Source organism: Danio aesculapii, chromosome 23, assembly GCF_903798145.1.
Source record: "Danio aesculapii chromosome 23, fDanAes4.1, whole genome shotgun sequence".
Taxonomy (NCBI): Eukaryota; Metazoa; Chordata; class Actinopteri; order Cypriniformes; family Danionidae; genus Danio; species Danio aesculapii.
Genome location: NC_079457.1, coordinates 40946274 through 41213773, shown reverse-complemented (window position 1 = coordinate 41213773; position 267500 = coordinate 40946274). Strand labels below are relative to the sequence as shown.

Here is a 267500-nt window from a genome sequence, read left to right as displayed (position 1 = left end):
TGGTTTCTCTCAAGGTTTTTTTTCTTCACTTCCGCCAATTAGTGAAGTTTTTTTTCGGTCTTCGCTGTCGCCACTGGCTTGCATGGTTCAGGATCTGTAGAGCTGCGCATCGTTGGATTTGCCCTTCAATATTTGGACTCTCAGTAGTGATTATTAAACCACACTGAACTGAGCTGAACACTACAAACTGAACTACACTGTTCCTATTTACTATGATCTTCTATGTGAAGCTGCTTTGACACAATCTACATTGTATAAGCGCTATACAAATAAAGGTGAATTGAATTGAACTACACAAATGGCTGATATTCTTATTGTTGTTGTCTTACCATATATTTGAAAAATAACAATAATAATGGCCTACTCATATTAACCTTTATTTTACATCTACAGAATCGTGAGGAAATCGTGAGAAAATCATGATTCTCATTTTAGCCAGAATTCTGCAGCCGTACTGTACTTTAAATAAAAAAGTCAAATCAAAATTCATAGAGAGACACTTAACACACCTTTCACAAACTTAAAAGCACCTTTTAAAAATCTTTCAGATATCCCAGACATAATGTTTGCACAATAATGTAATGAAGCTATTCAAGAGTGCAAATGAAAATCTTTCATGCCAAAATCTGTTTATACAAATCCATAAAAACAACAAAAAATGTGATATTACTTGTTGAAGGCCAGAAGCTGGTGATGCACTTCATAAAAAATAATAAAGACACACACACTACATATATGGTCTTGTATCCCACAGGTTTGTCAAACACATAATACCCATGATGGATAAAGATCAGATCGTATAGTTTTCAGAAATTTGCACTGAGAATTCAAAATGTTCCGTTTTTTTTTTTAATCGTGTTAATTTGAAACAGAAACGGGCCTGACACTCACCCTCCTCATAAGGAGTGTACTCCACTTGATATGTGCCGTCTCCAAGATCTCGGATCAGAGCTTCAGTGTGGTTGCCAGATGGGTTGTTGATGCAGGTTTTGATGTGATTGCCTCCGGTTTTAGTGAGTGCACGAGCATCCACAGTGAAATCTGTAGTGGCTTCTCTGAAAACGCCTACAGACGAACATTCAAAAGTGACCAAATATCCAAATACAGATAGTGAATTCCTGAAACAAAAAAAATCTCAGAAAAGCTGCACTACCTTTGCCCTCCACTCCAGGTCCGAACACTTTCACTCCACTGGTCTCCACAGCAGGTTCCACGTGGAGTCTTGCTGGGAAGTTTGGCACATCCTGGTCCCCGTAGCGGATGGTGAGGGTATAAGCTCCAGGGTAGAGAGGGACGTAAGTGATGGTGTAGGTCCCGTCGCCGTTGTCTTGAATGTGGACTTCAGCCTCAGTGCCATTGTCGGAGATGATCTCGATGGTCAGCTCAGCAGGGCCAGCATTAGTGCAATCAACCACGAATTTTCCAGGCTCGCCAACCTTTGCCCGCTCCAGTCCTGGCCCAGAGCATCGCACCTACACATGAGAACAAAATGTCGGGATATGGATCAAAGAGTACATTTGCTCTGCCGCTAAAGCCAACATGAGGCTCAGAAGCCAAGTTTGAGGTGTTGTGCAACACTAAGAAAATTACAGTTTATAGACCAAACAGCCCACAAGAGAGTTTTCCTGACGCCTTTTTGTCGTCTTGTTAAACCAGCAGTAATGTTTAACTCCAATTCCAAAGCGCCTCACCTTGGACGGGTCTGTAGGTGCAATTGCTTCGACGGGGAATGGACTGCCAGGGATGGGGGCGCCATCATATGTCAGTTCCACCTCATAGGGTCCCTTATCTCTTGGGATAAAACGAACTTGGCTGGTTTCTGGGCTCAGGCCTGGTTCTACTTTACAGGGCACTGATTTAGCAGACGGACCAGTAACCTTTGCGCCAACTTTGCCCTGACCGCCTGCACCTTTAGATTTGACTGTGATCTCCTGATCTTTTCCAACAGTCATTTCTGGAGACAGAGCAAACCGTTTGATATGTGATAATTCTAAGGGTTTTTCATCACAAACAAAACAAGGAAACGGATTACTTACTATCTCCAAGACCAGCCACTTTAACTTTACTGAGGTCCAGAGAGGGGGCAATTGCTACTGCAAATGGGCTCTTGGGAATAGGGTCACCACCATAGGTGACATTCAAACCCATGTTGCCCTACAGCAGAAATGAGATGGTAACATTTCTCTTGTTCTCAAGGTTGAAATAAAAATGATAATATTCAGTTCAAAGCCAAGCAGTCATGCAAAGGAAACATCCAATGAGTGCTTACCTGTTGGACAGGGGTATATTTGACAGTGTGGGTGCCATCATGGTTGTCGATTATGTCAAAGTCACGGACTGCCTCTCCCTTGTTGGGTCCAGTGAACTGAGCATCAAGCTTAGCCTTGCCTGCAGCCTTTGTGTTCACAGTGAAGTGTGTGGGTTTGTTGAGCTCCACACCTTGAAGAGAAAGAAGTCTTTTTTTTTCTATCACTGATTAGATGCATTGATTTAAATTTTTAAAGTATATTTAGTTAAAAATAAATGAGTATTAAACGCATCACATATTTAGATTTTTACCTATATTATTAACACCATTACTATTATTAAAAAGTTAGTTTTCCTGAAAAAAAATGGGCAATACTAAGAGGTTCCTTTTAGCATCATAATAAACTAAATAAGAAATATTGTATGCATTTCTGGTGTGACTATTTTGCCCTTTCCTTTTTCTGTCATAGAAATAAAAAATGTTTTAAAAAACTGCTATCAAAATCTTCCAAGAACATCTTTGGATACCAAAATACACTATTACCAAGTCACAATTTCTATATTGCAGGATTATAACAACATTATTAAATCACTATGGTAGAAGCTTGAAAGCTCATTATAAGCAGGGATGCGCAAGTTAGTTTTGTGTCCATTATCTTACCAGAACGGCTGAGTCCAGGTCCCTCAGCTTTAACCTTGCTTGCATCATGAGAGGGATCAACCTTAATTCTGATGGGTGTCATGGGAATGGTCTAGAAAACAAAAGATTGCCATGAAAAAAAAAAAAAAAAAAAATCCCAACTAGACCAATCACCACATTTACTTGCACTTCTTCTCACCTGATCAGCAAACAGCACCATGATAGTGTAGCTGCCCGCTCCAGGAGGAGTGTATTTAACAGTGAATGTGTCATTGTCATTTCTAAGGATGTCGAAGTCTATGTCAGCCTCAGCAGGTCCCACCACACCTGCAGCACATTTGATGCCTATGCTGATGTCGCCTAGACAGAAAGAACCAAAAATGAATATATAAAGCATATTTGTCCCCAAATGACAGAATGAGAATAACTTGCATCAGGAGTTAAAAGCCATTACCCTGTCCAGCCTCAGCACAATCCACAATAAAGTATGTTGGGTCATATGCTTTGAGGCCTGTCTTGGCCACTCCAGGTCCAGATACTTTCACCTTATTGGGATGACACCCTGCCCCAATGTTCATCTGCACAACACACAGTGAAAACGCATTGAGGATTTTCATTAAGAAAAAAAACAGTAAAGGTTTTGATACAATCACAGCAAAGTCTATTTTCAGTCTTATGCCAGTGTTATTTCAATTTATCAACCCAGTTTCAATTTCAGTACACAGTATAAAGCAGCTATTCGATTTTTACTCGCATATGTATGATCCTGACAGACTGAACTAAACAGAGGAAATAATCCAGTATAGATTTAGTCAAAGAGAGAGTGTCAAATAATAGCAGAAAGACTATTAAAAATCACTGCAGCAAACCATTTTTAATAATGTTACACGATTCATTTAAATATTCTCCACACAAATTTTACATCCAAAAGGGAAACTCTAACAAATACATGTAATAAGGTCACCCACAAAAATAACTTTCCTCAGCTTTATCACTCTTTTCTAAATCCTGACAGGGGTTTCGCACTTGCAGAGTGATTAGTAAATCTGGATTAAAGGCTTCAAATAAAGTGTTCAAACAGCAATTATTTAAGAATCTGAGGATTTGTACTCACTCTGAACGGGCTATCTGGGATGTTGACGCCGCCCCAGGACACCATCACAGTGTGTTTGACTGGTTTGCGAGGGGTGTAGCTGCAGCTGTATGTCCCATTTCCATTGTCCTTCACCTGCACATCCACTGGGTTTCCATCACGGTCCTGAGATGGAGAGAGAGAGAGTGTTAGCACTTTATTTCTCAGAAATTAAGCTTTGTCTTTCTGAATCAAAGCAAGATCCACACCTGAGCTTGAATCTTCAGAGGAGCTTTGCCACCCAGTTTGGCATCCACAGTGAACTCTGCTGGTTTACCAACTGACAGGCCTGCGCTCTGCAGACCCGGACCATAAGCCTTCACCTAATTTACAAAATGATATGTCAAATAACAAATAAACAAACCTCATAAATGCACATTACATTGTGTACATCTAGTTTTGAAATATTTTATATTAGTTTAGCTTGCATAACTGCTATTAAATTTTATTATTAAATATAAAATTATAATTAAATAATTATAATTATATATTATTAAATAACTTTATAATTATTTAAACTTTATTTACTTATTTTTATTTAATAATTTAAGGTCACAAGTGGTTGTTTGAACATTTTACTGCGCATCATATTGTGCATGCGACAAATAAAATTTAAATACATCATAGACACACAAACTATATCATTTCTTACAAATTGTTAAAATATTGCAATTAAGACGTTTGGTTTTTGTTTTGTTTTTCCCCCGAAAATGACAGTTGGTCAGAATAATTACCATTTTTATTGTACATGAACATCAGCATTATCCCACTAAACATTGCTTTAACTCCAATTAAGAAGCATTGGCATCGTTTTATCTGAACTTGAATATGAACAAGGAAAAAGATAAAAAAATTAAAAAAAAAATAAATAAAAAATAATAAAAAAACACCCTTGTTATTCTGAATAATTTACATTTTATGTTCGGAGATGCCCAAACTAGGGCACGCAGGGCGAAGTTGGCCCATGGTAACCTTTAATTGGGCCCGCCGTCCCATCTGAGAAGAGGATAGGAAATGATGGGAAAGGTTGGGGCAAATGCCTTCAACAGAGATCGTCAGTTGTAATGTCACATAACCATTTATTTGTTTGTTTAATTGAGTTACAAAAAGGCAAACTGAAATTAAATGCTTCAATTAAATGAATCAGATTTTTTAAAAATGTTAAAATTAGGGCTGGGCGATATGGCTAAACTGCATTCTCAATAATTATTTTCCATATTGAATGATAACTATAAAGATTTCGATACAAGTTGTTAATGTTTCCAGATTAAAAAAATAAATAAATTAAAAAAAAAAAAAAAAAAAAAAAAAAAGTACCCCAACAATGACTGAAGCCACAATAATTAGAGGGTCCATTAAATAGCATAACATTTTCGGCCGATTAATTTTCTGTGGCAAAAACTTTGATACATCTCAAATGTATCGAATTCGATACATCTCAAAAATTCGATACATCTCAAATCTTGACATCTCAGTGGCCGAAAATTTGATATTAACACACTTTTAGATTCCCATTGTTGCATATTTCTGCTGTGTAATCGGCTCTTAGATTAATATGGAGTAATTAAGTCCAGAGCTTTTCATCGTTATTGACAAATTTTATCAAGATTCGATATAATATCATTTATCGGGCCAAACCCTAGATAAAATGTAAATACTGTTACTTGACGGATAGAAGATAATGCATTGAACTCCATTGTGGTATGAATTAGATTGTTTGTTTATATTTTAAGAAGTTCGTTTTAACATGTAAAAAAATATACATAATTATAATTATGATTATACAATTTTATTTAATATATTAATAAATTGGGAATTTACCTCGGCAACTTTAAATGTAATACCTTTGGCCCGTCACCCTCAATCAAGTTTGGTTTTTGGCTCTTTATAAGAAAAAGTTTGGGCACCCGTTCTAAATGAAAACCTCTCTATTTAGAAATCCTAGTTAATTAGAAAGAAACATTATCAGTAGTTTGCAGAACCAATTTAAGTAAGTGTGTGATAATCAAACAAATCACTAGAAATAGTAAGTCCTGAGAATGTGAATTTCCAAGCGGCCTCTTAAATTTGAACCAAAGCTGTATATGCTAGGAACAGTTTTTCACATGAAACACTTCTAGAAAGAAGCCAGATTTATTACCTTGTCAGGATAAAAGTCTTTTCCTGGGGCGGGCATGATTTCAGCCATGAAAGGGCTGAGTTGGATGTCCTCATTCTTACAGAGCACATGAACTGCATATTCACCCGGTTCAGTGGGCCAGTACCTCACGTCACAGGAACCATCACCCTTATCGTCACATTCAATCTTAGCCGGAGAAGGGCCTTCGACTGAAAAACCTGAAAGGAGAACACGCATCATTTGTATTGGATTTAACAAACAAAAATATGTATGCTTTTCAAAATAATCCATACGTAAATTTAGTTGAACATACCTAAAGTGCCCACGTCATCACCAACAGCTTCCACAACAAAGTCAGCAGATTTGCCCACAACGCCACTCTCTAGTCCTGGACCCCACGCCCTGACCTGCTGCGGCCCTGCTTCAGACCCGATCTTCACCTCAAACGGGCTGGAGAGAGGGAGGAGAAAGAGATGATTTCATTGTCATTTAAACAGAGCATCAAAACACTAGCAACGACAGGACTTTGCCACACCTGCCAAATATTTTATGATCAAATATATTTTGAACCAATATGAAATTGCGCATTCAAAACACATTCAAGTTTCTATTACTTTCATACATTAATTTTCTTGTCATTGCTTTATTATAAATTTATTATTATTTATTTATTAGAATTTATCAAACTATGAATTTAAAAGAAAATAAGTAATGATTATAAGACTCTGATAAAATTGTTCCCTTCTTTATCAGTACTTAAAGGAAATGCGCATAATATAAACAAATAAAATATATAAACAATATAAATATAAACAAAAAAAATTATAATTAATATAATATAAACAAATAAAAATATAATACCAATATTATATAAATATAATAATAATAATAATAATATAAACATAATAACAATAATAATATAAACATAATATAAACATAATATAAATATAATATAAACATAATAAAACTATAATATAAATAGACAAATATAAAATAAACAAATATAATAAACAACCATAAATATAATATTCAATTAAATATAATATAAACAAATGTAAATATTATAATAATAATAATAATAATAATAATAATAATAATAACAAACAACAACAACAACAACAACAACAACAACAACAACAACAATAATAACATAATATAAATGAAAAGTTCAGATGCAAAAACTTCCAAGGGCTGTCTGAAATTTCCATTGTAAATGAACATTATTCTCATCCCCCTTTATTTGTTGAAATATTATACTTTAAAGACCAGGAAGAGGACTTATTCTTTGCCATAAAAGTGATGAATATACACACAGAAGTTTGATAAAAATGCACATTTAAGAGGAAAACTTCAGATGGCATTTAGAGGTTTTTGCAGCTAAACTCTTCAAATATAATATAAACAAATAAAAAATATATAAATATAACACTCCTCAATTTGTTGACTCAATAAATATAATGTATTTGCCTCATACACTTGAGATTTGGCACACTTGTAGCACTTGCAGACAATGAGTTTGTGTGGATCATTTACCGTAAACAGAGACAATGGAAACATGTTTACCATGAGCTGCTCGTGTCAAAGCATTGCAGTGCTGTGCTTCAGATTACAAAACTACAATGCAGTCTTTGCCATTTGATAATGAAACTGAATGTCATGTTCTCAGGTTTCTTCAGATAATCACCAACCAAAGGACAAGTAATACCATTTCATATACTCTCCCATTTAAAGTCACTTGGCTGTTCAGTGTTAAATTTCAGGTGCTGCATGTATACCTTAAACAAATATTAGAGATATTCAGAAAAACGTCTGAAAAAAAAAATGCCATTGACAACAAACATTCTTCAGAACATCTTTCTTTGTGTACAACAAAGGAAACAAACAGGTTTGTGAGGTGGAGGATGAGTATATGGGCAGATTTATATTTTTGGGTGAACGTTCCCTTTAAATATGATGCTTCTTGCTCTATTTGACCAGTATATAAATCATTTATTTCACCTGCGTGGGATGTGTTGACCGCCCCATGTGATGGTGATGATGTAATTTCCAGGTGTGGAGGGGTAATAATCAAAGCCGTAGACGCCATCTCCCAAATCCTTTCTCTTACAGGGCTCCTCGAGACCCTCTGTTTAAGAAATACCACAGTTGAGTAAACTGCGTCATAAATCATCTATCACTGCAGAATTAACATGGACGTCCACTTACTGGGCCCTTTGATGGTGACTTTGAGGTCTCCGGTTCCTGCTCCTTTAGTGTAAACCTTAAACTCGGCGGTCTCCTTGACCCTCAGGCCTTTAGGCTGCAGACCGCGACCCTTGGCGGTACACAGGCTTGGATTACAGGCTGGTGAGAACATACAGGCAAGTCAGAACAAACTGTAGTTAGCAGTTGTACACATCCATTAATGAAAGTGTTGTAAAAGTTGAGCTCCATATGTTGAGTTATAAAACCTATTATTATTATTTAAATTATATTACACAGACTTTACCATAACACTTTATGGAAGTAAAAATACAACCGGTAAAATTAAATCAGTCAAACTGTGATGCTTAAATTATAACCGTGACCATTTATCAATTTTCATTTCAGATTTTATAATTTCCCCATTTATAATTGAATATAATTGTGAGGGTTTTAACATGTCAGGAATTTACTTTCAAAATCTGTGTTTGGGCCAAAGACAAAAATAAATAAATAAATAAATAAATAAAGGAGCTACTATTTACTTTACAAGAAATATGCCTAATTTCATTTAATTTTTCTATTGTGATATATTTTGATAGTCAATAAACGGAGTGTAGCACCTTTATAATAAGGTTGTATTGGTTAATGTTACTTAATGCATTTACTAACATGAACAAATACCTTTAATTACAGTATTTGTTCATTGTTTGTTAATGAAAAAATACAGTTGTTCATTGCTATTTCATCTTAACTCATGGTGCATTGCTAAGCATGAATTTTAATATTATTAATACATTAGTAAATGTTGAACCATGATTAATAAATGCTGTACAAGAATTATTCATATTTAGTACGTAAATATATGAACTAACGAAACCTTATTGTAGTGTGACCATAATGACTAAATCACATTTTTAACATCATATACAGTTTAAATGAGAATTATGAAACCCCCTTGATTTTTTTTTCTTTTTAATATATTTCCCAAATGATGTTTATCAGAGCAAGGAAATTCTCACAGTGTGTTTGATAATATTTTTTTCTTCTTGAGAAAGTCTTATTTGTTTTATTTCAGCTCGAATAAAAGCAGTTTTTAAATTGAAAAACCCTTTTAAGGTGAAAATTATTAGCACCTTTAAGCTATTTTTTTTCGATTTCAATTCAATTCACCTTTATTTGCATAGCGCTTATACAATGTAGATTGTGTCAAAGCAGCTTCACATAGAAGATCATAGTAAATTGGAACAGTGTAGTTAAGTTTGTAGTGTTTAAGTTCAGTTCAGTTTAGCTCAGTTCAGTGTGGTTTAATAATCACTACTGAGAGTCCAAACTACTGAAGAGCAAATCCAACGATGCGCAGCTCTATAGATCCCGAACCATGCAAGCTAGAGGCGACAGCGGAGAGGGAAAAAAATAAAATAAAATAAAACTTCACTAATTGGCGAAAGTGAAGAAAAAAAAACCTTGAGAGAAACCAGACTCAGTTGGGCATTTTTTTTGATAGTCTACAGAACAAACCATCCTTATACAATAACTTGCCTAATTACCCTAACCTGCCTAGTTAACCTAATTAAGCCTTTAAATGTCACTTTAAGCTGTATAGAAGTGTCTTGAAAAATATCTAGTCAAATATTATTTACTGTTATCATGGCAAACATAAAAGAAATCAGCTTATAGAAATGAGTTATTAAAACTATTATGTTTAGAAATGTGTTGGGGGGGGAAGGAAAAAAAAAAAAAATAAAAAAAAAAAAAAGTACAGAAAACAGAAATTGAGAAAAAAAATTTAATTAAAAAAAAAAAAAAAAAAAAAAACAGAGGGGCTAATAATTCAGGGGGGTTAATAATTCTGACTTCAACTGTATATCCCTGCAAATTAAAAGAATTAAAGAGCAATGTATAACCAAAACAAAATTAAAACGATTCTTTTTTTTTAGCGTTTATATTTCGACACTAAACTTGAATTTAATTTCTAAATGACACAGGCAGGAAAACCCTGAGCATGTTGAGGGTCCGATATCAGGCTCTACTTGTGGCCTAAATTCTTATCATTTTCTGTCTTGAGCAGAATATCCTCACAAAAGGAAGTGATTGTGGCAAGAATGACTGCACAGTGCAGAATAACCGGTGGAAAAAGGGTCTGATAATAAAACGCTATTTTTAATGTTCCATTTGACTCCTGTAGCACACATTACTGAGTCACCGCAATTGTACTTGGCTTCCAGAAGCATGAATAATGTTGTCTACACAAGTCTCCTGAGGCACGAACACCTATTAGCACTTATGTGCAGTTAAACCTTTTCGGGTCGATAAAGTCACTCGTCCAAGGTGATGTATACTTGCAACACTAAATCAGATTTTCTCAACCACGCTCGTGAAGGACCACCAACATTGCATGTTTTGGAGGTCTCATTTGTCTGTCGCACACATTTCAGGTCTTTTAGTCGCTGTTAATGAGCTGATGATCTGAATCAGGTGTGTTTAGTTAAGGAGACATGGAAATGTGTAGAGCTGGTGGTCATCCAGGAACATGGTTGAGAAACATAGTACTAGACTATACTTGCAAATATCAAATAACATATGTATTTCTATTGAAAACGCATAATATTGTATCATAGGCACTTCAGAACATCTTGAATATAATTTTTCTCACCTTTAATTTGGATAGGAAAGTGGAGATTACAGACAGGAAATTATTGAAGGCAGAGAGAGGGGAAGGGTCAGCAAAGGACCTCGAGCTGGGAATCGAACTCAGGTCGCCATTAGCACCATGGTGCTATATGTCGGCGCACTTAACCACTAGGCTATTGACATCGACTGAATATTTATTTTAATTTAAACTTTTAGTATGCATTTTAAATATATTTACTACAATTATTTAAATATTTAATAGGGTATTTTAGCTTTAACTTTGCCCTATGACCTGCACAAGATATAAATTAAAGATGTTCTGATTCTTTATAAGCCCACTGGTTGTTAATGCTTTACAATTTGGTTTGATTGGTTTTTTTATTATTAAACTGATGATAAGAAGTACATAAAAGGATTTATTAATCTTATCTTAGGCGTTCATTTCAAACTTTACAATTTTTTTATTAAATAAAGCTAAATAATATAACCTTATAAAATGTAGTATTTTTAACAAACAAATTGTATAATAGACCAGTGTAATATTTGATTTCAGTATGGAAATCACAATGTGCACATCTGCAATAGTCACATGACAGAATATGTTATATTAATATAATAATAATAATAATAATAATAATAATAATATTTATATTAATAATATATGTTGAGTCTGAATTATATTTGAGAATGCGTCTCGTCTCTAGTCCAGAAATCTACATTTCAAACCAAAAACAAGGTTTTACTTAAGTTAGAATTAATAGGCCAAAATTAAAATGAAAAGTAAAAGCAAAACAATTTTTGTTAATTCAAGAATTGTTAGAGTTTTTGTCGTTTTTAGTCCAAATAACTGAGTGAGATACTGAAAAAACTATTAGACTCTCCAGCAAAAATGTTAAATGGATCTATTCAAACCATCTGGTGAAACCGTATTCGTGTCACTCATGTAATAAATAAAATATTGCAACATCCGATATCCAATATCATGCAGCCCTATTCTGTAACAATGCAATCATTTCTCACCTATTAATTAAACCTTACCAAAAATTGGAAACTTTACTTTAAGTTCCTTCAGTAATTTAATAGATTTTAAACATTTGATTACTCTAAATTTGTTTGATGTATATAAATGGTCAGTTCTTTGTTATTATACCTGTAAATCTATCAATATTATTTACGATCAATACTTTAATATTATTTCATATCATGATAAAAGCTTCAGTATTTATTGCAATTTGAAAATGACAAATGAGACTTTGCCGACACAATGTAATCTAAAGTGTTTGTCACCTAAAATGAGCCAACTAAACAGGAAAACCAAAGGAGATTGACAGAAAAGCAGCAGGTCAAGTACCCAAGAACTATCCAAGGAAACAGGAAATGACATCAAAAGCCAAAAGGAGGCCGATCCAAAGAGAGAAGGAGAGATACCAGTGGATGCAGATGACATCCGTCCTTCAAAAAGGAGAGACAATTGACAGTGAAGAGAAAAAAAAAAGACAAGAAAAAGTACATAGAGAATAGAACACAGAGTAAGAACAGAAAACAAACATGCACTAGACAGTCTATTCAGTAGTAATGCAACTTCCCATGCCTCAAACTGTGTCCTGTGTCAATATCTTCATCTACTTCCCTTTCCTGCCTTTCACACTGACCACATTCAACAGACCCTCTAGGATTTCACAGGACTTTTTTTACCTAAAATTACTTGGTAGTTTCTCTCTCAGTATTTGCTGCATTTCTTGTGACATTTTAATTAATGGTTTATTTCAAGAAACACTAGGCTTTGTACTTCATGTGTAGAGAAGAATGAGATCTGCAAAGAAACTACTCTTAACCCTATAAAGCCTAGTGCCATTTTATTTTTATATATATATATATAAATTATTTATAAATTATATATATATATATATATATAAAATAATAATCTATAAATCATCAAAATCATTAAAAAAATAATAATAAATGAAAAAGAACATCTACATTAGTAGAATCCTTAGCATTAGAAAAGTCAGGCTAAAATATATATCAATTTAAACAATGTATTTATTAGTCTACCACAATTAAAATGACAGATCTTAAATATAAAAAGTCATTAATAAAACAAAACTAATAATAAAAAGACAAATTATTGTTCCTGTGCATTCACAGCGAAAGCAACGAGAGCTTCAAAGTAGATGGAAGTCATTCATTTGCAATGGGAGCCAGCAACGATAAGTGGCGAGGAGTGGCGCGGTGCATCTTTGCCACTGTGGGCGTCAAAGAGTTTAAATAAAATCAATATTATGATATATTATGAGCAATGACATGGTTCGGCGGCAACCAGTTAGAATGTTGTTCCCAAAAGTTAGGATATTGCAGTCGCCCGCCGGATTTGCAATCATTTACAATGTTTTCTTACAGGGACATACATTCAAAAAAAGTTACTGGCGAGTTACTAATGTGATTTAAATGTTATATAAATATATATATTTAAACAAATAAATAAAGTGGGAATCTCATGCCAACTATAACGACTACAGAATATTTCAGACGTACAGTGCTCAGCAAAATTGAGTACACCCCATTTTGAAAATATTTTTATCCATTTCTTAGTAATTATAGGCATTAATTATTATTTTGGTGCACTTGAACAAAACGGATTAAACAGATATATTTTATTAAAATTATATTTCAGTCATCAAACATATTTAGAAATTGAAAGACAATACAATTAAAATTCAAGCTTAATATTGCAAAAATAAATTACAACCTACAAAATTTCAACAATTTTTGCTTCTCTTGATGTTTCCTCTATTAAATTTATATTTAATATTTTTCTGTAACATAAATTAGATGCACTCGTTTTTGGACTGTTATTGTAAGTTATTTTGTTAGATAAGCTCCTATTAAAAATATGAATTCAAAAGATAGATTTGTGAGGAGTGTACTCATATATGCTTAGCACTGTATGGACATATATTGGATAAGTGGAGCAAAGCCACACACCACACGAAACAACTTAATCTTCCATTGTTAAATGAATTTGATAAAGTGTACAACATTTTCATGCTTTCTAGCATTTTTTTTTTTCTGCATGTTTGTATGCAATGCGGGAATGCTATTTATTTGCTGAAATGCTGCAACGACTCCTTTAAATAAGAGATAAATGCAGCCAATTTTGACTCTCTCGTCGCCAGAGCTGTGAAGAAGCCAGAGCAAAATTTTATGCTCTCACCGCCTTCAGTGTAGTCAGTTTTACTACTATAAAAGTATATGGCTGTGGCCATATTAATAAGCGCACTAATATGCCATTTCTGCACAGGTTTTAGCAAATTAAGAAAAACACTTTTTTCTTAACATGCATCTTATGAGTAGGGTCAGACAGAATTTGCAGACAGTTTTTGCCATTTCTGCACAGAATATTGTAAAAAATATATATATATAAAAGCAAAAAATCTGCGGTTTTATGCACAATGATTTTGGGTGCATTGTAACTAAACTTAAAATGTTAAAAAACACATTTTGTTTACAATGCAAATGCGATTAGATTTATTCATTTGCAAAATAAAGGAAGTCTCTCATAATATATCTAACATTCATCTACTAAAAGACAGAAATTATTACTTTACAAACTGTATTGTAAGTAAATGAGATGATAGTTTTTATATTAGTCAGTAACATTACTAAAATGAACTTCAAAAATGAATAAATTTAAATTTACTCACATTTGCACACAACTAAATAAATAGACTCAATGATGGACTGAAAATCTGTGGATTTCTGCCCACAAAGATTTCGTGTGGGCCTACTTAGGAGTCATTAAAAGCCTTATGCACAAAATATAATATTACAGAACTAAAGGACTTTTCTGGTTTGTTTTAGTGGGCTTTGGATGAATGGAGGTTTTGATGACATCACTATGCATTTGGCTACCCAAAATCGGCAGTAATTTAGGAAAACTAAAAGCTTCTCATTTGGTTTAAATTCAGCGATTGCTAAAATCACAAATTCCTGGAGAGAGCGATTCATGCTTGGCCCTGCCCTGGCTCTTACCCTCTCCCACATTGACTGTGTAAGGGCTTTTGGAGATCTGTCCCCCAGCAAAGGTGATGTAAATGATGTGCTGTCCCTCCTGAGTGGGCTTGTAGGTGCATCGGTAGCTGCTGTTGCCTTTATCCTCGACACTGCACTCAACCGTGTCCTTCTTTCCACTGGGGTCCATAATGACCACCTCCACCTCTCCTACTCCAGCACCTAAGAGAGAATAATCTGCTGTCAAATAAAGACCATTTTGCCTTTTTGTTATGTTTTCTAGATTAAAAATGTTGGAAATTATAATTTTTTTAAATAAATAAATAATAATAAAATGCTTTTTTGATCTGCATTCCAAAATGTATGGGATTAAAAATACTAGCAAATAAAAGCTTAAAAAAAGCCTTTTATTATTCATTTGGAAACATTAAAAAAAAACACACACACACACACACACACACACACAGAGAAATGCATATTTTGCTCTTATTTATTTTAAAACAGATTTTTATTTATTTATTATTATTTTTCATTTTTAAGTGTGCAAAATAAGCATTATTTAAACAAATGGCAAAAAAACTGTTCGTTTTGCTTAAATTTTCCATATCAAATAAAATAGTTTATTTGTTGTTACTGTTGATTATTAACAAACATTTAAAAATGCTCTTGTGTTTCTAATATAAAAAATATTATTACAATTAAACACTAAAATATGCATCTTTGACATTTTCATAAAAAGCCTATTTTGTCAGCAAATTATTTATAAGCAATGTAATAAACCAAATGATTTTTAATGATTGTTTATTAAAATATTTAATAAATTGCCCTTTAATTTATTCAGATAACTAGGTCAATTATTTTGCTTGCTTCACCCAAAATTACATTTTTTGCCTGTGAAATGTAAAATTTAAAAGTGCTAAATCAAACATGTAATTCAAATATGTTGATGATTATTTATATTAATACATTTATTTATAAATAAATGATGTATTTTTATCATCAGCAGCAACCAAAACAAGCGGTTTTTCCATCTAGACGTTCTATTCATGTCACACTGAGGGCAAGTACCAGCTGTGTAGACATCAAAGTATGTGGTTTTGTTGGCAATGTTGCCTGCAGGCTCGAGTCCTGGGCCCTGGGCAGTGACCTTGCTGGAGTCTCCCTGAGCCATTCCCACATCCACCTCAAACGGGCTCTTAGAGATGTGTTGCCCTGCAAACAGCACTGTCACCTAGGAAAAGACACATAAATCAGTCTATTAAAAGACAGGCAAGACCGTCCTTATGTTAAAAGCCACCAATTCATTTAATCCGATTCCATCTTTAACTCTAAACCAACAGTTCTGAGTACCTTGTGCTGTCCAGTGACTTTTGGCACGTAGAATACTGAGTAGGTGCGGTTCTTGTCATTATTAGCCGTGACTTTGGCCTCCTCGCGGTGTCCAGCGGGATCCTCGACGTAAACCAGTACCTCACCCTGACCAGCGCTGATGGTCTCAACAGTGAACACAGCCTTCTTCATCACAACATTACCTGTGGGCTCAATACCTGCACAGCACAGAGCAATACCCATGAGCCTTCACTTCACAATGATTCTTTCGAACATGAAGACAAAGCTAAAACCGCAAACAAAGCTGATCAGGGTTTACCTGGTCCATAAGCACGGGCCTTTTTGGGATTGAGTTTGGGCCTGAGAGGGGCACCAGGCTTGAGTTTGGCTTTGGGAAACTGGGACAGGTAAGTCATGACAGAGTGCTCGTCCACATTGGGATCAACGATTTCTTCTGGAGTGATGACCTGAGAAAGAAAGAAGGCATGGCATTTAAGACAACCCAACCAAAAATGCATCCAACTGGTCAAATTTAACTAAACAAGGGCTTCAAACTACGTTTTCAATTAGTAAAACATGTCATCTCTGAGTCAAGGCCAAGGGGAAGTTTGTGATGAGTGGCAGAACACACGCAAGGAGAAAAAGTCTATCATAGTGATTTCTATCCTGAGGGTGGAAACTAATCTAACCACATGCATAACTGGTGGCACGCAACACAGCAAGTTTGGCACACCAGCAGCACACCATGACAGAAACTCAACTGGGTAGTTTCATTACTCATTGGTCGAGAAAGTGATTTGGTTTAGTTCCCTTTTATAAATGCTTAATTTGATTTAAATTTAAAATGTAAAAATCAAAAGCTCTATTATAGTACTACATGACATCCCGTAATGCATCCAATGTAATAACGGTAGGTGTCATGATAAAGGTGAATGTCTTTGCATTTGTTTCTGTTTTAATTCAGGTCATGATCAAACCACAAAGTTTATGGTTGAAGAACTGAATTACAAACATGCCAGGTAGCGGCTCGAGAACATTCTGTTCTTTGATCATTCAGGAGTTGAAGAAAATTGAATCAAGTACCTGAGGAACACCAAGCCAGTCATCAGCCTGCTGCATGGCCTCTCTGGCATTGTCCACAGGCTTGGTCTGGTCCCAGGAATCCCAGTCTGGACACAGACCTGCAAACCAAAAAGAATAAAAATACATCTATCAGCTTTTAAGGGCTGCATCATTAAACAAGTTAACATGCTTCAAAATCTTGCTACTTAACAGCTAATCAAATTTTAGATATAAAAATCAAGACTCTTCTGTGTTGGTATTAAGGTTGTGGGATGACAAATTAAAAATGTTAAATTTTAACTTTGTATTTATAAATTAATTTTAATTGGGGTGCAGTTAAGCGCTCCTGAGCAAAAACAGAGAATGAAGAACTAAAAGTTTAGTTACAGAAATTATCCATGGTGTGGAAAACCTTTAGAAAAAAAAAATATGATTAAGGGGGCTATCAGTATAGGGCCGTGCACACCTGGATGCTTTTTGCTCTCTTTTCGCTCGCGGTTTCCACGCCGGGTCAAAACCTTCTCCACCAATCAGATTGGCACTTTTGTTCACGTGCATGGAGCAGCTGAAGTTACAGTAAACAGCACTTGGAGGCGCTCAAGCGCAAAACTGTTAACGCGAGCACACATTGAAGAAGATGCCCAAAGGCGATACGAACGTGGAACTGCTTATCGCACTGGTGAACAATCATTTCTCCATCGCTAGAGCTGCTTCTTGAACCATTCATGCTTGTTCGCGTCGCCAGTAACTTTAACAACAAGCGTGTTAACTATCCTTCTTCTGTGTTACAAGCGGGTGTCGAAGCTTCAAGTTGTGTAGCGCCATCTAACGTCAAGGAGAGATTTTGCATACCCTTCTCCTCGACGCCAGCGAAAATCGCTTGGGTTTGAATCCGGAAAAACACCTTGAAAAACACTGATGATAAACGCAAACGAAAAGCATCCCAGTGTTTACGAGCCTTAAAGCCCTGTTAATGCCAGGTATTACGATTTGTTACTCCAAATGTGTAACAATGACCCAATATGTCACTTATCTTCTCTTAACATGTTCATTCAAGGTATACACAGGGAGTCCATCCCATAATTTCAGTTTCATAATAATAGTTCATTAAGGCCAACAATATGAATCTTTTCAAACCAGTTGAGGGTTAAAAGGTACCGTGAAGTGCTTTGAAATGCGCATTTATTTTAAAATTTGATGTTTGACGATATCATATAAAAAACAAAGAAAGGGTAGGACATGGCTCCTCCCTTTTTAAAATTACAGCTCTGCCAATGAGATTGCTTGAGCGCATCAATCAAACGAAAAGTGAATGAGAAGAGTCTTTAAGAGGGCGGGGCATGTCAGATACTAGAGCTCATTTGATTGGTCTAGATTTGATGAGAAACTAAAATTTAAGGTGATGTTAAGAAAAAAAAGAAAGTGTTAATCCATTTAGACGAAAGTGCCAAACTACAAGCTTTACATGTTTAAATAGGTTTTATATCTATAGTCACAGTGTATGTATATATTGTCACGGTTTTGGAGCATATTAGATGATCTATATCCTTTAAATTAACATCCAAAAATAAAAATAAAAAACTATTTTAACTTCAATGGACCTTTAAAACCCTGAGATCTTCTCAATACCCATAAACTACATCAGATCCCCGGTTTACCTGGAGCACAACTGTCCACCAGTGCGCCAAGGGCTTTGCCTGACTGCCAATCCCGGCTGAAGTTGGTGATGGGCAGCTCGGGCAGCTTGTTTTGGATCCATCCGAGCAGCCTCTGCTTGGGCGTCTTCTGCTTGCTTTCCTCGCTCTCCTCTTCCTCGTCCCACATGGGCATGGAGATGGAATAATGCAGAATAAGAGTCCATATCAGACCCAGGATCAGCTTCAGGTTACCATCCACTATGGCCTTACTGTCTGTAACACAGAGACAGGAAAAAGAGTTACACACCGATTGCCAAAACACATTGAGCTAAATGAGATTAAATCATCCGAGTTCATCTGTATCCCTGGAACAAATCCTTTTAGATCTCAGCACAAGGCGGTGCAAAATGTTGATGACCATCTGAGAAGAGGCCAACAAACAAAGAAGCTCTTGTATCTGCACTGCACATTTGAAACGTTCAGATTTAAAGCTGGCACAACTTCAGATTCAGAGTGTGGATAGTTATGGTGCAAATCACCGTCCCATTTGAGGATCATTCCAGGACAACCTTTTAAATTTTAAATCTTGGAGAGCAAGAAGATGCCTGGTAGTCTTTTATTTTATGTTCTGCTAAAATAAAAGGAGAAGAAAATGGGGAAACAAACGTAAACCCATCATCTCCTCTACGGTCTCTCCACCCTGTGTTGAAATCAAGATTTGAACACGCTGATCTACACCCTCATACAACTCTCACTTCCCTTTCACTCTAACAAGTGCATACGCCCATCCAGCAAGTGGTTATAGACATCCCGAGTGTCAAAGGTCCGATAAAACCATTAATTCAGACACCGCACACTCATCATTTCCTGCAGTACATGTAGTATTTGAGTGGGGTCCAAGCTGATGAGATGAGATCAAGTGATGTTTGAAGGTGGATAATTGTTTATTGATGGTGGATGTGTGACTTCTGGGTGGATTAGGACAGGGCAGGGCAGTGAAGGGCAGAGCAGCTTCCTGTTTTAACTGAAACATGCTCTACTGATGATGCAGCCAACATTGTAGAGAACAGATGAAATAGGGGGGCTATTTCAATACAACCAAGGTATTAAGATATTCTTATTAAGGCAAGACATTGTGACTTACCATTAACCCCTCCACCACCCCCCGCCCCCTTCATACCTGCCCTACAGTTCAGTGAAGAGGAGGTGCGCCAGGTCTTCCAGAAACAGAAGAGGAAAAAAGCACCAGGCCCAGATTTCATAACACCAGCCTGTTTAAAATCCTGTGCTGACCAACTGGCCCCCATCTTCACCCTGATCTTCAACAGATCACTGGAGCTGTGTGAAGTGCCCTCCTGCCTCAAACGCTCCACCATCATCCCCATCCCAAAGAAACCCAAACTTACAGGACTAAATGACTACAGACCGGTGGCGCTAACATCTGTGGTCATGAAGTCTTTTGAAAAACTGATGCTGGCCCACCTGAAGGACATCACTGAACCCTCACTGGACTCTCTTCAGTTTGCCTACAGAGCAAACAGGTCTGTGGATGATGCAGTAAATATGGGACTGCATTATGCTCTGCAACACCTAGACAGACCAGGGACCTATGTGAGGATCTTGTTTGTTGACTTCAGCTCGGCGTTTAACACTATCATCCCAAAACTTCTCCTGCCCAAATTAACTCAGCTCTCTGTGCCCACCTCTGTCTGTCAGTGGATCAACAGCTTCCTAACGGACAGGCAGCAGCTGGTGAAGCTGGGAAAATTCTCATCTAGTATCCGTACAATCAGCACTGGCGCCCCCCAGGGGTGTGTCCTCTCCCCACTGCTCTTCTCCCTGTACACGAATGACTGCACATCAAAAGACTCCTCTGTGAATCTCTTGAAGTTTGCAGACGACACCACACTTATCGGCCTCATTCAGGACGGTGACGAGTCTGCTTACAGACAGGAGGTTAAGGAGTTGGCTGTCTGGTGCAGTAACAACAACCTGGAGCTCAACACGCTCAAAACAGTGGAGATGATAGTGGACTTCAGGAGAAACCCCCCTGCTCTCCCCCCACTGAGCATCATGGACAGCATTGTGGCAGCAGTGGAGTCATTCAGGTTCCTGGGCACCACCATCTCTCAGGACCTGAAGTGGGACACTCACATTGACTCTATTGTCAAAAAAGCTCAACAGAGGCTGTACTTTCTTCGTCAGCTGAGGAAGTTTAACCTCCCAAAGGAGCTGCTGAAACAGTTCTACACCTCCATCATTGAATCAGTCATCTGCACATCAATAACTGTCTGGTTTAGCTCAGCTACTAAATACGACCTCCAAAGACTACATCGAATAGTTCGGACTGCTGAGCGAATCATTGGTACAACGCTTCCTACTCCCCAAGAACTGTACTTATCAAGAGCGAGCAGAAGGGCTGCCAAAATCACTCTGGACCCCTCACACCCAGCACACTGCCTCTTTGAACTGTTACCTTCTGGTCGACGCTACAGAGCACTGCGCACCAGAACAGCCCGACACAGAAACAGTTTCTTCCCTCAGGCAATCCATCTCATGAACACTTGATGATAATAATTGTGGAGCCAACATCACTACTTGCCATACACTTTTATACATATACACTTATTTAACAACACACTTTACATGCCAATTTGCACATAACAGCTGCACATATAACGTTGTATATAGTAATAAACATGTACATACACTTGTCAATCTGTATATTTGCACTCACAACTTACTTCTATTTTTTAAAATATATTTATTATCTGTTTTTTGTCCTGTCTCTGTAATCCTGTTGCACTGTAGAAGCTCAGTCACGAAAACAAATTCCTCGTATGTGTGAACATACCTGGCAATAAAGCTCTTTCTGATTCTGATTCTGATTCTGATTCTTACAATTTAAATTCCATATCTGCGTTTAACAGGTTTAACTCTTGATTGACCCATATTGTGAAAGTTGTATTCGTTTTATTCAAGATTCGATTTCAGTTCAGCCAAAAATACTGACTCTACTCACACACATTTACTAATAAATCATTCAAATCCAAAGTGGTAGCTCTTAATATTTAATGTGCCTGAGCTGACGTGTATTAATTGAAAACATATCACAAATAATTAGGGCTGCATAATACATCTTTGCATTTTCATATGACAGTGTAAGGGTCGAGCAGGGATCAGAGTTAATTCCTCAAAAAAAGCTTGTCACTTCAAACTCCCTGAGACATTCATCTTCAGAACACAAATTAAGAGATTTTAGATTAAATCCGAGAGCTCTCTCATCTTCTATAGGCAGCAACGGTCGTGAGATGTTGCTTAAAGTTAGTCCAGACATACCATGTGACTTCAGTAATTCAACTGTATTCATATGATAACACTTTTGTGCACCCCAAAATTATTAAAAACACTTTAAAAAGGGACCTATTATGCAAAAATCACTTTTATAAGGGGTTTAAACACAGCTGTGTGAAAACTGTGAAAATATAGCCAGCTTCTAATGACGTAAAAATGAATTAATTCCATTTTCTATAAAATCACACTTAATAAAAACACTGACAAACATTCTCCCTTTGTACATGTCATCGGAGGGGGAAAGTCCCGCCCATTATTGATGATCTCTCCCTCATTAGCATAGACAGCCCTGAGTGAGAAGCAGTTGTCGGCAATTAGAGTTTTTACCCTACCTGCTGAAGATAACGTCAGCGACTAAGGTGCATTATAAATGAGGAGTTTTAAGATGCACAAGTGAAAACTGGAGTCTCCATAGACTACCTTCTTCTGAGGAACTTTTTTTTTTTTTTACATTTTCATTTTCTCAGAGATGACGTTAGTTCTGTTTTTGAATCTCCCCGCTGTGCTGCAAAGAGGTCTGTAGCTTCACCTTCATTTGAAAAGAGTGCTGGGAGCAATCTCATTTAAATTTAAATTTGGATCAAAGCAGTTTCAAAGAGTTCTGAAAAATTATTTGTTGGGTATTTTGAGCTGAAACTTCAACCACATTAAGAACAGACACTTATTTAACATCTTGTAAAAAGGGGCATAATAGGACCCAATGTCTCCACTATCATTTCAAAGTGCTCATTTCTTTTAGGCGATATCTTGCTTGCTTGCTGCGCTACTGTCTGGAAAAATATTGTTCTGCCCTTAGTAAATGCGCAACCTGACATTGAAGAGAAGATGTAAGCTAAAAGAGTTTTATATTTACAGTTTTTTGGCCCAATCTTGGAGTTTTGAATGTTTAAAGTTGAACCACTAATATCGCATGCAATGTTTTGACAATGAGTTTGGATCCTTTTATGGACTTTGAATGTCTCTGGTCTTTTTGCGGTCAATAGACAGTTTAGATAGATGAAGTCTTGAGATCTCTCTATCTAAATTTGTGTTCTGAAGATGAACAAAGGTTTCGAAGATTGGAAGAACATGAGGGTGATTAATTAACAATAGAATTTAACATTTTTGTGAACCAACGCTTTGACAAGGACCACAATGTAGAATGTGATTTTTTGAATTAACTGCAAAGTTTAATTGTAGTTTGAAAGTTTGATTTTGCATGTTTTTGGCTTTTTACTGTGCAACCTTCCAACAGGGTTTTAAAAAAAAACAAACAAACAAACAAAACAAACAAACATTGAAGAGAATGAAGCGTTATCTACATTTGATTGTCCGAATTCCTGAACACTCTCCATTTCACCAATTTCATGTTCTGTTGTGTTTTTCTCCTCTAAAAGTGACCCAAAAATAATTACTTCCAAATAGATCTGATAAAAGTAATCTGCTGAAATAATCACCACAATAGGTTAACTTACTGTATCAAATATTATTATTTGGGGATATTTCACCCCTAAAAAATTTTTTTACTGAACCTCAAATTGTTCCCCACTTGTGGGAGTATTTAGAGAACTTTTGAAAAATGCTGGTGACCAAAAAGTTGACTGCACTCAATGACATCCAGAGTGGAGAAAAATGTAGTAGAGAAGACAATGGATACAATCAATTCTTTGGTTACCAAAATGTCTAAATGATTTCCCAACTCTTGAGGTTGGGGGTTAATAAAATGACTATAAATAAAACTAATTTTAGAATGAACGATTCCGGTTAATGGAGAGTACATTAATTTCTAAAAGAATGGCTTAAAAATGGAATAATCTAGCTGGTAGAGCAAAACGCTGTCAGAAAGAGGAAAGCAAGTGCTTGATCTGTTCAGAAATAGACTTGTAATGAATGCTTTGTATATTGTGAGATCTCGCATAACATCGTATCCCCCCGCTGACCCATTCCAGTTATCCAACAGTGCTTGTTTGGCCACGTAAAATAATACATTTCACATTTTTCTCTAGTTCTGGTCTCCTGGTGCGGTTTACAAACCATGAGCCCCCAGAGTCTGTTGGAATTCATCTTTGCTTCTGGCAAAGGTGCCATTGAACCTTCTCTGATCCCTTTATTCATAGACCAAACAAGGGATATGTGCCTCAGCAATGGGGCAATAATATGGAAATTTACAGACCCATAAAGAAGTGCCATTATGGTTAATGTTGGCAGAGGGAGTTTTAACAATCACCAAATTCTTCCAGAGTCAGTTCAAGTGGAACGGCCCTGTAGATCATGCCAGCTTTATGTGACTCTGATGCATTTTATTCCAACAAGGCATTGACGGAAAGAAAATATGAGCAGAAAATGCAGTAATGCAAACTATTATGAGTGACTGCTGCAGCCTGATTCACTGTTATTCCAGAAGACAAAAAAAAAAAAAATCAAGACAGACTCCACACAAGCTTGTTGGTGCTTGTTTATGGTATTAAAGGCGGACCTTGCAATCAAGCAAGTAAGGGCAGGGCTTTACACACACTGTGAAGCACAAATCAATCATAAACAGCTTGATCAAAATGATACACAGACATTTTCCTTAAGTGCAGCATATTTTTTGGCCTTTAGGGCCTTGGGAGTTGAGCTGCATTTGGCAGATCATCTCATACTGTTATGTTCACAGGAAAGACCTTTATGTGCACTAGAAATGGGCTTAAAATTGGGAGTGTACATATATTTAAAATAATAAATAAAAAACATCAGGCTATTTCTCTTCTATGAATCCTCAGCATCATTCCTTACAGACAGAACAAGCTGTTGTTTGCAGCTCCCACAAACCTGTTGAATAAGTTAAAAAGCAATGCAGCCAAATGGTTCATAATGACTTTTGGTGTAAAGCTGGAATGGGGGTAGGGATGTTTGAATGGAAAGTCTGCAGGTCAGTCTTGAGCCCCGATTTTTATTGTCGGTTACAAAAGTCACCATGTCAGATTATGCGATTTTCTTTCTTTATAAAATCTTGACTTGTAGTGGGTAACGGATGTACCAGACTACACGTTCCTTCACGATCAGTAATCCTGGGATGTCTACGATGAGTGTTATTTCCCAAAGCAGTCACAAGTGTTGCTATAACAATATTTCTTATCTTATTTTTAAAAATCTTATTTCAAATCTCATACACTGATGCTTGCAGACAACTAATAACTACATTATTTAAGGGCATTTGTTATGACATGGTTAAGATCAAACTTATGATTCCTTTATAATATTAAGATTTTCATTGAAATCTAAAATGTACATTTTCATGCCATGCCTTGCTTATTAAACAATCCCTCCCCTGAACTTGCCGTGAGTGAGATGGAGAAAATGAAAGCACATTAGCAGCGGAAAAATTTGATGATTAAGACAAATCTTTAAAATAATGACATATTTAAAAAAAATAACAAATATATAACTGAAATTTGTGATACCTTACAAAAAAAAAAACCACAGTCTTTATTAAATCCTTATTTAATAAATCATGCACCCGTATAGTTGAGTAGCACAAACAAAAAAATAATTTGTATATTTCTAGGAAAAAATAATTTTTTAAACTAATCTAGTTTGCTATATTTAAACTTAATTTTAACGTATCTTGGTCAGTTATCTATAAACAACAGTAATGAATAACCTGAGGTGATGCGCATCAAAACAAGTCTGCTATATGTGCCAAAAAACACAAATTGTCGTGAGGTTGTTAAATAAAATATTAATCTAGCCTAAATTAAATTAAAGTGAAATATTCGGTTTCAGAGAAGCCTATATTAAACTGTTTTCACTATTAATGACAAATTTGAATAAGCAGGAAATGCTTTTACAATGTATTCGCAGCACTGCACATGTTTCCAGATAACCTCGGAAGAACAAACTCTGCTGAAAGGATGAGAACTCAGAAACTTGTTGTGAGAATTAAGATGTCTGCATATTTGTGCCAGTCATCAGATAATATTGCTTTAACTACCTTTTCTAAAATTAAGGAGTTTTAAAGTTCGCATAACCAATGATTGATCTTATCCACCCAAAAGTAAATATGCAGACTATTTTTCGATTAACTGACTAGCACATTACCGGCACCACCTGCAGATCTAACTGAGAAAGCATGTGCACTTATTGCACAGCGTCACCAACGTGACAAAACTCGAAAACATATACTAATAAACTAATAAAAACATTAAACATGCTAGACTCTCTGCTATGGTTTCGTGAGCGTCACAGGCATGGTATCAATTGTCATGAACAATGGCACATTACACGAGAAAAAAAAAAAAAAACGATTGAATCTTGTGTCACGACGCCCATTTGTTGTTTACGAATCCCAACAACACCCTACGACAAGGAAATTGTGCCGAAATAGTGACAAAAATAGTGATCTGACCGGGGCTGTAGTCTTGTATAATTGGTCTGATTTATACCACAAATTGCTAATAAGGATTAATGGGGCTTCATATTGCATGTGTTCTTGCATTTATAAACACATTAGAGAGAGTACAACAATAGAAATGAGAAACATTGGAACTTTAAGGCTTTCTACACTTAAGTATAAACAGGGAAGTGACAGGGCTGGGTAATTATTCCAGTTTTATGGATTAAAAAGCCATATTTTGGCCCTTTTTTATTGCCACTAAGCATTTGATATGTTGAATAATTACTTCTACCTTGGAACTACAAACAAACACCCTCAATAAGAAACTATCAAAAAAAAATAAACAAGAGTCAAGCTTTAATTTTCCTATTATTGAAGAGGGATAACATGTTACAACAGCAATGTTTGGGAATGAGTGGTTAATGTAGCTTACAATTTTTAGTGCAGACAAAACCAAGTCATTCAACACCTTCAATCGCTTAAAATATTGAAGTCAAATAAACACAAAAAATTAACCACACTAATCAACTAGCTGCTTCATCCAAGACCACACGATCACCTTAACCATGACTTCATGAGGCAAGTGGGGGTCGAAGACAGAGACACAGGCCTGATGACGCACTGCACACAATGGCAAACACATGAAACATGACAGGAATCTGTGCTGCTGCTGCATTCCCACCACACACTCCAGGAAACATACACACAGCACACTTATTCCTTTTAAGGACATTTGTGCTCACAGCTCTCCATCAAATTCCCAAAACATGAATCTCTTGTCCGACAGAAAAGCTGGCAGTGAGTAAGTGAAGATAAATCAAAGGAGACGATGACGGAAAGAGGGGGACAGAAGCAGAAAAAGAGATGCTGACTAAAATGGGCAACGACAAAATATACAAAAGGACAAAGATAGTCCAATAGCCAAGGAAAGGGCATTGCTGCCCAGTGACTCGATGACTAAACAGACGGTTTTCTGCATGAAGGCACCATGACATCATGTCCGATGATCTAACACAAATACAAGCGAGATTAAGAGATAACCAAAGTAAATATTTAGAGGCCATAATGCTTACTTCTCAGAAGGAGGCATTCCTCATGCATTACTAATGGGACATTATAGTAAATTCTGGTCATAAACAGACAGAGGGACAAGACCATATTAAAATGTAGGGTTTTCAATTTAATAAAACTTTTCATATTAAAGAATTTTCCAAATTGACTTAAAAAAAAGAAATTAGAATTTAAGAAAGACAAAAATTAAAGATGATCAGAATTCAGATATGTGGAAGAATTAAAGTATAATGTTTAAACGTAAACAAGATAAAAATGAGGCTGACAAAACTGAAATGGCAAACACTCACCAGATCCAGTGATTTTATTTTTCGTGTGCACAGAAATGTGTTTGCACTTTTATTTATTATGTGCATATTTATGATTTCTTGTTAGTGTTTGTCTCTCAAATTTACGTAATTAAAGAACAGGGTGTACTCTATTGCTAATGTAAATGTGTATTTTACTAAATGTAGACAAATAGGGTGGTTACCAGTGAGCAGCAATTATATTTAAATACTGATCCCATGTCAGAAAAACAAATACTAGAAATTAAATATTGAAAATTAATTGACATGGAATCAAAACTATATAAATTAGAATACAATTGCCAAACTGGTTGCGATATCCAGCCCAACAAATCCTAGAACAATATTTTAACATACAAAGATTATAGGATAAAGGCACTGATGTGCTGGCGATCAGATGAAGGCATCTTTGTAAACAGGCCTGATTGTGGATATGCTTTGCTACCATTCTGCCTCCCCTACTGCTTGCCTGCCAAGCCTTAAAACACAACCATCGACTCAGACAATGATGGCGAATTATGGTCTTCCTGTTTGAGCCTTGTTGGAGCGCTGAGTCATCATCAGTAGTGGATCAGAGCAGAGATTCACTCTCATGACTCGCTCTGTCTGGATATGCCAAATACCCTCAGCCGCTCTGACATCAGCCCTCACCCTTGACCCCACACTGCCGGACAACACAACGCAGATGTTTAAAACACAGACAAGGTGGAAAATGTCAAACTTTGGTTCGATAATTAGCCCAATATCATTTCATTCACGAAGTTGCGGTCATTTCCAAGCAGTGGGGGTTTTATGTTTGTGTACAGCTGTAGAGGAGGTTTGAGGAAATTGCCCACATTCCAAAAAGGTCTTATCATCATGGTCAGGACGTCTGGGCACAAACGCAATCAGAGGCACAAAAAACTTGACAGGAATGAACCACCCCCATTCTCACTCCTTGCTCTAATAAGGCTTTTAATTCTTCTGTGAAACGCAGACTCTAGTTTAAAAATGCCTTGTTGAGAAATATATATATATATATATATATATATAGACAGCGTTAAGACCATTGTTTAAAATCCAGCATGGAGATTGGATGTCTGTACCGGCCAGTACAAAGTGATGTCATTGAGTTTTCAGCATTCATTTATGAGACCTGGTTCGAACCAATCAGTGCGCTCTATTGTGAATGAGATGCAACTTCACTAATATGCATGATAAAGTGTCGAAGACTCTTTTTACCTGTTAAGACTGACATATACTTCAGCGTCAATTGCACGTGTATGCTCCGATGCAGCCTTCACGTGGTTGCATAGCCTTCACCGTAGCAGACGCAGACACTGACGCGCACCTCTCAAAAAAAAATAAAAAATGTAACTACACGTCGCAATGATGCGTAGCACAAGCAATCTGTGATTGGTCTGCTTGGTAGCTGTGACTTGTGTGGGTGGGAGCGGGAGCTGCAAGATCCTGTTGGAGCGAGTGTTTACAAGTGCCGAGTACCGTAAAGTAGCTCTAGATGACTGTTGTTTTGGGTTTACTTTACGGTTACAGTTGCAACATGTCCGCCATTTCCCACCTCTGAATGAGCGAGTTTTAGCTACTACATTAAGGTAGCATTCAAAAAAACAAAAGATAAAAACCTACTGCCAGCTAGAGTTACGAAAGTGTTATTGCAGCTTAACACAAACAGAAGTACACATGCACGACAACACGCAAGGCTGGCCCCGGGGATCAAATCACTTGAAGTAGAAATCATCCTTTACAGTGTTCAGAGAGACGCTATGTTATGTTATGTAACATGCTATGTTGTCAACCGTATTTCAAACCAGTAGAAGAATTTTTCAGAGACATGGGTCGTCAGTGTTGCGTTTATAAAGCACAGCTCACGTGTGGACCCAAGCAGTTGGATAACAGTGGTCTGCTTTTTGTCACGTGTTAGGTTTGTAAAGAACATTTTTTGCCAGAAAGCTTTTCGCACTAGTCTCCTTTTATGTATAAAAAAAAAAAAAAAAACTTTTTTTTTTTTTTTTTAAAAAGACCCGGTTCCAGATCGTGTTGATTGTCCAGTCTCTACGGATTTGGTAAGTGTGTGATCAATGTCCGTTGTTTATGTTTCTCCAGATAGCAAAATTAGTTAGTATAGTCAGGAGTACCCTTTCAGTTTTTAAAGACATACCTTAGTCAAAATGAATTTAGTTACTAAGTTTACAGTAACATCACTACAATATTCAGATAGCAAAAGTTAGACTGAATCGTCAACAGTACTCTCTCAGTTTTTGAAGACAACTACTTGGTGAAATGACTGAAGTTACAACATAATTCACAGTAATATTACTACAATATTATGGACTGAAAATACTTTGTTCTAAATAAATCAAATAAATCTGTTCGGTTTGAAACTTGTTGTAAATAACTGCTTTTTGGATTAACCATTTTATAACTTCAAATTTATGGTCTAACTGATGTAAAAACCCATCTCCTTCAATTGGTAAAGCACATCAGAGTAAATCTAAATTAGATCATGTAATTATATTCTAAAAATTACTAGAAAATACTGCATTACATTTCTTTCAGTAAGAATATACATTTGTGTATCGCCATGTGATGTCATTTTCACGTACGAGTATGATGTCATATACGTATGAGTATGATGTCATTTTCACGTCATTTTCATGCTTGATTTGAGCCAGACCCAACTTCACTTGTCAAATATCCACTTTATACCTGATTTTTTTTAAGTACATTTTACAATACTTCATGTCTACATTTGAATGAATTCAATGATGATGTTGTTGTTGATGAAAAAAAAGAAAAATTTTACACAAAAAGGTGAACTTCCCATTTTGCCAGCTTCAAGAAAACATCAAGCTGGCATTTTTTTTTTTAAACAGGGGCCCCGGTTTCCTCAAAGACAAAGACTGTGTGGTTCAAAGTTACATATCAGTTTAACAGAGATAAACTTTCGCCACAAGGTCTGCCCGCAAATGACAAGAGCTAGTCAGCATGTTTCTTTCGGTCCAACATTTGCAGTTAGAAGAACCTAAAATAAGCATGACAACAACTGTTGCGCTGCAGGATTTAATGAGAACCATGTGGCACAGAAATGGCAAATTCTACTCATCCCGAGTTTGGTTTTTTCAAAACACACAATACATATCCAATACACGATTTTAGGAGCATGAACTCAAAGTAAAAGAAAAGGAAGTTTTCTTGCAATGACTTCCAAATGTCCCTCCCTCCTTTCCTCCCTCCTTCTCTTCTCGCGCTCTCTCTCTGGAAATGTTCCCCTTGGTTTTTTAGCCTTAAAAGGGCAGAAGCAAACTTGATCCTGGCAGGCCACCCATTCCCTTGCACAGGGGTTTCTGATTACAGAGGAGAGGGAGGAGGCAGGGAAAGGAAGAGAAGGACTGAGGGAGGGAAAACTGACTACAGCACAAAACTGCTGCGGTAGTGCTTTTGCAAAACCCCATATTGACAGAGCTGGATTGTCATTTGGCAGAGTAGTTTAGTGGCTGGACAGGTCCCAGTTTCATCAACTTCACCTCAAACAAGAGGCCAGGAGAGTATCGGTTCATATTAAACATGTGATTTTCATTACATCAAAGCCCATAGGGTCCGTTTAGCTGCACAATCCAGATCTTCCACAGGAATATGAGGCATTTTAACACAGACATTTTAACAAGATCTGGCTATGTTCAACGGCATTTCCATTCATCAGTAGTCCTGCCAGGGTGACTGTGCATATACATCTCAAATCTTCAATAAAAGTGGTGAAAAATGACTCTGGGCAATCTGATAAGCGTCAATTGTTTTGATTACTTCCCTTAAGACATCAGAGATAAATCCTGTAGATTTGACAATCCTTTTAAAGAGTCTTACATCAGCGCTGTGATAATGCATTCTTCTCTGGGTTGCCGGATCAAGGAAGTGCCATGCAATTATAGCCATTAGGAAACCTCCCCTCCACCCTTCCTTGATCCCACTTGCACTTCTCTTATTTGTCATCCATCCCCATTGGACCCACCTCCATTCTCCCAATATGAACAAGTCATATCCTGTCTAAGAATACTGCAAAAAATACCCCACATCTCTGTATTAACTTAATAACTTTGGCCAAACTCTTATCTCAGCTCAAACGGGAGAACTTCCCTTTTATTTGTCCCCTGCACTTCATTGAATAATTGCTCAAAGTGAGCTACTTTACACAATTTGCACAAGTCAAGTGATGCCTTAGCACATGGTATGCAAATAGCACTGCACAATGGTGCATAATTTACTAGCATATACATTTCCTTTTGACCATTTCTCTTCTGTCACAAACTACAATTTGGGGACCTTCACATTATTTTTTCCCTCTAATAAACAATATTTGCTGTTATATGCTTGTACAACAACAAAAAAACTAATCAAAACTAATGTACCACTACTGCTCGACCACTAGAAGTTCCACCACTACACTGTAAAGAATAAGATGATCAATTAGCCATGACTAAATGTTTTTTTTTGTAACAAACCAAGTTAAACATTTACTAACTTAATTTTAAGTTACACAAGCTGTTTTAATTCAGTTTAATACAATAAATTAATAAGTTCAATGGACTCATAAGGTTAAATTTGATTCAGTTACCAAATTTAAGGCAACCTGTAATGTTTTTACAGTGTATCCAAGAAAAGATTGTGAATGTTTAACAGTTTTATTAACTAAATGCTTTTATCAGGTTATGCATCAAGATATGAATTGATAAAAGCTGCTTATAATCTTTTAGAGATTTTAGTTTGAAATGTTGCTGGATCTTTTGTCTCAACTAGCTGATGTCCAGAACAACATTTGATCCAATTTTGCTTGATATTTATTTTGTTTAATGCAATTTAAATGTTTCACCAGTTTACAGCCTCCTTCCTGCAACCCGTTTGTCAGTTTACTTCAGTTGCATAAGCTCTTTGCAGTTTGTGGTTCAAATTAATTCCCCAAACCATGGACTATAAAACAGAATAAAACAGACATTCTGTCCACCACAAAAAAAAAAAACACTCCTGTAGCCACAGTCCCTTCTACTCATCTCCAATTATCCAGTCTACCTACCTATTTGTCTCTCGGTTTGCCATCACGAGGCTTTTCGAAGAACAGAAAGAACGTGGCAGACGTCTTCATGTGGTTTTCGTGCCACTGTTTTGTCTAGCTGAGTGACAACGACCTTAAAAAATAACCTTCAAAAGGTTTACCAGTAAAGTGGAACAACAGAATCTGAGTCACAGAGAGTCATTCAATAACAAAATCACAAAAATTATTTTTGTTTCTGCAGAAATTTGGAGATTCTGGTATGACAAATTAGGAATATAAAACAAAACGGTACAACCACATTGTGGTTGGGTTGCAAGACTATCGGGTGCTTTCCAGTGTGGTGAAGAGTGTGAGGGTACACAATCACGCACACTTGCACACATGCCTGTGGTGCACATCAGAACAACTAGGGCACTTTATAGTGACTTATCTGAGATTAAAAGTAACTGCAGTGACATGAGTGAGCACTGGAATGAAGAAGGTTAGGTAAAAGCATAAATCCACAGACACCTTGCACAACAGACCATGTATTTGAATTAACGGACCAAAGTGTGTCGTTCTAGAGAGCAATTTTAGATTCAATTATTAATAAAGATGCTGGCAGGGTCTTACACACGGACTAAAAAAATTTAATTAATTTATAAAAAAAAAAATTAAAAAAAATTTAAAATGTGATTAGCAAAGGATTTTGGGAAAGAAAGATCCTGGTGCTTCTTTGTTTTTTTTTGGTTGGTTGGTTTTTTTTCTGCAGCCGAGGTTGTAAAATAATCAGCTGTCCATTTTGCCCTGTAATCAGACTTCAGATTTATAGTTATTGGCATATATATCAGCTATCGGCCTACAAATACAGAGATTTATTCGAAACTTCCATATTGGTGCACTTAATCCTTCCAATAACAATATGGAAACTGTCTTTAGCTTTTGTTTTGATTTCTTAATATGAAACGCTTCATGAGATTTTAGTAATAAAGAGAATAAAGTAATAAAAGATCAAGTTAATGGAGACTAACTTTATTTTTTCTTTCAGTTTTTTAAACTTCAGGATTACTTTCATTCAGGTCTATGAAAATGTAACTTTTTTTTATGCTTATAAAATGGGAAAAGTGAGTAAAGTATGTCCTCAGGTCAGCTGAAAAAGTATCTTACTGCTGTGCTACATTGCAACAGCACCACTATCCAAATGATTTGGAAATCCTGGCATAACCAATAAAGCACAACAACATCAGGTATTCTCCCTCAGCTTTGGACCTGTTAAATAATTGCATGCCACTAATGGAGTTTGAAAGCATTTTACTAAGAAAAAAAAAAATCATTCTTAACAATATTAAACTTAAAATGCGGGAAACAACGTAAAATAGGGAAACACTTGAACCTGGAATTCCAGTTCGAATGCCAATTTAATATCAAGAATCATCTAAATTTGAGCTTCCTGCATTGGGGAGGCTCTAAACTGTTGCACAACAGGCCACAGAGGTTTACTGAATTCATTCTATCCAGCACCTTCAGGCAAACACTCACTTCATGACAGCAGAATCAAGTCTTAACCTGCAACTCACCTCGACAAGCTTGAAGGCAATTACCCTGACCAAAGTCATTATTCTGACTCCATGTGGAATTAGTGCATTTAAAGGCACCTCCAGCAAGTCGAGATGATGAGCAAGACATTTGTAGAACATCAACTATTCTTAAGTGCCATAAATATTGTTAAAAACTTATGCTGATTAAAATCAAGATCCGCTATGTCACATTTAAGTACTAACAGGCCAGATGAAGAAACCGATTAGAGTGTCTCTAGGCTCCACACTTGAAAGCTTTTTTATGAGCCCCACCCAGATGAAGACAGAGATATGGGGCTGTCAGGGAAAGCAGTTCTGCATTCGTATAGACAAGCAAAATATGGGGCCTGTCATGACAGAGAAACATGCAGAACACCATCTGTATGCTCAATGCTCAACACAAATGCACATTTAGAGATTCATGTTCACAATTTGTTGTTCAAATGTTAATGTCTTCATTCTAAATGCAAGAACACTATAAAAGATCTAAACTATTAAATCATCCAATTTTAAAAACTAATTACATTTTCAGGAAGAAAACTGATATGCATGACAATTGGCTCCATTGGTTGTGCTATGCCATTCTTAAAAACATGCAACCACACAATCATTTGTGTGCGAGCAATCCATACTGAAACTAAACTGAGTTTGCTCCCATTAACAGTAATGGATGGAGGAGTTTCTAAATACAAATATTGAGCAATTGATGAATGATCCTTGATTGCAACACAACTGAAAGGATGTTTATTCATACCCTCTAGGCGCTGTTGGGAAACTCTTCCATTAAGCCCTACAGCCACTGGGCTGTGGCACTGCGAAGAAAACTATATACATGTACAATAAAACACACTGACTGAAAGATTTATCTGGACTGAAAATCTTGAAGCTCAAAAATCTGTTTAAACTTGGTAAATAATTGAAATAAAGCTATTGTTAAATGCTCTTGCTATTGTAAAACTGAACTTTTCAGTCACAGAAGATGACGGTCATCTTTTACGGGTGGTCAGAAGTAGTTCTTGCTTCCAGGGAAGATCAAGATTGTTTTTCTCTTGCATTATGCGAGTAGGCAAAACAAGTTTGTGCAAAGCCGGATGATTTTAAAGCTCAAGTGCTTTGGATATTAATGAAAAATAAAATCAACCAACGGCCATAATCATGTCTCAAGGGAATAGCAAATACAAACAGAATGCTGAAATTGAAAGTTTTTATTCTAGTTAGCTAATTATTTTGAATTATATGCAAATAACATTAAATATGTGCACATTAACTCATTTGTATGACTAATAATTTAAAAACAGGCAAAACATTTATATTTAGTTTGGAATTTCACAAATTGCTTAATATTCATTCAGATTAATAAAGGCACTAAGCTGAAAAGAAAATGGGGTCACCAGCGGAATGAACCACCAAATTATCCAGCATATGCTTTACACAGCGGATGCCCTTCCAGCTGCAACCAGACACTGGGAACACCCATACATTCATTTACACACATAGATTACGGACAATTTAGCCTACCCAATTCACCTGTACCGCATGTCTTTGGACTGTGGGGGAAACCGGAGCACCCAGAGGGAACCCACATGAACGCGGGGAGAACATGAAAACTCCAGAGAAATGCCAACTGACCCAGCCGAGGCTCGAACCAGCGACCTTCTTGCTGTGAGGCGAGAGCGCTACCCACGGCGCCACCGCATCACCCGCTTAAATAATTTTTTTTTTCAATGTTGTTTTTGCAAGAAAAAAATAAATAAAAAAAGAGCCGAGTAGTTTGCACTGCTGGATATTATGGTCTAATTTATCATTCTTATCGTGAATCACTTCCATCTTACCCTGCTTTTACCATTAAAATGCAATAGAACACAATAGATTATTATTGTGGTAACATGACATACAGAATTCACTGCTTCTCTGAACAGTAAATCGGGTCTACTTTAATTTTGCCATCTGTCATTTTAAAATTGACAAAGCACTGTTGTTGAACAGCTCAGCAAGACCAGCCAAATTATAACCTTCAAACTTCCTGCCATCATAAAGACAATGCATAAATGAAATATTTATAGGGGGACAATGTGACAATGGAGAGGGAGTGATCTGTTCACCCTAAATGTACATTATCGTTAACATGACATTAAAAAATAAATAAATAATAAAAAACCATCTCTACTTTACATGTTTATGGAGAGCAATCTGTTTTATAAAGAGGGAGACTGAGTTTATTGCTATATCAGCTATGACTATTTCATGACTAAAACAAATGAGACTTGTGAAACAACAGATTCACACTCCAGTGTCTGAAATGAGCAGTAAAGCAGAGGGCGTGTCACTCTGTTAGTCATCAATCAATCACTGAGTGAAGGAAACCGTGTCTGGACGTCTCAAACACAAGCAGTGTTGTGTAACTTGATGTTCTAATTCCTCCGTTAAAACGTTGACACCCAAATATACAACCATACACGGAGCTGCACAGCTGTGGTCCTCATGAGGGAAAGGCGTGTCCTCCAGGATCGATATTTCTACTCTGGGCGACAGGCCTGGTGAACGCCAAGTTCACGGATAATTATAATAATTAAGCCAAAAAATAATAATAAAGGTGCACAATACACTGGAATAGCCGAGAATTTTTTCACTAAAATAAGTAACCGGTTACATTATCGTCCCGCTGCATAAACTTTTAACAAAAACCGTTAAACGCTATTTTAGTTTTCATCTCTAGCACTCAGATTGGGTTAAAACAGCATAAATTGTTGGTCACGATGTCTGCTGCTGTTGTACTTTACGACATTTGGGGCTGGACTTGAAACAGTTGAATGGAGCGACTGTGGTTCCTCAAGTCTTTGTCAGATTCTCAACTGCAAATTCGACTAAAGCATCTTATTTTCACCACCATTCGCGTGTGCAACAAAGTTACAAAAGTCCACAGAACACGTGCAGCCTGTGAAGCAATGATACAAAAGTGCATGAAACAATCCGCGGCCACAGAGGCCTTCAATTCCATCACTCTATCCCGTTATTTTGTGGCCTGCATGAAATTCCATGCCCTATTTGTTGGGCATTTAACAGTCAGATCATACTTTGTGTAACAAACTCCAAACACACATTATATCTATCATAACTTTAGCCATATTTAAAAGTAAAATGTTGACTCAAAAACGAAATTGAGGTAAAAATAACATACCAATAGAAACCAGCTTGATGTTTTCAATGTCCAGGAACTCCAATGCCACGGAGACGTTCTCCAGCTGCATCTGTCTGAAGGTGGGGCGCTGGTTGTACTTGCGGAACATCTTCTTCTGGCTGAGCACCTCCAGAAGCGCGATCAGCCGGAGCCCGTCGCTCAGGTCCGTCTGCAGGTTCGCTATGCGCTTGTTGACACATTTCAGATGCTCGTTGCACCAACGGGTGAATGTATTTTGCTGGATCTTCTTCCATGGCGCGTCCTCGGCGAGATCTTTCTCTGTAGCGGGCATGTCGGCGTCCTTGTCCGGGGAGAGAGAAGCGTTGGATAGGGGAGCGGCGGCAGCGGCGCTCGACTGGTGGGGGCGTGTGTGTTGACTCATTTTTATCGACTCGGGTCTCCTGCACTAATTCGCTGTCTCGCTTTTTGGGTGGAGTCTTGAGAAACTCTGCAATTCGGGTGCTCTTCTTTCCAAAGTTATGACTAGTAGAGGAAACAAAGATTGACCGAAAATCAGTCTTGAATATGCAGTTTCATATCAGTTATAATTTGCAAAATGAGCTTTTTCAAACATATGTTGTTTCTATAAACTTTTTTTGTATTTAAAATTTACTAAAAGAGTCTTTCATTCATTTAGTCGTTTTATATGCAAGTAACTGACCTAAAAACAGCACAGAAGCAACACTGACTCAATGTCTATCAATCTGCGTACACTCAAATAGTGTTAGCTTGAGTTTGTGTTCAGGTTCAATTAAAAAATACACAAAGTCAATAAAAAAGACCCCTTTCAGTAGCCTATATAGTATGTGGTGGGCAGAAAACTTACAACTTACTGATTACAAATTCATTCATTCATTTTCCTTCGGCCTAGTCCCTTTGATGATCAGGGGTCGCCACCACAGTGGAATGAACCGCCCTGATTTCAGATTACATAATTGTAGCTAGATATTTTTCAAGACGTTTCTATACAGCCTAAAGTGACATTTAAAGGCTTAACTAGGTTAATTAGGTTAACTAGGCAGGTTAGGGTAATTAGGCAAGTTATTGTATAACGATGGTTTGTTCTGTAGACAATTGAAAAAATATATAGCTTAAAGGGGCTAATAATTTTGACTTTAAAATGGCTTTTAAAAATTAAAAACTGCTTTTATTCTAGCCGAAATAAAACAAATAAGACTTTCTCCAGAAGAAAAAATATTCTCAGACATACTGTGAAAACTTCCTTGCTGTGTTAAACATCATTTGGGAAATATTTAAAGGAAAAAAAATTCAAAGGGGGGCTAATAATTCTGACTTTAACTGTACATAATGTAACAATTACAAGTACAAAAAAATTTTAATCTGATAATGTAATCCAGATTACATGTACTCAATTAATTTTCATAGCTATTAATCCTGTTCTTGTTACAAGAAAACAATACTGCACTCTCAGAAATAAAGGTACATTTAAAAGATACATATTTGTACCCAAAGAGTCCACAGTGGTACCTCAAAGGTGCATATTAGTGCCCATTATTAGTGTACCATTATGGACCTTTCAGGTACAAATATGTACCTTTTGAAAAGGTGCTACCACAGTGACAGCTCCCATACGTTTATTTCTGAGTGTGTTAGTTTGAATTTATACTGAAATATTGATGTATTCAAAAAGTGCAGTACAGACTAAACTAAAGCAAATGTTCTATGCCATTTTTATGTGTCGATGTAATACAACTAATTATGAAAATATGCACTGCTGCTGGACATACTGTCCAAATACCTTAAGGGAAATTGACACTAGATGAGTAAGGAAGGTGAAACTATGTCTAAAGAGGTGTTTGAATACCCAAGGTGAGCATATACAAATCTTGGCATCCTCCATTTCCATCCTCCCTGCACCCATTTTGTAGGAGAAAGTCACCAAACAGAACAATTTAGAGCTGCATTAATCCAGCATTTGACTAAATAAGGCAACTGGGCCAAAACAGTGTGTGAGGACGCAGTCCAAAAAGAATGTTTCCCTATTGAGTTTTTTTTTTTCACGTTTGTCTTTCCAGGAGAATCTGTGGAATGCCCTTCATGTAATGAACCACCGATGCCCCCCTGACCCGCTCTCCAAATCCCCACCCCCATGATAAAACATCTACATAACCACACTTAACATGTTAAACTCTCACTCTCATTCTCTGTCTCATTCAGATTTATACTCACAGAAACCCTGATTTTTCTAAAAAGAGTACAAAAATGAGCAGGCTATAGTTTTACACTACAGTTTCACAACAAAACATAAAATCAATATCTTGAGGGAATATTCATGACTAGTTCTTGCAATGTATACGCCACAATCATTAATGCACTATTATTTCTCAAATCTCATGTGAAATTATATTGTCCACAATCCAGTCTAACTGTAAATAGGCCAGTTGCTCAGAAACAAAGGAAGAACAAACATGCATTCAGAACATGCCAGTATCCTACAGCTGTGCCCATATTGGGTTCTGGCGCCACCTGCAGGAAATGTAAAGCATGACAGGCTGGTTTTACGTTCCTGCTTAAAGATAGCCTAGTAAAAATTAAAAAGCATTTCATGATCTGTTTATTATCAGACAAACTGGATCGTCTGAAGTAGCAGGCTCTACTGTTTATTTTATTAGATTATATTTTAAATGAATAATGCTAAAAAAAAAACAGCAGTGGACAGCAGTGGCAATTTTAAGCAGTCACTGAGGGTCCCAAGTAATCAGGAGGCCCCAATCTAATATTGGAGAAACAGACTTGGCAATCAAATGGTCAATCAATAAATAAGGATTTACATCACATAAGTTAATTGTGACATAGAAAAAAACTAACAGAGAGAGAGACAGAGAGTGCTAAAAAGAGTTATAAAATTAAAAGGAGCCCATATTTGGTGTGTTGGGGGCCCCCAAATCACAAATGTCTGCCCCTGCTTTCCAGGAAGAGTCAGGGGTGGTTTTACCCTATTCTAAAATACACAAATATTGCACAAAACATGTTTTTCTAATTTGCTAATTTTAAAAAATATAGTTCTAATCTGTCGCAGCCAAATATAATAATATTTTAAGGTTTAAGACACATAGTTGAAAGGAACACTGAGCTACACTCTCTAATCTCCCTTAAGACAGAAGACTACTAACTCACCGCATCTGACAACAGTGAATTTATCTGGATATCTGGGAGAAGACCTGATGATATTAGCATTAAGTTACATTTCAGCAGTTTAATATCATCAAAACACGATCTCTACATATGTTGCGTTAAGGATATGCTTAACATTAAACATGCGCTAATGTATTCTCAACCTATGAGATAAAAATTGAGATAATTGTCATAATCTGACTTTGAACACTGGGTTCATTTGAGGATAGATACTAGTCAGGATGGAGAAGTGATGTTGGCATGTGACACTTCAACTTTGTCACGCTCATGTGGTTTACCCACATACTGGCTGTTAACCACAAAGGCTGATGTGCATCTCATCTGCATCAGTGAATAGCACAGATTACACTGAGCGGGAGCATGGCATTATGGGCACTTTTGCAAAAAGGAGTTTCATTCGTGTGTGTCAACAGGATGTGGCTTTGCAAGTGCTCTAGTATGTACAGAAATTAAATGTAAATAATAGATGCTAAACTCTTTTATACAGTTGAAGTCAGAATTATTAGCCCCCTTTGATTTTTTTTAATTTTTTAAATATTTCCCAAATTATGTTTAACAGAGCAAGGACATTTTCACAAAATGTCTGATATTTTTTTCTTCTGGAGAAAGTCTTATTTTTTTATTTCGGCTAGAATAAAAGCAGTTTTTAATTTTTTTTAAAACATTTTAAGGCCAAAATTATTAACCCCTTTAAGTTAATTATTTTTTCGATAGTCTACAGAACAAACCATCGTTATACAATAACTTAACTAATTACCCTAACCTGCCTAGTCAACCTAATTAACCTAGTTAAGCCTTTAAATGTCACTTTAAGCTGTATAGAAGTGTCCTGAAAAATATCCAGTAAAATATTATTTACTATCATCATGGCAAAGATAAAATAAATCAGTTAATAGAAATGAGTTATTAAAACTATTATGTTTAGAAATGTGTTGAAAAAATCGTCTCTCCATTAAACAGAAATTGGGGAAAAAAATAAACAGGTGGGCTAATAATTCAGGGGGGCTAATAATTCTGACTTCAACTGTATATTATTCATAAATTCAAATGAATTATAATACTGCAAGAGATCAGATACTTTCCTTCTGTTTACTTGTAGCAATTCATTTAAGCACATACCTTAATTTCACATTTTGACCACTGTTGCCCTGGGAAAAAAGACAGTCTATTGCGTATAGTCCGACTAAAAGTGGGGCAAGTTGCCACATTCATATTTTTAATATTTTTTACTCATATCTATTTTTATGTACTTTTTAAATGATGAAAAAATAGCCATTTTATTAAGTGTAACAGATATATTTATACAAGAACTTGTTTTCGGATCTGTCTTTAACAAAAAAAAAAAAAAAAAAAACAGATAATGCAATAAGTGATCATACTACATTTCATTATGTTCTTGCAGACAAATGGGAGAGGTGAAAGATAAAGACAATGTAAAGAGATGTAACATTATAAATGTTACTGTAACTTTTAGTAATATTACTGCAATATTAATTTAGAGGCTAGTTTGAAATCCTATTTATCAAACAAGTAGCTATACAAATCAAAAAGTAGATAAAACAGACAATCGTACAATTAGACATTTTACTCAAAGCATATTTATAGGTAGATAATAATTATGACAACGTTCTCTCGTTTTTTTTTTTTTTGTTTTTTTTTAGAAAAAATGCGCGATTTTACTGCAAAACCCAGTGTTTTAGATACATATATCTTGTCATCCAGGTGAGGTCGCGATGTTGCATGCAAGCTTCTCCTCGATCATGGGGGGGGCGCGCGCAACTCTCACATCAAAGGATGAAGGCGCGCGGACCTTTCCATATTTTCCCTTATTTGGTGAGGAGGCCTAAATAAGATTACTAAGTGATGAAATCCTCCGCAGAGCTTTAATGACGTTAATGACAACATAATATGCAGTATTATTTAAATACCATACATTTTTAGCATATACAGAGAAAGACATTAATAGCAATAATAATAAAAATATATATATTTAGGCCTATTATATAATATATTATATTATACATAATATTGTTGGCTTGTTTGGTTTTATCTTAGTGTCATATAGTTACCCCCTCACAGGTTAGTGCACTTAAAAGTACGCAGTACATGACATGCAGTTATTATTTCACGCAGAACACCCAAACAGCTACACAAACATATGCGCAGAACACAAGACGTTATGTTTTGACAGTTTGCGTCATTGTGATTTTTTAAAACTTTAACTCTTTTTAGTTTAGTTTTGACTGCAAAACCGAACAAAACGCAGACTGTCCGTGACCACAGCACTTGATGCAAGACAAAACATGCCTCGCAGCTTTGAGTAGAGGTTTCGTTTGTAACTTTGATGAACAGACGTGAACTTACTTTTTGCTGCTTGTCTTGAAGAACACCTCTAATGTCGCTGTGTCTCTTCGGGGTTTGCGTGTGGCACGGGCAGCAGAGAGTGAACTTCACTGTCCCACAGAGCAGAAACCTCACTGCACGACCCTCCCGGACCGGACGAGTGTCCCTGGAGGAAAGGCTTGTTCGCTGAACTCGAGAGAAAAAAACACTAGTGACACCCCTTAGTCTTTTCTGCCTCCTTCTGTCCTCTGCGGTCTTAATGCGAGAACCTTAATTGGTAAAGTATCAAAGAGGGGGGTTTACTCTTCTGCTGGAGCTGACGTGATACCGGCGGCCGCGCCTTCGGATTGTAAAGGTATGATGTCACCCTGTTCTGTATCTGCTCCTCCATCTGCTGCTGCTGATGCCTCAACACTGCTGCTGCTCGACAAAGAGCTGCAGATATTAAACTAACAATATACATTTAATGTAGTTTTACATCGTCTAACTTAACAATTCTTACAGATTTTTTACATACTCCAGCTCTCTGTTGTCTTTTGTTTTTTCCATTTGCTTTTTTTGTCGTGAGTTGCGTTTTCTGTTTTACTTCCCAATAGCTGGGGAAGCTTTTCAAATTTTGTTAGATTAAAACTTACAGCCTGTTTTCCGTCTGCATGCTTATTGTTTGGATGGCAGCATTCAATGTTTTGGAATAACGGTGAATGCTGCCATCCAAACACACAAAGCAAGCAGGCAGAGATGAATGAAAACTGAATACTGTTGGCTTTCAAATAAACTCGGGTTGTATGACTGAACACAATACAGACCAAGACATCTAAACAAACTAAAAAGAAGACACGAGGATGCAAGATGCAAATATAAAGAGCAGAATGCTCACACTGCAAAATAATTATTGTTGCCTCAGCATGTCTTGTTGAAACTTTTAAAGTCATCTTAACATTTCTTCAGTCAAACTAATAGTTGAAACCTGTTTAACTGAAAATAAATTAGGTAAACATAAAACATTACTTTTTACAGTGTACCTGTTTTTTTATTAGTCTTGATATTCTCTGCACAATTTAAAGAGCCCCTGTTATGCATTAAATATGCCATATTTTGGTTTTGGGGGTCCCCAACAACAGACTAATGTGCATGTAAAGTCAAAAAACACTTTCATTGTCTTATAATATGCATTTACTTTTACCTAATTATCCCAACGACTCCCCTATGATTTGTTCAGCGATTCATTTGTTCGCCACTCCGTAGCGTGATGCTGATCTGCACTGATTGGTCTGATGACCCAGTCTGTTGTGATTGGTCGACTGCGTTCAGCGTGAGACAGAGAGAAATGCTCACCACGGCTTATCAACAATTTTAAAGTAGTCAGAGTGCAGAGTGTATGTGTGAGCCCAATGCAGGAGTGCATTAAAGCAACGCAGTTTAACACCAGCATATTGCTCTTTTCTTAACAATAACTAAAAACAACGACACTTTCAGTATTAACTATTTTGAAACTTGATCGCCACACATGTGTAGGAACAGCTGACGGTGGCCATAGCAACGACAAATGGCAGCGGATCGCGAGCTCACAAACGCATTTAAATCTGTGAACAAAGCAGCGTGGGTTTTCAGCGTTTTTCAATATGAGAATATAAAGAGAACCAGATACAGTACAAGCGGCTACAAGTAACAAAACACAAATACATCATTTGCAAGCTAGAGAAAACAAGGCGTCAACCATTTTAATCGCACTTACTTACACTTGTGAAATGGAGGAAGAAACCATGATCCATGAACTGTGTACAGATAAAGTTCCTGTCAAGCTCTGACAAAATCCCATACAACAATAGTCTAGGGGATTCAATTTTCCCGGGTCTTTTATAGATGAATCAATAGTTTTAAACACTGTGCACTTTCAGATTTCAGCCTTAGCTGGATATTTCACTTCACTTAGAGCTGTGTTGCACTGCATGGAAGGTCATTTTGAAAAAACCCATAATAGGGGCTCTTTAATAAAGGTGTAGGAAATAGGGCTGCACAATATACTGTCTCAGCATCGGTATCGCAATGTGCACATCGGAAAAAGTCACATCACAAAGATATGCAATGTCCAGTCTGGATTATAGTTGACCAGGAGCTACAGAATTGTATTTAATCACCGTATTTTTATGGAATTTGTATGATTTATGCAGGGGCGTTGCTAGACATAAAGCTCTACTGGAGCACCACCCCCTATATATATATATATATATATATATATATATATATATATATATATATATATATATATATATATATATATATATATATATATATATATATATATATAATACCAATAAACATTTATTATAAATAAATAAAAGATATTATTGTTATTATACAATTATTATTCTAAATAAATATAAGAAATTAATCCTAAATGTAACTGGTTAACAACGTAAAGACACAACTGGAGTGATGCTAAGATCATTTAAGAAATCTTTTGCATGAATAATTTCATTTGAATAAAATTCTATAGACAGTTCTATAGAATACAAAAAAGACTTGGACACATGGCAGAGAATTAGGTTTATCACGTCTTTACCTCCCTTTTTACTTCATACAAAAAATGTATCAGGAGGCAGTAAGATCCTCCTCATATTATTAAAACTTTAGTTTTGTCGACTTGCAAAACTCACTGCGTGCAGTCACCTCCGCATAAAAGTCTGTTGTTGCAAGTGGTGCTCGAGCGGAGCGTGAGCAGCAAGTACTTTTTTCCGCGTGCATGTTAACAACTGGGACTCGCAGTGCGTCAGGGTCCAGCAGGAGCGGTGTGTGAGGCACGCGAGTATGGTTCTCTGCGCACATGCCGAGATGCGTCAGTTTGCTTTTTGGTTAAACACAATCCTTTCACCAGCGTTGGTTCGGTTGCACATTGAGAATAACGTCTTTATTCCGGGATTACCACTCTTAAAAAACACACTTTGCATATGAAGTAAATCATATCTCAAAGAATTTACTGGGGCACTGGCAATTTTTACTGGGGCATGTGCCCCAGTAAATTGGGTGTGGCGACGCCCCTGGATTTATGCAAAAAAAAAAAAATTCTTAGATCTATTGTCATTTCAAAGTAAAAGTAAAAACAAGATTATTGTTTATTATTTATGATTATTGATTATTGTTGATTATTGTCCCACTGGAAGATAATTTCTTTAAAACAAGCAAAAAAGATCTCTTAGTTTCTTCTGACAGTGAAAACTAAACATTCTTACTTGGTCTAGGATTTTTTTTGGATATTTGAACAAAGTAAGAAAATCATTTTTTTGCATTGTGATTATTCAGTTTCTTACATCCAAATGCTGTTAGACTCCCCAGAAAACTGTAAATTAGAGCTGTCCAAACCATCATCTGAAACTGTATTCATCGCAATATTTATCTCAGAAAAATAAAATATCACAATATCAGATTTTTCCAATATTGTGCAGCCCTAGTAGGAAAACTGTCTCCTTGTAGCAGATCTCAAATTTTTGACTCATTTACACATTTTTTATCAGCTCTTCCCTATATGCTGATAAATACAGCATACATTATACACATATAACATACATTGCACAATTGCACAAATACAATATACATTAAAATGCTTTTAGCACTTTATTTAGATCAATATATGTTCAAATATGCCACAAAAATTGTTTCTATGCTCCATCTTACTAATGACAGAGTGAATGCTCGACTAAAGGTATAGTTACTATACAGAAAAAAGAATCATTTTCTATTCTAGACAAAGACAAGCAGGAGAACTGAAGTGTAAACGCACACTATAAAACACAAAACGTTTTCTCAAGTCACACTGGGTTTCATCCAACCTGCACAGTGTAAATGTGTCATGAGAGTCCGGGTGAGATCATTCATCCTGTATTCTGTGTGTGTGTGTGTTTGTGCGTGTGTGCGTGTGTGTGCATGTGTGCATGTGTGTGTGTGTGTGCTTTGAAAACTCTCCTCACAGATAGTGCAGCCATGTTGAAAACCAGCTTGTGAGGACATTTGAAGTGATCCTCACTATTTTGTTTGCACAAAATCAAACCGTTTAGCTTTAAATCTTTTGATATGCTCAAATTTACATACATTTAGAGTTAGCTCTGTGTCAGATTATGGTCATCATGTAAAAGGCGTTGCATTGAGATATTTCGAATCAAATGTGTGTGAGATACAATTAATTACAAATATTATTTCACATTCTTCCAGGACAATTTGCTCATTTCATTGAGTTGACTGCTTAAAAGATTCAAGGCTTTAAGGATCACCTCGTAATAATTAAAGAGGCAGAGTTTGCTGTTTAATGCATTACTTTTATTTTAGCCGGGCATTACAATGTCCCAGTGCAGGCCTGTCTGTATGACTCTATAACCCTCTTGGTACCAATAAAACCTGCAGTAGACAACCAGTCTCCCTTGGGTAACTGTCTTTGACTGCAAACATTCCCAGGACTTCATTCCATAAAGGGAAAGACAGGGGACCAGCTGTAACCACCTAATTTATCAGAGACCCTTCGGGCAGGATGACATCATTACCCCCACCACACCTTTAACTAAATCCAGCAGTCTGAAACCAGGTATCATCTGGCCCATGTGGGATTTGACGCTTGTACTACCTATTTCTCTTCCAATCTCTTATACAAAAAAGGACAAATTATGAAATGTTTGTAAAATTGATGGAAATGAATCTAAAATTAGGTGTTCATTTGTCTGTGTTTTTATTGCCCACAAGTGTGATCAAGTCAACCTAGATCAAGACAAGACAGGCAGAGACATCTTCTGGCAGCAATCCGGCTCTAGATAGAAAAGCAAAGAGGAATCAACGAGGAGTAAGGAAAATAGAAACAAGGCCGGGAGTCTAAGAGAAGAGAGAATAGTCCAATATCTTTCAAACACCAGGTGCTTTAGCCTAGCAAAACATCCCAGGAGGTGAAGTAGGTTAAACATGTAGATCTGATCGCTTGTGAAGACTTGCTTTTGCATGTGTTGATCATCTTTCTTTAAACTTTAAGAAACAATGCAAAGATGATATAAGCCAACAGAAGATTTATAGAAACAATACACTCTAAAGAAATCTGTAAAAATTATGAAAAAAAACTAAACAAAGCAGCTGTGGTTGCCAGAATGTTACTGTTAAAAACCTAGTTATATTAGGAATATTACAGGAAATTATTATATGTCATTAATTTACAGTGTTATATACACCAATGTTTTAAAGGTGTTACGGAAGCAGACGGACAAACAAGGGGAGTAAGTATAAATGAGGTTTATTACAACAGTAGAGCAAAGTGGATAATAATTGAGTTGAAATGGAGTTTGGAGGAACTGATGATCCTCTTTGCCAGGTGGGATGACAGACACTGAAGGATGACCGAATGCACACACCAGAGGACTTGCGGGGAAGACAGACTGACGAGACACACAACGCTGACAGGACAACTGGAAGACTGAAATGAAAACAGAGTAAAGGTAAGTATATATGCTGAGATCGCAGGGGAGTGAAACCTAGGAAGTGGTTCACTCAGAGTCCGCTTCGTAGGAACGAGACCGGACAATGAGTGAAGTGAGGTGTGTGCTTATATAGTGAGTCTGAGTGATTGGGTGCAGCTGTGCGTGGTTAATACTCAGGTGAAGGTGCTCGATGCGTGATGTTGGTGGAAGAGCCTGGCCAATCCGTGACAAAAGGTCTCGTGAAGTGATTTGAAATATGCATTTTTTTCTATGTTTGACAATCTCAACTAGAACCATTGATCCATTTAGGCAGAAGTGACAAAACTACCATTACATTAGCATATAGATATCCAAAAAACAAATAATATTGATACTAACATCTAAAAAAACTTTATTTTCATTTCATGGGACCTTTAAAGTACTAACATCTAGACATCGTTCTTTTGTTACACAGACAGAAACGCAACAATAAGCAGTTATGAGACAGTCATAACCAATCGTCATCACAAACACATTTTTCCACAAGCAGAGAAACATACTAATATACAGAAGGCATTCAGTATCATTCACACAACGACTGAACACCATCATGGTAAATGAAAGTAATGCAATAAAATTATTTATCAAATTTATATGTAACATAAAACTCGAAAGTGTATAACTGATGATATAAAAAACTAAAAAGAATCATAATAATGTCAATAAAATTGAATTGTAATGCAGGGAATTCTCGGACAGCCAATTTACGGTTATTCACTGTTTATAGGTTAGGTTAGGTTATTTTATCTATACACGAAGGTAGATTTGGTTTGCAGTCAAGAGTCCTCATTACATAACAGTGCCACACAAAAAAACTCACATAGTGACAACAATAAATGGACATAAAGACATAAAACATAGACATACAAAACACTCTCTTCCAGAAAATAAAATAAAACAATAAAGAATAAATAAATAATCACTTTAAGTGTAATCCCCGCCCCCCTGCATTAGTCTATGCCTTATTCAAATGTCTAATGGCTGTTGGTATGAAACTATTTTTGCATCGTTTAGTTCTACAGCTTGATACTAAAAACCTGCAACATATATCAACTAAAAACTTGACAAATATTAAGCAAACATAATGTTAACCGGGTTACAGATTTTTACCATAGCATATTTACCATTGAAACCACACTCATTTAAGCTAGTAAATAAAACTAAGAGAAGATGTTAGACAGAAATAAACTCAGTGTTTTTATGTTGTTTTTCTTTAAGATTTACTTTTGGCCTTTATTAAGTGAATAGGACAGTATTTTAGACAGGAAATGAAGTGGGGAGAGAGAGATGGGGTAGGGACAGGAAATGTCCTCAAGTCAGGATTCAAACTCAAGACACCTTGAAGTGTTACTGCATCATACGTCAACGCACTAACCTCTAGGCTATTGCGCCGACAGTGTATTTGTGCTTACGCAATGAGAGTGTAATAAAAGCTCACAATTTGCACTTGTGCATGCCTTGACTGTGTTTAAATAACGGTATAATTGTTTTAAAAATCATTATTTTCCAAACATTTTGTTTTCAAGCTCCCAAAATGACATTTTCAATAAACTAAAGAAGACATTTTGGTATACAGAACCTTTTGCGGGATTAAATTTTGCTGGATTTTTTTCCATTATTACATTGTTGTAAAAGTGGTTAATCAAAAGTTCCTCACAAACTTCCAGTTTTCACACCCACAGTTGGAACAGTTGGACCAAATACAGGAAATACATCAAGTAGATAAGTGGTCAAGTGTGACGACCACATGTGTGGGTATCAGGACAGACCCAAAATATAAATATAACAATTAAACAACAAAACACATGTTCTCTATGCACAGGAGAGATGGTAGCAAACTCATTCAGCGCACTGTGTACACCAGGAAAAATGATGTCATTGCTAGAATTGGAGTCTATATATGGGCTAATAAAATATTGTGCTCAGTTTTATGGACAGTAAACACAGAATTAGTACAGTAACAGGCAAAGAGATCAAGGAGGAGCAAGAAAAGAAATTATGTGAAGCGCTTACACGTTCCCTTTGTAATCCTGAGAATTCTGTCTACATTCCTTTTTTGTTTGTAAGAAATGTACAATTTATTCTCAACGACAGAAGTTTAGGCAGAAAGACTGAGAGGAAAACATTTTCAGATCATTTTTTGTTCAAAGTTAGACGCATTAGACATTTATCTTGTAAGATAGAAGCTACAGTAACAGTTTTCATGACATTTAAAGATAAAGCAAGTATTAAATGCATCACTATTGAGAGATAAAAAGAGAAGGGTTGAGAAAGAAGGGTCTGTTGTGACCCATCCGTTTCTGGGTGTAATTGGTTAACACAGGAAGCTGTAGTGAAAGATACGGCATGTTTTCCACAGGAACGTGTGGCCCTGTGGAAGGATGGATACAATCTGTGGAGGTTCAGAGAGTCCTGTTGTTAACCGTATTAGCTGAAAAACAGGCATGATAGCTGTGATTCACTGCCATTCTGACAGCCAGAAGCAAAATGAGCACAAAAGAACAAAAATGAGCCTTTAAGCTTTGTAGAATGAGACTAGCTTTCCCTGAGGAGTACATTTGTGATCGTAATCATGTCCATATTAAAATGTTTTCATAATGTTAGAATTACCTCTCATATATTAAGCATATCCAGTTAAAACTACAGAGATCCACATGCACGAACATCCAAAGAAAACAAGTTTGTTTTTTTAAAAGAGCAGAGTCTTGTTTTCCTGTTCATTGTCTTCGTGTTTTTATAAGTTGATGTTGATGGCCTTCAAGGACTGTGCTGAGAGGTTCAAGTCGTATCATACAGAGGACAGTCTGTATCAAAACCCACAAACTGTCTGACAGAATCTTTTTATAAAAGATGAGACTATCAAGACTAAAGTAATTACTTAAAACACTGCAAAACTATTCTCTTACTTTGAGGTTTAGTCTTGTTTCTGGTCTTCTAAAAATTCAACAAAAAAAAAGAAGAAGAAAAACAACTTTTTCTAGATAAGTAAATGTCTTGTTTTCTGTTTTCTTGGGGGTAAACAAATAAATCTTGTTCACATTATCAATTAATCTTGTTCAGAATCAGAATACTTGTTTTAAGGGAAAACCTAATTTTGACTTATTTTCTGTAAACGTTAATCATTTTTACTTATTGATTTAAGTTTTTTAAATATTTGGACTAGATATGAGTCAAAACCTGTAAGAAATTCCTCTAAGGAAGATTTTTAGTGATTAACAGTTTTATTGATTCTCAGGCAAATTTCAGAATGCAATATATAATACAACTCTGTAAAGAATCAACATTCACAAACCAAACCCAAACTAATCCCTAACTACAACATTAAGGTCCCAGCTTGGCTATCATTAAATACAGTTAAAGCCTCCATCTTTACATAATGAAGAGAAAATTTTAATAAAATACAATTAAAAAATGAATAGGTAAGTTCAGTCAATAACATATCACATTTACACTGTCACAATCAGTATATTTCGCACACATTTATTACTGTTCCATTTCCAAACAGGTTACGTACTTAGCCACTCTAGCTAGTTTTATTGCCCATTCTTGAAGGGAAGGGGCATCTTCTGATTTCCAGCTCCTAAGAATTATTTGTCTGCCAATCATTAAACTGGTTTGGACCCAGGATTTTATGTCCTAAGGAAGATTTTCTTTTCAATAAATGTGTGAGACTAACTGGGACTTTTAATTATTTTAAATGCTTCTATTACCTTAATTTTCTTTTCACTAAAAGTTTGCTACGTGGTAAATGAACATGCAGAGTGACAGTTTATTCATTGACTCAAATGTGTCTTATTAAAACTGTCAAACAACAAATATATCTTATCTGCAGGTTTTACATTCAGTAAATACTTTCCCCTGATTCAGAAGCTCACAGTGACCTCAGTTCAGCCATGACTTTAGCTTATATATCAGATTAAGACCTCTACTTTTTTTGTCTTTGGTTTGATTTAGTCAACAAATCAGGCAAAAATCAACATTAAAACATGAACTATTTGTATAATTAGTCCACAGTCTTGCTTAAAACATGAACAGATCAATGAAGACATTTTTGTAAATAGGAGAGACGTGGACAATTGTGAAATCATATGAAAGCACCCAGTTTCAGGAGTGTTTGTCAGCTTTTGTTCATTGCAATTAGAGTGTTGATTTATTTCAGACACTATTCTTGTAAAACAACAGTCTAGCAAGATTAAACACTTCCTAACTGAAGGGGTAGGGGTGTCCCAGTTCTCTTTAGCTTGAAGGCTAAGGGGAAGGGCTAGATAGCCCTTGAAACAGAGATTTTTCAGGACCACACTCGAAACCAAGGGGTAAAAAATGTAGAATACACCAGCTACAATGGCAGCATGGCTGCACACAGAAGTTAGGAGATCCACAAATTACTATTTTTTGTCATTATTACGATTTTTTACAAAAAACAAGCACATGTTTTAATACATTCATAACAGCGTTTGTGTTTTACCGTCATGCTTAAAAAAACAACAACACTAAAATAAAAACCGCTAAATTTTGCTATCTATAATCCATTATAATAGCTCCTTTATAGCAGTCACACAACATTCTGTCACTCGATGACGCTCGAATACCCTGTCAGAAAAGTCTAGCGGCTAGGAATGACCTTTTTACAGTATAATTTTAATGTTGTTTTCGTGTATTTAGATGAATTTGGCCACGGTGTAAATGCACAGTACAGTTACGAGCTTATTGCCACATTAGATGATACTGTATATGATAACATGATATATGCCTTCAGTGATTTCCTGAAGATAAGTACAAAAAAAGAACACAACTGGAATAACTACAGCAGTCGCCATCGTCAATCTTATATGAAGCAAGAGATGGCGTTGACATATGATGACGTTGTATTGGTGTCCCATTTCTTAGGGGTAAATTTTGAAGCCCTTCCCCTTCACACTCTGTGTTAAGGGCCAAGGGGAAGGGGTAGGGGTACAAAAATAGAATTGGGCCTTATTCTGTGCTTCATTCATATTATATACATTATATCTACCCTTTGTATTTCATAATAAGTTTTTATATATTGAATCTTTTTTATGTTACTGTTTAATCTTATATTGTGTCATCTTCACAAGTAAGTTAAAGATGAGAGAATGTCTCTATCATAAGCACAGGTAAAAGTACCATTCATTTTTAATGGGGAAAAAATCTACGTCAACTGGGAATGATTAATGTCAAAGTACCTTTATTTATACAATACAGATTGTGTCAAAGCAATTGTCAGTCACCAGCGATACAGCCTATGCAGATCACTGATATGCACACAGATCACTAACAGACTATAAATCTGCCATTTCAAGAACTACAAGTTCCAGTCATGCACCACACACACACACACCGGTTCCTGATCCTATTTGATTACACTCACACAGCTGAAGCTGCTCAAAGACTGATTAGTTGGACAATTTATACAAGCAAACAAACTTTGCTGAGTTGTTATACTGATTGTGAACATTACGACGCGTTTTCCTTGCCTTGTCTTACCGTGTTTTTGTCTGGCTTGTTCTTTTACATTGCCTGCTGCCTGCCTGTACTGATCATCTGGCTGTTTATTGACCACGACTCTGGATTGCCTGTATACATCTGTTTGCTCCTGTGTTGACTGTTGCTTGCCTGAACACTCTCTCAATAATAAACCCTGCATTTGGATCCACACTTCATTTGTCAGCGTCCATTTACATTACAGCACCTTTACAGAAATAAATAAGCAAACTAGTGCAATTTCAGCCTTACTTCAATTCAACTTTAAATAATTTTACAAAAGACAGGATTGCTGTTTTCCAGATCTAGTTAGTTCAATGCATATTGTATGTCAGGGTTGAAAGACTCAAATGTTAGGAAACTCAACCAACTCCACAATCCAACTAAACAAGCTAAAAGTAACAGTAGCAAGGAAACAAAACTCCATTTGGTAACAAACAAGGAGAAAACTATTTTGTAAGACACCAATGTTAGTTAGGGGATCAGTTCTCCTCTGTGGTAAGCGAATAGCTCACCAGTGGCCTTGTGCTCAATGAGTGGGACATACACGACTTACGATCGGTAATTTGTGTAGCTTCCAGTTGTGTTGAGAGCATGTCTTATCTCGTAACCAAGGTCTTTAGTGATAATATGTCTTCATCCTATTGATATCTCAGTGTAGGTCAATGATCTGGATGGATATGGACTGCATTCATGTGACTGCTGTATGTTTACCTCATGATAAAGGAGATATGGGCTTATGAAAAAGAAGTTTTAATTTAATTGTGCTATTCTTTTAAACTAAAACGAATCAAATATACTTCAGTCTATTTTAAATACTTCTCTGAAATGTACTTAAGGCACGTCTCAGAAGTATACTTAATATTGCACTTAAGTATACTTGACTTATACTGACAGACAAGTCTTATATTTGGCCTTGACATATATATATATATATATATATATATATATATATATATATATATATATATATATATATATATATATATATATATATATATATATATATATATATATATGTATATATATATGATTACATAAGTGGGTTGTAGCTGTTTGTTATTGAGTAGCCTTTGATTATTTTTTTCACATAATATTACACACTCCCTTGGTTTCAGAGATGTCTAGTTTCAGAGGCTAGTTCTAGACTAAACTGCATCTTTGAGCTGTCTTAACTGTAGAGAACATGACAATATTGCAGTCTTGAGGTCATTAATGTATGATTTAACTCTTCTGCATTAGACAATATGACAAGCATATGTTGTCATTTAGAGATACTTTTAAGATTTCCAGTTTGTTTTACAGGGTGGCCTTCAGTTGACATATTGACCTATTCAGTTGACCAATTTCTTGGCTGATGACAAGGATTTAACCGAACATCCATCAAGAGTTAAGCAGTGTTCAGTTTTTATATGAGGCAGTTTTAGGGCCAATAATTAATTCACCCTAATCATTTTTTCTGAATGTATTTTTAATTTGATATATGCATTCTGTGAGATTTGTGAATTTTATGTTATGTTAGTCCTTGAGGAAACACAAAGCTGGGTACCATCACCACAACAACACTATACTTAAGGGCGGATTTAGTGATTTTGGGGCCCTAAGCAATTCCAGCCATAGGTCCCAAGTCTTTTATTTAATTTTTATTTATATTGCTGTTTTATTTGTCTTCTTTTTGACATTTAAAATTAATGCAATCTCTACATTTTATATGATTAGTTTTCTTAAAATGAATCCACAACTAAATATATATATATATATATATACATATATATATATATATATATATATATATATATATATATAAAATTTATTTATTTTTTTAAATAAATTGTACTGCTGGACTGCTCCATGATGGATATTTTATTTTGTCATATTATTATTATTTCATAACATTATATTATTATAAAAATATTATATTTGATTGTATAATAAATAATATTTAACTACGTTAAAATTGTATTTGTAACTCTCACCATACAAAATATGGTAGAAAACGATGTTATATATAGTTTATAGGTATAATTTATACTTTTTATATATTTATTGGGGGCCCCCAGATTTCCTGGGGCCCTAGGTGGCCGCTTACCTCACTTAATGGTAAAATCTGCCCCTGACTATACTGTATTATATGAAGAGTTCAGAATCAGATGCAAAAACCTCTAAGTGGCATCTGAAATTGTCTCCTTATATTAGCATTTTTCTCAGACTCCTATATCTTGGTTCAGTAATTTTACTTTTCTGGCAAAGAATGGGTTATTTTCATCGATTTTAACATGAAATAACTGAACATAAACATATGAGCCTAAGAAAAATGCTCATTGTAGAAGAAAATTCTTGGCACTTTTTGCATCTGAACTCTTTATATATTCCCTATAGAAATCGGCACCCACCAGCAAACATGTCTGACGGCAGTGAAAGAGAGTGTGTACCATCTGTTACAGTTTGAGAGGATATTACAGCAGAGTGAGTCAGAGTTGAAAGCTCTGGAAGTGTGTAATGGGTGTCATCAGCTCCAGCACTCTGTACTGCGGCTTTATTCTTCATCGCACATCACAGAAAATGTGGATAGTGACTCTGATCACACAGGCGGGTCAAGTATGCACAAAGAGCAAGAAATGCCAGAGCATTACACTACATGAGCAAGGAAACATGAATGTTAAATTATTATTAACCTACACCATCCATTGGAAAGAATTATGAGTGGTGAGTATCAGTTAATACAACCTAGTTAATTGGTAATGGGGGGGCGACACAGTGGTGCAGTAGGTAGTGCTGTTGCCTCACAGCAAGAAGGTTGCTGGTTCGAGCCAGCTCCAGTTTCCCCCAAAGTCCAAAGAGATGCGGTGCAGGTGAATTGGGTAGGCTAATTGTCCGTAGTGTATGAGTGTGAGTGAGTGTGTATGGATGTTTCCCAGTGAAGGGTTGCGGCTGGAAGGGCATCCGCTGCGTAAAACATGTGGTGGATGAGTTGGCGGTTCATTCCGCTGTGGAGACCCCGGATTAATAGAGGGATTAAGCCAAAAAGCAAATGAATAAATGAATGAATAATCGGTAATGCCACACCCGGTGTGTTCGTCTCATTAAACAACACGAGGTGGCATCAGTTTTTGGTAGCATGACAATTTAATGCACCTTCTTGGTGATTATAAACTTTGCAGCCCTTGACATAAGCACTGCCTGATGGTGGCTCTGGGAGGGCAGCAGATGTGCAGTTTGAAGTACTTTGTCTTTCCCTAAGGTATCTGAAGCAAAATATCACACAATTGGCCAATTAACTCATTCCCGCCGGTCCTGTTTTTGGCAGGAAAAAGCCATTCTCTTACAATTCTATCATTCTCCCCAACTGCTTTTGGCACAATTGGTTAAACATCTCAATGAGTGCATTTACATGCATGATATATGGTGGCTTTCTGACTAGTACAAAGTAAAGATGCAAAAACTTCTATGCCATTAAAGTGATATTGCTGAACCTGCAGACAGGAGCCTGATAAAAATGCTCAATTTAAAAGAAAATTTCAGACGGCATTTAGAGGTTTTTGCATCTAAACTCATCAAGTCTTCTTGAGTCTGTCAAAGTATGAAATTACGCAATACATAACTGCACACCTGATGACATGGAACTTTCAGGTACATTTTAAAATGTTTTGAACTAAGTTCTCGTTCTCATCAAGGATGCGTTTATATTATAAAAATATGATTCAGAAATCAATATGGTGACATTTTCATTCATTCATTCATTTTTCTTTGGCTTAGTCTCTATTTCAGAGGTTGCCACAGTGGAATGAACCATTTAAAATAACTGTATTCTTTTGTTATTTATGCTTTTAAATGTTGTAATGGTCTTAATATGAATATATAATTAAATGGATTAATGTGTGCACTATTTTTATATAAAAGACAAGAGCGTCAAGAATAAATATTTCATATATCTTTCTAAATTTCAATATGTATACTTTGACAAAAAAGAGAGGAGCATCACATCATAGAATATTACTGTTGTTTCTATTGTAAAAAAAAAAAAAACATTATAAAACAAAATATTCAAGAAGCACACTGGAATTCATGTTTGGAATCTGGGCAGTAAAGCACCAACTATAATTTGACTAGTTGACCAGCCTAAATATTACTTTTAAATCCTCTTGACAAAGAAAACAAAGCAGTTTCAGTATCTGATTCATTTGCTAAACCAAATTTTTGGCATTTAAAAGATGAAAATGGCTAAACAAGTATTAGTGAGTACTATGCTGTTGAGTGAAACAAGGGCATTTGCTTTTGATATTGGTGGGGACCTAATTAGACACCAAATTAGCCCCCCCCACCCCAATTGTAAAATTTAAATGTAACTCCACATTAAAAATGTAAAGTTAAAGGAATGTCTGACAAAAACGTACTTTAATAAAGACTTCCGTTTCGCTTCTCTGAGCATGCAAACAGAACAGCACAGGTTCTATTTCGCACTTTAAAAAATAACCTTTAATAAATAAATAAATAAATAAATAAATAAATAAATAAATAAATAAATAAATAAATCAAATACAATTAGTTATAAAAACAACATTTGATCAAGCATGTCTTATGGTGCAAAAGTAAATTTACATGATTTTACTTTGACAAGGAATGAATGCAGACTTCTGGAAATGGGGAGGCATATGACACAATAACCATTTTATCTCAATTGTTGTTTTTTATAATCATTGTGGAGGCCAAAATCGAAACAAATTTTTTATTAATTGCATATCCATGGTTACTATTATGGTGGACTTCATGTGACTGACACTTTTCTTTGAAATGTAGCTACTTATGTCCATGTCTCACCTGAGTCTTGCACAGCAAGCCTGACTGGAAAATTTGGAGGCGATTAAATTATTGGTGGGGACATATTAATAATTTGTGGATATTGGTGGGGACACATCCCCTCCGTTCATGCTAATTCTACACCCTTGGAGTAATGTAAAAAAAAAAATTACATGCGTAATGTGGTTTTGATGTTTGTTTTTACTTGCTTCACCTATTGTATTTTTACTCTGTGGCCTAAGAATATTTCAGAGCATATGACTGAATCATGCTTGATGGACAATACAATACATGCCCACTCTTGTCTCTCTCTATCCTTGAGATTGGAATGAGCCAGAGAAAGAGAAAACAGGCCAAAAATATGAACAGATACTGATAACAGAAATTCTGATATGCAGAAAGCAGCAAACATGTGAAATCTTCCAGGTTTACTGTTGATGGAATCTTGCCGGGGCAGCCCAGCAGTTTTCCATTTTATAAAAATCCAAACAAACAACGTCTGCATGACAGCAACTATTACATTGAAGACATTAACGTGAGTTTTACCTTTAAATCTATCTATCTATCTATCTATCTATCTATCTATCTATCTATCTATCTATCTATCTATCTATCTATCTATCTATCTATCTATCTATCTATCTATCTATCTATCTATCTATCTATCTTTTTAATGTTTACATTATTTCTTGGGTCGAGCCTACATGTGATTGTAAAGTGACATCAGTTGAAGGACGTTTGTAATCTTTAATTTCTACATAATATAGGATAACAAAAGCTATTTGGTTTGGGTTTGGTTTCAGCCCAGAATCTTCATTTCAGCTCATCACTAGTTCGCTCTGCTTACATTCGTCCCAAGGTTTTGTGGGAAGAAGGAAATGTAAACAATTTTACAGTGAATAATTGCCCCCGAGGCACGGAAATGTGACTTTTTGGCTGAGAACACAGTGTGCGAAAGCTTTGTAGTGTGAAAAATAAGCCGCAATTCTGCCATGAAGCAAAAACAGGCATTAACGTCTTGAGGGATTGAGATAATGACAGTCAGCGATCATCATCTGCATGTGATCATTCATTCCCAGCTTGCAGGCATCTGTTTGTGTTGCTGTCAAGACACGTTCGGAGGGGTCAGTGTGACACAATAACCTTGAGAGTGTGGGTCATACTGTCTGAGGATCTCACTTTTCTTACTTCATTCCAGCTGGGATGTGTGACCATATTAAGAACGCTATCAGATGCACAGGCACAGGCAAGCAAGCTTGACAAATCACACATTACGTCACACCCTGCCTCCAAGCGCATTGCATATCGCAAATGTGTGCGTATGAAACAATGTGCTGGCAGTAGTTCATTGATTTAGTACATATTCTGTTAGCTAGTAGATGGTTTGGGTCACTTAAGTACAAAATTACATCTGAGGTCTGAAAACCTTATCTAGGCAACAGATTACAATATGGGCACATTTGTTTTGATATTATGTTAACATGAAACAATTCTCATTAAAACTTATAATAGAAGTCCCACGGTCAAGATGCAAGCAGTGGGGTGATCGCTCTTTTGCAGTGGCAGGTCCTAAACTTTGGAATAGCCTTCCTACTGAGCTTCTAACAATCACTGGCCTGCCACTTTTTAAAACCAAGCTTAAGACCCACTTGTTCAAATAGGCTTTTAATGCATAGCACTGACACTTCTCTCTGTTTAAATATTTTAATTAATACTTATTGTATTGCTTTGCATTGTCTGATTTTTAGATGTATTTGTTTTTACTGGTGTAAAGCACTTTGGTTAAACTTGGCTGTAGTAAGGTGCTGTAAAAATAAAGTTTGATTGATTGATTTATATTATTAATGCATTCATTTATGTTGTATTTATAATAACAGTTTTGCTATTAAAGGAATACTTACTTACTTACTCCCAGGGCCATTTATATTGAAGTTGATATTTAGCTGCACCATGTTGGTGTTTCGTAACATCTAGTTTTTTTTATGAGGTGGGTCATTAGCCTAACGTTCAAACCCCAACCTAGGGACAATTTAGCTTACCCAATTCACCTAGAGCAAATGTCTTTGGTCTGTGGGGGAAACCATAGCACCCGGAGGAAATCCATGCCAACATGAGGAGAACATGCTCCACACAGAAATACCAGCTGACCCAGCCAGGGCTCGAACTAGCGACCTTCTTGCTTCTTGCAGGCGACAGTAATAAACGGATAGTTCATCTAAAAATGGAAATTCTGTCATCATTTACTCACCCTCCACTTTTTCCAAACCAGTTTGAGTTTGTTTCTTCTGTTTGAGTTTCGCTGAACATGAACGCTGATATAAGAATATAAGAAACCAGTTTTCCCCCTATTGATGTAGCTACCAGTTTCCAACAGTGAAGAGAAACTCTTGAGAGTGAGTAAAATATGACAGAATGACTATTTTGGGGTGAGCCAACTATTCCTTTAATAAATGACTGAATTTAAGTTAGCATTGTCCATTATGACAATAGAATTTTTTATTTTATTTTATGCACAAGAGTTAACTAAAATTATAAGGCAAACTTTGATTTGAGGTGATTTTATTTATTTATTTATTTTTTTTTTTTGGATGGTTCCCTTTGAAAGAATATTTTAGGTCCACGGTGATATATGAAATGTTGTTTTTAAGTAATTTAAAATAAAAAATAAACAAAACATATTCATGCTAAACAAAATTAATATCTGTGGCTTCTGATAATATATAAAGCATAATAATCGGGATGTGCAAGTAACCAAACATTATTTACAAAATTATTACATTTAATCCACAGCATCAGGTAATCTTCTGTGTGAAACTCTTTAATGTCCGTATCAGTTTGTTTTGATGGACCCCTTTAGATGTTTTACTAGCTATAACTAACTTTGCAAGTATGTCAACTTATTCTACTAAATCTATCGCTAGCAGCTTACTAGAAGTATGGCCTTAATAAATGCTCAAATGTAATGCTCTGTTAATGCAAAGTTCATGGTAAGAAAAAATAGCAGCTGGCATTGCTGAAAATTTACAACATTATACACTACCCAGCAGGCACACAACATCATAAGACATTAATATTAGGTTAGATTTAGGTCATGACATCAGGTGACCAAAATTCAATGTCTAGCCAGCGTTTAAGGACAACGTTTTTTTTTTTACATCCAATAGCGACATCAAATTACGTTGATATTTGGTTGATTTTAGGTTGTGTTGGAAAGTAACCAAAATCCAACATCTGATAGATGTAATTGTGTTAACGTCCACACAATGTCAAGGTGTAACATGATTAGACGTTGATATTTGGTTGATTTTAGGTTGGACGTTGACATTGCCTGACACTGGGTTCTGACGTCAACCCGATTTTCATTTCCAAACAAAATCCAATGTTCCCATGAAGTTGGGGTACAGCATCAATATGATGTTATGTTGACATCCTGTGCCTGCAAGGTAGCATAATTTTGGATTATACAGATTTACCTTACATTTAAAGTAAAGTACCGTATTTCATTAAGTGATTCAGTGTTAAATTACCAACCCATTGATGGACAAACATCTAAATTGCACCTTTATAATACACTGAAAATACACTGTACTGACAAAAAAAAAAGATAAACAGCCAGATTGCAGCATTTTTACAGTCTACTTCTGCTGAAGTCATATTTACAGTTCAGTTAACATTTTAATGTTTTGTAATTTTAATATAATGCTTTTAAACATAACGCATAACTACTGTAACCTCCTTCTACTTATGCCGTGATAAAGTGTGAGGCTTTATGACTGTGTTACATTCTCCTCATCACTGGCTCACTTGATTCATGATGTCTTTAAAAGGTAAACCTACTAAGTAAACTCTGAACCGGAGCCAAAGAATCTCTCATCGGTTATCGCTCAATACTTCGTTCTCCTTTTCTTTCTTATTCAAAAGTTGTCTAAATGATGACTTATACTCACAAACCCACTCACAAACCCATTTGTGCAGGCACATGATGGTGCAAAGTCGCACAATTGAACGCAGAGACACACACTTATCCTTTTCCTCTCCACAAACACAGCCTTATATGGTAAGCTGTGTTTGTGGAGGTAGAAGAGACAAGGAGAGAGAGAGAGAGAGAGAGAGAGAGAGAGAGAGAGAGAGAGAGAAAGAAAGAGAGATCGACTCTCACAGAGAACTAAACAACCCTCCATCATGAAAGCCTCGGTGCATAGATTATTTCAGCCACGCCTCGAAAAACCTGCTGCCGTGTAAAGGCTGCATAAACATCATGACCAGTAGCTGTAATTTTTTTTTCTGGCAGACTGCATGTTACATCAGATGTTTTCACTGAAGTAAAGAATGATGATCCCCTGCGGAGTGATGCTTGGTGGGCCTTTAGACCTGAAGTGAGGAAAGAGGTCTGATCTTTTGTTGAACAGATGAGGAATTTGCTTTTGCATACTCTCACATCTACTAAATGGCAGAATTAAATAAGCTTACATCATCTGGGCATTCCATGGATGCTTAATAGTAAGCAGTGATGTGATTCAGCTGGTAGGGAATTCTTGTAAAATGGTTTGTGATGGTTTGATTTTTGATTCTGACATAAGGAAATCTTAGTTGAATAACTGGGTTCGTCTGGGGAATCAAAGCATAGCATGTGATTTACAACTCAGTCAATGAATGGCATGATAGGAAAGGCTTCCAAGGCAATCTAGATTAGGGTTTCTCAAACTGGGGTAAAATCCTAAATATGTCAAATCAAAAATCATTAAATCATTAATGAAATATTTAACCTGCATATCTTATGATTATTAACAAACACGAAAAGCTATGCACTGTGTGGAGTTTGCATGTTCTCTTCGTGTTCGCGTGGGTTTCCTCTGGGTGCTCCGGTTTCCCCCACAGTCCAAAGACTTGTGGTATAGGTAAATTGAATAAGCTAAATTGACCATAGTGTATGAGTGTAAATGAGAGTGAATGAGTGTTTCCCAGTGTTGGGTTGTGACTGGAAGGGCATCCGCTGCGTAAAACATATGCTGGATAAGTTGGTGGTTCATTCCGCTGTGGTGACCCCAGATTAATAAAGGGACTAAGCCGAAAAGAAACTAAATGAATGACTGATGAATGAAAAACTATGTAAATACATGCAAAATGCAAGTATACATGCAAATGTGTTGTTAAAATATTTAAATATTCATTTAAAATGGGAATCCATTAATGAGAACAAAATGTTATGATTATGTTTAAAATAGCAGTACATTTTTTAAGATCACAATGTTTATTATAGTGAATACATTATTTTATTTAATCAAGCAACAAAATTTTGTGTTAATATTTACCTCGTGTCTATAACACATTGTAAACAATCCAACTTACAAATTAACTCAGTTTAAAAATGTAAGTTAGATGGACATATTTTTGAGCTTAGAGTTGAATTTACTCATAAAAACGATTTAACTGCACATTTGGAACTATTTGTTGAATGAAAGTAAAAAAATAATAATTTGAGAAGACTTTGAATTTTGATTTCTTCATTTGACCGTTTACCACTGTTAAAAATGTAAAAGTTGAGTTAACTTAATTTTAAAGCAACCGTCTGCAAAGAAATTTTTAGTTTTTTACACTTCAGTGGTTGAAGTTGTGCCAAATTATTCCATAAAGTATACCTGACTTAAAACAGCCTTTTCAGTCAACTAAAAAAAAAATTATTTGGCACAACTTCAACCACTGAAGCTTAATAAACTTAAAATTTCTTTGCAGCTTGTTGCTTTAAAATTAAGTTAACTCAACTTTTTTATTTTTTACAGTGCAGAATCAAACTTGTGACATAAATCTAGCACAGTTGCAAGTAAATATTTATTCAACACAGAATGATTGGCTTTTTTTTCAAAGATTAACTCTTAAAAACATACATTCCTGATCATACTCAGATTTGAAGCACACTAGTTGAGTGAACAATTCACTTAAAATCCAATCTAAACATCCATCCAAAATCCAGGACTATATACATTCATCATTCACAAATCCTCTCTCAGGGCTTCATGGTACATTAAAGTGACCATTATTTGCCCATGGAGAATATTCAGTGTGCTTAAAAACCGAACTAATTAACTTATTCATAAGAAAAGTCTGAAATGAAGTGAATGATTCAAAGATACAAACAAAAAGACAAGCTTAATGAATGAATATGTCATTGAAAGGGTTATTACAACACATGCACATAAATTGTGTAAGCTAGAGGATCCTCGTGGACCTTACAAAGCTAATATTGGAGCTTCAGGACCCCCTTCATATTCACTGCTGCTTCACATCATGTCTAACTACACATCCCTCAGAGGAATAACAAAAATATCCTCCCTGTGCTGCTTCACTTTAATCGAAATCAACAAAAATACAAGGACCGATATTAAAGTCATAGAGTTTGTTAATACTTGTGCATCAGCGTCAGCTATTTTAATTGAGAATATTATGTGCTCAGATGTGAGAGAAAGGAAGGAGAAAAGAGAAAAAGAACAAGCAACAAAAGGGCAGAGAGAGAGAGAGAGGGAGAGAGAGAGAGAGAGAGAGGGAGAAAGAGAGTGTGTCAGTAACTCTATCCTTATTTGGGAGGAGGAATGTGGAGGAGGTTGAGAACGTAGCAGCTATCAATGACAAATCTCTCCTTCTCTTGCTCCGTTCTTTTAATATAGATGAGAAATATATTAATTGATAATAAAAATGCTAATGATTTATAATAAATATTGAATAAAGAATAAAATTTTATATTTCACACAGTATTTAAACTATATAAATATAAATAATTATATAACAAAATATAGAGATATACATTAGAGTATGATACTGGATAAGTTGACTGGAGCTGTAGTTTAACATCTATAAATGTCTATATATGCAACAGACTTTAGCAGATGATTTTTATAAACTAACGAGATAAAAAAAACATATAAAAAAAAGAGTTATCAATGTTTAAAATCTTATAACACTCAGTTAATAAGTTAAAAAAGCCTTATTCTCAGCACATTCTCACTGTTGAAAGATTAACTATTTTCTTTAGGAATTTCAATCTAAACAGTTTCTAATCAGTTGCTGCGAAATGTTGTAGAATCCTGGAAAATTGATTTATTTTTACTGTGCAAGACAACAAATAGACCGTTCAGAGATTACAAACGGGTCAGTGTGTGTGAAACTGTTGTTATATCTACAGTGGTGTCGCCAATTTAGAGGCTGATTCCTTCAAAGTCCACAAAGGTCAAACCGAGGACTGTTAAATGGGTTAGTCTTACCAACAGAGCACTGTGATAGCTTAAGCTAACAATTATATTAGTTATATTAAACTTGCTGAAAACAAAATGTATTTCTTAACGAGACATTTATTTATACATTAACACTTAAAACCATACCTTGGGTCTTTGGCAACCTACAACATGATTCACCACCTGCCACCTAAGTTAGATATAATTTTTGGGGATTTCTCAATTAATTATAAACAAACCATTATGAACATAATTTTCCTGTATGTAACTTGAACAATTTTTTAGATAAAGTCTAATTTTCTGTATAGGAACCATACATGTATAGGGTGATTTGAGGTATGTAGTGAATATTTCTTCTGTGTAACAATAATAATTACACATCAGACTCCTTTGTACCTCAAGGTGGCATTGTCACAATGATTAGGGGCAGTTTCACTCATTATTACCATAGAAAAAATACTATAGAATATGCTTGAGAATGGCTTGAATGGCTTTACTGCAGAGAAATTAATATATGCAATTAAATAATAAATAAATCAATGTCACTTGACTGTGGATCTTGTGAAAAAGCTATCAGTGATCAGTGAACATTGATTTTGAAGATGCTGGAAACAATAGCTTTGAGAAAATGACTGAGATTGCAAATATTTGCCAGATGCTTAATGTAGAAAAAAGTGTGGTCTAAGAGTGACATTGATGTTAAAATGATCTGTTTGATATCTTTTCTTAAATTGAAAGAAAATTCTGTTATTAATTACTCACTGTCATGTAGTTCCAATCCTCCAAGACCTTCGTTTATCTTTGAAACGCAAATTAAAACTCTTTAGATGAAATTCAAGAGCTCTCTTGTCCATAAGCAAACAAAGTCACTTCTACAGCTTTTTTGGTGTACAAAATTGTTTATGGAGCTTCATATAATTACGATTGAACCACTGAAGTCACATAGATGTTTTTGACAATATTTTTGGTTCCTTTCTGAATTTTGAAAATTTCAGTTACTATCTATGAGGGTCAGAGAGCTCTCAGATTTAATCTAAATGATCTAAAATTGTGTTCTGAAGATGAATGAGGGTTTCAGGGGTTAGGAAAAACATGAGTGTATTTAATGACAGAATTATAATTTTTGGATGATCTAACCCTTTAAGTTCCAGATAATAACCTTCTCAAACTTTTTTTTGGCTCAATAAAACATATAGTTTAGATTTGTGCCAACAGTGTTAATATTGCTCAAAATTGCTAATGTTGCTTTGGATCAACCTCCCACAGCATTAAAAATCTTTGACTCCTCTCCTTTTTTCTTACCTCACACTTCTTCTGTCACTTAATCTGCCTTATTTTACCTCAGTAACATTGCTCGTTTACATCCCTTCTTAAATATAAAAGATGTTGGGATATTGGTTCATCCCTTCATACTTCTCGACTTGACTACTGTAATTCTCTTTCTATGGTCTGTCAAACACAACAATAAATAAGCTTATCTCTACTCCCATTTTGCAGTCACATCGTTTGCTACCTGTTTGTTATCGTCTTAAATACAACACACTTCTTATCACCTAAAAAGCACTATATGGTCCTCCATATATTTCTATACTTGCACATCCGCACGCATCTTCTGACACTGGTCTACTTTTTATTTCACGTTAGTTCAAGTTAGTATCGTTGTTCAATGAGCATTTTCTATTTCTTCCCCTACATTTTGTAATTCTATTTCAAAAGCATTCGTTATATAGCTACACTGCAAGATTTTTTAAAACCAACCTTAAAACATGTATTTTCCAGACTTGTTTTTATATTCACTGACTGTATGATTTATGACTGTTTATGATTACTGATCGCATGTTTACCTGTACCTTGTTTTCCTGTCTCGCATGTTTATTTGTCTTATTATTGTAAAGAAATACAGTCTGCAGAAGTGCAATATATAAAATAAACTTATTATAATATCATTGAGTGTCCAACTAGAGTCCTACTAGAGTAGCTAGTATTCGCTACTCTAAAAGCAACCCAGGCTAATTGGAAATACATGCTTCAGGCTATATTTTGTGAAACAATTTTGACAAATCCACTACAGGTTGTGGTCTACATTTATGTAAATCTGAAATACTTTATGTTTGTTGTGTTATGTTTTAGATACACATCCTTCTTGTACACATCCATAAGAAGGCGGGGCTTGGCATACAAATCACAGAAATTAATGTATGCATTTCCGTAAACCTAAACAGTGTTTTCAAAAGCAAACAGATAAGCTCATTAGTTTACCTTAATTTTACATTGCTTTTATCTCTTTTGTGTAAATGTGCATCAGCAGACTTTACCAAGTGCTGAGCTATCAAGCTCCAAACAAGCTACCAAACTGACCATGTTAGAAAAGTTGTCCATATGAAGATAGATAGGTAAGACAAATGTATTCGATTACAAATTAGACACCACTTAGTTGTTTTGTGGTGTTTATTTGGTTTTGTACAAAGAAATGCGTGAAATTAATCTTTTATTTGTCCCTGTAAATATCATTAGTGTAAAAGGGAACAAAACTTCCCACATAGCAAAATATCTCTGGCCCAGCTCTGGCCCACACAATCAGCTTTTGCTTGGCCCACATGCCGCAGTGAATTACGGCACATGACTGGACCATATCTGGCTTCCAGACAAGGGCCAAACACGGACCATATCTGGGCCAAGTCTCAGCCAAGTTAGTAACCCATAACTGAGCCTAAAATGGGCCAGATATGTTGGTGTGTCACGACTGCAATGAAAATGATAAAGCCATAAATCATTGCACTTTAGGCTTGCTATGGGTGAGCGTTTTTCTCAAAGCGACCTGATTGGTAGAATTTTTTTCTTTATTTTAAAATAACAAAAATGTATTTTAAATGTGGGTCAGGAAAGGCCAAACTTACATGGCCCACATATCAAGTATTAACATCTGGGCCAAATACTACATTTTACTTTTGGCCCTAGTATTGTTTGCCACCTTAAAGACGGTGCCACCTCTGCCAAACCAGGGCCAAGTTTGGCCCACATGCTGTATGCCAGTGCCGGATAAATGCTTGCTGTGCCAGATTTATGCCAAAACTGGGCCAGAATTCTTTGCTACCTGGGTTGTTTGCGTCACTCTGTATCGTAGCATTCATTTAACCTAGAAATGGCAGGCAAACATATGTAAAATGTTTGTGATTTCACAAAAACATACGCTGAAACATGTATTTCCAATGAGCTTGTGTTGTACAAAAAAGGTCAGTATCATTATGTTGTTTTTACATACAGTTGAAGTCAGAATTATTAGCCCCCTTTTAAATTGTTTGGTCTTTTTTAAATATTTCCCAAATTATGTTTAACAGAGCAAGGAAATTTTCACAGTATGTCTGATAATATTTTTTCTTCTGGAGAAAGTCTTATTTGTTTTATTTCGGCTAGAATAAAAGCAGCTTTTAATTTTTTAAGAACCATTTAAAGGTCAAAATTATTAGCCCCTTTAAGCTATATATTTTGTCGATAGTCTACAGAACAAACCATCGTTATACAATAACTTGCCTAATTACCCTAACCTGCCTATTTAACCTATTTAACCTTGTTAAGCCTTTAAATGTCACTTTAAGCTGTATAGAAGTGTCTTGAAAAATATCTAGTAAAATATTATTTACTGTTATCATGGCAAAGATAAAATAAATCAGTTATTAGAAATGAGTTATTAAAACTATTATGTTTAGAAATGTGTTGAAGAAAATCTTCTCTCCATTAAACAGAAATTGGAGGAAAAAATAAACAGTGAGGCTAATAATTCAGGGGGGCTAATAATTCTGACTTCAACTGCAGGTACCTAATTGAGACAACGATATTGTGCAATAATTTGAAGATACATTTGAACGAATAAGCTATGATGCTCATCTGTGCATATCATAATTGTGACATAATCTCATCTCATAACCTCTTAAAGAACCCATATGTGTACACGTTACATCGCACAGCAATAAAACCTCAAGAAACAGGGAGACCGTATACCTGCATCTGGACTGAATAAACAAAGCAGATGTTTGACACAGATGAATAATGATGTCACTTTTGAGTTGAATATGGCAGTGCTGGTAATGTTTGTTTATCTGTTTCACCACATGTGGACCTCAGACTGTCTGCCCCCCATCAGTGTTCATGCATTCGTTTGAGAGCAAGAAACTGCAATTTAGGAATAAGACTGCAAATTAAACTGTCTGTAGAAAAGTCCAGACAGTTTCCCCTCCAGAGCTGTAACTTATTCAGTTCTAAAGCAGGAGTATGATCTGTTAGAACTTATTGACGCATATCAATCCATACATGAATCAACGCAACATTACAGTGTGTCCCTACTAAACTGTAAAACGTCTTCACAAAGGGAACATTGACTGCAAGACGGCACAGAATAGACATGCCTGTTACGTGTCAAATCATTGTGCAATGAGCAGTAACACTTGGCGCAGCTGTCTAAATTTCACAATTTCAACTCCAAACACTCAGAACCAACTTACAGTGGAGAACAAAGTTTGTTTTAACAGCGCTCTGTCTGTTTTAGATGCTTAGATTATTTCTTTTAGTTCAAGATTAACCAGCTATGCCTCTTTACACGCAAATATGCACACCTGCAAATCACAATATAAGTCCGTGCACACTTCCTATATACTTTTCATGGTATTTTACTTCAGTTTTACATCATATGTGTAATGTTTATATGTCTTAAAATAAAATACATTTCTCTAGTCTTCAGTGTTGCAGGATCCTTCAGTATTCATTTTAATAAGCTAGTCTGCTGCTCCAAAAAAATATTGGAAAATGTTAAACATTTTTATGATTCTTTGATGATTAAAAATAATTGGTAACAGTTTACAATAACAGTACATAAATAAAGATGCATTAATATGTAAACTAAGCATTGCTTTATTAAAAAATTATTAGGTTAATGTGTGCGCTAGGGAGTGCTGTCGCCTCACAGCAAGAGGGTCGCTGGTTCGAGCCTCGGCTGGGTCAGTTCGCATTTCTGTATGGAGTTTGCATGTTCTCCCTGCGTTTGCGTGGGTTTCCTGCGGGTGCTCCGGTTTCCCCCACAGTCCAAAGACACGTGGTACAGGTGAATTGGGCAGGCTAAATTATCCATAGTGTATGTGTGTGAATGCAAGAGTGTATGGATGTTTCCCAGAGATGGGTTGCAGCTGGAAGCTGTGCTGGATAAGTTGGCGGTTCATTCCGCTGTGGCGAGCCTGGATTAATAAAGGGACTAAGCCGAAAAGAAAATGAATGAATGAGTTCATGTTGACCACATTTAGCTTAAACTTAAATCATAATTAATACATTAGCATCATGTACTAACAAGTAATTAAGGTCCTCATTATTTACACATAACGTCATGTGACTCATGTTGTAAATAAAGTTAGTTCATGATTAGTGCATACATTAACTTATTGTTAATTCATACTAAAGTAATGTTTAGTTTACATTTTAATACATCATTATTCTTGTGCTGTTATTACCAAAATAAAAGTAAAGTGTTGCCAAATAATTTTTTTAATGTATTTATTTGAAATGTAAATCTTTTATTATATTATAAACATCTGTCAATTCATCTTTGTTATATAATCATTTTAACTGCAGATTCTTCTTTGTTTTCTGTTTATCTGCTCTAAATTTATTGTACAGATTTTTCACTGTTCACTGATTAGTTAATGCACAACATGTTGACTTACAGAAGTTTTCAATGCCATGATCCTACTAAACTAAAAACATGAAACTTGAAGACAGGGCCTCTTCATACACCCCGTTATGACATGTGCTTTTAAGTGACCCGGGATGACATCACATGATCTCACGACTATGGAAGCTGACATGTCAGCACAGGCCTGATCTACAGAGTTACCCTGAACAGCAAACTGCAGATGCCGAATTAGAGAGGAATGAAGGGAATTCTCCTGCGTTTGGTGATTTCCAGAGTGTCATAGCTGGCGATTACTGTTTACAAACTAGCGGTCATCGCTATAGCAATGCATGTATTTTGATTTCCTGTTTAAGGTGATGCTATGGCGCAGTATGCCAGCTCATCATTTCTTAGCACCAGCTTAAAAACTATTTTTTCTTTCTGAGGAAATGGAGAAGTGCTAAATAAGATGTCTTGACATTACAGACATATCATTTTTTTACATTAACTCTATTATGTTTTTGTGACTGGTCTGCAAAATTTCATAAATCGAAGTGCACAATAGAGAAGTTTGATATGCATCAAGAAATTGACACGGTAAAACTGATGCGTCTTTACTGTAGCCTACATATCACAAGTGCTATGGAAACCTCTGCAGTTGAAATCCAGATTTGTTAATAGGTGTTTGGCAGTAGTCCAATCACAAGAGACTAGGCTATCTGGCCAATCAGAGGACAGTAGACTCCAAAGAGGTGGGATTTAGAGAGGCTAGAATCTTAAATGAACCATTATGGACACTGTGAGGGACAAAAACTGATTATGCAATGTGTATTTTGAAAATTGTAAGTGTTTTTTTTTTACATTGGATGCATATAAACTTATTGCAGAAATGTTCAAAACTAAAGTATGAATGCTAAAATAGCATATTGAGGGCACTTTAATATTTCATGTTTACTTTTAATCCTTTTACAGACACTTATTCAAAAGCATATTCTACATGAGGACAAAAGTAGCAACAAAATAACAGTAAAGTCAGCAATAACAGTAGTTATTATTATTTTTTTAATGTATAGTGTTAGAGGATATAGTGTTAACAGAGGATAAGAGAATGTTGATAGTATATTAGAGGGCCAGAGCAATGTTTCTTTTAGAAATGTTAGTAACAGAACATTGAGTAAGAAATCAACAATTTTTGTTTTCTAAAGTATTACAGAGTAAATGTTGACAGAAAAATATCTATCATCAGCATATAGGCTTAAATTAATAATTTAATTATCATTCATTTTCTTTCGGCTTAATCCCTTATTTATCAGGGGTTGCCACAGAGGAACGAACCACCAACCATTCCGACATATGTTTTAAACAGCAGATGCCCTTCCAGCTGCAACCCAGTTCTGGGAAACGCCTATACACTCTCACATTCTCACACACACTCATACACAATGGCCAATTTTGTTTACCAATTCACTTAGCGCATGGTTTTAGACTGTGGGAGAAACTGGAGCACCCGAAGTAAACCCCCGTGAACACGGGGTGAACATGCAAACTCCACATAGAAATGCCAACTGGCCCAGCCAGGACTCAAACCAGCGACCTCCTTGCTGTAAGGCAACTGTGCTAACCACTGAGCCACCGTGCCAATTATATAAATATAAAATATTCCAATTGTATTTGAAGAATAATAACATAAAATAAATTGTATAATAGTTTTTTTATTTAACAGAAAATATAATAAATGTTTATTGATTATAAATTAATTACAATATAATTAAATACACTTAGATTAAAATACATTTAGAATATCATAAAAAAAACTGAGTAGATGTGACTTCCCATCTTTCTCATTGGAGAGATCATCATTTTAACCCCACTATCCCTGCAGGAATTAGGCTATGACTTTCCACATTGCTAAATGGAGAATTATCCAACAGATCATCAGATGATTAATAGTGCCTTCAAACTAACACAAACAATGATATTTTAAGAGTCCTGCGGGGGGGGGGGGGGGGGGGGATTATGCAGTTTGTTTTGATGGCACATTTTAGCTGGTCAGGCTGGCCGATAGGTTAGTATAGCTACATTTAACATGAATCTAGCATACACAGGACCAGCAAGAACAGTAAACTAAGACCAGAAAACCACAGGCTGGTTATTCTGTAGTTTTAAGCTGATTACTCATATAATGAGCAATGTCCAACTCAGCCCTTTTTCATAGAATTTCGTTCTCCCTTTTTAATTCATCTTTAGCCTCACAATCCACACCCTTTTCACCTACATTTTCGTCTTCTTCTCTCAGAGTTTTGTGCATTTAAATTTATACAAGCATGCACACAAGCACATTTGTATAAAACTGTGCACATGCAAACTGAGTAAGAGCTCACAATGGCATGTGGGAACTCATTCTCAGAGCAAAAGCGGTCAATGTGCATTACATGCTGAAGTGTGAAGGCTTTGGGTGTGGTAACTGAAGCCCCACACCTACTTTGTGGTTTGCTGAAAGGAAACAAGACCCTTTATAAAGTGTGAGATCATTTATGACCATCATTAGGAACCCACTTAATATATAACTGTAATATAACTGTAATATATATATATATATATATATATATATATATATATATATATATATATATATATATATATATATATATATATATATATATATATATTATTGGATACTGATATTGTATACAAATAAAACCACAAGGAAAATTATTATGTAAAGCTAAAAAAAAAAACATTCTCCTTCAAGAACTGCAGTGGTTGTCTGAGTCACTGAGAGAAAAGTAAATGGCACAAAATTGCTCTTGACAAAATGATAAATCCATTTGACAATAATCTTAACATCCTTACGTAAGAAGCAAAATAAATGGGAAAAGTGTTACTGATAAATTGAGTTGTTTAATTAAGGCTTGAAATAAACACAATATTAAAAGATTAATATATAAAAAACTAAAATAATATTAAAATAAAAATAATGATCTGGTTGCCCAGTAATGGGTTGCAACTGGAAAGGCATCCGCTGCGTAAACATATGCTGTTTAAGATTAATAAAGGGACTATGCCGAAAAGAAAATGATTAAATGAATGAATATTGATGTGTTACAAATGTTTTATTTTTTTTAAATGATTATATTAAATGATTATATTATTACATTAATATAAGAAATATTGTTTAAAAAAATTTGACCCATATATCTGGTGATTGTTGCTCTGGGAGTTGTCCAGTCTAGACTGACTCTGGAACAGGATAAGGCATCTGACTTGGCCTGACCTGTGCACAGCCCCATCTAAGGTAAGAATGTCTGAAGAACACAGAGCAACAGACAAGAGCAACAATCCAGATTGTTTACAAAGCTTTGGCCTCAGCGTTGAACATAATGGATGTGTCCTTGGATTGTAGATTAATTTAGTCAAGACGAAACCATACTCTTACACGATGGCCACTTGTAGGAGGCGAATTTTTGTGATGCCACGTCACTTTTACATTCAATATGAGCAAACATTTGTGATTTCGCGGGTTTCAATGACCACCCGAGCATTTGGTCCTCATTATCCACAGTTCAGAGATATGAGGTCATTCTTCTCTATAAAAAAATTAAGAGTGTGCAGGAGGGATTTCATTACCACATCCGTGAGCTGGAGAAGGACAAAGCAACAGCGCTCCCTCGAGACCGTGTGGAACCAAGACGATACATCTGAAGGTCTTTGTCGCCATCTTGTGTTTTTAGTGAATGCGACGTTTTACTACAATGAGACAACAATCATACTGAAAACGATGCTCTTCAGCTTAAGCCAGCACTAATTTTTTTATGTCTGAATAAATACAACGTAAACATCTCTAATGTTCACTTCACCGCATAACTTGAAACCAAAACGTACAGTTATGACGTTATATTTAAAATGTGTCCCACTCCCAATACTCTCTTTTGCGGTACGCACTTGACCAGCTTGGGACCAACTTAGGATACATAGCCAGTACCAACCTATATTTTACAGTCTATGGTACCAACACATTTTTTCGTTGTGATGTCATTGCTGTGTCATAAATTTGAATATGCAATTAATAATTACGAACCATCTCACAATTTTTTAAATGTTAATTAAGATTTGTTAATATATATATTATAAATTATATATAATTAGTAAAAGTAGGCTAAAATTTAATTGGTAAAATAGCACACATTTTCATGTGAGAAGCTTTAGGTCTATTCAGATTGTACCTCTGATTCTATGTAGAACACGCTATTATAACGTGGCTTGGAGCAGGTTCTTTATAGAATTCTGCTGCTTTGTGCCGTTTGCAGTTTTTTCGGACTCTTTCTGGATTTGCATTTAATTTGTACTCATTCTGACGTAATAAATAACGTAATAAATTTTCTGACTCGTACTTCGGACGCCTCTCGGCAAATAAGTTTTATCACTGTAAAGTGGGCTTCCTGGAGAAGCATCTCTTCAAACAGCTGCTGAAGGTGTTCACGAGTAAGTGAACATTCAATGCTGATTGAACATTTTATGTAACTTTCTCTACATCAAAATAGATCAATTAAATAGTTTAAATATTTTATTGCAGTCTTCAAACTGAGTGAACACCACCAAGCAGTGAAAAAAAATCTTGGACAGCTTTCCAGAGGAACATTTTAACATCCTCTGCTATTTAGCATTCTTCCTGTTTTGTGTGGCTACTGAGAGTGGTGTCACTGCAGCCAGTGAGGGTCACCAGAAGAGACTGCGGGTTGGTGAGCGTCACCAAAGATGCTGAGGGTCACCAAAGACACATTTGGGTGGTGAGGGTCACCAGAGCACAATGGGGTTGGTGAGGGTCACCTAAGATACTGAGGGCAAGTAAGGGTCACCAAAGACACTGAGGGTTGGCGAGGGTCACCAAAGACAATGAGGTTTGGGGAGGGTCACCAAAGACACTGAGAGTTTGTGAGGGTTACTAAAGACACTGAGGATTGGTGAGGGTCACCAAAGACACTGAGGGTTGGTGAGGGTCACCAAAGACACTGAGGGTTTGTGAGGGTCACTAAAGACACTGAGAGTTGGTGAGGGTCACCAAAGACACTGAGGGTTGGTGAGGGTCACCAAAGACACTGAGGGCTGATGAGGGTCACCAAAGACATAGGGATGGTGAGGGTCACCAGAGCACAACGGGGTTGGTGAGGGTCACCAAAGACACTGAGGGTTGGTAAGGGGCACCACAGACACTGAGGGCTGGTGAGGGTCACCACAGACACTAAGGGTTGGTGAGGGTCACCAAAGACCCTGAGGGTTGGTGAGAGTCATCAAAGATACTGAGAGCTGGTGAGGGTCACCAAAGACACATAGGGATGGTGAGAGTCACCAAAGCACAATGGGGTTGGTGAGGGTCAACAAAGATTCTGAGCGTTGGTGAGGGTCACCAAAGTCACTGAGGGTTGGTGAGGGACACCAAAGACACTGAGGGTTGGTGAGGGTCACCAGAGAACAATGGGGTTGGTGAGGGTCACCAACCAAAGATACTGAGGGTTGGTGAGGGTCACCAAAGACACAGAGGTATGGTGAGGGTCACCAGAAGACCTAACAATGAGTGCTGCTGAGCATCACTGCAATGTGCCGGACAAGAGGTACAGTGGCAGATTTTGTTATGAAGACGAAGACTGCAGATGCTGATTTTGACTCTGACTGAAATAAAGCTTGTCATCTTCAGACATCTAGTGTCACTTCTTTTTTTCTGTCTGCATTCTGCTTAGTCTTTAGTTTGTAGTTCAAAAGCTTGAAGTTCAAAGTTAACATCTTTAAAGCAATTACAACAAATTAAATTTGTATTACAACAGTTAACATAAAAACTAAACTGACACCATTAAGCATCTCAAAAACTTGCCATAGTGTATGAGTGTGTGTGAATGATTGCGAGTGTATGGGTGTTTCCCAGTCTTGGGTTGCAGCTGGAAGGGCATCCGCTACATAAAACATATGCCGCAATAGTTGATGGTTCATTCCGCTGTGGCAACCCATAATAAGGGACTGCCTAAGGAAAATTAATGAATGAACGATTGTTTATTATTGTAGGGAAAGAGGACAAATGCACTATTTGTAATAAAACAAGCCCAGTTCCAGGATAAAAGGGTGCTTTGGAATCAGTAAAGGTGTATATTTGTACATTTTTCATATAAAAATCTCCATAATTTTAAACCATAGTCTGTAAAAAGTTTGAAACGTGTAAACATCGCAAAACACCACTCCTGGAAGGACCCCATCGCGCTGATGGACTACAAGTACCAGCAGACAGTATATGCGACCGCAGTACAAATCTCGCTTTGGCGTTAGGGCTAAAGCACAGAAATGGACGATCTTAAATGAATCTACAGCACACTTATATTTATATTAGGAAATACATTGATATATGAGTGTTAATTTTGCAAACTAGAAAACAACATCGGTTTTAAAAGGTATAAATACAACGCGAATATTTAACCGGAAGTAGTTTCCCTCGTTGCATTATGACGCAGCGGAAAGCCAGTATTCTTCCTTTCCTCCATTAGGTGAGTGCGTGGTAAGAGCGCGCTGCTTTGCTCTCTTCCGTTTTGTCGAAAAAACACATTATTTTCCCAATTATATACACGCGGTGTCCTGTTTAAAACAATTGTCATTGTGTACGTTACAGATCGCAACCATGGGCCGCCGTCCAGCCCGTTGGTAAGTAGTGAATTTGGTGTTTTAAAAAGTAGCCGCAATGAAAATGGCAGGCCCCGCTAACCATGTGCAGCCCGCCGGCCTCATACAGGGAGCAGTGACAGGACACTTACGAGCTCTGCTTTCTGATACTAACAAATGTTTGTATAAAACAACGTTGATTTTAATAAAAGTGCATCGTAGGTTCTTTGTTGGAAGTGGTTTTGGTGGCAGGCTAACAAATTAGCGTCCCAACAGTCACTTTAATGTAATTTGACATTTTGCTATTTTCAGCGAAATAGTTGGATAAGATATTTAGCTCACTTTATAAACCGTTGTATATTTCTATATGTAACTTAAATGATAGATTTGTAATTCAATCTACAAGTCGTTATTGACGTTAGGATGCTGAGTTTGTCTTGTTAATTGTCAATCGTCTTTTCCAGTTACAGATACTGTAAGAACAAGCCTTACCCCAAGTCCCGTTTCTGTCGAGGTGTTCCTGGTAAGCCATATCTCTTTATTTGTGTGTAGTATGGCAGTTAAAGTGCTTTACTGGGGTGAAATGCTAATTGTCTTCTATAAAAAATGTTATTTTAAGTCCATTTGCAAAATTAAAGTATACTTATCAGATTATGACTTCGGTGTAAGATTAAAGAGTTCACTCAAAAATAAAACTTACCCTTTGCTCATCATTTTGTTAAACCTTTGAGTTTCTTCACTGTCTAACAAGATCTTTTAAAAAGCTGTAAAATTTTTCATCCTTAGGAAAAAATAAACTAATACTGTGAAGGTCAATGGTTTTGGGTTTCCAGTTTTTTTTGTGTGTGAAACGGAATCCAAATTAAGTCGGCTTAAATGGCAAAAATCTCGCTGTTAAGATTAATTTTTGCTCAAGTTGTTTAACCATTATCTGATTCAGGAAACTGTCTACATGATCATTCTAATCTAGTTTGAGTATGTAAAGTTGGTTTAGATTGTGTATGTAAAAACACTGGGAATGCCAAATATGCACATTAGTGCTATCTTTTTATAAATCAATCAGTTTAAGGTTTGTTCCATCTGTTTTCCAAACTCAGATCCCAAGATCAGGATCTTTGACTTGGGCAGGAAGAAGGCTAAGGTGGATGAGTTTCCCCTGTGTGCTCACATGGTTTCTGATGAGTATGAGCAGCTGTCCAGTGAAGGTGAGAGATGCTATGCTTACCAATTAAAAAATACATTTCAAGCGCATTAGTTCGGAGTTGTATTTAAAATGAAAAACATAATTGTCAGAAATAGCTGGTAACTTGCTTTTTTTAGTCCTAAATTTTAGACTAAAGTGTTTGTATGTGTATATATGTATATATATGTATATGTATATATGTGTATATATATATATATATATATATATATATATATATATGTATATATATATATATATATATATATATATATATATATATATATATATATATATATATATATATATATATGTATGTATATGTATATATGTGTATATATATATATATATATATGTATATGTGTGTGTGTGTGTATGTATGTATGTGTGTATATATTATATATATATATATATATATATATATATATATATATATATATATATATGTGTATATGTGTGTGTGTGTGTATGTATGTATGTGTGTATATATTATATATATATATATATATATATATATATATATATATATATATTTATTTATTTATTTGCTTTGAGTGTTTAACAAAGCATTTTAGTGCTTAAACTATTCATTAATCGGTGAAATGTTAAGAGTACTGTAGAGGACTCCTAAAACACTGACCAAACCATTAACTTTTCTAAAAATGCTGTTGTTGCCTTTGTAAAGGAAAATGTTTTTAAAAATTTAACACTGAGGTTTTAACAAGTTATCTTCATCATTCAAAAAAATCTAATCTTTTTAAATATTTATACAAATATGTTCTGTAAATTCTGTTTTCTGTCTTCTCTGCAGCTTATTAAGCCGACTAGACAGGTTGTGTGTACTTGTGTGGTGTGCAAAGGCTGCAGACAGTAAATCTTTGGTTGTGTATGAGCCTGGCTGTGTAGTGCCGGGCCCTTTAAGGGACCATTGAGACATGCCATTGCTGATTTATAAACATTTATGAAAGGAGAATGGGATTTAAATCTACTGGGTATTGTCAAGTTCTATTTTTTTATTTTGTGAACCATTTTGAATATTTAAATCATTTCATATTTGCTAGATTTTAAGAACATGAATTTAACATGGGAAGAATCTTAATATAATGTCTAAAACAATAAAAGCAGCATACATTCTACAATGCAATTATTCACTTTTGCTGCATTTAACAATTATTTTAACGTGCAAATTTTATTTTGAAACCTTTATTTGAATATGAAAACGCAATATCTTGCTAAAGATTTCCATTTTTTCTGTGGCAGAGACCCCTCCCTATTAGCCAACCACATCCATAGCAATGAGGTTAACCCCACTTTCTCTCTATTGCTCAGTAAGAGTTTGTTTCAGCAGTTTTGTAAATTGTTAATATCCTTGTTTTTGGGAGAACTCTTCGTGGTAAGATGAAAATGTTTTCTGATTTAAAAAAAAAAAAAAAAAAAAATCTTAATCCACCTATTTGTTTGTTGTCTAGCTCTTGAGGCTGCCCGTATCTGCGCCAACAAGTATATGGTGAAAACCTGCGGTAAAGATGGCTTCCACATCCGCGTGCGCCTGCACCCCTTCCACGTCATCCGCATCAACAAAATGTTATCCTGTGCCGGAGCTGATAGGTGAGCTGCTGTTTGCTCTCATATACTCTACTGCAGCTTATTAAGCCGACTGGACGGGTTGTGTGTACTTGTGTGGTGTGCAAAGGCTGCAGACAGTAAATCTTTGGTTGTGTATGAGCCTGGCTGGGTAGTGCCAGGCCCTTTAAGGGACCATTGAGACATGCCTTTGCTGAATTTATTAATTTTTTTTTACAAATTCGACCACTTGTATGGGAATTAAACTGGTTCATGGTGTCTTTCAGGCTCCAGACTGGTATGCGTGGTGCGTTCGGGAAGCCTCAGGGCACAGTGGCCCGTGTGCACATTGGCCAGGTCATCATGTCTGTGCGCACAAAGGCCCAGAACAAGGAGCACGTGATCGAGGCTCTGAGGAGAGCCAAGTTCAAGTTCCCTGGCCGTCAGAAGGTAATGAACATGAAACTGAAAACATTTTAAGTTGTAATTGTGAAGCGGCCGCTGATGTTTTATTTCTTCCTCCTTAGATCCACGTTTCCAAGAAGTATGGCTTCACAAAGTTCAACACGTGCGACTTTGATAACATGCTGGCGGAGAAACGTTTGATTCCTGATGGCTGCGGTGTGAAGTACATCCCCAGCCGTGGACCCCTGAGCCGCTGGAAGGCCCTGCACGCCAACTAAGCGCCTCACACTTTCGTTTGTGTGGGGAAAAAAGGCTCAAATGACCACAAATAAAGTCCATTCTTTGATTTTTCTAGTCTTGCTGTTTTGTTTTTCTAAGATCGGTTGCGTTCTAATCTGAATACTTCAGTGAAAGTCTTAACTTGTTTTATTTTGAAAATATAATTGTACCTGATCGACACAATTTTGTTTAAGATTCATAAAACTTGTGTAATTCAAATGGAATATATATTTCAGATGGAGTTTTCATGGTTCCTTTCGTAAACGAACATATTCTGCAATGGTATGTTTATAGTTTCGTAGACGGGTTTATAAAAAGGAATTAAGTAAAAAGCTAAATATATTTCCAGCGTATTGAAAGTTTTTTTTTCACTATAACTTGATTCCTTAGAAAAAAATATTGACATGCAAAGGTACTTCATACTCAGGTCTGACATGATCCAAACAAAATGTCACATTAAAAATCATATTTATGTAAGAAATTTAAAAAAAAGAATTGAAGGTTTTACTGTCTAACTAAAGTGTAGGGGTCAAAATTGATCTGAACATTTTATAAATATTAATTTGACGATCTTCGATGAACAAATGTATTTGATCCACTGAAAAAAAAAAAAACATGACTTGCACTAGTAGGATTTAAAAAGTTCAATGGCGCCCCCTTTTGGAACATCTAAGAAGTAGGACTGATTCAAGAGAACATGTTAAAAGAGTTGGTGGTGAATTGCGTTCAAAGTAATTTTCGACCCCTGTAGAGAAGTACAGTTTAATCAAGGGAAAATATCAATAATAAGAGCAGCAGAAAGGGGAAATACCCTCAAAGACTTGGACAAATAATTTTATTTAAAATAAAAATACTAACAGATCACATTAAATGTACATTAAAAATTATTTTGAATTGCTTTGGCATTTGGTTTAGTTTGTTTGAAACATTTAAAAATGAATAACAAAACTTCCCCCAAAAAAATCATGATTTCAACTTTATCAGGCCACATCCTTCCGCCAGACAATTTTTGTTTTGTCACATTAAACCTACATGGATGACTGACTTCCTGACTGGGCAAATTGAACAACATAGAGACTTGTACATAATGTTCTTTTTTTTTTTTTTTTTTTTTTTTTTTTACTTTTTACACTTTTTTTTTTACTACATCCATTGGTAAGACTTTCCTAAATATTTATAAATATCTTCAATAAAAATCAACTTCAATCAACAGTCTTTAAAATGTCCAGTAGGGGATGTAGAAATAGTTTAGTCGGTAGAAAATTTTATTTGTATACAAAAACAATCATGCTGAAAATAACATACCTGAGCCAATTCATCATTATATTTGAGAAGCCACAAAACACACAGAATTTAATCTTCAGTCACTCTCCCAACACATTCTGAGCTCAAGTACAATAGAGCTGTGTAACAGCAGAGTAAAGTCATCATCTGGGCCAGATGAATTATCCACTTGTAGTTCATACAATCATCTGCAGGAGCAGTAAAGCGTTCAGGACAAACACAGCAGGCAGAAGACAAGGAGCTTCACTGTATCTCGTGGACATCCTTGATTTCACATCCTTGAGGACCACCTCTATGGGGTAGTGATCGCTCACTTCTAGAGCCTATAAAACACAATCCTGCGTTAAGTAACACGGCTATATAAAAAGAATAAAAGCTGTATTTGGCTTATTTGGTATTACCTGAGCCTCTGTAAGAAGGAATTCCTTGGGAAAGTTAAACGGCTGCGCTGAAAATGGTTCAATTGACCTGAGAAAGGGCTCTCCATGCACAACAATTCTGAGGATAGTAGATATAAAAATAATACATATAAGTTAAGCAGGTAATGTGTTTATTATAAGACTGATTAACCCCAGTATCTGAATACTCTAACTTCTATATGGTTTAGTTTTGAAAATGTATAGCCTGACTGAAGTAGTGTCTGAATTCAGAGTATTTATAAAACGCTACACTATTCACAATAAAAGTGGCAGGAAAAACCAAGAAGTTTTTACAGTGATGTTATAGAAGGATGTGTTCGGGTTCCCTAAAGAACTTTTTAATTAAACATTCTTTAAATAATCATTTGTACATTGTGTGACAAACCTTTGGATGATCTAAAGAAACTTCTTACACTACTAAAAACATTTTGTGGAATGAAAGGTTCCTTGGACAATAATGGGTTCTTCATGGAACCATGAACACCTGTAAAAACTTTATTCTTTAAAGTGTAGGTAAAAAGTGAGCTACTGCTTCCAAATCTGTGTAAAATACAAAGTTAACTGCAACTTACAATTGTGAGTTGGTATAATTATGTTTATATATGCAAGTTGGAAACTGTATGAAATTGTGAATAGTCCACAAACTTCCCATTTTGAAGAATAAAACATGCCATAAAAATGCATTGAAAACAAGATTAATAAACCAAGATGACAATTTATTTTAAGGTGTCCTTATTACACGTTTTATGTTCGTACTACAGTAATTACAATTACGTATAATTACATGCAGATTATCCTTATCCTAATATACATTCTTTCCATAAACACATGGTAAGTAAATATAATGAAATACTTATTACTCAGTAGTAAATAAAGGACACCTAAAATAAAGTGTAACCAAAAGTAAGTTTTTTGAGATATAAGCAAAAATAGAAGATGATGTCAGATTTATACCACAATGGTGAAAAACAGTATCGCAACTGTGACAAATGTCTGAATTGTTTAATTTAAACTCAGCTGTAAGATATAACACACTTTTGGTATTTTTTTTAACCAATGGCAGAACAGAAGCAAGCAAATCTTTACATCATTTATCAGCTGGGAAACAAGGTTGTGAAACCACGCCAATCAAATTGCTTCTTTGTGCCATTATTGTTACAATTGTTATACTTTTCCATCCAGAAACTTTCAAAATGATATCTTTATCAATATATAATCAAAAGCAATATTAGGGTCAGTTTTTGAACTGAAGTTGATTAAACTAGCTTACCAATAAGCTTATAATCGATTTTTGGTTTCTTAGGATGTGACAATATTTGCCCGAGATACAACTATTAAAAAAAAAGGAATCTGAGGGTTAAAATAATAATAAAAATATTAAGAAAAATTGCCTTCTTAGCCATGCATATTAATAATGAAAAAAATTATACATGTTATATACTGATGATAGGGAATTTAATGTCTTCACTGAACATGAACTCTGCTTAACTCATCTCTTCAGGGAGACCATGGAGGAAGACTACCGGTCGGCCCCAAAGAGATTCTGGCAAACCGTCTGCCGTCTCTGGAGGGGCAAGCAGTTCCACACTGACACTGTTTACAGCGGAAATGGGGAGCTGTTGACCTCGGCTGGGGATGTTGTTGGATAGTGGAAGAAATACTTTGTTTGTCTTTCATTGAGGAAGCAGAGACTGAGGATGCAGGGGTGGACTCACCCATCACCCAAGCTGAGGTCACTGAGGTAGTTTGCAAGCTCCAAAGTGGCAAAGCAGCAAGGGTGGATGAGATTCATCCTGTGTATCTTAGATCTCTGGATATTGTGGGACTGTCTTGAATGACACATCTCTACAATATCGCATGGAGGTCAGGGACAGTACTTCTGGACTGGGAAACTGGGGTGGTGGTTCCCATTTTTAAGAAGGGGGACAGGAGGGTGAGCTCCAACTATAGGGGGATCACACTCCTCAGCTTCCCTGGGAAAGTCTATGCCAGGGTACTGGAGAGGAGGATCCGGCCGATGGTTGAATCTAGGATCCAGGAGGAACAATGCGGTTTTCGTCCAGGCCGTGGTGCCCTGGACCAGCTCTATACCCTCACCAGGGTGCTCGAGGGTTCATGGGAGTATGGCCAACCAGTCAACATGTGTTTTGTGGACTTGGAGAAGGCATTCCGTGTCTCTTGTTGCATTCTGTGGAAAGTGCTCGGGAAGTATGGGGTCAGAGGCGCTCTGTTAAGGGCAGATTCATCCTTGTATGAACAGAGTGGGAGTTTGGTTCATATTGCCGGCAATAAGTCAAATTTGTTTCCAGTGTATGTTGGACTCCAGCAAGGCTGCCCTTTGTCACCAATTCTGTTCATAATTTTTATGGACAGAATTTTAAAGCACTGCGATGGGCTGGAAGGGGTCCAGATCGGGGACCCCAGGATTTCATCTCTGTTATTCGCAGATGGTGTTGTTCTGTTGGCTTTATCGAACATGGATGTTCAGCATGCACTGGAGCAGTTTGCTGCTGAGTGTGACATGGCTGGGATGAGAATCAACACCTCCAAGTCCGAGGCCCTGGTGCTCCACTGGAAAAAGGTAATTTGCCATCTCCAGGTTGGAGGAAAGTCCTTACCCTAGGTGGAGGAGTTCAAGTATCTTGGGGTTTTGTTCACGAGTGAAACGTGAGATTGTGGAAGAATGGTTCGTGAGATTGACAGGCGGATTGGTGCAGCCGCAGCAGTAATGCGGTCAATGTAATGGTCCATTGTGGTAAAGAAGGAGCTGAGTCAAAAGGTAAAGCTCTCAATTCATTGGTCAATCTATGTTCCTACTCTCACCTATGGTCATGAGCTTTGGGTCATGACCGAAAGGACAAGATCTCAGATACAAGCGGCCGAAATGAGTTTCTTTCGCAGGGTGGCAGGGCGCACCCTTATAGATAGGGTGAGGAGCTCTGTCACCTTGGGAGGAGCTTGGAGTATAGCCGTTGTTCCTCCACATCGGGAGCTGAGGTGGCTCGGGCATCTGTTTTAGATGCCTCCTGAACGCCTACCTAGTGAGGTGTTCCAGGCATGTCCCACAGGGAGGAGGCCTCGGGGAAGACCCAGGACACGCTGGAGGGACTATATCTCTCAGCTGGCCTGGGAGCTCTTTGGGATCCCCCCGGAGGAGCTGGAGGAAGTGTCTGAGGAGAGGACAGTCTGGGGTTCTCTCCTAAAACTGCTGCGGCCCCAGAAAAGCAGACGAAAATGAAATGAAATGAACATGATCTTCCCTTAATTAACAAATTAATTTTGGCATAAAAGAAAAAAACGATCATTTTTAAAAACATATTCACTACACTCAAATAATAATTTTTTCCCTACTTGTTCAAACTACTTATTTAAAATGAGCTGAAACTATGCAATTCTTATGATTTTTGGGGGCAACGTAATTGTTTTAAGTTCAATCCAGGTTAACTTAATCGATTTGTGTTGGGACATCATGAATGAATTGTGTGGAACCCTCCACTTTTTGCAGTGTCAGCAGTTGTAGACGCACACCGTGACCTGACCCAAAAGAAAAAAGATTGGTCATTTTTACAGTTAGCTGGTGCACAAAACTGTTCGTGGAGCTTCAGATGATTACAACTGAACCCCTGAAGTCACATGGAATATTTTGACAATTTTTTGGTTCCTTTTGTAGACTTTTAATCTCTCTTGCTGTCTATGGAGGACAGATTTCATCTAAAAATCTTAATTATGGTGGCTTGAAAAGCCAGCATATTGTTATCTATCTTAAACTTATTATTATTCTGCTTCTTCTTCTTCTTTTGAGACTTATTTCTAAGTGTATCTCCTCCTAAGCCTTTCAAGCTACATACTTCAAACTTTCATCAAACCTTCAAACTGGTTTGCTATATCTTTTCTAACTGATCCGACTTTGGGTTTTCCGAAAAACGACCCAGAAAATTCCCAAAAGTCCCATTGACTTAACATTGGGTCAAACTTTGTGAGCTCATAACTCTGCATCAGACTGTCCTACAGACTTCTAACTGGACTCATTTAACTCAGTCTAGCCAGCAGCCAATAACTGATGACTTTTTAACTTACTAGCTACTCCCTAGCAACCACTTACAGCAGCCTAGCAACTGTCCCATAGACTTCCATTGTAAAAGACTGCCATTGACTTAACATTGGATCAACCTTTGTGAGCTCAGAACTCTGCACCAGACTGTCCTACAGACTAGAGTCTGGCCTCATTCAACTCAGTCTAGCCAGCAGCCAATCACTGATTACCTTTAAACTTACTAGCCACTCCCTAGCAACCAATTTCAGCACCCTAGCAACTGTCCCAGAGACTGTGACTAGCTATTCTAACACATGCTAACAGTTTTAACATCCTACTGACATGCTAATCTTGCTAGAAAGGTGCTAGCAACACGTTAGTGACATGCTAGTCATGCTAGTTACATGCTAATTCATGCTAGAATCATGCTAAAAACGAGCTAATTCATGCTAGAAACATGCTAACAACATGCTAATTCATGCTAGAAACATGCTAGTAACATGCTAATTCATGCTAGAATCATGCTAGTAACATGCTAATTCATGCTAGAATCATGCTAGTAACATGCTAATTCATGCTAGAATCATGCTAATAACATGCTAATTCATGCTAGAAACATGCTAATTCATGCTAGAATCATGCTAATAACATGCTAATTCATGCTAGAAACATGCTAATTCATGCTAGAAACATGCTAGTAACATGCTAGAATCATGCTAGTAACATGCTAATTCATGCTAGAAACATGCTAGTAACATGCTAATTCATGCTAGAATCATGCTAGTAACATGCTAATTTATGCTATAATCATGCTAGTAACATGCTAATTCATGCTAGAATCATGCTAATAACATGCTAATTCATGCTAGAAACATGCTAGTGACATGCCAATTTATGCTAGAATCATGCTAGTTACATGCTAATTCATGCTAGAATCATGCTAGTAACATGCTAATTCATGCTAGAAACATGCTAGTAACATGCTAATTCATGCTAGAAACATGCTAGTAACATGCTAGTAACATGCTAGAATCATGCTAGTAACATGCTAATTCATGCTAGAATCATGCTAACAACATGCTAATTCATGCTAGATTCATGGTAACAACATGCTAATTCATGCTAGAAACAGGCTAGTAACATGCTAATTCATGCTAGAATCATGCTAGTAACATGCTAATTCATGCTAGAATCATGCTAATAACATGCTGATTCATGCTAGAATCATGCTAACAACATGCTAATTCAAGCTGGAAACATGCTAGTAACATGCTAATCCATGCTAGAATCATGCTAGTAACATACTAATTCATGCTAGAATCATGCTAGTAACATGCTAATTCATGCTAGAAACATGCTAGTAACATGCTAATTCATGCTAGAAATATGCTAATAACATGCTAATTCATGCTGGAAATATGCTAGTAACATGCTAATTCATGCTAGAAACATGCTAACAACATGCTAATTCATGCTAGTAACATGCTAATTCATGCTAGAAACATGCTAGTAACATGCTAATTCATGCTAGAATTATGCTAGTAACAAGGTAATTCATGCTAGAATCATGCTAGTAACATGCTAATTCATGCTAGAATCATGCTAATTTATGTTAGCAACTGCCTAGCAACCACTCATAATACTTTAGCAACTGCCTAGCAACAACCTAGCAACGCCTTAGCAACCACTCAGAACACCCTAGCAACCCCCTAGCAACACCTGAACAATGACCTAGAATACCATAGCAACCGCCTAGCAACAACTTAGCAACCACCTTAGCAACCACTCAGAACACCCAGGCAACCACCTAGCAACCACCTTGCAACACCTTAGCAACAACCTAGCAACACCTTAGCAACCGCCTAGCAACACCTTAGCAAGCACTTAAAACAACCTAGTAACTGCCTACCAAGAAACATGCCAATCTATACTAGAAACATGCTAACATATATGTACTTATCTATGCCGACTGTTTCAAACTTCATAAAAACTGCTTCAGTTATTTACACTTCAAAACGACTTCAAACTTTTAGACTCGGCTTTTCAAGCCACCATAAAGTTTGTCCTCAAACTTTAATATCTAGTTTGTGTTCTGCAGATGAACGAAGGTGTCTTGCAAAGTTCGCTCCAACCCTAATCAAACACATCTGAACACGTTAATCAAGGTCTTAGTGGTTAAACTTAAAACTCAGCAGAACACCAGGACCAAGTTTGGTGACCACTACCACAGGTCGCATATTATTCTTGTTGTGAATAGCCGTTTATGCACTGTGTATGTAAATCACAAACAACATTATATTATTATGCTTATTTAACACACACACATACACACCTGTCGTATGCACAGTCAGTGGACTGTTTGACTGTAGTGTCTACGTTATCCTGAATCAGCCAGGTGAAGGAGGGGTCAGTGTAGAGTCTGATGTTCTTACGGTTCTTCTTAGCCACGTAACCACAAGCTGCATTGAAGTCCCCGAGAAACATCACATTCTGATGAGGTGATAAAGCAAGGATTAAGACTTGAGCTCACAATATTACACTGCATTTAATATAAATAAAATAAAGCACACCTCAGTTTCCCAGCGCCCTCTAACATCCACAAAGACATCATAGAGTTCATCGATCTCCTTGGTGGCATTTGAAGGAGTGGTGTGTTGTGGGATTAAGATGAACTCTTTAGCCACTTTTAACAGAGATATTATATGTGATAAAAATAATTCTGCATTACTACGAAATTCAGCATAAACAATCATTTGTTATGGAATAAATTAAGGAAGTTTTGTTGTTTTACATGTTTTAGGGGCTTGGAAATACACCACAAAGGGCTCTCTGGAAAAAGCATCTACATCTCCTGTCTGTGTATCTGGATACTGTACTGGCCTTTCAGCGTTGCGGTGCTTTTCCTGTTTGTTTAAAAGAAAGAAAAAAATGAGGAAATGAAGAAAAGTATGTTGTGACATTAAGTAATGTTGGTCAATAATACGGGTGAAGACAACTTTATTAGTATTTATTAGAAATGTGAATTATTCCAAATATTTCATATATAAATAAGTGCTGTTGAACTGAGAAGTTTTTAGTAACAGTTTTAAACACAATTTTCTTTAGTCAAGATGACAATACACTGTCAATAGCAATTAGCTGACTTTATTTTAAAAAAGTGAGTAAAATTTGCATAATTATAAAAATGAAGTCAAGTCAATTTAACATTTCCAAGTTACAATGGAATTACTTACATCGTTTTTTAAGTAAAGTCAACTTGTTGCATTTCAGGCAATTGGTTTACTCGCTTTAAGTAACTAATATTTTTTTACAGTGTACATAGTACTTTTACTAGTCATTTTGCAAGATACTATTATTCAACTTAAAGTGCTGTTTAAAGGATTGACTATAGGTTAATTAGGCTAACAAGAAAAGTCACTGGACAAAGGTGGGTTTTTTTTTTTTGTATAGCTAATCACAGAAATAAAATCTTTAGGAGGCTAATAATATTGACCTTGTCAGTCTGTACTTAATTTTTTTTTTTAATCCAGCCAAACTCAATGAAATAATACTTTTTTAAGAAGTAAAATATAATATGAAATACTGGAAAAATGTGCTTGTTCTGTTAAACAGCACTTGGGAAAATCTTGAAAAAGAATTCACAGGAGGGCAAATATTATTTTCTTTAGCTGTATATTAATATTAAAGGGCACCTATGGTGATAAATGTACTGTTCAAGCTGTTTGGACAGACATATGTGTAGGTATAGTGTATAGACCTTCATATTGGGGTGATATGAAACACACCCAGTCCTTTTTTTCAGATTTAATTTATCAGCATTTTATTGGAACAAATCTAATGTAAAAGTAAAAAATAAGGGAAATAATGAGCATTAAAATAAAAAAATCATCACTAATAAATCAAAGCTTTGCTGATAAACCCAATAGCCTATAGTACATAATACATACTGTACCTGTAAAAAAATACGTATTGCTCCTGATAGGTCTGTGTTCTTCCAAGGCGTTCACTTGCCACATACTGAAAATCATTATTACCAATTCTGGAATCAAAATATAACATATAAGCATTTAAACATGGTAAATTCGTTCATCTCCTTATCTGATTGAATATTTCAGGTGTGTTTTTTAAATAATTGAATATAGTCTACTTGTTGACTGCCTCAAGTAGTCGTGGGATGGCTTTATTTTTCTGATCTCTGACCTCCTGAAGCAAACAAATGTCACAGCGAGCTACAATCTGCAAGGTAAAAACAAAACACATGATTTATCTGGTGCATTACATATTACAAAATCATTAAAAAGCATTGATTCACACTAATCCTCTTACCCGTGATATAGAGTTCATAATTTTGGCATCGGCTGATTTTGAATCGCCAAAACTCTGGACATTAAAAGCACAAATTCTGAAGCCATAGCAGGTCAGAAGTCCAGAGAGAAGGAAGACGGTGAGGAGAAACAGTCTGATGGTCATCCTGCAGATCAAAGGACAGACTACTGTAGTTAAAGCATCAATGTTCATTCAGAAGAACAGCATTCAAATGCTATACCCTGATACAGTAGCAATTGACCAGTGAGGAAGACGCTGTACCCTACAAACATTTGGAAACAGAACATTCTTTATTTTAATATGCTGATTTTGATATCTAGGAAACATTTATGATTGTGATTCGTTCAATTCAATTCATCTTTATTTTGATAGCGCTTTTACGATGTAAATTGTGTAAAAGCAGCTTAATATAGAAGTTCTAGTAAATTGAAACTGTCAGTCCACTATTTAGAGGTGAAGTTCAGTTTAGTTTAGTTCAGTGTGGTTTAATTTTCACTGGTGAAAATATTTGCATGTACATCATGATGCATACATACATAAAAAAATACTTTTGTTTAGCAAGGACGGGAAAAATATATTAAAATATGGAATAATACTACAGAATTTCTATTTCTAAAGCTGTTCTTTTGAATTTTTGAGTATTTTACTAAATAAATAATAGGTTCTGTAGAAAGAAAAAACATTTATCAGCTGTTCTGCTGATTATTATCAGTGCCGATAATAATGATAATAATAAATATAGCTGCAAGCAGCAATTACCAGGTTCAAGCGTTTTAGTAGCATAAGGTTATTTATCATAGGAAGCCTGTAAGTAGTTTATTTGACAATGAAATATATGATTAGAGTGTTCGAGTTTATAGATTGAGTTAACAAATGTTTCATTACACACTCCAAAAACTCAAAATTAACTCCAAAAGTTCAGCCATAGTTTACTGTGTTTAATGGGTGCTTAAATTTAATTTACTAATGGCGGCCATTTTTTGAATAGTATGTCATTCCACTTTGAGCAAATACACTGCATGCCAAACTTCAAGTTGATCCATCTAGTGGCTAAAATGGTAATTGAACCATTGTTTTGAGCATCAACAGACATTAAAAGACTGTTTTTCAAACCTTTTCTACTGTTATAGCGCCATCTATTGCATTTTAGCATTTTGCATTATAGCGCCATCTATTGCATTGCAATTTACATGTTTGTTTACATTATTATTATTATTAATAATAATAATAATAATAATAATAATGCAAAATGTTTCTTTTTGCACAACACATCAGCATATAAAATGTATTCGTGAAAGATTGTGTAAAACTGAATACTGGAGTAATAAAAGCTTACCAACACATAAATAAATATTTTAAAAACATTAAAACAGAAATATGTATTGTTTTTGAATTTAAAAAATCTAACTAAATGAAATAGAAAATGAAATAACTTTAACTTGATAAGCATTATCAATCACGCAGTTTCCAACCATTATAACATTTCTGGAAAATCATCTAAGAATAAAGTAACAGTAGGTCAGTGAAAAATTGAAGTCTGCAAATACAGTCATTCATTCAACTGTTTGTATTGTTACAGATAATGCAGAAAAGAAGATCCTGAAACTAGTGAACAATACATAAATATCATATGACTGTGGTTTGTGGGATTTTTAAGAACAATTAGGAAAGAGGTTTTGAGATTTTCCTTTGTCAAATATAAACTCATTTCCCCTTTTCTCTCACCAAAAGCATCTAGGATTTGGACTGTAACAAAACACAAATGAACAATAGGTTGGAGACCATTTAGGAGTCTCAAGAAAGTATTTAAGTTTTTCATTGAAAGACTGAATAAACCAGCTTCTGGTGAAAGCAGTTCTGGTGAAAGCGGTACTTTTCAGTTGAGACATGTTATTAGAAAGTGTCAGTTAACACTAATAACAGACTGTGTGAAAGATCAGGCTGTGTCTGTTCTATGGTTAGTGAACTTTTGTGAAGCAAAATAGCATAAACTGCAATTGGAAGTAATCCACATTGTAGAAAACATGTTGAAACATGGTCCATGAGGGTTAGATGCTTAGTTAACAAAAGGTTTGTTTTTCCCACACTTTTTTACTGCCTACTTTATATAAAACAACTGTTTGCCTGGTTGCTACAACATAGAGACAAGCTTTGAGAAGACCGCAGCAGGCTACCGGACTGTGACAAAACCACATACAAAGCTTAATACACAGAAAAGCAAACCTTTTTACCTCATTAGAAGTGTGTTGGGTTTCACTTCCACAATTCTGCTCTGCTTCTCTGTCTTTTCGCCAGCAGAAGTCTTTTCCGCTGGTGTTATTATACCCAGAGAGCCTGAAGTCACACCCTCTGCTTTGCTATTTGTGGCTGAGGGAGGAGCTTAGCTTACAAATGTATGGAGCGTTTGGGCTTTCCACACCCTGCTCTAGAGATGAGCACAACACACATGCAAAACTAATGGAGTAGAGGGGTGTATAATCTATTTACTTAGAACTCATCTTTCAAGTCTTTCCAGTTTAAGGCACTGTTTTGCTCAGCAGCCTAATGTAGCAAGAACATAGCCTACTTAAAGGGACAGTTCACACAACAATGTAAATTTGCTGTTGATTCAAATCAAATCAAATCTTTTACATTTTTTGTTAGCTTGTATCTGTGTTTATGTCAGTAAAGAAGCTCATGGTGCAGACTGTTGTGAACTGGCTCAGGAGTGTTTTCTGAGGCTGTGGAGTTAAGATTGGACATTTTTTTCCATTATTGTGACGTATTTCCATTTTAAAAAGTCCTGAAATTTAAAAACAAAGTAGGGCGGAGCATGATTTTGTCCTTTGGGAACTGATTGGATTGTTGGGTGTTGCTAACAAATGAAAGAAGATTGATGAATGGATGAAGGCAGAGTAGAAAGGAGACATGCCCTTATAGCCCCGCCCTAAATGTATTCCATGTGACCAAAAGTAAAGGACAGTTGTTTCGAGGGGGAAAGAAGGTTATGTTATTTTATTAAAGATTCTGAGGGCAAATTAATTTTTACAAAATAATGAAGTTCACTGATACATATAAAAATAAGAATCTGATTTTATTGCTCCTTTAAAGGTAATAAGTACATCATTTTCAGTTCAGTTTCTTGCAAAGGCCAATTATTTTACTTCACAAGACCTCAATGTATCATCAGGAGCCGCAGGTATTTGTTTTGTTTTGCCTGTTTATATCAAAATGCCAGTAGCTGTTGATTGCATTTAATGGATCACTTAGTATCCGGCTTGAAATGTTCCTACTGATACAGTATGCTGAATTGCCTGTGGGTGAGTAAACAAACAGCAAGTTTATGGGTAAACTATTGATTCAAGTGGCTTAAGTATAGTTGCATAAGTGTCTGCTGCAGTGCTGCTACTCAGAGAACAAAATAAAAGTGATTTTAAATCAATGAGTTTGAATGTCAAAATCTGTCTAAGCTTCTGACTGACTAATAAGACATTTAATAAAGTAATCAATTTTAGACAAATAAGCATAAATCAATAAATACAATTATTTATATAAAATATGCAGATCCATATTAAGAATAAATAATCTTTTGGTCAAGACATGAAGTTTCACAATATTTAATAATAGATAATATTTTGTGAACTCAAAAAAAATATTCTTGAATTTATAAACTAAAGGATGAGAAACAGAAGGTGAAATCATTCGTGATTATTACCAAACCCACACAAGCAGAATCTGCACTCCCAGAGTTTCTCTGAAACTGTGAATTTCCACATAGTGCATGTGATCCCGTTTTACACAGACCACATACCACGTCTGCTGTTTGTCAATAAAAATATTTAGTCAAATGTGTATGATTGATGTGACCATTCCAGCTCCATTTAGAACAAGCTCATAACAAACACACTTAAAAATTAAACAAAATTTTAAGAAGAAACAACGACACAAACTATAGTCTAAAACAACACTATGCATTATAAAACACAGAAGACAATTTCTGAAAACCCACCGAACAGGCGATGGCGCCAAAGAAGCACGATACTGATTCTCGAAACTGTTTCTTCTTGTAAAGTTTTAACCGTAGAGGTTTTAACTTAGTCTATGGTTTTAACATGCAGCAAAATCGATCCATTCTCCGAGGCTATATCTAGTTAATATTCTCGATTAATTAAATTTCCGTAGTATTCTCTTAAGATCACTATTACAAATAATAAGTGAAAACAAAACTTTTGTGGCATAATTGGGAATTGGTATAGCTAATATCGACAGGTGATGATTTGCAGTTTTAGGAACAAAAACTATGTTAAGTATCACTATTTGTTTCCTCAATAACTTTTCAAAAAATACTTTTTGATCACATACCTGCCTGTTTCGTGAGAAACACATGGTCTCTGTCACTGGAAACGTGTCAAGCCTTGACCGCTGTTCTGGAAGCATAATGAAAACAGGCTTCTGTCGCTTACGAACTCTCTGACCGCAGGTCTGCACTAAATCAGGCTTAATGCAGCTGCAGGTGCTCATGAAAAAAAGTAGCGTAGAAACAATTGATGTAGACATCACAGACGCACATATACACAGACACAAACACACAAACGCAATCGTTATTATTATCATTAATAACAAATTATTATGACTATTTTATTTAGTATGTGTTTTAGATTTATTAGAAATTGGTTTAAGCAATGTGTAAGATAATGAGAAAATGCTGTATGTTTATATGAGATTTATTTAAAAAATCATTTGTTTTCCTTCGGCTTAGTCTTTATTTATCAGGGGTCGCGACAGCGGAATGAACCATCAACTATTCCAGCATATGTTTTACGCAGCGGATGCCCTTCCAGGCGCAAACGAGTACTGGGAAAGAGTTTCATTATAAAGGTCTAATAATTTTATCCAAATTTCAACTAAAAAATGTTTCCTTAAGAAATGACCGTTGGTCAGAATAACAAATGTTTTCATTTATTGTAAAAAATCTGGTTTATTTCACTAAATAATAACATAAATCTGTTTTCTCAGTGTTTTAGCGCAATATTGGCACCCCTGGTTTCCTCATACTCCCTGCCGAGGTGATAAAGGATCTACTGTAAAACAGACCCAGTTATAGGAAAAGCAGGTGCTTCTGTTGGACACAAGGGCAGCTTTTCTCATTATTTCCAATAGCGCTGATGCTGTGGGTGGACCTGTAGGTGTCCTATATCAGATCGGTGAGGATGGATCAACTCATGTCCTCACTGCTAAAAGTGCCACCTCAGCAGATACATCAACCCACAGCAGGGAGGAGAGAAAAACAGACAATGATCAGAGCATCAACAGGCCTTCCATTATGTAAAATATGCACTTATTTAAAAAAGTAATAATTGAATGATGAACATTAATAGGGCTGCACAGTAATTCAGTGGTTAGCACTGTTACCTCACAGCAAGAGTTGGTATAAGTCCCAGCTTTAGGCCAGTTTCTGTGTGGATTTCCTCCAGATGCTCTGGTAAACTGAATTAAAATACTTCCTTTTTTAACATTTACATACAACCACTTTACCAAATTATGCAATGAATTTAATAAAAAAATAATGGACAAAAATATTAATGAAATTTGAATATGAAACAATTTACAAAGTACAGGAATTACTGAATAAATGAGTTGAAATATTTTTAAAAATCTACCCTAATAAACAAAACATATAAATAAAAAAGTGACTAAACCTTAAAAAGAAAACCAAAAACTAAACTTTTTTGTACCCATTTTCCTCCTAAATTATTTCCAACACCTGCTGTATTATGTACATATATAAACTCCTGTGTTTATATAATCCCAGAGTTTCCTCGGTTCACACACCTGCTGTTTAAGTGTAGAATGTCATTCTGTTCCTCATTTGAGTTAAACTTCTTTGGATTTATTTTCTTGTGTCTTGGGATTATACTGCGGTGTTTTGCCGATAAAAAAGGGTAATTTATAAAGGAACTATTAAGTTGGCTGTCCTTTACATGTAATTTATTATTCAGAAGCTCCACAATAAAATGTTTTCCAATTATCTTCCCTGCGGGACCCTGTGCAGAATTATAATTTGCCTGATACAAACCCAAACGCTCACCCTCACATCTGTTGAGATGTTCACACTCTCTCTATTCAGCATCAGTTGGTAGAGCTGCAGGCAAACTGGGTGGAAGAATATCCAGACTTTGCTTTGTCTACAATAATAATTTTTCCAATCTATGTCTGTTAAACTGCACTCTCGTTTACTTTATTTTGTTTCCCTTTGCTTCCATCAGGTGAAGTTATAGAGCACCCAGAGGGAGGTCCAGGAAGTTCCTTTTAAAAGTCTCGGAAAACACCTGGTCAGTTCTGTTCCCAGATTATCACATGCCTTTGATTTATTTATTTTTTAAAGAGAGAGATACTAACAAGCAGTGTTTTAAAGCTGCTCTTAAACCTGCAGATATCCAATGCAATCTCACGGCAATTCTTAATTTTTTGATTTTGTGGCTAATTCGTATGAATTCGTACGATCTAATTCATACAATTTAGTACGATTTGCTCATCACCCAATGACGGTTGGGGTTAGGTGCCACGTCTCCTTTTTAAAATCGTACATTTTTGTACCACTGAACTCGTACGAATTAGCCACTAAACTGACAAAACGTAATATACTTACGTTTCCTCCGTGAGATCAGGCTGAGATATCTGTTAATGTCATCAGATCTTTCCTGATTCTTAGATATTTAATTAGCTGCTAGTTTGCCAAAGGTAATAAGTAGGATATATCAGATTCAAATACATTTTTCAAAAGTTATGATCAGTCCTGAATAAGAAAAGGTTAACAACAAGCTTATCTGCAAAGATGTCTGTTTCATCTTACTTTCTCAAGGATCTGTGGTTTCTATTTCCCAAATCAGAAACACTACAAATAGATTTTAAGGGGAAAAAATACATCATTCAGGATTTTGTTAAACTCCTAATAGATTGTCAAACTTAAAGTGCACTTTTTCCCCGCTTTTTAAGATGTGTCTGTAAAGTTTCAGCTCAAAACACCCATCAGATTAATTATTATACCCCTAGAACATTAGAATTTTCTACTCTTAATACTCATTTGCTGCCTGTTCCTTTAATGTTAGTTCTCCATGCCCACCATTTCCCACGTGCCAGTCAGAGTGTGCCTCAATCTCTGCCTCGGCTGCGTCAGATGTAACATTTGTGAGAAATACTGCAGTAATAACTTTCCCAATGATTATTTGATGTATTTGTTGTGGAGATAATTCAAGCCTTTCTGCAACGATGAGTCACACACAATGTCGTTACAAAGTTCACGCACACACACACACACACACACACACACACACAAAGAGAGAAAGAGACAATCAATTCCATAGGCGGAGAAACCATACTTCTACGTCACGTTGCAGTGGGCCTCAAAATGGGAGGGATTTGGATCCTATTTTAACGTCAGGAATTTTAAAAAAGCCGAATATAACACTACCTACACACAGTTCTGTCAAAACAGCTTCTAAAAGATGATTTTCACCATAGGTGCCCTTTTAGACATTTCATGATTTCAGGTAATTGGACATGCATGATAACCAAAATGTATTTAAACCAATAAAATTATTTCCATATCTTTGGCTTATTCAAAAACAGAACTATAGATGTTTTTCTTGCTCTTCTAGCAATCCATCCCATAATCCCAACAAAGAAATCCAGTGAACAGTCAAATGCTGGATTTGGATGCCACTCTTTTCACAATCATAACTCATGTGACATTCATCGGTTGCTTCTTTTGATTTGTAAAAGTTCACCCGTGCTGTCCAAGATTCCTCAACTAATAATAATTTCCTGTCTTTTATTTTCATGACCAGCACTGTTCATTCTCCCTTTGTTTTTCCGAATCACAGTGTTCCCTGAAAGTGTCTCATTCTATCATAAAAGGGAGGAACACGTCTCATTAGTTATGGTAAGATCAAACATATTTAGAAGACAACACAATTCATCAACGTCAGAATGAAAAATACATGCATAAAGTGAATTACAATAGTCAGTATATTGTCACAGCAGTTTATTTTTGGACAAATTTGTGGGGATGATTTGTTAAGTAAGCTTGCACAGCACAGAGTGGGTTAAGACCAGTTCGGTGAATCGTTTTTTAATGGTTCACAGGCAGAGAAACTCTTTCGAGGTCTCATTTTACTCGTGACACACTGCTCTTCTGCTCGCTCCTATCCATACACTGTCAAGATGATGGACCTGAGGATTTTACTCTTTTTCGTGACCGTGCCGTGGATAATTTGTGAAACAGCTAAAACTAATAAAGTGGTGCCGAGACACAAAGGAATACTGAAAGTAGACAATGATGAAGAAGTTAACTCCGGGAGTAAAGCTGTCATGGAAGTCAAGAAACCAAAGGTACAAGATTTTGATAATGTATCAGGAAATTGGCAAATTTAGAATTTTGTTTAGCATATTAATCAGTTGATAGTTAAAACGAATATTTCAATTGATAAATATCATATATCTGTTTCAAGAAAGGTATGCAGTGGGAAACCTGGTAAATCCATAATGGGATTCTGTCCAATGGATGAAAAAAAACACCATCAGCATATTATCTGGGTGTTCACAAACTCACTAAATGCTGAAATAGCATGTAAACCAGATGATTATAAGAGAAAACCAATTAAAATTGTCTTTTAATCTCGATTACCATAGAAGAAGGTCATTCTCAGTCAAGACTACGACAATCCAGCTGATAAAGACGTTGAAATTCCAGGAGCAGACCCTAAAGACCATGAAGGTATTTATTAGTTACTTTCCACTTTGGATTGATTTGATTGCAATAATATTCAAGCCTGTTTATTTTTACGCTGTTTTTCAGACCTTCCGACCTGCCTGATGTGTGTGTGTCTAACGGGGTCAGTGTATTGCGAGGACGTTTCTCCAGACATGACAACTGTTCCAGCACTGCCACAGGAGACGGCTTACCTCTATGCACGCTTCAACAAAATCACAAAAATAACCAATAAAGACTTTGCTAATATTGGTAAGGGGTGTTAGAAACGCTATTAAATGTGTTCAGCAAAAACACAATTTGAAATGATCGGAACCAGATCAAAGCAATAAAGGTGAAACTAACCTTGAGACTTAAAACTTTGTAAGTATCTTTAAGTCAATGGAGATAAATTTAAAAGAGTCTGCGTTTAAAAGGACAGTTCACCCTAAAATAAACATTTAGTAATCATTTACTCAACCTCATGTTTTTAAATGCTTGTGAATTTTTCAATGGACATTTGAACTCCATTTTGACATCTTTACAATCGTTTTTATGCTCCACTTGTTACTTTTGCTTGAACTCTGCATTTAAGACATTACAAATTCAATAACCTTTTCAAAAGGTAGACGTTTGCACTGAAATGGTCTATATTTGTATCTTAAGGTATGTATTGGTTCCTATAGTGTACATTTTAGTGCATTTTAAACATTTAAATGTGTACCTTTTGAAAAGGAAGCCCCTCAGTGACAGCTCTCAGACCTTATTTCTAAAGAGTGTAGTTAATAGAAAAACAAACGGTAATTGTGTAACCTATTGCCAGGTTTTTTAATGCATAAACTCACTTTATTTTTTATAGACAACAAAGCTTAATCTTGATTTTAGGATATTTTAGCCTACTTGGATAACAAATCTACTGATAAGTATTTCCGTTTTGCAGTGCATGCATCATTTAATGTTGTGACTTTGTTAACTTCTGCTCTGATTTAACACATTTTTAAGTATTTTAGGCTTGTGGAAAGACTAAAGATCTCTTTAAGACCTGCAGAAACCCTAAACTGATCAATGCATTTCCTGCAGTTTTTACATTAACCTCAAGCCAAACAAAGTGGGTTAAAGCCAGTTTCATAAAGATATAATGTTTGTAACAAGTAAATGAGGACAGAATTTTGACAAACTAGGCTTAACAAAGTTTAAAATCAAGTTACAGCACCTGTAGCAATATCCAGATGTGTAAATATACCTAATATGTCCTTATAATCTTATTTTACAGCCACACTGAAAAGAATTGACCTCTCCGGCAACCTGATCTCAGAAATAGAAGATGGAGCCTTTTCCAAACTTAGTCATCTCGAAGAACTAACACTAGCCGGGAACAAGCTGGTCAAACTGCCAATGCTGCCCGCTAATCTCCTGTCTCTCGATGTCAATCACAATTTACTCAGAACTAAAGGAGTCAAAGCCAACATTTTCAAGGTACAAAATGAACTAAAGAAAGAATCAGAAATGATATCGACAGATTTTGGACTTGTTCACAAGTTCTGGCCCTCCATTTTTTTTTTACATTAGAAGCTGATCAAGCTAGCATACCTGTACCTTGGAGACAACGGGCTAGAAGCCATCCCGCCGCTGCCCGAAAGTCTGCGCGTGGTTCATCTACATGTACGCTCATAATAAAATGATATTACAACATGCTGCGCTAATGCGTTCATATATTTATGCATAATTGCACAATCTTTTTTCAGAACAACAACATAACATCATTGACAGATGACACGTTCTGCAAAGGGAACAGCACGCACTACATCAGGCACAACATGCAGGAGGTGCGGCTGGACGGAAATCCCTTAACACTGGCTCAACATCCCAACAGCTTCATCTGTCTGAGAGCGCTGCCCATTGGACACTACAAGTGATCCGCCGAGGAGAAGAAAATGTTCCTTTAGCTCTCATCCAACTGGCAAAGCTGCATTCACACAGATTTAACAGCTTAACGCATTCTTGCATTTAGACTTTTAAGATCATTTGTAAGAAACATATACAGGAAATAACAACTTTTTTATTGACTTTTCTAAAGTGTAACCATTTTGTTATATCTTTCTTAATGTTTTTGCAAGTAAAAGTTGCAAAACAAGACTGTGGTGAGACCTTAAAGCTAAGAAGAATGTCTGTAAATCTGAAATGGGAAAGCGACACTGAGGGGAAACTTTACTGATATCCAATGCTGGTAAATCTTTTCTACAGATTTTTGCTGGAGTCCCTTTGATTTATTTACAGATGGCACAAGCACTCATTATATTGATTATAATGGTTTTTAGCATATCATAACGAGAATCTTTCTCATTCACATAGTCTAACAGGCCCGTAGCCAGTCTAGTGAAAGGGTTGGTTCCTTTTTTCTCAAAAAGTGAGACCTTTTGCAGTTATTCCACTCATTTTCTATTTAATTATGAGATTTAAATACTGCAATTTCAGCACTTTTTTGTCAGATAGTCACTTTTTGATGTACCAAAAACATTTTCTAAAGATTTAAAATAAAGAAATATGAAGAGGCTTCTTATTTTAGGCTACTTAATGATATTTCACCAGGGGAAAACATAGAAAGTTTTACATTTAAAACGGTAGCCTTTATAGTCATTTATTAGGCAAACAACCAACTGGCCAGCACATTCTACTTTAATCAGTCTCAGAATTTGGCCTTTTAAATAATAAAAAATTTTAATTAACATAATAATAACATTGTAAAGGTTCACGCTTTGTCCTAGCTTCTCTTGTCAAATAAATACATTTAAAAATTCACGGATAACAACAATAGCCTAATAAGCATTAATATAGGCCACTTTTGGTGTTCACAACTTTTTATTGATCATTTTTTCTATCAAGAACAAGGTCCAAGATTTAGAATAAAATTATAAAATGTTTTCTCTACAACAACAATACAATGAAAGCTGACCTTAATTGCATCGAACTCCGCTTAGACTTAAAGCCTTTAAGACGGGTTATTTTGATAACTTATGATGGCAAACAGTCAAAATAGAACGAATGAGCTCATGTATGGGACAAATAATGGACCTTTGTCAGTGGTGGTGTGGGTCTGTCGAACCCCCCCGCCCAATCATTGATTCGGATTTTCTCATTTTTAAGGGATACCAAATCTTTATCTTTTTTATTTTTTCCTTTTTTATGAGATACTAATTAATAAAATGGAAGTTTGTTGTTATTATAAGTCATAAATTTGAGATGTGAAATCCTAACTACTAGTTTCTTTCCAAATATTGACTAAGTCAGATCGTTGTTATTAAAATACTAAGCCTTTTAGATTTTCTTCTTTTGACAATTAATCATAATTAATTTCTCATTATTATTATTAGATACAAAGCTATAATTACAACTTTTATGAGAAGCTAAGTCAATATTACGGTATATTATATCCTTTCTTTATAAGTCATGTGATGATTGTGATCATTATTAAGCTAATGTTTCTAATATTACAATGCAAAATCATTATTATGATCAAAAGTCATTAGCCTTTCTTCTCTTGTGCAAATGACTTTGATTTTTATTCACAATCACAAAGCTGCCAAAATCACTTTCATTATAAACATATTTCTTACATAGACAACACACAAATCCCCACCTTCCTTACAAAAACACATTGAGACAATCTTTTGCACCTCATCTGTGCTCATGTTTGCAGTCCATGTCACAGCTGCCTTCCAGCTGATGGCCAACATATTCCAGTGTCCAGTGAACTGGTTTCATGGAGAAGTTGTGAAGCTGTCATTTGGCTTGAGAGTCTGTGAACATAATCAGGCCCTCTTCAGTCTTGTGCTGATACGCTCTCTCTGACTGTTTTCGTCTGTACACGTCATCTGTGGAGACGCACAATACACTCATTATACTAATCCATCAACAATAAATACAGAATTAAAAATCAATTATCTTAACACAAATATTATGAAGCAATATAAGCCTTATGAGGCTGCAGCACCATTGTATCTACTTTATGTAATTTATGTATTTATTTATTGACACTCCATGATAAAAAGTTCTTGTACTATAAAATACAGCAGTCAAAAAACTGAGTTTTCGTGCACCTAGCAATTTAGAAGTGTGTGTGTGCTTCAATCTAGTGTGAGGAAAACATCCAAAATACATTTCTAAGCGTTACTTTATCTCGCTTTATTAATTTCTGTATGCAGATTTTAAGTACAATTCAGATTTCAAAATGCCCTTTTTAAAAATGCACATTACCATAAACATCACCGGGCTGGGCAATATGGCAAAAATGCAATCTCGCTAATTATTTTCCATACTGAGTGATAATGATATACATTTCGATAAGTTGTTAATGCTTCCAGATTTAAAAAGAGTACCACAATAATGACTAAAGCCATAAAAGTTAGAGGGTCCATTAAATGGAATGACATTTTTGGCAGATAAATTTTTGGTGGCCGAATATTTGGTACATCTCTAATATCAACACATTACTAGATTCATTGTTGCACATTTCTGCTGTGTGGTTGGCTCTTAGGTCAACAAATTTCAGAGCTTGTCATTGTTATTGACATCATATTCGATATAATATCGTTTATCGACCCAGCCCTAAAATATCCTCTTATATTTTCTAATATAATATTAATATTACAATGTAATACTATCTGAACTATGAAGAGAGAATAAAACCTTTGATTGCAATTAGTCAGTAAAATAAAAATTTTGAACCAGACTAAGTTCAATGTGCAGTCTTTGTATGCAGATGAGATTATATTTTTATTAAATATTGTATTATTTGCATATTTAAACAACATTTTAGACAGCTTCTTTTATTCTTAATATAATCAAGCGGTAAAGTATGTGGAAAATGTTTTCCCCTTAATTTCCCCTCAGTGTCTTCTGCAGTTAATATGATCAGCTCTGCGTAAAGAGAACGCAGAAACTATTGAAATGGATTTTCGAGCATGCACACATAACGTGTTACTTTGCATACTCACAAAACGTTTCTCTTCCTATTCTGACATTGATCATGATCCACTCCATGACGCCGCCGATACAGAAGAACACGGGCAGAAATCTGTACACCCCAAAGCGTTTTTTTCCAGGTACTAGACTTAATAGGTATTTCAGGTTCTGACTTTTCCTAAACATGTTCTCTGTCAAAAACAAAAGTTCCTGCTTGACAAAACTGAAGTACTGCGCAATAATGGCCGCTATTATAAATGGGTTTTAATCTATATTACAAAACATCTGATCAGCTGTGTCCTTCAGCACTGATCTTGCGCATGCTGCCGCTGTGACGACAAAACAGGAAAACATGGCGACGTATACGTCACTGACGGAGCGTTCTAATAGGTCGGCTGGTAGGACGCTTATGGCAAGCCGATTTGGCATTTATATATAACCCGTACTAGTATGTATTTTCATGTTACTAGTGCTTATTTTTTAGATACTAGTATCTTTTCCATTAGGTACTAGTACTTATTCATTAGATACTAGCGCTTTTTTTTATTATAAAATATACTAGTACCAGGGGCACCTACTATTACCAGGGAGGGGGAGCAGAAATATTAGGGCCCGTGGCAGCCAGCGGTGCCCTTACTACTACTTATTAAATAGATACTAGTACTTATTCTTTAGATACTAATAATTATTTTATGAGTGACTAGTAACTATTATGTTGTTACTAATAACAACTATTTTTTTCTATTGAATATGTATTAATTAGGTTCTAGTATCTAATTATTATGTACTACTACCTACTGATTAGCTACTAGTACATAAAATATGTACTAGTCCCAGCTGGAATACATACTAGCAAAACTGAATAGTTGATAGCTCGATGACAGATCCCATAGAAATCAAACTTTTTTATTTGTTACTAGTCACTATTAACATAAGTACTAGCATCTATTTAAAAGTTACAAGTATCTAATGAAGAAGTACTAGTACCTAATGAATAGATCCTAGTACCTAAAACGCAAGTACTGTTTTAAAGTATCAATTTAATAGGTACTATTATCTAATGAACGAGTACTTGCATCTAATAAAATGAACTAGTGTTCTAACTAATGAGTAAGCACTGATATATTTTAAAAAGTACTAGTATCTAATGAATTAGTACTAGTAAAATGAAAATAGATAGTACGGACTACTGATTAAATGTCAACACGGCTTGCCATAGGACGCTACCAAGTCTGACATAAGAGAAGGCAGTGGTCCCTTTATAAAGTCCCTGCCATACAGTAGGGGTGTCTGACATTACTCACTGGGAAGAAAATCACTCATGAACACTCACTTTCTCTTGTGCCAGTTTTTTAAGAGACCACTTGAAAATTATTGTGTGTGTGTGTGGATATATTAGATTTATTAGGTTTAGGTGATGTTAATATTTGTTTTAATTAATATTTGTTTATCTAACTTTTTCACATTTCAAACTGGTCAGAGCCCTAAATGTTTTCTTTTGTAGCAATGGGCTTTATGCACAGCTAGTGTTTTTCAACTAATGATGAACTTCCAGGTACAGTTCGCTTTTTGGTACTTTTTGATAATGGAAATTATCAATACCGAACTGTACCGTACCCAACGGGCCATATGTGACTATTTTCAATTTCATAAGTTTCCTTTTACAGAATCGATGCTGTAATGTAATTCAAATATAATCAGTTAAGAAGACTTCAGCATCCATTTAGTTATTAAAGCGTAAAAAGAGATGAAAGACTGTTTAAATGCAGGTGCCGTCATTAGCAGCAGACTTGCACTGAAACTCCATTGAAAATACTGGGGTAAAATTAATTTTTGTTGCGGAAAAATATAATTTAACGCAGTGCTTCTTGTTTGGTCGGATACCCACTTTATATCGTATCTCAGCCAGGCAGCGAAGTTCAGTTTTTTTTGTTTTTTAACATCTGAATTGAGAATACTGGGGTATTTTCAGATGTTAAACATGGTGATTTTGTATGGGATGACAATTAAGCCCTGGGGCTGACTGAAATTAAAGTCTGTGTGCATATACCCCATTGTAAATCTAGAGATTATTCCACCAAATATAGATTTTTTTATAACTCTTCTGACATAAAAGAAAAAAATCATTGAACATAATCATTTCTGAAAACACTTTTACTTTTTTGCGAAAAAGCTAAGAAAATGTTTTCACAAACACAAATCCTAAAAGAAAGTTTCAAGTAAATAAATAAATAAATAAATAAATGACCTCTCGATGGTTTAGATGAGTTCTAGTAAAAACCACAATAAGAGTTGGCTCATTTGGTTTTCTTTTGATATTAAACAAATTAATGAATGTGAAAACACATCAGTAATATTCATTTTGATTTACAGCATGTGGACATTTAATACTTACAGAATGTGTTAGAAATACATGCACACTAACATCTTGATGTTGCACATAGTGCACAATGTTTGACAGACGTCTGATCTAATGGAATGAACAAATTTCTGGTGAATTTATCTTTTTTTTTTACACAACACAATTGTGGTCGAGGGGTTCACAGATTTGTGAAATTGCATAATCTGAATATGCTTTTTTCCCTTTTGATGCTTTCGATTTTCTGCTAATTATGACAGTATTCCAGATTACATGATGTGAACTTTACACTTAATTCCCTTTTTTTCCTTTTCAATTGGTCTGAATTAACCAACGCTGGAATTTCTACAGATTTAAACATGGCCTCGGACACAGCAGCAAGCGCACGTGAAGCACATTCATGAACTGGTCAATCTTCTACTTTATACGCCAGCCTGCAGAAAGTCCAGTGATGCTCCACAGTGTTCTCATTGGCCCGTTCGCTCATGTGGTGCACCCGTGTGTTCCTGATGGTGAAGCCCTGTTTGGTGATGTAGTCCATGAGGTGCACCCGCAGAGACACCTCTTGGTGATAGTCACACGGTCCAAAGGTAAAGGACACCTGACAGTCTCTGGTGTCCATCATGTGTTTGTTCCATTTGGTGAAGTTGTTGGATATTCCCTCAAGCAGCGAGTGGACTTTGGTGGTTATGGTTAGCTGTGTGATGATGACCGCTACGGGGTTTGAGTACTTGGACAGCTTGCGTGTGCTGGACAACTCCACCACCTGCTCGAAGGTGTCCAGCGGGTACAGAGGTTTCGGGTCGTTGAGGCATTGGATTAAAGGCTCGATCTGATAGAAGTCTGCTTCTTTTCGCAGAAGGTCCAGCTCCGTGAAGTCCACAGGAAGAGTGAGCTCGGACGTGCGCAGGAAGTTTAATATGTAGCGGAAAAGCGTCCCGTCCCGATCTATGAAATAGTTTCCCTGAGCGTCCCGTGTGGTGGGGAAGTCACCACGAAACATGGCACCCAGCATGGAGTCTGGGTAACGCTGAAGAGTGGAAATGGAGGTGGTGTAGAGGTGTCCTCCGACATTTAAGGTGACCGGGTGAGTCAACTAGGAGAGATGGATACAAGTCAGAAAATATAATGGGAAAGCTTAAACAGCGATTCATCAGTAACTTGACTAATCTGTTAAACTAAACTGTTAATATAGCAAACTTTAAAAAAAGGTGTTGTGCAAAGCCTGATTTGTACGTCTGTGCAGAGTGATCGCTGTATCCCACGAGTATTGATGTGAGAACTTATACTTCTGCATTTTGTCTGTGCAGCTTTGGCGAGAACCCTTACGAAACACTGGCAGGTTGTAGAGTTTCTATGGTCCACTGCGTTGTGTCTTTGCTGGTGTTTTGGATTTTAAAAAAGGGGGAAACTGGCCACTGGCAAACAACTCAAATCATAACATAAATACAAAACTAAAGCATCCTTCCAGAGCTCCTCCGTGGGATTCAACTCCCATGGCTTCCTGGCCAGCCCACATTCATCAACGCTACCAAGCCACCAATCACAAATGTTGTGCTTTATGTCAATGATGTGTAATAAAGGTGTTAAAATAATACAATTATTTGTCTTTTTTTTTTTTACCAGCCAAACAACTTTGTATTTTCAAGTTCAGCGCAGGTGAAGCCAAAACATTTTGATCGCCCTCTGATGGCTGGCTGCAGTATAGATTATAAACTCCACCATGTCCAGGTAAAGAAAAAGCCAAGTATATTTTATGAATAAATTACATTTCAAAAACACTTCAGTTCAATTCCCCAAATAAGGTTATTTAAACATTTATTATATTTGATAAAAAAAAAGCCGAAACTTAATGAACTCCTGCAAGATTCATATAATAGAAACCACAACACATTTACTCAAATTAAACGCAATGTGTACAAAACTGAAGTGATCAACTAATTATTTATAATACTGTACCCATTTTCAAGTGACATTTCTGTGCATTACTCATAACAGGATCTGGAATAGAGAATTTAGGAAATGGCTTTTTTATTCATGAGTTGGATTCTGAACCAAATTCCCCACAACCTACAGAATGTAGAACTGGAAACATTTCTCTTCTAGACAGAGATTTGTTAAACATGTCAGTTTGGCATTTTGCTTTAAAGGTTAAAATACTGTTAAATTCTTGATGTTTGGAAGTTACTGTTAGAACGTTACACAGACAGATAATCTATGGAAATTCTGACCCATTTGAATGTAAATTATGAGAAAACCATTTGACCCAATTATATTATATTATATTATATTATATATTTGTAGGGTTCCTAGGCTCCAGTGAGAATGTAAGTGGACAGAGATTAAAGTTGAACAAAGAGAAACTTATTTTTATCCTTATAAATATTATTTACATAATTAATAAAAAAACATCCAAGTGAAATACAGATTTGATTTAAATTATATATATATATATATATATATATATATATATATATATATATATATATATATATATATATATATATATATTAAATGTAACTGTATTGTAAGTGTAATTTAGGGTTGCTCAGCTTTTCACTTATAAAATACTACTTTTAAAGGATTCGAGGAATGCATTTAATTATTTTTCCAGTGAAAAAAATAGATTTGGAAAAAGCGTAAACAACGAGAGAAAAACAAAACAAAACACACAATTACATGTTTGACTATTCATATAATTGTATAGTTTCAATGTGCTTAATTCTTAAAATTAATGCAACACACATAAATCTGGCTAATAAACCCTTAGCACATACAGTAAATATATTTCTCCAGATACATACCCTATGTCCCCAGTCCCCATTATCCATTTCATAAGGGTAGGTGGACCAGTCTGACCCAATGAAGAAAAACGGATATTCACAAGACCTGTAAGAAAAGACTCTTATTACCATATAAATGTTATTTGAGGTACACAAAAACACAAACCTCGCTTTTTCAATGTTTTAACACATTTGACACAGGAATAACGCACACAGTAAGATGAACTCAAAATGCATTAGTGTGTGAGGAAGCTCAATGAATTAGAAATAGATGCTCAATAGCATGCTAGCTCTTCTAGTCAGGCACCTAAACATGTTTAGTACAGAACTTAAAGCAGAAATTTTCCTCGAAAGATGTTAAAAATGTTTAGCGATAGTGGTCGATAAAATATAACATTTGAAACCCACAACGTGACGTGTTTAATTTAAACTAAGCGACTTGACTACTAACCTTTGCTAGCCAGCTACCACAATATACAGCTAGCTTCCTGCTAACTACTAAGGTGATATAAATGAATACAATCATTTTTCGGGATGTCAGACTCCATTGGAAACCTGGCGTTTACCTGTCCTCCGGTTATGAAGGGTTTAATCTTTGGTTTTAATGTGCTGCTGTACGGGACACTGACGAGTGTTAGCTGCAGCTCAAAGACAAGGCTCGACCAAGCAGCCGCACTCACTGTCACGTGACCCGCACTAGCGCACATCACCGCGCTGACAGCACATCACAACAGTCCCTGCATAAACAACACCACAGATTTGTGTTAAAGCTTGTGCAAATGTGAAAAAAAAAAGATAAATAACCGGTGATTTAATGCAATGCTGGAGTTCCTGCTGAAGTTGAGGATAAAAGGTTGCTTTCACAAGCAAAGTAATGACAGAACATCTTGAATAAATAACTCTACAAATTTTCCAAACATGTAACATTTTATTTAATATTCAACAATTACATTTATGCACTCATAAACGATAGGTCTACATTTAAAGCAATTTATAAATGTTGTTTGCATCAATATCATATTTATAAAAGTGACGTAATGGCAGAAGTTTTACGAGAAAATATAAGGACCGGTCTTTATTCCTTGAAATAAAAGGAAAAAGCAAGACATTTCATTATTTATTTAATTTTAATTCTATTAAATTATAGCTTATTTAACGTGTACCACATGGATGGGAGACATATTTATATTAGGAACCCACAGCAATTCCATCTGAATACATTAATTGGATTTTATGTAAATTATTGTGATTCTTGTGGGCCAAAGCAGCCTTCAGTCAATTAGACCATGCTGAATAATTATACAAATTACAAAACAATGTCAATGTACAGATGGAAAATAGCTGTCCGGATCATAATACATTATATTGACTGATTACTTGGAGATCTGTACAAAAATGTTGAAACCTAGAAATATTTAAAAAACGGTCAGTCAATCCCCCTTTGGCCCAAGATAACATCACCCTTTGATTTAAAATGCAAGTCAACAGTAATCTAAATCAGAATAAATTTCCTATAATAACGGGTAGTCTAACTATAATTGTTTTTCATTTTGTAATTTATAATCAGTAGCAGGGTATACTTTCTAAATACTGGCTATTTATAATTAAACATTTTAATTTTTATTCAATTTAATATGAATAATTTTACATTGTATTTAAAAAAAAAAAAAAATCCAATATATGTTTCTTCTAATTCACCAACAAATCATGATGTGTATACTTAAAGGGACAGTTCACATAAAAATGAAAATCTGTCATTATTTGTCAAAACTAAATTTAAACTTCTTTCTTCTGTTGAACACAAAAGAGGATATTTTGTAAAATGTTCAAATATATTTTATTATAAAGATATTTTAAAAGTCCTAAACTTTTAAAAGCAAAATAAATGATGATGTAACTTTCATGGGCCCTATAATGTGTTGTTGCTATATCAGATATGGTTGCGGCTGGAGAATTATTTATATTATTTATAAAATTTTCCATTTATTGTATTTTATAAAAATCTACACCCACCCCAACTCTAAACCCAACCGTCACAGTAATGTAAAAACAGTAATTGTACCGAGTATTATTTATGTTATCTATTAAATTACCCAATAAATTGTATTTTTTAACGCCTACTCCCTACAGTATTGCAAAAAAATAGTTAGTTATATAGTGTCATAAAAAAACGCTGCTATATTGATGTGCATATCGCACTTCTGGCCGGCCGCGTATATCCGATCTAGACTTTACCCATTTAAAGTAATGTTAATATTCTAAATAAAGCATTTTAAACCTTTAATTCATCTCCACATGAAACAAAATAATATTTTTATTAGGAAACATGTTTAAATGACATAAACTGAACTTCTGAATTTACTTTTGGCACATTTAGTTGAAAAAGAGAAATAGTGCTACATAGAAATTACAGGAGCCAGCATAACTTACTGAGTCATAGCATAAGTTACCATCTGATGCTATAACTATAATCCTAAATATTCCTATAAAGCAAGATTTGGTGTTATTATTATTAGTCAATATATTAACTAACAGCTAACATTATAAATGTGTTAGGACCTTTGTTCGTTGAAATTTAATACAGTTAACTTATGTTAAGAAATTGAAAACTATTGTAAAATGTTACCATACATTTTCAGAAGTGTCAAGTAACAAATTACAAATACTCAAAGTACTGTAAATGAGAGGTTTTTCCTCAGGAATTGTAATTTACTAAGTAGTTTTAAAAATGTGTACTTTGCCTTGAGTACATGTTTAGAGCTGTGTCTGTACTTTAACTCCATTATTTTCCTTACCTGTAGTCACAACTTTATTTTATTCTTGTCTGTGGGGATTGGCTAAGTGGAAAAATCAGTCATGTAATTCCTGTCCAATCAAATTGCACATAGAAAGTAACAATCTCAACAAATGGGCACTTTATAAATGCAGCAAAGTGTTAGGAAGCATTAAAATTGGCCAAGATGTCCACATTTTTTACACGCACTAACTCAGAGACTGTTTAGACACTGATGAGAAGATGATGTTTACTGTATGATGACTAAAAACATGGCTAAAGGGGCTTAAACAATAACTTAATCCACTACAGAATATTACGTTTACACATGCCTGCACAAATTGCATGTAAACGCATCAGCCGTTCACAGCGTAACACTCACTACTCACTACTCTTGAGTACTTTTAAAAGAGCTACTTTTTACTCATACTTTGAGTAATATTTACAACAGATACTTTTACTCTACATTCACTACATTTTGGGCAAGTAATAGTAGTTTTACCTAACTATGATTTTTCATTACTCTTTCCACCTCTGTATATTTTACATTAAGCACAGTATCTTTATTTAAAGCTACAGTATGTAACATTTGGCACTCTAGCGGTTAATAAATAAAACTACACATTACATAACTACAAAATGAAGCCAGAGCTACTTTTCTACTGGTACGGGATTTGAAAAGATAACTTACCCAAAAAGAAAAAACACTTCCTCACCATTTACTCGTACTCAACTGGTCCTAAATACCTTATTGTTTCTTTAACAAAAGAAAGAAACTCAAACAGGTTTGGAACGAGTGGGAGATGAGTAAAGGATGATAGAATTTTCATTTTATGTGAACTATCCCTTTTAGAACACAACCAATGTAATAAAGTCCCAAAATAAAGAGTTACTATAGGCTTACTGTAGTGATTCAGGAGTTTTAGATGTACTTATTCTATAAATACATTGTTTTAAATGGATCTAAAGACTTTGAAGGTGGACATACTGCCGAATCCTTGTATGAATATTAGTATTCTTTCTTAGTTTATTACATACTTCTGGAAAAAGTATTATGCAGTATGCGTGTGACGGCAGATCTCAAGATTTCTTCTTCACGCTGACGCTCTCTATGCCCTGCTGAGAGATGATGAAATCGAAAATGAGTTTGGCTGTTTGTCGTGGTCGCTCCATCACAACTGAATGACCGCAATTTTCCAGCAGATCAACACGACAGCCTGGAAAAGCCTCTGCGATCACTGCTGCCCCAGACACATCCACCACCTGACGGGCAGATGGGAATATCAGGTGTGTTATAAATAAATAAAACTGCAAAAAAACATATGTACCATAAAAAAATGTGCATAGTGAAATTTAGAATGTGAATTACACAGTGAATTAGAATATACAACTATAATGTCATTCAATTACGTCATAGTTTACATATTTAAATAGTTTATATATTATATATTTGCACCAGACACTTTTGTACAATCACTCCATATCTCCAGAAAAAAAAGCATTGTGCTTTTCTGAAGTGTGCTTCACACAGGTGAGTGGGCTTGACAAACCACCTGTAGAAACGCTCACTCTCCATATGCACCGAACACTTTACTTAAACTCCACCTTCAAACTTAAGAACCTCTTTTTAACAATATCTTGCACAACATTGTTCTGTCAAAAGTACTTGTATAGTCCGTCTTAGGTTATGTGTATAGTTTAAGTATTTATAGTATATGTATAGTTAGATTACAGCTCCGGTATCTTAGTTATGTATAGGGTTAAAATATCTCTGACATCCAGTGTTGTGTTTAAATTTATTAGCTTTTTATTTAGCACCGTGGTCCTGAAAGACACAACATTTCACGAAATTCCACTGAATGTCTGCATATATGTAGCGGAATGACAATAAACCTCAATTTGACTTGACTCAAAAAAAAAACTTGTCAGGTATATTTAGAACAATAATCATTTGATGATATAATAAAGGCAAAATATCATGGTGCAGCTTTAAAAAATCAATCTGCTGTCATTTTAAATTATTTATACTTTGCTGCTATTGTTCAGACCTTTAGGTTTCATTCATTTGCCATTAATACAATTTAATTTCATTTGATTACTCATTAATTTCTATAGTTTAATTTAAATACTGGCCAAAATAAGTATGTAGGTTTGATTACATAAATCATATATTTACAGGCAGAGCATCGCCAGGAATGAAACCCAGCATCTGTTGATGTCTATGCGTTCCAGACTTCAGGCTGTATTTGACTGAAAAGGATTTGCAACCAAGTATTAAAAAGTGAAAGTTTGATTTATGATTATTCTGACCCATTATTATTGGTCCCTTAACAAGTGGGAGGCACATATGTAAACAGTTTTAATTCCTACACCGTTCACCTGATTTGGATGTAAATGCCCTCAAATTAAAGCTCTCAGTCTGCAGTAAAAGCACATCTTGTTTGTTTCATTCAAATCCATTGTGTTGGTGTATAGAGCCAAAAATGTTAGAATTGTGTTGATGTCCAAATATTTAATGCTGAATGGGAATAGAACATTATTTCACCAATCATTTTTTAACATTAAATTAAATGCGGTTTCCTTGTATTTAATGTTTTCTACATATATTAAAATCACTTTTGTACATTTATTTTGATGCATTCACCAAAAAAAAGTCTCATCTTTGACCCACATGTGTGGTTTTCTATGTTTACAGCATGCATGTTTACACATACCTGGTCCTGCTTGCCCCAGATGACTTGTACAGGGGTAGTTATTTGCTGTAGATGCTCATGCAAAGCATATTTAGAGTTTTCACTCATAATTTCCATGAACACTGTAATGGTTTAGAGAGAACAATTTAAGAAGAGTGCAATTAAGCAAAACATTTTCATTAAAACAACAACGGTTAAAGACATTTTGTTATAATCTTCAGTAGGATATGTAACTTAAGTAGGCAGGCTTGTGTTCATACTGACCCTTGTGATAAAAGTCATTGTGCGGTATTCGTACATCCACCAGGCCTTGGAGAATCTATAATCAAAGGTAAACATATCATTTTGTGTGTGACGCTGTTTTAAATCTATAATCTTAAACCACACCAAGAAAAGTTTTTCACACTCAGATACAGTATGAGTCAACACCAGCAGAATATACAACACTGTTTATTAGTGAGTGCTGTAGTTTTGTGTTGTTTTATCTGCTTTAAAATCTGCCTGAAAGTGTTTCAAACTATATTGTTTCTCTGTGTCATGATCATAATTATTGTGTTGTGGCCATTCTTTAATACAGCTATGCACGTCAAAATGCGATCCTGGATTAACGTGTTGATCCTGGAACATAATTTTTGTTCCAAAATGTAATCCCTACCAATTCCCTACCACTAAACCCAAGCATAATTGTAAATTATTCCCCAAATCACAGGGCAATTAGAAGTGCGTAAACCTAATCGTAAGCCTAAACGTTAAATGTATCCCTTAACTCTGATTGGCTGATTGAAATGTTGTTCCAGGATCAACATAGATGGTAATTCAGGAACTTGTGCTACTTGGAAAACCCTCATCCAAGATTTAGGTGACTTTTTATTAATGAAAACTTTTAGCTGAAACCATGGTCCTTGGTGATTAATAAAATACAAGTCAATGGCTATTGACACTTTTAGAGTGAAAAAAATATGATACGATGATATGTTGAGATTTTTGAACCAAAATAAACAATATTTACACCATTAGCACAATATGATCAACATTATAAAAACATGATCTGTGAGGAAGCAGAGAGAGGACGCATGTACTGTATTCTTCATCAAAATAGTACTTATTTTTATTATTTAAATATATATACATATAATCTCTATATTAAAGCCAATGTTTGACATGTTTTTATTGTATTTTTTACGTGCAACGTAAAATACAATAGATACTGAAATTTTAAAACGTCCATTACCCACAAACATTCGAGCTCTACTGAATTCTAAAACGACTCTGATTGGCCGTTGTGTTCATGTGCTCAACAGATAAGACTGTGATTGGCTCAGAAAGTCATCGCTTCAACGCTGTTCAACACTGTTCACCAAGCATAAACACAAATACATTCTGACCATTCATATAAGACTGTACCAAACACGTCATATTCATATTTAAAGCTTCTACTGAGATTTTAGAATTAAGCTTTAAATGTCATCATAATTTTATAAAGTCATTACCCTAAAAATATGATCTTTTTTGTATATTCTATAACGGTGTACAAGTTATTAAACTGTCCTCGAGATTAAAGTCATGTCTATGCTAAGCTCAGAAAGTTGTGTTTTTGTAAAAGCAACAACAGAAGGACGAATATTCAAAGGTAAAAATAGCAGACGCTGTAATGAATCTGATCAATTTGACTTATGGCCACTCAAGTTAGAAATACTCAGAACTCTTTTGTGTTTTGGAGTTTAAAAAAATAATGTTAGAATAAAATATACACACATTTAGGAAAAAACAGTACTATAGTATATAGGTTTCATTTTAACAAAGTTATTCAATTACAAGAGTCTAATTGACTGCCTCTCTAGTTCTAAATTTTAGCATGAAATGGACTTTTTTCAAGTCGAAACTTTTCACAATAGATCTCAGAAAACATCTCATCCAAAAGAGGTAATTTTTAAATCTAAAAATCTTAATGATCTACAGAAAAAGAAAAGTCACCTACATCTTTAATGTCCGGATAGTAAGTACATTAGCAGCCAATTTTTGTTACATTTGCCTGATCCATCCATTTAACCCTGCGTTAGACTAACCTGTTGAGGGACTCTGAAGCGCACGTGCGAGCAGAGCTTCAGCATCTCCTCCATCTCCTCAGGAGTGGAGGGAATAAGTGGAATATCGAGTGTGTAGTGGCTGTGCTCCACATCATGCATCTGACAGTCAAACTTACTTTCGTTTTGGTTCTTCAGACCTTCAGGGGGAAAAAAGAAATGTGAGCATGTAGGAGTGTAATCTGTACAAATGTATCCATGCATAAATGTACGGACTGACCGGCAGGACAGATGAGAGTTAAACCACAGAGATCAGAGGGGTGACAGGCTGCATACACTCCTGCCACAGTGCCACCCATTGATGTGCCCACAAGGTGAAACGGCTTTCTGTTCAGTCTAATGGTCTCTACAAACTGAATGGTGTAAGAGTCAGGAGTATTTACAAATGAGGACAATATGAAGTTTAAATAAGTTAGACTTTTGTTGTTGTTGATGAAACCATTTTAATCAACGATGAGAAGTCTAAGAAGTAGGCTTTGTAGAAATTCACTGCATCCAAAATGGTAAAAAGCCTTGGAGTTACGATTGATGACCAACTGAACTTCTCTGACCACATTTCTAGAACTGCTCGATCTTGCAGATTCGCACTCTACAACATCAGAAAGGTCCGACCCTTCCTATCTGAACATACAGCTCAACTCATTGTTCAAGCTTTTGTCCTCTCCAAACTGGACTATTGCAACTCTCTGCTAGCCGGGCTACCAGCTAGTTCTATCAAACCTCTTCAGCTGCTTCAGAACGCAGCAGCACGAGTGGTCTTTGATGAACCCAAAAGAGCACATGTCACTCCGCTACTCACCCGTTTGCACTGGCTGCCAGTTGCTGCCCGCATCAAATTCAAAGCTCTGATGTTTGCTTACAAAGTGACCTCTAGCTGTGCTCCTTCGTATCTGCTCTCACTTCTGCAGATATATGTGCCCTCCAGAAACTTGCGTTCTGTGAATGAACGTCGCCTCGTTGTTCCATCCCAAAGAGGGAAGAAATCACTTTCCCGAACTCTCACATTTAATCTGCCCAGTTGGTGGAATGAACTCCCTAACTACATCAGAACAGCAGAGTCACTTGCTGTCTTCAAGAAACGACTAAAAACGCAACTGTTTAGTCTCCACTTTCCTTCCTAATCTGCAACTGCCTCTCTGGCTATACCACTAACTGTGCCCTCTCTCTCTCTCTTTCTCAAAAAAAAAAAAAAAAAAAAAAAAAAAAAAAAAAAAATTACTAATGTTTTGCCTCTTAGACTTTTACACACCTGAAACTTGTCTATAGCGCTTGTTCACTGCTGCTCTTATAGTTGTGTAAATTGCTTCCTTGTCCTCATTTGTAAGTCGCTTTGGATAAAAGCGTCTGCTAAATGACTAAATGTAAATGTAAATGTAAATGTAGAATAATTGTCAATGACGTATTTGATACTGAAACTTCTACGCACGCTCCTCCCCAAATTTGTTTACAAAACATCACTTCTTGTGCTAAACAATTTATTATACGAACAAAAATACAGTAACAGTGAGGCAAAATATTACAAACTAAAAATTCCAATTTTTCAAGTTTCAATTTTGATCTTTTAAAATCTGTTAAAACACGCTGAGATAGCAAGACTGAACTTTCTTTAGTGTCAATCGTTCTAATAAGCTTGATTGGTGATCAAGAAACATTTCAGTATCAATTCTAAAAAAGATCGTGCCGCATTCATTTCCGTGTGAAATTTGTGAAAGAGAGCAGCTTTTATTTGAAATGCAATTTTCAATAATAAAAATAAGTAATATTTAAATTTCTGTTCTTTTTTATTAATGTAATACATGCTTCCCGGATAAAATGTATATTTTTATTAAGGTATACATTTTATTTTATTTTATTCATTTTCATCCCTGTTAATGAATTTTGGAACGTACAGTTTAATATCGTATGTGTTTTTTCTTCCCATAAACCTGCAATAACATGAAACGTGAAGTACAAATTCATTCATTCAATTTCTTTTCGGCTTAGTCCCTTCAGTAATCAGGTGTCGCCACAGCAGAATAAACCACCAACTTATCCAGCATATGTTTTATGCAGCGGATGTCCTTCCACCTGCAACCCATCACTGGGAAACACCCATACACACGCATTCACCCACATACACTACAGACAATTTAGCTTAACCAATTCACCTAAAGCACATGTCTTTGGACTTGTGGGGGAAACCAAATCACCCAGAGGAAACCCACACCAACACGGGGAGAACGTGCAAACTCCACACAGAAATGCCAACTGACCCAGCCAAGGCTCAAACAAGCGAAGCTCTTGCTGTGAGACGACAGCGCTACCCACTGCGCCACCGTACCGCCCACCACTCAAGTACAAATTAAGCTTATATTAAAAACACAAACAAATAAAACTATATGATTGTTATAGAGTGGGAAATGTAGTCTAAATTCATATAAAATTCTGTCATCATTTACTCACCTCTGACTTGCTGCAAACCAGTTTAAGTTTGTTTGCTTTGGGTTTTTTTTTTTTTTTGGTTCTGTTAAACACAAAAGAATATATACTGAAGAAAGCCAGAAATCTGTAAACATTGACTTCCACAATAGGAAAAACAAATACCATGGATGTCAGTGGTTACGGATTTCCAGCTTACTTCAAAGCATCTTCTTTTGTGTTTTTGCAACAAGTCAAGGGTGAGTAAATGATGACAGATTTTTCATTTTTTGGACAAACTATCTCTTTTAGTAATATGTACAACTTAAGGATGTGGCATTTAAAACAATAATATATATTATGCTTTATGTATCAAACATCCAGCCATTACCTGACGTATTCTTTTGACCTGACCCTGGATTGAATAGTCGTCTGTGTTGGTACGCGTTGTGCCCTCATGTCCTGGCATGTCGACACACAGCAGATGCAGATGTTTGGGAAGGTACTGTTTACGACGAAGACACAAAATGCTTGTAAAGAAAATATACAGGTGAAGTCAAAATCATTGTTATTATTTTTCAAAATTGTCCCAAATGATGATTAACAGAGCAAGGACTTTGTCACAGTATTTGCTATATTTTTCTTCTGGAGAAAGTCTTATTTGTTTTATTTCAGCTAGTTAAGCTAGTTAAATGTCACTTTAAGCTTAAAAAATATCTAGTAAAATGTTATGTAGTGTCATCATGGCAAATATAAAAGAAATCAGATATTAGAAATTGGTTATTAAAACTAATATGTTTAGAAATGTGTTGAAAAAAATCTTCTCTCCGTTAAACAGAAATTGGGGAAAGAAATATAATAATTCAGGAGGGCTAATAATTCTGACTTCAACTTTACATGTTATTTTCATTTTCTAGCTTACGCCCAGTCAGTGCAATAATTCTGTACCTTCAGCATGGGCAGCCACGTGTCTTTATGAGCAGAGAAGTCGTGCAGCATCAGTATAGAGGGTCTGAGGCCTGGTTTCCCTCTGTGTGAGTAACAGAAGCGATAACCAGCACAGTCTGCATAACGCACCTGCAGACCCAGAGTTCTCCGCCAGTACCTGTGCAAACGCCACAAAAATACATAAGACTCAAATGTGCACTCAGTCTGATGTGCATTACTGCAAAACCTTTGGAAATAGAGAGAGAGAGAGAGAGAGAGAGAGAGAGAGAGAGAGAGAGAGAGAGAGAGAGAGAGAGAGAGAGAGAGAGAGAGAGAGAGAGAGAGAAAAGAATGCATAGAGGAACCCCTTTATGTAGTGTAAACATATAAAATATTATACAGCATTTATTTTAGACAAAATAAACATATGCACTAATAAAAATTGTGTTTATGTTAATTATACAATATATTGTGTACATTACAGTCCAAAATACTGATACCAATTATATTAATGTGTATTTTTTCATTAATTTCAAAATGTAATACAAATTATATTATTATGAATATACACAGTTATTTTTTGACTAGAATTGTGATTTATATATAAGGGCTGTGCAACTAATCAAAATCGAATCGTATCTGCAATGTTGCAATTAGCTAATGGCAAGGGGCTGCAATATGATATATATATATATATATATATATATATATATATATATATATATATATATATATATGTAATAATTCATTTCCCCACCCACAGCAAATGCGTGACTGGTGTGTGTGAGTGACAGCCAATAGAGTGAGCACATTTTCATTCTGCCCAATCAGAATTGCTCAACGAAACTATGAGGAACGCCCACAATTAAATAAAAAACCCAAACAGGAAAGTGTGGATGAGTGGGATGATGGCATCTGCCGCTTCAGAAGCACTCATACACTAATTAATATCAAAGAAAAACAGGACATCGGTAATAAGGGATTATTTTGGTTTCAAAGTCACAGACACCGAACAAAAACAGGTCATCTGTAAGAGCTGTCGCAGAATTGTTGCCACAGCACAATGAAATACAACAACCAGACCAGTACCTAAAAAAGCACCACATGCGGTATTGCCAGTAACGCTCAATCTAGTAGCAAGCAACAGCAAAGTACAATTTCAGAGTTGTTTGCGGTTATTGCGGCTGTTACACCGTATGAAAGAACATCACGAAGGCACCAGGAGATAACTAACGCCATAACTCACTAACGTTTGCTTTAGAGAAAAACAAGTTGTTAATTTCTGAATATTTTTAAACAAATTTGAATAAATGTTGTAGTTAGTTAATATCTTTTCAGTTGCTTTTTTTGGACTAACACTCACTGCATTATAGCAGTAATAAGCTATGATACAGATTATTGAGCTGAAGCTTGACTTACAAAATTAAAATCAAAATCGCAATATCTGTAAAAAAAATTTCAATTAGATATTTTCCCCAAATCGCACAGCCCTAATACACACACACACACGCACGCACGCACGCACGCACGCACGCACGCACGCACGCACATTTTATTTCTTAATATTAGTTAAAGATATTAGTTAACATGAAATATACACATATTATGAAATAAAACATTTTTGTTAGTGAAATTATGATAATATTTTAAAATATTGTATGTTGTTTTTATTTTAAAGTTAAAGTATGTTAAAGTACAATTTTTTTATCAATGTTATTTTGTCTGCACTGCAAATATGCACTTTTTGTATTTATTTGTATTTTAATTATTACACTATTATTTTGTGAGTTGAACTAGATTTTAATGTTTTTTGTTTAGTTTTTTTGGCTTCAATGTAAGTTTATAAGGAGTACTTTTTATTTTTCTCCAGTAAGAAAAATAATATTAATGATTTAATGGTTTTAAATAATTTTAATCTTTTTAAACATTTTTATGTACTTTTTATTCAGTTCACATCATAACTTATTTACATTTATATCCAGTTTTTTCAGGATAGGCTTTAACTGTAGAATCATATATATAATAATCTGATATGAAGTAATATAAGCATGTATATGGTGTTTAAAAATGGTATTTACCAGTAATAGACTTTGATGAGTGATGATGGCCACAGCATAAAGGAGGCCATGAAGAGAAGCAGAGGAATAGCAAGAGTCCCTGCAGCAATGGCAAACATATTCACCATATCCTGATCCATTCCTGCTGCTTTCATATAGCAAACAACCTGCAAAATAAGTAACACGACGGCAGACATTACAAATGACTGAAGAAAACTTAAAAATACCTCAAAATGAAGTGCAATAAAAGCGGTAAGAATGGGGGAGGGGGCGGACGGCCAGCATCTGTTTGTGTCTAATCAATACTTATAACCTAGATAACTCACAGTGTGCTTAAAATACTCAATTTACCATCATATTATGCCTTCACTACAGTATGACTGCTTATAAAATGCGTAAATAATTATTTTATTTATTCTGAAAATGTATGTAAAATTACAGCATCTCATTATCGGACGACTAAAGCTTTGAATTGGGGTTACGAGTAGAAATCATTAAAATAATAACAACTCCCCAATGACTCAAACAGATTGGGAACAGTTTGAGAGCAGTGAACTTACTTCATAAAGTTAATCCGACATTGACGTCACTCATTGAGGTCAGCTGTAATCGAGCCGTCTCAAAGGACAGATCCTGAAAAGTCCCGTTTGCTCTTCATCCTCATTCTGTATATCTGTTTAACTTAATAAAAGTCCATGTCAGCATGTCTGCTCACCCCAATAAACACTGACGTGCCATGCAGAGAAAACGGAGGCGATCACGTGATCTCAAGAAATCAATCAGATGGAAAATACGATAATCCTGTTACTCAGAATAAAATGAACTAAAATACGGAATTACATATTATTAAAGTCAACATTTTAATAAATATACTTTTTAATAAAACGAAAATCCATACCTTATGCCTACCCTAAGTTTTATACATCACACGTAGGCCTATTTCCAACAGATACTACATTCAACATCAGTTTACTTGCATTTATTCCTCATTATGTTACTTACATATTTATAAACATTAAATCCATATAAAGGCTCAAATATATTAAGACAACTCACATTTTTACTTGTCACATTTATGTTTATGTTATGCATTATGTTGCTTACATATTTATAAAATATGATATTCATGTAAAGGCATAATATATTTAGACTTTATCACAAAAATAGAGAAACAATTGCTAAAAATTTTTAATTTTTAAATATATATACTATAATGCACAGAAATACAATACGGCCATATTGTAAAATATGCTTGAAATTTTGTTTTCAATTAAAAGATTTAGTAATCTCTGTGGTTATTGTTTTATAAAAAAAAACATGTCTGTTTTGGCTATATACAAATGGAGTACAATGGGGTCTCATTAAAAATATCATTTAAAAAAATAAAACTGAAGAGGTTAATTTTTATTTTAAAGATAGACAATAGTTTGGAGAATATAAAATGTACAATACTATTCAAAAGGATGGAAACAAGTAATATATTTATTCAGCAAGGATACATGATTTCTTTTATTAGATCAGTGCATTTCTTCTGTTCTTTCAATAAAAAATAACCATTTCTACCAAAATATTAAATCAGCACAACTTTTAACATTAACCATGGGAAGAAATATTTTGGAGCATCAATTCAACAAATTAGATTGACTTTTAAATGATCATGTGACACTAAAAAATGAAAATTAAGCTTAGCATCAGAGGAATAAATGCATTTTAAAAACATCCAAATAGCTAACAGTTACTTTAAAGGGCACCTATTTTACCCTTTTTACAAGATGTAAAATAAGCCTTTGGTGTCTCCGGAATGTGTCTGTAAGGTTTGCCCATTTTGGTGTGAGTATACTGTAGCTGTTTTTGCATCCTGTGGCTTTAAATGCAAATGAGCTGCTTCTCCCCGCCCACTATTCCCACATGGGTGTCTGCTTCTCGACATGCGTTACATCAGATAAATAGCACAGTGACGAAGATAGACTCTGATGAAGCTGAAATGCGGAGCTAGTGTTTCTTCCTATACTGATAAACATCCAGTTTATGTGACTATTTTCCATTTTATACGGTTCCTTTTACAGCATCGATGTTGTAATGTAATTAAAATACAATCAGTTAAATGGACTTTGGCATTCATTTAGTTGCTCAAGCGTAAAACGAGACCAAAAGCTGTTTACTCACACGCGCCCGTCAGAATCAGCAGGCTAGCGCAGAAGCTCCATTGAATATACTGGGGTAAAATAAATGTTCATATTTTAAAGACACGGCGGGGAAAATTTTAATTTAATGGATTGTTTCTTGTACAATCTTAGACCCACTTTATATCGGATATCACACAGCCAGTGGAGATTGCTGATTTTTAAAGAAAACAGACCTTAAACGTGCCGATTTTGCAATGGCATACAGTTCACCGGAAGCGCTTAACCCAGGTTACTGACAAATTAAAAGTCCTTTAGCATATTTCAGCATATACCCTATACAGCTCATTAGTCAAAAATACCAAGTTTATTTCATGTATTTATGGTGGAGTTTATTCAAGCCTTTCTGAAATGATTAGTCTCACACAAATGCCGATTGCAGTTCACACACACACACTCTAGCGTTTACTGACACCATGCGGAATTAAGAATTATATTGCGATTTTACTGTATTACAATCATGCTCTGTTTTAAAAATGTTTTAAACTCATAAAAATCACAGAGAGTTCTCACAAATATTTTAATCTCAATTTATTTACAAAAAGATGTTCTGTGGACATGTGTATGCATGTTATTATAGAAAAATGGCGCCTGCCAATCAATTTAGTGGGCGAGGAAAACTGCACTCCCACGTCACGTTGTGGTGCCGCAAAATTACTGGGATTTGGGTCCTATTTTAACATCAAAAAAAATGTAAAAAGAGAGAGTTGTTGGGTTTACATCACTCCAACATGACAGTGGACACACTATACACACATGCAGTTCTGTCCCAACAGCTTACAAAAGTTGATTTTCATCATAGGTGCCCTTTAAATTGTAATAATATTTTCACAAAATTACTGCTAATTGCATAAGAGACCTTTCAAAATCACTTTTTTTAATAATAGTGTATACACACACACACACACACACAGATGTGAATGAACTTCACACAATGCTAATGTAAAATGGCGATCCAGGAATGTGCTCATCTCCCCACTTCACTGCTAAGACATATTTTCCTCTTTCCTTCACAGCATAGTTAATCCTGTACTGACACTGGCCCATGTGAATGATGGACACCCGCTCACAGGGAACTGTAGGGCCATGCATGCCCACGAACAGAAGGTTTCGTCCTACAACACAAAACACAGACATTTCTTAAGCATTACTTCAGTGAAACGAGTTACTTACAGTAACATTCCCGCTAATGTCACGGCGCACTCACCAGCTTTACTGCAGTCCACATAAAAAGTGTTTTTGCATCCCAGAAAGCCCTTACTCAGGCCTGGGCCGTGGCAGAAGACTTTACTAGCGTCAGACAGCAAAACTGGCTCAGCACTGCTGTCAGATGTTGTGTTGATCTGAGGTCCTGACAGAGAGGCTTCTTCATGACTGTTACACAGCTGAGTTTGATCTGCCGGTGGACAAGAAGAATTATAGCCTGAGAAAGAAAGTATACGCTTCAATATCCCCCCAAAAATGTTAATAGACTGATAATTCATACCAGAGACAGGAGTGTCTGTGGCGGTAATGACAGACACAAGAAATGGGCTTTGGGAAACATGATCCTCATTAAACATGACTGAAACCTCATAGTCACCTGTGGGAGAACAGATTTGGTAAATATTTATTATTAAATAATTATTATTAAATAAATATATGTAAATAAAATATTATTATTAATCAATATGCATGTGTTATGTTTGATTATTTGCCAGCAGCTAGCTCTTTGCAACTCTGACTTGGTCCGGCCAGTACCTGGATGGGAGACCACATGGGAAAGCTAGGTTGCTGCCGGAAGTGGTGTTAGAGAGGCCAGCAGGGGGCGCTCAACCTGCGGTTTGTGTGGGTCCTAACGCCCCAGTGTAATGAGGGGGACTCTATACTGCACAGTGAGCGCCGTCTTTCGGATGAGATGATAAACTGAGGTTCAATGATGTTCGGTTTTTGGCCCATTACATGAAAAATTTTGGGCACCCCTGGTCTAAACAAAGCTTTGTGTTAGCCTTTTTAACTTAATAAACTGGTATTTTTGGGTAGCTTTGGTGTTGCCGCCTTTTTAATATATAATAAATTAGTAAACAAATATTTGAACATATGACCAAATAATTGAATATACTGTATTTAATATTTAGCATATTTTATACAAATACATAATATCACACAAATAAATTAACAGACCCTTTAACAGACTTTCTAACTTGACCTTTTGTCCATAGGTTATCATTAAAACAAAAACTTTAAATTTGCTTACAGAAGAAATTGGTCAAAAAGATCTTTGAGTGCAAGTTAAAGAGTTAAAAGTGTGTGCTTGTGTAAAGAGAAAGAGAGAGCGAGAGAGAGAGAGAGAGAGAGAGAGAGAGAGAGAGAGAGAGAGAGAGAGAGAGAGAGATTAGTCAATTATTGAAATATTTAGATGTTTAACTATATACAGTGCTCAGCATATATCAGTACACTCCTCATAAATCTATCTTTTAAATTCATATTTTTTATAGGAAGCTTGACAATATTATATTTGGGCATATACATCAGATTAGTCAGTACTGAAGCCAAATCTGGAGCTTATCTAATAAAATAACTTACAATAATGGTCCAAAAACTAGTACACCCAAAATGTATATGTTATAGAAAAATATTAAATACAAATTTCAAAAACAAGAAAAATCAAGAAGCAAACAAATGAAGAATTTAGTTGAAATTTTGTAGGTTGTACTTTATTTTTGCAATATTTTACTTGAATTTAATTGTATTATCTTTTTAATTTTTAAATATGTTTGGTGATTATATATTATTTTAATAAATATATCTGTTTAATAAATGTGTTTTGTTCACATGCACCTAAATACATTGCCTATATTCACTGAGAAATGGATACAAATATTCATTTTCAAAATGGGGTGTGCTCAATTATCCTGAGCACTGTACAAATAGCTTTTTTGGTTCTGCTTTTGTTAAACTTCCTTCTAATAAAAGTACAAGAAACTACAAACTGCAGTTTTGTTGTCACCGTCACAGAAATCTAAAAATTTCTTTTCATTTTCTTTGCGCACAGCTTATACCCAGACTTGACCCGTTCACAGTTCCCAGTTTAATGCATATCAGTCAATGGGGTATATGCACACAGAGTTTTAGTCTCAGTCGGCCAGCCCCAGGGCTTCCGGTGAATTGTCATCCCATACAAAATCTTTAAAAACAGCAGTCTTCACTGCCAGGCTGAGATACGATATAAAGTGGGTATCAGACCAAACAAGAAGCACTGCATTAAATTATATTTTTCTGCGCCATCTCTTTAAAATATGAAAATAAATTTTACCCCAGTATTTTCAATGGAGTTTCTGCACTAGTCTGCTGCTAATGACGGCGCCTGCGTTTAAACAGTTTTTCGTTTCTTTTTATGCTTTAACAACTAAATGAAAGCTTAAGTCTACTTAACTGATTATATTTGAATTACATTACAGCATCGATGCTGTAAAATAAACCTTAAAATATTGAAAATAGTCACATAAACAATTCACCGGAATTTCATCATTGGCTGAGAAAACTAGCTGTGCATATAGCCTATTACCCACCAGGCTGTTGTGCAGTATAGGTCACGATGCAAGACCCGTCCATCTGCTCATCAAAGTGGAGCTCAATCTCTCCAGGACCCTCTACGGAAATAGACAGAGCCCCTGCTCCAGCCTCACGTGACCAAATATTAAAGTCAGCTGTGAAAATGACATCAGTACATACTTTACATATGACGCACAACTGTATTACCCAGCTGTCACAATATAAAACTAACAAAAAGCAGGAAGACAGAAATAATAGCGGGACACCTGGAACAGTTGCCAGAGCCGTCTGAAGGTTTTGTCCCCAAACCTGCACCTTCTCAGATCCTCCTCGCCCCAGCGGGCCGACGGTGTATTGAAGTGGGCAGCCGGTAATCGTCTGGCCTTTGTTCTGTATGCTCACATTATAAACTCCCATCTCTTTAGCTAGAAAGCTCACTACATAGGTATCACGGCCTGTACTAGGAAGGATAACACCCTCTCCTGGAGTTCCTGATGGTTCATATACATGAGCGGACAGAGTCTCAGGATCAACATCTGTAAAGAATAGAAAGGTATGTGTGTTAATGTTGTCATAAAGTCCTCGAGGAGATAGAGAGAGGTGTAGTGTCTGGATTTCTATAATGTGTTATTCATCTTACCTGGGATTTTGAAGGCTAAACTGCATTCACTCCCAATGCTGGCAGTAGGAGCTGCTTTCTGGTTGTATGTGATGCTCTCTCTCATAAGCCTCTGGTCTTTCACCACAGCTGTAAACGGACTCCCTGGCAAAAGTGACAGCCATTAAGCAGCATTACAGTATAAACAAAACCCTTAACCCTTAAATTTAACATTTAACAAAAAATAGATTAAGCTGTTTGATTATTTTCGGTTTGATTACTACAGTCTTTGGTGTTACTTTGTGTCAATTTATATAATTTAGAATTGACATTTTTATGTAACACTATAAATAAACACATTTTAGGTAACATTATAAATCTATAATTAAATACATCCTCATTGAATAAAAATACCAAACAAAAATGTAAATACTTAGTTTATTGTTATTATAAAGGGCAGCTGTACAAACCTGGAATGTGCTCATCTGAGAATTTGATGGAGATTTTATAGCTGCCAGGCTTGATTGGGCAGTATGATATATTGCAGGTTCCATCATTCTCCAGCTCTTCTGTGTGGACGTCTACTTTACTGGGACCTTCAATTACAACTGTTAACCCACCATATCCTGCAAGATCCATAATTTTTTGCAAAAACATAGAGAAGGAAACAATAAATGTATATATTTAGCCTGCATATGAAATTTGAAGCATAATAACTTATGACCTATCTCCTAAAGCAGCAATTTGTAAGTTTTTAACCTAGTCTCTAGAGTGGTAGAATAACTTTTAAAGGTCTCGTGAAATGCTTTGAAATGTGCATTTTTTAAATCGACGCTGACGTAATCTCAACTGAAACATGAAGAGAGAGCAGGGCATGTCAGATACTAGAAAGCATTTGACTGGTCAGAAGATTTGATGAGAAACCAAAGTATGAGATCCAAAGGCGAAAGTGACAAATATTTGGATGTTTTTATGTTCTAAATGCAAATTTTGTCCATACAAGCTTATAGATATCCTTAAAACTAACACACAATTACTAACATCAACATTTTCAAGGCACCTTTAACTGAAACTGTGGCAACCAATCTGCTTACTGTTGCCTGAAATCCCACTTGCACATCCCCTGCCAGCAGAAAGATAAACATATATAGAAATACCCACGAGCGTGTTGTTTTCATAGCTTAAGTGAAGTTAGTCAAAAGCTAATTGTGAGACAATCTAATATAATCTATCGAATCTTATATAGAACCAACACCAACACTATGGCACACCCACCAAAGAAACCCAAGAGGATTTTGTCAGAGGAAGTGAAAAAAAAAAAAGTGTGAGATTGATCAAACACAGGGATAACACTTGATGGCGTGAGTTGAAAGAGGAAAACGGCTGCCATGTGATGATATTTGATGAACATAGTGTAGTATAACACTGGAAAACAAGATTAGCTCGCCAGCTAAGTTAAGTTTCAGTTTAGTTTGTACTCTGGGTTTTAGGAGCCATGATCAGTTCTGCTCCATAATACCATGGCAACAAAGAGTGATTAAAATCAAGCTGCCTTCGTGATACTTAAAAACCAAGACTAGAGTAAGCGAAACTGAATGTTATCTGGCTAGCCAGCTAATCCAGTTCTGTCAGGATAGTCAACAAATGCACGCAAACAGATTTAGTACACTGGTAACAGGCAATTGCGCTCATCAACCACAAGGATGAGCCACGAGAGAAATTATATTGAATTGCTTCAACATACAGCATGAATCAGCTAATTTGCATAATACCTGCATCCCAAGTGTCCACCACAAATTCAGACTTGCAGAAGGTGTGCCCGGTGTGTAAGCCTGGACCGAAGGCCTTCACCTTACTGGCATCTCCAATCTCTGCCTGACTGATGGAAAGAGAGATGGGACTGTTGCTCACATGCTCCCCATCCTTCATAATGCTGACCAGATGCTCACCAGCCTCTCTGGGGATGAAGGAGACACCTGAATAACAAACAAAGAGCATCTCTAATAAAGTCTGACTGTGGTGCTGTGGACAAAAGATTTTTAACGCTCATAAGATCTGGTGAGAAAATGTGCAGTCACTGGACAACTATGAATCTGCCTGGTGCTGACGTTCCCATTGTCAGTGTTTATGGACACTGTTACATAGGGTTGGGTATCAGTTGATACCGATGTACAGATGGTAAATACAAACCACAACAAATTGACATACATTATTTTGACGTTCAAAACGATGTTAAATGACATTAGCCGCGTTTCCACTATCGCGCCTAAAGCGAGCGAGCCAGGGCGAGCCAAGGCCAGTCGCGTTTCCACTATCACTTCCGGGGCGTAATCGGGCCAAAGCGGGGCTTCCTTGGGGCCAGCGTCCTGCCTTTTTCGGCCCGCCGAATACCTTGGGCCAAGGAGGGCCAACTGGGGCTTCGGGGTGGGGTTACGTACAAAGGCGGAGTTTTCCTGTCAGGTAAAGAGGAGACAAGATGCTTTCTTCCCTTACATTTGTTTTGCTATCGCCGTTCTCGTCGCTCGGCTGCTCTTTTGCGCCTTGCAGCCAAAATCTGTGTTCGAAGTAAATGCCGCCGAACTTGAATGTCCTTATCCGGGGATCGCTGTCTGGCCTTACACCAACAGACCACAAACAGTAAAAAAGCAATCGCTTCGGTGTTCTCCATCTTCCTGCTCTCGTAGTGATGCCAGGTTGTGTTTGTGGTTATAATTAGAGTTTTTTGTTCCCGCTGAAGTGGGCGGGTTGTGTGACGTTTGATTCGGGGGACGTTCTGGGGGCGGTGTTTGCATGACGCGCTGCGAGCAACTAGCCCGACAGTGGAAACGCGACATGATTTCGGCCTCATTTCTCAACCTCCCGGGCTATTGGCCCGGCCTGGCCCGATTAAAGCCCTGGCTCGCACTGGCCCGATAGTGGAAATGCGGCTATTGATGTCAAACCAATGTCATATTAATGTCAAATACTGAAATTTATTTGTCAGGCATGGCAACCAAAATCCAACGTCTGATAGACGTCATACTGGTAACGTCCACACAATGTCAAGCTGTGACATCCTTAAACGTTGATACTTTATTGTTTTTAGGTTGCGTTATAAAGCAACCAGAAGCAACATTTGTCTGACGTCAACCCAATTTTTATTTCCAAACACAAAGCAATGTCCCACGACGTTGGGGTACAATGTCAATCTGACATCATGTTGACGTCCTGTGCCTGCTGTGAAGCCATCTAACACCGCTACAACCATTTAACACTAAATAAAAGTGTTGTGAGGATAAATCAATGGTTTTGCGATTCATGTATTTAATCCTTTGATTTTTGGAATGCATCGTGATTTTTTCTGGAATTGATTCTGAGCTTAGTTTTCAACAGTAGATGGCACTCCAAGCTACATTTTTGTACATTCTAGGTGAGCATGAAGAAGAGTGCTTGTGCCTTTAGTCATGTACTGTAAGTGGATAAATGTACTTTATTCCACTCAATTAATGTAAAGGTTGACACTTGTAATTTACTTAAACTTAAACATTTTATTAAATCATTAACTTTAATAATTCTATTATGTTCAAGTGGTGTGTGTAAGGAGTGGCAAAGTGCGCTGTTTGTAAAGCATACAGCGCCATCTGGTGGTTAAAAACTAAGCTCAGAATCGATTTAAGAGAATTAATTACTCAGAATTAATTCTCGGCTCCCAATGCATGAATTTATTGTCCCAGACCTACTAAATAACAATAAGTTACAGTACTACTAAAAAGAAAGTAAGTAGTCAAATCTTGGTGTACTACAGTGCAAACCAACTTAATTTAAAAAATAATAAAAAAATATGTAATAAAAACAGAAAGAATTAAAATAAATGTGCTAAACCTACCAGGATGGCCATGACCATGCAAATAGTGGTAGCCAACTATACTATCAAATGGAGAATACTTTGAAAGACTATGTGACTTAAGGATGTGGGTTAGCTTAGCACTTAGGTTATGCTGCAGCTAGTGTATAGGCCCTTTAATGCATATCAATCCATTTTTAACCAGCAGCAGCTGTGTGTACATGAATAGACGGCTCACCGAGATGGCTGTCAGCTTGTGTTTTCAGTAAGCAGGGTACATCATTGCCTGTGGGCGACATAATGCTAGCGGAGAGCTGGCTAATGTCTTCTTTGGTGATGTCCAGAGTAAAATCGACCGCACTGCCCAGTTTGACCTCTGACTTTTTCATATTTCCATCTGTATTGGGTTTATAAAACTATGCATGTATTATTTAATGTTAGAGAAATATACTGGTACACTAGTTTGAGGTTTGGTAGTGTTACCTGTAATTTTGGCCTTGAAAGGGCTGCCAGGGATAGGCACGTCATTATGTTGAACTTGTATCTCATAATCTCCAGGCTCAGTTGGAAGGTAACTCACCGAACAAGTGCCATCATCATTGTCCAAACAGTGCACATCAGCCTCAGATGGACCCTCAATTGTGATGTCCAGTTCACCTGAACAGATAGAAGATAAATGACTTGGTGTGAAGCATTTAGGTTCTGGAAGTATAAATATATATCCATCTTATTTAACAACATGTTATTGAGTTTTTGACTGCCAATAAAGAGGACTAGTTCAATACACATTCCACTTGGCTGTCATGGTTCTAGGCTCTTGTGAAAGTGAAAAAAACATCAATATTTAAATGAATAGTTCATTCAAAATGGAAAATTCTATCATCATTTACTCACCTTTTATTTGTTTTAAAGTTTCTTTGTTCTGCTGAACACAATAGACCATATTTTGAAAAAAGCAGGAAACCTATAACTATTGGCTTCCATAGTATTTGCTTTTCTGACTATGGAAGTCAATGGCTACAGTTTCTTCAAAATATATCTTTTTTTTGTTCAATAAAAGAAAGGACTCAAAGGTTTGAAACCATCTGGGGGCGAGTAAATAGTGAGTACATTTTCATTTTTGGGTGAACCATCGCTTCAATGCACTAACAATACAAAGTACAAAAATATTCAGTTTGTTATTATGGAACGACAAAACAAATGCTCACTCGAGGCTGAATCCTCCTGACAGATGGTGAATGTTGCAGTCTCATTTGCAATTCCACACACAAGGCCACGCCCATAGGCCAAAGGGCTGCGATTAGCAAGACTATTTGCATAATATTGCAGTGGAAGTTCTGAAGGATTCAGAGAGAATATATTCTTAAAACAGATGATTTCATTCTCTATAATGAAACATTTCTAACATAGTAATAAAGCAGGTGGATGTTTAACTGGATGATGACATTTTGTTGTTCTTGTCAAGTGGCTTTGACTCAGTCTACACTGCATACTATATAAATAAAGGTGACTTAGCTTTAATATTGAAGAGATGCGTTATTTGACAATCATAAATTGTTATTATGCATTCACAAAAACTTCAGATGGACTAAATATATGACCCTGGATCACAAAACTTTCTGGAAGTTGAGATCTATACAGTACATCATCTAAAAGCAGAATGAATATGTTTTCCTCTGATGTATCTGTAACCAGGGGAAGTGACACTGACAACAGAGGTGCGGATCCACATGCAAGTTAGCTTAAGTTTAGGCCAGCAATGGTCAACACAGGGGCAAACAGATGTATACAGGCAATCCAGAATCATAGTCAATAGGCAGGCAGATGGTCAGAGGCATGCAGCAAACAGGATTAAACAAATAAACAAGGCAAGGATCAAAAACACGGTAGAGCAAGACAAAGGGAACGCGTTGTAATGTCACTAGAACAGATAACAAGACTCAGCAACAGTGTTTGTGTTTCAGCAGTACTTATAGTCCATGAATCAGTCCTTGAGCAGCTTCAGCTGTGCGAGTGTAATCAGTCAGGATCTGGAACATGTGTGTGTGAGCGGAGTGCATGTATGGAGTTGTAGTCCATGAAATGGTGGATTTGTAGTTACTTGTGAGTGTTTTCCAGCGATCGCTGGTGATCATGACAGTATTGTTGGGTATTGATAGAGCAGTATTTGACAAAAATAAATAGATATTTGAAAACATGAGATCTAAGCGTAAAATAAATCTAAATAATAAGAAAATCGTTTTTAAAGTTGTTTGACTTAAGTTCTTATGATGGAATATGATCTTTATTTAGTATTCTATTTGGACAATGTATTTTTGTCTTTTCATAAAATATTCCTGTGATCCAGTGTCACATATCACAAATATTTTAATGAAGCTTCAAAATTTGAAAGAGTAAAAACATTCAATACATTTGCAGTGCTGATAGTTATGATAATGTAGTTAAAAGCTGAACTAAACTAAACTAAATGACCTAAACGAACCGAAATAAATTACCTGAACCGAACCAAACCAAACTAAACTAAACTAAGCTAAGCTAAGCTAAGCTAAGCTAAGCTAAGCTAAACTAAACTAAACTAAACTAAACGGAATAAAAAAAAAACACATCCATTTTTTTGAGGGAGATCATGTGCAATCTAACCTGGTAGATCATTTTCTGCTGATTTAATAAGGATTTGATGAAGACCCTCTTCTGAAGGATCAAACTTCATAACGACAGTCCCATCTTTATTATCAATCATGTCAGGCTGTGCTTTCTTTCCAGACGGTGTGATCACCTCTCCTGTGAATGCCATTAAAATAATGATGTGAGGCTGCGATCATTAAAACGAACAAGTGAATCTCCAGCAACAGCTCACCTGTAATTTCACCTTCACTTAAGTCTCCTGGCAGGACTATATCACAGGATATAAACCCTGCTTGATTAATGGCACCAGGAGGGATTGCATTCCTGCCCTCTACCTGATGGGAAATAATGAAGACTGTGTGAATTGCCTCAAGGACTCAAAACATTATTAATCTGACTGAAATTAACCTTGAAGAAACTTCACATTTATACCTTGTTTTGAAAACCTCTGTACCCGCTTGAAGTGTGAGGGGATGATGACTGGTGCCTATAATTCATGTCACAGTTAATTAAGAGATAAACAGAGCACAAATTAGTGAATAATGAACTAGGATATTGAAGGAGACTGATTAAAGGTGACATATTATACCCATTTTCAAAAGATCCCCCGACTGCCGAACATGCCTGTCAAGTTTTAGGTCAAAATACCCTTCAGATCACTTACAACAGCATGTCGAATCGATAAAAAACACAGTGTTTGTCTGTGTCCCTTTAAAAGCTGATGAGCTGTTACTTTCCAAAAGAGGGATGGATAATTACACATATTCTGCTACTCCAGAAACAACAAAGCAGGTCAATATCACCAAACACTCTAGCTATAATCTCACACAGCCAAAACATCAGAAATGGTTGGTAGTGGAATACACTGCAAAAAATGCTTTTCTTACTTAGATTTTCTGTCTTGTTTCTAGTCCAAATATCTAATAATTCTTGAATCTAGACAAGCAAAAAATATATTTGTATATTTTTTTTATGAAATAATATGTCAAAATTAAGTGAGTTTTTCCCTTAAAACAAGCCAAATAATCTGCCAATGTGGTAGGCAAAATAATCTTGTGTCAAAACAAAAAACAAGTTTACTTTGCTTACCCTCCTGGCAGATTATTTTGGCCTCAATAAATCAAAAAACAAATTGAAAGGAGATAATTTAGAACAAAATCCAGCCAAAACAAAGTTTGTTTTGAGTTCACTTCTGCAATTTCACACCACACTAATGCAAACTTTATGAAAAAAATTTGTTTTGGCTCCTAAACATCTTTAAGCTATCATTGGTCTGTAGTGATTCGTCGTCATGTTCTGAAACTCAATTGCAACAGCAATTTCCACCCTTCCCCAATTCATATTTCATTATACGGGGCTCACACAGAAGAACAATATCCAAACAACAATACAAAGTTAGCCACTTGAAAACACTGGAGGCCGAGTGTCAGAGCTAGTACTGCTGATACTGTTGGCAGTCAGAATATTTGAAGACAGTATACAACCTCTCAAATGAAGAACAAAAAAGAACTTCGCTTTAAGTATATTAGGGCCTTTACATGTTTGAACCAGAATGTACAAACACTATAGACACACATAGACTGTAGATACATGAGACAGTTACATAAGACACATAAGATAGTCGCATTACATGACATAACATCACATCCCCTCACATATCGTGCCTTTCCAGTGTCATTCTCCAGTTTTTACAGTGGCTTCTGTCTCTGTTCTTCCAGTGTTTGTAACCGTGTCCTCTGGCTAACATTGAAACAGTCTTAAAGGAGATTGGTGTTGTGCCAATCTTTGTGTATGCGCATTTAGCTGCAGCAGGGTACAACAGGTATGTTTTAAGTAATTTGTGCCTAAGCAACAACAGTAAAGCGACAGCTCACTTCTAGATTGTTGCTGATTTGAAATATGTTGTTTAATTGCGAGTTTCACAAGCAGTTTTTTGAGATTTCAGCATAACCCTATTCATTTAGATAAGACTTGATTATTGGAAAACTGTTGGAGGTGTTGCAATAATGGCCACAGGCTTTCCTTAAAAGAGACTGTCACACATCTGTGTTTAAACAGCTTACACATGTTAGTTTTCCATAATAGGTCTCTTTTAATGCATATGGTCTGCACTACAATGGCCGTCTTACCTTTGAAAATCCTCCAGTGTGACATTTCTGACCGCTGAGGGCTCAGGTGTGTGTGTTGTTGCACTGGTTGTGTTCTCATTATTTAACACTTCAATATAATCTGTTGTGGTAGAAATCAATAGCACTACAAATAATGCTTCTTTTAAATTCACGTCAATTTTAGATGATTTTCGTATTGATAAAATATTCCTTGTCTTACCGTCAGCTTTCAACATCTCCGTCCCTGAGGCCTCGTTTGTGTTGCAGCCAGTTGTAAAAGTTTGAGCGCTGACACGTTCCTCTAATTGTCTGCTACAAGCTTCAGTTGTATTAATCACATGTTTGTCAAGACTATCAGCGCGAGGAAGGACATGAAACCTCACAGGACTGTAAAACAAGTAGATCACATGTGACAAGTGTTATACATTAAGCCACAACAACAACACCAGCCATACTAATCATTCTTTATATTTGACTTCACCGATAGTATTTATTAAAAAAACAATGAAAGCTAATAATAATATATTAAATATTATTACTATAATTATTTTTTTTTATTATTGTCAACACTTAACATCACTAATAATACTCAAAATAAACATTACAAACTTTTTAAAAACAATAGTAAAGTAAAAACAAAGAAAACGTTAATAAACAGGAGCATGTTCCATAAACCAAGCTTTGAGAAAAAGCCAGGCTTATTTTGGTAAGTCAGGTTTATTGATGGCGGATTCTGCTTCATAAATAAAATTTACGATAGTTCAAACTCTGTTACTCTGGCAATTTATGCTGGGAAACTAGCCTGGTCCGGGGCAGGTTAATCTTCCGGCTAAGTCTTAAGTTCAAGCTTAATCAAAGTAATGTTAACATTCGCCTGCCATAAATTGATGCCATTTAAGTTCACTTAACCTCTTAATAATGATTAAAACTTTATAGTCACTTAATAGTAAATATATGTACACTAAACATCTTTAAGAATAGAACGATAATACATTTAAATTCAAATAAGTTATGCAAACGCAACAAATAAACTACAACATTTTAATTATAATTATATTTTTTATGTTTCTGTTGATTTTTTTCCTGTTTATTAATATTGTATTTAATATTTTCCCCCAACATATCAATTTGGGTGCACTAATTTTTGGACTGTGATCTGCGTTTATTTTTTGTTAGATTAGTTAAAAATGTTGCTTTGGTACTGAATAATCTAATGTATATGCACAAACATATTATTATTAAGCATTCTGTAGAAAATGTAAATTTAAAAGAGAGATCTGTGGTGGGTGTACTTAGCTACTGTAAATATATTTGAATTACAAAAATTTAATAAAGAAAATAATATTAAGAAAGCACTGACTGATATAAAGAATTTCTTACATTTCTTAAAGAATGACTTAAAAGCTGCAAGCCCTGAGTGGAATTATCGGGAGATGGATCCTGGCCGAGCAGTAGCCTCAGTTTAATATTAAGATATTTTCCTACAGTGCACGGGAGACACAAGTGTGAAAGGGACAGCAGCAATTTGCAGCATTTTCAGGAGCAAATTAAAAAAGTGCCACTTGTGCGTGCTTGTTTCTTTGAAGCCATTATTTTAAACTTAATGTGCTGACGTTAAGCACATTTTGAATGTTTGAATGTTAAGCACAGTTTAAATGTGAGCCTGCAATGCATAAAAACATTTCCTTGCAAGCAACAATTGGCAGTAAGTGCGTATTCTTTCTCTCCCACGCGCAAGCACAATTTCAATGTATTTTGACAAATATTTAATTTAACGTTAATAGGCCTAAATGATGGCTTATATTTTAAATTTAGCAATTTCCAGTCAGCCTCCTCTCTTGCTTTGTAGCAAGCCGTAGTTTTTGATTATTATGTTTAAATTATTATATGTTTTAACTCTAAAAACAAATGCGGCTCACTCAGCTGTGTCTAATTTCAGAGCTATTACTTTCATCGTAGTTGCCATGGTAGCACACAACATAATCGATGCATCTATGCTGGACCTTCGGGGGTTTCACATCAGTTACGTGCATGAACAGCTATCTAGATTATTATCTAGATTAACGGAACTCAAGCTAGTAATCCTTCAACTAGCTTTTATGGAACCAATTTAAGCGTGGACGTTTAGTCCGGCTCATTGAAGTCAGGTTTTTGACGTTAATCCCTGCTTTTCTAAATAACTTTTATGAAACAGCCGTCTGATTATTCTAAACAATAATAATAATAATAATAATAATAATAATAATAATAATAATAATAATAATAATAATAATAATAATAATGTGTTTTATTGTATAATGTGTGTTTGTTTAATATGGCTTTCACTATAACCATTATAAAGTTTTTCATTGTAGTTTTTTAAAGAAATATTATAATTGTAGTAAAAAATATCTTCCCTACTGAAAAAAACAGCTTAAACCAGCCTAAGCTGGTTGGCTGGTTTTAGCTGGTTGACCAGCCTGGTTTTAGAGGGGTTTTGGCCATTTCCAGGCTGGTTTCCAGCCATTTCCAGCCTGGTCTTAGCTGGTCAGGCTGGAAAATGACCAGCTAAAACCAGCTTGACCAGCCTGGTTTAAGCTGGACATAGCTGGTTTTGGCTGGGCTCCCAGCCTGGCTAGGCTGGTCAAGCTGGTTTTAGCTGGTCATCTCCCAGCCTGACCAGCTAAGACCAGGCTGGAAATGGCTGGAAATCAGCCTGGAAGTGGCCAAAACCCCTCTAAAACCAGGCTGGTTGACCAGCTAAAACCAATCAACCAGCCTAAGCTGGTTTAGGCTGTTTTTTTTAGTAGGGAATGGTAATAGCATTATTAATAATAAGAAATCATAAAAAAAAAATCACAATGGAAAGTATAAAATAATAATAATAATCAGCATTCTCATCCAGTATGAATTTTTTTTAATGTTTACTTTAACTATTACTCTATTAACAATTTTCATTATTGTAGTAGACGTAAAAAGCAAAGTTGCCACTATTATAAATAATAAAATGTAAAAATATAGATTTTAATATTATTTATTTGAATGTTTGGTTAAATATTATTGTATTTTCCATCAGGAATAAAAAAAAACAATAAGAAAAAAAACAACAACAACAAAATACGATGCTTACTTGTAAAATGAATCGTCATCAACATATTTGACCATCAAGGAATGCAGACCTTCATTGGTGGGACAGTATTTGACAGAGTAAGTCCCGTCTGGGTTTTCTTTGACCTCTGTCAATTCAGTCTCTCCTGCAGACATAAATCTTTGTCATTTACACAAAATACAGCCAAACAAACTCAATACATCTCCGAAGAGGAACTGCTTCCCACCATCAGGCCTGATCATCAGCACACAGTCAGGGGGCTTCCCGGATTTACTACAGCTGATCCTGAACAACTGAGGACTTTGAGCACAGACTGACTGTTCTGTATTTACTGTCGGATCAGTCTGGAGGCTGTGACACAAACAAAACAACAAATGATTATTGTATTTCTCTAGAATTAATCAAATGTATTACAATTCTACATAACAAAGATGACTGACACACTTCTTTACCTTCTGAAATCCTCTTTGCTTTTGTATTTGTCCATTACAGAACTACAGCCTGACATTTTCGGTGTGCAAGACATCTCACATTTTTTATCCCTGTTGTCCATTATATCAGCGAGTTTTATTGAGCCTGTATATAAAAACGCATGTGAATGATTACCCTGTCAAACACACTGCCATGCAAATGTCAGCAATATATCAAACTCTGACCATTAGCTTTAGCATTAGCTTCTGGTGCCACACGGCAGCCATTAATGAATGTATGTGGAGCCTTAGAGTGGATATTTCCCTCCTGACTCGAATTTTCCTTTTTATTTCTCATGTCTTTATCCTTTCTGTCAGAGTGAGGAGGAATGGCATTAAACCTGTGAATACTGAAAGATAGCATGAAATTAGAACTTACAGTATTTGGTGTATTATTACATGAAAAAAATACTATAGTAGACTAAATGTTATTGAGCACTTGAAATTATCTGTTGTGGTAATTTGTAGTTGCTATGGTCATATAAAAGCATGGTAACTACCTAGGTAGTAAAGAATTCTGGCCCAGATTTGACATTAAGGTGGCACAGCAGGCATTCATCCGGCACTGTCATACAGCATGTGGGCTAAACATGGCCCAGGTTTCACAGAGGTGGCACCATCTTTAATGCGGCACATAAGACTTGGGCCAGATGTCAAATGTAGTATTTGGCCCAGATGTTAAAAATGTATATGTGGGCCTTTCTTGACCCATTTTTAAAATACATTTAAATTATTTTTGAGCAAAGAAAAATTCTACCAATCGGGTCGCTTCGAGAAAAAGTGTGGTCTTAAAGCAAAATCAAATTCATTGCAGTCGTGACACACCAACAATTCTGGCCCAGTTCAGGCCCAGTTATTGGTTGTTAACTTGGCTGAGACTTGGCCCAGATATGGTCCATGTTTGGCCCTTGTATAGAAGCCAGACTTTTGTTCCAATCATGTACCGAATATCACTGTGGCATGTGGGCCAAGCAAAAGCTAATTGTGTGGGCCAGATCTGGGCCAGAGAAATTTTGTTATGTGGGTAACCTATATTAACAGTAAACAAATGACTAAATACTGTAGCTTTCTACAACTAAATGGTATTGTAGTATGTATATTATGCTACAACACCACACAGTTCACTGTAGAAAATATGTAGTATTCTACAGTATTTATTATCACACTGTAAAAAATTATAAGACAAAATGTAATGACTACAAATGCTTTTTATGTTAAGCTATGTTACATTACTTTCAGTGTGCGAATTATAGGAGGGGGGGTGGTCAACATTTTTGGTGATGTTAGTTTGTGCAATACATGCTTCAGTAAATCAAATGTATGTGTTTACTTAAATTACATCTAATTTATTCATAAAATGTATTGAAGTTTTCTGTGTTTTGTGGGATAGGCTGTTTAGTGTATTCTGACCTGATTAGCTATTTCTGCTTACTTTGGGTCAAACTATGCAAACAATGCATCTAATTTGATGTTACTTTTAGGCAATATATAGAAACAAACACCTATTTTATGAGAGAACGTGGATTTCTCCATGTCATGTGAACTCTTGAATGAAAATGCCGGTTTCAGACTGTTGAATTACTTTTTTCTCACATTGGTGCGATTATACATTCACAATGGTATGAACCGTTATAGAGGTGGTCAAATGGATGTCTATTATTTTAATTAGTTACATTATTATTTAAAATACAGATCAGAGTGAACTTTTTTCTCAGTTTCAAAGGGCAGGCCCCCCACACATCTTGTTTTGACGTCTTTCATTGGGGATCAAGCCTTAATAAGGAGGGTCAAACCCTCCCAAACTCCCCTGTAATTCTGTAATTCACACCCTGGTTACATTGTGTTTTGTAAGCCATACAAAGTTTTACGTAAAATTTTTATTTGATTTGACTGATTTAGGTTGAGATGACAAGAAAAAATTCATTTGATTCAAGTAAAAAAACATTTTTTTAGTGCGCAGTTCACTACAGTTAATGCTACAGTATGATGTAGCATTCTTTAACAAAGTGTTGTAGATACTATAATATATAGTGTAAAACACCTATTATAGATAGGTTTAAAAAGCACTATAGTATTTACTACATATAAATTACTACAAATTTTCCTTCCAGTACTAGGTTTGCACTGAAATTGCTTTAATCTGTAGCTTTACCTTCTGAAGCAATCATCATTGGTATATTTGACCATGATCGAGTGAGGTCCTTCAGCAGAAGCAGAGGACTCAACTAGATATGACCCATCTCCATTGTCTTTTGAATTTAATAACTTGATTTTGCCTGCAAAGGAAAGCAATTTAAATCCCAAGTATGAATCCTGAGTATGAACACTATAGTTCACTAAAGGCCTGCCTTCATTCTTTGCATAATCGTTGAGCTTTTCATTTTTGCAGGTCTAAAAAGTGATACAATCCAGTGTGCAAAACACAAAATGTTATCTGAAGCATATGTTTTTATGATCAAAGTGATTTTAACTGCAAGAACAGACATATTACACACTTACAGGAAATGCCTCTTTAAAATAGCATAAAACACCCAACAAGACAAAACAGCACATCCTCTTCATTACATTCTCACCATCAGGAGTAAGAAGAGCTACAGTCTCTGGTGGCTCTCCAGTGTTACTGCCATCAACAGTGAAGGTCTGCGGAGTGTTCACACACACTTCTGCCTCAAAGCCTGATCCAAAAACTGGAGTCCCTTTCCTCAAACATTGACTTTCAAGATGCTTATAATCAACATCGGGCACAGGGAGCACTTGAAACTTGAAAGGACTGTAAATTAACATTAACAACAAGAAGAACAACATGAATGAAGAGATGGTGCTTGATTGTAATCATCCAAATAATCAAAAGTCATGTTAAATGTCTCAATATGACCTATGTATTCAACAATTGCAGTGCTCGTACCTGCAAAATGAATCATCTTCGGTATATTTGACCATCAAGGAATGAAGGCCTTCCATTGCAGGGGTGTAGTTCACAGAGTATGTGCAGTCACCATTATCTCTGACCCCCATTATCACACTCGTGCCTAAAAATGATCCGTTAGGTTTATTAACAGATTTTACTGAAATGTAGGATTGTTAGTATGATTAAATTATATGGTGAAATACCATTTGGTGTCAGCATGTTAACAAACTGTGGAGTTTTTCTTGAAGAGGTGCAGTCCATAATGAATGTCTGAGGACACTGCGCACACATTCCTGATGTCAGACCTGGACCTGATACATTAACCTCGGCTGTTTCATCTGTCTGCAGTACCTGGAACTGTCTGAATGAATGGTAAAAAGAAAGAAAATATTTGCCTTTATTCAATAGACTAGCATTGAACACACATTCAAACATATTTATAAATGATAACACAATTAAATATATATATATATATTTTATTCACATTTTTAAATAGCATTAAATATAAAAATAGGTATAATAAATAAGAAATATCTATTTGATTTAAACAAAATTGCTTTAATAATAATAATAATACTTTAATAATACTTTATTTTAAAACAAATAAATAAATACATTTAATGCAATTCTGTTTTTAAAAATTACATTAAATATCTTAACAAATAAAACAAACAAATTTCTGATTTACGTAAAATTACAATTAAAAAAGCTAAAATCGCAATAGAAATGAGCTATTTAATATATATTTAAATCAATTTATTTGATATTTTATGAATATGAAAAATAATGTTTATACAGTTGAAGCCCCCCACCACCCCCCCGCCCCCCGTTAATTGTTTTCCCCAATTTCTGTTTAACCGAGAGAAGATTTTTTTCAACACATTTCTAAACATAACAGTTTAAATAACTCATTTCTAATAACTGATATATTCTATCTTTGCCCTAATGACAGTAAATAATATTTTAACTAGGTAACTAGGCAGGAAAGGGTAATTAGGCAAGTTATTGTATAACGATCATCTGTTCTGTAGACTGTCAAAAAAAATCTATAGCTTAAAGGGGCTAATAAATTTGACCTTAAAATGTTTTTAAATCATTTAAAACTGCTTTTATTTTAGCCGAAATAAAACAAATAAGGCATTCTCCAGAAGAAAAAATATTATCAGATATACTGTGAAAATTTCCTTGCTCTGTTAAACATTATTTGGGAAATATTTAAAAAAATAATAATAATAATTCAAAGGGGAGCTAATAATTCCGACTTCAACTGTATATTTAAATGCACTTTTAATGCATTTATGTACTTTTTAAAAATATTTTTCAAATTCTCACCTATTAAAACTCTCTTCATTGGGAAATTTCACTGTTAATAAATGATAACCATCCATGGTGGGCAAATATACAACACTACAACTGCCATCTCCATTGTCTGTGAGCTCCAGGAACTCCGTAGATCCTGCAATACAATTACTAAAGCATCTGAGATATATTGATCTTAACGATTAGATACAAATTGGTTAATAATTAGATAATAATAAAACAGATCATTTTTCTCTGTGCTCACCATCAGGTCTCACCACAGCCACAGCCTCTGGAGATTCTCCACTGCTGCTGCAGCCAATTGTGAAAGCTTGAGGGGTTTTACCACAGATTCCAGCTTTAATACCAGGAGCGATTATCTCGGCCGTGGTTAGATCTTGAGCTGAGGAAAGCTCTCTATCACGGCCATACTTAGGCAGCGCTTGAAACTGATTGGGACTACAATTAAAAGAGTAGAGAATGTAATTAAAACATTTTCAGGAGATATTTAGCTTTACTTTCAGAAAAAAATTGTCAAACCTGCTGCTTCCATGAAGACTTTGAGGATCTATGAGGGACTCTCTGTCTTTCATTGATGAAGCTGGACTTGATCTGTCAATCCTGGATCCATTGTGTTTGATTTCTGTCTCTTCAGTGCCTAAGATAGTTCAAATAATTAGTGCTGGGCAAAGATGAATTACAATTAATCACATCTGAAATAAAAGTTTGTTTTGACATAGTATATGTTTATGTACTGTGCACATTATGTATACAGTTGAAGTCCGAATTATTAAACCCCCTGAATTATTACCCCCCCTGTTTATTTTTTTCCCCAATTTCTGTTTAACGGAGAGAAGATTTTTTCAACACATTTCTAAACATAATATTTTTAATAACTCATTTCTAATTACTGATTTATTTTATCTTTGCCATGATGACAGTAAATAATATTTTACTTGATATTTTTCAAGTGACATTTAAAGGCTTAATTAGGTTAATTAGGTTAACTAGGCAGGTTAGGGTAATTAGGCAAGTTTTTGTATAATGATGGTTTGTTCTGTAGACTATCGAAAAATATATAGCTTAAAGGGGCTAATAATTTTGACCTTAAAATGGCTTTTAAAAAATTAAAAACTGCTTTTATTCTAGCCAAAATAAAACAAATAAGACTTTCTCCAGAAGAAAAAATATTATCAGACATACTGTGAAAATTTCCTCACTCTGTTAAACACCATTTAGAAAATATTTTAAAAGGAAACAAAATTTCAAAGGGGGTTTAATAATTCCGATTTCAATATAATTTTACATTATTTACGCATTATATTTCAATAATGTCTATATAAGTATACACATGCATACATATATTTGAGAAAATGTTTATTTTGTATTTCAAATTATATATAATTTATATATTTTTAAAAATCTATGCAACACATTTTTTGTATAGTTTTGTTTTGATGTATGTGTGTATACATTACATAATTGTAATGTAGTATTAAATATACATAAGTAATATACATAATACACATTTATTATGTCAAACAAACTTTTATTTTGGATGCGCTTAATCTTCGCCTAGCACTACAAATAATGTGAAGACATGCTTTAATATCTTGGTCATAAAAAAAAATGGACCTACCTTGAGAAGTAACAGCATTTGAAGATGCGCAAATCCCAGCCTGTAGAGAATCTCCAGAGCCTGCAGTATTTGAAACATCATCCACTGACACAACAAATGGGCTTCCTGTTGAATGCAGACAGGAGTTGTTTAGAACACCATATCAGTCTCCATTTATCCTCTCAATATTTGCAATTGATTTTAAAGCCCTCAGTACACAAGAAAAATGAAAGAAAACATTTTGAAAGCCATTTTGTTCTCAGGTCTTTGAATTTGAAGACAAATACATATAAGATTAGGCAGCATAAACATTGCCTATAGGGCCAAACTGCTGCCATTTTGCTATTTCTGCAGAGAATTTTGTAAAAATTAGGATTTATGCAGAATTATGTTTGGAGTATCATAACTAAAAACTTAAAATAATTCCTATTTACCTTTTATTTAATATTTACAATGCAAATCCAATTAGAATCACTTATTTGGTAAACAAAGCAAGTCTCTTGCATAATATACCTACTAAAAGATTGAAAATATTACTTTACAAACTGTATTGTAAATAGATCATATAAACATTTTCATATTAGTCAATAATATTACTAAAATTACTTTAAAAACTGAATGATAAATTTACACACATTTACACAAGTAAACAAATCAAATCAAAACAAAACAAATCTGTAAAAAGATGTAAACATCTGAGAAGAAAAGAGCACGTGTATCAGTATATTATGTCCATGAATTAGCTCTTACTTAAGTGACTGTATGGCTCTTCATCAAACAACAGATGTGAGCCATATTTGTAGCAAATCTTCATTTAAATAAAATCATTTCAACACAAAAAATCTACTTTTGCAAATACATAAGGCGAACATATCTCTGAACAAATTCACACCCAAGTATTGTAACTGTAATGCGTTTAAACAATCTTTGTAAATATAAAATAATAGCAGAATCCACACCACAACTATAATGATAATGACAAAGAGAAATAGTATTATTGAAATCACCTTCCTCTGTTTATTTAAAGCTTACCTGGAATATTGTTCTCTCCACAGGTTACGGATATCTTATATTCACCAGGCACTGTAGGAGTATATTCCACACCATACGTGCCCTGACCACCATCTTTACACTTCACCTGACAGTCAGATGGACCCTCCACTGTTACACCCAGATCATCAACTGAAGATCTGCTCACAAACAGACATATTAGGAATTAAGTGAGACTCTGAATAAAGGAAATCAAGTAAAAATGTATTAGGGAAAATAACTGGTTTCAAGATTTAGTGCGGTTTGGAAAATTCATGATACAGATAAACGTTTTTGGGTTTTTTTTAACGTTGTCAAAGACTATTTTATTTAATATTTTTAGGGCAACAGTCTCAAAAACTACTGGTCAGCCCATGATTGAGTAAACATTTTAAAAAATAAATCATTTATGCACCAACATCCAGGCATGCTCTGGACCTGAAAAGTGCAGTGACTTACTTTATATCCAAAGAAAAGAAAGATACCCAAAGATGCCTTTTCAAGTTGTAAAGAAAGCTGTGTTTTTGAAACTAATGAAGATAGCAGAAGTCACTGATTTATTTTAATTATTGAGCCTGACATGTTTACTGCTCCAAAATATTTAAATGTTTCTTAAATAAAATATATTGTGTGTTTAATAGGGTAAACAGTTGTTGTTTTATAGACATTTAAGAAGAACAAAGCTGTAAATTGCAATACTGTAATATCGTGATATTTTTATTCAAGATTATCACACCGTTAGCATCTCATAAGAGCCTGTAGAATCTGAAAGTTGTCATAACCTGTGTGTACATTAAAAGAAATCAATTCTATATCATATTATGTTTTTATTATTTGTTTTGCATTGATAATTTCAGTTATGGTTATATAATCATTTATAAATCTTAGTTATTCATTTAGTCATCCATTTATTTGATTTATATTTTTATTATTATCATTTATTATGTGAATAATCTATTGATTTGATTTCTTTATTTTATATATTTCTTATTACTTGCTTTGCTTTTGGTGCTTTTTCCATTGTTTAGTCTTATTTTGATGGTGTTTCATGAAATGTTTTTCTCCACTGACATGAGAGATGAGAGTATAGCCTCTTTCACACGTACAGACCTTTCTGTAAAATTATATATGTGTGAACAGGCCATTTTTGAAAATACAGGTAAATTCGTTCTGGCAATTTTTCTAAAAGAGAAGTTGTAACATTACCGGTAATTTGCCAGATTGCTGTGCTGTGTGAACGCAGAAGGAAATTTGCCGGAAAGAGTGCGTTCACGATTAGAACGTGCTAAAATGAGATGTCTCCTCCGGCCAATCAGAACATTCAGACACATTGACATCTGCGTTGTTTATGAAAATAAAAGTCTTTGAATATTTTTCCAGACACAGTTAGGTGCTAGATCAGGGGTGGGCAAACTCAGTCCTGGAGGGCCGGTGTCCTGCACAGTTTAGCTCCAACTCTACTCAAACACACCTGCTTATGGATTTCTAGTGATCTTGATGACACTGATTAGCTTGTTCAGGTGTGTTTGATTGGTGTTGGAGCTAAACTGTGCAGGACACCGGCCCTCCAGGACCGAGTTTGCCCACCCCTGTGCTAGATATTAGTCAGATAGCATGTCTATGTTCCTTCTTAATGCCAACTGTGGAAAAAAAATGTTAAAATTCTTAAGATAAACCGCTGTTTGTTTACCTTCAAGCTCTGCTTCAGTTGCTTGACGCATGTGCACCTGAAGTGCAGGAGTGCTCTAGTGAGCGCCAGCACACACACACACACACATATTATCTACCATCAACCATCAGCAAAAGCCCGACCCCTTCTGTTTACACAAATACAAGTGCAGCCATTTAGAGGGCATTTCTGTTTTATGATGTCAGAATTTACCTGTATTTTGGAATGGATGTGTTGATGGTCTTTTCTGGAAAAATTCCAGAACATTCTTCCCTGTGTGAACAGCGCTTTTTTGAATATACCGATAAAGTCGTTCCGGTAATTTTCCAGATATTTACCGTTATCACTGTGTAAAGGAGACTGTTGTCTCTAATTCAAGGTCTTGTGGCCTGATTTATAATAACATCTGTTATGTTTGTGCTGTTCAGACGAAGTGTGAGAGCGCACCGGAACACATGCAACTAAGATTATACAAGAAACCCTGCTCATTTAGCATCATCACTTTGTCTCCTGCTTCTGCACTTCTCTGGTTTCCTTCCACAGTCGACTCCTACATTAATAGTACACTGCTAATTCAGTTGAATACTGGTTAACATGTTTGGGTATTGGAAACTCGGCTGACTTGTTGTCCAAATACCTGGAGAAACTGACATTTCCTGACATGATCTGGCATCCATGGCTGGATCTTATTTATCTGGCATGGAGACTGTCTAACAGGCCCATTCCTAAAATATATTCTGGGAAGCTTAATTTGATCATCTAGATTTAATCTGTTGCCTATTTTGCATGACTTCTGAATGAAACTTATGCAATGATATTGTAAAAAGTGACTTCAGTCTGATGGTGCAACTTATAATCAGATGTGACTTATTCTCTGGAAAATGGAGCACTTACCTGGTGTTTACCCAAAACATGTTAGGATGTCCGGTGAGGCCTTTCTGGAGACCCAAACCACTTGCAACAACTTGGCTTGTGTCAGTTTTCCTTTCGCTAAACATATCACCCCCTAAATCAACATAATGCATAAGACCACAAACTCAAGACAAATCTCAATTCAAACCTCTTGTAATTTGACAAATATTAACTATCTTTTCACCTCTTCTGCTCACTTTTACATGGCTTTTGTAAACCTTCGGTTCCACCATGACTTTATGAACAGGCAGCACCTTTCCTCCATATTTGAGAAGCAGTGTATATACACCTCCAGTTCGGGGCACATAAACAACAGTGTATGTGCCGTCCTCATTCTCCTTCACTTCGGTTTCAACGACGACTCCTGAATCAGAGACGGCCTGCACTGCTAGATCTCCAGATCCTGCTTTTGCACAGTCTATATTTACAATGCAAGGTTCGCCCACTTTTCCTTGCTGCAAAGCAGAGTTAGTTACCAAAACCTTTGACGGGTCAACTGGCTGATGTATAATAGCCCCAAATGGAGATCCAGGAATGTGAGAGTTGTCAAAAAGCACATTGATTTGGTACATTCCATGCTCCGTAGCTAGGTAAAGCACAGTACAAGTGCCATCTTGATCATCCAGACATTGTAGTGTAACCTCACGGGGTCCATCTACTCTTATAGCAAGTCGTCCACTTCCTGCTCTGCTTGTGTCAATGATAAACTCGGCTTGCTCTCCAACAACACCTTCTGTCAGTCCAGGACCATGAGCCTTTACCTGAAGAAATAAATAGCACCTGATTACACCAATCTTTTCAGTGCTCTAAATGAATTCACAGAGATTATAAGATTGTGATACCTTTGTGGCATCAGCTGGCGTATTTGATGGGCTGATAACATTCATGACCAGTTCTCTGTGACCACCAGGATGGATGTTCTCTGGAAAGTCTTCATCGAGGTCAAGCTCTTCATCTTCACACAATCACATAACATAATCAAGTGATTTGAGATCTGAATATACAGTCAGGTCCATAAATATTTGGACATTGACACAATTCTAACATTTTTGTCTCTATACACCAACACAAAGGATTTGAAATGAAACGAACAAGATGTACTTTAACTGCAGACTGTCAGCTTTAATTTATTTGAGGGTCATGTCACTACTACTACCATGCTTCACTGCTAAGGATCATGAGCAGTTCCTTTCCTTCTCCATACTCTTCTCTTCCCATCACTCTGGTACAAGTTGATCTTGGTCTCATCTGTCCATAGGATGTTGTTCCAGCACTGTGAAGGCTTAAACTAAATAAACTAAATTGCCTGTAGTGTATGTGTGTAAATGAGTGTGTATGGATGTTTCGCAGTACTGGGTTGCAGCTGGAAGGGCATCCGCTGTGTAAAACATATGGATAAGTTGGCGAACTGTGGCGAACCCTGATGAATAAAGGGACTAAGCCGAAGGAAAGTGAATGAATGAATGAACTTTTGATGTTAAAAATCAAACTCTACAGTACGATTAAGACCTATTGGACAATTTCTAGTTTGAAACAACATATTGTTTAAGAAAATAATTGCAACTTGTACTTGGCGGTACTATAATTTACATGACGAAACCAAATAATATATTCTAATTAATAAACTGTTAATTTTTTCAACATTAAAAAATGAAGGAACAGAGATTTAATTTAAATATTTTAAAAAAATGATAAAACCCCTATGAATTAACAAATGAGTGAAACTTTAAATTAGTATATCTTTACCGTATAGATTTTTATTTATGAATTGTTTTAAAAATATATTTTAGCATAGGAAAATGTGAAAGAAAAAGAGCTTCCCTTTTCAGATTATTCAAAATGTACAATATGTTCATTAGTCAACGAACAAATAATAAGTCCATAATAAATAAGGTCTGTTAATTAACATTGTTGCCCAACTCTCTGGCAAATCCCTGTAAGGATTTATTCTATGAGAACAACTGGCTGGATGTACACTGTAAAAAATATCTATAAATTTAACAGTAATTTTGTGATTAATGTTTTTATTTTTTATTTTCCGTCATTTATTCATGCTTTTGAATTGCATTATGGAACCTTCATCTTTCTTCCAACCACTTTTAAACTTGGAAAGTTTGAAAAAGTGACATTTATTACCATTTTTAATAGTTTAAAGTGATATATTGTCTGGGTTGGTTTTGTATATTACGATAGAAAAACCTTGTAATAACCTGCCAGCACATTTTCTGTTATTTTACAGACAATTTTCAACATACAGTTCAACTTTCAACATCAAATGTCAATAGAGCAGAGATCAAGGACCTATAATGCATTTCACAATTGTAAATAAATAAAAAACACTTGTGAATCACAAAATACAGAAGTTTAATTAACAGATATTTTGGTCACACTTTATTTTGATGGTCTGTTTGTTACATTGCGTCTACATGCCTTTTTATATTTACGAAAAACAGACTTTTAGGATGGGGTTAAGCTTGGAGTTAGGGTTAGGGTTAGTGTAAGTTGACATGTACTTAGTTAAATGTCTGTTGAAGGAGCAGTATAAACAGATATTAAGCAGACAACTAATACTCCACCATCAAAATAAATTGTTACCAATATTTTTTCCAGCATTCATTATCTCTTACTTAAAATCTATAGACAAACTGTTAAAATAATACGTTAAAAAAGTTTATGCAGACATTAACATTAAATAAAATGAATATATGCTTCAGAAATATATTTCATGTTAAGTAATGTAGTCAACTAATATGATTCTCCTTTTGCATTCCACTGAAAAAAAAAACTCTCTGAAACAGTAATGTGGAAAAGCAAACGATAATTAATATTTATATTTCTGGAAGAAGGAATGTTCATTCTAACTCACCAGAGTAACACATTTCTGATCCATCCGGTTTAAACCAGACTGGGCTACAAGGCGTAATCTTAATCCTGCGAGGTGTCACCTGCAATAACAATGACGCAGAAATCATACAGCAATCATAGGCTTCCATATAACTGAGGATTGCAGCAATACATTTCAATGCTCATTTCATAATGTATGATTTTTTCACATGTGATTTCAATAAGCATAGCTTCGTTCCCTCTTGACTGTGAGAATGCCAGTACAAATAGGCTAATAAACATCCTATTACATTCCTGTGAGCTCTGGCTGCCGCGCTAAGCAGCCGTACATCATCGCCAGACAGGTTTAAAGCCATTGCGAGATGAAATGGAATTTCAATAAGGCAGCAGATGCTGGAACATTAATGCAAACCAAATTGGGGGAACGCGTTTTGTTTAACTTCATTACACCATGTAAATTAAATGCACCAGAATGAGCACTGGCTGCTGTTGTTCTACACCACATTCTCATGAATTTGCATAATACCTGCATGCTGTTCACCAAACATTTACAGCTTTTTTTTCTTCTCAAGATCAATATATTCACTCACAATGAAAGGACTGCCAGGAACCATGACGCCTCCCCAAGTCACAGCAATGGTGTGCTTGGAGAGAGATGAAGGCATGTAGGAGCAGACAAACACACCAGATTGTTCAGAAGAGACTGTAACATCGACACTCTCTCCATCTGCTCTCTGCGAGGAAGACAAATCACATGTAAATTAAAAGTGCTTTTACCACTATTTAGCACTATTTAACACTAGAACCATCCCACGGGATAAAATTTCCCCTTCCTCCTGTATCAAATTTTCTTGTTTCAATTAATAGTTTAAGCTTTCATCGCAATGTATTCTCATGATATTGACATAAGCTGCAAAAAAGGTTTCTTTAACAGCTATAAAATCAAAGAAATACCTAGTGTGTTGCTTCATCAAATACACATGTTCAGAGTAAACAAATGTTTCAACCTAATTAAACACTAGAACCACCACAGGGTACAAATTAGCCATGGCTGTAATTCAAATGTGCATGAGAGGTCTTCAGTAAAACATTCAAGTCCCACTGATGTTTTGTTAATTTTTTTGGGGTTAAAACCAGATAAAAAATTTGACATAACTTCCAGTATGTAGGATAGGATGAACTTTATTCGTCCCCAAGAGTCCCCAATTTGTCGTGGGCAAAAATGTGCTACAACGTTGCTCTAAGCAGACAATAAAAATAAATAAAACAAATAAAACAAGAACATAGAGTATATACTAAATAAGACCATTTATAGATATATAAATATTTTAAGCACAGAACACTCAGGTGCTAATGTACAACAGGTGCATTGTTCTTGGTAGAGTTCAACAGTTTTATGGGGGTAGGAACAAACGAAAGCTTCAATCTATTGGTTTTACACATTGGCATTCTCAGTCTTTTTCCTGATGGTAACAGCTGATATTCACTGAAAAGAGGATGTTTGGAATCAGCACTAATATTTCTTGCTCTTCTCATGACCGCCTGTTCATATAGAGTCTGTGTGGGCTCATATTGTTTTATTCCTAGTACTTTCATGGCTGTTTTTTAATACGAACCAATTTATTTTCCAATTGAACAGACAGATTTCCAAACCAGACAGTAATTTCATGGCGAATAAGACTTTCAAACATAGCTCGGTAAAAAAAAACAAGCAAGATATTGCTACCCACCCCCATACAATGTGAAATTTATCTAAATAATGCCATTATTTATGCATTATATTTCTATGTTACACAGAGTAGTAACTAGAATTAATAACAATTGATAATTGAAGATGATTTATGGATGCCAAACAGGTTTAGGAAGCACTAAATGCCACTGCAAAAGAAAATGAAAAAAAAAACATCTGTAAAATTTATGGTAAAAAGGGCAGCTGTGGTTGCCAGAATTTTACCATTAAAATACAGTAGAAACCATAAAACTAATTTGTACATTTTACAGTAAACTACCATTTATCATTAGTGTTAAAGGTGTAGTAGTCTTCAGAATCATTTTTTGTAGTGCTGGTTGAAAGTTTCTTCACATTCCAATAGTAGTGATTAAAGTAAATGATCTAAATGTATTTATATGTAATTTTATATTCTAGGTAAGGCATAAAACTAAAAATCATCCAATTAAAAATTGTCTGGTCGATAATTTCCATATTTCTGATAAGTAGCCCAAACTGTCTGTCAACAAATGGAGAGTTGAACAACTGAGCACTCATTCGTGCCTGCTTTACTAAGGTGAAGTTGGTTTTATATTCACATCACATTGGTTTATTTTTGAACAACGACAACCTGTGAGGCGCTCCCTATATTCTTTACCATGCTACTTTAAATATTCGGTCTGAAATGGCATGCAAGTATGGCTTAGTAATAAGTGTAATTCCTGCAGCCCGCTGGCCAAACACTAAGCATACAGTAGTCGCTTTAGGACAAAGCATGTGAGAAAGTGAGACTGATGAGAGAGTGATGCTTGATTCACAACTGAAAACTAGATATAAGAGTTTTTCATTCAGAATTGTAGTATTATAAAGTACTATAAAGTTTTCTAACTTGTTGATGACATGATCTAGTGGGTCTCTGTAATCTTTAATGTGTGGGCTCGCGATTTCAGGAGGCATGGCTTTGGATGACAGGGGAGGGATTGTATTTGAAAGATACTATGCTAACAGGTTAGCATTTAGGCAGATCACCAACTGCACCTTTAATACACCAATGTTTTGAAGTACTAAAGTATACACACTGTTGCTTTGTTACACAGACAAAAACACCACCGAAAGTATGGTGGTGATGAGAAACGAATATAATGAACCAACACACGTGAAATGAAGTAATGCAATAAACATTACTTATCAACATAAAATTTAATATAAACCTTGCATGTACACAACTGATAAGAAAAAAACTAAAAATAACTATAGTAATGTCAAAAATAAGACATAAAATAGAAGTGTCATGCAAGGAATTCTGGAAAAGACAATTATGGTTATATGCTGTATATGTATAAAGGAAACAATACAATTTTAGCGGTGTTATTTTTTATAGCTTTTATTGTTAATCACTGATATTTTTACAGTGCATGACTGACAGTGCTTCTGATTATGGGTTGATGTCATGCGTGAGTGTTGCATCATAGATGAAGATGAATATTATTTATTTTATGACTCATTACTTTGTGAAGACAGTATCATAATACAGTGACATACTATGTTTTTAGGCCAGATCAAAACCGTGGTCATATTTATAGATACATTTGATTCTGGTGTTAAATGAATTAAATGGAACATTTCATAGTTGTAGTACCTGTGCAAAAACTGCAAGTTCTCCTTCCCCAGCCTGTCTGGTATCCACAATGAATTCATTTTGGAGGTTTATTATGCAGCCAGTTTGGGAAACACCTGGTCCTTCTACTTTCACCTTGATAAACAGAATTATCAACACATCAATAATAAATATATCATATAAATGGGCATGCGCTCTCAAGCTGGACACACATCTGAATAAACAGATTAATGGGAGAAAGAGGAGTTTACCTTGTCAGGGTGGAAGCCTTTGCACTTGGGTCTGATGGAGGCCATGAATGGACTGTCCTGGATTTCTTCATCATCACACATGATGTGAACTGCATACTCACCAGCCTCAGTCGGCCAGAACCGAACCATACAGGAGCCGTCATTATGGTCATCACATGCGATCTTTGCCTGAGATGGACCTTCAATGGCAAAACCTTGGAAATATGATAGGTAAAAAGCGATATAATATAATATAATATAATATAATATAATATAATATAATATAATATAATATAATATAATATAATATAATATAATATAATACAATACAATACAATACAATATAACATAACATAACATAACATAACATAACATAACATAACATAATATAATATAATAATTTTATAGTAATGTTGTCAATTTATGTTGTTTGATGTAGCACCTTGATCCTGGAGGAACATTGTTTCATTTCATTGTTTACTGCACTGTATATTGTTGAAATGAAAATAAAGTCGACTTGACTTTCAGGTGTATTCCAAGGCGGGAATGCTTCAAGGCACATCTGAATAAAAATAAGGCTTCACTTCCTGTCGTGGGATTTACCTTCTGATCAAATTTTGAAGGCATCATAGATGTGTTCATCAGTACTTTCAATAACCCACAGACCTGTGCATTTAATTTCTGATATGAAATTGAGCTATAAATTGAGCTTTTGGATGTCATTTTATGATGTGAATGTGTATTTTTAAACAACTTTTTTATATTATACAAATTGTTTATATTATATTTTCCCCCTTTATTACGACAGTGGAGATTACAAACAGGAAAGCATTGGGAGCAGAGAGAGAGCGGTGAAGGATCGGTAAAGAACCTAGAGCCAGGAATCGAACTTGGGTCACCGTGACAACTTATATGTACACTGTAAAACCCAAAAAGTGAAGGTAACTCAAACAGTTTGAGGAAACCGATTGCAACAAACCATTTAAGTTCAAAAACTAATCCTAATGAGTACTGTGAACTTAATCCATTTGAGTAAATGAAACAATTTGAGAAAAGTAAAACTCAATAAATGAAGAGAACTCAACTGAGAACTGTAAATGTCAATAAGTTAAGGCAACTCAAACCGTTTGAGGAAACCGATTTCTACACACCATTTGAGTTAAAAAACTAATTTATACGAGTACTGTGAACTTACTCCATTTAAGTTGAAATAATGAGGTATTTAATTAGCTCATTACCTTTAACACTGAGTTCAAAACTCTTTTCAAATGAGTAGAATTAACTCTCAGTCAATTCTGAGTTAACTACACTCATTTCATTTGATAAAGTTGGCTGTTGGGTTTTACAGTGTAGGCGCACTTAACCACTAGGCTATTGGTGCAGACAACTTTGTCCAATTTTGAGGTAATTTCTAGCAAGAAGTTAGATTATCATCAAACTTAGTTATCACTAATGCTCTTTTTTTGTTGTACATGATTAAATTATGCTGTCTCAGAAGTCTTTCTGAAATCGGTACAACAAGGTGCCTTCATGTACAAACGCTGCCTCCAGAATCACTGCCTCATAATGCAGCGAGGCAACAAGTCAGCTGCCTAAGCTTTCAGACACAGCCAAATTAATTGAAAATAATACAAATGAGGCATATCTCAAATTGCTTGGCTATACTGTTTTGTTGGTATTACCCAGCATTCCAGAATCAGCACCAACAGATTCCACCATGAACTGAGCCGGTGAGCCCACAGTTCCTCCCTCTAGTCCCGGTCCCCACACTCGGATCTTCTGTGGTCCTGCTTCTTGACCAACATTGACTTTAAAAGGGCTGTAATGCATGAGAATAACAAACTGACTCTTGAACATAAATTCAAAGGTTTCTCTGCTAATATCTCAAGATCTAACCTCTTGGAAATGTGCTGACCAACCCATCTGACGTCCACTGTGTGATCTCCTTCAGCACTGGGTGTATATTGGAAGCCGAATACACCCTCGAAAAGATCCTTTTGTGTGACCGACACTTCTCTTCCACCTGACAGAAAAGAGAACATTTCAGATACTCCAATTAGGGAATAAATAATTATGAGGTTGTATCTTTATATAGAACTATGAAAGAGTTAAAGGGATAGTTCACCCTCCAAAAAATGTAATATGTCATCATTTACTCATTCCTAACATTTTCCAAAGCTGTTTGAGTTTCTTCTGTTGAACATAAATAAAGATATTGATAAAAAAGATGGAAACCTGCAACCATTGATTTCCATAGTATTTGTAGAAGTACTGTCATTTTTGAGCAAAATATCTGTTTGGGTGATCTATCACTATCTCTTTTTAAGGTAAGGTTTAGATCATGGAGCGTGAGCGGTTACTAACTGGGGTCTCTCATATGGACATGCAGATTTCCAGGCCCAGCTCGGCGTGTGTCCACCTTAAATTCAGCCAGCTTTCCTACCCTTATGCCTTTGGACTGCAATCCCCGTCCTGTGGCACGACAGGCTTTGGGTTTAGGCACTGAGATAAGAAAACATGAACATTGAAATTAGATACTCGAGGCCGTTTACACTGTGGAAACAACTGGTTTGGTTAGCTGACATAAAATGTATGTATGTATGTATGTATGTATATATATATATATATATATATATATATATATATATATATATATATATATTACTGTAATGATGAGATCAGAGATGCTGAGATCATCAAAAGAACAACTGCAGATATTATATTTATCATACATTTATAAATTAATATTTTAGATGACAAGGGGGTAAAAAAAAGTCCCTCAAACACATAAATTTAAAAAAAATCCTTTAAACTTTCAGTGATGAGTGATTTTTGTCTTATGAAATAGTTTTTGGGATAATGCAGTCAAATCAAAAGATGAAATATGATGTTAGCATTCTGTTTATTGTTAGCCAGCTTCACTTATAATGTTTGCTTGTTTAAATGACTGAGCTCTTTAAAGTTGTGTGGATTCTGACTGGCTGAACAACTGCTGTAAAAGAATCCAAATATGTTTATCATAGTTAACTAAAGCATAAACTATGAAGCTGAAACCATTTTATCACTTTATATAAACTAAACATTAACTAAAACAAAAGGCGATTTTATTTCAGCCAGTTGCTAAGAAGATGTTTAAAGAGATGATTGACTGATGTTCTAAAGAAATTAAATCAAATGTTACAAGGATGTTGAATGCTTTATTCTGATAGCCTGATGAACATTTTCAGAATATTTTCAGATAACTGGACAGCTAAAGCAGCTCCACACAAGTCTTGACCACATTACAGTTCTATATGTTCTGACGGCTTTCAGTTATTTCACAGCCTACAACAGTCAAAAAAGAAATTAAAAGCAAAACAAAATGCTTGGAATGAGATGCATAATAAACTAGTAGTACTACACACAGAGAAAAAGAGATGCTTGAGGACAAAAACCTGACAAATGTCTTGAAATACTATATCTGAACCGTGTCTTTAGTTGTGGTAACCATAGTACAAAGGGAATAAATCACGCTAGTCCATTGAATAAATCGAAAATAATGCATCATGCCATTATCATTTTCTAATAATTAAAAGTCCTGTTATCAATTATTCCTTACATAGGATATTAAACATGTTTAAAAACATTTATGAAGCATATTAAAAAGAAAAACAACAAAACAATAAAACAGCTAATGATAGCATCTTAATTACATATAAAATATAATCAATAAGCTGATTAGCAAGTAAAAGCAATGTGTTGTTCATTAATGAATTGTTGTTTTTCAATCAGTCTGTAGGCTGAACGATTTAACAATGCATCTATACAAACAGTAAAATTATATCACCTACTCGCGTATTAATGTAACCTGAAAAAAGTCATTTTGAGAACAAAATGGTTGATTAAGGCAGTGTTTACACTTGCCAGGTTTGGTTTGATTAAAACAAACTGATGCAACTCATGGTTTAGATCAGGGATTCTCAATCTCGGTCCTTGAGGTCTGGTGTCCTGCTGATTTTAGCTCCAACCCCAGTCAGACATACCTGGGCTAGCTAATCAAGCTTTTAGTGTTTTGATCTTATCATGAGCTGAGGGTACAATTTTGTTCCTAGGAGAACAAAATATATAACTGTGCCTTTAAAGGTCCCACATTGGTCCTTAAAATGTACCTTTCAAATCTAAATCTGAACGTTTGTAACTTTATAGCCCATTTGGGTACAAAATTGTACCCTAATGGACCAATTTGGGGTACAATTATATATTTTGTTCCCCTAGGAACAAAATTGTACCCTCACAGTAGCTGACAGTGTACTAGGCTTTCTAGAAACATCCTCGCAGGTGTGTTGAGGCAAGTTGGAGCTCAAATCTGCAGGACACCAGACCTCCAGGACCGAGTTTGAGAACCCCTGCTTTAGATGAACACTGCTATGTAAACCTTAGTCTCTACCAAACAAGCTTCCTAATGATATTTATAATGTGGTTCAACTGAAATACAATTGCGACAGATTAATAATCCAAAGACAGGGCATGATTTCAGAAGATTTGACTATTAAAAGACAGAATGTTCCAGAATGATTTTTAATTTTTGGTGTTTGATCTGCACCAAGCTAAGAGAAGCCAAAAAAAGTGTGAAAACACCCATAAAAATGTTTCATCATCATGATTATAACACATCTTTCACCACTTGTCTTCACAATAATTGAGGAAAAATAAAACTAAACCACGGGGGTCTAAAATTGGCCCAAACCTTTCTTTGGCTTGAGCGGTGCTCCAGGTTTCAGTCTGGCTTTCGGGAAAAGCGAGAGATATGTCATCACCGACTGTTCATCCACAGCTGGATCGAGAATCTCCTCTGGGGCTATGAGCTTGATAAAGTTTATTATGAAACAAATAATAAGAATCACAATTTGACAAGTGATGAAAAAACAATGCATGGTGTATGACAACTTGTCAGTCTCACCTGAGGAACCCCAAGCCAGTCATCAGCTTGCTGCATTGCTTCTTTAGTGTTGCTCACACGATGCACAGAGTCCCAGCTCTCCCAGTCAGGACACAAGCCTGCATTAACCAGGAAAACCGTTTCATTAGACAAAATTCTCTGGCAAATAAACACTATTTGCTGAGAGTTTAAAGGATTAGTTTACCTCCAGAATGAAAAACGTTCTTATAATTTACGTTTTTCCTTCTTTCTTCAGCCAAAAAGAAATTGAGGCTTTTGATGAAAACGTTCCAGGATTTTCCCCATATACTGGACTTCTATGATGCTCAATGGTTTAAACTTCCAAACTGCAGTTTCAGTGCAGCTTCAAACAGCTCTAAATTATCCCAGTTCAGGATTAAGTGTCTCACCTAATGAAATGATACTTTCTTTAAAATAAATGTAAAATTAAATACTTTTTAACCACAAAACAGTGCATCCCAGAGCTAGTGCCAAACAAACTTTAGTGATTAAAAAGTTTTTGGTCCCATTTTATATTAAGTGACTTTAATTACTATTTACTTACATCAGAAAATAAGTATTACAATGTACTTATTGTTTTCCTATATTATTGCATAACACTTCTGGTGCCCTTGAAGTGGGATACCTGTAAGGTTAGGTACAGGTCTGGGGGTGTGATTATAAATGTAATTACAAACAGATCATTTTTAAAATAGTAACACAATGCCAAAATCATTCATTTCATTTCATTTTTCTTCAGCTTAGTCCCTTATATATCAGGAGTCGCCACAGCGGAATGAATCGCCAACTATTCCAGCATGTTTTACGCAGCGGATGCGCTTCCCGCCACAACCCAGTGGGGGGAAACACCCATACACACACACATTCACACACACTCATACACTACAGCCAATTTAGTTTATTCAATTCACCTGTAACACATTTGTTTGGACTGTGGAGGAAACCGAAGCACCCGGATGTATGTAAACATGTATGTACATATTAAGTGCAAGCACTAAATTGTTAATTTAAATATATGTACATAGTAATAAAGGCCACAATATAAAGTGGAACAAAGTTTTTTTTTAAAGAAAACAAATGTACGTTTATTTATTTAGTAGAAAGTGACTTTCAAATGAGGATAAAAGAAGCACTTCAAATCACCAGAGAGCAGCAATATATAGAAAACAAGACAAGTCTAAGTTAGTTACACACCCATCATGTGACCACTAGTTTTTGCCTCATGATGTTAGTGTGAGCACTGCTTCTTCTTTCTGATAGGCAAACAAAACTTTATTCTGAGGCTTTCATCTCTGCATGCCTGTTGAGTCATCACGTCATTGCATTATAGTGTACATATTTTTATGTGGACAGAGATTTTCTTATAAAGGTGGAAAAAACAAGTGGACATGGCCTAAGAATAGCACAATGTTTTTGGATTGTTTATAAGAAAGCATCTGGTGCAAATGGAGATTAAAAACAATGTCTCCTTCAGGTGGTTTGTCAAGCCCACTCACCTGTGCGAAGCACACTCAGAATTGCAGTTTTCCCAAAAACATGTTTACAAAAAAAAAAAAAAAAAAACATGGAGTGTTTATAAGAGAGTGTCATGCATATTGAGAGGAAAAGAGTGTCTCGGATCATGAGGTAAGACTTTTATTACTGTTGTGGAATCATTTGTTTTCATCAAAAGCCTAAATTTTTTTTTGGTTGTCAATGATGTGAGTAAATAAGGACATTTTTATTCTTGAAGCGTCCTCATTCTTTAATGAGTACTACATAAGGAGTTTACCAGGTGCTAGTCCATCCACTAATGCCCCGAGGGCCTTGCCATCTTGCCAGTCCTGGCTGAAGTTGGTGATCGGCAGTTCAGGAACTTTGTTTTGGATCCATCCCAGAAGCCTCATCTCTGGAGTCAGTTTGGAGACAGAATCGTTTGCCTCGTCCTCCCACACTGGGGTGGAGATGGAGTAATGCTGTATCAGGGTCCATACCAGACCCAGGATCAGCTTCAAATTACCGTCCACTATGGCTTTGCTGTCTGTATGGAGACGGAGTGAACGGGTGTCTATTTGTCAGGGAATTTCTCATGGTAACACATGCATATATACAGCAAATGCCCTTTTCCCATCTTTGCTGATTCAACAAACAAGCGATCATCTGGGATCATTGTTCAAGTACAGCTCTCTGCTCACTGATTGAAGTTCCGTCCCCAGTTTGACATAAGAGCTCTTGGACCCAAAGCCTGCCCTCTAATTAGTGAAGGGGCCAAAGTTATTCTCAAGAAAAGCACGTTTTGGGAGTAGCAATTATCAGCAATGATGATGTCATTGAGAAGAAATAATAACACTTTGCTGCTGACCTTTTTTAAAGAGACAGAGTTACACAAAAAGATGTTATGCCAGCCAGTGTTACTTTATATTTTGTTTTCATTAATACTTTGAAATAGTTTTGATGTTTTTAGCTTTTATCTAAATGTTAGTTTTTAGTAGTAGTTTGTTTATAATAATTTTATATTAGTTAAGTTTTATTGTTATTTCTAAGTTATTATTCATAAAAGATGATGCAAAAACACGCTTCTTAATAGAAATGGAAGATGAATGCATGCAAATTTTTAATATTTATGTTTCACTTACATTCATTTTTTTTTGCATTTTCATGATATTGGTACTTATATTTTCCAAAATATTATATTTTTGTTACTGTCTAATATTTATATTATTGTCTAATACCTAAAGTATACTTCAGCTTTGATTTAAGAGCAAGGGAGATTTTTTTAAATAGTTTAGTTAACAATAACAAATTGTATTACATCACATCAAGTGTCAAGGCATAATGAAAAAGTTTTAAACAATACTTGTTTAAAAAAACAGGAACATGATACATTTTAAAAGAAGTTATCACAGAGAACTTTTCTTTAGCCATTTTAAGTGACTTAAACCTCTTTTGAAAAGATTGATTCTGTCTGAAGTAAAATAAATAATTAAACATTCTGAAGTTTTTTATGTCAGGAATGACAAGTATAAAACAATTTTCATTACTATTCAGGACCAAATAAATCATTATGACTTGACAGGAAAAGCAAGATGAATTTCACATGTTTTCCACATATGTTTGTAATAATGTCATGGGGTTTTTCTGTTCTGTTTGAAAAACTTGTGATAAAGCACCATAGGCATCATGCCAGTTTTTTTCCAGTCAATATGTTGAGTAAATTGAAAGAGGTTAAAAAGGTTAAGATGAAATTATGTGAGCTCATACTCCCCTTAAATTAAAAACATGCAATGAAAACGAACACCTTTAATTATACCAATTGGACTACATTGTAAGTGTAATGGTTTTTATGCTCTTCATATTTCTGGCTGGTAGAAGCTGAAGTTTTAACCCCTTAATTGTCAGTTAGTTTACTTCTGTAAATTGCAATTAAATCCTAATCTAATAATGACAAATTATATATCTCTGGAAAGATCTAAGACTTCTAAACACATTTTATCACCGTTTTATTTTGCATTAGAAAATTGATAGATCAAAACTATTTTCTCTCACCCAGTGGGAAAATTTGCACTTACATTTTTAAACCATAATATTGTAGTTTAAACAAAGCAATCATGACAGACAATATTTAATTTAAAAGCTTACAATTTCTACTGATTTTTGATAGACTGAGCAACAGTTATTAATTTGCGACAAGGAAACTTGAGTCATGAAGTATTACTTTGCTACAGCAATCCACATGTACAACCTTTAAAAATGATTTTAGAGCAGGGGTGCCCAAACTTTTTCTTATGAAGGGCCAAAAACCAAACATGATTGAGGCTAGTGGGCCAAAGGTAAATATAGTTGCCATGGGTGATTATTAAAAAATGACTAGAAAACATTGTTTTATATTAACCAATACAGTATTTCAAAAATATTTTATAATGAACTTATTACCGTAAAAACAAAAACAATTTCATTTATTACAGAATTGCATGGCCTTTGCAGACATTGCCTTGATTTGCCCGCCACTGCATAGTTCTCTATTCATCGACTGACAGTATATACATTTAAAAAAATTTGATTCATTCTTTCATTCATTCGCTTGTTTTGGAGGCCACCACAGCGGGATGAACTGCCAACTATTCCAGCATATGTTTTAAGCAGTGGAAGCCTGCAACCCTATACTGGGAAAAAATCTTATTTGTTTACTACATTTAATTTGTTTGCTCTCTTGTAGATCAGCAATAAAACAAACAAACAAACAAAAAAAAAAAAAAGTTACGTAAAATTAGAAATGCGATCTCCGTGTTAAAGGCATTTGCCCCAGCCCTCTCCATCATTCTCACTCTCATCTCAGATGGAATAATGGGCCAAATCAAAGGTTACAATGGGCCAACTTTGGGCATCTCTGTTTTAGAGGCTAAATTCAATTCAAATGCCACAAAACTGCCAAAACGAAGATAGAATTTGATGCTTCTGTACAAATATGGTCAAAAGTACAAAAAATATATATACTACACAGATATAGGGGGCGCCCTTGTAAGGTCACCAATGGAAACTGGAGGTTGTCTGGTGGTCACGCCTGGTACTGCACCTAAAAATCTTTCGGAAATCTAGTTGTTGAGATATCAACTTCAAATTTGGAATTTATCAAGTTTAATCATATATTTAGCTTTTTCTTTTTTATATTTTTCTTGTCTAAAACAGATTGTTAAAACACATTTTACATAATATGATCTAATTATTTCATCAAAGTTATTCTATATATCATAAAGCCACAGAACATTTGTTTAACTTTATTAACTTCATCCACAATGTCAAGTGTCTTCTTTAAAATGAGATCAAGTTTAAATCTATGCACCAAAGCGCTGATGATCATCATATTTTTTACATCAACTCACCAATAGACACCAACTTGACCTTTTCATGATCCAAAAACTCCAGAGCCACCGAAACGTTGTCCAGCTTGAGCTGCCTGAAGGTTGGTCTCATGTGGTACTTTCTAAACATCCTCTTATGGCTCAGGACCTCCAGCAGCGAGATGAGAACAAGGCCATCACTCAGATCGGTCTTCAGATCACTGATCCGCATGTTCACAGATCTCAGGTGTTCATTGCACCAGCGTGTAAAGGTGTTCTTCTGGATCTTCTTCCACGGTGCATCATCTGCCAGGTTGATTGCAGCCGAAGTAACGCTACATTTAAAGTCAGCCATGCTTCTCTTTGTTCAAGAGTCGAGTCAGAAACCTTTTATACCAAACAGAGAAACATGAACCTTTCATGTAGCTTTGTTGGTGGTGGGAGTGCCTTGCAACCCCCAATTCTGGCCCATAATTATGATCATACAGCGCCTCAGAGAGCTGTTTTTACTCTGACATTAACCGTGTCATCATGCCGCAGCCCCACATTGTGCAAAGGAATAATAAAAACAGATTGGAGTTACATCAGTGCATGAAGAATGTATTTACTAGGAAGGCAGAGGTCAGAAACAGGATCCTCAGACGTGGGGAATTCAGCTAATTCCCACCTGCCTCCAGATGAAGGTCTGACATCACTGTTACTGATAACCTTATCGCTGGTGACGTTACTCTTCATTTACTCCAGAATAAGGCTGGAGTGTATTATTGCCAGTGCTCTTTTGATCGGGGCACGTCCTCGTATTTCCCTTGTGGTATCGAGGAGGGATGAATCATTGGGGAGGACTGAATTACATGATGAAGTGTGTGCGCCTTGGGCTGAAGGTTTATGACAAACATGGTTATGAACAGGTTTCATGTATACTGAAAAGCGGATTTTACAATAAGGTCATGTGTACGGTACCATAGTGTTTTTTTCAGCCAGATAAAAATGACAGGAGAGGTTTTGAAAATTGTTAAGTGCGAGAAGACTTTAGAGCATTTAGCTTGACCCATAGCATTACTTTTATAGTAACATTATTGTAGTCTGACAATGTTGACCAATATATATTTGGTTTCTTAAAGAGCTCATCTAAAAACAAAACTTTGCTCACAATTTACACTCCACCAAGTTGTCCCAAACATTTATGAGTTTTATTTTCCTGTTGACGATGTTCTAATAAATGCTGGAAACTGCTAACCATTGACTTCCAGAACAGAAGAAACAAATACTATGGAAGACAATAGTACCGAATTCCAAATTATTTTGTTTTTATATTGTTGTATAATGTTCAACAGAAGAAACTCATACAGGTTTGAAACAAGTGCAGCATGAGTAAATGGTGATAAAATGTCTATTTTTGGGTGAACAATCACTCAAAGTAGCAATATTTGACCTTTTATCCAATATAGCGAGGTGCAGGAATGAGGTAAAAAAAAAAAAAAAGAACTACTAATAAGCTGCAGGCTTGCTCAATTTTCCTGTGTTTTTTTCCAATTGGAGAGTGAAATAACACCTGTGGTTAACATAACATGACAATATTTTAAAGTCTTGCTCTACAAAGTAAATTAGACACACATCTTGTGAAAATGTGATATTTGCTGTTCCTATTTGCGCATTTAAAACGGATATTGTCTCTAATGTTCAAAATATGGAGAGGACGACTTCTTTAAAACTGCAAACGGACAAACACCTGCAATATTGGGAGAAATCGATTGTACCTATGCCTTTACACAGTGTAAACTGATCTTTATATGTATTTATTAATGTGACCTGTAAGGAAATATGTAACCAGTTAACTGTTCATTTAAGTTGTGATGCGTTATTGTATTTTTTTTTATTTTCCCCCTCTTTCTTCCTTGAAAATAAAAAAAAATTGTATAAATTGTTAAAATTTTGGTATTTGGGATGCAGTAAGTGCACAGAGCGTTGCGTACACTATGATTTTATATAAAGTTCACTTTAATGTGTGACGGGACGAAAAGTCTTGATTCAAATGAGTAGCGGCTCGGACCCAGAAATAGTACTTCCATACGTCACCGATACTTAACAAGCAGGGAAAGGAAAAACCTGAAAGAAACCCGAGCATTCCTGCACCACTCATTTGTTTGATCATTGTGCAAGTAAAATGTTAGAATTGCCAAATTTGTACCGCCCCTCCACTGTGATTGGACAACTGGGTAATAAGTGACACCGATGATCAGTGCACTTTAGCCAAAGATGAATCCAAAGGTCATACACAAATCATTATGAATATTCGGTCATCATTAACTCACCCTTCACTCGTTTCAAACCAGTTTGTTTTGTTTAATATAAAAGAAGATATTCTGAAGAATGATGGAAATTGGTAATCATTGAATATGAACAACAAATACTATGCAAGTCAATGACTATGGTTTATCAACATTTTTCAAAATATCTTTGTTTTTTGTATGTGTTCAACAGAAGAAACTCCTTACGCTTTACAACAAGTGTAAGATGAGTAGATGATGACAGAATTTATAAATTAACATTAACTACATTTAGCATATGCGTAAAACTATCGCTATTGTGTTTAATTATACTTAAACACTACAAACTGAACTACACTGTTCCAATTTACTATGACCTTTTATGTGAAGCTGCTTTGACACAATCTACATTGTAAAAGCGCTATACAAATAAATTCAATTCAATTCACCTTTATTTGTATAGCGCTTATACAATGTAGATTGTGTCAAAGCAGCTTCACATAAAAGGTCACAGTAAATAGGAACAGTGTAGTTCAGTTTGTAGTATTTAAGTTCAGTTCAGTTGAGCTCAGTTCAGTGTGGTTTAATAATCACTACTGAGAGTCCAAATAAAGGTGAATTGAATTGAATATTGCTAATTAAATTTACATAATGACATACAGCTATGCGTTATTGAAAATAAAAACCAAATTCTTCTGATATAACAGGGTTGAACTTCCCTTTTGCTTATTTATTGCAGATAGCACGCTTGTTAGATCAGCTAGTTGGATCCTTAAATCTCTGTACAAGTAATAAACATAAATCATGAACACTCTATAACAGCTCTCTTTAGGGCATATTAGCACTCTAATCTCCTAAGTGTACAATATTTATTATCATCAACATCATCATCATCATCATTAACACATCAAATCCTTATAACAATAAAGAACAGTGCATAGACTAATCACTAATGGCTTCGTATAAGGTGCAAAGACACAAACACGTTACATGGCAAAGTCAGGCCTTTTAGCCACACAAAATATGAGTGAGTTAAAATGTAAACGGATGCATCAATGTCTGAAATGTGTTATTGCAGTGGGCGCTGCGATTCTCAGTCAGCTCTCATTCAGGCGAGGTATAAACTTTTGCTCATCAAAGGTTAAGGCAATTTACTAAATGTTTGTTTGGCAAAAGCAACAGTGCTCAATAAAATACCTGTTATTAGCCAGATACTTCAAATGCTATGCAAACAGTACATCTAATTAAAAAAAAAGATGGGAAATGTTCTCACGTTATTACTCCCTTTAACATTTGAGTAAGAAGTTGCTTTTAAACACTCATTACTCTAACATCCCGTGGACTAAAAGGACAAAAATGTCAAGACGTCTGAGAAAGGTTTGCTAGGTGTGCATGTCAGGTGCGTGTGCTTGTTACTGGTTCATCACGTGCTTCATTTTGAGGACTTTGAAAGCAAATATCCCGTCACAGCAACAGTTACAGCGGCGACAGGCATCCATCTGATCCATTTTCCCTGCAAGAAATTAAAAGACACATAAACATAATCATCTATACTGTCAGGTTAGTAATATTTACAATCAGGGATGCACATGAGCCGAGGACAAAAAGCCACAAAGACGAGACGTGGAGAAACAGAGGACACACAGAGGACACACGAGGACAAAAAGAGCCGGGATGCCTCAGAGCTACGCTGGAAAACTACAACCTACAAAAATGGATTTGTTAGAGACAATTGTTAGTGTGTGTCTTATAATACAAAGCGGACCTGTAGTAAAGAAACACAAGCGTTTTTTTTTTCTTTTTGCAAACGACTGGACAGTATTTGCTAGCTTAAGCGGAGAGGATTGTTTAGTGGTCATGCACAGCCCTGAGGAGGATGGATGCTTAAGCAGAGGAATGAGACGGGACAGGAGCACTGTGTACCTTTCTACCACAATGGGCCCAAGCACCAATACAGCAAAGCCAGGACAAGGCCGATGGCTACGGCTAGGATGGGCTGCAATAAAGACAGCTAAAGGAGGGAAGGGAGGGATATTACTGAATGACTGGCTTGTGTTTATTTGGGCTAATGCTGGACTGGTGATTTTTACTATAATTAAAAGACAAAGAAGTCATGAGGTGAAGTGTGTAACTTTTTTATAGGTAAAACACTTCCCTTCTTATGGTTCAGTACGCAGAGATAAATTCACTTTTCGTTTGAGTGTGACATCAACTGATGGATCAACAGATGCTGGGAAGTTTTAGGGAGAAACGACCTGTTTGTTAACGAAATGGATGGAAAAAGCCCAAAAGTCTTTGCCATTTGACAGTGTTTGATGAATTTAGAAAAAAAAAAACAAGAGCCTGGAAGTTTAATTTATTTGTAGTTTAGCATTTTTGTTTGTAATGTAAATATTTTACTATAAATATTTCCTTACAAATATTTAAATATTATAAATATTTAATAATGATTACAAAATATCTTTCTTTAAAGTGAATTCGTTATTAAAAATAACGTTTAGTGAACAAATATTTTAATCACAAAAGTGAGACAAAAGTGAGAAAATCACAAGTGATTTTCATTCTCGTTTTGCTTTGTACACATATTTTGAGGATTAATTCTCATGCATTTTATGTCATATGGCATTCTGGGGGAAAAAAACTAAACTTGCATTAACTTTTATTCATTAACTTTCATTCATTCATTTATTTATTTTCTTTTCGGCTTAGTCCCTTTATTAATCTGGGGTCGCCACAGCGGAATGAACCGCTAACTCATTCAGCATGTGTTTTATGCAGCGGATGCCCATCCAGCTGCAACCCATCACTGGAAAACACCCACATGCTCATTTACACACATACACTACGGACAATTTAGCTTACCCAATTTGCCTATAGCACATGTCTTTGGACTTGTGGGGGAAACTAGAGCACCCGGAGTAAACCCACGCCAACATGAGGAGAACATTTGCACTCCACACAGAAATGCCAACTGACCCAGCCGAGGCTCAAACCAGCGACCTTCTTGATGTGAGGCGATCGTGCTATTCACTGCGCCACCATGACATGCTTGACTTTTATTATAACTAATATTTTTCAGATCAAATTCACATATTCTTTGTTATAAATGATTTAATAAAATCGAATTTTGAACACTGAGTGGAAACCTGTTTGGAAACAGCAATTTTGACAGCAATAGATTATGCAATACAAAAAATTTTTAACTGTATAAAAGTGCACTATTTTACATCAATATATCACTGATTATAATTAAAACATTAAAGATTGTTGTTAAGTGGTTAATAAATAAATAAATAAATGAATTAATTAATCAATAAAGAAATAAACAAAAATAAATGCATCCCCATGATGAAAAACAAGTGATTTCTAAGGTGAATGAATGAAAAATAAATAAACGAAACACAGAAAAATTAATTTCTAAAATAGATGAATGAAAGATAAAACAAAGGATTTTAATCATACATGAAACTTGAAAAAAAAAAAAAAAAAAAAAAAAAGATGTTTTGTTTTTCATAAAAACATTGAGATATCTTGTGTTTTTCTTTACGTATGTTCAAGAAATATCCCATATTGACAATTGTGACATAATCCCATACTGGCATTACATAGAATTCTGGAGAAAGTATTTTTACATAATTGCAATACTTTTGTTTTCATTTATTTTATGATGCATGTCAATTCCATTTGTTGTCATTACTGGCCAAAGAAATTACACGCTTCACCTTCAGACTTGACAAAATGTTTAAACATACTATAAATGACATTGGTCAAACAAAAGAACACTTTCCTCTGGAACTGTCCCTATTGTCAGTGCCCCTGAACATTAGCACTACACGGGCCGAACACTCACATGGTTGTCTTTGTCCTGAAGGAGCCTGAGGCGCTCTTGGCTCTGCTGCAGCTCCAGACTGACGGAGCGTTTCTCCTCCTCTGCATTCTCAAACTTCTCCCTCAGGCCCGACAGCTCTGCCTGCATCTCCTCATACTGAGAGCACAAAAAGAGAAAAAAACCTTTCAGAAGGAGCAATGGGCCTAGTCAATAACACACAGAGGCCAGGGCTTTTTTTAGGTGCAAGAGCTGCCTACTAATGAGACTCAGCTCTACTTTCTTTCTTTCTGAAGTACGGTGTGATTAACCTCTTTCTGCAGTTCTTTGATCCTGCTGTTGCTCTGCTCCAGCTGGCCGTTGTCTCTCTGGTGCTCCTCCTGCAGGACGCTCAGACGCTTCTCCAGGTCAGCCTGCGTCTTTTCCAGGCTCTTGACCGTGTTGCTCAGGCTGGTGTTCTGTTTCTTGGAGCTGCGGGCAGGAAACAGCTTCAGATTCCACAGAGATTACACCACCATTACATCACAAGTCTGCAACTTGAGCTTTTCTCCTATTTCAAGGTGAAGTTTGATTCAATCATGATTCACAAGCTCTTGAAATCGATTTCATTCAGTATTTTACATAGGAACGCAGCAAAATGAACATTCTGGAGCAAAATTGAAAATTTTGGTTGCACAGGGCTGAAAACTGAAACCGAAAATGCTTTGCAATAATAATTAATTATTTTATTAACTATAATCAAGTATTGTTGTAAGACTTTTTCAATACAATCACTATTTCAACTCGATAACTAAAATTATACTGATTTAAACTGAAAATAAAAAACATTTTATTGACAGTTACATTTTTTGATAGTGAAGGGTCGAGAGGCATCATTTACCAGCATTGCCATGACAGCATAGTAGCACTGAGTTTACTTTTCCAATGAGAATGTGCAGTTCATGCATATACACGCACGTGTGCATGAGTGGAATATCCACACCAAGCAGTATATTAGCCATTCTGAACTTTGACTGCGGTGCACATATTAACACTATTAACTGCCCTTGCTTGGGACAAGCCATTGAAATGAATGGGTTTCATAGGGCAGATCTGCGGCTGGAATGAGTGAAACTCGCACACAGAGCATTCAAAATTCACATTTTAAAAGGGTAACTGTTGCCTCCTACTGATGTAATGTTGAAACAGATACAATCTTCGTTTAAATCATCAATTTACACAAAAAAAAATTGCTGTTTATATAACACAATAATAAACTTTTAGAAATAAAATTATATATTTTTGTCTAAATGTATAACCAACTGCAGAGCTCATACACATTTTTACTACTAAAATTCCAGGACTTTTCCATGAACTTTTTCAAAACTTTCAGGTAAATATTCATGACCTAATGTTTCAAGTAATGTATACGCACACAACGTGAAAATTTTAAAATTTAAAAATTTTTTACAGCATATCATAAAATATGTGACAATCTGTGTAATTTTTCAAAATCTTTATTTTATTTTTTTATTTTATTTAAAATAGTTTTCAGCAAGTATCTTTCTGTCTGTGTGAAAATATTTTAGAAATGTTGGCTTGTGTTTTCATGAGACTTAAGAATTGTACAAATGAGCTTTTAGAGCTGAAACAGCGAGTTACTTTTTTTACCCCAAACAGAGAACATTGCATGAAGCGATGAACTGCACAATTGTATTTAAAATTTCCCCAATATTATCACCTCAAACATATTCAAGTACATAGAGTTTTGTTAAACAAATATATTTCCATGACTTTTCCAAAATATTTTAGGTTTGTTTTTCCAAAACTTTTCCAGGCCTCGAAAATGCCTTGTCAAAATTCCATGACTTTTCTGCGTTTTCCAGGACTGTATGAACCCTGAAACTGACTAATTCAATGTTCAAAATTGCAGTCTGAAACTAGGATGTTTCCATATTTATTAATTAATTTATTTTGCTCTGTATAGGATCTGAAATGAGCTCTAAAGGCCCCTCTAGTGGCAGATACAATAAATTGCAATTTTATTTGATTTGTTTATGTGAGGGCATCAGGAATATTCATGATAAAATGAATGGAATTGTCTTTTTGCTGTTGTTTTCTTATTAATGTACACAAATATACAATAAATTAATAAATATAAAAGATAAATGAAAAAAAATACAACTAAAAACATGCATAAAAAAACTGTGTAAAAATAGCTCAAATAAACGGTACAATAAAAGTAACATACATTTTGACCTATAAAAGACACTAAGGGGATCCAAAATGTGAGTAAAGGTTGAAGATTAAATTCTCTGTTGTTAACACAGCATAGAACAGACCTGTCCAGCTCTTTCTCCAGCTGCTGTTGTTTCTTCTGTAGCTGTTCTTTCTCTGAGCGCAGGCTGCTGTTCTCATTTTGCAGACTGGTCTTCTCTTTCTGCTGTTTATCAGCCAGCTGCTCTCTCTCTGACCTCAGAGATGCACAGTCCCTCCTCAGGCTCTCACAGTCCTTCTGCAGCCTCTCCAGCTCGCTCGCTGCGCGTGCGTACACACACACACAGAGATATAGTGGCATTGCTCACTCACTCACACATGCACACGCACACAGACATGCATGCACGTACACATGCTGAGACTACTCAGTTACATAATGATGGAAGTGATGTGAGAAATGAGAGTCATCTTCTGAATATCTGTCAGATTACTGCAAACACTGCTGTTACTGTTGGTGGATGAACTTGAAGCTTGATTTTTATCCTCCACAAACAAATTAGGCTCTTTGTTCAGTAGGCTTCTAGGTTTGTTAAAGGAATAGTTCACCCTTAAATTAAATTCACCCTTTGATTTACACACCATTGAGCCATTCTCCGTTTATATGACTTTTTTCTGTCAGACGAACACAGTCAGAGTAGCTATAAACTTTATCCTGGCTCTTCCATACTGTATAAGGATGTTGAATAGTGGCTTTTAAAAAGTGCATAAATCACTCGTCAAATTAAACCAAATGCCGCCAATAACACATTTCTTATGAAGATCAATGTGTTTCTGTAACATATATTTCTACATTTTAAAATATAACCTCTAATTACAGACTTCTGGCTGTGGCCGAATGCACATTATACGCAACTGATGTATACGGCTTATGATGCATGACGAAAGATGGGACACAGCATTGCATGAGTAATATACTGTATAACATTATACAGTAATGCCAAGCCAACAATTTTTCTCATTCATTGTCGTCTTCTACGGCAAAAAAAAGAGGTTCTCGTGAAATGCGTCTATTCCCGGAGTTTCCACTATGAATGTGTCTTTCGCCATGTGCCATATGTCTCATAAGTCAGTTGAGTATAACATGCATTGGGCAGCTGACACAAGTCAGTGATTGCAGTTTATATTTGAAATATTTGTGTAAAAAAAAACCCCCGACATACTAGGGTTGTCACAATGCCAATAATTCTTCTTACAATACTATACATTCCCAGCTGAAGTATCACAATACCGGGTAGTATTGTGATATTGTAATACATAATTCAAATTATAAAGAAAATTGTCAAATACTATACTTTGTTATAAAAGGCCTACTTGAATTTACTTATTATTGAAAAAGTATTGTTTGCACCCCATTTCACCTAAAATGTATTGATTCTTTTTGTTTATTTTGTAGATAACAAACCAACAAAACATACATTAAAATAAAGATCCAAATTATGCAGAATGAAATTTGTTACAAAAAGAGCATTTTTTCCAACACATTTAGCCTATATGAAGTGGTCAAAAATCAATGCTTCCTGTTGCTATTTTGGGTGTTTCATCAGTTTTTTTTTTTCTTTCAGTCTTATCAGTTAACAATGCAAAGTAATTCAAAATTTCACTTTGCGAGTCGTTCTTTTTAAGAGATCGTTGTGGTTGTTGTAGCTACTAAATCATATTGACAGGCACAGAAATGATCCGATTCAGATGTGCGTTCAAACTGAAGGGTTAGAAAACGTGGTTTTGCTAACCCTAAATTGCTCCACACACTATTCAAGTAAAATGGTCGTTGCACAAGCGTGTGAGCATTTTAGTGAATTTTCCACATGCAACAGTATCTATTGTAGATAAACCATTAATGAGGATGCTACCGTTTACAAACTACATTGGCACCACCAGTATTTTAGAGCCGTAGTATCGCGATACTACCATAGTACCGGTAAACCATGCAAACCTACGACACACACATTAACCCCCTGGCAGCATAGGGGTCAACCCAAAATCTGTCGAAAAACAGCTGAAAATCAAAAAGCGCCGCCCAACATTTAGTAGACTATAATAACCTGTCGTGAGGCTGAGGAGTGGGAGGGGGCTAAGAGTGATTGAGATGTCGTGTCGGGGAGGGAGATCACAAGCATTTCTTCACTGTTCTAAGCGTTTGTAAGCGAAGAACTGGGGCTATGGCATGGAGATCAAAACTGGTTTATAAGTGCAGACCTTGCCTGGTGGGCATGTCGTTGCAAAACCGCCCAAATTTTCACTACCCGAATTTTTTTACCCGCAAAAATAAATTCAAAACCGCCCAATCTGGCAACACTGTTTATGTGCTTTTGAAAGCTTTAAAATTAAAGCCACAATCAAACACCATTATACAGCATGGAAGAGCCAGGATAAAATTTAAAACTACTCCGACTGTGTTTGTCTGACAAAAAAAAAAGTCATATACACATAAGAGGGGTTCATAGGGTATTTTTAACTATTGCTTTAAGAGATTATGACTGTGCAGAAGAAATGAAAAGAGCTTTAATTTAACTGGAACTTAATTTAGAAATTTAGCCTGGATGAGAAATCTTGACAATTTCACATAATTTAAGGATTTTTTTTTTTACAAATGAAGAAAGCAGATTTAGTATTTAGGCTTGAAATCTGATTTGGCCAGTCCAATGATCTGTAAAGACAAGTCTGTGCAGTTGTGATTACCTTGTTGTTTGTTGGCTCTGTCCCTCTGCTGGTTCTGCTGCTGGTGACTGGCCTGTACACTTTCAAGCTCTCGCTCATACTTGTTTGCTGCCTGCTGCCATTTCTCCAGCTCTGAAGTGAGCGTTGCAAGATTCCCCTTCAGCGCACTGACCTCATGCTCTCGCTCCGCTGCAGTTTTCTCCATAGTGTGACGCAGCACCTGCACTTCCTCCTGAGCCGCGTGGGTTTCCTGTCTCATGCTGAAGACTGCGCTGTCCTTCTGATCCCTGAGGTTTTCCATCTCTTCCTGGAGCTTCTGGAGCTGAGCTGAATCCACATGCAGACACATATACACACATCGTTTGGTATAATATGCTGTTTAGTAAATATGGCTTAGGACATCCAGCCCTCCTTCACTTACTCTGTAAGACCTTCATCTGTTTTGCTGACTCCTCTGCCTGCTGCTTATTGGCTCTTTTCTCCTCCTCCAGTAGACCTGTCATACACAGCACAAACCATCAGGGGGATCTGTTGAGCATGGCTGCCATTCCAAACCATTTCTAATACTAGAATACAAATAACAACAACAACAAAACTGTACATAGCTTATATGTCCAAATAATTTAAAAGGTTTACACAGTCAATTACCCATCTATACAATAATAACAACTTTTAATGTATTATTTAAAAAAATATATGATATTTTTAATATGTTTTAATGTATTTTATAATGCATTTAAATTATTTAAAATGTTTAAACTCTGACCTCCTTTAGCAATTAAAATAATAGTAATAAGAATAATTGTTATAATTAATTACAATTAATAAATAATTATAATTAATTATTCTAGTTAAACAATTATTCAATAATTTATGAAGTACAACAAACTTACAATCTATTCATTCTTAAATATCCATTTAATGATTAATAATAATAATACATATTATTATTATTTAATTAATAATTTTAATTAATTAATAATGTTTAAAGACTTATTCAAACATCAATAAAAACAACAGCAACAATACTAATAATATTTGAAATTACACAACTCACACAATCATAATCATAATAACAATAATAATAATAATAATAATAATAATAATAATATTTAACACCTATATAAAAAGAAGAATATTTGTTCTATATTTTTCCATTAAAAAAAATATGCAATAATTAATATTACAAACAACTTCACCATATAATGATGAATCTTATAATAATAATAATGACAACAGTAATAATAATAAATGTATTATTCACTTAATAAATAATATTTATCATTTAATAAGGGTATTATTAAAAAAGTAATAATATTCAACAAATTAATTTACAAATATTTATTAATTTTCACAAGTTATTATAATAATGCTTAATAATAATCATAATAATTTATTCAAATATCCATATAATGATTAATAATTAATAATATATTAATGACAGTAGTAGTAATAATAATAATAATAATAATCGTTTTATGTATTATTTAATAAATACTATTCAATATTTATTTAATAAGGGCACTGTTATTATTAAATGGGTAATAATATTAAATAAATGACATTAGAAATAATTTTGAATGTTTAAAGGTTTATTAAAATAATACCAAAAATATATCATATCAATTGATATTACAAACAACTTCACCACATAATGATTAATCTTATATTAACAATAATGATACTAGTAATAATAATATTTTATAATTAATTTAATAAATAATAATTATCATTTAATAAGGGCGCCTATTATTAAAAAGTAAGAATATTCAATAAATTAATTTATTGTGCCAGATATATAATAATAATTTATTCAAATATCCATATGATTAATAATTAATATTATATTAATACTAATGACAGTAGTACTGTATTATACTACTATTAATAATAGTTTTTTTATTATTTAATAAATACTATTTAATAATTCATTATTCATTACTATTCAAATATTCATTTAATAAGGGCACTGTTGTTCCTATTAAATAGGTAATAATATTAAATACATGACATTAGAAATACTTTTGAATGTTCACAGGTTTATTAAAATTATACCAAAAATAGATCATAATAAAACAACAACAAAAATGCTACCATACACAAAGATAATGAAAAAAATTCACATGCGGGTAATTTCTGCGCATTTAAAGAACCCCGTACCTTGAAGTTCGACACATTTGTGTTTACTGGAGTTGGCCTGTTCATTGGCCTCCTGCAGTTCTTTGTTCAGCCGCTGGATGACCTTCTCAGACTCACTGGCCTCCACAGTGCTCCTGCTCAGCTCATCTGGAGAAATGATTACACTGATGACATCTAATGGGAACTATTACATGCATAATTAGACACTATTATGGGGCTCTGCTGTCAGAGAATCACTCTTTCATCAACAGTTAATGGGTGATCAGTGTCTTTATCTCTGGATCGCCATCAATGAGGAGCGTTTCAACTCTGTCGGATTGTTCTGTCCTCCACCAAAGTGCAAAACCCTCTCTCCAAAGGTTAATTAAATCAGAAAGAATCGCATGGTAATTTCCCTAGAGGTCCGAAAATGGGCCTATTCCATGAATTAATAACTTGACTCAGAATAGATCTATCCTAAAAACATAATGCCATCCGTGTGCTTTAAAATGTGATCTGTGAAGATGATGGCTGAGTTTTTAAATAAACCGAGAATTTGATTAAACGTTTAAAAGATTCTTATGTTATACAATGCCATTTCATAGGAATAAGAAAGGTTTGTTATATAAAGCATTAATAAAGATCCACTGGTGTGTAAAATTGCATATGCTGTCTGCTGTTTAAAGAGACAGTTCCCCCAAACATTTTATTCACTCACAACGGGTTACAAAACTTAAGATATTTTAAGAAGATATTTTGAACACTATAAAAATTATAAGTTTCCCACAATTCCTTCATTTTGTCCCAACACAAATTAAGTTAACTTAATTGTTTTCACAAAATCTAAATGGATTGAACATAAAGCATTTAAGTTGTCTAAAGGAAAAGCTAAGAATTGTTTCAACTTGTTTTGAATATAGAATAGTGAAGTATAGAATATTGAAGTAGTTTGAACAAGCAGCAAAAAGACTTTAAAAAAATACTGTGGAAATTAAAATTGCCAGTTTTTTCAACATTCTTCAAAACATCTTTTGTGTGCAACAAAACAAATAAACCATAAGAGATGTGGAACATCTATAGCACGAGTAAATGATGACAGAATTGTCATTTTTGTGTGATCTATCTCTTTAATTTACCTTAACTTAGAAACACTCTAGCTCCTCATTCTCTAAATATGGGTTGCAGAAAACCAGGCCATCTAATCAAATACTCCAGAAAGAGATGACCTCATCTTACAAACTCAAGGGTGTACACCATAAATGGCCATGTCAAGGACATATCACTGCAAAAAGAGACACGTAATTCCAGAAAACTCGACTTCGCATACTTTACTTGCATGACTAAGCTAAAATACCAAAGCCTGTGCAGGCCAAACACAACCACCGGAGCAGGAAGGATGAAGGCATTAACGTTTTATGAGATATTGCAGTGGATAATGTTTATTGATGCCATTCTGCATCAAGAAGTCAATCTCTCAGCAGAGTTCGAGGACACGCAGGAACGTTCTGGCCTAATTTATTTTTGAGTGTGTTGAGGAAGACAGATGGATGAGAAGATGTACTGGGCAGTCAGATCAACAAAATATCCTCTGAAAGCTGATGAAAGTATTAGCAAAGCCTAGAAAATGGTCATATTGCTATTAAACCCAACAACAGCGATAAAAAAACTGACATGCTTGACTAAATTGATTTCTATAAAGAAGCTTGTTTGGGGAAAAAAGGGCACTGCTGATATCCACTCCAATGTCCGTAGACACTTAGTACATTTAACAGAAGTTATGTAATATGAAAACATTTATAACTCAGTCACTTCTACTTATGTTAAACGTACTAAAAATGTTTTTATATGAATGCCATTTCATTTTTTCTGCTTTAAAAAGATAAACAAGAAGTACTTAATTCAAATACAATTCTGCATAAAATGAGTGAAAATCTTTATACCTCACATAATAATTCATACATAAAATACCTTGACATACTGACACAAAACAACCTTAAAAACAAGGTTTAAGATCCTTAAAAGTCTATTGTGACAGTGAAGCCACAACAGTTTAGTTCAAAACACTTCAGCAAACACAGAATCTCAAGAATTTTAATGTGACTTTACCTTTGATTATGGACACTTTATTAATAGGATCTTTCAGCTTTTGCTCCTCCATTGTGTTCCCCCACTGTGACAGAGCATGAGAGTAATTGTGTTAGTCACTTTTAAAAATTACCTATAAAAATATTTTCTTTTAAAAATATCTTCAATTTACATAAAGTAAATTGATAGTAACTTAAATCGTTAATTATGAATTTCCAGGTGACACCAATCGTGAACGAGATGGTTAACGTGGTGGAGAACCGAAAACAATCCAGTTTTCAAATATGCCAAATGATTTGTAAAGAAATGAAAACAAATATAAACATTTTGCAGATTTGCCCTTCAAAAATATAGCTTGCATCCAACGCATAACGTCACGGCCGTTACATAATACAGCTTAGCGTCGTTGTATCAATTAAGAAGACTAGTCATCACCTACACTTAAGACTGAGCACTAAAAACAGACGACTTTACCTGAAGACTCGTGATGTCACAACAGTCGGAGCCGAAACAGAGCTGCAATATTCAGCCTTCTTTAACTATCGATTCGCTCTGGTGATGAGAACCGGACGAGTCCATTCTAAAGCGAGGGGAGTCACAGACGCATCTACATATCTTCTCTGGGGGTCGTGTCAACAAAACAGGACAGAAGACGGCTGGGTGCAGAACGTTTTTTGAAAGAAGCGATGCTGAATTGTTTTGTACTCTGAGGTTTAGTTTTCTTAATGGAAATTATTTGTTTGCGTCGTCATGTGACGCCCCCCAGGAGGTGAAGGTCTGGAGGTCTGGCTCACATGGGCACATGAGCGTCCTGAGGCATCTAAAAAGAGGCTGCAGCTGCATGGTAGAATACACTCAAGCCCATTGTTTCACTCGTTATGGCGTTTCTTATGCAAAGAACCGTTAACAATAGTGGTCATTTGTGCTTGTATCAGTGCCAAGCTAAGCACTGTGGTTTTGATAATTATATTAGATCATTGGCTGCATGTCAAGATGTCAATCAAGACTGTCGAATTGCATTTTAAGAGGCGTATTCATGCAAAAAATCCATCATATTTAAATGGTTAGTTAAAACAAAATTAAAATTCAGTCATATTTTGCTCACTTTCATATAGTTCATCTTTGTGACACAAGCTATTTCGACCAAATCTTGTGTGTTTTTTCCCCTCCATTGAATTTCTGACTCAAGTCAAACAACAAAATGTTTAAAATCTATATGATTAAAGCAGTTTAAAAGTCTTCGGAAGAGACATGATGACTGTATGATCAATAAGTTCCATTTTGTCTCATAAAAACATACTAAAGCAAACATAAAAGCTCAGCTTGACATTTTTGAAGAAAGCAGGCAAGAAAGAATCTCATTGGTTCTCAAGTGTCAAGTAAGCATGACTGACAATGCGGTTCACATACTCAATGTGCATATGTAAATAAATACTTAACTGAAATATGTTCATAATATAAAGCAATTGAGTCTCTAAAGATTTGGATTAAACCATTAAGTTAATATGGATTTAATTATTTCTTTATTTTTGAGATTTTTAGTTGACGACTGAAATCTCTCTGGTTTGATTAAACATATCTTCATTTGTGTACTGGTTGTATTACTTAGGTGTTTGTAAGAATACAGGTACAGTACTGGCTGTTTTAACTGTTTTGACAAATTAAAATTTTGGGTTGAAATTTAACATAAATTTCTTTCTAGCAATGGTTAATGGTCATATATTTATTTATTTATTTCACATTATATAGTACATGTGTATTTGTGTATCTGGCTCAATGGGTAGTGTTGTTGCCTCACAGCAAGAAGGTCGCTGGTTCGAGTCCCAGGCTGGGTCAGTTGGCATTTCTGTGTGTAGTTTGCATGTTCTCCCGGTGTTGGCGTGAGTTTCCTCAGGGCGCTCCGGTTTTCCCCACAGTCCAAAGACATGCGCTATAGGTGAATTGAACAAACTAAACTGGCTGTAGTGTATGTGTGTGAATGAGTGTTTCCCAGTACTGGGTTGCAGCTGAAAGGGCATCAGCTGTGCAAAACATATGCTGGATAAGTTGATAAGGGACTAAGCTGAAGGAAAATTAATCAATGAATATTTGATGATCATATTTGGGGAAAACCCCTGATATAGGGTCTCTTGATGTAGATGCTGATTTTGAGTACTAGGAAAAAACTAAGATATCATTTTGGATTAATATGTTCAGCATATTTAGGAAGAATCAGATTTGTGTGGGTTCATTGGATTTCCTTCCGAAATTCATCTATTGAGCTATGATTTACTGCAGCTGTTTTTAATGCAGGACATTTTATTATTATTATTTGAAATATCGCATAGGCATTTAGATTTAAGATATCTGACAAATTGAAACAAAATACTTATTTTTTTAACCATCCCTATAATTTAATTTATGAAATATTTAAGTTTTTTTTTTTTCAGTGTGACTGACTTGTGCTGGCTACTTTGTCTACATTTGACCAACTGAGGCAACTGATGTGGAATTAAGAGTTTACCATGCTCAGAGGAAGACTGAAAGGGTTCAAATGGATCTCTTCGTTGTTGTCATGGTGACAGAGCAAACCCGTCTCACTCATAGTTCTTGCCCACGTATGTGCTGACCACACTAAACAGACTGAGAAAAATCAGACTCGATCACAGTGAATATCCCTCGGTTGAAGTGACCTTGTCCAATGCCATCACAATTACCTCGAGTCCTTGAAAGGGATGAGTCATGGTCATAAATCCCATAAGCATCTACAGCTTTTAACAACAACAAAACGAAGCCGTATTTGTCCAAGATTGAATCTAAAAATGGATCTTAGGTGCCTGAATAATTCAGTGTTTTGCAGACTAGATTAGGATGATTATTTCTCTGTCTCGTTCTTTCTCTCAATACCTACACTTAATAATTTCCTGTTCACAATTCCAGTTATTTGTTATTATTTTTTTGTAATGAGGTGTTTTTATGTAAAAAGACCATTTAATATTTGGTCCACTTCCAAACCAATTGTGGTGCAGTTGAATACTGAAATATGAGAACAACATGGACCAGTAACAAACTAAAAATGGGATATGATGTCAAGATGTGACCCTAAATAAAGAGATAATTCTCTAGCATAGCTGTTTTTTCTTATCAAAGTAGTAATGTTGCTCATTACAAGTCAATGCAGGCAATAGAATCATGTCACCTTGCTGCACATCTTCATTTGTTTGTTTGCTTTGGATTGTTTTCGGCATTAAGTTCTATATAAAAGTATGGAACAAATGCCATTAAAATACTAAGCATGTAAAATATTAATGATTAGTTCCCTCTTTTTGGTCTGAAAAAGGATAAATACATCCTAACTTGGTATAAAACAATTAGTAAGTAGCACTCAGCCATGAGTAAACCGACATGATACTGTTTGTATATGCATAACAAAGCCAGACTAAAGCCAGCTGTGAGGCTGTTAGACCCTGCAGGAGATAACATGCGATGCCGTGAGAGTCGGTGGCGCAGGAAGAAGTGCATGTGTGAGTAAAGATTGTTTTGAAGGCAGACAGGTAAACTGTCCCAGTAAGAGGGCAGCGCCGAAGGCTCCTGCTGAGAAGTGTGAGAGGAGAGCAGATGGCAGAAAGGGCAGGAAAAAATCAGACAGGAGGGGGTTGCTGCTTATTCACGACAACAAATGGGACCATAGCAGACAATCAGCAAGATGTGGGTTAGAAAGACAGTAGTGATCCCTACAGCAGTGGTCTGTGTGGCCAGATCACTGTTTTATTAAAGTACATAAAAAATAGCACAACAAGTGCATGCAGTATAGTGATAATATAGCCTAATGTTACACCTCTGGTTCTGCTCACACCGGCACGGAAGGTGGCCACACTAACAAAAACACTGAAGAGCTCAGCCTCTATCTTTAGTCACCTCTTGGGGTCAGGGGAGTGAGGTTTACCTATATGCTCAACCCCCTCAACCTCATTTCCATCTGGGTCACGGCACCAGTATATCCTTGGAAAGCATGCTAGGTAGGCATTCTGACAAGGAGGATTAATGTTGGCATGAAACAAAAGTTAGGATTGTCCTTTTCCACCCCTACCGTGACAGATTCCAATTGAAATGTAGAGTGGTGTTTCATCCGCTTGGAACTAATTGGAAGATGAAAAGATGGACGTTGAAAATTAAATTGTGGACGATTTGAATGCCAGTTTTCACTCAGTTATGGAGGTTTACCTTCCACCAGAATTACTGTCGGCACCCTCTGGTGCAGAATGTTTTTAGATGCCCGATGATGACAAGAAAGAGGAGCTAAATATTACAGATGGAATTTTATCATATTCATTTGAACCACTGCCTTCTCCGAAGGCAGGGCAGAAAGGAGAGACTCACTGATAGCCCCGTCATAAAGGCATTCCATATGACCAGAAGTGAAGAAAAGTTGTTTCGAGGAAGAATGAAGGTTAAGTTATTTAATTAAAGATTGATGAGGGCTAATATTTTTTTTTTTTACAAATTAATGAAGTGCACAGGCACATTGTTTAAAACAAACACTACTGTATGTATATATATATATATATATATATATATATATATATATATATATATATATATATATATATATATATATATATATATATGTATATCTATAAAAAAGAAGAGGACATTTGATTTCATGTGGGCTTTAAAGCTGCTGCCTTGTCAGTCGCTTCAGTGCCCTTTAAGAGGCAAGGGGAGGGAGATTTACTCACACAGCTATTACTAGCTGGCCTCCATTACCTTCATCCCCTAAACCTCACTCCCATCCAGGTCACAACAATAAAATCCCTCTGCTTCTATTTGGTCAAAACAGAAGTCAAATCTTGGAAGGGTTGGCAACACTGAAACATTAAAGACTGCGCCTTTTAGCATCACTTGCTTGTGCACCTCTTTATGCCAGGGAATGAAATTTACCCACATAGCAGCTCTTATTTGAAGACCTCAGTTTCCCCTACCCCCTGGCCATGGCACTATTGTAACCTCTCTGGTTCTATTCTGTAAAATTCAAGACAATATTTGAGAGGTGGGCACACTAACAAGAGTGCCAAAGGTTGCAGCTTCTAACATCAATCACTACTGTGCTTTTTTTAAAGCAAGCGGAGGGTCACCGCACCAATGAAGCAACTCCTGTTCTTTTTTTCTCTGAGTGGATTTAGGTATTTCACACATAAGAGGTGAGCACACTAACAAACATGCCAGTCACCGCAGCCTCTGGTGCACCTTTTGAAGACAGGGTCTCATGAGGTACTGCAAGTTACTCCTGTCCTGAAATTGCCCCCTATAACCTCATTTACTATCCCTTACATTAGGACTAATATAGTCAATTTAAACAAGTCCACCGGAAGAGATTGTGCTGGTTTGATAAATAGATTCGATTTGTTAAAACAAGGATGACCAAACTTAGTCCTGGAGGGCCGGGGTCCTGCAGAAGTTGGCTCCAACTTTAACACACCTGCCTGGAAGTTTCTAGTATACCTAGTAAGAGCTTGATTAGCTGGTTCCGGTATATCTAGTTGGGGTTAGAGCTTAACTCTCCATTACATTGGCCCTCCAGGACTGAGTGTACCACTGAGATCCATCAGGAAGGACAATTTCTAAATAGTCCACTGTTTAAGCGAAAAGGAGCCATTTCAGATACAACCTACTGCAGGATTGCTTTAAAATTACTTTCAGATGTGTTAAATGTAACAGGATAGTGCCCATCTAGAATTGGAGCTGCCCATCCCTGGTCTTACTAGTTGGCCTCTGTTACACTCTGTTCCTATCCAAAACCTCATTCCCATTCAGGTCATGGACCAACGTAACCCTCCCAGTTCTACTTCCACTGAAACAAAAAAGGGTTTTTTCATTAGACGCAGGTACATGCCTTTAATGTCAATTACTAGTGTGCTTCTTAGGACAAGGGAGTATGGTTTACTCATACATCTTCTACTCTTTGGCCTCTGCAACACTAACATATAAAAGCATGACACACTATTTTGATCTGATCACTGTTTATTGTTCAGACTGAGTTGACTGATGTTCAGGAAACTTCTTGTGCACTTCAGTGTGTACGACCATCATTCAAACAAACACATTGCTACCTCCAGTATCAGACGTGCCATGGTAGAGGTTTATCTCTAGTCATTGTCATGCTGCAGGTTATTGTGATAATGAGCTACGGATGTTATAATTGTAGATATAGAGGTATACTGATTATGATACTGAGGGTACACTTACATGAATAATTGTACAGCATTCTTTCAGCATTACCTCACTATAGTTATACAGTCTGTACTATAAATTCTCAAAGGGGTGCTAAATTCATCTATCAGTGCTAATATATTCCAACCTGAAAAGGGACGGCATATAGACCTAGCAATTATGAGATCATATAAAAATTTCCTGTGCAATACATTAGTTTCCGAAGCTTAAAAAAGTTCTTCTTGCTATACGTTTTTTTTACGCACTTAACAATTATAGATCTGAAGGTGCTTAATACTGGAAGTTGGTAAATTACTTAAACAGCAGTTGAATCTAGATCTATGAGAATGTCTAGCTGATCGTTTAAAGCCAATGTGTATATTTATGGAGTTCCTGAATCTAAGCCGTGTAGTTCTGGAATACATAAACAGTATTTTAAGCACTGTACATTTACGCTTTGTTTGTTTGTTTGTACGTTTCGTATTCACATTATTACTGTCAGGTACCCATCAAGGCTGACAAACAGTTTTGCACCACTTTGGCAGTCATAAAACAGTTCTTGTAATTGGCAGATCAGTCTAAGGACTCCATTACTGATGAATGAATTGGTGATTTATGAAGTACTGTAAAAAAAGAAAACCCAGACGACTTCCATAGTCATTGTTTCCGCATCCGCCTCCTTGTCAATTCATAGATTTCTAACCGCAGTACTTGTATCCAGTCAGGGAAGTGCTTTGAAAAGCCCGCCAGAATATGGTGGTCTGTCAAAAGGCAATCTCACAATATTTTGTCCTCATTTCATAGGCTTCCCAGTCCTGGTCCTGGAAAGCCGTGTTCTGTCCAGGTTTTGGCTCCAGCCTGGGTTTTAACACCTGCTTGATCAGGTAATCTCATCCTCTGACTCTAAGAAGTTAGGTTAAGACAGCGATAACAAGAGGATTTCGTGCCAGGCAGAAGGAAGACCAAGAGGACAATGCAGCCATCCAGAATCAGAACTAGCAATCCTTTCCATGCTGGTCTCTTGCTGGTTTCACAGCACTGCCATCACTCCTCAGACACTGTTTTTGTCCGGGAGCTCAGCTTCAGGGGTGCGTGGGAAGTAGACAGTGGTCTTGTGCTCTTCATAACGGTCGATGTGCTTGAGATGGACCACCATGTGCAGGGCGTAGGCCAACACCAGTAGAAGTATCAGAGATGTGATCAGGCCCATCAAGATGGCTGGAGTAAAGAAGGTTGCACAATCACTCGCCGAAGCAAACTTGTTGGACTGGACGTTAAAGGCCTGGATCTGGGAAAAAAAGATACAAAATGAACTTTTTTTGTCTCAGAAAGTTGTAAATAACAAAACATTCCTTTACATTTTTTAAAAACCTAAATCATCAGGTGATTTTGTTGATGGTACTAAATGTCTTTAAAGAGGATATTAAATGGAATCTATTTATAATCTTTTACACTGGGTAGAGTACATAATATTAGTCTGGTTTTGGCAAAGTCTGTTTAGTGTGAGTTGTTGAGAAGATTCATAAACCACCAATTCATCTTATAGTCTAAAATTGGTTGTCCAAGAACGTTCAGGGGTATTGCCAAAGATGCTTCATGATGTCCTGACAAAATGACTAGCATATTTAATTCTTTTTTTCAGTCCGTCATGTAGTGTCATATCTATGGTGTTGATCAACAGGAGAACAGAAACTCAAAGATATCTTTTAACCATGGTTAAAAAAGGAGCAGTGCTAGTAGAAATTTGTAAATATACAAGATTCATCTCCACTTTCAGGTCTTTTGATGACAAAAAAAGCAAGTATAAAACAAACAGGTTTGGTGGCCATTATACGTTTATGATGGTATTGTTTCTGGAAGTCTTGCATAGTTCCACCTCTCTCAATTAAATGATACATGTCATTGAAGATCGCAAGCAATGATTTGCTGGCAAACATTGTGTAGTCTAACATGTTTTTTTTCTTAAGACAAAAATGCATGTGACTACTACACAAAATATTGTGTTGTCTGAACCTGGAATTAAATACAAAGGTTACTAAACCTGGCTTTCTTAAGGTGGTTGCCCACAAAATGTGGCACATCACAATCTTAAAATTTGAGATGCCATTACCATTTTTGTTACCCAAAACACATATAAATAACTTTTTTTTTTAATTCTAAAAAAAAATGTCCACACTGTATAAAACCTTTTGTGGAATGAAAATGGTTCTGTTGATTAAAAAGGTTCTTCACAGATCCATTAATGCCAATAAAGAAGCTTCATTTTTAGAAGAGGTTTTACAGAAGGCTTGTAATATAAATAAACTACAAATAATTGTATTAAATGCCAGCAAAAACCACAAACACTCTCAGACATACAGTGCTGAACTTCAGCAAACTTTTAATAACACTCAAGCACATTTCGCCCCAGCTACCTGAAAATCTGTGAACGTGATGTGCCAGTTTGCCGAGCTGTCAGTGTAGGAGCTGGGCACCAGTAGGGTGTCATATTTCTGTAAGCTGCTGACATGCTGGCAGTGGTAAGAATAGGTGGCGGGGGCATAGACCTCCGTGGCATTGAACGTGGCCTCATGAGTCCAGTTGTAGTGGATGTGAACGCTGTCTAGAGTGAACCAGTTCTGGCCTACTGATTCGTAGAAGGTGTTGGACATCTGAAGCCTTTGCAAAACAGAAAAGAGGAAGTAATTAACTACTGAATGTAATTACAAGATGAATGAGCCAACTTGAGTGCAGGAGAAGAAAAAGAGTGTTTACCTGATGACAAGGCCCTTGATGTCTTCCACATCACCCAAACGCAAAGATAGCCTATAAAATGTAACACTGTCATCAGTTAAGTTAAAAAAACACTATCTATCTATCTATCTATCTATCTATCTATCTATCTATCTATCTATCTATCTATCTATCTATCTATCTATCTATCTATCTGTCTGTCTGTCTGTCTGTCTGTCTGTCTGTCTGTCTGTCTGTCTGTCTGTCTGTCTGTCTGTCTGTCTGTCTGTCCGTCTGTCCGTCTGTCCGTCCATCCATCCATCCATCCATATGTCCATCTGTTCATCTATCTGTCCGTCCGTCCGTCCGTCCGTCCGTCCGTCCGTCTATCTATCTATCTATCTATCTATCTATCTATCTATCTATCTATCTATCTATCTATCTATCTATCTATCTGTGTGTCCATCCATCCATCCATCTGTCTGTCTCTCTATCAACAGCTGAAATTATTTATAGAATTTAAGAAAAATTAATAACTGTTAAAATATCTGTAAATTTCAAGCCAGTTCAATTACTTTTGACTTTTTGTAGCACTGTACATACAGCATAAAATCTACAAAAATCTAACTTATTTAATTAACATTTAACATAAAGCTAGTCAACAAAACTTGTGTTTTTATTGTTTTATGCACTTGATGATTGAATATATATATATATATATATATATATATATATATATATATATATATATATATATATTATATATATATATATATATATATATATATATATATATATATATATATATATATATATATATATATATATATATATATACAGTAAATCTAAGGCAAGAGGCATTTTTAATACATACGTGGCCTTCTCTTTTGTACAAACAGAGCCTTTGGTGTCTACTTGTGCACTGGATCCAAACACCCTCTCTGTAAGGTCCAGGAAAGTGTTGTTCCTGTATCGAATGGCCAGTCTCTTAGCTTTGAACAGGATACAAATCTTGCCGTTGTATGCTACAGTCAGGGGAGAGTAGGGTCCCGAGCTGGTAGACTGTAGTAACTTCCTCTTGGTTCTGGGCTGGGCATGCAGATGCCAACCGTAAGGCTGTTTGAAAATGATAACAGGACAATGAGGCGATGCTATATGGAACATACATTATTAATGGACCTCTCTGATCTCAAATGCTTTCTTACAGGAGGAAACGTTCATGCTTCAAATAGCAGATACTGTATGACTGATATTCCCTGGCCCGCAAATGCATTTTCCTCATAATATGTTATTTCTGAATCAGTCACTGTGTTATGGGTCTTGTAGGATGCTGGGTGAATTAAGGCAGAGATGTTGCTTATGAAAGCCAAGGTCACTTTGACTATCAGGAAAAAATGCAATACCTGCAGTATTCTTCTGAGTGGATTTTCAGCTGCAGGCGAATAACTCTCCTCGTGTGAGGCACTTGGACTCTCAACATGTTCTCCATCTGCATCACAAAACGTTGAAATAGAACAATGGGGGAGATGGCATGGTGAGTTCTTTCAGTGCCGTGAATCACTCCTTTATTTTTAAGCACACAGAGTGAATATGTGAGGGAAATAGCAGTATGAAAGCAAAAACACACACACTTAGAGATGAAACTTATAGAATGTAAGAATCAGCAGAATATGCTGGAAAGCAGCAATAGTGTATTCATTCAATCTGAAAGTTAAAAAAGATTTTGTTTTCATAAACGTTTAAATAAAATGTAATGTTTATTCTGTCATTATACAACTGGAATACTCAGTGTCTTATTCTGTACATTAAATGAATCCCTAATGCCAGTAAGTGGTGATAAATAAGAGTTCTTTTCAGTCAAATGATTTGTTCAAAAACACTGATTCATTCTGCAATAGTGTTTGAGAGTCAGTTCACTTCAATGCCATTGCTCTGTGATATTCAGAGTTGATTGATTGTTTGGTTTGATGCACTTCAAATGTATTTGTGACCTCCCTGTGGCTTTGTTGGCAGCAGGGTTGCCAGGTCCAAAAGAGATTTACAATGACAACTCAAAACCCACACAAAAGGACTAAAACGTGGCCCATATTGCCCTTGTCCAATCAGAATCAATTGCTGGATTTCCACTAATGTAAATGTTTACCATATCTTCTCTGATATTTCGTGATACACATACTGTATTTACATTACTGACTGACTTTCCGCACACCAAACAACACTTCTAATGCTGGGTTCACACCAAACACCTAATTAAGTATTTGCATGAGTAATTTGCATACAAATTCAGTGCAGACATGCAGATAAACGTAAAATACTGCCAGAATTTGCTTCAACCGTGTCTTCCATATCATTTTCAGTGCGGAAAAGTTCACGAGGCGGAAACATGATGACGGTGGTGGCATCACTTGTGGAGCAAAACTAGCAGACTTAAAATACTGTGTCTAAAATGTATGTACAGCAATATTAACTTCATAATTACTAAAACGCAGCATCAAATGTTTTAATTAACCTGGTAGCTCATAAAATATGACAAATTGATAAACATAAGTATGAACTTCTCTGAACAAAATTTAAAGAAATGATTCCAGGACGCAAATACAACTCCAAATCAGTTGGGACAGTATGGAAAATGTAAACAAAAAAGAAAGTAGTGATTTCCAAATTTACGTTGACTTGTATATCATTGCAGGCAATATGAACACAAAATATTTCATGTTTTGTCTGGTCAACTTCATTTCATTTGTAAATACACATCCTTTTCTGTCATTCAAACCTGCAACACATTCCAAAAATGTTGGGACAGGAGCAATTTAGAGCTAGTAATCAGGTAAATTGTTTAAATAATGATGTGATTTGAAACAGGTGATGTCAACAGGTGATTGTAATTATGATCTGGTACAGAAGCAGTATCCAAGAAAGATCTAGTCCTTTGGGAGCAAAGATGGGCCGAGGATCACCAGTTAGCCAACATATAGAAAATGATTGAAATGTTTAAAAACAATGCTCCTCAAAGAAAGACAAAGAGATATTTGGATATTTCACCTTCAACAGTGCATAACACAATTAAAAGATTTAAGAAATCTGTAGGAATGTCAGTCCATAAAGGACAAGGGTGCAAGCCTAAGCTGAACTACCATCTCTGATCCCTTAGGTGGCACCTCATCAAGAATCCTCATTCATCTATAAGTGATATCACCACATGGGACCAGGACTACTTTGGCAATTCTTTGTCAAGTACCACAATATGTAGTTACATTTACAAATGCCAGTAAAAACTGTACTGTGCAAAAAGTAAGCCCTATGTTAACAGTGTCCAAAAGCACCATTGAAGACTTTGGGCTCGGAGGCACCTGGGATGGGCCATCACACAGAGGAGACGTGTACTGTGCTCAGACGAATCAGTATTTCATGTATTTTTTGAGAGAAATGGATGCCATGTGCTCCAGACCAGAGAAGAAAAGGATCATTCGGACTGTTACCGGCAACAAGTCCAAAAGCCAGGGTCTGTCACGGTAAGGGGTTGTGTCAGTGCCCTTAGCAAAGGTAACTTGCACTTCTGTGATGCTTCCTTCTTTTCCAGGGAGGCCCATGCATATTTCAACTAGACAATGCATAAACACATTAAATATGTGTTTATTTAAAAAATGTAAACAAAAAGAGGAACACATTAAATAATGAGCCGTTACTGTATATTGTCTGCAATGAAATACAAATCAAAGTAAGTTTAGAAATCACTTCTTTCTTTTTTTATTTGCGTTTTCCATTTTGTCCCAAGTTTTTCTGATTTATATGAAACTGATTTGCTCAACACTGATTTGTTTAGGAATTGTTTGTCACTAAAATGAGTCAGTCATTGAATTGTTCACTCAATCAGTTCACTTCATTCCGGAAATAAACTCCACTGCTGTGGAGTATTTAGATATGTGTGTTGATTGGTTTTGCTGAATTAAGCTGAATAATGACTGAAACATTAATAAATACAAAATAGTAGAATAGCTGTTGCATATTTTCAGCTGTTTTACATTACAACTATGATCTTTCTATTTTTTTTTTTTTTGCATGATTGACTCTGTTACTCTCCTGTTAAATACCACGAGGCTGCTTTGAAACAATATGTATTGTATAAAGAGATATTAAATAAAGGGGAATTGTATAAAGCATTGTTGGTGGAGCAAATATAGTTAGCATAAAATGATTTGTCTGTTATTTGGTGAACTATTTCATTCAATTTGGCAGCTCACACGAGTTTTAAAAATGTAAAATAATGAACACCAGACTTTTTACTAGTATTATGCACAAAAGTGAACAAAAACTACACAAATCTCACAGCCGAAACTTCAATAAAATGTGAAAAGTTACACAAATAAAGCGAGTAAAATCAAACACTAAAGGAAAAGACACTTACCTGTTCTAATTCTCACAGCTTGGTATGGTGGGACCTCCGAGCTGTGATAGAAAAACAAAGCAGAACAAAAAGAAGGGTTGATCTCTTTGTGTCAGGCTGTGGCCTACTTATCAATGTCTAAGACAGATTTCCCATAGATCCACTCAGCCTGACGCAGCGCTGATGCATGACCACAAGTCTGACATCTTCAGTCCAGATTAGTGTCTCAAGAGAAGACAAGACATTTAGTTGGAATGGCATGATTCTCACGTGCTTAGCGTCAACAAAGTGTGGGCTGAAAATGACTTAATGACACCTAGCACATGTATATTTATCCCGTGCCACCTCGTCCCTCACACTGGAACTTGCTGGATTATCCTAAGATGAACCGTTTATACGTCTAATCACAGAGATAATGAGCTTGGCGGCGCAATCTCCTAAACCCTTATTAAGAATCTGCCGCCCCATCCGGGAGAAGGCATCCCGCTGTGTGAATGTGTTGACGTTCTAGATTAAGGCCTGTTCACCTTCAGCAGAGTCAGTAGGGTGTGCGATTGCGAACGGGAGCATCAGATGAACCTGGTTCACTCTCTAGGTTCGTCTGCTACACTGACATTTGCTGCTTCGAGCTTTGTGATCATGTAAGAGATTAAGGAATACAGGAAAACATCAGACTTGTGGGGAAAATAAACAGATTAGTGCATGGAGCATTCAAGTTCATTCGGTTGCTAAGTGCGATATGTGGGATGGCATATTGACTCGTAAAACCGCTGTAATCCAATCAAGGGGACAATATGGCACAAATGCAGGTGTGAAAACTGAAAAAAACATAAATAGAGAGATTTGGAACTAGATTTGTACTATCTTACTGGAAAAATAAATAGATAAAAATAATGTAAGCATAGAAGTGATGTATAAAAATCTCTAGAACAGTGTGTGTTCCTTTTTCAGCTTCTTAGGTAGTTCTGCTGAAATATACTAACCAAACACAGTGTAAGCACGGAAATAACATATACAGTACAAATGACTCCAGAATATGCTTTTTCTGCTTTCCATGTAGTTCAAAATAATCTAAGTATAGAAATTATATTTTAAAAAGCCTCTAGAACTACTTTTGTAAAACCTTTCCATGTACAAAAACAATGTAAGCATTGAAATGCTAAAGCTAAAGCTACATTTGTACAGTTTGTCTTATAACTGTTTCATTATGTCAATGAAATAAACACCAAAAAACTAACAAACAAACAATAAAAAACTATGTTAGAAATTTCATATAATATTGACTTCTGCTTAAAAGCTCTCAAACTTAATATGAAAATTGTTTTAATTCCTTAAATTTCTACTAAAAATAAATAAATAAAGCAATGAAATGATGTATAAAATGACATATAAAGGGCTCTATAACAGGGGACCCCAAACTTTTCAGCCCATGACCCCCAAAATATCTATGCCAGTGATTTGCGACCCCCAATATCCTCTGAGGTGGTATAAAATATTTAAACCTTGCACACAGCAGCGCACACATACCAATAGGCCCAAGTCTATTCATCCTTTAATTTTGGAGAACGCCACTAGGAGACTATCCTCCATGTTCAGTTGTGGCGTGTAATTATTTTTAATGTACATGAGTGTCATAAATGTGTCAGAAAGTTTAACCTGGTGCCATAAAATCAATGTGCTACATCTGACACCATTGCTGTGTCTTTAATATAACATAATGACCCCAGGAGTCGCAAAAATTCGAGAGGCTGATGATGGCTTTGTATTTGCATGTTGTTTTTTCAATGTTAATTATTAACATGTTAACAGTCTTACTATTAACTACTATTTTGTTCTTATAGATAAATACGGTCATTCTAATAGTTTAACAAAATTAATTTGATATTTGGAAATCACCAAGCGACCCTCCCCTCATTGTTCCACGATCCTCACTTTGGGGACCACTGCTCTAGAACTAGATTTGTATTGTAAACACTAAAACCATTGTGAGCATTAAAGTGATACATAAAAATGACCTGGAACAACATTTAAGTGTTTATCTTAAGATATAGTTCTGCTAAAATAGCAGAATAAAAATGACACTATAAACAACGCATGTCTAATAGTGATAAAAAATAACATATAAAGAGCTCTAGAAATACCTCTGTACATTATTTCTGCGCTCTGAGTAGTTAAAAAATAATAACTAAAAATAAGTTAAATAAATGTAGGTCTATAAAAATGACATCTAAAGAGCTCAAGAACCACATGTGAACACTTTTCCTTCTATCTGGGTAGTCCTTCTCAATCAGTCAATCAATAAAAACAAATGAATAAAATGAATGAATAAATGGCTAATAAACATCTCTAGAAGCACATTTGTACATGTTTCTCTGGTTTCCAGGTATAGTTCTGCTAAAAAGAAACCCTCAAAACAGCAAATGTGGTCTTGAGAGGCCTGCTGAGGAGTGTGTGTGCGTGCACGAGGAGTGACTCTCGCCTTTGTTCTAATGCCAGTTTACCGAGGTCAGCAGCTGAATACTGCGCTGCTGTCATTGGTTATGGCTGGACACAGTAGCCTAAGTGCTGAATTGAGCATTTATGTAATGAAAAGCAGCGCTTACACTATGTCTTCACCTCACTGCCACTGTCAGAGCTCAATATCATCTCTCGCATATATAGATTATAGGTTTAGCATACAGATTAGCACAGTGCACTAGCACGGTACTCTATAAACACCTCAAGGCATTAAAATAGATTTGTCTATTTAATGGTAATAAGATTACAGCCTTTGATTCCACTCGCTTCCTTTGTGGGCCATAGGTTTTTGTTTGCCATATACATTGACCCTGAGAAACTTGAGAAAGGTTGTAAACAACTCAACATTTCGACTCCTAAGACACATTTCTGGACTAACAAGATCCCCAATGTTTCGACAGCCTGCAATGCTGCTCTTATCCCTATAAATCCTAAGCTTTAGATCTATCTAGGGAGGGATGGGCAAGTTGGTTGTTTACCATAGATGCGGTTTATAGAACTAAAGGAAGACATATCGGCCTCTATTATATAATATATTCACATGAATTATTCATATATTCTGATGTAAAGGCATGGATAAGTAAACAATTCCAGCAGGTAACAGATAGCAAAGAACGATGACTTGATTCCTGAAATGTAATTTCAAATTAAAGTCAGAAAAACATTCAGGTTTATCTTATCGATAACAAAACAATAGCAATACAGCAATAAAAGCCCCACATATTAAAATCCATCATCATCCAGCCTATCAACTAAGCAATAAATAAACAAGTTTGCTTATGTTTATCATAAACATACTCTACACGGTACAAAAAAGAGCTACCGGAATGCCAGCTAACACATGCAGCTATCATTTGAGATACACAATTATTTAATTACAATTTTAACAGAAATGTTTTGAAACTATTTGTTATATTTGTGTTTTTAGGAGGGAATTTATTAATTTACTAATGTAATTATTCTAATCACTCTCTCTATATATAATTACTTGTTCTCATACAGAAATGTCAGATATTACTGCTAAATATATAATATTAACCAAATAACAAACAATTCTAAAAGACCATATTTATGCTATTCCTGATCTGATCTGAGTAAAGGAATTCAGCAACAGTAAAAGTGACAAAAAAACTGATTGTAACTATTCTGTATCTTCAAAGATGCGCATATAGTCAGGAATCTGACTTCTTTCTTTTGTTTCTTGGAGAAGCATCTGTAAACTGACTCCTACAGACACTGGATGGGGTCTGCCTGCTGTCCCATTGTCATAGCCATGATTGCATGCCTTGTAGTTACAAAGCAGAAAAACTGCAGCAAAACCCCAACACAATCTGCATCTAGAGCCTACAAACGTCAAATGGACGCGCGAGTTCTACGAATGCTGTTTCAACATTTTCTAACAAACAACATATTTTTTTTTCTTGGTGTCTCTTGGCCACTGTAAAAGACTAAGACAAGTGCATCAGCTGCACAGCATCACTGCCCCATCATTCCCCCTCCCCACGCTAGAGCTGAAAGCGCAGCTCTTACCTCCTGTCCAGGATCGCAGGCACTTGATCGAAGGGCAAAGACAGAGAGATAAACACACACAGTAACAGAGAAAAAAACAGGAAAAGCTTGTGTTTAGCCATTGAGACAATCTGACGAGACTGCCAGAGATGAGGTCTGCTTCATAATCTGCTCTGAACGCACATCCCTAAACCTGGGCTCTGTGACGGGCAGCCCAAGCAGCCAATCAGAGGCCAGCGGGGAGATAATCGTGCGTCATCCGCCTCACAGCCTTCATTCTTGCAGCCTTTCTCTCCCCCCACACCCTCTCTCTCTCTCTCTCTCTCTCTCTCATATACACACACTCCTCTACCCTCCTCCTCCCCTATCGTTTTTCTCTCTCTTTTCTGTTCCCTTGCTCATACAAACATACAGTAGCTGCTGGCCAACCTCAAGCTAAGGGGTTTACGCGTTTCAACTCCAGTCCCAGGAGGCTAGTTTCATAAGCACTTGATATCTGGCACAGCTCAAAATTAGTTCAGAGTGTGAATTTGTTTAAAGCACAATTAAAGGTTGTGACAATTGACCTAGATTTACACTGAGAGCTTTGATAACTAGAATAAATTGCACACAATAAACCAACCTAAACCTCTGCAGCTTCCATTGTAAGCTTAAAGGGACAGTTCACTCATTTATTTTTAACTCAGTAGCTTTGTATGAAATTGTGTTCTTCCCTATTACGTAGTTGGCAAAATACGGCAGGTGCATTCCAATATGTGTACTTATACATTATTCCTATACATTTTTTTAAACCATATGTCGGTGCGCTAACCACTAGGCTCTAACCACTAGTTTAGACACTTTTAAGCGTAAACAGTGCAAGAAGTGTGTTCACACACAAAACTCCAAACTCAAATAACCCAGATGATGGACAGAAATGTGTGAAATGTCGGATGCTCAATGCACTCAACTGTCTCAGGGGTACTTATGTATGTGTGTAATGAAGTTTATTACTAAATAACCTTATAAAGTTGAGCATGTAGAGTATAAGTACATATTGTTTAAAGCAGGGGTTCTCAAACTCAAACTCCCTGCAGATTTTAGCTTCAACTGGCCTCAACACACCTGCAAGGATGCTTCTGGAAAGCTTAGTAAGAGCTTGATTAGCTAGCCTAGGTGTGTTTGATTGGGGTTGGAGCTAAAATATGGAGGACACCAGACCTCCAGGACCGAGATTGAGAACCCCTGGTATAAAGCCTTGTTTCCACTGGATGGTATGGTTCAGTACAGTACAGTAGTACGATAATTCCATTTCCATTGTCAGACTTTGTGAAATAGTACTATCTAGCACAGTAGTCCGGAAAAAAGGTAATCTAAAAGTTGGAGCTACTTAGACTAATTGCAGATTGGTTGACTGTGAATTAATACTTGTGCACAATGCAAGAGCTGCCACCTTTCTGTGTGAATGACGTTGTTTGCTATATTGTCCACCACAAATACAGGTAAAACAGGTAAAAAGTATTAACAGTGTTTTAATAGTATACCTACAGTAAAAAGGTCAGATTCTGTTTTAATGGTATACCTACGGTAAAAAAGTGGACATTTTCTGTATTTTAATCATATACCAACAGTAAAAAACGGTCAGATTCTGTGTTTTAATGATATACCTACAGTAAAAAAAGTGGACATTTTCTGTATTCTAATAGTATACCTCTAGTAAAAAAATTGACAGGTTCAGATTTTTAGTGATAAAATACACATTTTCAGTTACAAAATACACAAAACCTGTGTTTTATTGGTATACCAGTTAAAAAACTGACAGATTCTGTTTTAATGGTATACCTACAATAATAATAGTTGCTACAATAATAATAGGTTTATTCTGCTGTGGCAACTAACTTAAATTAACCCGAAGGAAAATTAATGAATGAAAGTATTAGCAGAAGAAAGACAACCCGGATTCCTATCACTGAACCACACCGCCCAACATTAGACAAAGTAGACGTAACACAAGTACTCAAATGGCCAGTGAGTTTCTGAAGCATGCATATGATTGACTATCCCATGAGGCTATCTGAGAGTATTTGTGAATGGCAGTGAAGTAATATAACTCACATAGGTATAGCTGTGTTATAATGAAAACATAGCAAATGTGTTTTTACACTACACAAATGTGGAAGTAAGCTCTTGTCAGGGATTGTTTTAGGACTTTGCCAATGGGGAAATGATTAGGAAAAACAAATGGCAGTAAACAGTCAAACTACTTGCTCTACAAGCAAGTGCATCTATAAATAAAAATGATATAATAAGAAAATACCAGTTTGAAATATCAAGCAGCATAATGGGCTTTATATGTCTAAAAATCAAAGGAAGTGAATGAGACTAGAAGTCTTGAGCCAATAAGCTTCCAATGAATAAAGATAAAAATAAAGTCAATATAAAATGTACTTAGTGGTTGAAACGTATTTACTTACTATATTTAAAATAAGTACATACTCAAAAGAGTGTTGGAATTAGAACGGAGTCAATTTCAATTATTTTTTGCCTTCTGTTTTTGTTTTACCACTTTCTAGAACCAATTTTTGCCAGACTCGAACCCTGTCATCATGGTCAACTCCTCTTTGCATCTCAAGTTTGCTGAAGTACATGGTGAGCTAACTGGATAAACTGGTAATAGTGGGAATGCAGTCCACATAGAGGTAAGCAGTCAGCTGGTAAGCGTAAAAAGGAACAGAGTCATACCGCCCCGTAGTAGTTAGTAAATGCAGCCATACGATCTCCAGAAATGTATATAGGGCTACGTTTTCAGAATGAGCCTATGTTGGATTTTACAGTTCTAACAAAAAAAAAATAAATCTAAATTTTTAGATAAAAATTCCTGCTTACCTTTTTATTTTTTTAGTCAGTATTTTTTTGTCAATTTTTAAAAATGTGGTCATGTTCTAAATCCTTATACTGCAGGTTATGGCATAGACTCAAATATTAATGTAAATATATTAAGATCATATGTTCAGGCCAGGCGGTTCATTCTGCTGTGGCGACCCCCGGATTAATAAAGGGACTGAGCCAAAAAGAAAATGAATGAATGAATGAATGTTCAGACCACTGCACATAAAAATTAATGACACAATTTGTCATTGGTTGCTTTACACATCAGTTAAAGCCTGTGGGTTGTCCTTGGCCAAAGAAAACTTTGATGGAATCAAGACCTCCTGCCATCTGCTTGTAATATGGCAAAGTGGGACTAGCTGGAAAGTGACATTACGCTGTTGACAATAGACCGTTTTGCCAAATAATATTGCTATATATTGGTAATGTGACAGTAATTTAATTACTTTATTTCTGCATAACACAAATTCCAATGCAAAGTGATATGATATGGCTATATCATAATATCACTTACTTTGTGTTCATAAGACAATTCTGAACTATAAAACATTGCTGGATTTTCCATATCTTAATGCTGTGTTAATGAATGCCATCAGAGTGGTCTCAGTGAGCCAAGTGGGTCATTTGCCCTTTGTCTTGAATGCGCTTACAGTGTGATTGATGAGCAGAGTGACAACTGTCACTCATCTTCATTGAGTAAGACAGACCTATTTTAATATAGCCTTCACACTGGCCCTAATGCAGTGAAATGTAGCGTAGGCAAACATTCACAATGCTTTGTGATGCATTCAATACAAGTACTGTATGCTGTAACATCTCTATTTATGACTCAGTAATAATGCAAAAAATGCAAAAAATAGTCTGCATTTGAGTATTAACTGCTCACATTGAGGGGGCCGTATCAAGCCATGTGGAGATGCCTACTCCAAATGTTATTGTGAACTGCCACCTCTGATATGGAACCACCCAGGCGGTCTTGTCCTCAGACATGCTTTGTTTTGGTTTTGCTTACTTTGAGGAGTCATTTTCAGGGCAAGGACGTTTTACTGGAACACAGCAACTGCAAATGAATCACATCCAGACTGTTCACACCCAGACAGACTAAGTAGGATCTTTCGGAAGGTAATTAAACTACAGGGCATCTAGCAGTGCCACATTAATCACACCACGTGTGTTGGATTGTAAACGCCCCATTAAAATGACGTTGGGGAAATGTCGCCCTCTTGTGGCATAACGTGTTCATAAAATTTGGTGATTGTGTTTGGTGACGATATATACTTTATTTAGATCAAAACTTCATACTCTACTATTGTTTGATGTCATATTACAAACATTGCAATGACATAAAGCCTACTGTATCATATTTAACAACTGGAGTTCTAAGGCCTCAACTTTGTATTAATATTAAAATAAAGTTGAGTAAAGTTAATAATTATCAACAAACCATAGCTGTTTATTCTGTTTATTCTTTATTATAGCAATTAAAAGGCAGTTTATAGTATTTTAGTTAAGCTGTGGTATAGTTACAGTTCATGTAGGCCTATTTTTGTTGTGAAAACTTTGCAGATTTTTTATGAGGCTAAAGCAACTTATTAAAACCTCAAATTAAACATTAAAATTATAAAATTAAGCATTTATATCTTTTTTTTTTTTAAATAGAATGACAACTGACACGAATAAGCCTTTTATTGGGTAGCCTAAGTGGTTTGTTATATAAATAAAGTGCAATTACACTACTATCGGATTAATTTTTAATATGTTGGCCATTTTAACAGCTCTAGCCTATTTGAACCGAAAAACCCTGATGTATCTGAAATAATTTATAAATCAGAAAACCTTTTAGTTAGATTTTTAAAACATATTTTCTAAAAGTTAATATAAAACAAAAAAGTCAATAAAACTATCCTGACAACAAAATGAAAGAAATGTAAAAACCAGAACAGCTTTACTGTACTTATCTTTAATAAACAATTCTCCTTTTTAGATGATAAAGCTTGAATTTATATTTAATATAATAAGTCGAAGACTAAGCCGAAGAAAAATGTTAAACTTTTTTAACAAAAACTTTATGGCATCGTCTTCAAATCCGAATCGCAGTGTTTACTCACCCTCATCTTGTTCCAAAAATGGATTTCCTCTGTGAAACACAAAAGGCACTGACAGCCTCAATCAGCATTTACAGCATTGTCACTTGATCTTTCTTCCATACAATGAAAGTGGAGAAGTGAACATTTGTATCACAGTGAACTGTATTTCTCGTCCCCAAAGCACTCCTAGCGTTTTCTGACAGCGTGCAAAGCACTTCCGACTGTGCATCCATGACGACCGACATGTTGACGGAAATACCCCAGGTGCAACAAACTTGTGTCATTTCGGAGCGAGAAGCTCAAAAGTACCGTTAGATGCACGGATGACTTGTCAGAGCTACGGTAAAAGGTAAATGCGAAGTCACGTAAAAATTATATGTATCCTAACGTTAATTCGTTTACCGTTAAGCTTGTCCCTAAAAAAAACGTTGGTCAGGGTACTGTTACCTTAACGTAATAGTTTCAGCGATACGAACGACTGCGTTATAAATTTAGCAATAAATGTTTTTTTTTTTTATTTCAGTCGTTGAAATGCCGACCTCAGCCGAGGCATTAAAGTCTCAGGAGGTGGATGGTTTGAGGAGGTACAGTGTCCTGCCTCCTATTCCAAGCATCCCGGTGCAGGATGGAAGATTAGAGGGCCTTACCGAGAGCAGACGAGCCGTGAGAAGGAAACTCATGCGACACCGGAGAAGCAAACAACAGCAACAGCAACTGCAAAACATGATGTGAGAACTTTGCTGTCGTATTTAATTTCTGTTAGCTTTTATTTGGTTTGTAGTTAATCAAGGAGATCTTTGTTACAAAGTTTTTCCATTTCAAATGCTGTTCTATTGAAGTTTGTATTCATCCTGTATTTTGATCAAATTAATACAGCTTCAGTAAGATGAAACCAATTGAATAGTACACTTTCAGAAAAAAGTAGGCTACAGTAATGGTACAAATAATGTTCCTTAAGGAACAGGTTTGTGCCTTTGTAAAAAATTGTACCTTATAGGGTACAGAAAGGCCTCTTCTGATACTGTTCTGTAACTTTTATGGTACATTTGAAATAAAGGTACACAGTTATTCCCATATAAAAGGTACAAAAGTCTTTACAAAAGTAAAGAAGAACAACTTCTTTACTACAATATCTATGGAAATAAATATGACTGGAAGGGCAACGTGATTTTATGAATAATTTGAATAAATGAATAAACTAAACATTGAAGGCATTTTAAATAAATGTTTGGTAAGCATTTTTGACACTGTTAAGGTACAAAGTATCTTGTCACTGTGGTGGTATCTTCATGAATCAGATTTGTACCTTTGTTGAAGGTACAATAATATATCTGCAGGTTTTAAAAACCAAAGGTACATTTTGATTTCCCATGGTACAAATCATGTCCTTAAAGGTACAAACTGCAATGATACAAATTAGTTTCTTTGTCATAAGATACAATTCTGTTCCATAAAAAGGTACTGCAGTGACCATAGTTTGTACCCTCTTTGGTACAACATTGTACCATTTTAGTGTAGTGTGTATACAGATATAAAAAAAATTGCATTATGGGACCTTGAGCTCTGCTCTGTCAACGTTTGATTTTGAAAAATTACTTTTTGTATAGTATTTTGTATAGTTTTTGTATAGTAATTTACAAATCTGAATCTTTAACATCAAAGTAATAAAATTGTCTGTAACACTTTATTTTGACAGTCCCTATTGCACATTTTGTTGACAAAAAATTACATTGTAATTATATGAAAATTGCTTCTTATTTGAGTATTAGTAGACTGTTTGCTTAATATCTGTTGATATTGCTCCTTCAACAGACATTTACCAGACTATAAGAAACTTTGCAAGTACATATCAACTTACACAAACCCCAACCCAACAGTCTACTTATAATTTGTCTATGTAATGAGAATTAGTTGGCATGTAGATGCAATTTAACTTAAATTCAACAAAATGCGTGAAAAGGACCATCAAAATAAAATGATACCAAATTGTCAATAAATGACACTTTGTTAAGCTTTTGTTAAGGTTTATGTACACCATAGTTTTTCTGAGCATAGATTAAGGCATCATAATGCAATTCAAAACATAAAAAGCATAAAAAGAACCACAACATACAAAAAGGAAAGGGGTAATTAACACACTTTTGTTTACAGTGTATTGTACAATTACTTTCAAAGTGTTCCACTAATTGCACTTCACTACATACTGCTACTGTTTATGGTTGAAGATATCTACCTGAATATATTGTCATGTGATATCTGCAATTGTTTTAGAGTTGACAGGGCAATGCAAGCGTTCCTGCATGCCAAACAAGCAAGAACTGCCTCTCCTCCTTCTCCTGAACCACAGCTTCCCTCAACAGTAAAAAAACTCTTTACTTAATCATACATATTACACACTATATGATTGTAAATAATGTCTTATATATGTATTTCTTAACAATGTACTTTATGTTTGTTTTCTAGATGATCAGTGAGGAGAAAAAACAATATGTATGTTATTTTTACATCATAATTTAGAATGTAATACCTGGTGGATCTTTTCCTTCATTGCTTTTTATTCTTTCCCTCCACATTCTCATTTTAGATGAATTACTTATTTATGAAAGAATGTGTTGAGCAAAGTCCTGTGGCACCCTTTCAGCAACAGTGGCTGGATGCCATGTTGGGCCGTGTGTCCCTTCGGCTTCGCCAGGGGCCCGGCAGACATGAGTTACTTGAAGACATATGCAAGGAAGTCAGCGAGAGTTATCTCAAAGTCATGATCAAGTACAGAGGTAAAGTTCACAAAATAAAAACAGGATAATGTTGCCATATGCGCTTACGTATAACATATAACAACAAAAAGCCAGGGGTTTTCCTGGATCAATATGAGGAGGTGGTATTCCAATCATACAGTTTTTGCTATTTGAAACAACATTTTGGATTATTCTTATCATCTTATCAAGTTAAACCTTCGAAAACATCTTATTTGAAAAGGATAATGTTAAATGTAAGTAAATACATGAGCAGTGCTTTAGCATCACTTGGAGTCTGTCTGTAGTCATGACTGCCTGCCTGATTTTTAACAAAAGTAATAGGTGCATTACAAAAAAAAGATTTCTGCTTAACTGTTGCAAACAATTTAAATGGGTTAAATTTAAACTAACTTAATTTGTTTGTTTAAATTTAGCATAAATAAATTGTTTGCAATCACTTTATCATTTAGTAAATCCAATTAATCATCTTTGAGTAATTTCTTTTCTTTGTGGGAAAAATTTTTTATGGAATTAGTCGACTCATAATTATCTATGCAGGAAAACCCTGCATAACACTCTATAGGCAGACTAAAAGGCTGTAATTGTGCGTAAAAGAATGCAGATGGGGAGAGATGCATTGTCTGTGTGTGACCTTTTTTAAAAAAATGCAAAAAAAGAAACAATTGTTCCATAAAAGTACCCACAAAATCACATATGTAAGTCATTTTTTATAGATTTTTTTAATCTCTTGTGATCAACAAGGAAACTTTCCAGGAAATCTTACTTAGGAAATTAAGAGATTTACGAAAAATAATATAAATTTAAGTTTTTTGTTTGTTTATCAAGTGTTTTTTTTTAGAACTTGTTATGCTTGCTTTCATTTAATTTTTATTATTTTTGTCAGTTACAATACAGAATTATGCATACATTTTCAGCTGACTTCCTGTCTATTTTAAAATGTACTTTTAAAATGTACAAATTACTGTACATTTTTGTAACTGTTATTAAACCTGAATGATAAAAAGTACAGACAAAAAATAAAAAGGTATTAGAGAACAGAACAAAAAACAAACCTGAACACACAAGGAAGATAAGATACAATGTAATGGTGACTTTGCAAAGTTACATTAAATTTACAAAACTGGAATATACTTCAGGGTTTCTGCGGGGTCTTAAAAATTCTTAAATGTCTTAAATCTCAAAATCAAAATTTTAGGCCTTAAAAGTCTTAAATTTACTGAAATGTTGTGTTGTAGGTCTTAAATCTTTTTTGAACAGGTCTTAATTTTACTTTGTTCATGTATTGCTACCAAATCTGGCCAAAATCCATACAATCACCAACAATCAATCTCAATAAAACTTCTGTCATGGATTGGTCAGGCTCTCACGACCCCCACTCACGAAGATCACCATCACCTGACTTCTAATGAGCACACAGCTGCATCACATTCACGAGCACCAGATAAAAGCACAGCACTCCAGTCGCTCATTGTCCGGGCTCGTCTCGACGAAAGCGGACAACTGAGCGACCACTCAGCGTAGTCATCCTCAGCTAAAACAAACGATTTACTTACCTGTTCTCTTTGTATTCCTCCTAGTCTTCCTGGTCCTCCCGAATCGTCCTGTCTTCCAGTCCTTCCAAGTCTGTGTCATCCTCTGTCAGCTGTATCTGGTGTGTGCTGTCCATCCTCGTGTATTCCTGTTACCCAGCCACGGAGGAAAAGACCCCAACATCATTCCTGATCCTCCTGGCTATCCTTCATGTGCTCCTTGTTGTCATTTAATAAACACCCTAACGTTTCCTTACCTCTGTCTCCTGTCCGCTTCATAACAGAAGCCCGGACCCATAACGACGACAACATGAGCACCCCCGATCACCTTCAAGAGCTGGTGGACCAGTTGAAGCGGATTCTACAGCCACCAGCTCCACTTTCCAACGCACCACCAGCACCGAGCACTTCCGCCTCCACAGTTTCTTCTTCGGCCCTTCCTTCCAGTCCCATGGCCCGACCAGCGCCCTACTCAGGCGGAGCGGGGGAGTGCAATGGTTTTCTGTTACAATGTTCCCTCATATTCGAAATGCAACCTTCTCTATATCCCACAGATAAGTCGAAGATCGCCTACATCGTATCTCTACTCTCTGGACCTGCACTTAAATGGGCTGAGACGATCTGGAACCAAGCCGGGCCGGTCATGAATTCCATCACTACCTTCACGGAGTATTTCAAAGAGGTGTTTGGACGTTCTGATGGGGAAGTAGCCGCTGGAGAGCAGCTGTATCATCTAAAGCAAGGTACTCTATCTACACAGGAATATGCTCTCCGGTTTCGCACTCTAGCAGCTGCAAGTGGATGGAATGAGAGATCGTTGTTGACCACGTACCGGCTCGGCTTGGAACCCACTCTCCGAATCCAACTGGCCACATTAGATGATACAATGGGTCTGGAGAGATTCATCCAACATTCTCTCCGATGTTCCGATCGTCTCCGTTCCTATCAACAGGACACCATCAACCCCTCGTCTGCACTCCTCCAATCGCCTGAGTCAACAGCCTCTCCAGAACCAGAACCCATGATAATAGAGTCTGGAAGACTGACATCAGCGGAACGACAGAGGAGGCTGACCCGGGGTCTGTGTCTATACTGCGGTGTCAGTGGACACACCCGTATGGAGTGTCCCCTTCGTCCCATTCGGACTTCAGTGAGTGTATTCAGTACGAATATTGAACAATGTAAACCACTTACTACCACCGTACAAATAACTACTGCCTCTATTTCTCTCCTTGTCACAGCCCTCATCGACTCCGGGTCAGCAGGGAACTTCATCTCCCAATCCCTCTGTCGTCAACTCCACCTCCGTACTGAGGCGTCCTCGCATATATACCAGATACAACCGATAACCCAGTGCACTCGATCTTCGACCCGTATCCATCGACAATGCGAAGACATCCTTCTTCAAGTGGGGTTGTTACATCAAGAGAGGATTCAATTTCTGGTTCTGGAGGGTGCAAATATGGACATCATTCTAGGGCGCCCGTGGCTGGTGAAGCACGATCCCATCATCTCTTGGGGCACAGGAGAGATAAAGAAATGGGGATCTGGATGTACACCTGCCTGTTTCCAAATCTCCCTCTTCAAGGTCGGAACCCCATTTCTTTGTTTGCAACATCGGTCGAGAGCCCTCCTGAGAAGCAGTCTATCCACATTCCTAAGGAGTACAGCTCCTTTCATGATGTCTTCTGCCCCAAGAGAGCTTCCCAGCTACCGCCGCATCGGCCATGGGACTGCGCGATCGACCTAGTTCCAGATGCCCAGTTGCCAAGAGGTAGGATCTACCCGCTCTCGCTTCCAGAGAATCAGGCAATGGAAGATTACATAAGGGAGGCTCTGAGTCAGGGGTACATACGTCACTCAAAATCACCAGCCGCCTCAAGCTTCTTCTTTGTGGCCAAGAAGGACGGAGGGCTGCGTCCATGCATCGACTACAGGGTCCTAAATAACGGTACAGTAAAATACCGATATCCCCTTCCTCTGGTACCAGCCGCTTTGGAACAGCTCCGAGAAGCTAAAGTCTTCACTAAATTGGACCTCCGCAGCGCGTATAATCTGATAAGAATACGTGAGGGGGACCAATGGAAGACAGCATTCGTGACCCCTACTGGCCACTATGAATATGAGGTCATGCCTTACGGTCTGGTCAACGCCCCCTCCGTATTCCAAAACTTCATTCATGAAGTCCTCCGGGAGTTTCTTCACCACTGTGTAATAGTGTACATAGATGACATCCTCATTTACTCCCGGAGTGAGGCCGAACATCGCCAACACGTTGCGGAGGTCCTACACACATTGAGAGAACATCACCTCTACCTCAAAGCGGAGAAATGCTCATTCCACCAGAAGTCGATTCATTTCTTGGGATACATCATTGACCAAACCGGTATACGTATGGATGGGAAGAAAATTGAGGCTGTTCTATCCTGGTCAGAACCCACTTCCATTAAGGAGCTCCAGAGGTTTCTTGGGTTTGCTAACTTTTATAGACGGTTTATCAAGGACTACAGCAGGATTACATCACCTCTCACTAATCTCCTCAAGGGTAAACCCAAAGGACTGGAGTGGACCAAAGAAGCAGCCGCAGCCTTCCGCCTTCTTAAGAAGGAGTTCACAAGGGCCCCACTCCTGACTCATCCTGACCCAAATCTTCCTTTCGTGGTGGAAGTGGACGCATCCACCACCGGCGTCGGGGCAGTATTATCTCAACATCATGATACACCGCCCCGACTGCATCCCTGTGCCTATTTCTCTCGGAAGTTGAGCCCGGCGGAGCAGAATTACAGCATAGGAGACAGGGAGCTTCTAGCAATCAAGCTAGCCTTGGAGGAGTGGCGTCACTGGTTGGAGGGGGCCAAACATCCGTTCCAGGTGATCACAGATCACAAAAACCTCCAATACATCAAAGAGGCCAAGAGACTATGTCCACGTCAAGCCAGATGGTCACTTTTCTTCTCACGTTTTGATTTCTCCATTTCCTATCGTCCAGGACCCAAGAATCTAAGAGCAGACGCTCTCTCTCGTTTACACGAGCATCACGATCATGAAGAACTCCCAACGAAGATTCTTCCCGAACACATCTCCATTTGTCCGATCACCTGGAACGCTCCTCCAGTCGTTGCCACTCCGGAAGCCCCTGCTCCGCCGGGATGCCCTCCTCATCGGCAGTTCATACCACCTGAACACCGGGTAGATCTGATCCACTCCTTACATACCTCGCTAGGCACTGGACATCCAGGGATCAACAATACTCTCTCGCTAGTATCCCAACGATTCTGGTGGCCAAACATGGCAAGGGATGTGAGGCAATATGTTCAGGGCTGTAAGGACTGTGCCCAATCCAAGAGCCCACGTCATCTACCCGCTGGAAAGCTCCATCCCTTGCCGATTCCGAACCGTCCCTGGTCACACCTAGGAGTGGACTTTATCACTGACCTCCCTTCGTCAGAAGGTAATACCTGTATTCTAGTCATAGTAGATAGATTCTCAAAGTTTGTCAAACTAATCCCTCTGAAAGGTCTTCCCACAGCCTTTGAAACTGCCGACAATATCTTTAATCAAGTCTTCAGGTCATTTGGTATTCCAGAAGATATTGTGTCGGACAGAGGTCCACAGTTCATCTCACGTCTATGGAAAGCCTTCTTCAAGCTCCTAGGTGTGGCCGTCAGCCTCTCTTCTGGATATCATCCCCAAACCAACGGGCAGACAGAGAGGAAGATTCAGGAGGTGGGACGGTTCCTGAGGACCTTCTGCAGTGGTCACCAGAACTCCTGGAGCCAGTATTTGGGCTGGGCAGAATATGCCCAAAATTCACTGCGGCAACCCTCCACCGGACTCACGCCATTCCAGTGCGTCCTGGGCTTCCAACCACCGCTCTTTCCCTGGGATGGCGAACCATCTGATGTCCCCGCAGTGGATCACTGGTTCCGGGAGAGCGAGAGAGTCTGGGACGAGGCTCATCAACATCTGCAGAGGGCAGTCCGTCGAAGCAAGGTAACCGCCGATAGGAGAAGGTCTGAAGAACCCAGATACACACCCGGACAAAAGGTGTGGCTATCCACCCGGGACATACGCATGCGACTGCCCTCTCGCAAGTTAAGTCCCCGATTTGTTGGTCCCTTCACCATCGTGGAACAGGTTAACCCCGTCACCTACAAACTACAATTACCCTCTCACTACCGTATTCACCCTACATTCCACGTATCACTCCTGAAACCCTATCACGATCCTGTTCTTCCCTCCACAGAGCCTGACCACGAAGAGGAACCCCCTCCTCCACTGCTCCTAGAAGAAGGAGCCGTCTACGCAGTGAAGGAGATCTTGCGTTCCCGACGTCGTGGTGGCCAGTTGGAGTACCTGGTGGACTGGGAAGGGTACGGCCCCGAAGAAAGGACATGGGTTCCCAGAGCTGATATTCTCGATCCTAGTCTCATGGTGGAGTTTCATGAGAGCCACCCTGAGTTCCCAGCGCCTAGAGGCAGAGGGAGACCACCACGGCGTCGGAGGTGTCGGCCCTCAGGAGCGGGCCCTGGGGAGGGGGGGTACTGTCATGGATTGGTCAGGCTCTCACGACCCCCACTCACGAAGATCACCATCACCTGACTTCTAATGAGCACACAGCTGCATCACATTCACGAGCACCAGATAAAAGCACAGCACTCCAGTCGCTCATTGTCCGGGCTCGTCTCGACGAAAGCGGACAACTGAGCGACCACTCAGCGTAGTCATCCTCAGCTAAAACAAACGATTTACTTACCTGTTCTCTTTGTATTCCTCCTAGTCTTCCTGGTCCTCCCGAATCGTCCTGTCTTCCAGTCCTTCCAAGTCTGTGTCATCCTCTGTCAGCTGTATCTGGTGTGTGCTGTCCATCCTCGTGTATTCCTGTTACCCAGCCACGGAGGAAAAGACCCCAACATCATTCCTGATCCTCCTGGCTATCCTTCATGTGCTCCTTGTTGTCATTTAATAAACACCCTAACGTTTCCTTACCTCTGTCTCCTGTCCGCTTCATAACAACTTCATTCATTCATTTTCTTTTCAGCTTAGTCCCTTTATTTTTCTGGTGTTGCCACAGCGGAATGAACCGCCAACTTATCCAGCATATGTTTTACACAGCGGATGCCCTATTAGCTGCAACCCATCACTGGAAAATCAATAAAACTTTGAACTTTTTATCTAAAAGGTAATTTTTTTTAACTGCTTTTATCATAATGGTTTAATTATTGTCCTTACAATAATATTTGTTTAAAAGTGCTCCTTGTATATATGGCTAAGTACACCGACCTATTTACACTTGTAAATAGATTTAGTTTATTATTTTTTAATAGTTTTTAAAAATTATTTTAAAGAAAGTTTATGTTGGGGAAAAAAGTGTATGGATAAAAGTAGAGCTTTTGTGTTTTTACACAATATTAAAAATATTTTGCTAAGAGATATATAAAATATTTACATTTATTATTATTTAATTATTATTGTATTATTAAATGTATTAAATTATAATAAAAATCTTTTCTGTCTGGGCCATTTGAAAAATTGCTTTGCGTTTAGCCTGTTATGAGTCTAAAATTTCATTCATAAGTCTTAAAAATGTCTTAAATTTAACATGCTGAAACTTGCAAAAACCCTGATAATTATATCAGTTTTAACATTGTTAATTCCCAGAGTTCTAAAATTCGTTCCACTTACTCCATAAAATAGCTTTTTTATGCTTTTGAAGTTATAAATAGGAGTTAGGACTTCCATCTTACAAATATGTATTGCAGTTGCTTTCCATTCTTATACGGTTAGAGGGTTAGGTTGAAGCCATTTATCAAGGGCGGCACAGTGACTCATTGGTTAGCACTGTTGCCTGACAGCAAGAAGGTTGCTGGTTCGAGTCCCAGCTGGGCAGTTGGCATTTTTGTGTGGAGTTTGAATGTTCTCCCTGTGTTTGTGTGGGTTTCCTCCGAGTTCTCAGTTTTCCCGTCACAGTCCAAAGACATGCACTATCAGTGAATTGGATGAATAAAATTGGCCGTAGTGTATGAGTGTGTCTGAACGAGAGAACGTATGGGTGTTTACCAGTATTGGGTTGCGGCTGGAAGGACATCTGTTGCGTAAAACATACAGTTGAAGTCAGAATTATTAGCCCCCCTTTAATTTTTTTTCTTTTTTAAATATGTATGTAATATATGATGTTTAACAGAGCAAGAAAATTTTCACAGTATGTCTGATAATATTTTTTCTTCTGGAGAAAGTCTTATTAGTTTTATTTCGGCTAGAATAAAAGCAGATTATTTTTTTAAAGACCATTTTAAGGTCAAAATTATTAGCCCCTTTAAGCTATATATTTTTTTCTATAGTCTACAGAACAAACCATCGTTATACAATAACTTGCCTAATTATCCTAACCTGCCTAGTTAACCTAATTAACCTTGTTAAGCCCTTAAATGTCACTTTAAGCTATATAGAAGTGTCTTGAAAAATATCTAGTCAAATATTGTTTACTGTCATCATGGCAAAGATAAAATAAATTAGTTATTAGAAATGAGTTTATAAAATTATTATGTTTAGAAATGTGTTGAAAAAATCTCTCCGTTAAACAGAAATTGGGGAAAAAATAAACAGGGGGACTAATAATTCTGACTTCAACTGTATACCGAACAGTTGGTGGTTCATTTGGCTGGGGCAACCTCTGATAAAAAAGGCACCAAGCCGAAGGAACATGAATGAATGAATGAATGAATGTTTCATGTAAATCTCTAATTCCCAAATATAATACTAAAAAAACAAAATTGGATATTAATCTTTCTCCAATGTCCTGTGTATACTGTATGTCTTTGCAAAACAGATACATACAGATATATAACTGCATGTTTAAAAAAATATATAATCTACTCAACTCAATTGTAAGGCTACTTGCTGCAGAGCGTTTTTGAGTTGACTCAACTTACAAAGTACTGCACTTAAGTTGAATAAACTCAAAAATGTCCTGAAACTGGTTGCCTTAAAACTTTTTTTTTTTTCACAGTGCTGATGTTGTTAATCTTTATTTTTTTCTAGTAAGCACTGTACTGAAAAATCCACAGTCAGCTGACACAGCTTCTCAAGATCGGAAGGGATCTGCTGAGTAAGTGTGTAGATACATACAAAAAGGAAAATGTAAATATTTTAGCAACATTTAACATAATAGTTTGAAAAAGACTTAAATATAATTGTGTCTTTTGGCAACCAGTGAAATACTTAGAATCTTGGTTTTGCTTCAGCAGAATTCTAGACTTCTCCTGTCCCTGGCATGACAGTTTTGTGCAGAGTCGAAGAGAGATACAGAAGAATCTACACATACTGCATCCGGCCATGAAGAGTGTCCTTGATATTTGTTACAGCACATTCTCCCACCTGCTCCTTATTGATCTGTCAGACTGCAGGTACTGCTGTGCTGTTTCATAATGATGTTATTAATCTGGAGTCATTCATTGATCACGAGCTGCATATTTATTTACTGGATAAATGGCAAATACGTATTTCCAAGATAATAAAAATGAGAAATATTCATAAAATCTAATTAAAAACACAGGTCAAGTCACTTTTTATTAACTCATTCGGCTTAGTCCCTTTATTAATCAGGAGTCGCTACAGAGGAATGAACCGCCAACTTATCCAGCGTATGTTTTACGCAGTGGATGCCCTTCAAGCTGCAACCCATCATTGGGAAACACTCATACACTCTCATTCACACACATACACTACGGACAATTTAGCTTAGTCAATTCACCTATAGCGCATGTCTTTGTACTGAGGAGGAAACCAGAGCACCCAGAAGAAACCCACGCGAACACAGGGCGTAAAAGTCTTTTATATGATACAGATTCTTTCAAAGCAGCTTTCCACTATTAAACATAAATGTTACAGAATAGATGATGCACACTTATAAATTAAGGTAAATGTCGCAATGTTCACAATTCAGTTCAACAAGACTCAGCACTGATGCGTCTGTGTGTGTGCTGTTTAAATAGTCCTTTTAATCAGTCTTTGAGCAGCTCCAAGCTGTGTGAGTGTAATCAATCATGATCCGGAACAGGTACAGTCAGAATTATTAGCCCCCCTTTTGAATTTTTTTCTTTTTCAAATATTTCCCAAATGATGTTTAACAGAGCAAGGACGTTTTCTCAGTATGTCTGATAATATTTTTTCTTCTGGAGAAAGACTTTTTTAAGGTCAAAATTATTAGCCCCTTTAGGCTATATATTTTTAGATAGTCTACAGAACAAACCATGGTTATACAATAACTTGCCTAATTACCCTAACCTGCCTAGTTAACCTAATTAAACTTGTTAAGCCTTTAAATGTCACTTTAAGCTGTATAAAACAGTCTAACAGTTTTACCAACGATTTGCAAGGATTGGATCGCTGGTTATTGTGACAATGAGGGTCTCCTGCTTCATGGTTTTCTTGTTACATGGCAGTAAAGCGTGTTCTTGTATGATTTTATTTGGCAGATAAACTAACTACTTATAAAAGAACTAATTATAATGATGTACTACTTAAACTGCTAAAAATATTAGTCTTTTAACAGCATTCACACCACATATAAGCTTAAAATTAAAATACCTTTTTGTTTATGTAAGTAGTATATTGTCAATATGAATTGTCATTTGAATGTGCAAACATTGCACAGTCAAGCTAAAATTATTCATACCCCTGAATTAAATTTACTTTTATTCAACCAGCAAGGTTTTTTTGACCAGAAATAACACAGGCTTCTCCCAAAAGATTATAAGACGATGTACAAGAGGCATCATCATGAAGAAAAAAAATATATCATCTGTTATTTACATTTGAACAAAAACTTTAAGTCAGAGTTAGCTAGGTTTATGAATAATTTCGGGTTTGACTGTGTATTACAAAATCTGTTGTAAAGGACCACAGGGCCTGTGGACTGTGAGAGTTTGAAGAACAAAGTGGCTGTGGAATGTGAGAGAGTTGAGGAGAGACTCATGAAAGCCTGGTTCCCCAAGATCATTCATCTGCTCACCAGCAAAGACACTCTGCAGAAAGTCAAACCCAAAAAGCTTGACTCCTTTTACAACTGCGCCTCAACACTTATATCAAATCAGGTGAGCTGACATTTTTCTTTTATGCTGTTTATATCTGCTAGCATTTTAATTGGTGTATTTGTTGTCAGTTTTGTTCACCCTTTGTTTTTCTTTCAGCTAAAGGCACTAGTTGAAAAGAGCGTGACGGCATTTGTGAGCTTGTTCGATCCTCTTAACATCAACAAACTCCCTCTGTTCAAGATGGACTTGATATTTGATGACGAGAAGATGGACTTTTATCCCAATTTTCATGATCTAGAGCTGGCTGTGCTTGAAATTGCTAACCTGATTAGCAATACTATGCAGGTTGGAAGTTGCACTTAGTTATTTTGAATCTGTATTTGACTATTTGAATCAGATCTTATGTTTTTGGTGTAATAAATCCTGCCTAAATCCACAGAAAGTGCAGACGATCCAGTCATGGCTTGCAGAGGGCAACATTTCTGTAATAGATGCCAAACTCTCAGATCATGTTCAGGTATGGGCTCAGACCACTCTTAGGAACGCTGTAAGGATGAACTTGGAAGGACCTGCCAAACACTTCCAGAGCTATGGTGAGGAATCAAAACATCCTGGCAATACTTCAGGAGCCACATTGCAATTCACTGATACCACATGCTGTTGTATACCAATGTGTTTCATGAATCTGTTATTCTTCTAATTCGTAAACAAAACTTTTCTCATGGATGCTATTTAGTTGACAGATATGACTGGTTAGTCAATGGGACGGCGCAGGTTAAAGTGGACAAATTAATGGAAGAAGAGCATTCTTTTGATGAGCACACAAAGGTCTGCTTAGATTTAATTCAAGACATTATTAAAACTGTTGTCTGTTTTGGAGACCAGAGCTTCAGTTGATCAAAAATACAGTAAAAAGCAGTAATATATGAATTGAATAATGGATTTTATGAATTGATTAGTGTCACATGGTCCTTCGGAAATCATTATAATACACTGATTTGGTGTTTAGGCAACATTTATTATTGTGAAAGTTAAAATAAATGTTGATACTTCAATTTTTTTTGTAGAAAACATTTTTTTCTTCTGCATTTTAAAAATAAAAAGTCCAAAGCCACATTTATTTAAAATATAATGACAATGTGACAGTGTAATTTTCTTATGTATTAGTTTCATTTTTAAAAAATATTAACCAAAACATTTTGAACATTAATATATTTTCAGTTAGAATCTGTTTAACACTACATGTATGTCTATGTGTTGTATTTTAAATGGCTGCATGTCAGCAAGTGGAATGGTTTCGGGCATTGTCAAAAGAGATCTCCAGCCTTCCCTCTTTGATCCATTTTGACATGGTGCGACTGGACTGTGAGGAGCTCAAGCAAGGTCTTGCAAAGAAAGCGAGTGCCCTTTCCAAAATCATCGTGGGGAAACTTGTCAGCTCTCACCATCAATGCAGTCTTCAGTAAGATCTGTTCTATAGTTGTTTCACCAATGTCTTAGTAATAGTTCACTCCAAAATTTATAAACTAAACATTCTTTGGCAGCAGCAGTGACTCATAGAAAAATAGGTAATAAATATAAAATGGGACACGTACTACATTTTCAAATAAATGAATAAATCCGTGGGCACTATTTTAATGATCTAGGTGCAAAGTCTAAAGCAGAGGTAGTGGTTTTTATATTTATGTAGAAAATAATAATTTTTGTAACATTTTGATCCTTTTTTTATGTAAAGATATTTGTGTATTGCTGCACATCCTGTGTGTATTAAGCAATGTGTTCGCATTTTGGACCTGCATAGGCACATAACTAACATGATCTGCGCTGAACTTAAGACCAGCGTTCAGTTGGTCAGTGGCACAGTCTATTTCAGTTCCTCAAAATTGCAACATGCCAACAATGCGCCTTATCACACCTCCTTTTTAGACTGGAACACCCATGAGTCCACAGAGTGGCGTAAATGGATTTGCTATTTAAAAATCGTGGTGCAAAACGTGAAAAATTAGGGTTACACTGGTCTGAAAATAGCAACATATCATGCCAAACAGGTCTTACGCCTTATTGTGCCGGGTGTATGATAGGGCCCAATGTGTCAAAATACATAGTAACAGATGACTATCTTTGTATAAAATGTCCTATTTCAGTTAAAGTTGGTCAGTCAGAAATCATTCTGTAAATAGATTCAAGAGTTGTATCACTGGGCCATTGTTGGTGGTTGTGGTTTCATCTAATTAACTGTTATTACTCTGGCTTTTATTACATATATCCTGGGGCATTCCTTGAAGCAAGTAATCAAGAGAGTAAAATCCAATATATATGGCGAATTTTCATAATCTTTACCCCTTGTCAAAATGTAAATATTTCTGGACATGCACAAAAGTTTGTGATCTCCTACCTTCTCACACCCCCTCAAAATGGGTTTTCTGACATTATCCATTCATCTTTATGACTTCCAAAACATTTGTGACATTTTTAGGTGAAGTCTTACTTTCCTTTTAGATATGTGGTGTAAATGCTGTATGTGCAGCTTAGAAATGGCTTGTTTTTGTTTTTCAGGATTTGTAAAGAGTTTGAGGCCATCCAAGACAGAGCTTTGAAAGTCCCTGAATCTACAGAGGACATGATGGAAATGATTACTTACATCAATCAGATGAAAACCAAAGGAATAGAGGAGCTCAACAATAAGATAATGGTGAGTATCTCACAGCTGGTTCCTTTTTACTTTGTGAATAACAGTTTGTAACTTTTAAAACTGTTTTTTCTAGGAAGCACAACAAAAGATGAATTATTTAATGGATGTCCATATTTTTGATGAAGAGCACCTTGATCTGAACACCACAGTATTGCTCTGGCCACAAAACATAAACCCGATCTTCGATCAAAGTGATGAGGTGATGTTTTTTTAATAGGGATATGCAGCATTGAATATTAAATAAGACCTTATTTAAAAGCACTTACACTCTCTGTTGTTATAGGTGATGGATCAACCCAAGCTAAAGGGTCAAAATGATCTTACTGGTCGAAGAGAGAAGCTGCTGCTGGAACTAGACAAAGTAGGCCGCAGGATGGAGGAATTTGCTGAGTGCTCTGAACTCGATATGATTCAACAGGTACATTAAAAGCTGAAATCCTCCAGTTCTTCAGTACTGTCATGTCGATCACATGTTATTTTCATAGTTATTTGCATACACTACATTTACGTTTAATTATTTGACAGATTCTTTTATCTAGAGCGACTTACAAATGAGGATAACAGATGTAATCAAAGCAACAAAAGAACATGTAAATACTTAAACAAATCCCAGTTAGTTTAACGCAGTACACAAAGTTTAAATGTAAGATAATTCCAGTATTAAAAAATCAGAGGACTTTAAAAATATATATTAAACAAGATAGAGTGTCTTCGAATGTCACATAAAAAGAAATATAACAAAATATGACAGAGATTTTTTGTGATAAAAAGCCAGAGCAAAGTTTTTTCTTAATTAGATATCTTTCAGACAGAATACCTGTACTTTTTAAATAATTCTTAAAACCTGCCATAATAAATCAACGTCAGCTTTTGTTGTATGTTTAAGATTTCTTTTTGTTTCATGAAATTAGTCAATACGCAGCTGCAATGACATTAAAATGCTTTATTTTATGTAATCTGTTCTGATTATTGAAAATCAGGAAGACACTGATGATTCATTTTTCTTCTTTTGTCTAGTATGCTGCTGATGTGAGAACAGTTCTGAAAAGACTTCAGGACATTGAAGAATCAATAGACTTCATCAACAAAGAAGAAACCCTGTACCAATGGGAGAAAACCTCATACCCGGAGGTGGAGGTGATCAAGGAAAGCATTGAGCCCTATCAGAAGCTCTTTAACTTGGTTCTAAAATGGCAACGTACAAGAAAGAAGTTTGTGGAGACATTTTATCTTTATTTTTATTTATTTATTTATTTATTTTATTTGATAAAGAATGATATCTTGTCCTGTAGATGGATGGACGGCTCTTTCTTGGAATTGAACGGTGAGAGTATAGAGCTGGAGGTTGAGGACTATGTCAGAGAGATGTACAAGATGCTGAAGTTCTTCCAGCAGAAACAGAAGAAAGCAGAGCAAGAGAAGGAGAAAACAGCAGGACTAAAGAGGAAGGCCAAGGAGGAGCAGGAGGAGGACAAAAAGAAGAGTGCCACTATTCTCATTTGCTCCGGTGTTGTGGAGCAGGTTAAAGAATTCAAGGTAGAATTTTCATTCATTAAAATCAACAACTTTTATTCCCTCTTAAGTAATTACATGAAGACAAAATCATGATAATTTGAGTTTTAGGATGAATTGTCCCATTAAAATAATGCTTTATATTCTCAGGAGTACATTCCACTGGTGTCCATCTTGTGTAACCCTGGCATTAGACCACGACACTGGGAGCAAATGTCAGAAATTGCAGGTCAGGATTTGACGCCTGATTCTGGCAGCACTCTGCGCAAAATCCTCAAACAGAATCTCACTCCTTACCTGGAACTTTTTGAGAACATCAGTGCAGGAGCAAGCAAAGTAATAATGCTGTCATTCCACTGCAGTTAAGCAGTTAAATGCAAATAAAGGAAAAAACTTACTTTTTTTTAAACTTTACATTCAGGAATTTGGTCTGGAGAGGGCTATGCAGAATATGGTGGAGGCTTGGGATACGGTTTCATTTCATTACCATCCATACAGGGACACCGGTGTGTCTATCTTGTCCTCTGTGGATGAGATTCAAACCATGCTGGATGACCAGATAGTGAAAACCCAAACCATGAGAGGCTCTCCTTTCATCAAGCCTTTTGAAACAGAAATTAAGGTGAGATTTTTGAAGGATGGGCATTTTGTAGTCACAGAAATAAGTAACCTATTATTCAAAAAGTGTATGTTTACTTTTCCAAATTCCTACCAATGCAAATTTCTAAATAAAAGAAAAATGTGTTTCTTTTGAATATATATAAAGCAAAAATATGCATTGATTAAAACATGAAGTTTCAAACTAAAAGTTGATGAAAAGTAATGAAATGAAAACCCACTTAAAGCTTGATGCACAAACTTTGTGTCTAAATAAGGACTACAACATTTATACTGATTCATGTATTTTTATTCGGAAAAGGCAAGATTATGCTGAAAGAATTCAAGTATTTGGGAAAAACATGCCATAATCTCCCAGCAGGCACAGGACGTCAACATGACGTCAGATTGACGTTGTACCCCAACGTCGTGGAGATGTTGCATTTTGTTTAGTAATGAAAATTGAGTTGACGTCAGAACTCAACTCAATCAGTCAACGTTAATGTCCAACGTCCAACCTAAAATCAACCAAATATAAACCTAATGATTTTACAGCTTGACGTTGTGTGAATGTTACCACTATGACATCTATCAGACATTGGTTGCCATAGCTGATGAATAAATGTCAGTATTTGACATCAATATGATGTTGGATTTTGGTCATTTTCCAACAGAACCTAAAATCAACCAAATATCAACGCCATTTGATGTCATTATTGGATGTCAACATAATGTTTTTAGATGCTGGCTAGACATTGAATTTTGGTCACCTGACATCTAAATCTAACCTAACATTAACATCCTATGATATTGTGTGCCTGCTGGGCTCATTTCTGATTTGGAAAACTGTCAATTGTTAGAGTAGAAATACTGATAAGTAAATTTAGATAATCTGAGGATAATTAATATGTTTATATTCTTCACATCAGGTCTGGGAGGAGCGTTTGATTGGTATTCAGGACACTATAGATGAATGGCTGAAGGTACAACATCAGTGGCTCTATCTGGAGCCCATCTTCAGCTCAGAGGATATAATGAAGCAGATGCCTGAGGAGGGCCGTCTCTTCCAGATTGTAAACAAGCACTGGAGAGAGGTCATGGCAAACTGTGTGAAGGACCCAAAGGTGATGTAACATATTAAACATGACTAAGAAAAAGTATATATGTAGACTAATTGTAATTTCATCTGTGCAGATTTTAGCTGCAACCTCTCTTCCTGGCTTGTTTGAGAAACTGCAAGAGTCCTACAATCTCCTTGAGAACATTATGAAGGGCCTAAATGCATACCTTGAAAAGAAGAGATTGTTCTTTCCAAGGTAATATATTTAAAGATATTTCAGGCAAATGTTTGCATTTTTTATTTTATGTTACAATAAGCCATTATATATAGAATTTTCTGAAAGATTTAAGTAAGTCACATGTGTTGTGTTCAAAATTGCATACTTCTCCACTATATAGTTTGTTAGAAACATTATGTGAGTATATCCAAATTTATAGTCTTACACAAATATGAATAAGTCTTACAAACATTGGACATTTTATTGTCTCATGAGACTTTTTATGAGTGGAATTGAAGTGACAAAACTGACCCCAATAGGTCATATGAAAATAAACACATTGCAGATAATACATCCAAATTTCTTACCATATTAATATCGCATGAATGAAATTTTATACCAGTTTGTACAGTAAGTCTAAATTCAAATATAGTAAATGGACAGTATATGATTTCAAACTCACCAATGCTGCAAACATTACCCAGTTGTTGTTTTTTTAAATAATGGCAGACAGAAGTTTGTTTAGGAAGGTTTTAGGATGTTATGTTTAGGTCATTCAATTTCTGAAGTTGCACTCTTGCTGCATTCTTGAAGTGTTATTCAATTAATTATTTATACAACACAGTATTTACAGTTTTAATTAATATTTTTGAATTCACTTCAGTTTTTAATTTTATTTTGTCTTGTTGGTTTTGTTATTTCTGTTATCATGTTTAGAGTATTTGCCTATATGTATTTTTTAATCTACTTTTTCTTTATTTTATTTTAAGGTGTTTCAAATACAAAAGAACAAACAAACAACGCTGTCTAAGAATATTTAGCCTGTGTTTTGATTCAGTTAAATGCTTTATATTGTTTATATTTATTAATGAAAATTACAGTTGATTTGTTATTTGCTTTATTTGATTTATTTTAATATTTCAAACTTATTTCACTTATTTTCCAGAGCCACCTTTTTAAGTCAAGCATTTTATTGCTTTGTTAACAACAAGTTTATACATTACATCAAACTACATCATTTTTATTATAATTATTTCACACAGATTTTTTTTCCTGTCAAATGACGAGATGCTGGAGATTCTTTCAGAAACCAAAGATCCCACGCAAGTGCAGCCACACTTGAAGAAATGTTTTGAGGGCATTGCCAAACTGGACTTCCTGCCCAATCTGGACATCCAAGCCATGTACAGCAGCGAGGGTGAGCGTGTGGAGCTCATCCAGCTCATCTCCACTTCTGAAGCACGAGGAGCTGTGGAGAAATGGCTAGTGCAGGTGGAGGACATCATGCTGAGAAGCATCAGAGATGTGATCAATCGCTCCAGGCTGGTAAGCCTTTGCACAAATTGATGTTTTTACCATGTTTCATTCACTTTTTCACTCTGATGTAATGTTTTCAGGCTTATCCAGAGACTAAAAGGAGTCAGTGGGTGCGTGAGTGGCCTGGGCAGGTGGTCCTCTGTGCTTCTCAGATGTACTGGACACTGGAGGTGCATGAGGCCATCAGAAGTAGCGCTAATGTAAGGAAATCACTATGAATGTCACTGTTCTCTGTGTATGTATAGTTATTTATTGATCTGAGCTTTTTTTATAGGGTCTGAAGAACTACTATGAGCAGCTGCAGAATCAGCTGAATGATATTGTGGAGCTGGTCAGGGGGAAGCTGCCCAAGCAGACGCGCACCACTCTGGGAGCCCTGGTGACCATTGATGTGCATGCCAGAGATGTGATCATGGAGTTGATTGAAAAAGGTTATCTAGTTTAATATATTTTGCATGGTAGTATTGATATTTCATGTTGTGCAATCCAGTTATTCTTCAATGTTGAAAATAAGCACATTTTGAAAATGTATCTTCAATGCCATTATTTGAAGTTGTGGCTGTTTTTGTTTTTAACTTATGTTCTTTTCAGGAGTTTCTAGTGAGACAGATTTCCAGTGGCTTGCACAGCTGCGTTACTATTGGGCGAATGACAATGTTCGTGTTCGCATTATAAACTGCGATGTCAAGTACGCGTATGAATACCTTGGAAACTCCCCTCGCCTGGTCATCACGCCGCTAACAGACAGATGCTACCGAACTCTGGTAAATTAAATATCTAATTTATACTATTATTTTCAACTTACTAGTATACAGAAAATACTCAGTTGTGGCAATTTAATATGTAAGTCTGGAACTAATCATGTAATTGTTTTGAAATTAAATGATTTCTGAAATATGACTTATTGTTCTGTTTGAAAGATTGGAGCATTTTACTTGAATTTGGGTGGAGCTCCTGAGGGACCCGCAGGCACAGGCAAAACCGAGACCACCAAAGATCTGGCCAAAGCCCTTGCTGTGCAGTGTGTAGTGTTTAACTGCTCAGATGGTCTTGATTACCTAGCCATGGGAAAGGTGAGAGTTTTTTATTTTCAAGCTGGAATTCAGTTCTTCATCACAGATCTAAAACCACCCAGAAGCAGGGTTAATGTATTATTCCGAAACCTTTGTTATTAAATGAACTGCAGCCACAAATGTATTGGTTATGTTTGCACTCATGTACACGTCTAGTACTAGAGAATGAATGTGATTCAGTAATCAATATACTATTGATATACTACCAATATACTAATGGTGTAGTTCTTTTTTTATTTTTAATTAGAAGTAAAAAACTGTTGAAACTACCTTTGCAAATATTATTACATAACGATGACAGGAGCCTACCGCTGTCCCCAGTCTTTCATGTTAATCTACAAGCTTTCTTTAACAACTCATCTAGTCAGTTTTGTTACTAGCGCTTCATCTTATTGGCAAAAAAATGAATACATGAGCATTATTCCAGTTTAGTCAATTTCATCTGGTTTACACTTAATCCCCTTGGTTTCATGAATGCAAGATTTGACTATGTTAAAAATCATTTACTGAATATTGATGTTGTGTAAATAACAGAAAACTGTTACACAAGGCATCATATTATTTTCTAGTTCTTCAAGGGATTGGCTTCTTCTGGTGCCTGGGCCTGTTTTGACGAATTCAACCGAATTGAGTTGGAGGTGCTGTCTGTGGTGGCTCAGCAGATTCTGTGTATTCAGAGAGCCATTGAAATGAGACTTGAGTATTTTGACTTTGAGGGTACAGAGTTGCGCCTCAACCCCAACTGTTTTGTCGCCATCACCATGAACCCTGGATATGCTGGCCGATCTGAACTTCCTGATAATCTCAAGGTGATTTTTTTGTATTATGAGAAATTTCTTGAACATCTGTTTCTCCAATGTGACTAACTGTTTTGTTTTCTTTTTACCAAGGTCTTATTTAGAACAGTAGCCATGATGGTACCCAATTATGCACTGATTGCTGAGATCTCCTTGTATTCATATGGCTTCCTCAATGCTAAGCCTCTCTCAGTGAAGATTGTGATGACCTACAGGCTGTGCTCAGAGCAACTTTCTTCTCAGTTCCACTATGACTATGGCATGAGAGCTGTTAAAGCAGTGCTGGTGGCTGCTGGGAACCTCAAACTCAAATTTCCAGATGAAAATGAGGATATACTTGTGAGTGAATGAAATGGGAGAACAGTTAGAATAATAACTTGTTCTATTAATGGATACTTTAACCTCATTCTCTTGATAGCTTCTCCGGTCCATCAAGGATGTCAACGAGCCCAAGTTTCTCTCTCATGATATCCCTCTTTTTAATGGAATTACCAGTGACCTCTTTCCAGGAATTTCTTTACCTGTGGCAGATTATAAGGTAGTGTGATATAATGTTGTTAAATGTTTGATTTAATGACGTTTAAGATTTCAGTTACATATTTGTTTTTTATACTCTAGTTATTCCTGGAATGTGCTCTTATGTGCTGCGAAAATCACAATGTGCAACCTGTTAAAGTTTTCCTGGACAAAATTATCCAGACATATGAGATGATGATTGTTCGACATGGGTAAGTGGAGATTTTCTGACTAATAATTCTTAAAATAATTCTATTTATTGTACACCTGTAGTACACCACACACACGCATGCACGCACGCACGCATGCACGCACGCACGCATGCACGCACGCACACACACACACACACACAAAAAAACACAACACAAATGGAAAAGGTTTATTAAAGATTAATATTATAATCATTACCAATAATAGTCAATCTTCAATCTTGTCATAATGGGATGGACATGGTCAGCAATAATACTCAGATAGGCTGTGGTATTGACATGATGCTCAATTGGTACTAATGGGTCCAAAGTGTGCCAAGAAAATATGCCCCACACCATTACACCACCACCACCAGCCTGAACCGTTGAGACAAGTCAGGATGGATCCATGCTTTCATGTTGTTGATGGCAAATTCTGGCCCTACCATTCAACTGTCACAGCAGAAATCAAGACTCATCAGACCAGGCAACCGCTTTCCAATCTTCTATTGTCCAATTTTGGTGAGCCTGTGCAAATTGTAGCCTCAGTTTCAATTCAATTCAATTCAATTTAATTCAATTCAATTCAATTCAATTCAATTCAATTCAATTCAATTCAATTCAATTCATGTTTATGTATATAGCACTTTTCACAGTGTAGATTGTGTCAAAGCAGCTTAACATAGTTCTAGTAATGTCCAGATTTCAGAGTTGAAGTTCAGTTAAGTTTAGTTCAGTGTGGTTTAAGTTTCACTGCTGAAAGTTCAAACACTGAAGAGCAAATCCACCAAAGCGCAGCTCCACAAGTCCCAATCCAAGCAAGCCAGCGGTGACAGTGGCAAGGAAAAAAACTTCACCAATTGACCAAGTGAAGGGGGGAAAAAAACCTCGAAAGAAACTAGGCTCTGTTGGACATGACCATTATTCTTCTGGCCAAGCTTCCTGTGTGAAGCTGCAGTCTAGGCGCTGGAGGCTGAAGAAGCTGGACGTCCATCGTGGAGAAGCTGCAGGTGTGAGTAGGTCACCAATGGGGGGGTCAGGCTGGCCCACACGATCAATACGGGGACTTGTTTCCTTTTCTTAGCTGACAGGAGTGGCACCCTGTGTGGTCTTCTGCTGCTGTAGCCCATCCACCTCAAGGTTTGACGTGTTGTGCATTCAGAGATGCTCTTCTACATACCTCGGTTGTAACGAGTGGTTATTTGAGTTACTGTTGCCTTTCTATCAGTTCGAACCAGTCTGGCCATTCTCCTCTGACCTCTGGCATCAACAAGGCATTTGCGCCCACAGAACTGCTGCACTCTGGATATTTTCTATTTTTCTGACCATTCTTTGCAAACCCTAGAGATGGTTGTGCGTGAAAGTCTCAGTTGATCAGAAGTTTCTGCCAAGCACCAACAGGCACCAACAACCATGCCACATTTAAAGTCACTTAAATCCCCTTTCTTCCCAATTCTGATGCTCAATTTGAACTGCAGCAGATCATCTTGACCATGTCTACAAGCCTAAAGCATTTTGCTAGTTGCGAGTTGCTGCCATGCGATTGGCTGATTAGAAATTTGTGTTAATGAGTAGTTGGACAGGTGTACCTAATAAAGTGTCCGGTGAGTGTATATGTAGCTTGTTTACTAAAAAGTAAATATATATAAAATGTGTCATTTTAAGTCATGATTTTTATGTTTTTTGTGTGTAAAAGTTTTGACCCCCAAACTGTTTGGAGTCTTCCATAGTTTTCATCAGATAATACATGAACATTCTGAAGGTCTGACTCAAGTTTATTGGTAACAATCACTATAGCTTGACAAAGTATGAATTTTAAATATCTTTTACAATAGGTTCATGCTTGTCGGAGAACCATTTGCAGGAAAAACCAAAGTACTTCATGTTCTTGCTGATACCTTGACCCTGATGAATGAGTCGGGCTACAACGAAGAAGAAAAAGTCATATACCAAACTGTCAATCCTAAATCCATCACGATGGGTCAACTCTTTGGCCAGTTTGATCCTGTGTCACACGAGGTGAGAGTTTGATTTCTGCGTTGAACAGATTTTAAAAGCACTTGTGCATCTTTTTCACATGTTCATGTATTTTTTTTATCAGTGGACTGATGGGATTGTGGCAAATACCTTTCGGGAATTTGCCTCAAGTGAGACACCAGAGAGGAAATGGGTGGTGTTTGATGGCCCCATAGACACTCTGTGGATTGAAAGTATGAACACTGTGCTGGATGACAACAAAAAGGCAAGTTAACATTATTTTAAGAGTGTTATTTGTCAGCTTTAAATAGCTTTTGTCTATTCACTAATAACTTTGTTTTATTTTAGCTATGCCTCATGAGCGGGGAGATTATCCAGATGTCCAGTCAAATGAGTCTGATTTTTGAGGCCATGGATCTGTCTCAAGCCTCTGTAAGTCAATCACAGCATTTAATGTTAAGCACTTTTCACATATGCACCACTTCAGATTAAGCGTGCTAGCAGCTTGTGATTTCTGCCATAGCCCGCCACAGTGAGCCGTTGTGGAATGATCTACATGGAGCCGTCTCAGCTAGGATGGACTCCTCTGGTGCTGTCATGGATGAAAACACTTCCTGACCCACTTCAGGCACAAGACAATTCCACTTTACTGCAGCAACTCTTTGAGTGGCTGCTTCCTCCCACACTTGTTTTGTTGCGCAAGCAATGCCGGGTAATTGTTTTATGTACAGTACTTCATCAACCACAACCCCAGTATTTTTTTATCTTAGATGGTATTAATGCATACAGTACGTCATAACATATTGCTTTACATGTTTCAGGAAGTCATTCCCAGCAGCAACAGCAATACTGTTGTGTCGCTCACACGACTTTTTGAGATGCTGCTCACTGGACCTGTGAATGAAGATCCAGGAAACAAAAACATGCGCACATGGATCATGGTAATTGTTCATTTTTAATTTACAGCATTGTCCTTCAGCTTAGTCCCTGATTTATCAAGGGATTCCACAGTGGAATGACTGGCATATGTTTTATGTGGCGAATGCATTTCCAGACGTAACCCAGTACTGGGAAACACCCATACACCCATACATCTCATTCACACACACACATTCATTCTTCAGTTCATGGGTAAATATGATTCTTTTTGTCCTATTGCAGGCAGCTTTTGCCTTTGCCCTGGTTTGGTCTGTCGGTGGTTGCTGTGATACAGACAGTCGCAGTCGATTTGACAAGTTTTTGAGGGAAATAATCTCAGGGAAGGCAGAAAACTGCCCCATTCCTGCTGCGGTTTCAAAATGGGAATGTCCTTTTGATGAGAAAGGTCTTGTGTATGACTACAGTTATGAGGTTGGCATTTAGTAGTGCGGCAATATGATCATTTAAAATATATTTCTTCAGAAAAATACTTTTTTTTTCTTTCCAATTAAGTTTAAAGGAAAAGGACGTTGGGTGCACTGGAATGAGTCGATCAGTAATGCGCCATTAGGAGACAAGAATACTAAAGTACAGGATATCATTGTCCCCACCATTGACACTGTGCGATACACTTATCTAATGGACCTCTGCATTCAATATGGGAGGTAAGTATTCAATTCAATTCAATTCACCTTTATTTGTATAGCGCTTATACAATGTAGATTGTGTCAAAGCAGCTTCACATAAAAGGTCACAGTAAATAGGAACAGTGTAGTTCAGTTTGTAGTGTTTAAGTTCAGTTCAGTTTAGCTCAGTTCAGTGTGGATTAATAATCACTACTGAGAGTCCAAATATTGAAGGGCAAATCCAACGATGCGCAGCTCTACAGATCCCAGCCATGCAAGCCAGTGGCGACAGCGGAGAGGGAAAAAAAACTTCACTAATGGCGGAAGTGAAGAAAAAAAACCTTGAGAGAAACCAGGCTCAGTTGGGCACGTCTTGTCTTGTGCAGAGCTGCAGTCTTAGTGGCGGAGGCTGGAAGCTGGCCTCAGCGAAGACTCGTCTGTCTCTGGAGCGTCACAGGAATCAGTCTCATGTTCTCCACTCCTCCATGACCACCACAGTAGCTGCTCAGGATACGGCCTGGTCCAGGATATGGAAACCTTGGGATCATCTCGTCGTTGGTCTTGGATCGAATCAGTGACTCTGCATAGTCTGAGGGCCTCGGGAAGAGTATCCCCAGGTGGAAATGGAGAATAAAGAAAATAATTAGCGTAGCTGATGTTCACAGTGTATATCAACAAGATGCATAACCTGTGTGGAAGCCCCCTAAGTGGTGCACTAAGTGTATGCTTTACTGAACAGATAGGTCTTTAATCTAGTTTTGAATTGGGAGAGTGTGTCTGAGCCTCGGACGTTATCAGGAAGGCTATTCCAGAGTTTAGGAGCTATAAATGAGAAGGCTCGACCTCCTTTACTCGACTTTGCTGTTCTAGGTACTACCAGAAGCCCTAAGTTTTGAGATCTTAAAGAGCGAGTTGGATTGTAGCGAGACAGAAGATTGGTTAGATAAACAGGAGCTAGATTATTTAAAGCTTTATATGTAAGAAGCAATATTTTAAATTCAATACGAAACTTAACAGGCAGCCAGTGTAAGGAGGATAAAATTGGTGTGATGTGATCAAATTTTCTAGACCTGGTAAGAACTCTGGCAGCTGCATTTTGTACTAATTGAAGTTTGTTAATAGAGGATGCTGGGCAGCCAGTACTCTTTTTTTAATACCTTGTCAAACATTTAGCAGCTCTCAATCTTTTAACTTTTTTTTCTTACTTTCTTACTTTAAGTCAGACAGAAAAAAAGTCTGTAAATATAATAGAAAGAATATCGATACATATACACAATCACCATAAAAGCACACTCTAGTTCAATTCACCAAACAAGTCAGAAATACACAATTATACACTAAACAAGTAAATAAATTAAAAAATAAAGTATCACATACTTACACAAATGCATTCATACCTAAAATAAAAATAAAAAACTTTTAGAACTTGTCTGAGGTAAATGTTCTTTCTTTGTGATGAATTGTTTACAAAAAGATTTGTTGACCACTTTCTGCCGTTAAAACACAGATTAAGTGCTAAAATAATACTATTAAAGCATTTTAAGAACCACTGCATAAAACTTCATATTGTTTTGTTTACCCTAAATTTGATAGTTAAGCTACTGGTTTTAATTTGTATTGTTTAATTCACTCAAACTAATCTGAATTTATTCTTATTTTTCATCTGTACTCAGGCCTCTGTTGCTCGTTGGCCCCACTGGCACTGGAAAATCTGTTTATGTGAAAGAAAAATTGATGAACAATCTTGACAAAGACCTCTTCCTTCCCTTCTTCATCAACTTCTCAGCTCGCACCAGTGCCAATCAGACCCAGGTAAACTCCAGGGCACTTTTTAATAACGACATTTTCAGTCAGTTTATTTTTAAATGCATTCCTAAATCTATAACTGCTATATTTCCATTTATAAATGTATTCTTGAATCGATCACTGCTAAATTTCCATTTTTAAATGTATTCCTGAATCTATCACCGTTATATTTCCATTTTTAAATGTATTCTTGAATCGATCACTGCTACAGTATATTTCCATTTTGAAATGGATTCCTGAATCTATCACTGCTATATTTGCATTTTTAAATGTATTCCTGAATCTATCACTGCTATATATCCCTTTTTAAATGTATTGCTGGATCTATCACTGCTATATTTCCATTTTTAAATGTATTCCTGAATCTATCACTGCTATATTTCCATTTTGAAATGGATTCCTGAATCTATCACTGCTATATTTCCATTTTGAAATGGATTCCTGAATCTATCACTGCTATATTTGCATTTTTAAATGTATTTCTGAATCTATCACTGCTATATTTCCATTTTTAAATGTATTGCTGAATCTGTCACTGCTATATTTCCCTTTTTAAATGTATTTCTGAATCTATCACTGCTATATTTCCATTTTTGAATGTATTGCTGAATCTATCACTGCTATATTTCCATTTTTAAATGTATTGCTGAATCTATCACTGCTATATTTCCATTTTTGAATGTATTGCTGAATCTATCACTGCTATATTTCCATTTTTAAATGTATTGCTGAATCTTTCACTGCTATATATCCATTTTTAAATGTATTGCTGAATCTATCACTGCTATATTTCCATTTTTGAATGTATTGCTGAATCTATCACTGCTATATTTCCATTTTTGAATGTATTGCTGAATCTATCACTGCTACAGTATATTTCCATTTTTAAATGTATTGCTGAATCTATCACTGCTATATTTCCCTTTTTAAATGTATTGCTGAATCTTTCACTGCTATATTTCCCTTTTTAAATGTATTGCTGAATCTATCACTGCTAAATTACCATAACACAAGCTTTGTTTATATTCCAGAACATCATTATGTCCAGACTTGACAAAAGGCGAAAGGGAGTGTATGGACCTCCTATGGGAAAGAAGTGCATCATTTTTGTGGATGACATGAATATGCCAGCAAAAGAGGTGTTTGGTGCACAGCCTCCTGTCGAGCTGCTTCGTCAGTATTTTGATCATGGGAACTGGTAATGTACAGTATTATCTGCAGTTGTCTTTTTGTTTTTATTCTTCTTGGCTTTTTAAATAGAGTCTTTAATTTCTAGGTATGACCTCAAGGACACCTCAAAAATCACACTTACAGACATGCAGCTGATCTCTGCTATGGGTCCCCCTGGTGGTGGGAGGAATGCAGTTACTCCTCGTTTCCTTCGCCATTTTAACATTTGTAGCATCAACGCATTCAGCGATGAGTCTATGGTGCGCATTTTCTCTAACATTGTCACATTTTACTTGCGGACGAATGAGTTCCCACCTGATTGTTTCACGGTTGGAAATCAGATAGTCAGTGCGACACTTGAGGTGAGTATCAAGCTGAAGTTTCAATTATCAAAAACATTAATAATGTGAATTATTATTGCAATTTAAAACAAGTGGTTTTTATTTGAACATTTATTATATTGTAATACATTTCTGTGTTGACGAGTTGAATTTTCTGTCACATTATTCTTCAGAAATCATTCTAATATGCTAATTCGGTTTATAATTAACATTTATTTATAACTATCGAACTGTTTATATTGTTTTTTTTTAAATATTATTCAATCATTTATTATCTGTCTATTGTTCTGTATAGTCTAATTCTGTGTTCTGTATTATATAGGTGTATCAAAAGGCCATAGAAAATCTCCTGCCCACCCCAGCCAAGTCTCATTACACTTTCAACCTTAGAGATTTCTCACGAGTGGTGCAAGGCTGCTTGTTACTGAAGAAGGAATCACTTACAAACAAGCGAACAATGATCCGGCTTTTCGTACATGAAATTTACCGTGTCTTTTACGATCGCCTTGTGGATGACCAGGACCGAGCCTGGCTCTTTACACTCACAAGCAATATTGTGAAGCAGCACTTCAAGGACAACTTTGACTCAGTCTTTGAACATCTTAAAGATGGTAACAAACCTGTACGTGAAAAGAAAAATTCCTTAGTTTCACATCAGGAAATTATGCACTTGAAAATGTCTAAGCTATAACCCTAATTTAATAAATATTGTCTTCATATTTAAAAATTTTAGAAATTTTGTTTTAAGAATAATTATTTTGCATAAATAATAAAGTTAAAAGATGCCGTGTTGAGATGAAGGAACCTTTTTTTGTGTTTATTTCTCAGCTTTGTGAGGAGAATATGCGCAACTTGTTATTTGGCGATTATATGATGCCAGACGTTGATGAAAATGAGAGGCTTTATGCAGAGGTTCCTTCAATCGAACGCTTTGGTGAGGTGGTAGAAGCCTGCCTGGAGGAGTACAACCAAACCCACAAGAACCGCATGAACTTGGTCATTTTTCGGTAACTTTTCAAAAGCTTTTTCAACTTTAGCTTATGAAATCACATACATATTGAGCTTGTTTATTTACAGTAATTGTGTTAAAGTAGCTATATGTAACAAATTGCATGATTTTTTATTGACAATGTTTGAACTGTGTAGTAAAACTTAAAAAACAAGGCTTTCCTCAACTTCATTGTTTGTCTATGAAAGCCTGTAGGCAAGCATTTATTCAAATTATTATATAAAATTTTGTCATTTTTAAATATCCTCCTGAGACCCCGCCTATTGACTAGTGTCCTCTGTAGTGGACATTGCGTTTTCATGAATTTTCTTTGAATTTTTTGAGCTACTCTGTCAAGTCCTGTTGTACTGTTCAGAGGACATCCTGGGCTTTCTAGTGATTTGTCATTTGATTGGCTGGCATGCTAGGAACCACTTCTTACACTGCATCCAAAATGGCTGACACAAAAAAGCTAATTTTATGGGAAGGAGAGAGGCATGTAAAATTTAGATTTAATTTTTTTTTTACTATTATTATTACATATATATTTGTTTATTAAAGTGTCAGGAACAATAAATTTATCTTTCAAAGCTGTTAACTTGTTTGTGTCTCCACTATAGTAGACAGAACTGAAGCAGAGAGGATTCTTTATAAAATAGTAGAGGGAGACTCTGATTTAGAGTCTGACAATCTGACAATTAGAGAATTAGAGACAATTAGAGAATGACAATTAGTTTTAAATCACTTTTATGTTAAATTTGTTTTGGATTAACATCACTGTTTTTGTTTTTGTTTTGTTTCAGGAATTTCAATATAAAAGGAAAAAAATGGCTTTTGTTTTGTTTTTGTTACATTAATATTGAATTATTATCCCTTTACAGCCTATCCCTTACAGTTTTGTTGTCTGAGGGGCGGTCGTAAACTAAAATGGTCCTGTGGTCCACTACAGTGGACATGCTGTAAAATTAAAAATAAAAACAAAATGTAAAAACTCTGAATTGTAGAATTTTTGTTAACCCAAAGAATGTAGGAAATCACAGATATTTTTTTTTCTTATATCCTTATTAGGATACACAGTAAATGACAGTTCAAAATGACCACTACTGCCGTGTGGGACACCGCGGCAGGACAAAGGGATTAGTAAAATGTTTTTAGGAGTAGCAGCAGTTTATGACAATGCCGCCAGAGGGCACAAAGGGATGGGATGCAAACAAACAGAAATACACAGTAGCTGTAAATTCGCTGCTACTTGTGATTGAAGATGAAATAATGAAACAATAAATAAATAAATCATTAAATCATTTAAAACTTGTTAACAAGCTTTATTATCATTGCAAACTTGTTAAGTGCAATGAGGATTCATAATGGAAATTAAAACTAAAGAAATAAAAGACACCTAAAAAGAAAGTACATATAAAAAATAATAATAAATAAATAAATAAATAAATAGACAGATAAAGCAGTGTTTTGGGCTAAATATAGAAAGATGTACAGTGTTTGTTTTATTATTTTGTATATAAAGAGCGATTACGAACGGTTATTTCAGTATCTTTTAAACATATGTGCATGAGCACAATCTGCTAGCTGCAGTTTACATAACAACCACTGGTGGCGCTAATGACATGGTTTGCAACATATAGCCCGCCTTTTAACAATAGGACAGTTCACCAGTCATTTGTCATTAGTCACTCATCATGTCAGTCTAAACCTTGATGATTTTATTTTGTCTATGTAGTACAAAATCAAATATTTTGAAGAATGTTGGTAACCAAACTGTATGGATTCTTACTGTCTTCCATTTCATGATTAAAAATCTGAATGGAAGTTAATAGAAATGGAAACTATCTGACCATGCTGATTGATTCTGTCTCTTGTTTGACGCAGTTACGTCCTAGAGCACTTGTCCAGGATCAGCCGTGTGTTAAAACAGCCAGGGGGAAATGCTCTGTTGGTTGGAGTTGGAGGCAGTGGCCGTCAGTCCATCACCAGGCTCGCCACTTTTATGTCGAATATGACTTTGTTCCAACCTGAGATCTCAAAAAGCTATGGAATGAACGAATGGAGAGAGGATCTGAAGGTATTGTAAAAATAAATATAATATTTTGTTATTTTATTTCATGTAGCATTTAATCTTGTTTTATTTCATAAACCCAAAAAGTTTTTTAATGAAACTTTGCACACTCTTTTCCATAAAATGACAATTTGTTGTAACCAGGAGCTGTCAAAGTACAAAGAGCCCCAAAACATCATTAAAGCACCATAAAACTATTACCACTACTTCTTGTGTACAAGATTCCAAGTTTATATTACAATAATTCTATAAAATTCCTTAGCTTGACAGCCCTAGGACACGTTAAACTATGTAAACATTATATTAGAAGGGAAATGTGCCAGTTAATGGATATTGTGTTGTCTAGCGCCTGATGAAAAATGCAGGAGTAAAGGGTGAGAAAATGGTGTTCCTGCTCACTGATGCTCAGATAAAGGATGAAGCCTTTTTAGAAGATGTGGACAGCATTTTAAACACAGGGGAGGTACCGAATATCTTTGCTGTGGATGAGAAGCAAGAAATCATGGAGGTAAGATGCTGACAATTCCATGAAGGTTTTGTGAAACATATTCATATGTGGGGAGTTGTACTATTATTTTTATTTATTTATTTTTTTTACTTTTGTTTGTGTGTTTTCTTCAGGCTGTACGTCCCTTTGCCCAGGCTGGGAATAAAAATCTGGAGTTCAGCCCTCTGGCTCTGTTTGCTTATTTTGTGACTCGCTGCAAGGAGAACTTGCATATAGTGGTGGCCTTCAGCCCAATAGGCGATGCCTTTCGAAACCGCCTCAGACAGTTCCCGTCCCTCATTAACTGTTGCACCATAGATTGGTTTCAGGTGAGAGTGGGAATGGGAATGGGAAAGTAATGGTTACCCTTTATAGTGGCTTTTTCCCAAATAGCACACTTCATAAACAGTCCACAAGATCATAGGGTGTCTCATTTACCATTTTCACCTTCAGAAAGGTGTTCAGGTGAGGCCATGTTCTCCCGACACACATTTCTGTCAAGGACCACAAATTCTATGCAACAGGTTTCCTTTGAGACAGGGCCAGTAATGATGGATTTATTTATGTTAAAAAAAAAAAACAATATTTGGCTATGTAAAGTTAAAAGTCTGTCTCTTATCTTCTCAGCCATGGCCTGAAGAAGCTTTGGAGCGAGTGGCTAATAAGTTCTTGGAGACTTTGGACCTGAGTGACCTTGAGCGACAGGAAGTTGTGCCAATCTGCAAGACCTTCCATACCTCTGCTATTGATCTCTCTAACAGGTATGATGCTTATATCAAAGCCAACATGATCTATTAAAGTAGAAGTTCCTCCAAAAATCACTGAAAATGGAAAAGTAAAGGATGACAAAACAAGTTCTTTTGTATGTCGAGCAAGAGTAAAATTGCTAAATCTTTGCAGGTTTTTGTTAGAGTTGGGTCGCCATAATTATGTGACTCCTACTTCCTACTTGGAGCTGATCGCTGCCTTTAGACTTCTTCTGACTCAAAGGCGAGACACTGTTATGAGTGCTAAAAACAGGTATACAAATGGACTGGACAAACTGGCTTTTGCTGAGTCTCAGGTAATATGTTGGGGATAATGAGGAAAAAAGCAGATAAACATATCTTTTGAATCTGTATAATACTGTATATAATACTAAATAATATTTTTTATAGTCATGAATACAGTGGCTGAGAAGCCATTTTAATACATTTGTATTGCTGGTTAGGTGAGTGAAATGAAAAAGGAGCTGGTGGACCTGCAGCCTAAACTAGAGCAGGCTAAGATTGACAACACCAAAATAATGGAAGTAAGTGACAGTCACATCTAGCTGTGTTTATCACTTGTATCATCATTTATACTATCAATGATTAGATTTACAGTGTTTTAGTCTTATTTTTGAACAAATTTTGCCTGCTTGTGCAGGTGATAGAAGTTGAGTCAGTGGAGGTTGAGGCAAAGAGCAAACTTGTTCGTGTAGATGAAGAAGCAGCTACTTTAAAAGCCAATGAAGCCCAGGCCTTGAAGAATGAGTGTGAAAGTGACTTGGCTGAGGCCATCCCGGCACTCGAGGCTGCACTGTCTGCCCTGGACACACTCAAGGTCAGCTACGCATTTCACAAACTGCTTTTTTACATGCTAAAAACAAAGCAGACATATTCAGACATCGAGAGAGTACATGTGCTGAGTGAAAGTTGTAAGTGCAGTACATGCATTGCAAAGACGGTACACATATTCAGTCAATTCTATATGCAGTGCAAAAAAGACTAATATTAATATTAAACAGTATTATCTGTTGTCAGTAACACTTTAAATGATGAATTTTCTCAATATCAGGTTTTCAAATGTTTATTTTATTCTGATTGATAGTCCATACTTATTCCAATCTCTTATTTAATAAAATTATTAGTGATTTTAGTGCCACCAGCTGGACATGACTTCATTTTCAAACTCTTAAGTGTGAAGCACATGCACAGTTGAACTGATTGCAGAAGTGCAATGAAGAGACACAATCCTGTCAATCTAATGGCACTAAATACACCAAAAAATTTAACTTAATAAATGGAGAATACGACGACCCTGTAGCTCTTTTTACAGTTGTGAATCTCATTAATTACATTAATTTACATACACTACCTGACAAAAGTCCTATTCAAGTTTTAGGAACAACAAATAATAATCAGTATCAGAAGTGGCTTATATAAAAGGCAAAGGCCTCTAGAGTACTCTTATTTTACCAAAAATAAATATGATTATGCCTTGATTTTTAATGATTTAATTAACACAGTAAGGTCTGACTTTGCTGAGACAAAAGTCTTGTCACTTAACAGAAATAATTTACAGTACAGAATATAAAGTCATAGTGTAGTGGAAAAAGAATAAATATTGTTTATGACTCCCATGAGCTTGGACAAATGCTTCCATACATCTCTGCCATGACTCAAATAACTTATTAATAAAGTCATCTAAAATGGTAAAGGACGTGTTCTTGCAAGACTTCCAAAGTTCATCAAGATTCTTTGGATTCATCTTTAATGCGTTCTTCTTCATCTTACCCCAGACATTCTCAATAATGTTTATGTCTGGTGACTGGGCTGGCCAATCCTGGAGCACCTTGACCTTCTTTGCTGTCAGGAACTTTGATGTGGATGTTGAAGTATGTGAAGGAGCGCTATCCTGCTGAAGAATTTGCTCTCTCCTGTGGTTTGTAATGTAATGGGCTGCACAAATGTCTTGAAACCTCAGGCTGTTGATGTTGCCATCCACTCTGCAGATCTCTCGCACGCCTCCATACTGAATGTAACCCCAAACCATGATTTTTCCTTCAGCAAACATGACTGATTTCTGTAAGAATCTTGGGTCCATGCGGGTTCCAATATGTCTTCTGCAGTATTTGTGATGATTGGGATGCAGTTCAACAGATGATTCATTGGAAAAATCTATCTTGTGCCACTTTTTCAAATGATCAACTAGAAGTCAAGTTATTATTTCTTGCTTTTACAACTGGGATCGACGAGTTTTGTCACGTAGTGTACATGAATACATCTTCACTATTGTGATATTCACTCACTTGGCATTTTTTAGGTACAGCGTTTAATGAAAATATCTAATAGCCAATCTTATGGCAGCAACTAAATGCATTTTAGGCATTTAGACATGGCAAAGATGATCTTCAACTTCAATCCAACATTAAAATGCGAAACTGAATATATGAATGTGAAGCTGCTGGTATTTTCACATGCAACCATCTGCTACATGAGGTTTACAGAGAGTTTTTTATAGGAAATATAACAAATGAGCAGTTACAGTATGTGGGTGAAAAAAACCTCATTGTTAATTCAGGTCAGAGGACGCAAACTAGATAGGTTTGCTGTGATAGAAAAGCAACAGCGACTCATGTTGATGTGTGATTTCAGCCTGCTGACGTGACCATAGTGAAAGCAATGAAGAATCCTCCAGCAGGAGTCAAGCTGGTGATGGCAGCGGTGTGTGTCATGAAGGACATCAAACCAGAGAGGGTCAATGATCCTTCAGGAACTGGACAGAAGGTCTAAATCAAGTCTGGACATGACCAGAGATTGTTTTGATAATGTTTTCTAACAGTATGGTGTCTGTTCTAATAGATTCTTGACTACTGGGGTCCAAGCAAGAAGCTGCTAGGGGACATGAATTTCCTCAGAGACTTGAAGGAATATGACAAAGATAACATCCCTGTAAGTCTTTTTTTGCAGTGTGTGTGTGTTTCATAACACTGTGGCTGAGGTATTTTAACGATGTTGTATTGTGACAGGCTCAAGTGATGCATAAAATTCGTAGTGAGTACATGACCAACCCTGACTTTGACCCCACCAAAGTGGTCAAGGCCTCATCTGCAGCTGAGGGGCTTTGCAGATGGATAACTGCGATGGAGGTTTATGACAGAGTGGCAAAGGTAGGCAGATCTTACATTAATTAAACCCTTTTTTCTCTCTCTGTCTGTGTATCTATACATCTATCAATAATTTATAATATTTATAATAATATGTATTTAAATATATTTTTGTAATAAACTAATTAATACATATACTGTATAATAATTATATAAATTCTCTAATAGTATCTAGATGCAGGCATGGATTCGCAAGCTGAGACTGCATATCTTTGCAATGTCAGACACAATGCACTCAGTGGAGCTAGTGACATCACTGTAAGGGTTAGGGTTGGGGGTGGGGTTAGGTGTGCACATTAAAAAGCATTGCAAGTGCACCAAGTCTACATCCAGACCCCTCTCAAATTATTAGCCCTCCTGTCAAATATGTATTATTTTACAATATTTTCCAAGTTATGTTTAGCTGAAAGTAGATTTTTTTCAACATATTTTTACCTTAATAGTTTTATACTAATTTCTTTTGTCTTTGCCATGATGATAGTAAACCATATTTTATTTTGCGAGACACTAGTATTCAGCTAAAAGGGTAGTTTAAAGTCTCAACTATATTAGGTAAATTAGGTTAACTAGGCAAGTTAGACTAGTTTGGCAAGTCATTGGTCAACAGTGGTTTGTTCCAATTGAAAAAATAAGCCCTTAAGGGGGATAATAGTATTGTAAAATTGTAAAAGGAATTGTATTCCAGTCTTTAATCTTGAGAGTCCCTTGCCACAGTGATGTAGGCTATAAAACACACAGAATTCCTGTCCTTAAAAAGCAACGTATAAACAAAAAAATCTATAAATATAAAACAAATATTTTGATTGTTGTAACTAATATTACAAAGAAGGCTAAATGAAAAAAAACACCACGATAGTTTCGGTTTACTTTCTCACTAAAATCCACTTGTTTTACCATCAATAACTTTCTTTGACCCTTGAAAATATCTTTTGCAGGATTAATTTTGACACAAACAACAGCAGCCTAAACAACAGAACATCGTTGTCTAATTTTACCTGCAGTGTTTCTGTGAGAGGAATACACAGATTCATTTATATAATATCAACAAACACGAATAAGTTTCACTTATATCAAAATAAAAAACCTCGTCATGTAGCCTATCATTTTTCTATTTGCTCTATGAGTTCAAGATGATAGTGTAAAGGACAGCATATGCTTTTTTATTTCACATAGGCCTATGGAGTGTCATGGGATCTCACTCCTGTAAAGCATAACTACGAATTCGAAAATGAAAGAATCACCATTGAAAGGGGTTCTGTTTTGTCAAGTTTACCTGCTTTTAGCTTAGTTGTTCAAGATGTATACAGCAATGTCACAGTGTTTAAAAAAAGAACATTGTATTGGCCTACTGTATGAAGTAAATAAAACGAAACACAACACTTCATTTGTTTCGGAAAATGAATAAGCGGTGTCTTAACGTCCAAATGAAAGCATCTGGCTGTCAGTCTTTGACATGACTGGACTTTGCTCCTCAGTGCCCCCACACATTGATGCTCATGACAAGAATAGCATGTGTAATTATCTTTGAGTGAGTTGTACAAAATCGCCGTCATGCATGAACAATCCATGATCACAAGACACAATACTGAAACCGCACGTCAAAAAAAAAGATAGATAGATAGATAGATAGATAGATAGATAGATAGATAGATAGATAGATAGATAGATAGATAGATAGATAGATAGATAGATAGATAGATAGATAGATAGATAGATAGATAGATAGATAGATAGATAGATAGATAGATAGATAGATAGATAGATAGATAGATAGATAGATAGATAGATAGATAGATAGATAGATAGATAGATAGATAGATAGATAGATAGATAGATAGATAGATAGATAGATAGATAGATAGATAGATAGATAGATAGATAGATAGATAGATAGATAGATAGATAGATAGATAGATAGATAGATAGATAGATAGATAGATAGATAGATAGATAGATAGATAGATAGATAGATAGATAGATAGATAGATAGATAGATAGATAGATAGATAGATAGATAGATAGATAGATTAATTGATTGATTGATTCCCAGGTAATAAAGAATTGTGGCCCAGATTTGGCATAAAGCTGGCACAGCAGGCATTGTTCCGGCACTGGCATACAGCATGTGGGCTAAACATGGCCCAGGTTTCACAGAGGTGGCACCATCTTTAAGGCGGCACATAAGACTTGGGCCAGATGTCAAATGTAGTATTTGGCCCAGATGTTAAAAATGTATATGTGGACCATGTAAGCTTTCTTGACCCACTTTTAAAATACATTTAAATTATTTTTGAGCAAATAAAAATTCTACCAATCAGGTTGCTTCGAGAAAAAGTGTGGTCTTAAAGCAAAATCAAATTAATTGCAGCTGTGACACACCAACAAATCTGGCTCAGTTTAGGCCCAGTTATGAGCTATTAACTTGGCTGAGACTTGGCCCAGATATGGTCCATGTTTGGTCCAATCATGTACCGTAATTCACTGTCATGTAGGCCAAGCAAAAGCTGATTGTGTGGGCCAGATCTGGGCCAGAGAAATTTTGCTATGTGGGTTGATTGATTTTAGCTGCCACATTGAGACCAAAATTTTTTTTTTTTTTTTATCTTTTTCAGGTGGTGGCACCAAAGAAAGCTAATCTTATTGTAGCTCAGGAGTCTCTGGCCACCACTATGGCCCTTCTAAACCAGAAGAGAGCTGAGCTCAAAGAGGTGGAGGATCGTCTGGCCGCACTGCAGAAGACTTTGGAGGAAAAGACGGAAGAAAAAGCACAGCTGGAGTTCCAGGTGGACCTCTGTGCTCGCAAGCTGGAGAGAGCTGAGAAGCTTATTGGAGGATTAGGAGGAGAAAAAAATAGGTTTCAATCAACTCTTTGATCAAATCTTACTGATCTATGTAGTCACTTAATACCTATACTGAGATATGTGTTTCTGTATTTCTACATAGGTGGTTGAAAGCAGCCAATGACCTTCAGTGTACATACGACAACCTGACAGGTGATGTGCTTATATCTGCGGGTGTTATTGCATACCTGGGAGCTTTTACTGCCCGCTTCCGTCATGACTGTACTAAAATATGGGCTCAGCTCTGCAAGGTACTGCACTGCTCCTCTCTGTGAAGACCCATCTTTTTTGCAAATAGATATTTATTCATTTTTCTTTTCTTCAGTCTAAGAAGATCCCATCCTCTGATGACTTCTCTCTAAGTAAGACGCTTGGAGATCCAATCAAGATCAGAGCCTGGAATATTGCTGGCCTGCCCACCGACAGCTTCTCCATTGATAATGGAGTTATAGTGAGCAACTCCAGAAGATGGTATGACTCAACAAAGCTAAATCCTTTCAAAATCTTGCATTTGCATTACAATTTAGAGCCGAAATGACATGTTTTACAACCCCTTTGTCTCTTTCCCAGGCCATTAATGATAGATCCACAGGGCCAGGCTAACAAATGGGTGAAAAACTCAGAACGGGACCATAAGCTGAATGTGATCAAGCTAACTGATGCTGACTACATGAGAACACTTGAGAACTGCATCCAGTTTGGTACTCCACTGCTGCTGGAGAACGTTGGAGAGGAACTCGACCCCTCATTAGAACCACTTTTGCTCAAACAAGTTTTCAAACAAGGTGTACTTCAAAATAAAATCATTTAAATGATTAATTTGATTGATTTAACTGGCAGGATGTGTTGACACATCTTCCTTTCTTTTGGTTCTTGTGGTCTGCACTAAAAAATAATAATTAAACATTTAGTAAACTGCACTTACAGAGCATACATTACTATTTATGTTAATCAAAACAAGTGTAAACATACTCTGAAAGAATGTAAACTCTTGTTTTTAATTGTAGGCGGTGTGGACTGTATCCGATTGGGTGAAAGTGTGATTGAGTACTCGGCTGACTTTCGCTTTTACATCACTACAAAGCTGAGGAACCCTCATTATCTGCCTGAGTTAGCAACCAAAGTGTGCCTGTTGAACTTTATGATTACACCAGAGGGCCTTGAAGACCAGCTGCTTGGCATTGTGGTAGCAAAAGAGAGGTAATTTATAAAACAAAATGTATACAAATATGCACAACTGTTCTGGAGCATAAATGTAATGGCATTCATTCATTAATAGTTGCACTCACTTTATTTAATTTTGGCATTTTCATATTTTCCTCACAATTTCTCCTTAATTTTTGTTTTGCAATGCAAAAATATGCATGATCTAATTTATATTGAATATAAAACTGTCTAATTTTTTTGTTTACTCAAAATCACATTTATTTATTTATTTATTTATTTATTTATTTATTATCTTTCATAATTTTTAAGCATTTTCCCATTGAATATTATTAAAATAATCCATGCTTTATTATATGGAATATAAATGAATCACATTCATACACACATTTATTTATAATTAATTGATTATTTACAGTAGTGATTCCCAAACTTTTTTTGGGAATTCCCCCAAAAAATATTGTAAGGCCCCCGCCACATTTAATGATATTACCGCTCATGGATGTGTATGACAAAAAATGTTTTTTTCAAACAAACGGTATGTTTATTACTATAACGTATGCTTATGCACAAATAATAGCCTAACATAAAATCTAAAAGCTACTCATTGGGACTCTTTGCCTCGAAAAAATTGAATAAAACCATAGTTTAGGTATCTATCTCGTGTTTCTATCTAGCATTTCGTGTTTCCAGTATTGCTAGTGCTGTGACCCGAAATGTTTGGAGCTTTGTCACCTGGGTCCAGTATGCTTGGGTCATTACTATTAGCTGCTGAAGGCGAATCAGTGAGACAGAGTCTTTTTTGTGTAGTATGAAATACAAATATGTCCATTTTTTGATCAGCCAGGGGATAAAAATGAACTAAGGCAACATGATCGCTCTCCTAATTGTCCACTGCTAAAAAATATGCTAAAAAATATGACGTTACCCCCCCACAGAGCTCACTGAGGCCTCCTTGTGGGCCGGGACCCACTGTTGGGAACCGCTGATCTACAATATTTTACATTTTGCAAACTGGCTAATTTATATGATTTTGTATTATCCAATTTGTACAAAAATATGATTTTTAGAAAAAAATAAGCATGAACTTCACTGGGTATAACCTAAAAAACATAAATAAGACTTTATTAATTAGCCATTGATTCTCTTAAACTTAAAACACTAAGGTTAAGGTACATTAAGGTAGTACATTAATACAATTACATTAAGGTAGTATGTCTTAATGTCTTAAATCTTGAGGTATGACAAATAAATATAACACATTTCTTAATGTAAAGCAGTTTGAGTCATCAATTTCTTTAGAGTTTGATTTGGAATTATTGTCCCTGTATGAAATTTCCCTTTTGTTTTCAGGCCTGAATTAGAGGAAGAGAGAAATGCCCTGATCCTTCAGTCTGCAGCCAATAAGAAGCAGCTTAAGGAGATCGAGGACCAAATCCTGGAGACTCTGCAGTCCTCAGAGGGGAACATCCTAGAAGATGAGAGTGCCATCCAGATCCTAGATGCTGCCAAGATCATGTCTAATGAGATTACCAAGAAACAGCAGGTTTGGCGAAGAGCTGGTTTAGAAATAATCTTTTTATTAATGCCATGATTACACCTGGTTTAACCACTGTGAATTTATTATTTAGATTGCAGAGAAGACTGAGATTGAAATAGCCGAGTCGAGGGAGGGATACAGAGCCATCGCTAAACACTCCTCCATCCTCTTCTTCACAATCGCCGACCTGGCCAACATCGACCCCATGTATCAATACTCTCTCAACTGGTTTGTCAACCTCTACGTCAACTCCATTCTTGACAGGTGGGGAATAACTGCACACGAGTTTACAATTAACTTTTTTCGTAGAATTTTTCCTTGCATTTACTCGTTTACATGCCTTTCACAGCAACAAATCAAAGAATCTAGAGAAGAGACTCCGATACCTAATTGACTATTTCACCTATAACCTCTACTGCAACGTGTGCCGTTCGCTCTTCGAGAAGGACAAACTACTCTTCTCGTTCCTGCTCTGTTCTAACCTACTGCTGTAAGTTCAAACAAATCAGGCTTTGTGTCACTGTTATATTACTGTCGAAATAATATATAGTGTTGAATAAATCTGTGCAATGAACTTGATCTTTCCAAGGGCTAAAAAGGAGATTGAATACTCGGAATTTATGTTCCTGCTGACGGGGGGTGTGGGACTACAGAACAGCGTCCCCAACCCTGATCCAAACTGGCTCCCTGACAAGAGCTGGGATGAGATTTGCCGGGCCAGTGATCTTCCAGCTCTTAATGGCCTTAAGTATGTCAACTTAAATGAGTCAAATGTTATATTTGCATGTTACATCAAGCTTTTTGCTGCTGATGATGACTCTTTGTTTGGGTTGAATACAGGGAGAGCTTTATTAAGAGTCCTGAGAGTTTCCTGCCCATTTATGACAGCAAGGAGCCATACAACACAGCTTTGCCCAAGCCCTGGTGTGATAAACTCAACGAACTTCAGAAGATGATCATTTACAGATGTCTTAGACCTGATAAAGTGAGCTCTTATTGAGTTAACCTTTACAATTCAAATGATTAACATTCTGCATTACACCTGAACAATGATTGTACTTTTTCTATTCTTTTAAGATCGAACCAGCAATCAGCAAGTTTGTGACTGACAAACTGGGAAAGATATTTGTTGAACCTCCTCCGTTTGACCTGAGTAAGAGCTACAATGACTCCAACTGCACCATTCCACTGGTGTTTGTTCTCTCTCCTGGAGCAGATCCTATGGCTAGTAAGTTTAAACGGGACAATACCTTTCAGTCATTTAGGGCAGTGTGTCGGGAATAAAAACTGTACCTAACATTTTCTAGTGTGAACTCTAAACATTAGTTTTGAGTGGTTTGTTTTTTAAATAAAAACATGTTGAAGATTATAAATATGCTGGTGGACCGCTAGTTATGAAGACTATATCATTAAACATTTTTTATGGTGAGTCAGGGTTCTTGAAAGTGGGCAATTCATGTAATCAATACTGATTCACAACCTAAAGAGATGATTGAGATGCATTACATAGTGCTGCTCAATTATGGCCAAAATCGCAGTCACTAATATTTTGAAAGGGGACTGCCTGCAGACTCGGTGCAGATGGAATATGAGCTGCATCTATTGCTTTTTAATGTGCTCACCTAATCCCACCCTTAACCCTACCCCTCACAGTGACGTCACTAGCTCCATTGAGTACATTGTGTCATTGTGTCTGAATCTCAGCTTGCATCATAAAGGCTGCATCGTGATACTATAGAATATTTTGGTCAATATTGTAATCACGATTCATTTAAACAATTATAGTGGGGCTGTATGACCAAAACTTTTTGTATATATATTGAAATTGAATTAAATTGAACTTTGCCTTTGAAAAATTGAAAAATGCAACATGCCTTCTACAGTAAGAACCGCAATACTCTCATGGCAAACCAAGGTAGTAGCAAAGACTATAGAATACACAAGACGTGTCACTTGTATAGTTTTTATTGGGGAAAAGTGTAAAAGTCAATGTGACGAATAAAGCCCCGCCTAGTAGTACAGGCGCCAATCATCGATCGCTATATGGAAAATAAAGCCCGCCTTCTAGTGCAGGAGCCAATCATTGATGATTCTCCGGGGGAGGAGCTTGTACCAGATGTGAGTTTCTGCAGATTTGGACGTTTAGAAATGAAACTAATTAGACAGTAGTTGTTTAATTGTATTGGTAACTTCTAGTATGAAATGTAACCATAAGTTTGGCAAGCAGATTTGAAGAACTTCCCCATTCAAACAAAATGTCCGAGCATACTGCCCATAAAGGTGTTTCAAAGATGGCCGCCGAGTGAAATTACTTGCTTTAAAGGGACTTTGGTAGTGGTCAGTAGGAATTTACCCACTGTCACTTTAAGAGCCGCACAGATCTGATATACTGGTATACATTACACATTTAAATTCTCAACTCTTTTATTTGTTTATTAATTTATTGATTTAGTAAATAACAAACAGGGTTATTTGTGAAAAATCACTATGCGCTGCTCTACATTTGTACCATTTAGGCAAGCGCCTTAATTTAAAAGATGATGCTTCAAAAATCGTGGTATAGGATTTTCATGTGAAATGGGGCTTTGTGAAGAAATGAATCCAGACTGCAGGAAAAGGGGCAGGATATGATGCAATGAACGATTAATCTCGATTATTGTTTTTCATAATTAATGGAGGCCAAAGTCTAAAATTGCATTTCAATTGATTTGTACAATTCTAGCATTACCTACAATTGAAGTAACAATCTTTACAGTTGTGTTGTGTAATCCAGGCTTAAATAATTTTGCCCTATGCCCAGGTCTGTTGAAATTTGCCAATGACAAGAACATGGGTGGCTCCCAATTTAAATCCATTTCACTGGGACAAGGCCAGGGTCCCATAGCCGTGAAGATGATACGCTCGGCCATGAAGGACGGCACCTGGGTGTGCTTACAGAACTGTCACCTGGCCGTGTCCTGGATGTCCACTCTGGAGAAGATATGCGAAGACCTCAGTCCTGACACATGCCACTCAAACTTTCGTCTTTGGCTCACCAGTTACCCATCACCCAGGGTAATAATTCATGGGTCCAGTCCTTAATTGGTAATCATCTTCCTCAGTCAGTCAGTCAGTTTGTGAGTTTATTTGCTCTCAGTTTCCAGTGACCATCTTGCAGAATGGGGTGAAGATGACCAATGAGCCTCCCACTGGCTTGAGGTTAAACCTGCTGCAGTCGTATCTTTCTGACCCCATCTCTGACGCTGACTTCTTTGCAGGATGTCCTAAGAAAGAGCTGGTGAGTAGAATGACAGTTTGTCGGCTTATGTTGACTGTCCCTTTTGTTTCTTCTTGTTATTGTTTTTGTTATATAGGTCTGGGAGAAACTCCTGTATGGGGTTTGCTTCTTTCATGCCCTTGTGCAGGAGAGAAAAAAGTTTGGGCCATTGGGATGGAACATTCCCTATGGGTTTAATGAGTCTGACCTGCGCATTAGTATCAGACAACTGCAGGTAAAGCACTTGCATTTGCATCACATTATCATTTTGACCATGTGATAATTTCTGTAATAAACATGCCATAGAATGAAAATTGGGACATATCTTGGAATAGCTATATGATAACTTAAGCTGAAGAAAAAAACTTTTCTTGAGTGAAAGGACTACAATAAAACTTTATCATGCAGAGGTTGATATTATTTTCTGCTTCTGTTTTCATATATATTAAAGCTTCAAAATACAACTCCAAATAGATCTCTGTGTGTCCCTTTTGTTGAGTATAATTATAATTTAGCCTATATTTTGATCAACTGCACAACTTTGGGCAAAATGGTCAAAACCAAGCCTTTCATTCTAGGGGTTATTTTTTGGTTATACAGTTGAAGTCAGAATTATTAGCTTCCAGGTTTATTTTTTTTCCCCAGTTTCTGTTTAACGGAGAGAAGATTTTTTCAATACATTTCTGAACATAATAGTTTTAATAACTCATTTCTAATAACTGATTTCTTTTATCTTTGCCATGATGACAGTAAATAATATTTTACTAGATATTTTTCAAGACACTTCTATACAGCTTAAAGTGACATTTTAAGGCTTAATTTTGTTAATTAGGTTAACTAGGCAGGTTAGGGTAATTAGGCAAGTTATTGTATAACAATGGTTTGTTCTGTAGACTATCGAAAAAAATATATAGCTTAAAGGGGTTAATAATTTTTAAAATAATCTTAAAATAATTTTTAAAAATTTAAAAACTGCTTTTATTCTAGCCAAAATAAAACAAATAAGACTTTTTCCGAGAGAAAAAATATTATCAGACATACTGTGAAAATTTCCTTGCTCTGTTAAACATAATTTGGGAAATATTTTAAAAAGAAAAAAATTCAAAGGGGGGCTAATAATTCTGACTTCAACTGTATAAGCATATAAAACCGTTTCTGGAGAATTTTTTAACTTACCCAGCCACATACCTATTATGTATCTATCAGAGAACAATTAAAAATATTGAATCAGTGCACTCTATGTCACCTTTATTTAAACGTCTCATATTTTAAGCACTTTACACTGCACCACGGACACAGACTTAATAATAATAGGGTCAGACAAATGTCACAGAGAGTTGATACAATTGTGTGAATGCATGGTAGTGAAAAATGTTCAAATAATAAATACTGTTAAGTTCTTATTTCCCTTTTTCATCATAGTGTAAAAAATGAAGAATAATATCTTGTCATAAAAGTTTTTGAATATCTGGCATATGTTTTGACATTCAATTCAAATTAAAGCAGAAACAAAATGAAATCTCTTGAAAAAAAGAGCAAACAAAAGTCATTTTTTGTTGTCTTTGTTCCTCAGCTCTTTGTGAACGAGTACCAGGAAGTTCCCTTTGAGGCCATCACATATCTCACAGGAGAGTGTAACTATGGAGGACGTGTAACAGATGACTGGGACCGTCGCCTCCTCATGACGATCCTCGCTGACTTCTACAACAAAGACGTCATTGGCCACCCACGCTACTCCTTCTCCCCTAGTGGCAATTATCACGCACCTCCAAAGTCCATTTATGAAGACTATGTAGAGTTTATCAAGGTGCAACTTTCATTTGGTTATTCAATTCTCAGTTCTCAGGTTTATTTGTATAGCACATTTTATGATACATATCATTTCAAAGCAGCTTTACAGATAGCAAGCATGATTTTACTTTATAATTTAAAGTAATGTGGTTATCAGAGGTTACTTTTTCAAAGTAATGTCCATATTGCAGAAATATACAGTTCTGGGATTATACAAACATCAAGGTAATGATGGTATTTATGAGAGATGAACATGATTAAAGCAATGATTTCATTATGTGATCATGATTATTTATAATGTAAGGATACATTGATGCATCAAATGTGGTCCACGTTAGTGCTTTTGTCCTTTCACTAGTGTTAGGGGTTTGCTAAACTTCTCTGCAGAGGCTGGGTCCAAACTGGAGCTTTCCTAAAGATGACTACAAACTTTCCTGAAACAATTCGCAATTATGCACAATACAATACATGTCAAAATGATTATTACTATTATTATTAATTTTTTAATTAATTAAGTGCTGTTTATTGGAGAGATGTCTTTCAGTACACTTTTAAATATAATAATTTTAATAAATAATTGTTAATAATGATTTAATTTCGTCTTTGCCATGATGAGAGTACACATTTTTCTAGTTATTTTGCAAGATACTAAAATTCAGCTTAATGTGCAGTTTAAAGGCTTAACTAGGTTAATTATATTAACTAGGCAAGTTGGGATAATTAGTTTAGTAACTGGATTAGAGTAGTTTGTTCTGTAGCCAATCAAAAAATAAATATTTATATTAATAATATTCTAAATATATAATCTTAAAAAAAAACTGCTTTTAATCCAGCCAAATTAAAATACATAAGACTTTCAGAGTTGCCAGATATAGGTGACTTTTCCAGCCCAAAGGCTGTCCAAAACGCACAAGAAAATTCTTAAAATATTAGATATTATTTTATTTCATTTTTATTTATTTAAATCGAAATTAACCTAGTTACTTTAACTGTTATCATTTTTAACCATACAGCAAGCAACACCAGCAGTCACACAACTGCAGCATAACTACGTCTCATCGAAACACTGCCCCCTCTCACCCACACACTGCACTTAATGTTAGAGTACTTTCGAAATGGGGTATAAATTCATCTTATTTGGCGTTTTCAATTCTTTTGAACCTAATTAGGTGCTGCTTGTCAATCAGGCAAGACTTCTGTTTGTTCTTGTTGTCAATTGTGAAAAAAAAAGATCGATTAAAGTGTCATGATAAACTGCTGTGAGTTTAACGGGTGCTGCGAGATGCGCGTGCACACGAAGGGGAGTCAGATTTGTCCGGAGAGTCCGATTTTGATACAACTTTTCTTCACCTCCTCTTGCGGGTGGACCCAAGAGGTTTGCGATATTCACTGGTCACTACTAACTGAATAGAGTAGGAGCACATGGTTATGTTTTGTTGAATAATTTGCATATAAAAGTTACGTTTCAAAACCACCCAAATTTTGTTAACCGGCCTATGCCATTTTTACCCGCACAATCAAATTTAAAACCGCCCAATTGCATGTGTAACGGCCCACTCTGGCAACACTGAATACTTTCTCCAGAAAAAAAATATAGTAGGAAATACAGTAAAAATGTCCTAGTTCCATTAAAAACTTGGGAAATATTTGAAAAATAAATCAAATTTCACAGGAGGGCTAAAACTCTGTATGCTCCACAGAAACTCCCATTTACCCAGCATCCTGAGGTGTTTGGCATGCATGAGAACGTAGATATCTCCAAAGACCTTCAACAGACAAAACTCCTGTTCGATTCCCTCCTTCTGACCCAAGGTGGAGGCTCAAAGGGCGGAGGCGGCTCTAGCGGAGACAGCACCCTTCTGGACATTGCTAATGACATCCTTTCTAAAGTAACTCATACTTTATTAAATTATACATTGTTAATTGGCATATAAGAGCAGTTTGCATATGTGCCAGTGATTCATTGACATTCCCATTTGGGCCATGTAGCTTCCAGGTAACTTTGACATCGAGTCTGCCCTTGTCAAGTTTCCTGTGTGTTATGAGGAGAGCATGAATACAGTGCTTGTGCAGGAGATGCAGCGCTACAACAAGTGAGTCCTTTTAGATCCACATTTGCTAATTCAGTGAAGATGTATATTGTATTGTAATTTATCTCCATGTTTTCTTCTCTCAGTTTGAGCAGTACCATACGTGTGAGTCTGCAGAACCTGATAAAGGCCATTAAGGGGCTGGTGGTGATGGATGCAGAGCTGGAGGCTGTAGCTGGCAGTCTGCTGGTGGGGAAAGTGCCAGAAAAGTGGGCCAAATGCTCCTATCCCAGTCTCAAGCCATTGGGTAGCTATGTCAATGACTTCCTGGCCAGACTCAAGTTTTTGCAGGTCAGTGACCAAACACTGTGTTAAAAAATCTTTTGTTTTGCAAAAATTGTAATAGTGAGAAAAATTGTGCAGAATTTGGTCAACTTGTATTTGAAACACCAATATAGCTATATTATATTGTAGATATTAAATATTCTTCTTATCATTCATTAATTTTCCTTCAGCTTAGTCCCTTATCTATCAAAGGGCGCCACAGCAGAATGAACCAAAAACTATTCCAGCATATGTTTTACGCAGTGGATACATGCAACGGGTAGAACATCCAAACTCAACACAGAAATGACACCTGGCCCAGCTGGGAATCAAACCAGCAACCTTCTTGCTGTGAGGCGACAGTGCTAACCATGAGCCACCATGCTGCCATTCTTCTTATTATTACTGTATATATCATTATATTATATTGCAGGAAATATACATAGTTCATAGAAACACAAAATTATTTGTTAGTGATTTATAAGATGCAAGTCAGAGGCAACCAGCACTTTCAGACATATGAAAACATATACAGACATACTAAGTGAGTATCTGTGATGATATCCTGATGAGTTTTTTGAAGTGAAACAATGGTCTGTGCAAGAATAAATACATTTATAATATTATAATGCATTTTATGAATCACTAAGGACTACGGTTTTAGGTAAAGATTTTGTTATAATGTTTTACTGAAGAAAAATCACATCTTACATTGCCTGTGGGTGAGTGAATTAGCAGAAAATTTAGAGTACAGCAAATTTAGAGTATAGTAATTAGTGCTAAATGAGGCCCAATAAAGTACTGAAAACATAATACAGTACATTAACACACTTTTCAGAAGGTCAACATGTGTTGATCCTTTTTTATTGGTCACATGAAATATTCTAATTTTGTGAAATACTGGATTTGAGGTTTTTTTTTTCATCTTTAATCCATAATCATTCAAATTGAAATAAACGAAGGCTTGAAATATTTCACTTTGTGTGCAGTGAACTAATATAACACACATGTTTCACTTTTTGAAACAAATCATTGAAATAAATGGACTTTCCCTCGATATTCTAATTTTTTGGTACATACCTGTATTGACTGTAATAAAATATTTCTTGAGTTGCAAATGAGCATATCAAAATAATTTCTAATGGACCATGTGATGCTACTGGACACTAAAATAATGACTGCTGAAAATCCAGCTTTGCGCCACTAATATTCTCCTAAACAGATCTCAGAACACAATGTACACAATGTTGCACAATATTTCCAATCAGTTCCTGGAGGGCCACAGCTCTGCACGGCTCCAACCGCCTTCAACTCGCACCTTAATAGTCTTTATACCTGCCTTCCAAATGGTACACTATACACTGTGTACTTATGCACTTACACACTCAACGGCATAGTATATGTATGTAGTGTCAGCCCAAATGGAACACAATTTTTTTTTATAAGCGGAAATTCAAACTGTGTCCCTGATGACGTTTAATGGTTGCCAAATTAGTGAAATGAATGACCAAAGTACCAAATAATACCTGCCATTAGTATAACCGCATTCACCAGTTGGAGGTGGTATAATCACTTTATTAGGAGAATTTTGCTTTCACAATCTAAAATAAATAAAGCAATTTAAAATGAGCGCCCGAAAGCTCCGCCCCTTCTGCTACGTGAGCAAAGCTGCAGTCGTTGAGTGTGTGAAGTGTCTATCCTTCCACACTTCATTTTAACGGTTGAATAAGTGCATCATCTGGGTAATTAAAGTGTACTTAGTTTTCAATGTGAACGCACTACTTGCACTATTTATACTACAAAATGGCATAGAATAGTGTATAAGTGTGCAATTGGGGACGCACCTTAGTAGTTTTGAACACCTTGATTAGTTGGGTCAGCTGTGTTTGATTAGGGTTGGAGCAAAACTTCGCAGAGCTGCGGCCCTCCAGAAATCCGGTTTGAGACCTATGATATACAGTGTTACACAATAACATTCACTCTTTTTGATTGAATCCGGTAAATTGATTGGAAATAAGTTGTGTCTTGTTCTTTTTTTAGGACTGGTATGACACCCAGAAGCCCCATGTATTCTGGTTATCTGGGTTTTTCTTCACCCAAGCTTTCATAACAGGCGCCTTGCAGAACTACGCCAGGAAATACTCCATCCCCATTGACTTGCTGGGCTTTAACTATGAGGTTCCCTCCGTTACATTTGTCTTTAGGTTTAGAGTACATTCATTTGAAACATTTTGAGAGCATAATTTTGTTCATTATTGCTTTAGGTTCTGCCGTTTGACACCTCCGACTCGTCTCCAGAAGATGGAGTCTACATTCATGGCCTTTTTTTGGATGGAGCGCGATGGGATAAAAAAAGGCAAGTGGTATTTCCTTGATTGAAAGAAGAATGACATGATTATACATAACCATATTTGTCTGATGAGTTTTTAATGCATTTTTTCTTGCTTGCAGTGGAGTGTTGGCCGAACAGTATCCCAAAGTTTTATTTGATGCAGTCCCTATCATTTGGATCAAACCAAGTAAGATCATACATTTTACAGTGCTCAGCATATATAAGTACACCCCTCATAAATCTATCTTTTAAATTCATATTTTAATAGGAAGCTAGACAATATTATATTTGGGCATATACATCAGATTAGTCAGTACTGAAGCCAAATCTGGAGATTATCTAACAAAATAACTTACGATAACAGTCCAAAAATGAGTACAGCCAAATTTCTATGTTATAGAAAAACATTAAATATAAATTTAAAAAAGAAGAAAAATCAAGAGAAGCAAAAAATGTAAAAATTTAGTTGAAATTTCGTAGGTTGTAATCTTTTTTCCAATATTTAGCTTGGTTTTAATCATATTATCTTTCAATTTCTAAATATGTTTGGTGACTAAAAAAATATTTTAATAAATATATCTGTTTTATAAATCTGTTTTGTTTAAATGCACCAAAATACATTGCCTATATTCACTGAGAAATGGATACAAATATTCATTTTCTAAATGGGGTGTCACTCAATTATGCTGAGCACTGTATCTGATTAACTACATTCACATTAATTATTTCATTCTCTTGTATTTCATTCTTTTATTCATAAATCTCACTAATTCTGTCTTCAGCGGACAAGAAGGCCATGGACCAGCCCCATGGTGTCTATGTCTGTCCCCTCTACAAGACCAGTGAGCGTAAAGGTACACTGTCCACCACTGGCCATTCAACCAACTTTGTGATCACCATGATGCTTCCTACCAGCAAACGTCCTCAGCACTGGATCAAGAGAGGCGTAGCTTTGCTCTGTCAGCTGGATGATTGACCACAAAACACTTTAAATTCTGAACCAGCACTTTATTAACTGTTCTCACACATGTGGATTTTCAAAAGCATCTATTAAAAATAATATCTCAGCAACTGATTTTAAATTTCTTTTGACAAACACAGACACATTTTATGTGCTTGCCATCCATACTTCTTCCAGTCTTTCCCACAGTTCGCTGACTTTTGTGTTTCTTAGCCAAAAGTTGATCTCCACGGATTTTACAGAGATTTTCAATCAGGTTTACATTAGGGCTCTGGGCTGCCAATCAATTATTGTAATACTTTGAGCTTCAAGCAATTGCATTACTAATTTTGGTGTGTGACAGGTTGATTTTTGAGTGATGAACTCTCCTTCCGGCCTAATAATCAAGGAGCTTTTCTGTCTTACCATGGCTGGCGCAATAATATTATACAGATTCTAACTGGTGGTGCAAGTGCAGGGCAAGCCTGGCGCTTTGTAATATTATTGCACCTGCTGGAGCTATGGAAGATCAACAAAGTTCCTTAATTATTACACCAGAATGAGAGCCTATAAAATAGCAACCTTTTATTTTCCATTGGTCTTAGTTCACAATTTAACTACTATTTTTTTATTTAAAAATGATCTTAATACTTTTTTTGAAGTGAGATGCTAATGTCAAATATAATTCAATGATCTATGCTAAGCTAAGCTAAGCTAAGCTAAAGGTGCTTCTGTCAGACTGCTAGATAAGCTGAATGGATTAAAAAAATTGTAAAACTCACTCTAGGTGAGTTGTAAATGAACCTGTTTCCAAAAACGTGCGTTGTTTCTTTAAGCACAAAGGAAATGTAATTATTTCCTATAGGTAAAAAGGAACAATTTTCTTTCTGGAGTGATTTAATAATTCATACATCAGAGTGTTAATGTGTGTCTCTGGTGAGATTGCTTTATTTAATCAATGCACATCTTCCTCTTTCTCTGAGACTACAGGTTTTATATCGTCCACTGTGAATTGCATGGCATGTGGTGAAGGTTCTGTTCAAGCTGACATCTGAACACAAGCGAAAGCGTGGCGCACTGCATATGCCTCTAAGAACATTATCTCTCAGGTCAGCTGTCTGCCGGGCTAGAATTGCAAGACTGACTGTCACGCAGTGCAGTGGGTCAAAGCCAGGTGTTGGTTGGCTGGTCCAGGCTCCATGTATTTTTATCCATACGCTGATATAAATAGTTGTGCGAGCGTAAAGCAACCAAAAACACAGTACAGATACAACTGCCACGACTGTTTTTCAGCATTTCCTGTTGCCTTAAGGTAGAAGGAACATTTGCCTTTCAATTAAGCCTATGTAAAGAGATTAGTCTTCCTGGAAAATAGGTTGCATGGGATGTGCTGCATGTTTACAAAACATTCTGATAGAAATCAGACAGTCATTTAAGGACTTAATCATAGATGATAATTGTGATCTTAGGCTGTTTTCTATATTTATTTGAACTGTGGTTTTTATATTTTAATGAAACAACCACAGAGATTTGAGAGTTGGTTGCATCCTTTTGTAATTAATGCCAGCTCAGTAGAAACTAGAGCAGATCTTTTCAGCTTCAGCTATAGTAAACCAGTGCAAGTACATAAGGTCAATACAGCCTCTTGCAAATCGATTATAACTTTGAATCCACGAGACTTAGCTTGATGCTTGTCATAACATGATATTCTGTATTGTGTTTTCTTTAAATTGGCTTGATATTGTGATCTTATTCAACACTTTAAAAAGAAATGTTCTTATTTTACTGGCATTTGGGGTTTATAGAACAAAGCATTATTTTTGTTTTACTTAAATGGTTTGTTGCTATCGGTTTCCTCAATTGGTTTGAGTTTTACAGTGTATGTTTATTATATATTTCTATACCAGCATATCCTGATGATAGCTATTGCAAATAAAATAATTCATTTTTAAGTTTTTAACCACTTAAATTAGTTTGTTTAAATCATGCTCTGGTTCTTTTTAAACTATAAAGTCTATTGTTTTCTGTATACTAAAGGCTAAACATTTTTTGTTTGTTTGCTTTGGATTATTACAGTCTTACAGGCCGCATTATTATTATTATTATTATTATTATTATTATTATTATTATTATTATTATTATTATTATTATTATTATTATTATTATTATTATTATTATTATTATTATTAGTGCAGTGTCATCAAACTGTGAAAAAACAAAAGTACACAAACTCAAATTTCTTCAGTATATACATAAAACAAACATTTTATTCATACCAAAACACACAATTAAATAATTTTAATTAATTTGATCTAAAGTGCTCAAAGGGAGAAATTGTTTGCTCCGCAATCCAAACATAGAAAACATAAAATACTACTACTATTACTACTACTACTACTACTACTACTACTACTACTACTACTACTACTACTACTAATAATAATAATAATAATAATAATTATTATTATTATTATTATTATTATTATTATTATTATTATTATTATTTTATGAAACATTGAAGCCTGTTAAAAAAATGTGTCACTTCTTGCATTCACATTTATTAGTTTATCAGACACTTTAAGACGACCTAAATGGCTCTGGGACTAAATATTGCAGTTTCAGTAAGTTTCATATTTATGAAAGATGATGAGGGTGGAAAATGTATATATATATATATATTTTTTTTTATAAATATACACTTTTTTTGCCTATACATTTATGTCTATGTTTGCTGTGTTATGGTATGGATATGAGAGTTTGCTTAGTATGTATATACTGATTTTGTGTGTGTGGATCTGAGAGGTATAGTTTTATTTTTTCAGTTTTTTGACACTGCACTAATAATAATAATAATAATAGTAATAATAACAACAACAACAACAACAACAACAATAATAATAATACATTTTTGCCTATATATTTAAGTCTATGTTTGCTGTGTTATGGTATGGATATGAGAGTTTGTTTTGTATGTATATACTGATTTTGTGTGTGTATCTGAGTGGTATAGTTTTATTTTTTTCTGTTTTATGACACTGCACTAATAATAATAATAATAATAATAATAATAATAATAATAATAATAATAATAATAATAATAATAATAATAATAATAATAATAATAATAATAACAACAACAACAACAACAACAACAACAACAACAACAACAACAACAACAACAATAATAATAATAATACGTTTTTGCCTATATATTTATGTCTATGTTTGCTGTGTTATGGTATTGATATGAGAGTTTGTTTTGTATGTATATACGGATTTTGTGTGTGTATCTGAGTGGTATAGTTTTATTTTTTTCTGTTTTATGACACTGCACTAATAATAATAATAATAATAATAATAATAATAATAATAATAATAATAATAATAATAATAATAATAATAATAATAATAATAATAATAATAATACACTTTTTTGCCTATATATTTATGTCCATGTTTGATGTGTTATGGTATGGATATGAGAGTTTATTTTGTATGTATATACTTATTATGTGTGTGTGTGTGTTTGAGTGGTATAGTTTTATTTTTTTCGTTTTATGACACTGCACTAATAATAATAATAATAATAATAATAATAATAATAATAATAATAATAATAATAATAATAATAATAATAATAATACTTTTTGCTCTTTTTGCCTATACATTTATGTCTATGTTTGCATTTACGCAGCCAAAATAAAATAAAATGAAAAAGGGTCATTATTTTACCAAAGGTTTTACAGACATGATTTAAATAATCATCAGCATGTAAAATCATCAGCATGTAAAATAATCAGCATGAAACAAAAATTAAAAGCATAAATATAATATGAAGGAAACCTAACACAAAATAAGAATAGGTTGTAGATTAAAGAGTAAAAAGTGGGAAGGAAACATTTATGTGTTTACTTTTTCATGAATTCAAACTTAAAACACAAATTATCCTGATAATGCAATTTATTTTTGGTTACATTACTGTGGTTTTGTGACGAATTATTCATATTTTCTGCTCTTATTTCTATTTTTTGCTCACTTTTACTGTTTTCTCTTTGCTAAAAGACTTCACTATAAGTGGCGAAAGTCAATGGATAAGCCATTTGTTGTTAAATCCTGGTTGCTGAATTCAATTTTCATTAGTGAAAGATGGAAGAAGTATATGATGCTGCAGAGGAGGACTGGGATGAAGATGAAGACGAAGCCACTCAATACATGATTGAACAGAGTCTCCTGGAGTACAGCAAACATGCTGATTTAGCTAACAGGTACTTCAAAATCACACCACTTTAATGCACTAATAGCAAGTCCCATGAACTAACATTTGGTGTCTTTCAACAGTGATCCATTAGACTGCATCGACCATGAGGAAGTTTTCACTGCTATACAGGCTGGTAAGAGCTTAACCCTCCAAAAATGTCCATCAGTATGTTGAAGAAGCTGAAAGATTGACAGCAAAACTATTGCAAAATTATTAGAATAGCAAGCAACCTGGGTCATGATGTACTGTGGAATGCTTGATTCTGATTGGCTGATTGTCATTCTGAGGGAAGCCCTGAGGGAAATCATTTCAGGGCTTGACTGCTTTACATTTCCATAACACTATATGAATGATTTAAGTTATTTTACAGCTTACAACTGTCCAAATGAAATAAAATCAGAACAAAACAAAACACAAAGCTTTAGGTGACGTGTAAGACATTAGTCCTGCATGACCTGACAAATGTCTTGAAATACAACATCTGAAAATGCATGAAGTGTAAGCAGAATAGTTAAATTTCACCCTGGTCTGTTGAATATTAGACAATAATGCACACTGAGGTGTAACATGGGTGCAAATTAATGTCTAATAATACAAGTGTTCATAAAATATTGAATAAAATTCTACAATAGTTGACTTTACTCTGAAAAGTAAGTAAACCCATTGCTTTTAAAAGGCTTATAAAAGGTTATAAACCCATTATATTTGAAGCGGTTAGTTGTTTACTTAAAATGAGTAAACCCATGCTTTTAAAGCAATTATTAGTTGACTTAGCTTAAAAATTTTAAAGTGATCAGTTGGCTTTACTTAAAAAAAAAAAAACTTAGTTCGCTTAAAAAAGCAAGTAAACTCATTGCTTTTACCACAATTATTTGTTGGCTTTACTTAAAAAAATAAGTAAACTTATTGCTTTTAAAGTGATGAATTATTTCGACCCTCCCAACCCCTCCAGTAATTCGCACCCTGGTTGACTGTAATTTAAAAACTGAGTAAAGCCATTGCATTTAAAGCAATTTGTATACTTTATTCAAAAAAGTGAATAAGGCAAGGCATGGCAAGTTTATTTTTATATATATATATATATATATATATATATATATATATATATATATATATATATATATATATATATATATATATATATATATATATATATATATTTATATAGCACATTTCATACACAGTGGCAAATCAAAGTGCTTTAAACAAGAATGAAAGAGACAAGTATAAATAAAATTTATAAAAATATATATTTATTTTTTATAAAAAAAAAACTGGTGAAAACAGCGTAAAGACGTATAAAGACGTACAGCGTATATATTTCAAAACACCGTTGTTTCATAATTGCTCATTTTACTCTGGGACTTCCCCACTCTGGTAACCACAACCAGACGTCTCCAGTAGATTTTTCGATTTTTCAACTAGAAATCGAAAAGTTAAGCTTTACAGCTCTATTTACGTGATGTAAACATTGCCTCACAATTAAGTAAAAAAACTATGTGTATTATTGTAAAAATTAAGATGTCTTAGGTGACATTAAAGTAAAAATTAGGATGAACAGTCAAACAAATGACTTTTGCTGCTTGTTTAAACTACTTATTTAAAATCAGTTGAAACAACTCGATTCTTTTCTAATTTTTTATTGTTTTATGTTCAATCCACTTAAATTTGTAAAAACTATTAAGTTAATTTAAGATTAGATTAAATTAGATTCAATTTATTGTCATCACACATGTACAAGTACAAGGCAACGAAATGCAGGAACTTAATCGACTTGCATTGAGACAACATAAAGGAATTGTGTGGAATCCAGTATTTTTATAGTGCAAGTTACAACTGGTATGAATTTACAGTGTATGAATTAAAATGTGAAGGACAAACTCATTAAAACCCAGATTTATAGACCAAATGGATCTTACTACTTAATGTTGGTTATAATCTCAGGTAATGAGGATGCTCTGAAGGTCCTGGTTCAGCAAACAGAGGCTCTGTCCAATGCAGACAGCAGAGGCTGGATCCCACTGCACGAGGCAGCGGTGCAGCACAAGCGGAGCATTCTGGAGATCACCTATTCAGGTACTTGGGGTACCTTATTAAAGACCACATGAACCAAAGCTGCAACTGTCTTTTTTTCTTTCTTTTTTCATACTAATTGTGATGCAGTTCCTAGAGAAACTGAATATTAAATGAGAAAACTGTAGACGTGGCTTGTTTTTTCTACTGCGAGCTGATTGGATGCAGTAGTAAAGTGGGTATTTCATTCAGAAAGATTCCGGAAATAGGCTTTAGAATAGCTGTTACATCCTAACAGACACATCCTGCTCACCATTTCTGTTTGTTGTCAAAACTGACAGTTAGAGGGTCCTGGTTATATGTTAACCATGCCCAATACATAATCTGTTCAACTGTTTAACACAATTTAACTGAAAAGATAAAACAGGAAGTGCATTTTCAGATTTCAGTCAAAGATTACTAGGGCAAACACTTTTTTTCTTAATGACATGCACAGATGAATTGTTCACCACAAAACTAACAATGTGAGCTAACAAAATCATATGGTTAGTTTTAATTATATGGTTCGTTTCGAACACCCAAAGATCATGTTTAGTTCTTTGTGAATGCGATTTCCTTTTTCAGCGTCTCCTCAGGGCTCAGGGAAATGCCGGACACTGAGAGGGGAGACGCCTCTGTTTCTTGCCGTTGTTCATGGTCTCAGAGATAATGCCACATTCCTGCTGCAGAACGGCTGCGACCCTGACTGCAAAAATGAGGAGGGTGATTCTGCACTGGTTGCAGGTGTGGAAGGCTATTTTTAGCATAGATAGTAGCATGATTAGTAGACATACATTCCTCTTTAGATTAGAGATACTGCCACTTTTAGAGACAGATTACAGATAGAGATACAGGTTTAGAGATACTAATTGAAGTTTAGCACACAAGAGAATAAAGACACAAGACAAACATATCAGTACAATACAAGATAACCCAGAAGGAAAGAACCTAAATAAACATATATGTACATATAGGAAAACGGCCAATTTTATGTATGTCACATATATATATATATGTTTATATAAGTTCTTTTCGTGTGGGAATAGTTTGTTTTCAAACCTGTGTTGGTAATCATTTGTATTTTAAACTGTGCATTTGTCTCTTTGCTTTTACATTTAGATGACATTTTCAGTAATTCATATTATACAAAGCATCTTTAACCTTCTGGTTCTCATGAGTTATTTTTGACAGAAATACTTAATACTTAGGGTTTTATTCTTAGAATTTTTTAATTTATCAATGTGAAATTTGGTAAAGGTTTTGAAAAACTGATTGTTTTTTAAAAATGATACAATAATGGATATATAGCGGGGAAAACAAGTGAAGAGTTCAGATGCAAAAACTTCTAAGTGGTATCTGATATTTTCTTCTAAAAAGGCCATTTTTCTGAGACTCCTTTATTGATGTTTACTTATTTCACATTAAAGGCAATGAAAATAACATATTAATTGACATAAATGGGAAATTACTCAACTGAAACATAGGAGATTAAGAAAAATGTAAATTTTAGGAGAAAAATTCAGATGGCACCTAGCTTTTGCATCTGAACTCTTCAAATATTGAACACGTCACCATTTTTCATTTCAACATATTTGTAAAGGTGCTGTTGACGTGACATTTTCCCAGGATGTTGGTAACAACCAAAAGAAATTTATATACAGTTAAAGTCAGAATTATTAGCCCCCCTTTTAGTCTGGAAAAAAAAGTCTTATTTGTTTTATTTGGACTAGAATAAAAGCAGTTTTTAATTTTTTAAAAAACATTTTAAGGTCAAAATTATTACCCCTTTTAAGCATTTTTTCCTGATAGTCTACAGAATAAACCATTGTTATTGATTAACTTGCCTAATTACCCTAACCTGCCTAGTTAACTTAATTAACCTAGTTAAGCCTTTAAATGTCGCTTTAAGCTGTATAGAAGTGTCTTGAAAAATATCTAGTCAAATATTATTTACTGTCATCATGACAAAGATAAAATAAATCAGTTATTAGAAATGAGTTATTA

The 267500-nt window shown here is 35.9% G+C and overlaps 12 protein-coding genes and 2 non-coding genes across 17 annotated transcripts in view; 6 read left to right on the top strand and 8 right to left on the bottom strand.

Moving 5' to 3' along the window:
* Positions 1–43598, bottom strand: part of flna (filamin A, alpha (actin binding protein 280)) — a 66477-nt gene extending 22879 nt beyond the window's left edge. The window contains exons 1-22 of the mRNA XM_056448998.1: positions 43357–43598; positions 37837–38319; positions 19014–19265; positions 17377–17474; positions 16613–16760; positions 16315–16511; positions 16033–16195; positions 14986–15186; positions 8344–8481; positions 8137–8263; positions 6452–6588; positions 6160–6356; positions 4229–4342; positions 4002–4145; positions 3342–3465; positions 3087–3247; positions 2909–2999; positions 2270–2439; positions 2037–2154; positions 1692–1954; positions 1154–1472; positions 892–1065 (exon numbers count right to left, since the gene is read on the bottom strand). Of these exons, the coding sequence (XP_056304973.1) occupies positions 892–1065; positions 1154–1472; positions 1692–1954; positions 2037–2154; positions 2270–2439; positions 2909–2999; positions 3087–3247; positions 3342–3465; positions 4002–4145; positions 4229–4342; positions 6160–6356; positions 6452–6588; positions 8137–8263; positions 8344–8481; positions 14986–15186; positions 16033–16195; positions 16315–16511; positions 16613–16760; positions 17377–17474; positions 19014–19265; positions 37837–38218 (3718 nt within the window). The 5' untranslated portion in view covers positions 38219–38319; positions 43357–43598. The remainder of the gene's footprint in view (positions 1–891; positions 1066–1153; positions 1473–1691; positions 1955–2036; positions 2155–2269; positions 2440–2908; positions 3000–3086; positions 3248–3341; positions 3466–4001; positions 4146–4228; positions 4343–6159; positions 6357–6451; positions 6589–8136; positions 8264–8343; positions 8482–14985; positions 15187–16032; positions 16196–16314; positions 16512–16612; positions 16761–17376; positions 17475–19013; positions 19266–37836; positions 38320–43356) is intronic.
* A 34915-nt stretch (positions 43599–78513) lies between these two features.
* On the top strand, positions 78514–82132 carry rpl10 (ribosomal protein L10). Its single transcript, XM_056449005.1, has 7 exons — positions 78514–78537; positions 78649–78680; positions 79103–79161; positions 79736–79843; positions 81288–81426; positions 81669–81831; positions 81909–82132. Exons 2-7 carry the CDS (start codon positions 78658–78660, stop codon positions 82062–82064), a joined length of 648 nt encoding a protein of 215 aa, XP_056304980.1. The 5' UTR covers positions 78514–78537; positions 78649–78657; the 3' UTR covers positions 82065–82132.
* LOC130217872 (small nucleolar RNA SNORA70) lies at positions 80624–80757 on the top strand. The gene has a single exon (XR_008835912.1). It is a non-coding gene; the product is annotated as a small nucleolar RNA SNORA70 (small nucleolar RNA).
* LOC130217873 (small nucleolar RNA SNORA70) lies at positions 81457–81590 on the top strand. Its single transcript, XR_008835913.1, has one exon. It is a non-coding gene; the product is annotated as a small nucleolar RNA SNORA70 (small nucleolar RNA).
* Positions 82133–82881: 749 nt separating the features above from the next.
* On the bottom strand, positions 82882–94467 carry dnase1l1 (deoxyribonuclease I-like 1). Its single transcript, XM_056449001.1, is given in 10 exon segments — positions 82882–83672; positions 83751–83847; positions 90134–90291; positions 90372–90484; positions 90593–90673; positions 90676–90704; positions 91754–91840; positions 91949–92037; positions 92128–92272; positions 94359–94467. Coding segments are annotated over 10 exon segments (951 nt in total). The 5' UTR covers positions 94364–94467; the 3' UTR covers positions 82882–83525.
* A 5643-nt stretch (positions 94468–100110) lies between these two features.
* ognb (osteoglycin, paralog b) lies at positions 100111–103100 on the top strand. Its single transcript, XM_056449002.1, has 6 exons — positions 100111–100497; positions 100798–100882; positions 100964–101128; positions 102129–102331; positions 102425–102517; positions 102601–103100. Exons 1-6 carry the CDS (start codon positions 100330–100332, stop codon positions 102769–102771), a joined length of 885 nt encoding a protein of 294 aa, XP_056304977.1. The 5' UTR covers positions 100111–100329; the 3' UTR covers positions 102772–103100.
* Positions 103101–104382: 1282 nt separating this feature from the next.
* On the bottom strand, positions 104383–106158 carry LOC130217028 (ubiquinol-cytochrome-c reductase complex assembly factor 5). The gene is made up of 2 exons (XM_056449006.1): positions 105850–106158; positions 104383–104727 (listed from the first exon to the last, which is right to left on the bottom strand). Exons 1-2 carry the CDS (start codon positions 106001–106003, stop codon positions 104636–104638), a joined length of 246 nt encoding a protein of 81 aa, XP_056304981.1. The 5' UTR covers positions 106004–106158; the 3' UTR covers positions 104383–104635.
* Positions 106159–108177: 2019 nt separating this feature from the next.
* On the bottom strand, positions 108178–111658 carry kctd6b (potassium channel tetramerization domain containing 6b). Of its 2 annotated transcripts, none has more exons than XM_056449003.1 (3): positions 111526–111658; positions 110981–111065; positions 108178–109272 (listed from the first exon to the last, which is right to left on the bottom strand). In XM_056449003.1, the coding sequence occupies exons 2-3, from the start codon at positions 111005–111007 to the stop codon at positions 108586–108588; spliced, it is 714 nt and encodes a 237-aa protein (XP_056304978.1). In that variant the 5' UTR covers positions 111008–111065; positions 111526–111658; the 3' UTR covers positions 108178–108585. The 2 variants fall into 2 exon arrangements, with proteins under 2 accessions (XP_056304978.1, XP_056304979.1); XM_056449004.1 differs by lacking the exon at positions 111526–111658 and adding an exon at positions 111411–111509.
* A 3029-nt stretch (positions 111659–114687) lies between these two features.
* abhd6b (abhydrolase domain containing 6, acylglycerol lipase b) lies at positions 114688–124789 on the bottom strand. The gene is made up of 9 exons (XM_056449000.1): positions 124451–124789; positions 123912–124057; positions 121855–122011; positions 121298–121411; positions 118730–118862; positions 118492–118649; positions 116690–116744; positions 116447–116547; positions 114688–114995 (listed from the first exon to the last, which is right to left on the bottom strand). Exons 2-9 carry the CDS (start codon positions 124043–124045, stop codon positions 114813–114815), a joined length of 1035 nt encoding a protein of 344 aa, XP_056304975.1. The 5' UTR covers positions 124046–124057; positions 124451–124789; the 3' UTR covers positions 114688–114812.
* A 723-nt stretch (positions 124790–125512) lies between these two features.
* On the bottom strand, positions 125513–168408 carry flnb (filamin B, beta (actin binding protein 278)). The gene is made up of 43 exons (XM_056448999.1): positions 167953–168408; positions 164865–165113; positions 163094–163191; positions 162881–162998; positions 160519–160656; positions 160051–160177; positions 159837–159973; positions 158176–158369; positions 157946–158059; positions 155189–155332; positions 154621–154699; positions 152597–152709; positions 151939–152515; positions 151737–151848; positions 149177–149334; positions 148166–148270; positions 147067–147184; positions 146792–146985; positions 146560–146683; positions 145431–145588; positions 145225–145348; positions 144893–145089; positions 144472–144595; positions 142506–142669; positions 142302–142425; positions 142076–142200; positions 141871–141994; positions 138982–139148; positions 138783–138882; positions 137086–137140; positions 136886–136988; positions 136669–136809; positions 135237–135365; positions 134512–134685; positions 134267–134425; positions 131978–132181; positions 130676–130831; positions 130248–130370; positions 129874–130143; positions 129625–129762; positions 127560–127655; positions 127281–127469; positions 125513–127188 (listed from the first exon to the last, which is right to left on the bottom strand). Exons 1-43 carry the CDS (start codon positions 168263–168265, stop codon positions 127001–127003), a joined length of 6744 nt encoding a protein of 2247 aa, XP_056304974.1. The 5' UTR covers positions 168266–168408; the 3' UTR covers positions 125513–127000.
* Positions 168409–170866: 2458 nt separating this feature from the next.
* On the bottom strand, positions 170867–183709 carry slmapb (sarcolemma associated protein b). 2 transcript variants are annotated; one of them, XM_056449167.1, is made up of 10 exons: positions 183595–183707; positions 183142–183205; positions 181078–181203; positions 179339–179413; positions 178939–179244; positions 176325–176520; positions 174315–174474; positions 174028–174162; positions 172101–172188; positions 171602–171690 (listed from the first exon to the last, which is right to left on the bottom strand). In XM_056449167.1, exons 2-9 carry the CDS (start codon positions 183191–183193, stop codon positions 172105–172107), a joined length of 1134 nt encoding a protein of 377 aa, XP_056305142.1. In that variant the 5' UTR covers positions 183194–183205; positions 183595–183707; the 3' UTR covers positions 171602–171690; positions 172101–172104. The 2 variants fall into 2 exon arrangements, with proteins under 2 accessions (XP_056305143.1, XP_056305142.1); XM_056449168.1 differs by lacking the exon at positions 172101–172188 and having other exon boundaries at positions 170867–171690; positions 183595–183709.
* Positions 183710–189102: 5393 nt separating this feature from the next.
* Positions 189103–200642, bottom strand: atp6ap1lb (ATPase H+ transporting accessory protein 1 like b). Its single transcript, XM_056449240.1, has 7 exons — positions 200453–200642; positions 196427–196467; positions 193425–193510; positions 192896–193137; positions 192064–192114; positions 191724–191967; positions 189103–190597 (listed from the first exon to the last, which is right to left on the bottom strand). The coding sequence occupies exons 1-7, from the start codon at positions 200551–200553 to the stop codon at positions 190361–190363; spliced, it is 1002 nt and encodes a 333-aa protein (XP_056305215.1). The 5' UTR covers positions 200554–200642; the 3' UTR covers positions 189103–190360.
* A 5275-nt stretch (positions 200643–205917) lies between these two features.
* Positions 205918–259280, top strand: dnah12 (dynein, axonemal, heavy chain 12). The gene is made up of 73 exons (XM_056449494.1): positions 205918–206114; positions 207658–207745; positions 207850–207876; positions 207971–208160; positions 216713–216779; positions 216919–217077; positions 218571–218766; positions 218863–219051; positions 219146–219299; positions 219443–219534; positions 219990–220168; positions 221263–221398; positions 221472–221597; positions 221682–221816; positions 222416–222609; positions 222691–222934; positions 223061–223246; positions 223332–223532; positions 224437–224631; positions 224702–224823; positions 225828–226110; positions 226182–226301; positions 226376–226532; positions 226693–226865; positions 227022–227174; positions 227744–227983; positions 228065–228310; positions 228390–228509; positions 228590–228699; positions 230511–230694; positions 230777–230917; positions 231001–231084; positions 231176–231364; positions 231474–231593; positions 231814–232002; positions 232084–232235; positions 233870–234008; positions 235034–235200; positions 235279–235534; positions 235836–236135; positions 236342–236520; positions 238386–238578; positions 238919–239080; positions 239194–239388; positions 239687–239820; positions 239960–240122; positions 240270–240350; positions 240467–240643; positions 242458–242589; positions 242665–242754; positions 242832–242972; positions 245582–245823; positions 245913–246060; positions 246135–246280; positions 246380–246594; positions 246817–247009; positions 248327–248519; positions 248605–248777; positions 248863–249003; positions 249103–249261; positions 249354–249498; positions 249591–249741; positions 251314–251567; positions 251650–251790; positions 251867–252004; positions 253343–253576; positions 255261–255449; positions 255550–255653; positions 255737–255941; positions 257955–258092; positions 258179–258270; positions 258366–258433; positions 259029–259280. Exons 1-73 carry the CDS (start codon positions 205918–205920, stop codon positions 259220–259222), a joined length of 11910 nt encoding a protein of 3969 aa, XP_056305469.1. The 3' UTR covers positions 259223–259280.
* A 754-nt stretch (positions 259281–260034) lies between these two features.
* Positions 260035–267500, top strand: part of asb14b (ankyrin repeat and SOCS box containing 14b) — a 13410-nt gene continuing 5944 nt past the window's right edge. Inside the window, exons 1-5 of one of the 2 annotated variants that reach the window (XM_056449812.1) lie at positions 260039–260498; positions 263327–263451; positions 263525–263577; positions 265389–265520; positions 266082–266240. In XM_056449812.1, coding sequence (XP_056305787.1) covers positions 263333–263451; positions 263525–263577; positions 265389–265520; positions 266082–266240 — 463 coding nt within the window. In that variant the 5' untranslated portion in view covers positions 260039–260498; positions 263327–263332. Of the gene's footprint in view, positions 260499–263326; positions 263452–263524; positions 263578–265388; positions 265521–266081; positions 266241–267500 lie in introns of both variants that reach the window. The other variant, XM_056449813.1, reaches the window with a different exon arrangement.

What these genes read in the sequence shown, in the direction of transcription:
- rpl10 (XM_056449005.1), top strand. Translation starts at nt 78,658, where the DNA reads ATGGGCCGCCGTCCAGCCCGTTG. An exon ending in GGCCGCCGTCCAGCCCGTTG is followed by an intron (nt 78,681 to 79,102) that starts GTAAGTAGTGAA and finishes CGTCTTTTCCAG; the next exon opens with TTACAGATACTGTAAGAACA. An exon ending in TTTCTGTCGAGGTGTTCCTG is followed by an intron (nt 79,162 to 79,735) that starts GTAAGCCATATC and finishes TTCCAAACTCAG; the next exon opens with ATCCCAAGATCAGGATCTTT.
- ognb (XM_056449002.1), top strand. Translation starts at nt 100,330, where the DNA reads ATGATGGACCTGAGGATTTTACTCTTTTTCGTGACCGTGCCGTGGATA. An exon ending in TAAAGACTTTGCTAATATTG is followed by an intron (nt 101,129 to 102,128) that starts GTAAGGGGTGTT and finishes CTTATTTTACAG; the next exon opens with CCACACTGAAAAGAATTGAC. An exon ending in TGCGCGTGGTTCATCTACAT is followed by an intron (nt 102,518 to 102,600) that starts GTACGCTCATAA and finishes ATCTTTTTTCAG; the next exon opens with AACAACAACATAACATCATT.
- LOC130217028 (XM_056449006.1), bottom strand. Translation starts at nt 106,003, where the DNA reads ATGTTTAGGAAAAGTCAGAACCTGAAATACCTATTAAGTCTAGTACCT. An exon ending in AATAGGAAGAGAAACGTTTT is followed by an intron (nt 104,728 to 105,849) that starts GTGAGTATGCAA and finishes GCGTCTCCACAG; the next exon opens with ATGACGTGTACAGACGAAAA.
- kctd6b (XM_056449003.1), bottom strand. Translation starts at nt 111,007, where the DNA reads ATGGATAATGGGGACTGGGGACATAGG. An exon ending in ATGGGGACTGGGGACATAGG is followed by an intron (nt 109,273 to 110,980) that starts GTATGTATCTGG and finishes CATCTCTCCTAG; the next exon opens with TTGACTCACCCGGTCACCTT.
- abhd6b (XM_056449000.1), bottom strand. Translation starts at nt 124,045, where the DNA reads ATGAAAGCAGCAGGAATGGATCAGGATATGGTGAATATGTTTGCCATT. An exon ending in CGTGGCTGCCCATGCTGAAG is followed by an intron (nt 121,412 to 121,854) that starts GTACAGAATTAT and finishes CGTCGTAAACAG; the next exon opens with TACCTTCCCAAACATCTGCA. An exon ending in GCTTCAGAGTCCCTCAACAG is followed by an intron (nt 116,745 to 118,491) that starts GTTAGTCTAACG and finishes CTTTGATTATAG; the next exon opens with ATTCTCCAAGGCCTGGTGGA.
- flnb (XM_056448999.1), bottom strand. Translation starts at nt 168,265, where the DNA reads ATGGCTGACTTTAAATGTAGCGTTACTTCGGCTGCAATCAACCTGGCA. An exon ending in TGCTGATTCTGGAATGCTGG is followed by an intron (nt 158,370 to 159,836) that starts GTAATACCAACA and finishes CATATTTCCAAG; the next exon opens with GTTTTGCCATTGAAGGTCCA. An exon ending in GGCTCTGGCAACTGTTCCAG is followed by an intron (nt 129,763 to 129,873) that starts GTGTCCCGCTAT and finishes TCATTTTCACAG; the next exon opens with CTGACTTTAATATTTGGTCA.
- slmapb (XM_056449167.1), bottom strand. Translation starts at nt 183,193, where the DNA reads ATGGAGGAGCAAAAGCTGAAAGATCCTATTAATAAAGTGTCCATAATC. An exon ending in TAAAGTGTCCATAATCAAAG is followed by an intron (nt 181,204 to 183,141) that starts GTAAAGTCACAT and finishes TCATTTCTCCAG; the next exon opens with ATGAGCTGAGCAGGAGCACT. An exon ending in TCAAAGAACTGCAGAAAGAG is followed by an intron (nt 174,163 to 174,314) that starts GTTAATCACACC and finishes TTGTGCTCTCAG; the next exon opens with TATGAGGAGATGCAGGCAGA.
- atp6ap1lb (XM_056449240.1), bottom strand. Translation starts at nt 200,553, where the DNA reads ATGGCTAAACACAAGCTTTTCCTGTTTTTTTCTCTGTTACTGTGTGTG. An exon ending in TGTACAAAAGAGAAGGCCAC is followed by an intron (nt 192,115 to 192,895) that starts GTATGTATTAAA and finishes TACATTTTATAG; the next exon opens with GCTATCTTTGCGTTTGGGTG. An exon ending in ATCAAGGGCCTTGTCATCAG is followed by an intron (nt 191,968 to 192,063) that starts GTAAACACTCTT and finishes TGTTTTGCAAAG; the next exon opens with GCTTCAGATGTCCAACACCT.
- dnah12 (XM_056449494.1), top strand. Translation starts at nt 205,918, where the DNA reads ATGCCGACCTCAGCCGAGGCATTAAAGTCTCAGGAGGTGGATGGTTTG. An exon ending in CAAACACTTCCAGAGCTATG is followed by an intron (nt 219,300 to 219,442) that starts GTGAGGAATCAA and finishes GATGCTATTTAG; the next exon opens with TTGACAGATATGACTGGTTA. An exon ending in ATTACCTAGCCATGGGAAAG is followed by an intron (nt 227,175 to 227,743) that starts GTGAGAGTTTTT and finishes ATTATTTTCTAG; the next exon opens with TTCTTCAAGGGATTGGCTTC.